The sequence below is a fragment of the Mesoplodon mirus genome (genome assembly GCF_964341445.2).
Source record: "Mesoplodon mirus genome assembly, chromosome: 2".
Taxonomy (NCBI): domain Eukaryota; kingdom Metazoa; phylum Chordata; class Mammalia; order Artiodactyla; family Ziphiidae; genus Mesoplodon; species Mesoplodon mirus.
Window position 1 is genome coordinate 139,850,171 of NC_138977.1, and position 288,358 is coordinate 140,138,528.

The window sequence follows — 288,358 nt, forward strand, 5'->3', positions numbered from 1 at the left end:
ATAAATACTAGTGCTGATGGAGTGGTTTCAGAGGAATCCGTTTTCTGAAGTACTGGCTAAAATGTTAAATGTTTGATTTTGGGGTTTCACTCTCTGGACATACATTATAAGGAGATATTTCATGTTGTTGAGTATTATACTTAGCCAAATTTCAAGGAATACTATGTGTACCTGGATACTTTGAGAAACAGAAAGTCTTAAGTTACTAGTTGTTGTTATTTTTGTTAAAGAAGGAGAAAGAGAAGGAGGAGGGGGAGGAAGTAAAAGGTTTAAAATACTAGAGCATTCAGTGACTTAGAGGAGCTGTATTAATTTTCCTAGTGACATCTCACGTTTTCTGGTAACATCACCGAGTGAAGAACGGCTATGTCATATTAAATGACACTTTACTAATTAGAAAACACACAAACAAAGCTAGTTTGGCTAAACTGAACACTACAGTAGTTCAAGAACTGGGAAAAAATGCCTTAAAATATCTGGCCCTTGTCCTATCTAAGAAGATATACCTTCCAGCAAACCAGTTTACACAAAAGAGTATTCAGAAGGAAAGAATTTCAACCAAGACCTCAAAATATTAAACACCAGCTTCTCCTAAATTCCAAAAAGACGTTCAAGAACACCTGTGGTTGATGTGCAAAGGAAGGGAGTGAACTCCTTTATGGGTCTTGGCTTAATGTCACCTTTCTAGAATATAACAGAGGATAAAATGGAAAGGGCAGGAGTGCTGGGAAGTGGGAGGATTTCTTTAGAGTAAGATTATCGTGCATCACAGACACCCACCCCATCCCCTGCCAAACACACCCAAAACTAGTTGAGACCAGGACAGTTTTTCCTTTGAAAGGAGTACAGAACTTTGACAAATTTACAGTACTAAACATGTTAACATAATAAAAGTATATTATGAAGTGGGGGATTAAAGTCACCAAAATGTATTTTATTCTGAGAACATCCAGAAAAATCTCTTCACTGTATTTAGAAAGGTGGGCAAAAATTATCCTCATAGAGAATGGCTATGTACGGGGAATCATTATAGAAGAAAATATAATTTCTGTTTATATCAGTGAGCCCCACTTATTCAATGTACTGACTATCCTGTATTTCAAGTACCAAAATTTGCTTTATAAGTAAACTTGCAGAATCCTCCATATGTTCAAATCTCCTTCATGCCCATTTTCTGGCAAAAAGAAATCTAATTCAGGAACTTAAACAGGAGTGTCTCATTCTAATTTCTATTCTTGTTGAGCAATGTTTGTTATTTAATATATGAATATCTCTATGGGTCTCTATGGTAACAAAGAAGTGTTTTGGCAGTGATTGGAGTGTCTCAGATGATTGAAAGGGTGATAAGAATTATTATTTTTTAAAATTCCAGGCTCCTTGCCAATATTTTAGAAACTTATCTCTCTCCAAGCTTATGATTTTATTTAACTGCAAAATTTTAAAAAAGAAGAACTCCCTCAGTGAAGAAGACTACTTTGTAATGAGGACAGCTCTGAAGCATTTTGTAATATGTTGGCACAGAATTAATGTCAAGGTGTTTACTCTTTTGTTAAACTTAGATTGTGACTGATTAATTAAAAACATATTAACTAATTGTTATTAAACATTTATAATGTGCCAAACTCTGAGCTCAGCTTTTTATGTGGGTTATCTCATTTAACCCTCACAACAACCAACATGTTACTATTGTCTTCCTTTTTACTGGATTGAGGAAAACTAGGGTATAAGAAGTTAGGTAAATTCCTCAAGGGCTTACAGAATTAAAATTTTATTTAATCTGACTCTAGGCCCCATATCCTTAACTATTTTTCTGTCTTATCTCTCTCCCTTTTCTATGTTTCAAACACAGCTTGGTCAGCTTACTTGGGCCATCCAGGAAGTCTAGTAAAATAAATGTGTGCTTGTTCTGTAGTTTTTGCATGTGGATTGTGTGTGTTTTGTTGTTGTGTATTGCCATAAATCCTACAGTATTCTATGTTCTAACCTACTCTTTTCTGTCAAGACCCTGTAGGATCACTTTTCTTCTTTATAAGTTTACCCAGAGCAAAATTAGCCATTCCCAACACCTATCTCTAACACATGAAATTTATTACTCATATATCAAAGAATAATTATTACAGTATTCCCATACAATTAAGGCTCGGCTTATGCTGCCTCAGAAGACTTGGAGTTTTCTCTAGCTCCTTTCTTTTCTTGCCATGACTGCACAGTTCTTGCTTTTCCTACTCTGGCCTCTGGCGTCCAGTAGAGTATGGCTGCTGAATGGGTGCCCAAGGCCAGGCTGGATCTGCTCTTTGTTTTGAGGCTGCTCCTTCCCCTCTGAGGCAGCCTATAGGTTGGTGAAGGGCACCGTCTCCTAGCTAACCCAATAATCTAATCTCCAACGTGAAACTTCCATGTCTTCCAGGTCTGCCACTATCCTGTGCAACACTTTGTATGAATTAGAAAAAGGTCATCTTTCCTCAGGGATGAAAAGCTCTATTCAATACATCAGAGTGTAGCCTGAAGAGGGGAAGGAACACAAACTAGATTTCATTACTGGGTGTCTGTCTCTGTGCAGTAGACACCATGTGCCATATGCAGCAGCTACATCTGCAGACGAAAGCAACTACACAACATGAGGACCTCATGTCTCAGAGGCTTTCGTTTCTGGTTAACAGTTCAACTGGAATGCTTCATAGTTAGAATCTGAGTCCTAAGTGGAAAATATAAAAGCAGACTGGTCAATGGAAATATTTGAGGGAAAAATAAGATTTGCTTCCTTCTATTCTTCTTGCCCATTTCTCGCAAGGGCATTCCACTTTTAGATCTTTTATTCTTCCTCTAGCTTAATGGTTCTCAACTTTGGCTGGATATTAGAATCACCTGGATAACTTGGACAACAATTGATCCTCAGGGTTAACTTCGGACCAGTTAGATCAGAAACTGTAAGGGTAGGACCCAGGCATGTATATCTTCTGAGTGCTTCAGTTGATTCCAAGGAGTTAAATTGAGAATCACTAAGATACAAATAAAAGAGCTGTGAGGTAGTGTAAGGATAAAACTGTGCCCTCTGCTCCCTTCCTTCAGGCCACACCTCCTTGTAATGTTTGTGTGACAAATTATTTATAACATAAAGATTGCATTTTATTATTTCAAAATGCTTAACTACAGAATTCAACTCAAGCCTGTTAATTGTATTTCTTCAACAAGATTATCACAATGGCTAAATCTATGTTGTTGCTAATCATTTAAAAATGTATTATAGACATTACAATTTTCTTTTCAGAAAGTTCTGATAGAGTGGTAGCAAATAAACATTACCTGGGTGTAAAAGAGCAGCTTTCTTCAACATGAATATTCCTGAAAAAATTACTAGGCCTAGAATTGCCTTTTTTTTTATAACCTTTAATTGTAATAATCACTAAAACTAAAAGAGAAAGGTTAGCACCAAATTAATAGTACTCTTTGAGAAATAATTGTTTAAATAATTTATAAATGATGCATCTGTGGAAGATGTAATGGTACAATAACAATGCCATCACTAGGTCTCAGTACTATCACAGTGTATCTGCAAACCACAGTTAACAGAATAAATATTTTTGGCTGTAGAGATGTAGGCCCTCCAAACACAAATTGATCTCTTTAATGGATTTTCCTTACCTTCATGAAAAATGCATTATGGGCTCTTAAGTCGCACTCAACACATTTTTAGGGCTTTATATGATGTGGGGTTGGCACAAAGATGATTTTTCTTTCACACTGAGGGTAAAAAAACAATGAGCTGCGTGGTTTGGAGCCAGAGTACTTAATCACTAGGTAAAGACTGTTGACCAAGAGAAGCTGCAATATTCTCACCATCCTTCTTTCTGCAAGAGCTCCTTAAAGTTTTTTGAGAGGTAAAAGAAATTACATTAATGGGCCTAATATTTCTGAAAATTTAAAAGTGGCAAAGAGTGTGTCCCAGTTGGCCTCTTTACTAGTTGTTGTGATTTTCTTAAAAGCTGATTAAAGGAAAGTTGTCCTGACACACTGGAATTCGCATGTTTATGCCTAGCCTTCCTTTTATAATTATAATTATTTCTAAGTATCATTTAGATTCACAGGTATCTATTTACTGACATAGATGCAATATGTAGATGGACAATCACTCAGGACTGAATGCCCACATTAACCAGGTCACATGCATCACATATGTAAGTTTATACTGCTTCAGACACATCAAGAGGGGCAGAGGAACTTCGTTGCCATGTTCCTTCCAGTGTTTAATCAGACACGCAGGCACAGCCAGCCCTGAGTTCGGTAAGAATTTTTAGAGGGCAGATATGTGACACTCGTGAAGCTATACTCCACATTTGAGTTTTATGGTAGTACTGGCCCTGCCTTTTCTTCAGTTTTTGTTTGTTTGTTTGTTTGTTTGTTTTTCACAGTTTTGGTTGCATAAAGCTGTTTTAAAACCACTACTTTTTTATTTTCTTTTAAGAAAAGGTCAACAATCAGCTTTCATTCACATGGTTCAAATTAGTCAACAGTGATCAGAGTTGAACCCGTGCCCTAGAAGTGAATGCAACTTTTCCTGGGAGGAATCACCTAGTGGCAGAACTGCAAGGTGAGATTACTGTTACAGCTGTGCAGAGCATGCAGCTTTGAAATGACAGGAGCCACATCAAACTTGCAACCCAGGATCTGCCTAACAGTGCTGTTTCTAAGGATCTGGAGTTGACAATCTTTGATAACAATATCAAGGATTCATAGGATGCCTGAATTTCAGGCAAAGTACCTTCCAAATATGTCCCAGGAAGAAATTAATGACCCAGATATCTGGGGTTGTCAACCTGTAGGAAGACTATATTTCATCACAAAGCCAAGTGAAGAAGAATTCAGAGGCCATTTCAAAATTTTATGAGCATTCAAGTAAGTAGTGGAACTGGAACAATATTCAAATTACAGAGGTAATTTAAATGATGATGGAGAAGTACTGCTGTGATTATGGTGTCAGAGTAATTGGTTTGAGTTACATAATGCTGGAACTATTTTTTTTTTCTTTTCAGTTAACTGTGTGCAGCAACCCATGCATTTTCTGAGCATTTATCACTGAACTCTAAACTCATGTAAAATCTAATGTATAGTATGGCCTTAATTTCCCAAATTTCACAGTTAATAACTTTTCTAGTATACAGGCTAAAAGTCAACGCTCCTTTTTACAGTGAACTAAGATTGTAAAATAAAGTATTTTACCTCACAAATACCAGCCTAATTGTTACTTATTTCATTTTCCAAAGTAATACATGAAAATATAGAAAACAAGTAAGCATTTATGTTTACTCTTGCTTCACTCCCATCCATTGTTCACAGAACATGTGACATAAATTAGGCCATATAAATTTCTTCATTAAAAAAAGAAAAAAAAATTCAAGGGTTCCTCATGGTGTTAATAATAAATCCAAACTTTATACAGGAGTCCAAACAATTTAGAAGACCTGATCCCTGCCTCAATCATCAACCTCTGCTTGTGTCACAGTTCACTCCTCAATCTGAGGTCGTTGGTCACTGTGGTAGCTGAATAGTGGTCCCCAATGGTGTCCACATCCTAATCTCAGGAACCAGTGAGTACATTACCTTACATACAAAAGGAATTCTACAAATGTGATCAAGTTAAGGATCCTGAGATAGGAGATTATTCTCGATTATTCAGTTGGGTCCAATATAATCACATATATCCTTATAAGAGGGAAGCAGGAGAATCAAGTCAGAGGGAGAAGATGTGCAAGTGGACACAGGGGTCAGAGAGGAGAGAAGACGTCATGATTCTGGTTTTACAGATGGAGGAAGAGGCCACAAACCAGGGATTCTTAGGCCACTAGATGCTGGAAAAGGCAAGGAAATGAATTCACCCTCAGAACTTCTAGCAGTAACACAGGTCTGCTGACATCTTGATTTTTAGTCCAGGGAAACTGATTTTGGACTTCTGGCCTCTGTACATGTATGATAATAAACTTATGTTATCTTAGACCCCTACGTTTGTGGTTATTTGTTATAGCAGCAATAGGAAATGAATGCAGACAGAGTGCCCTCTTTCATTTTCTCACATATGTAAAACCCTTCCTTGACTCAGGGATTCGCAGCATCTCTGGACTCTAAGATGTATGAAGGAGAATCTCTCTCTCTTCTTCATCCTTGTCTCCTGCATAAACAAGGAGATGAACTGAAATGTGCTAGATAAATGAATGATTGAAATAGAACGTCAGAAGATGAATGTATACACTCGGAAACTGGTTCAGAAGTGTGATTTTTCTTGTTCCACATAGGATCCATTAGAAAAGGGTAAGCAGGAAAATACTAAGTAACCAGTGTATACTGGAAACATTCTCAGCTTTTATTCCCCTCACTCTGTTCCATACATAGGGACCTTTACTGAAAGCACATAGAAAGGAAGTGATGAAAGCAATGGGATATGAATCACTCATCTTTCTTCAAAAGTGAAAACTAAGCTCCTGATTACAGTAAGTCCCCTACATATGAACGAGTTCTGTTCCGAGAGCACGTTCTTTAGTCCAATTTGTTCGTAAGTCCAACAAAGTTAACCTAGATACCCAACTAACACAATCGGCTATATAGTACTGTACTATAATAGGTTTATAATACTTTTCACATAGATAATAAATAAAAAACAAACACAGTACAGAAAGTACACAGAATTACAACCACTTGTAGAGGACGCACGTGTGTGACAATGTACGCCAGACATGTGAACTTATGTGACTGGGCATGAGGATATACGTTTGCATCTTTGAAAGTGTGCAACTTGGAGGTTCGTGTGTAGGGGACTTACCATACAACAAACACAAGCAACCCACCTCTACTACTAACCATGATATCACTAACTGCTGACCTCTCAGAGGATTTGACTGGTCATTATTCTATCAAATATCCCTTTGAGGAGGGAAAATATTACAAGGAGAAATTACTTCATGTTTTTCAGAAACACTGCAAATTAATCCCAATTGTTTTAGGACCAACTGACCAACTTGTGCCAGGATCTTCTCTTGTACCTCCTCTTACAATCACATTATACCCAATAAAATAAATTCCTGTTGTTCAGTTAGTTCCATCAGGCAACATATTGGCCTTCTCCATTATGTTTTTATACAAAACTCTTTCTAGAAACGTTACTAACATATACTATCACTATCAGAAAGCGATGATTTGAGCTTCTCTTATTTTACAAACTATATTTTAACATATCCAAGTATGAGTGCCTATATGAAAATGTATATGCTATTCTTTTTTATGCAATACATTAGGAAGAGACAAACTTTTGGATCTTAACTATTTCTTATTAAATATGTTCTCATATAATTTTCATTTGCTGTTGTTTTTTAAACTATGATTTTATAGATAAATTTGGTTATTTTAAAAATGTGAACAATACTTTCTTTGTGCAAAGAAACAATTTTAATAGTTAAATATATTTTCAAGCAAAGTATGAATATAGTGAAGCCATATTATTTTATTTGATGAGTAATACTTATGCCAGGTTTAAAAGCGTTAAGACTTTTTTCTTTCACAATGAAGTATGAAACATATTTCTTGTTTTGAAAGCAATGCTTTTATATTAAAATTTCACAAAAATATCATTCAATTTTGCTAACATTAAAATCTTTTACATTTATTAAAGTCACACTATACAATTTCTTATTAATGAACTAAAAGTTAGGAATAACTTTCTTCAGGATTATGAAAGCTCATGAACTCATAAAATCTCAGATCCTCTTTTTGCTTGATCTAGTCTTACAGAAATAATATTTTCCCAGAAATTCCCCCATCTAAAAACAAGATAATATAATCTTTTAAAAAATTCTATTAAGAGTTCACGGGGACTTATGATGACTTCTTGATCATGGAAAATGACTATAAAACAAAAAAATATATAAACAAACAAACAACAAAAAACCTAAATCCAGACTTTTCTACCTAAGGAGGATAAAGGTCAATGAACAAGTGTTTCCTTTGAGTAGCTTAGTGAGAGTCACAGGAACACAGAGAACTATTTTACTATTAAGATAAAATACTCATCCCAAAAAAACTGTAATGGAAAAGTCTGTTGAGTGTTCAAGACTAGCCATAGTTATCCCCTGGGACACAAATCATTTAATGGATTTTCAGTTCTGTTCTAAACTTTTTTTCTATGCTCCACCAGTGTTGTGCAAAATATCGGGTTTTCTTTAGCTTTATTTTCTTTTTCCTTAGAAACATTTGGCCTTTGTAAATTGTTTGGAGGAAGAAAGATATCTTCTCTCTACAGGAAGTCCAGCTGAGTGTAAGATACTAGAATCCAAAACCTTCAAAGATTATAACAAATGTACAATTATTCATTTAAAATTTATCTAGTTTGCTGCCAAGCTATACAACTTCAGCTGACAGATTATATTTGTGCCTTGGAAATAAAATAGTCAGAAGGTTAATTTGCCACTAAATGAGGGGGTAAAAAGATCAGCTGGCAACAGGATTGTGTGTTTTGCTCCATGTATTCTCTTTTATAAAAAGAAGGCAGAGACTAGTTAATCAAAATATTTTGAAGTTACTCTTTTGGAGAAGTTTTGTTCTGAGCCTTTTAGTTTTGACACCACAATGTCCCTGACTTTTAAGTAACAACATTAATTAGCAATTTTAAATTCTGTTTTATTAAAATAGCAATATCTGTTATCAGATTTTCTGGAACATTGCTGATTGTTCTACCCTCCACTGAGAGCCACTGGGGAAATTTCTATCTCAGCAAAAGAAAATTCCATAATTTTTATTCTGTTATTAATTAGAAAACTGAGCAATATGAGAGGAGAAAACAAAATGTCTATAGGGGACTGTAAGCCTCTTGGTTTGTCTGAATTAACTGTTATGACAATCAAGTTTGTTTTGCTCTAGCCTGAGTTTACTTACTAAATTTCAAAGTAGTTTCAAGCATTATTACTGCATATACAACATAGAAGGCTAATTACCCTCTGTTGAATATTTTAATATGTTCCTCTGCAATAAAATTGTTAATGATAGAGAATAAATTAAACTTATATTACAGGAAGAAAGAGAATCTACAAACTGGTGCTTCTTAATTGTCATCAAAGGAAAAGTAACAACAACACACGGATTCATTGGGAGTATTAATAATTCAATCAACAGATGGCTGTGTACCTCTGAAAAATGCAGACAAATTAATTCTCACTTGCTCTCATCTATTGGGAGGTAAAAGTAGAACTATGACTTTCTATCAATATATTTACATTACCTATATGCCAAGATATTTCGGAATAATAATCTGATATAATCAATAAAAGAGTATAAAAGGTTATTCTGCAATTTCTATACTACATAATATCCTCATTGCAATTAGTTCTAAGAATATCTTACATTATTAAACTTGAAGTTCAAAACTATTCGTCTTTGTTTCATGAGCTTGTCTGTATCTGTCAGTTTCAGTACACTATGCTACAGTAACAAATCACCCCATCTCAATGGCTTACAACAAAGAAAGGTTTGTTTGTTTGTTTGTTTGTTTTTCTCCTCACTCTCATGAATGCTCTTTGCAGCTCTGCTCCACATTCACCATTCTAATACCTGGTGGAAGGTGCCGCCTCTATCTCCAATGAGCTGTTCTCATGGCAGAAAGAAAGGAATGATGGTGGAACCAGGGGTTACTTTAAAACATTTGCTGAGAAGTGTCATTATTTCCATTCACATTTAATCGGCAAAGGGAGCTCACATGACCAAGCCTGATGTCAGTAAGATGAGAAAGTTTTCCTGCAGGGATCATCCCTGCAAGAAGATGCAACAGAAATTTGGATGATAACACAATCTGTCTTATAATTATTTTTTTCTAAAGTAAACTTATAACACTTTTTACCAGTCCTAAAACTAAGTTCTTAATTCTGACAGAAAGACTTTGAGTAGACATGACAGAAAACTGAGGAAATATTATAGCTGATTATAAAATATGCTGCCATTTATTTACATGTTTCCAAGTCTGGCTAAAATGTAGAAGAACCTGATATTATCACACAAGTATCTTCCATAAAAGGATAGGTATTTTCATTAGACTATTCTGCTTGTGGTTCTGATCTATATCAAATCTGATCTATATCAGATTTATATGGCTAATATGAAAAGATTGCAATCAGAATCAGTTCACTTCCTAAACCAGTAACATGGCTTAATGCATGGATAAATACACAAATAAATTTATGTATCATGTACCAGGGGGTGAAAAGTTTTGGAAATAGGGTCAATGATCTGGCTCTCCCGTTACTGTAAATAAAGAAATTGTTATAAAAAATTTTTATATTAAACCCATATTTTACTCCTAGCACTGGGCTTCTTTAGAATCATTGGCAATAATTTAAGAACAGCTCACAGTTTACTAAATACCAAAGCAATGTCAGAGCAGAAAGATACTGCTCCAACTATGAAGTCATTCATAGAGTCTACCGATTAATCACCCAAAGCAATCAATACTAGCTTTAAGCCAAAGCCGTGGGATTGGCAATTGGCTGTTGTAAAAGTCAGAGCATGACCCCGAGAGCTCATTCCCAATGCCTGAGAGCAACGTTTTCTGAGTCTTTAAACTCACAAGAAGAAGAACATTTATTAGTGTCTTAATTAATATCACATCATGTACAACAAAGCCACTTTAATACCCCAATAAATCTTCTATCCTGTCTCCACCTGCTTTATTTCTTGTCTGAGGACACTATGCCCTAATCATCTATATTCTTTAGTCAAAACAAAAAGAAAAAAATACAGTAACTACATCTCAAAATATCTTCTCCCTCTTGTACGTATGGACCACATATTATGTCATGAAAGGGAGGATTCAGTAAGAATTATATTGTACATTTTCTATACTAGACTCTTCCTTACACACACAAAGATCTAAATAGGAGAGTATAATTTATTACTTTGAAGCAAATTCTAATTAGATATTTTAAATTATTCTCTTTTCCCTTGAGAAATGATTTATCTAGTCTTTAGAAACATTTAGAAGAAAGTATCCACACATGCAAGAATGGTGTGTTGAAAATATGGTATCTGTGAGGCAACTCTAAATATATTTGTATTTTGCTTTACAGTGTACATTTGTGTTTTAATATATTCTGTTTAATGAAGTCCCTCAGTCATTTGGAGGATTAAAGACACTATCATTCAGAAAAGTTGAGCAACTTGGTAGAGTGGCAAAGAGATCTTTAAAGAAAGATGTGAGATGAGAGCAGACATCAAGCTAAGGGTTTGCTCCATAGCCCGGACTCATAAGAGGCTGTGTTGGGTTCAAAAGGGGTCCAATAGGCAATGTGAAAGAAGTAACCCTCCCAATTCTCCAGTTTCCCAAGTCTCCTTCTACTGTCACCTACACCCAAGAGAGAAGCTTCAGCAACAGAAGCTGTGGCATTTTTGTTCATGTGTTTTATATACTGTGTTTCAAATATCATTTGAACCAACTGTTTTTGTTCTTCCCCATAGTGGGCTTCTCAGGTGTAGTTGTAATTACTGTGAAATATCAATTGACTGAACCATGCTCAGGAGGAAATAAGAACAAAATAAATGAAACACTGAGTACACAGGTAATCAAATAAGGGAGAAAGAAATGAGAATTCCAGTACAACATTTTAATAGTGTTATAAGAATTCATGGAAGGTAAATGCTGCTTTGTATTTAGAAACCTCAGTGCCTACTGAAATTAGTATTCAATGACATTTTCAATTTGCAGATATTGGGCACAAGGAAACTCAGGATTTTATAACAATACAGCTCCCTAAATCAGTATGCTCTATAATAAATTAAAGCTGTGTTTGTTTGTTTCTAAGTCACAGTTATTTTCACTGTAACACCCTTTGTCTCATGAGAGAAAGGAGATTATACAATGTAATTCATATAACTCAGAGAAACAGAAAAAAATAATTAATTTAGATACAATAACAGTCAGCTAATGCTAATTTAGTATTTAATTCCAGTAATTATGGATAATGTGGCTTTTGAAGAGTAGTTATGAAGGTGGGCTTCATACTATAATTTAGCATTACTTAAGTGAGAACAAAATCAAAATATGCACTTTTGAACAACGTGTGAAAAATGTTTAATCCTTATTAAATTTTCTTTTTGTGACATGCCTGAAAATGCTCTTTTTCTTTGTTCAGCACATTTTTATTTTTTAGAACTTGATTGTAAAATCTGGAATGTCATAAGAGGAAAACCACTTTGGGAAATTAAAATTAACTTTTCTAAGGCTTTGTTATTTACCTAATTTTTAAATTATGTTTTAACATCTTTATTGGAGTATAATTGTTTACAGTGGTGTGTTGGTTTCTGCTTTATAACAAAGTGAATCAGTTATACATATACATATGTTCCCATAACTCTTCCCTCTTGAGTCTCCCTCCCTCCCACCCTCCATACCCCACACCTCTAGGTGGTCACAAAGCATGGAGCTAATCTCCCTGTGCCATGCAGCTGCTTCCCACTAGCTATCTATTTTACGTTTGGTAGTATGTATATGTCCATGCCACTATCTCACTTTGTCACAGCTTACCCTTCCCCCTCCCCATATCGTCAAGTCCATTCTCTAGTAGGTCTGTGTCTTTATTCTCATCTTATCCCTAGGTTCTTCATGACCTTTTTCTTTTTTTTTTTCTTAGATTCCATATATGTGTTTGCATATGGTATTTGTTTTTCTCTTTCTGACTTACTTCACTCTGTATGACAGACTTTAGGTCCATCCACCTCACTACAAATAATTCAATTTCATTTCTTTTTATGGCTGAGTAATATTCCATTCTATATACATGCTAAATCTTCTTTATCCATTCATCCAATGATGGACACTTAGGTCGCTTCCATCTCCTGGCTATTGTAAATAAAGCTGCAATGAACATTTTGGTACATGAATGCTTTTGAATTATGTTTTTCTCAGGTATATGACCAGTAGTGGGATTGCTGGGTCATATGGTGGTTCTATCTGTAGTTTTTTAAGGAACCTCCATACTGTTTTCCATAGTGGCTGTATCAATTTACATTCCCACCAGCAGTGCAAGAGTGTTCCCTTTTCTCCACACCCTCTCCAGCATTTATTGTTTCTAGATTTTTTGAGGATGGCCATTCTGACCAGTATGAGATGATATCTCATTGTAGTTTTGATTTGCATTTCTTTAATGATTAATGCTGTTGAGCATTCTTTCATGTGTTTGTTGCCAATCTGTATATCTTCTTTGGAGAAATGTCTATTTAGGTCTACTGCCCATTTTTGGATTCGGTTGTTTGTTTATTTGTTATTGAGCTGCATGAGCTGCTTGTAAATTTTGGATATTAATCCTTTGTCAGTTGCTTCATTTGCAAATATTTTCTCCCATTCTGAGGGTTGTCTTTTGGTCTTGTTTATGGTTTCCTTTGCTGTGCAAAAGCTTTTAAGTTTCATTAGGTCCCAGTTGTTTATTTTTGGTTTTATTTCCATTTATCTAGGAGGTGGGTCCAAAAGGATCTTGCTGTGAATCATGTCATAGAGTGTTCTGCCTATGTTTTCCTCTAAGAGTTTTATAGTTTCTGGCCTTACATTTAAGTCTTGAATCCATTTTGAGCTTATTTTTGTGTATGGTGTTAAGGAGTGTTCTAATCTCATACTTTTACATGTACCTGTCCAGTTTGCCGGGCACCACTTATTGAAGAGGCTGTCTTTTCTCCACTGTATATTCTTGCCTCCTTTATCAAAGGTAAGGTGACCATATGTGCGTGGGTTTATCTCTGGGCTTTCTATCCTGTTCCATTGATCTATCTTTCTGTTTTTTTGCCAGTACCATACTGTCTTGATTACTGTAGCTTTGTAATATAGTCTGAAGTCAGGGAACCTGATTCCTCCAGCTCCATTTTTCGTTCTCAAGATTGCTTTGGCTATTCGGGGTCTTTTGTGTTTCCATACAAATTGTGAAATTTTTTGTTCTAGTTCTGTGAAAAATGCCAGTGGTAGTTTGATAGGGATTGCATTGGATCTGTAGATTACTTTGGGTAGTAGAGTCATTTTCACAATGTTGATTCTTCCAATCCAAGAACATGGTATATCTCTCCATATATTTGTATCATCTTTAATTGCTTTCATCACTGTCTTATAATTTTCTACATACAGGTCTTTTGTCTCCTTAGGTAGGTTTATTCCTAGATATTTTATTCTTTTTGTTGCAATGGTAAGTGGGAGTGTTTTCTTAATTTCATTTACAGACTTCTCATCATTAATGTATAGGAATGCCAGAGATTTCTGTGTATTAATTTTGTATCCTGCTACTTTACCAAATTCATTGATTAGCTCTAGTAATTTTCTGGTAGCATCTTTGGGATTCTCTATGTATAGTGTCATGTCATCTGCAAAAAGTGACAGCTTTACTTCTTCTTTTCCGATCTGGATTCCTTTTATTTCTTTTACTTCTCTGATTGCTGTGGCTAAAACTTCCAAAACTATGTTGAATAAGAGTGGGCAACCTTGTCTTCTTCCTCATCTTAGTGGAAATGGTTTCAGTTATTCACCATTGAGGACTATGTTGGCTGTTGGTTTGTCATATATGGCCTTTATTATGTTGAGGAAAGTTCCCTCTATGCCTACTTTCTGCAGGGTTTTTATCATAAATGGGTGTTGAATTTGGTCAAAAGTTTTCTCTGCATCTACTGAGATGATCATATGTTTTTTTCTCCTTCAATTTTTTAATATGGTGTATCATGTCAATTGATTTGCATATATTGAAGAATCCTTACATTCCTGGAATAAACCACACTTGATCATGGTGTATGATCCTTTTATTGTGCTGTTGGATTCTGTTTGCTAGTATTTTGTTGAGGATTTTTGCATCTATGTTCATCAGTGATATTGGCCTGTAGCTTTCTTTCTTTGTGATGTCTTTGTCTGGTTTTGGTATCAGAGTGATGGTGGCCTCATAGAATGAGTTTGGGAGTGTTCCTCCTTCTGCTATATTTTGGAAGAGTTTGAGAAGGATAGGTGTTAGCTCTTCTTGAAATGTTTGACATAATTCGCCTGTGAAGCCATCTGGTCCTTGGCTTTTGTTTGTTGGAAGATTTTTAATCACAGTCTCAATTTCAGTGCTTTTGATTGGACTGTTCATATTTTCTATTTCTTCCTGGTTCAGTCTTGGCAGGTTGTGCATTTCTAAGAATTTGTCCATTTTTTCCAGGTTGTCCATTTTATTGGCATAGAGTTGCTTGTAGTAATCTCTCATAATCTTTTGTATTTCTTCAGTGTCAGTTGTTACTTCTCCTTTTTCATTTCTAATTCTATTGATTTGAGCCTTCTCCCATTTTTTCTTGATGAGTCTGCATAATGGTTTAACAATTTTGTGTATCTTCTCAAAGAACCAACTTTTACTTTTATTAAACTTTGCTATCGTTTCCTTCATTTCTTTTTCATTTATTTCTGATCTGATCTTTATAATTTGTTTCCTTCTGCTAACTTTGGGAGTTTTTTGTTCTTCTTTCTCTAATTGCTTTAGGTGCAAGTTTAGGTTCTTTATCTGAGATATTTCCTGTTTCTTAAGGTAGGACTGTATTGCTATAAATTTCCATCTTAGATCTACTTTTGCTGCATCCCATAGGTTTTGGGTCATCGTGTCTCCATTGTCATTTGTTTCTAGGTATTTTTTGATTTGCTGTTTGATTTCTTCAGTGATCACTTTGTTATTTAGTAGTGTATTGTTTAGCCTCCATGTGTTTGTATTTTTTTACAGATCTTTTCCTGTAATTGATATCTAGTCTTATAACATTGAGGTCGGAAAAGACACTTGATACAATTTCAATTTTCTTAAATTTACCAAGGCTTGATTTGTGATGCAAGATGTAATCTATCCTGGAGAATGTTCCATGAGCACTTGAGAAAAATATATATTCTGTTGTTTTTGGATGGAATGTCCTATAAATATCAATTAAGTCCGTTTTGTTTAATGTACCATTTAAAGCTTGTGTTTCCTTATTTTTTTTCATTTTGGATGATCTGTCCATTGGTGAAAGTGGGGTGTTAAAGTCCCCTACGATGAATGTGTTACTGTCAATTTCCCCTTTTATTGCTGCTAGTATATGGCTTATGTATTGTGGTGCTCCTATGTTGAGTGCATAAATATTTACAATTGTTATGTCGTCTTCTTGGATTGATCCCTTGATCATTATGTAGTGTCCTTCTTTGTCTCTTGTAATAGTCTTTAGTTTCAAGTCTATTTTCTCTGATATGAGAATTGCTATTCCAGCTTTCTTTTGATTTCCATTTGCATAGAATATCTTTGTCCATCCTTTCACTTTCAGTCCATATGTGTCTCTAGGTCTGAAGTGGGTCTCTTGTAGACAGCATATATATGGGTCTTGTTTTTGTTTCCAGTCAGCCAGTCTGTGTCTTTTGGTGGGAGCATTTAATCTATTTACATTTAAGGTAATTATCAATATGTATGTTCCTATTCCCATTTTCTTAATTGTTTTGGGTTCGTTATTGTAGGTATTTTCCTTCTTTTGTGTTTGTTGCCTAGAGAAGTCCCTTTAGCATTTGTTGTAAAGCTGGTTTGGTGGTGTTGAACTCTCTCAGCTTTTTCTTGTCTGTAAAGGTTTTAATTTCTCCATCAAACCAGAATGAGACCCTTGCTGGGTAGAGTAATCTTGGTTGTAGGTTTTTCTCCTTCATCACTTTAAATATGTCCTGCCATTTCCTTCTGGCTTTCAGAGTTTCTGCTGAAAGTTCAGCTGTTAACCATATGGGGATTCCCTTGTGTGTTATTTATTGTTTTTCCCTTTGCTGCTTTTAATATGTTTTCTTTGTATTTAATTTTTGACAGTTTGATTAATGTGTGTCTTCACGTGTTTCTCCTTGGATTTAACCTGTATGGGATTCTCTGTGCTCCCTGGACTTGATTAACTATTTTCTTTCCCATATTAGGGAGGTTTTCAACTATAATCTCTTCAAATACCTTCTCAGTCCCTTTCTTTTTCTCTTCTTCTTCTGGGACGCCTGTAATTCGAATGTTGGTGTGTTTAATATTGTCCCAGAGGTCTCTGAGACTGTCCTCAGTTCTTTTAATTATTTTTTCTTTATGCTCTGCAGTACTTATTTTCACTGTTTTATCTTCCCGGTCGCTTATCCATTCTTCTGCCTCAGTTATTCTGCTATTGATCCCTTCTAGAGTATTTTTAATTTCATTTATTGTGTTGTTCATCGTTGCTTGTTTCCTCTTTAGTTATTCTAGGTCCTTGTTAAATGTTTCTTGCATTTTCTCTATTCTATTTCCAAGATTTTGGATCATTTTTACTATCATTATTCTGAATTCTTTTTCAGGTTGACTACCTATTTCCTCTTCATTTGTTAGGTCTGGTGGGTTTTTATCTTGCTCCTTCATCTGCTGTGTGTTTCTCTGTCTTCTCATTTTGCTTATCTTACTGTGTTTGGGGTCTCTGTTTTGCAGGCTGCAGGTTTGTAGTTCCCATTGTTTTTGGTGTCTGTCCCCAGTGTCTAAAGGTGGTTCAGTGGGTTGTGTAGGCTTCCTGGTGGAGGGGACTAGTGCCTGTGTTCTGGTGGATGAGACTGGATCTTGTCTTTCTGCTGGGCAGGTCCACGTCTGGTAGTGAGTTTTGGGGTGTCTGTGGCCTTATGATTTTAGGCAGCCTCTCTGCTAATGGGTGGGGTTGTGCTCCTGTCTTCCTAGTTGTTTGGCATAGCATGTCCAGAAAACGTCTCTTGTCTCTTCAGCAGCTCCAGCCCTTTTCTTGGACTCCCTCCCGGCTAGCGATGGTGTATTAGCCCCTTCAGTCTGTGTTCACGCTGCCAATCCCATTCCTCTAACTGCTCCGACTGAAACCTGAGCCGCAGCTCCTAGCCCCCTTCCACCCCAGGGGGTGAGCAGACAGGCCTCTCAGGCTGGTGATTGCCCGTCGGCACTGATCCTCTGTGCAGGAATCTCTCTGCTTTGCCCTCCACACCCCTGTTGCTGTGCTCTCCTCCATGGCTCTGAAGCTTCCCCCTCTGCCACCCGCAGTCTCCGCCTGCAAAGGGGCTTCTAGTGTGTGGAAACCTTTCCTCCTTCACCGCTCCCTCCCACTGGTGCAGGTCCTGTCCCTCTTCTTTTGTCTTGTTTATTCTTTTTTTCTTTTTCCCTACCCATGTACTTGGGGAGTTTCTTGCCTTTTGGGAGGTTTGAGTTCTTCTGCCAGCCTTCAGTGTGTGTTCTGTAGGAGTTGTTCCATGTGTAGATGTATTTCTGATGCATCTGTGGGTAGAAGGGTGATCTCCACATCTTACTCTTCTGCCATCTTACCCCTCTCTCTATTTACCTACTTATTATAAATAACTTCAAGGAAACATTTTTGTCTTGAGACTGCCACTACCTTGTTATCATGTATTCTTATAACAGCATTTAAAAAAATCAGCATTCTTAGATTTTAAAAGTTAAATTAAAAAGTAAATTTTTGAATGATGGCTACATCCACATCAAATATCTTAAAGGTGAAGGATTTATACATTCATGAGTAATTATTTCTTTTACAGTTTTTTATTATCTAGAAAAGGGCCTGTAAACCATTTGGGGTTTTATATTTCAGAGAAGATTCATTTGTAGGTTTTGTAGGCATTATATTATTTTTCCAGTTATATTTAAATATAACTGACATATAACATTGTTTTAGTCTAAGGTGTACAACATAATAATTTGATATACATATATGTTATATATATCTATATATATATTTGATATAGGTATCTCACTATATATATATATATATAGTGAATTGATTACCACAAAAAGTTGAGTAATACATATCATCTTACATAGTAACACATTTTCTTCTTATGATGAGAACTTTTACTGTCTACTCTCTTAGCAACTTTCAAGTATGCAACACAGTATTGTTAACTCTAGTCAGCATGCTGTACATTACCTTCCTAGAACTTACCTTGAAACTGGAAGTTTGTACCTTTTGACCATCTTCACTTATTTCCCCCATCCTCCCATCCCTGTCTCTGGCCACCACCAATCTGTTCTTTGTTTCTATGCATTCAGTATTTTTAGATTCCACACATGTGAGATCATAGAGTATTTGCCTTTCTCTGTCTGACTTGTTTCACTTGAAGCTTTTAAAAACTATTCTATTATTTCACAATAAAAATTGATGAGCAATAATATTATACACATATGGTTCCCTTTCACAAGAGCAACGAATCTTCCAGGGACCATGTGATGATTTTTAACTCAATTACTTGAGAAAAATACTAAATTGGCTGCTCTAGAAATGATTCTGTTAACTGAACTGGCTTGCTATTTATGCCTGGAGTATGACTTTTCTGGTTGCAAACTGTAAGGGCAAAAAATTTCATATCAGTATAAGAGAAACGTTAGATTTAGAAAGGTGAAACAATGCATCCACAATGGCTTTCTGAAAAGAATATATTTTTTACAAGAAATATTGGAAAATTTGAACTCATTGCCTCAGGTCTAATGTAAAGTCAGAGAGACCTTGGAGATATTGAAGGTTTAGTTCCAGACCACTGCAATAAAGCAAACATAGCCATAAGGTGAGTTGCAAGAATTTTTGGTTTCCCAGTGCATACAAAATTATGTTTATACTATACTGTGGTCTAAGTGTGCAGTAATATTATGTCTGATAAAACAATGCACATACCTTAATTTAAAAATGCTTTGTTGATAAAAAATTCTAACCATTATCTGAGCTCTCAGTTAGTCATAATCTGTTTGCAATAGTAAAATCAAAGACCAGTGATCACAGATCACCATAACAAATAAAATAATAATGAAACAGCTTGAAATATTGTGAGAATTAACAAAATGTGACACCGAGATATGAAGTGAGCAAATGATGTTGGAAAATGGTGCTGATAAGACTTGCTCAGCTCAGGGCTGCTACAAACCTTCAATTTGTTAAAAAAAAAAAAAAAAGACAATATCTGCAAAGCATAACAGAGAGAGAAGCTCAATAAAACAAGGTCTGCCTGTCCTGACTTAGCGATATCTCACAGTCACTCACACTGTATTGTACATACAAACCCCTAAGCTTGTCCACTTAGAATCTTCTGTATGAACTGACTTGAAAGCTCATAATAATATCATAAAGATCTTTCAAATTTGTTTGCCTCTTCTGTGCAGTAAACAGCTTATACTTTTATACCAGGAATATTAGATGAGTTTGTTATCTTTTCTATTTATTTGACTAGAGGCCAGATCAGACTGTACTAGTTTGATGACAGAAACTTCAACTTCAGGATTAAAATCATTGTAGGTGCTCACTAACAGTTTGGAGAAAAATGATCAGTTTCATCCTTCTCAATGCTGATGGAGTTCTGATTACATGTGAGTCACTTTAAGGTTTATCACTTTACATAAATTAATCCATTTAATCTCAGACCATCTTATGAGTAGGTATTATTATCACCTTCATTATGCACATAGAGAAATAGCAAAGAAGAAGTAATGGCAAAGCACATTGGTTCAGGATCAACATCTTAAGTAAAGAGAAATAGGAGGAATGTTCAATTGTATTATAAGCCCTGTTGTGGAAAACAGGGCAAAGACACACCATGTTAAGAAATGCAGGCAATAGGTCATTGTTGGTTATCTATTTTATACATAGTAGTATGCATATTTTAATCTCCAAGAACCTACTGTATAGGACAGGGAACCATGCTCAGTGCCTTGTAATAACCTATAATTGAAAAGAATCTAAAAAACAATTCCAGTTCTACTCTTCATCAGTTATATGACTTTGAACAAAGCCCTAACCCTCTATTTCCTTGTATGTAAATTAGAGAATGAATTTCGTATGGTAGTTGTGAGACTTAAGTAAAATCAATTAATTAAATTAAATAGAATAGAATAATGTGCATAGGTGCTTAACATGTTCTGGTGATCTTCTCTATACATAGCTTTGAATTTTTAGCTTTTTGATGTCATATTTTCTTTATAGATTCTTTAATATTGGTCCCTAATTTCCAATAATATTCACTATTGCCAGATTCACACTCCAACACTGCTATTTCTAGTATGATCATTCCTGGCTCAATATTTCTCAAATAGTTGCAGTTTAATATCAAAGATATCATACAAGTGTTTCACTCTCTCCACATTTTATCATAATATACTGGGAAAAAATACTCTAGAGGGGGCTAATGTCTATTTTGAGATAAGCATTAACTTTGTCAGTTATTAACTGTGACTTTGAGCAAGTCTCTTTAAGTGTCTGTTTTCCTCTCAGTAAAATGTGATCATTATTTTCATCTGATCAACCCCACAGGTGTGATATAATGTTCAAATTAGATAACTCATTTGAAAACTCTTTAAAAGCTGAAAAGACACATACAAGTATTAGGTAGTAGTGGAAAAAGAAGGAACTTTGAAATCTAGTTCAAACCCAGTTCAGATTCTAGCTCTGACCCTTACCAACCTTGTGGAGATTAGAGGTCACTTACCCTCTTTTTTTTTTTTTTTTTTTTTTTTTTGTGGTACGCTGGCCTCTCACTGTTGTGGCCTCTCCCATTGCAGAGCACAGGCTCCGGACGCTCAGGCTCAGCAGCCATGGCTCACGGGCCCAGCCGCTCCGTGGTATGTGGGATCTTCCTGGACCGGGGCACGAACCCGTGTCCCCTGCATCGGCAGGCGGACTCTCAACCACTGCGCCACCAGGGAAGCCCCACTTACCCTCTTTGATACTCAATATTTAGAAATAAAATTGGGAAGAATAATCTCTACTGTCAAAGGAAAATCCTATTGCTAAATATTGTGGGATTTTTGTAGTTTTTGACATAAGTATGTCTTATCAATAAATCACATTGTCCCTGGTACTTAGACATTATTTTATACCATTCTTACATGCTCCACTATGATCAGCACAAAATACAGCAAATACAAAACAAAAATAAATAACAAACAAACAAAAAACCCTGATAGGATAGTGATCATTGTTCTCCAAACTCTTAGCCAGAGCTTACCATGATTCTAATAGGTTCCTGATTCCAAAGGAAGGAAATTCACTGGAGTCTTAAATAAAAATGAAAGGGGGATTCTTTTGTAGTCCATGACGATTTAATTATGTAGCACGATTATAAAGAGTGAAATTTGTTTACCATGACATGATTTCATTGCATTCGAATTGTGTAGAGAATGGATGACAGTAAGGCCTAGACAGCTGTCATAAGATGGGAAGAAATGGGCTGGCTGCCAGCAGTAAGGGCAAGCATCAAACACTGGCTTAGCCATAGACTTCAGAGAAATAAAAAGAGCTGACAAGCTGGCCTGGTTTGAAGCAGGAAGGCATTAGTTCACCACTTGACACTGAAGAATCCCTAATGATGCTGAATGCAAAAGGCAGGGTCACAGATGATGATGATAATGACTGGCTTGAAGAGCCGTGACTCACAATTGCTTATCAAAGAAACATCTTAAGGTAAATTTTGTAAGAAAGTTATTATTTTTTAAACTATCACATGGGTACACCTATGGCAGTTACTGAGAAGAGATTTATTTCAACTATTGACAAAACTAAATCACACTGGATAAGATCATGTTTAACAGTAAGGATGTACACAGTGTTATATAGGGATTGGGTTCTTGGTAATTTTATGTCCGTTGTTTTACTACTTATGCTTATTATTATGTTTTGTCATTAATTCTTTAATAAATTTTTATTTAAAAAAACTAAATTACAAAGGCAAATTAAGAATTAACTATAATTTAGAGATACATTTTAATTTCATGTGTCTTACAGATTTTGTAATAGAAATCAAGTGCTGGGTAATGAGTCTGGATTTAGACTGATGGTGTTGTAGCTTACACAAATGAAGTGATCAGTGAATATTCAGTGTGTGGAAGAAAGATACTCGCCATAAGGGTTCTTAGTGCTCATTCTTCAAAAAAGATATACATGGACTTCCCTGGCGGCGCAGTGGTTGAGAGTCCGCCTGCCAATGCAGGGGACACGGGTTTGTGCACTGGTCCGGGAAGATCTCACATGCCGCGGAGCGGCTGGGCCTGTGAGCCATGGCCGCTGAGCCTGCGCGTCCGGAGCCTGTGCTCCGCAACGGGAGAGGCCACAACAGTGAGAGGACCGCAGACTGCAAAAAAAAAAAAAAAAAAAAAAAAAAAAAAAAAAAAAAAAGATATATATAGGTAACTTGGATTCGTGTATTGCCTGCTTGTCCAATTTTTTGTAAGTCAAATGGCAGAAGTCTCTGTTATCAAAATCTTATATGTAGCTTCTAAGATTAAAAAAAAAGTTACTTTGAGCAACCAAAGATATAGATGAGATTAACTGGACTGTTTTGTGGGGAACATTTAAGAGAGTTTAAAATAAGATGGAAATGCATCACCCCAGGATCTGTGTGGTTTGAAGCCTGCCTCTCTTCACTCCTCATTTTGAGACTTCCCTCACTACATGGCAACACCCTGGCCCTTCTCAAGTCCTGGAACACAGCAACTCCTCGCACTGTGATGACTTTTCTCATTCCCTTCCATCTGTGTGAGATGCTCCGTCTAGCTCTTCACCTGACAGGCGCCTGTTCTAAGACTTAACTTCAGTAGTCGCTCTGAACCACCCCGTCTGTGACTTACTAACCACATCATATCCTTTTAGAATTAAGAGAACACTCAGTATATTGGCTGCAAATTCATTCTTTTTAAATCCTTGTTTGAGAAAGTTAGACTATTTCCTCAAGTCTCAACAGTATCAAATTGGCAAAAATACTCAAGAAGCTTTGATTTTAAAAAGTGTCACAATTTTCTTTGTTAAGCTGTGTGTGAACATGTGTCTGTATCAAAGAGTGTAGTCACAAGAAAGTATAATCTCAACTGTTAGATTTATTGTTATCTTTCACTTCCTTTATTAACTAATCTTGTCTGTATGCTGATGTTTTAAAACCAATTTTAATATTAGGGGAAATATTAAAGAGGTCACCTTAGCTTAATGAAACCAGAAATTAATATTCTGGTACTTATCTCTGAAATTGTTCCAAAATTCTCAATTATCCCCAGAATTAAATGACTTTACTATGAGGGACTTTATGAGAGACAATATTTTAAACACTTCAAAAACATTTTGCAGTGTTTAATACTATAGGCAAAATGTTTTTCTACAGCAGGTTGCCCCATTCATTATTCTGATATTGTCTTTGTTACAGAGTACTACTGTTAAACTATTACAGTATTTTACTTTGTTATTGGCCTTTACTAGTACTTATTAAACAAAATATAACTAAGGTTGGTAGAATCATAAAGTAAAACTAAGTTTTCTGATTAATACTATTAAAAAAGCAGCAATGAATTGTTATCTTAAATGCATTCAGAGTAGAATTCAGTGTATATACTTCTTTTGTTTTGTGACATTAATGGTGATAATATCATTTATACTCTGACAATAGTAGATTATATTTTTCAAGTTAGCTCATGATGATTACTGAGTCTATAAAGCTATTTTTTGCCAGGTGTTTCATGCAGTACCTTTTAGGAGATATGCAATCTGCATAAATGAAAGACTTAAAATGTAATATGAAATTATATTGAATACTCCAGGGGAAATTTAGAAAAAGAAAAAAAAAAACAGGACACGTAGAGATATTTTATTCAGTTTCTCATGAATAATTAGAAAAATATATGGTTGGAAGAACAAAAATGTCAGAAAAAAGCATGAACCATTTGGTTATTCTTTTTTTCTTCACAGTTTTGAATGTTTCCTTTCCACAGAATACAGCCACAAATGGATCCTATAACAATTTGAATGGAGTCCAGAGAAATTAAAATGGAAAATTAAAATCATTGGAATTGGAAGGCAAATGGAACTTTGAGATAACTAGACAACTTGTCAGAGCTAATTATTCAGTAAATTTACCCAAATTATACTTCAGCTTTATTTCTCACAAACTCAACAAACCATGATGAATCTGGATAACATATATATATATTTTTTTTGCTGGGGATGGATGACACCAAATTCTGTGAAAAAGTATAATCCTGAAACCAAATGAACCAGTTTCAAAATAAGTAGTAAAGGATAAGACAAAGCTGATAATAGTTAGTTCAGGGCAAAAGCTCTCAACTGCCAGGAATTTTAACTAAGTCTTACATAATTAGACTATGAAGGAACTGCTGAAAAATATCAGCCAATTGCCTTACTTCAAGAACTTGTGCTCTTTAAAACTCACTAAACCTACTATTTTGTTACTTTAGAAATGCAGTAGATTACCAAAGTTTAGAGAGTTATTGATTACATCAATTGTCCAAAAGGATGCATGTGGAGCATACATGAGTACAAACAGAAATGTCTTTGAAAATATCGAAATAATTCTCTGAAAACAGAGCAGTGCAAATTTTAAGGTATGTTGGGAAAGGAAGAGTCTAGTCACCAAAAATCACAAGCCTCTTGAAGGCAAAAGTCATCTTTATTCACCAAGTTCTTCCCAGCACTTGGCAGACAAGGCTGAGCAAATTTTAAAAAGCATGCATTACCAAGATTCACTTACAGACTAATCTATAGGGAATAGTTAAACTTTAATTCAATGTCCCACAAGTATCTATTTAGAAAGGCCCATTAAATGCAGAGTGGCCAGGAATTTTGCTTTAATGTGGATAGAAAGCTCCCTATGAATTATAGATAATTGACTTTGCCACTTCAAAATCTCTTGAATATTTCTTGGTCTCATTCTGTTCTTGATCTGAAGCTGCATAAATTAAGACAATTTCAAATGCGAATGTACTTTTGCTATCTTACAATGCTGACAGCCCAAACCATCCTCTTTCAGGAAACACTATTCTATAATCACTATCCATAAAACTTAAAGGAAAAAAAAAATTCTGGTTTTGATTCACTCTCCAGATCCATGTATCAGTGTGTGCAGCTCGTGCTATCATAAGCTTTTTGCATCAGTTAGAAGAAACACGTTAAAGACATGAATGGTTTCCTGTTAGTAGAGATCATCAAATCAAGTTTCATGATGACAGTTCTCCCAAAGCAAAAGAGAGCAGGCATCTTTTTCAGTTTCTATTTATCTAAAGGCATTTCTCATATTTATCAGTTTCTCTTAAAGAGTCCATCTCATGATCTGACTTTCTGATGAGCATTACCCCTCATTCAGTACAGCATCTCTTTCTACAGACTCATAGCTGTAAAAGAATTAGCACATTTTTGGAGCAGGTTATGCTGCACTTATTGTCTTAATCATACTGTTTTTCTGAAGAGATAATTCCCTAGATGTCTTACTTTTCGTCATCAAAGTCAAGTACTAATAACTCTATCCTCCACAGCATTCTGGCCCAAGACTGTGTGAATACAGTAAGGAAAGGATGACTTAAGTGAGCAGTCGGCTCTGGCAAAACAGAATCTTATTTTGATCAACATCTGTACCACACACAATATGGTTTTAATTGGAAACGGGTAACTCATTGACATTGCCAAAGAACTTTGTACATTGGTGGTTATTTTATTTGGGCTAGAATGGTACACAGATTAAGATCCCAACTTTCTGCCAGAATACCATGATGACTGCACTTTGTACTTTGCAAACTGATTGGGGTCTTTGGCAAATTGATTCATAAACTAATACAATTGGAAGTATCCAAATGGGTCACCTGGAAATTTTCTGCCTTTATGCAGTGTTCTTTTAAACATTCTGGGATCTTTTCATTTTAATTATATATCTTCAGATATGGAGACTCTCTCACAAATATTTTCAGTATTTCTACCTTGAATATATCACATGATATATGAGGATTTGATGAGTCTGTCCATCCAGTCAACATATTCATTTAAGAGACACAAAGAGTAGTTAAGTTACCTATATGATGTCAGTTACACATTTGTCAGAATTGTCTATGTGAATTCTAACATAATTATGGGTCTGACATGTATACATTGTACGTATGTCATATGTGCATAAAAAAAAAAAGATTTCCAAGAGTTTTCTTAGTAAATGCCTAAAGTTTGTCTTTATATCTTTTTTTAAAATTAATTATTTATTTAATTATTATTTTTTTTAAATTTTTGGCTGTGTTGGGTCTTCACTGCTGCACGCGGGCTTTCTCTGGTTGCAGCAAGTGGGGGTTACTTTTCGTTGCAGTGAACGTACTTCTCATTGTGGTGGCTTCTCTTGTTGCAGAGCATGGGTTCTAGGCATGCAGGCTTCAGTAGTTGTGGCTCGTGTGCTCTAGAGAGCAGGCTTAATAATTGTGGCACATGGGCCCAGCCGCTCCGTGGCATGTGGGATCTTCCCGGACCAGGGATCGAACCCATGTCCCCTGCATTGTCAGGCGGATTCTTAACCACTGCACCACCAGGGAAGCCCCTGTCTTTATATCTTAATCCTAGTTCACTACACTCAACTTGGATCCTTATTAAAATTCTAACATACTTTGGAAAAGTTTTATTAGTGCTGCAAAGATGGAGGTTAACCACATTCATCACAAACAAAGACTCATTATAAGATATTTGGGCATGATTTAGTTGCCTTAAATTTAGGCATAGATTTATCGTCATGTCTTAGAGATATCTCGTTTGCCACCATTTCCTACCAATATTAATCTATCTCATTCCACTTGAAAAATTTTCCTCGCAAATGATCTACTTCATAAAAATAGAAGTCAATTTTTAAAATTAAAATTTATACAACCTTCTAAAAGGTAGGAATTACATACTTTGGATATATTATTGCCTCAGCAGTAAGGAAAGAGACTGCTTTACTGTTATATATCTTAACATGCTTCCTATTGATACACGTACAGGTTTGGATTGGTCATGGAGTGTCGCATGAATCAATCAGTGTTAGCACAGACATTCATCTCAGTTAAAAACATCTCTCCTTTTGTCTTCGGGATCTTAGACATCAATGCAGAGTGAGCGCATATCCACATTCTCAGGGTTTCCTTTGCATTTGGAGATGCACTTATTTTGCAAGAGAATAGGCATAAATGAACGTTTGCTTCAACAATCATTCTGTTTCTGGGCCTGTTCTGAATTACCATTCTTACTCTTTATCCTCACAACCATTCGACCCTAAGGTTTCTGTGCAGTCTTTGCTGGTGTATTGACAATGATCTGGCCTCCCTGACTCTCTGGCTGTTCCTCTAACATGGAATGTTCTCCTACTTGGGGAGTCCCCACGCCACCGCCTCTGCCTGCAACAGCATCACCCACACGTGTCTGTGGCTTGTTTTCCTGCCTCATTCAGTGCTCTGCTCAAATGTCACTTACCCAGAGAGGGCCTCCCTGACCAACCCATCTAAAGTAGCATGGAGGAATTCCCTGGTGGTGCAGTGGTTAAGACTCGGTGCTTTCACTGCTGAGGACCTGGGTTCGATCCCTGGTCGGGGAACTAAAATCCCACAAGCCATGCTGCATGCTCCGTGGCCAAATAAATAAATAAAATAAAATAGCAGGCACACTCCCAAGTCAACATCTAGCCATTACACTGCTTTAGTTGGCTTGCAAGCATTTGTCTCCACTAGATATTACACTGCATAGTTATTACTGTATTTGTTACTTATTGATGGTTTGTCTAGCTCCTCTACCAAAATGTAAGTTCTTTTGAGGAAGGTCTTTGTCTATTTTCTTTGCTGTTTTATCCCATGATCTAGAAGAGTGCCTGACATATAAAAAACGCTTGATATTGTTTGTGATTAAATGGATTTACCCAGGACATTGAACTTCTTTATATCTCAGTTTATTTCTTTGTTGATGGAGAATGTTGTACTTCATGGACTTTGGTCTAGAATATATTTGCTTGCAATGATTATCATAGATGCATAGGTTATGTTAGAATTGAATCACTGATATTTATCTGTATACATGAAAGTTGTATGCACCAAAATTTATTAGAACCTAGTGCCTTTTGCCTCATTAACAATAAATGAAAGTATTGAATCATGTATAATACTGATCTATAACTCTTGGACTGATAAACCATTAAAACTGCTAGCTGGCTCAGTAATGCTAACCATATAAATTACTAATAATGTGACATTTCACTCAAAATACCTTTAAGGAATATATACTAGATTAATCACAGACTTTAATATTTTATTTCACACTGAAAGCTCTAGTAAATGTATCCCAACATACATTTCATTTCTAGGCTTATTTTTCCTAAGGGGAATGTAAATTTAGTCATCTTAGAATGTTAGTCCTTTTAAAATTGAATCTATGACATAAAATAATGAGAAAAGGAAAAGTGCATTGCCGAATTACTGATTCAAAATTTAAAAATCATTTTCACCTTTTACACATTAATGTTATCATAATGTTGAATTCATGTGAATAAAAATGCATTTGCATGAAAATAGTGATTTCTTAGATGTGTTGTCAGGAAGTAATAAAGCCACAGGGTGATTTTTTTTTCTTATAAATAAAATATATAGAACATAGCTTTCAATAGTTTAAGTCAGTTATCATTCTCCTCACCCTTTTGTGGGTAAACATTTTAAGGGCAACATGTGAGGCAGAAGTTGTCCTCCACTCCCTTCTGACGCTCTGTTTTCCTCAAATGATTTTAACATATCTGAACAAGTGGTCAATGAAATCAGCAAACTTAGAAAATTTTGGAAATAGCCTTGAAAGCAACAGCAATGGGCTCCTTAAGAGCTGAGTGATTGGAGTCCTGTGCCATGTCGCCCATCCAAGCCCACAGATCTTGTGGCTGAGTGATCACAAGCTGCTTTTCCTGGCAACATGCCCACTAAGGTATTTTCTATGTGTACCTGAAGGAAAGTCATGTTTCCTCCACAACAGACAATGCAGGAAGAGCCCCAAAGAGTGACTGTATTCCAGGCAATCCAATATACCTTTGCAAGGGCTGGATTAAAATTCTGAAGGCATGATTTTATGTGCGAAACTGCAGGTCACCACTAGCAATTAATTTGTGGGGATTGTTACCTTGTCAGTTTGTCTTCAATCCCCATTCCACTACAGTAATGTTATGTCCTGTCACTGTTTGGTAAGGATTAATTTCCATTTTGAGTGAAAATTTCATTGCATACATTTCTGATTTGTTTTGCTATATAAGTATTGTTTTTGCTTCAGTGGAAAAGATTTAAAGAAGAACCAAAGGCTAGAAATTTTCCAATAAAAATTCTATCTTATGCCAAAACTGGGATTAATCCATCAAGGGAATAGTAATTCTCTATCTCACAAAGAATTCCTAGAGAATTAGAATACAGAATCCTGGCATCACATTCCTTCTCCTTAACCCTTAGCTATAACCATGTTTATCATTTTACTTTTAGCTCTGTTCTCAATTACAGAGTTTATATTCTTGAAGACATTGAGATACTTCAGAGTTTCTCAGAAAGAAAAATGTATCCTGTTTTGAGTTATGCAAAGCTAGCAACATGTTCCCATATTTGGTGCATAGATTCATAATCCTAAAATTCATAGGGAAATACTAAAATATGTTGGCTTATTGCAGGTGAGCAAAAAATCCCCCCAAATTAGATTAGCATCTTACACTCAGTCCCTAAATTGTGTTATATGAATACTATAATTTAGATTATACCCACATTTTATTTTCTATCAATAATTCTGGCACAGATCTCAATCTGTTGTTATTAAGTTAAAATATTTTATTTACTAAAAGCTTTTTCATATTTTATGTACTGAGAACTTTTACATACAGTTAAAATCTCTATTCATTATGTGGCAACCAGTGGTAGAGGATACTATTCTCAGCAAATATTAGGTGTGGGGCAGGTATTTAATTACAAAAAGTGCTGAGGTTGTGACATAATTTGCAGAAGTCCTGTTATTTCAGATTTAACTGTTTATACACCACTGGATTTCTTCTGGGCTAGTCTCTCCTCCTGGATTGTTTCACTCTTGGGTGACTATGTGAAAACAGGGGTTTGTCTTGGCTAAGGTAGTATGTAAAATTTGTTTAGAATTTATGCAGCAGAGTGATCAATAAATTAAACACAGGTATGCTTTACAGAGCTTTCACTGTCATTCTTCCTACCCACGACTGGATTTAGAAAATTTGGGGCTGCATCCTTGGAGAAAATGAGACCCAGACATTTTCCCATAATTAGCTTTAATTCATTGGTACTCCTATTATTATAAGCCTGGTCCAAAGCTGGCCTTTAGTGAACATATCTAGGGGGAACTTCCAAGCATTTTTTGCCAGAATGCTTAAACCAGGCTCATAACAAAGTTAGTCTCCTAAGGTCCAACCTAGTCTAGACGCATTATGCTCTAGGGAAGTCCAAGAACTCTGACAGGTAGGAATGCACTAATGCGACCTTAAAATATCTGTTCTGGCAATTATCCATACTCATGTTTTTTAAAAGAAAATGATGTTGCCCATTTATCATTTAACTTGTCATACCCTATTGACAAGTAAAGCCTTTTCTCAATTGGGCATGGAAAGAGTATGGGAAAATGAAAAATTAATAGTACACTATGAATGCAAAGTATTTTAAATAAATATTTTAATTCTATCGTTGGCATTTAAAAGTAGAAAGCATACAGTATGTTACAAATATCAAACTGTGAAAAATATGAACGTTACATAAGTAACAAATGTAAAAAAGGTATTTTCTTACCTTCCCTGAAAGTAAGAAAACCATTCAGCATAGGAAAATATCAGTATCAAAAACACAGCTTCGGTGTAAAAAAAAGTTTTTACACAGTATTAAAAAAGGGGTCTACAAAATGACAGAAAGTAAGAAGTGTTGAAATTTGACTTTATATAAATTATAAAAACTGGGTACTTGGGGTAAATGTTAAATGGCTGAAAACTAAGTCCAATCATAGGCTTTCTTTAGGTTGATTCTTTAAAATTTTAAAAGCATAGAACATTTTTCAATAAATAACTTTTAAAAGTGTCTCTGAGAAGTGTTGCTAGGACATCATTCCACAGCAGGAGAGCGGCAGAGTTCTGGGGACAATATTTTGTTCCAAGTGGAAGCCTGATGAAAGTCAGAAGACCAAAATTGTTTACAAAAAAGATTCGGAATTTTTAACAAAACTTTGTAAGAAAGTTCTAAAGTGCTGAACAAAATGACTTAATTTTAGTACCCACTGTCATGACAAACATATTCAAATATTCAGACATTTCTGAGCAACATCGAATACGGAATCCATAATTCTGAAAAGTGTTAATACTTAGTTGTTCATTCAAGGATAGGAGGGCTCTTTCTACACTTTACAAAGATGGGTTAAACCTCAAGGATCTTGCAATGCAAAACATGACAATAATAATACAATGGAAACAATACACATACCTCACTGTGAAAGCACAAGTTCATTTCTGTAATGGCAACGGTATTAATTTTAAAAGTCACAAATCAAACATTGGTAAATAAGAAAAACCTTTCCAAATGCTGCATGCCACATGACTAGTTACAAAATACAATGCATGCAGGAAAAGAAATTCAACCAAACATATTTAAATTAAAGAGCTGTTTTGAGTCTGTTTCAGCAGCATTGTGGTTATTATTTTTAAGTTTTCCTCTAACACCAGTTCATACTGGCCTCTTTTGCAAATGTGACCCACCCTATTCGGCAAACTTACGATGGTTTGAGTGTTTCTTGTTTTTTATATTTTTATAATGCCAGCACACAAAGGTCACACATACTGTTCTGCTTCCCCATCTTTGGGGGCTGGCTTAGTTGTCCCACCTTTGCCTTCTTCATTTGCTGCTGCTTTTTCCGGGAGAGATGCCAAATCTTTAAACACATCTACATAATGGCCAAAGCCAGGGCCCCAGTTCAAAAGGTTGTCCCAGTTGAAATTCCCTGCTTGCTGCCCAAGCTTCAAGGGCAGTGTGTTGTCAGCAACCCCAGGCACTGCTACCTGTGTGCCCACAGGTCCCCCCTCAGCCCTGCGGCCGTGGTATCTTCTAGGCTTCAGTCTGGCTCCATAATTATCTTCATCATCTGCATCAGATTCATTGACTTGAGATAATTTGGGCATCCTGGAAGTATATACCATTGGTTTTTCCCTGTCATATTCCATTTCTGAGCAAGTGAAAGACTCATGAGAGTCACTGTCAGAGGAAGATTCTGGAGCTGGAATGCCATCCGCTGGGTTCCTCGTTCTGGACAGTGGCCTTCGGCAGTCCTCTTCTGAAGAAGACCTCCCATGATCTGCACTGCAGATACTTGGGTTTCTAGGGCGAGGGGTGTTTAGTCTCTCCACTTCCTCAATGGAGAGTCCTACTGGTGGAGAAGATTCCAGAGGAATCTGCCCAATTGGCTGTTTCAGGCGACTCCCCGGTCTAGAACCATGAGAGGCCATGGCCTGAGGACTCTTGCTTCTCCTTCCCAGCCTCGCAGCGTAGTTGAAAATGCCGGGTTGGCACACATCGCCATGCATTTCCAAAGTATTTCCATCCCTTATCGGAAGATGCAATTCCCTGGCCGGGCTGTTCCTGTAGAAAGTGGAGGACTTGGAGAAAGGGGCTGGGCTGTGTCGAGACAGAGGGTTGGGAGTTGGGCAAGCCGAGTGGCTCAGGGAGCTGGATCTTAAACCTTGACTGTAGGAAGGCTGGTAAGTCAAGCTGCTGGCTCCTAAGGGCATGGGGGACTGCCGGGCGAAGCCTAGTGGACTGTGCCGCTGGATGGAGAATTTCGGGGTGTGGCTGCGGAACTGCTTATAGTGTTGGATGATGTCTGCATCTGAAGGGGCGATGCTGCTGGCATTGTCGATGTCGTAATGCTCTATCTCTTGCTCCGGTGAAGCCAAAGGGGCACTGGGGATGGTTTCTGAGTTGTGGGGAAGATCGGTCTCATCGTAGATGAGGTAGGGGTTCTCCCTTTCAATGATATCAGGCTTCGGGTTCCCTTCGGGCTGTTTCCTCACGGTCATGTCCTCCCCGTAGGGGGGGATGTTGTCTGGATCATCAAAAGCAACGTTCTCACTTCCCTTTTTCTTCTTCTCCTTCGGTTTCTTCTCCTCTTTGGGATTTTTGGCCTTCTTCCCCCGGCATTGGTTACATAGAATCAGGCTCAGGACCAGGAGGGCCAGGACGGTGGCACAGCTGCCCACGATGGCAGGCACGGCCCACAGGGGCAGAGAGATCTCCTCGGGGCCCTGACTCAGAACACAGACGTGCCCTCCGGGACTTCCAGCCTTGCACACCCTCCCCGGAGGACAGAAGACACCAAGACAGGCCACCACTGTCTCACAGGTCCTGCCTGTGTGTGAATCCGGGCAGTTACAGGTGAAACCGGAGTGCAGGCCTGGCTCACAGCTGCCCCCGTTCTGGCACGGGTGGGAGGCGCAGTCCCCAGGGGGGACGCACTTGTATGCGTGCCACTGATTGATGCACAGCAGATCTCCCCAGCAGGGGTTACTGGCGCAAATGTTCGGGCCACGACAGCCCATCTTCACTGAGGGATCCGTCTTCGAAATGGAGGCCAAGCTGTGCTTCCCACTGAAAGGAAGACTTTCTCCGCCGTACAGCACAGAAGCGATGCAGCCATCAAACCCTGCCGGGGCAAGAAGGAGCAGTAAGGCGTTTTAGGGAAAACCAAAGGCTTAACAGGCCGCACAGATCTGCCGAAGAGAAGCTTCGCAATCACATCACTAGAGTTTAGACACCACAGTCCCAACGCCATCACCCCGTCCGAAGGCAATAAACCCGTGCATCTTACAACAGAAGTTAGCAAGATGTGTAAGATTTCCATAACAGAACGTGGAGCAGATTGCTGGCATCCTGCTCTTTCTGAACATTCATGAAGGGCTCTAACAGGCTGTGTCTTCGTTTTATCCCTCCTTTAATTATCTGTTGGTTTCATTTTTATAGTCTATGTACCAAGAATTACATACATAAAAATAAATTTTATTTTAAAACTACTTAAAAAGAACCAAAATAGGCCAATAGCTTCAAGCGTTAGATCTTGCACTCTCAATGGAGTTGATACTGCTCTCAAGGGGGGAGTTGAACATAGCTTCTTAAGGAGCAAAAGAAAAATCTTAGCTATTACCATGACTTGTGGGCCTCCAAAGGGCAGATATAGAGTATACTTGTGGCGGGGACAGAGGGGGCGGGGATGTGGATAAATCAGGAGGTTGGGATTAACATATAAACACTACTATGCATAAAATAGATAACCAACAAGGACCTACTGTATAGCACAGGGAACTCTACTCAATATTTTGTAATAAACTATAAGGGAAAAGAATCTGTATGTGCATATCTGTGCGTATATATATATATATATATATATATATATATATATACATATGTATAACTGAATCACTTTGTTGTATACCTGAAACTAATAGAACATTGTAAGTTAATTACACGTCAATAAAAAAAATGGAGTATACTCATTCAATTAACATTTTATGCTGTAGTGATGGCAGGGGCTGGAAAAGAAGATCTAACACAGCTCCTTAGAGGGAGATGATTTAAAAAAAAGTTGAGAAAGACTTTGTTACACTAATATTTGTGTGCTAATGCTCCAGTCACAAAGCCCAAGAATATTATCTTGACACTAACAAAAAAGGGCATAATTTACATTGGCTTATTTTCTTGCAACATCCAAATGAATTAGCATCCATATTCTAAAACAAGCTAAATACATAAGAACTAATTATTACCTAGGCTTTAACTTTTATGCTTTGACTCCTTTACTCTGCAACACATTTTTCAAATTTCCTCTTATTTCGTGCATCATTCCACCCTAGTGTCTTTTTCATCCCTTATACACTCTTTTTCCATGAGTTCCTGGGACATCTGCTTTTGTTCCTCCTCTCCTGATTTTCTTTCTATGGCTTAGTCCCCTTTCTGTCTCATTCTCCTCTAGACAGCCATTGGCTCTTAGAATTACTCAAGGTAAGGCCCTGGGCTTTCTTTTTACTCTACACCCTCATATTTGCTTATCATATCCATGCCCAGTACTTCAGTTACCTGCTCGACACTCATAACTCCTAAATAAGTATTTCCAACTGGTCTACTCCTGATTTCTAACCCATCTACCCAAAGGTCTTTCTCAAAGGTGCTCCAAACTCAGAAATCTCCAACAAAATCTTGATGTTTCCCGTAGATTATTTTTTGCACCCTTCTGCAGTTTCCTCTCTTAGTGGCACTACCCATTAGTTGGAATGTCAGAAACCTTCCTGAATTTTACCAAAAGCACCAACACTTTGGCTCATTTTCATTCCTAAAATATTCTTCCCTATCCACTACTTTTAAACTCGTGTACCACCAAACAAGTCCAAGCTCACACAATACCTTGCGTAGATCACTACAATATCTTTCCAGCTAACTTATGCAAGTCCTCTCTTGTCCTCCTCCAATGTATTTTCCATGGTGTAGCCTGAAAGATCTTTAATATCACTGTATATCTGATTTTGATACTTCTGTGATTAATTTTTCAGTAACTTCCCATTGTTCCAAGAATGAGATAAAATTTGCCACATAGTCTAGGAGAACTTTCATTCTCCAATTTCATCTTTCATCTGTGACATCAGTCCCCAATATTCTGGGTTTTGTGATCCTGACTTAATCTACTTCTTTCCCTTTAGTTCCCATCAATATAAATTAACTTTCATACTTCCCCATCCTCATCTTCATAGTTCAGATTTAAGTACAAATGTCAATTTCCAGAGACGTTTCCTCTTCTCCACGTTTTTGGCAACCTCTTAGAATTCTATATCCTTCCTCACATCATTTATCATAGGATAAAATAATATAGTACTTGTGTAATGATTAGATTGATGTTTGTCTTCCTTACAGGACCATGTATTCTATGGAAAGAGTCCACCATTGTAGTTCATGCCAAGTACCTACAGGTCTCTATAAATATATGTTGTGTGAATGAACAAATGTATGAGTAAATGAATGAATGTATAAATAAATATTTGGTACACAAGGAAAGGATCAAAACACCCTGGGCTGAGTTATGAACTTGGTAGAAAATGCTTAAAGAAAGTGACGACCAATAATTTATTACCAACTTTCTAAAGGTAGTTATGATAGTCTTAGAATATTTATAATGGACATTATCAGATATCCAACTACTTTTAGAGGAACGATTTTACCTTTCTTTTGTGCCTCTACTCAACACAAGCATTTACCTGTTTGAGTATCTCGATGAGCTTGATTGGGAGGAATTCCTCCAAGAGATATAGTGAGCACATCAAGGCCACCAAAATCCTGAGTAGGGTGAATGATATCTCTGTTATAAATTCTGTCGATGGACAATACTGTGGCTGTTCCATTTTTTCCAATTAGAAAAGTATGCCAGTGGCCGTCAGCAACGTAGACTTCAGGAATATTTCTCTCCACTTTCCCAGCAATTCCTGCATCTGACGTAAAATGTACTTTGCCGTTCTTAATCTGTAAAACATATTAAAAATATTGTACAATTAAACTATGATATGCTTGAATAAAAATAAAAGTGTCAAGAAACCTTAATACATTGATCAGTTTAAAGCAGAGAGAACAGTTGAGGAGTCTGGTTGTGTTAGAGTATGCCTTTACAATTTTAGGTAACATATACCTTCACATATAATAGGTTCAACAGTTTTCAAGATATTCTTATATTTATAACTAATTTTTCAAGATGTATAGATTTATTTTCCAGAATGCAACTGAGATAAATAATAGGGTGAATACTAATTTTAAGATAAGTAAATCACACATTTTTATGAGTACTTATATTTTAATGGCAATTGCAAGTTTAAAAAAAATGTTTTGTAAATGGCCCATAGCTATCAAAATTTTTTAAACTATATCCAAAAAGAGACATCAATGATTAGCTATAAATGAAGCATAGTTGGAAAAGTGAAGACATAAAGAAATTGTTTTACCTGTCATCTATTACATGCTGGAATTTTATCTTTAAAAATCATGCTTATTATTTACTAAGATGACCACTATGATGAATAAAGGGTGAGTTCTTAATAATGAGGCATCTGGACAAGTCTTTATTTTGGCTGTCTTTTAAAATTTATCTAAGGGATATTTGGTTTCTTTTACTTTGCCCAGTAGAACATTGGGTAACAGGATGCTCTTACTCCAGTTTCCAGCTCCCAAGTTTCCAGTTTTCTAAGTAGACACTAAGAAAATGAAATAATTTATAAGGCAGGATGAAAAGAGCATAATCCCATCACTACTGCCAGACAGAGCTGGTGCCTCGGCCGGGGGATAAAGTGGCACTGCGTATCAAATGACGGGAATGAAAGGATGGATCCGTTTATTTTGTCACTCAGATCAAATGCTTTTTCTACATGCAACAAACACATCTGGTAGAATTAAAAATGAGTTCATTCTTACTTTATGGAAAATATGCCTAACACATTTACATAAGTTATTCATAATGTAATATTTTATTAAAGCAGTTTCTCCAGATAGTAATATATTCCAGTACTGAACCCAGGGGAAAAAAAAAAAAAAGAAAATTGTGGTTAAATGACAATAACATTTCATCGAATAGGCAATGTCTCATGAAACAGACAGTGAAAACAGCAACTCCTCTTTGGTTATAGCCAGAGTCCTTTTTGGAAAGAAGCCTTGAGAAGAGCCTTCTGTAAGCTCTGTGTTTCTCTCCTAATTGATCACACCATGTCATCCTTTCATTCGATGACATTCTGATGACAGGGTCTTTGGAACATGCCATGGAGTAGGATGAGTAAGAATATATGTTTCCATTACAACATTCTTCATGTTCTCCTTCTCCCCAATAATACTCTGCCTTACTCTTCTACCCACCCTAATTTTTGAAACGGCATGCTCATTTTTTGCTTGGTTTTATTTATTCATAGATTGATTTGCTCACTTATTTATTTTTGACTCTATAGAGCTCGGAATCATCCTAACTCTGTGTGGCATACCCGGCCTCACTTCAAAAGAAAAACAAACAAACAAACAATACACCAAAACCCAGAACTGATTTGAAGTATAAACAAAGCCCATCATCTGGCATTATTACATTTCCAAATATGGAGATACCCAATGTGCCGTGAAAGAGAGATTTGTGAAACACTTTAAATACAGTTCAAAAGCTGTTATACACAAGAATGCTTTTCTTTTGTTTTCCTCTCTGAAATTTTCTCTCCTTAGTTTCTTTTTTTATCTGAATTTAAAAAAAGAAAGAAAGAAAGAAAGAAGGGGAAAAGAGAGAGAGAGAGAGAGAGAGAAAGCAACTGTCAGAAACTGAGCCAAAAGAAAGACAGAAGAAAACCAGGGGCCTTGGTCACTGATAAGCTAACTGATAAGTAACAGTCCATTCTAACTTGCTTCCTAGCCTGGATAAGCAGATCGGATTCCTGTCATGCAAGTAACTTGCTTACTTACAAAAGTCACTCTCTTCCTGTCTATTCAGTTCTTCTTAATCACTGTTTCTTTTTAATCTATTTACTCCACCTGCCAAACCCCTGAATCTCTGAAAAACCGCCTTTCAAAATTTTCATACAAAAGAAATGTGCATTTTGGTCTGCATTAGTCATTATTTTTACTCATCTTCCCTTCAGGGAAAAAGAAATATCTTTCTAAGTGCTTGCTACCAATGCAATGAAATCTGGAGAAGCTGCATGCTGCTGTCCTGTTGGAAATGCAAGATTTTATGGCGACAAAAATGGATGTCGACATTCAGCTTCTTCCTTGAGGAAGAAAAATATTCTGTCTCCAATTTCTTCAAGCACATTGTTTTTGTATCTCTTGGCTTAAAGAGATAACATACAGAAATATTTCATATGTCATTTAAATGGCACGAGGACTTGGAAGCAGCCTAACAGATAACGCACAGACCTCAATGTCAAAGCCTCTCAATGCATATAAAAAATGTTTCTGGTAGAATATGGTGGTCTACTTCTTTCCTTACTTTCTTTACTTCCAATACACTTTTCAATGAAAACCATAAACACCGAATAATAACGTTATACAGTGACGTAGGTGTTTCGTTTTGCAGCAGTTACTCTATTAATTCTGGATCTGGGCTCTTTGTTTCAACAATGGAGGTAAAATTATAACCTGAAGATATTCTCCAACGGGATTAGGGCAGAGTTTCTCAACCTCAGCACTGACATTTCAGACTGGATGATTCTTTCTTGTGGGGTGTTGTAGTGAGCACTGAAGGATGTTTAGCAGCATATTTGACTTCTACCCACTAGATGTTGGCAGCAGTACCCTCCTCACTCCCAACAACCAGGACAATAAAAATGTTCCCAGGCTTTGCCAAATATCCCCTGTCGAGGGGTGTTAAAATCACCCCCAGCTGAGAATGGCTGGACTAGGGGGATTATGAGAATTTTAAAAAGATTGGTTTTTTATACTATTTAAAGCTATGTACAGACCACATAACAACCAAGTTGGCTTGGACAGAGATAAATTTTGAGAATAAAGAAGCTGAAGTTTAAAGGTGAATGTCTGTTTTTATTTTTAGTATTTTACATGAATGAAACCTAGTAATTTTCTATGCATATTGATCTTTTCTTTATGAACTAAGCTTTCAGTAATTTTCAAAATATTGAGTTATAAGTGAAAATAATTCAGGAAATCTGGATTTGTTTTCTTAAGAATTAACTAAAGTTCATATAAAAATTACTAGCAGATTTCTAATAGACTGAATGATATTAATAAAAAAGCAGTTGATATAACTCAACTAAAAAAAATGATGGTCTGAAAGATGAAGTCTTATTTGTGGGAAGGTAAGCAGAATAATCATTTTAGAAATTAAGAAAGTTAAGAGCTGACAGGAAATGCATATGTAATGAAATTATTCACCAGTTTAGCATCCCATTTATAGATGAGAAAAGAAATGTGTAAAAGCCTAATGATAAATCAATCATGAAATATAACGTTTCAGAAATATTTGTTTAGAAATTATTTGGAGGAGTTAACTGAAATTTTACTTACTATAAATTCCAAAGGTATTTAATTTCACAGGATTTACCTGAATAGTGAATTGAATATATGTTCCAGAATAAAGCCAGAAATTTTCAAAAAATGTTTTATTCTAGTCATTCCAATTAATATATACATAACAGTGTTTGGAATAATTCTTGGAAAAAAACATATTTTTCCATTTCAAAGACATATTATCTTTTTGTTTCACTTTGTTTAAAAGTAGGGTAAAAACAATATAAATTTTTATCTGGCAAAATAGATTGCAACAAATTCTTTCTTTGCTGGCCTACACAGCAGTGCTCTCTACTCTAAACAAAAGTGTTTAGAAACCAAACCATTCAGTTCTTTGTTACTCTGGCTAATGCCTGAGGAATAGTTAAGATAGATGATATTGGAATAGTTCCCAGCCTCAGTCGGAACTCTAATGGGTGGTGAAGAAAAGGATAGAAATTATGGGAGAAGTGATTTAAACCATGACACAGCAGGCGGTCTAATCAAATGAAGTCACCATTAGCTTTTATCTTACCTTCACAGTAGTGTAATTGCTGCTTTCTTGGATATGGATTAAAATGCCATTCTCGCTTCTTGTCCTGAATTTTACTTCCAGACTGTTCACACCAAAAGGTTCCAACATGGCACCTCGGATGCTCTGTCTCAGCAAATACTCCCGCTTCTCATTCTGACTCATGTGGTAGTCCAAGCGCCCTTTACCTTCTAATGATAAGGCCGTGTCAGGAGTAATAGCTGAAAGCCAATGAAGAAAGGGAAACATGAATGCATCCAATAGGCATTTCTTAAAGAGTTTCTTTGGTGACAAAAATATTATTTAAAAAAGCAATGAAAATATTAAGTTTTTGGAATTATTGTCACTTAATCCTCCTCTGAAAAAATAATTCCCACTTGTGAATTATTGTGTAAGTTGATTTCAAATGCTTAAATCCATTTCAGAACCATGAAATATAAAACATTTTATGATAATTATTTATTTGGAAAATATTCATTAAAATATTTGATACATGCTACATACATTATGAATACCTCGAGAGATAGCCACATGTTAAAAATATACAGTTGAAGAATTTGATTATAAGTTTCACTGTGTTTCTAAAATTAATAAATCCATATATGTTTTCACAGTTATAATGATTTGTAATTTTTGAAGCCTCTAACATGGAAAATTGGAACAAAGATTTGTACAAACATTCACATGTGTAAGTAACTTTATCAGTAGCAATAATCACATCGAATTTAATTTGTCATCATGTATAAACATCATATGTAATTATAATTTTTCATAATCTGATAAAATGTTCACACTTCTGAAGTACAAAATTGTGTTATAGCTAATAGAGCTAAAGAAAGGACATAAAGAAAATGAGCTCAAATGGGCTTCAGCAATGAATGGTGCATTTTAAGAAGGTAAATTTTGTAGTATGTGAATTATATCTCAACTAAAAAAAAAAAAACTGCAGGCATTGCTCAAGTGAGTGACATTTTATTTTCCAAATATAGTTGGATTCCTACCTACTAAATACTCATTCTTTAAAAAATATCATGTGACAATGTACTTTTCCCACGTTTTGATTTTATCCTAAATAAACACAATTATACTCTGTTACTAAGATCTTTTCGATTATAGTATATATGTAATTTAATCATAAATTTCTATTCATTCTCATATTATAATAGAATCAAATGACTACTTAAAAAGTGATAATATAGGTGCAATGATTTAACCAGTAACCACTTATGTGAAAATAAAGTAATTTTTATAAAAGAGACTCCATTAGGGTTAGTTAGTGGGATATACAACTTGAAATTAGAGAATGCCATGTTCTAATGATGGCTTGAACATCATTAATGTCTTAATAACAATAAAATTAGGCTTTAGAAACAAATAACTAATAAAAGAATTTAAAAAGTAATATTCGAAGCCAATTCCAATAATTGCAATTAAAAATTTAAGTATCACCTTGAACTATAACAGATTTTATTGCCATTGCATGTTTTGAACTCAGTGTTTAGTGATTTAGTATTATACGTTTCAACCAAATACAACATATTCACCAGAGAAATATCCCTTAAATGCAGATAATATTAAGCCAAGGCCTGAATATAGCCCCTGGCCTTGTAAATTGTCTAGCATTCCTATAGGTAAAACAAAAATAACTAAGTGATATTTTATAAAATGGAAATGAGGAACATATTTAGTAAATAATTCTAAAAGGATTTCACTCTTTCTCAGGTTAAAACATGAATTAAAAAATGTCACTGTGCTTTACCAAATATTGCCCATTTAATATTTTCAATATTTAGAATCAAAACATAATTCTTGGGCTTCCCTGGTGGCTCACTGGTTGAGAGTCCGCCTGCCGATGCAGGGGACGTGGGTTCGTGCTCCGGTCTGGGAAGATCCCACATGCTGCAGAGCAGCTGGGCCCGTGAGCCATGGCCACTGAGCCTGCGTGTCCAGAGCCTGTGCTCCACAACGGGAGAGGCCACGACAGTGAGAGGCCCGCGTACCGCAAACAAAACAAAACAAAACCAAAAAAAACATAATTATTTTACTTCAATTACATATTTAGGTGTATATATTTATACTTTTAATGGTTATTATAATTTCTGGTGGAAGATGAAACAGCTTGCATACATTTTTCACAATATTTCCCAGTCAGTCCTTCTCTGCAATGACACTGCTGCCATGACCAGTAATCCGTACACGTTCCACCATGTTGACAGGGACTATGAGTACAAGCACCTTCTAGTCTAGGGCATCTAAAATAAACAGAATAAAGAGGCATAAAGCACAAAATCAGGTGGGTGGAAATTTGTTAAAATTAGATATAAATTTTTATTAACCTGCTTAGTTTTCATGAACTCAAATCTTTGAAACTCAGGTTACAACTATATTCGGAGCATCTAATCTAACAAGGTGTCCTGTAACACATGCCCTGTCTCATTCATAATGGAGAAGGTTAAACAAAATAACAGCTTACACAATAAAGAAAAGAGGTGATCATTCCTTTTTTTAATTAATTCTTAATTGAGCAAAGCCTCTTGGTCAAATAAACACTTTGGTTCACGTGCTCTCAGGGCCACATGTTTATCTGAATACCCATCTCCTCCACCAGACAACTAACGCACCTAATGTTTATTGAATGGCTACCAAGCATGGTTCTAAGCATGGAGATAAAGTGATGAAAAAAATCCATGTGTTCATGGAATATTTCTTTTTCCTTGTGGGGGACGCAGACAAAAAACAAAAAAATAGATAATTGTGTAGTATGTTAGAAAGAAGGAAGTTCTATGGGAAAATTAAGGCAGAGAAAGGGGATTAGGAGTTTTGAGGGGATTGCTAGATCTCTAGGTTAGGGAGTGAAGGAAGGATCTGTTTTTGTAAAGTCCTAAACAAAGGGAGAGAGAGCAAAGTATATCTGATAGAAGATCATTCCAGGGAGAGGAAAGAGCCGAGTGAGGAAGTCCTGAAGTGAAAGTGTCCTTTGCATGTTTGAGGAACATCAAGTGGCCAATACCGTCAGAACAGTGTGAACAAGGAGAAGAGCAGGTAGGTAATGGTGAGGAAGTCAAGGGTGTGGAAAGAACAATCTCAAAAATGGCTGGGACTTGGTCTTTCCTGATGGCACAGTGGTTAAGAATCCTCCTGCCAATGCATTGGACATAGGTTCGAGCCCTGGTCCGGGAAGATCCCACATACCACAGAGCAACTAAGCTCATGCACCACAACTACTGAGCCTGCACTCTAGAGCCCACAAGCCACAACTACTGAGCCCATGTGCCACAACTACTGAAGCCCATGCACCTAGAGCCCATGCTCCACAACAAGAGAAACCACCACAATGAGAAGCCCACGTACCACAACGAAGAGTAACCCCTGCTTGCCTCAACTAGAGAAAGACCGTGTGCAGTAATGAAGACCCATTGCAGCCAAAAATAAATAAATAAATAAAAAGAAATGGCTGGAACATGACCTAAGGACCTCCACGTTTGCCACCCATGCTGGATGTCTGCTGAACACTCTAAATTAAAACTGCTGAATAGTTGTTAAGTTGCAAAAAGGAAAGAATAATGCTGAGAACTGGACTTTTTCTGGACTAAAGAAAACATACCTTTCCCCAGTAACAAACGAGATGTGCTCCATAACCCAATCACACGTATAGAATAATTTTACCCTCCAGTCCAAATTCTGCATTGATTTCCCTCTTTTCCCTATTAATAAACCCTGCCCATTCTCTTCTGGTGGGACATTACTTTGGTTTCCGCTGGAATCTGTGATCCCTGAGTTGCAATTCTAAGACCCTAAATAAAATGCCTTTATGTCTCTTTACAGTTCCTGGTCCATTTGGTTGACAATAGGGAGGTCAGCCTTATAAGTCAGGGTAAGAACTGACCTCTGTTTTTATTTTATTTATTTTTTCTTAAAATTTTTTTTTGTTTTATATTAGAGTATAGTTGATTAACAATGTTGTGTTAGTTTCAGGTGTACAGCAAAGTGATTCAGTTATACATATACATGTATCTATTCTTTTTCAAATTCATTTCCCATTTAGGTTATTGCAGAGTACTGGCAGAGTTCCCTGTGCTACAATAGGTCCTTGTTGGTTATCTATTTTAAATATAGCAGATTGACATAACTTCTGTTTGTTGGTGGATTAAATGTGGTTTGTCAGAAAGAGAGGAGTCAAAGGTGGTCTACAAATTGTGGCTGACCAGGTGGGTAGACTGAGTTATTATTACCTGAGATGGGAAAACCTGGAAGGAGTGGGTTTGGGAGAAGTCAGGAAGGAAGGCCAGAAGTTCAGTTTTAAACTTAAGTTTGAAATACTTGTTAGAAATACACACAGGATATTCCATGTGCTGTTGGATATGAGGGTCTAAAGTTCAGAGGAGATGTCAAGTTTAAGATATACATTTAAAAGTCATCAGCTTTAGCGATAGTACATAAAAGCAAGGACTATAAAAAATGACTTAAAAATGAATATAGATACAAAAGAGAAGATGTTAAGGAGATGAGAAGAAGAATCAGAGTAGAAAACCGGGGGCATACCGTGTGCTGGTGGACAAACTAATAACGTTGTTCTCAATGTTGCTGAAGTTCAAATAAGATGAGACTTGACTATTGATTTTAGCAACACAGTGGTTATTGATCACTTGACAGAGACAGAACAATGTGAAAATGGGATTAACCTAGTTAAAAAAAGGGGGGGGGGAAGAAATAGCAGCCTGAATTGAAATGAGAAAAGAAACACTTTAGAAAGCTGGAGTACTGTTTTAAGAAGGTTTGCGGGGATGGAGTCTATCACATAAAAAGGGGTTGGTCTTTGTGGGAATAAGAACAGTTCATTCAATAATAGTATACAGGGTAGACTATAGGCTGCATGGGCAGATGTGGAGGAATGAGCTTTGGAGAGTTTTGTTTCGATTGCCCCAATTTTCTGAGCAAGTTAGGAAGCAAATTCATTAGCTGGAAAAAGGATGCAGGAGATGATGTTTGTGGTTTATGGAAAGAACAGGCATGAAATAATTACTGCGGAAGTGAAAAGTGACTAAACTAGGAGAATATAATATATTGCCAGACAATAATTATGGCTGCACTAGAGGCTAACAATCAGGAATTTAAAGAGACTATGAACTCCTCAAGAGCAAGGATCTTCCTCATCCGTTTATTTGAGCTTAGGGCCAGGCCAAGGGAATACATATATTTATATGTAAAACTATTTAATTTCAAATAGTTTTTGTACATATTATTGCTAACACTTATATATTACTATGTGTCAGGTTCCTTTCTATATGATTTACTTACTTAACTCATACATTCTTCACAACTATGTAAGGTAAAATGTATATGCATACATATATGCACACATCCATTTGTTTTTTCCCAAATTTCACAGCTATAAGTAAAAAATTGAAATTCAAAACAGCATAATATATTTGGTATTTTTAGGGCTTTGGGCACAAGAATTTCATCTTTTGATGCTCAATCATCATACACTTTTGGTGTCTCTCTTTAAAATGATAAGAAATAAGGTTGCCATACTGATCTAGGATGCCTTGCGCTACCAGAGCTTGGCTTGGTTCCAGAGGTCTTCCATTGACTGCAAACTCCATTATACACCCAACAAAATCATGGCTTTCCACATGTCCTCTCCTCTGAAGGATTGGTTCTAGTGATCTGATACCTCCAACTGTGACTCGATTTGGCTGAATGTCAAGAGTCCTGCATAAGAAAGGAAAGGTGTGTGTATTAGTACCAATGCAATATATTTCAATAGAATTTTTAGCTTAAGAAGAGGTGACTAGGGACTTCACTGGTGGTCCAGTGGTAAAGAATCCACCTTCCAGTGCAGGGGACATGGGTTCAATCTCTGATCGGGGAACTAAGATCCCACATGCCGTGGGACAAGTAAGCCCCATGCCACAACTACTGAGCCCGCGCATGCCTCAACTACAGAGCCTGCGTGCTACAAACTACAGAGCCCATGTGCTCTGGAGCCTGCTTGCCACAACTAGAGAGAAGCCCGTGCACCACAGCGCAGAGTCTGTTTGCCACAAAGAAAGATCTCACGTGCCTCAACTAAGATCTAATGCAGCCAAAAAAAATAATAAACAAACAAACAAATAAATAAATAAAAGAAGAGGTGACTATAACTTTTTCTGGCATGTAGTAAAGCATGGTATATTTGAATGGGAAACATTACCCATGGATGCATGTCCTCTAAATAGATACCTACAGGATTGTTAGATTTTCAGGGTATGAAAAATAACAAAACTAATGGAAATAATAGGTTCAGTTAGTCACATGAGATATATATAACAATGCTGAGTCTTAGAGAAGGAGCATACTATCGGAAAGAAAATAAAATGCAGTAGAATTGACAACTCTAATATTAATGTCAGATGACGTTTTTCCTTCACTACAGAGATGATAAGGAATGCCAATAAGTTGATTAAAGCAAATGAATGATGTGTCACTATTTCTTTTTCTCTGTTTGTTACTATTTCTAACAAAATCAGTTATGTTTTAGGTGAGGTAATGTTGTATTTCATCTTCAGGTGCTATTGAAAAATATCTGCCAATCATTGTCACATACAACTTTCAGAAAATACATTTAAAAGAGGTGGGATCCTTATCCTAACCTTCTTGCAGGACCCAGATCATGTGCCACTATTTCATGAAGCTTCTCAAAGAGGATAGGCTATTTTCATCTTCCCTTTCTCTAACTATCCTCATCTGTACCACTTCATTTTTACACCCTTTTTACACATTTTGTAGACTAATTATTAACTTTTATATTTTACAATACGAAAATCCCTTAGGAGAAGACAAAATGTCTTAAACTTTTGTATAATACTGAGCATAATAAAACGATTGTTAAGGTATAATTTCAATTTGAATGTCAAGTAATAATAAATATCAAACTAAAAATTTTACTTACCAGTCATCTGAAACTGCCACATTACTGACAGTGCAGTACCCTGGTTCTTGGTTCTCAGAACAAGAGTCCACAGTTAAGGAAGCTGCCTATAAAGCAAAAGAAAGAGATGTTCAGTTTGGATTCTAGTGACCCTGTTGTCCTTTTCAGCCAACACTACCCAGGACTCATTTCTATATGGACATGATTTTAAAGTTGAAATACTTTTTTGATGTAGTATAATATTATATAATTATAATACATGCTCAAATAAGGGGTATATATTTCTTTGATATATCTAAAGCTAAAATTGTGAAATTATTGCATGTAAGAAGTGGGAGGGTACTTTTAAAAATCTCCAGTGCCTTTGTTTTATAGATGAAAGAATAAAAATGTTATTAATGTCTCTTAGGATATCATACATTAGGTCTGGGACAGCTTCCTGGGATTACAATCTTAAGAAAAATGTTTATCCTACTATCCAACTATTCCAACAAATTTAAAAAAATTAGATTCCTAACTTCCAAAAGTCTATTTCCAATAATATTTCAGGCATATTCACAAAACGATTTTGGAAGTATAATATAAACACTATTACTGCAAACTATGAAGACCGTAATACTTATATTAAAGTTAAAGTTTGAGATAATTTAAACAAGTCGATTAGATGCTCTTTTCCTTTATAAGAATCACTGTTTATAAATGGCATATTACAGCATATCTATGTATAATCTGAATGCATTATTATATATTGCTATACAGTAGAAACTCACCAATAATATTTAAACCACAACTAACAGTAATTGTTTTTGTATCCTAAGGGATGCATATTCCCATGAGACAAAAGCTTTCTGTTTAGCAGGACAGATTAACACTCCATTTGATCAATAAACAAAGTCATCAAGTCAGGGTCACCAGGACCAAGAATATGATGAAGTCAGGGCTCTCTATATTGGGCAATAGCCATTAGGGATGGCTGTGGTCCAGTTTAAGACCATGGTTGTTGCATAACCAAGTTACTCTGTGCTCTACAAGGCTGTAATGATACCCCTCGTTTGTTTCCCAGACTGCAGTGAAATTCTGCAAAACTTTGGATATTTTAATTGGTGAGATTATAAAGTTGATATTCAGAATGTGGTATTTCAGAACATGGTCAGTAATTCATAGGAAGAGGCCTAACCCAAAATCCAGAAACACAGAAGGACTGAGGGTTTCTCCTAATGCAGAAAATCAAAGGTTCTACCTAAATTTACTTGAGTACCACAGGACAAGACTAATCCAACTTTGTCCATTTGTATAGCAGAAAAATAAATAATATGAAAGCATTTATAAGAACAATTGTCTTGAGGACAATTGTCTTGGGGCTCCTCAAAAGCCCCACTTACCAGGTTGAAGGAAAAAAATTAACACTATTAAGTCTAATGTTGTTCAGAACTTGGTAGGATCCAGTCATTGTAAAGTCCCTTTAGAGTGTGATCAGTCTTTGGGGGATAATTGCACAGTCTCTTCTATTGCCATACCCCCTCCTTCATTTTTCCTGATCTTCTCCAATTTAGTATCAGAGTTTATGGGCAAGGGGGCGGGGCTCATGAGATCTCATGGTACCTGGAAAATTCTTTGAGAAGCTCAGGGACCACTGCTGGGTATAACTGCCATCCTATGATTTTCAACCTAGACTGGCCCAGCAATATATAGTTTTTGTTTACATATTTGGGTTCCATGTAAAATTTTGAGAAAAGGGCTGGTCTGTTAAAAAAAAAAATTAAAAAACCTTGATCCCAAACACCTTTGAGGCCATCTGCACTGGAATGTGAATTAAAGTCTTAGATTGGTGTCCTGTGACACATCAAGGCATTTTTATGGGTATCATGACATTTGTTTCTAGGTTTTGCTCCTGAGAATTGGGCTGCCCAAACCTTTTAGTCATGTCCAATTTTGTCATCATTGTGTAGATTTGGATAAATCTTTTCATCATTGTCAATATGTACTTTACAAATGTAGCAATTTCTCATTGAAAACTGCCCTCCTAGGAGAACATAACAGATTTCATGGTTCCCCAATGAAGAGGGAGGTGCTAACTAGCCCTGTGGCTCCAAGTACATCATTATAGTAACTGCTTTCCTTTAAGGAATAAAGAGCTGGTATTACAGCCTTAAAATTCCCTTTTAGTACCAATAAAAAGACATCTTCACACTTGTTCTGTGAATAAAGTTTTCTTCAGTAACAACAACAAAAAAAGAGAGAATAATTGTCATTTGAGGTTAATTTTAATGAAAGCAAAGCAAATGTAGGAAACACAGCACAGGGAAGTTAAGCAAGTTAACATTACCTTTGACTTAAATGCAAAAGTATCAGGTTTTCTATCTTCTTTCATTATGCATGGAAATGATTGGTTTCCTTAATATCACCTTCTTATTGATATTGCATATGACTTTAAGGGATTGTCCATAAAAATATATATTTAGGATTTGTAAAAGTATACCTTAAATGTCTCACATTTCAGAAATAATAAATAGGGCCAATTTATACTTACTGTGCCTCAAAATATTAGTGTCTAAACTATTTAAAAATATTTCTATAAGTTAATTATTATAGCTGATTATAAACTCCATACAACAAACTCTCATAAGCCATGTAATTTTTTTGCCACTTTCTCAAAGAATTTATAATAAATACTAATATTTTTAGGGAACATTTACACTTCCAATTCTTTTTTTTTTTTTTTTTTTTTTTGCGGTACGTGGGCCTCTCACTGTTGTGGCCTCTCCTGTTGCAGAGCACAGGCTCCGGACACGCAGGCTCATCAGCCATGGCTCATGGGCCCAGCCACTCCACAGCATGTGGGATCTTCCCAGACCGGGGCATGAACCCGTGTCCCCTGCATCGGCAGGCGGACTCTCAATGACTGCGCCACCATGGAAGCCCTACACTTCCAATTCTATATCAAGACTTTCATGTCCTATTTAGTTAACTCTTTCAGTAGTTTTTTTTCCAGTGATCTATAAAATTGAGGGACATTCAATCTCAAAAGAGGTATTAGGTTTCCATAATACAATGTATGTTTATGTTGACTATTAACTTAAGTACAATTCCTTTCAATTTACTTCTAAAACAAAATGTTAACACATCTCTATGTATACTATGTAAGCTATCCATCCATTCTAGAGATACTTAAAGTTATTACAAGCTAGAGAGTATCACATGGATATTTATGAATGCTTTAATTAGGGAAAAAACCTTGCATAATGGTATCATATTTTCCTGAATGTTAATACTTAATATATTTTTTCTTATTTTCTAAAAGCTTAGTGATACAACTCAAAGGAAAAAATACCTGAGGGAAAGTTTTATTTGAATAATAGCTCATTCAATTTAATTTTCAGAGTTAAATGTACCTTCTTTTACTGTTGAATATTTCTACCACTACCACTGAAAATTGAGATATTTTTATCCTGTCTATGCAATGATTCAAACCTGAGAAGTTAATGATTTTGCCAGTTTCCAAAAAAAATCCTTTTGAACCATAGAAAACAACAGATTCAAAATCCAGTAGGGCTTTATTTTGGATGTTTTCTGAAATAGGGAGAGATTTTTCCTCTGACTGAAGTAATAATGAATGACAAGGGCATTTTTTCCACATTTAGTATTATTCAAAATCTTATGACTATGGTGACATATTACAAATGAACTGAAATAACTTCTTTCTCTTTCCCTTTGGGCATATTTCATGGTGCCTCTTTCTCTGTTCTCCCTCTTGCTCCCAAGCCCTTCTTTGATAAAATCAAATGTTCATGAAGTTTAAGGGGACCTTAGAGGTCACCACGTAAAATCCCCTATTCTATATAAGAGCCCATTGACAACATCTTAGCAATATGGTTACCTTACGTATGCTTGGAGGGTTGCGGTGACTGGTATCTACCAACCCCTTTAGGTTTCCCTTTCAGTATTAGAAAATCATTATGGCTAACATAAGCACCAATCTACATATACACACCAGACTCCATGTTTGTCCTAATTTTGTCAGATTCAATATGACTGGGTACATCAATAATCAGGGACACTGGAATTTTCTAAATCCCTACTCTCCTAGAGATCGTCCTCTAAGCACACTGGTTTCATATTATGTTGGTGTAAAAAATCTCAGGCAGAAATGAGTGTAGTAACCTATTACTAATCTGAAAAATTATTTCCAAGATGTATTTGTTATACCTCTAATAAATTTATTAAGCACCTTTTCATACAAAATGTATGCAATTTTAGATATAATTTATATTACTATTTGTGATAATGCTAAAAATGTGGAGATATTATCTTAACATTTTGATTTTCAGTCCAATTAACAAAGCCACCTGAATTACTATCAAATCAGGCTTCCAATGAGTGATTTTCAATAGAATTTTTTTCAATATATTACTTTTAGAATCTAAATGATCTTAATCATAATTATAGTTACTAAATTTTATTTTTGTTTCATTCTCATTTTCAAAATGTTGGGGTAATTTTATAAACACTTTATAAATTAAATGTATTAGAAAAAAGTTATAGTTACAGATATTAACATCAAGTTCATAAGGAAATGGAAGACAATATAGAATTAAAATAATTCATAAATTTGCACTCCTTTTTCTGTTTTCTTACTTCTCATTATATTCAAATAGCATACATCTAATAATCTAGTAGGGTTCTGAAAGCAACACAATGGATGTGGTGAATATACCTGATGAAATATCTGAACAGCTAACCTTGATCATGCTGACACAATCATTTGGTCATTTTAGGGTTAATCACTATTATCTTTTTTTCCATAATTGGAAATAGTTCTGTATTTTAAAGCTGTTTAGATCTTCTTTAATGTAATAAATTAGAGTGGAGGAGAGAAAAGCCATTGTATCTGATGCCAATTCAACATAGATTTATAGTATTCCTGGACACAAATGGAGAATTTTATCCTTTGATAAAGACCACTTGTTATTCATATTTGTCAGAAAAAAATTAATGTTATAAGGTAGCTTCTGTCTTATAGCTTTATGAAGTTGGTAATTATAGAGGGCACAAAATTTTTGCTTTTAAAATTAATTATGGATCACAGAAAAAGCTAGCAAAAACTCTTTCCTTCGTTCCCTTTTTGTTTTTGAGATGAGTTGTTTTTTAGTCAAACAATGCTGTCATGAGCAAAAGAAGAAAGTTACCCATTTGCTGCTGTAGTTCCTAACAAAATTGGACAAATAATGAGTACATATAATTGCACTCAATTTGCACCACAATTCATGCTTTAACTTTTCAACTTTCCAGCCTGATTGACTTGATATTCAATAAAACAAGTTTTAATGTGGAATGAATATCTTACCATTCCTGCCCTCCGGGCAATCACAGTATGAAAATGTCCATCTGACACCTTCTTCATGGTGGTGAGTTTATAGGTACCACTGCCTAAGTTATAAGAGAACCTTAGTCTTTCTTCAGCAATTTCAAGGGCCAAAAACTCAGCCCGGTCCCCTGTCTGGTTGTCATAGTTGTAAAGCAATAAAGCATGACTTTTAATAGTTGCAAATTTGACATAAATATAGTTATTATTGGGGTCCAAGCTGGGAAATTCCATGTATGATAATTCCTCAAATCCATAACTGTTCAGCTCGCAGTGTTTTCCAAAGACACCTGAAAATGAGAAAATTGACAAACTGACACATCACATTCAAGTAAAGTTTTATTAAATGACTTTGATTAAAATATTTTTAAATTACAATAATGTCAGGTTTTTAACAACTTTCTATTACTCTCCAAAGAATACTGTCTAAATTTATTTGAAATAGAAAAAAAAAATGATGATCTCTAAAGCATATAAGAAATGATAAACTGGTGTAATTATTTTTCTTTGGCCAATATGGAAACATATCTAACTATGACTCATTTTAAAAAATTAGAATTAGTAGAATGGAGTAGGTCTGAAGAGGTTTCTTTTCTGGAAAACTTTCAAAGTGAGTTTGTCAATCTTTTTAAAGTTTAATGTGCTGTAATTTTCAACCAAGTTATTTCCTTCACAATAAACAATTCCTGAAAACAATTTTAATTCAATTAGGGACAGTAATTTTTGTTTTGACCTAAAAAAATCAGTCCCTGTGCTTGTGGTATTTTCAAATCCCAAAATTAAGGAAAGGAATACACTGCCTTTAGTGAAGAAAATAACTGTCTTAAGTTTTTATCTCTTTCTTGTTTTATACCCTCTTTGAGTATGATTTACAGCAGCTACTTTGAAATTGCTTTCTGTTTTTCTGAAATCTAGCATTCCCACTTGTGTGTGCTGGTTCTTTTTCAAACCTGAAAAGTGAGTTTTACTGATGTTATAATTCTATGCCAAAATTCTTTTCCCACAAATATTAGTAACCTGTAGCAAATGATCAGAAAATTTACCCATGCCAACACACCATAATTCTTATTAACTTGCAAAGGTTTCATTCCTTCATTTTGTCTGTACATCTCATGTAAATGCATTAAATATAGATGCAGGGAATTGTTCTGCTAGAAGAAACCAATGTCATCATTTTAGAGAATACTTAAAACTTGTCTAATGTCATAGAACCATAGGAGACAGCGCCAAAATTTGAGGCCAGATCTACTGATTGTCTAGTTGTTTTGACTACACCACATTTCGTATCTAAATGTTCTTTAAATTAAAATGGCCTAGAATTTCCTTGTGTCATTTATCTTTCCTTTTTCTGTAAATGCTTAGATAATATTCATTATAAATGAGTAGGAAATCTATATGATTTATTTTTAATCATTAACTAAAGTTAACAAGATATAAAGAAATTATAGGAATTATATATCATATATATTATATATGGCATATGTTATATATCATAAATATATCTAACATATAGTATTTATATTTTATATAAAACTTATATTTATATGTAATAAATTTTCAAGTATATATTAAACATATATTTTATGATATATATTATTTATATATGCAGAAAGAGTAATCAAAGTTAAATAGAAAGGAAAAATAAAGCATACAAATGAAACACATTATTAGAGAGAAATTTTTACTGTGTGTTCCCTCAGGTCTCTTATGATTAAATTTTAATAACTATGAAAATATATTTAAAATATGAATATAAATATATGTAGAAAGTATATACTGGAAATATGTTCTACATTTTATTTAAATTGACACTTTACTTTCAAAAATGATAATATTTTTATAGAATATATTATCTTTCTAAGGTTTTTTGTTATTGTTTCTAGAGAAATGTAAACTTTTGTCTCTGAAATGATTTTAAATTATTTAAAAATAATTAAATTTTTTTTGAAATTTTAATTTCAAAACTGCCATCCAAATAGAATGCCATGAAATAAATCTACATAAAGGTAAAAATAAATTATTTAAGTTACTTTAATAAGAAATTTTAGTGGGTGTATATGAAGTTATACATATATATAATGTTATAGCTATATAGGTTCTTCTTTATAAAGTCTTAAACACTTTATGTTTTTTATTAAACATAAGCTAAAAAAAATCTAAAAATTAAAAAAAAAATTAGTCCAAAACAGCAAATCGTTCACTGATGAGAAGGGAAATGGTGTGAAGGTTTTTCCAACTTCAAAATTATAGTTAAGATGTTCTGTTACAGGATGCATGTGTAACTATCTCCAGCTATTTGCCTGAGGCATTCCATCTGCCATTTTTTGTATGTTTCACCCACATTCAATTTGTAGAGGACAATACTTTTTCCTTTTAATTCTATCTCTCTTTTCTCAAATGTGTATTTTTTCAAGGTTTTTTGTTCTGTTTTGTTTTCTTTTTAAGGCTTCTGTTCCCAACTAACAATGTCTAAGTTTAAATAATGTTTTTTTGCCTTTGCCACTGGAAAGAATAGGGGGGTAAATGCACTCCACTGGCTACATGTGATCTGTCTCTATTTTAATTTATGTTATTATGCTAGTCCCCTACCCCTGAGGACCTCTGGTATGGTGAAGAGAAGGTTTATTTGGACACCAAAACACTTCCACCCAACAGGCACTCACTGTTGTATCAGCTACAATGCTGTAACTATTTACTCTTATTTGTTATCAACTATCTATCTTAAATCCTCATATGTACAAATGGAATGCAAAAGAATCTCTAAAAATGTAAAAACTTTTGGTTCAGTCACCTTGAAAATAAGTTTTCCACTTTCTACTCCAATTCCCTTATCTTTCCTTCTAAAACACAAGTTAAAACCATGAAACTTGATTGTGGTTATCGGTCGAAAGCAGCACTCTTTATTTTATTTAAAATGGATATCCAAGGACCTACTGTATAGCACAGGGAACTCCGCTCAATATTATGTACCAACCTAAATGGGAAAGGAATTTGAAAAAAGAGTAGATACATGTATATGTATAACTGAATCACTTTGCTGTACAACTGAAACTAACACCACATTGTTGATCAACTATACTTCAATATAAAATAAAAAGTTAAAAAAAAACAGAGATAATTGAAAGAAAGACATTTTAGGAGATCTAACATTGTGGTTATTTCGACCTTGATCTACCTTTTACTGCTTCGAGGGTATTGCTGGTGAGAATCTGAAGAAGTTTTAAAAAAGAGAGGTACTGTGAATATCATCGTGAACTGAAAATAAAATTGTGTTTTAGTCAATATATCATTTTGGGGTTGTTTTGTTTTGTTTTCACTGTTTGACTGTAGACAAAGCCCTCAATTTCTGGGCCTCAGAACCATTGCTAAAATACAAGGCTCACAATTAGATATTTTTATATTCTATTTTTCTTTATCATTCTTTTGATATTGTGCTTTAGAAAAACAAAACTAGATAGTCATAGAATTACTTGAAAATGAATTAATGTTAAATTTACTGGTTACTAGAAACCTGAAATTCTTTTTAAGTCTATTCTCTACTATACATTGAGATTCATTTTTTAGGTCCATGTAGCACTGTAATAAATATATTCAAGGAAAGACTAGAAAAAATCCTTCTCCTCTCTTGCTTATGGAGAAAGACAGAGTCTCTAAATACTGCAGGGCCTCTGGAGAAGAATACTATATTGTGGAGTAAAGCAGCTTTTAAATAAATGGAATAATCACAAACCTATGAAACAAACCAAGTTAAAATAAAAGCTTCCTGCAAAGCTGTTCTCATAGTTCTTGGCTGTCCCAGTGTAGGGTAACATTTGGGTGAGACCTGGAAGGAATCTTTTAATTCATTCCACTATGATGAATAAATATGCATGCATATGAAAAAATTATTTTAACAATTTTCTTCCTTAACAGAACATATCATTCTGAATTTTGATTAGTTACACGACACTATCTACAAAGCCTATATAAAAATTGCATGTCAATTTACCAAATCGTTCTAACGGAAGTGAAGTGGTTGAATTAATGCAAAAAACAAAAATAAAGAAACAAAAGCAAAACAAAGCAAAAACGTTTTGACTAGTCTTAAAGATTTCAGTAGAAAGTGATGTCAAATAGTTCTTAAAGGTTTTTCATTTGATAGGTTCTAGGCTAAAAAGAAGGCATACACAAGTTTTTGAGAGGAAATGTCCTCAGGAGACAACATCAAATTTAATTATCTTTGGTTGATTATTTTCTACTAATGATCAAAACAATATATTCAATGGAATTTCCATAATTAACTTAGAAAATATTAAACCTTTGAGATTTTATTTTGCTAAAACTTCCTGTGTAAAACGACTAACATTTTCTTAGTCACTCCAAGGCACGATAAAACAAAATTGCTAAACTGTGCACCAAAATAGATTGATATTTTATATCAACCACTAAGTTTTACTCACCAAACGGACAATGGCAGTAGTATGACTCCACACCACTTTGGCAGGAACCACCATTAAAGCAGGGGTTGCATTCACAGTAGTTGACTGGAGATTCACAGATTTTCCCTGAAAAGCATCAAACTCATTAAAAAAATCCTTACATAAATATATTAACACCATTACTACATGACCATATGTAATAGTCTATCCTGAGAGAGCCTATCTTTGGAAAAAAGAAATACAAGAACATTTTACTTGACATGAGGACATAGGAATATTATATCTGAGTTCAAAGTCTTATTCAGTTGTCCTATTGTAAATATGTGCATTATAATATTTAGGAAGTAATTTACATAATCATCTTGGAAGGAACTACTGTTTTCAGGGAAATCACAAATGGTGAACATATTTAAATATTTTCACTGAATTTATTTTCTTTTGTCGATGCCAAATTTTTCATGTATTATAACTGGAAAGTTGAAACTTCTGCAGTATAATTTTCACCTTCGAGATATCCTTAACTCAGATTCTCAAAGGTAATAACAAATCTCATTAACTTATTTGCCAAATTACAATCCTTTCACTCTCAAGAAATATTCCTTACCTTTGATTTACCTGTTGTAAAGTAGAGTAAGAAATAAAATGACACGTCAAACACATTTTCAAATATTTATGAAAATTTATTCTTGACTATAGATTATGTATGCTCTGTCTTTCTTCTAAACCAATAATAAACCAAGCATATATTTCAGTGTATAAAGACTTCTCATACATCATCTTGTTAATTGAATCTGTTAATATTGACTGAGTGCCTATTATGGGCCAGGCATGCTAGAAGATGAAGGTCTGACAGTTAAAAAGCAGACAAGTGTCTTTATATGGTGTCTTCACTTTAGTGGGGGAAACTGATCCACACAACAGGAAACATATTTCACAGATGGTGGAGAAGAAGCCTTTGGAGGGTAATCTCTTGCCAAAGAAATTATAAAACTATCTATTATAACTATTATCGTTGTGATGCTGTGTGGTTTCTTATGCAAATGTAAATTTGTTCTGATATCACTGTTCTATAATAAATATTGTAATAATTTAACATATTTGTTAGAATAGTTTTTAGTTTTCTAATTTGAGGAAATCATGATATTTCTTAATTTCCTAAGAAATTAAGACATTTCTTAGAGTTCTTAATTTCCATTCATTGACAGGAAGGAGAGTTTATTTCTGTAAAGCTATTACCTACTTCCCAGCATGACTGCACTAATGCCTTTATTCAATGTCTCATGAAAGTGTGTAAGTTTTATATGCACAACTAGACCATGTTGTGCATAGATAATCCATTTCGTCATAATAACTATGCTTGAAACACAGTCAAAGTTTTTGTTTAATTTATTTCTGCTTTTGTGGCTTGATTTTGTAGCCACACTTGCTGGTTTGTTTGAAATTATAAGTGTGAGTCAGATCTCATGACACTGCTAACGGTCATAAACACAAAATTTTTTCCTTTATAAATAAAATTGGGAATCTCCTTACAAGGCAAAACAGTACAATTTCAGAATACCTTTCTATTCTAAGAGGAAATAATGAAAATAAACAAGTTAACAATCTAGAAGCACAGAAATTAAGTTTTAAGTACTTTAGCAATGAGTCATACTAGAGAAACAGGCAGGACAAATTTATTCTAAGCCCATACAAACTATCACACCAGAGAGATGCTGTGCCATGGGAGAACTCTCTTCTCTGGGTGTTTTCTAACTGGATTTGTGACAGATTGTTCTAGAGAAGTGTACTTTTTTCCCCTTAATACAATACTGATATTGCTCAATAGAGAATGAAATAAGACCTATTGACTATACTATTGATTATTTACCTAGTATCAGGAAAGTCACATCCCAGTCCTTCCATTTTTTCCACTGTAAGATTATGCATAATTTTCACATGTGCCGTTGTACTAAGTAAGGTTTTATTTTCTTCTTTTCCTTTCTTTTTTTGAAAATTTCTTTTAGAGTTGTGTTAAAAGTAGCATGTATTAAGAATATGGACTAATATTCTTTACAGGTATGGTCAGTATAACCTTCATGTTGTGAACACATATACGTAGGTTACAAAATCACAAACTTCACTTCTTGAAGACTGGAAATGGGGAAGAAAGGCTAATCAGTTTAGCGGGTGTGGTCATGTACACTTACTCAAGTATTTGAACCTATGTGCTCTCCAAGAACAATGTATGACTATAAAAACCCAAATCATTGATCCTGTAAATCTCAACTCTCTACTTTTTTGAATCTTGTTGGAAAAGACCACCTTGAATCTTGGTTTCTACAGGAATAACAGCAAAGAAATTTAGGGTTTTTAAAAAATAATTACATAAAATGGTTATTTTATATACCCCTTACAAAATAAGATTTTAACACAGACATCTGAATTTAATTCAAATACAAACTATGAGCTATTTCAGTTAGTCCAAAGCAAGAGGTGGAAAGAAACCCCAAAATAAATATGGCTTACTCATGTGTTAAAACATACAGTGACTACATAAATAGAAGCAGCTACAAACTAAGAAAATATTAGTTTGAGAATGAACTTCTTTTAAGGAGAAAGAAAATTCAATCTTTCATTTGACATTTTATTTTAAGCCAGAGTTTTCTCTTCATATTTGTCAAAACTTTAAGAAATGAATTTTCTAGGTGTTATGCAAATGAACTTTTTGTTGAGTTTGGGTAAAATAGTATTATTTGTTGTTGTTAGAGTATGTAAATTATTTACCATTCAAAACTTTAGTTTGAGTACTCCATTTATTTAGTAATATTTTTATTTTACAATTAGTAAATTTCAAAGAGGTTGCCATACTAGATTCCAACATACAGTTTGAAAACTCAATGTTGCAATTTAAGTTATTATTAAAAGAACATTTTTTCTTACATGTGAGAGAAAGAGGTCATAATTTTACTTAGAAACAAAAAGGCTTTAAATGCGTATTTCTAGGGTTTGGAAAGTTTATGCTCTATTACCCACTTAGAAGTCAGCAACAAATCCTGTATTGTTCTGCACACATCTATGTTAATAGCATAATGATTATCAGAGAATGCAGCAGTTTGAATTAGTCTAACATGCTTCTGGTACAAACAATCTGATGTGTTGGAGCACCGCAAAACAAAATTTTGCATCATTAACTTAATTAATGCTGCAAGTCAATTAACAATATTTGTCAGTGCCTTGAGGCTTGGAAATATGCTGATAGGGCTTGCACAGAGAAAGGCATTTATGTCTCCTGAACTCAAGGAGCCTTTTTCTATTAAGATTTGTTAACTGTCAGAACAGCTGTTTAGAGGAATAAAGTGATCTCATTGCTTTGACATTCATCAGTTAATGGTGTTGATATACATTATTTATTATAGATAGAAGGAGATATGCTTTCGGAAGTGTAAGCTCCTAGCACATGGAGAATGGGAATTGGTGAAGATGCAAGTGAAGGCATAATAGGATGCCAAGGTAAATCCAGACTTTTCAAGATTACAGTTTAAATTTACAGGAGAAATTTAGCATGTGTCTTCATGTTCTGGGGCAGAAGGTGTGATGAAGTGTTGAACATAAATCGAATCTGATGTGATCATCTATGATCTTTTCAAGAAGGATGTATATTCAAGTTTCACTCATTTCAATAGCACATTTTAATGTTAAGTTAGGTATAATTGTGCTAAATTTATTCTTGCCTGTTAAATTCAGCCATCCTATGGGGATATGATGATTTCTGATATCCCATAGTCTGTGTAGGCTTCAATTTAATAGCTTAGATCATATATATGTTAGATCACCACAAGTAATACTTTTGCATCTCTTGTGTTTATACACAGAGGACAAGGAAGACCATGTGGAATTAACAAAGTTCATTTCATATCTAAATTGATTATTTTATTAGCAAATATAATTCCATAATACATATACACTACATATTCTGAATGTTTATGCTTATAGGCTTTTTTATTGTTTTAATAGAAATTAGCTGTTTTTTGCATGTTATGTAAATGAAAGGTACTATGAAGATAGCTCATCTAAATATCCTGATCAATTAGCATTATGGTTTTTCACATGGAAACAAAGCAAAAGTATTATGCTTAAATGAGGGTCACTAGTAATAATAATAAAAAAAAACGGTCTTACCTTCGTATTTTAAAACACACACAAATACTATCTCAACGAGACTACAAATGATTATATATAATGATACACATAATATCTACAATAGCTTACAAATACACGCTTATTTTCCACAGAAATAAGAAGGTTTTAAGCTACTAGAACCTGTTATTAGTGCTTTAATGAATTAATGTATCATTTGAGGCAAACTGTGTAATTCCACTCTTGGAAATAAAATGTGTTTATATTCTTTGGTTTCCTGATCACATGATCATTGACAACATTAATATATGACTGCTGTGATTTTAAAAGAATGACTCTTAATTACAACTCCCATCTTCGTGAAAGCAACTGTTTGCCAAGTTTCTTGGTAAAATTACTATGCACAACCTGTAAATAACTTTACGGGCTTTTTTATACTGTCAAGTGACATAAAAGTGATGAATGGACAAATCTCATCCTCCCCTGAAATACTGGGACTTACTAGAGAGCACAGGAAAACTTCTCCTTGTGGGACTACACTCCTGGCGTTACTACAAATACCACACCTAAAATGCATCCAGATGTGTGAGAGTGAACAGGAAAGGTTAAAGGTGCTATGAACTAATTCTGTTATGAGAGACCAGGATTTAGAAATAAGTTCCATATACATGCTGCCCTTTATAACACCATTCATTACTATGAAGGATTTAATGCAGGGTGTACTGCAAACAGAAAACCTGGGAGCAGAAAGACAAATGCTGTGTGGTTACTGACTATAATTGTGCTTTCTAATTAGTGTTCTATTAAATGCAAGAAATTTTCATTTGTATAGGAAAAGAAATATTAGATTTGTAGTTATTAAGCTGGTGTTTTCCTCCAGGTTTCCCTGAACTTCTGAGGCATGAATAATATGGAAGATGTTTTCTTTCAATTTACTGGGGCATATTGACAGTTGATGCAATTTCTTATACTATTAAACTTTGTGAAAATCTAGACATTAATTTTTCACATGTTCTAGACTATATTAAAATTTATTCATCTTTTCTAATATACTCTACATATAGCTAATCAAAGCTTTATTTAGTGCTATTAATATAAAATTAAATTATAGGAAAATGTTCTTAACAATGAAACATGATGTGATTATAACAGAAAATGAAGTCTCAGTATTTTTTTTCTCAATTTCTTTTTTTGTGCTTTTTCTAGTAACTAAGAAAAACCCACCCAAAATATAAGTTATACAAACAAATTAGTTTTCTCTAAAGTCATTAAATAAAAAATATTCTTATTCCATATCTATTATGTGACCCTATAGCCACAAACTTGAAAATAAACTTAAAAAAATAAATATATCAGGAATATGGTAGCAATATGATAAAAACTATACCTCTTCATATCTTTTTGTTGTAATCATTCCATAATTTTCATTTTTCTACTTGCATCCTTACAGGATGTTCTCCACAAAGATTCCCTGTTGAGCTAATATTTAACCACTCTCTGTGGGGTGTTCTTAGGATAAAGTCTCTCAACTTGCATCAATTCATAAACACTCTTCTAATCTGTAGCACAATCTCTAGCTTCACATGAAATATTCAGTAGTGTGTGTGTGTGTATGTGTGTGTGTGTGTGATGGGGGGGCAGCAGCTGAGAATTATTTTAATCAGAAAATTTATAAACTCTCACAGCTCCAATTTGCAATGCCACCGACTTTAAAAATCACTGAAAAAAAAACTGCAGTGAAAGTCCACAATAGTAAATAGAGTATACAATATAGGTGCTTTGAAATAATTGTGATGATCCAAAAAAATCTGAATACAATACATATAGACTTTGAAGAAGGCTTCACTAAGGCACTAATACTTAATGTTAACAGAAGTAAAATCTAGCCAGAATGAATAGTTAAAAATTCATTCTGTGAGGCACAGTTGTGCTTAAGTATGAATTTTGTCTTATGACTTATTAGCTCTGATTGGTTCTTTAAGATGTTTTGGTGCATTAGCTCCACCTTCCTGAGTCAGGTTACCTGGTAAAGACTAGCTGGAAAAAAGTAACTCAAAATGATACTTGAGAGATTACCTTTCCAAAGAACATTAAACATTTACAGACATTTAAACAATGCATTCCTAATTTAGTGTGTGGGTTAACAATTTGTCAGCCTGGTTTTTCATATACTGTTTTCTGCAAAACAAAACAAAGAAATAAAACTATCAGACTTTAATTATCTGCTAGTTTTACTGGATGGACTTTGCATATAGAATTTGGAAAAAAAAGAATAACATTAATTTAAAAATGTAAGATTCATATGAAGCATTCAGTTATATGTTTGTTTATATCATTCCTGATCAATTGGATTATCTCCAATTATGCAAACAGGGACTAAAGTGAGCTCTGAGGAGGGATCGCATGTAAAATTAATACATTACTTCAAATGATGTCCCTTAGAGAAAGAGGTTATGATCTCGTTTTTGGCAGCTCTGGGCCTAGAGTCACCAGAGTGTAGGCTCAGCTTCCTACAACATAAAATAGGAGCAATAGGAGGATCTTTCTATGTCAGATAGTCTCTGTTGATGCCCAGCTCCGTTCCATCCTTCTGTATTGCAGGGACTGGAAGTTGGAAAACTATCAATTTTCCAGACTCCCTTCCAGCAGGACTCAGGTTTAGCTTCTGCCAGTGGGTGAGAGTTGAATGATATCTGAAAGGTGAAAGCAGAGCAGGGACTGTTCTCCTGGGAATCACTCACTGCAGCACTGCAGTGATGATCAGTAGTGGTTTCTGGAAATACCCGCAATGTCTTTATTGCTGAGGTTATGGGTGAATTTTCCTGACCTTCACTCTTATCCAGTTTGAGGATTCCAATACCTATCTCATAGGCTTTTTGTGTGGTTTAAGTAGAATAATGGAAAAAAAATTCTTAGAAGATATCACAGGCCCACTAGCAATACTCTCTAGCAAGTGCAGATCAAAGTGTGATGAGACGTGACAGCCATATAAAGAGCAGAGTCTCCGGAGTAAAGCTTTTAGTCAAAACTCAGATCACTTTCTGTGCCCTGCTGGAGGCAAGTTATTTCATCTCCAATCCCTCTAAGATCCAAATTGTTTTGTTTTTAAATGGGAATGATAAAAATATTCATTTAATAGAGTTATGAGAAGAGCTGAATAAATAACTAAGTGAATACCAATGTCTGTGATGCAAGCAGCTTTAAGTAGTGTTTTAAATAGTCACTTGATGTTATTAAAATTTCATGGTGAAAGAAGAGTATGCTTAAAAGTTTCAGCAACTACATTTAGAAAAGGATGTGGTGCGTGTTTAAATAAACTTAAACAAATAAAGAAACAAACTACAGAGAAGTGAAGTGAAGGGGATAGTTCTGGGTCCCTTCATGCAGTAAGTAACATTTAGGCTGAGATCAGCATAGGGTGCCTTGCTAACACACTTTCCCTCCTCCCCATCTACTACCCAATGCAGTCACACTTTCTTCATTCCAGAACTAAGAGTAAACTCACTCTAAGTGTGAATCAGTGTATTATACGAAAATGGGACAAATAAATAATCTTTATTGTTGAATTCCCAATAGAGGAAGTAACGGGTTGGGGTTTGGTGGGGGGAGAAGGGTGGGAAAGAGTGAGGAAGGTTTTCTAGAAACCGTGAACTCATAACATGTATGTAAGCCTGTTATTCATGATCCTAGAAGCACAACTCTGGTAAGACTCACACTTACCTTGTGCCACTGAGGTTTGTCTTTATAGAAATCCTATGGCATACCTCTACATCTACCATTATACTAACACTACTACTAACGCTACTAATCAGCATTCCTACTTATTGAAAGCTGGGCTGTGCACTAGGTGTTTTTAAAACATTATTTTTACTCATTACAACAACCCTAAAAGATAAGTAAGTATGATTATTCCCATTTTACAGATGGGGGGTTTGAAGGTCAGCAAGCTAAGGTGACTTCCCAAAAGCTATAGATAAATCAAGTTCTGTCAAATCCCTTGATTCTTTCATTCATATGTTTGCTGCCCCTTTTTTCTTTACATTTCAAGGACATTATTTTGTTAAAAGGCAAAGCTTATGAGATCTGCTTTGGCTTATTCAAACTTGCTTTATATCATCATCAAGCTATTCAATTCTCCAAATATAAAACTATAAGAATACACGATGGGCATCATTTTAAAATATGATATCCAAATACATTTTCTGAAAAACTTCTTTTAAAATAGTATTCCGCAAAACATCTACCAAATTTTAAAAAATATATCCTTGTTCTACCCATTTCACTGTACTTTAACTTGTGTTCATAAACACTACAGGGCAACCCAATGTAATATATATGCTCTAAAAATGTATACTGTGCAAATTACAGCAGAGAAATTTGTCTCTCCTCAAACTTATCAACAGCATAAATTTATACACATTTGAAGGTGCACTAACTACAGATCAGCTAATAAATAAATAGGTGATAGATAGATAGGGATAGAAACAGAGATATATTTATAAACATACATCATGTCCTATTAGGATTCCAAAGCCTAGTCAAACAAATTTGCTCAATATGTTTAACTCTGTTTCTAAAATGTCAAGGTACATTGTGGCTCAGTTACCTTACAAATCAGCCTATGATGTTTTCTAACCAACTACTACAAATAACAAGGCATTTTAATCTCAATCTAAATCACAGTTCTTGCTTCATTCTCCTCACAGTGTGGGTCAAATTTCAATAATCCTGACAATAATTATGATAAAAAATCATAAAAATGATCATGATAAAATGAAGGAGCCAAGAACAATAGTTGATAACTGTATTTAGGACATAAAATAGTCCAGGTCTTGTATTTTAAATACACCATGTCCTTTAACTTTAGAACACTTTTTTGAAGATAAGATGCTCTTTTTGCTCTTGTACAAGACAAGAACTTAACCTCTGGAATGAACTGTGCAAGCTCACATCCCGACTCTACAACAAATCAACTGAGTCACCTTAGAAAACCAACTCAACTTCTCTCTACATCATCTTCCTCCTCTGTAAAACCTGGAAAAGCATTATCCCTACCTCATAGGTTTCTTGTGAGAAGTAAGTGAAATAACTACAGATAAAGTGCTTAGAACAGTGTCTGGCCAATAGTAAATGCTTAAAGCATTTGCTGTGATTCTGCTTATTCTTTAGGGAAAATCATTTGAAAATGACAAAGTTCATGACTTGCTATTATACTTGATATGGCTAAAGTCTTGGTGGAAAAAAAAGCCAAACATTGTCATACCTGTGTATCCAGTTTTGCAAACACAGTTGAAGCCTCCTGGAAAGTTCTGGCAGATGGCACTGTTCTTGCAGGGACTAGGCAGGCACTCATTGATATCTCTCTCACAGGCCCTGCCAGTGAAGCCATCTGGGCAGCTGCATGAAAATCCTCCCACTAAATTGTGACAGGTCCCACCATTGTGGCAAGGGGACGGAAGGCATTCGTCTATGTCTATCTCACACCAGCTGCCAGTATAGCCTGGCAGACACTTGCATAAGAAAGGTTGCAAAGGTTCATTTGCCACGATGATGACTGGAAGGCTCTCGTAGCTCTTTAATTCGAAGCTCACGGCCAGTCTCCTTACACAGCTCCCTCCGTTTTGACATGGGCCAGGAGCACATGTGTCGTGATCCACAGATTCTACCTTCACTCCACTCTGCCGGAAGAGGATCTCTTTGATGCTTTCGAAGAAGGTGGCTACACCACTGGGATTCACATACTGATTATGGTTTCGCTTCACAGCTGCCAAAAGAAATGTTCTATTGTTCCCTTCATAGGCCGCATACAGTTGCACAGCGGTCCCGAGGCCAGTCAGCTGTGAACTGGCAATGCGTAAGAAATGAAGGTAGTGGTTCGTCAAGAAGTCCTTTACACTTGGTACACTGAGACGCAGTAGGATGCTGTTATCCACTGTCATGTTGGAAAATCCAGTGAAGAAAACTCGGATATTGCTCGTGACCGTGCTGTGGACGCCATCATTACTGAGGACAGTCAGATCAAACGTGCCATCTGTGGACCTTGGCTGGGAACTCAGATTGCAAGTGCCCCTTGGAATACTGAAGAGGCTCGTAACTCCCGAAGTCAGGGAGCAGTGGAAGGTGTCTAACACATCTGGATCCTGTGGCTTCACGGAGCCTAAAATCCCACCAGGAAACAAGTTGCCATAATAGTTAACAAATATCTCCACCGTCCGCGACTGTGAAGGGTTGTCATTTTGGTCTATCACTGTGATATGCACAGTTCCTGTGGAAGACATCTGAGGAACACCGGAGTCCCTAGTGACCACAGAAAGATAGAAGTCTGCAATTTGCTCTCTGTCAATCTCTCTAGTTGTGCTCAGAACTCCAGCAGTGTTCAGACTAAAATAGCTGGTGGCAGGACCCGTGCTCAGCAAATAATAGGTAAAGGGGCCTTGATTTGGAGAGAGGTCAGGATCCGTGGACTGAAGGGTCATCACCAGAGTTCCTGGGCGTTTGTTTTCCATAACTTCTCCCTCACTGATGGTCAGCATAGGCCCATTATCGTTTATATCTTCCAGGGTGACTAATAAGGAGGCACTTCCTGTAGCTGAGGGGGTCCCTGAATCCACAGCTAAAACCGTGAGATTATAGATGGGTAGGGTTTCTCGATCTAATTCTGCAGTAACGGTGATCTGTCCTGTCTGTGGATTAATGGAAAAGGCACCATTTTCATTCCCTGATCCAATAAAATAGGAAAACCTACTCCAGCTGGGAACAGAGTCTGAGTCGAAGGCACTGACAAAGGTCACATGAGTTCCCATTGGGACCCCTTCACTGATCTGAACGCTGTAGATGTTTAGACTAAAAACGGGTGGGTCATTGGCATCAAGCACAGTGACATTTACAGTGACCTCATCGATGTCTGCACCCCTAATGCTGCCAAAATTCTTGGCCAGTACCTTCAAAGATACCCTTTCTTCTTTTTCTCTATCAAGAAGTCCAGAAACATAAATCTGTCCAGTCTTCCTGTTGATCTGGAAACCCTTCTTTCTACTGTTACCAAATATCAAATAATGCACTTCCCCATCAGTGCCCAAATCACGGTCACTGGCAAACACTTCTCCAACAATAGTACCTTTAGGAGCTGCTTCTGAGATTTCAAAATAGTAAAGTTTGGAAACAAAACGAGGCACATATTCATTTGTCCCTTTTAACTGTATATTAACAGTGGCAAAACTGCACCTTTCTTCATCGGGGACATTGAAAGCTTTCACAGTAAGGTGGTAGCTCTGCTTGGTTTCAAAATCCAAGAAACCTTGAGTGGTGATGACTCCTGTGTTGGGGTCAATGACAAAGAGGTCACTGTCAGATGACTGTATAGTATATGCAATCACAGCATTGGTTCCAGAGTCGGCATCCGTTGCATTTAGGTGGATAACTGTCGTCCCACTGGGGGCATTTTCCAAAACAGTGGGGAAATATTCATCAGGGAGGAACACTGGAGAATTGTCATTCACATCAATCACATCTACAGTCACACTGCAGTAACCAGTCCTTGCAACCCAGCCTCCATCTGTAGCACTAATAGTCATTTCATGTTTCTGGCATAGCTCATAATCAAGAGCTTTGGCTAGTGTTAATACACCTGTGGAGGAATTGATTGCAAAGATGCCTTCTTCATTTCCTGAGGAAATACTGTACTTAATCAAGCCATTCATAGCCGTGTCTCTATCTCTTGCAGAAATCGTTCTGACAATGGCCCCAATACTATGGCTTTCAGGGATGGTTGCACTCATGTGGCTTTGAGAGAATTCAGGTGTATGGTAGTTTTCCTCAGTGACAATTATTTGAACAGTTGCTTGGGATGAAAGTGGAGGGTTTCCCTTATCCTTCGCGGTGACAGTGATCAAAAAGTTTTGATTCAAGTCAGATATCAGGGGAGCTGCTACTGAAATCCACCCTGTATTATTGTCTAACTTAAATTTTCCCAAATGATTTTCATTCGAAATGAAATACTCCACTTCAGAATTCAATCCAAAATCTTTCTCATCTACTGCAGTAATTTTGATTAACTTTGTACCAATTTTAACATGTTTGGTGACCGGAGTAAAATATGCAGTTTTAAGAAATTGTGGTGCATTGTCATTACTGTCCACCGTGTTGATTGTAACTGTTGTCTCACTAAGTAATGCAGGATTACCTCGATCTGAAGATGTCACTATAAAACTATGTCTGTTGATGTTCACGTTACTGAAGCCACTGATGTTCTGGTATATTAAGACCTGTTTATTGAAAATCTCTCCTGTGGTGGCATTAATCCTGAAGTACTCCGACTGAGATTTTATAAAATAAAACACTTGTCCATTTGATCCCTCATCAGGGTCTGTTGCAGATACCTGAGTCACTCTGGAGCCAATTTCAGTAAGTTCAGGAAAATCTAAGTAATAGGATGGTCTGCTAAATCTTGGAGCATTGTCATTGACATCTGTCACAAATATTGTGACATCTGTACTTACAGTCCACCCAGAATCGTGGGCAGAAACTCGGATTCTGTAATGGTCTGTGTCTTCTCTATTTAAAGGTCTACTAATTACAATATCCCCAGTGCTGGGATTAATCGTAAACGGAAGACTTGTGTCCATTATAGAATATCTACTAATTGCATTTACACCAATATCTTCATCAGAAGTTGTGACACGTGTAACTGTGTACCCTAATGGGGAATTTTCAGGAACATGGGCACTGAATATTTGTGAAAACCTAGGGGCATTATCATTTTCATCTAAAATGTTAATGATGACTTTTACTGAGGTGCTCTGAGAAGGGGAGCCTTTGTCTGAAGACTTTATGGTAAGCACATACTGAGATATTTTTTCCCGGTCTAAAGGTCGAATGCTACTAATTTCACCAGTAGCATGATTAATACTGAAACTATGTTCTCTGTTGCCATTAACAATTTCATAGTCTAACTGTCCATTGAGTCCACTATCCTTGTCCACTGCAGAAACAGTAAGTATTTTTCGAGGAGAAAGGTTTTCCAATATTTCAGATACAAATGGATCTTCCTTAAAAACTGGGGAATTATCATTGACATCTAATACTGTTATGTCAAGTTTATCATAAGAGGAGAAAGGAGGGAAACCTCCATCTCTGGCTTCTATCCATACAACATATTTTTGTATCTTTTCAAAATCCAGAGGTTGACTAATGGACACCTGCCCTGATAACTGATCAGTCTGAAATGTGTTGCCAAGATTCCCACTTGCAATATAATAGGACAGAGGTTCTCCTCTCAAGGAGGACCCTGTTATGGTAGTGACAAGAGTGCCTACTGGTTGGTTTTCAGGAAACACGAAAGTTTGTTCTTTGGCTCTGACTTTAGGGAAATCTGCTTTGTTCACAAATCGAACAGTCACTGTTGTAGAATCTGTCTTTGGAAATGAGCCACCATCTTTTACATGCACAGAAAATGTCACTTCTGAAGTGCCATTTAGTGGTCTGGCTGCCATAATAGCTCCTCTCAGTGGGTCAATGTGAAATTTTTCAGAGTTTCTACCCGAAAGAGAATAATGTAGTTCAGAATTGGGTCCAAAGTCAGCATCTGTGACAGTAACCGCAAAGACGAAGGAACCTATAAAAGAGGGAGTGTGCAGTTAAAATCTCATGGAACCCCAATAAAACATTTGATAGTAAGTTTAAACACTATATTAAAACTATATATAAAACACTATATTGCTACCTGACATAACTTTATTTCCCCATGGTTACTAGGGGAGAACAGTACCTCTTATATTTTCTCCGAAGTTCCCCAGTCAAATCTAACAATAGTCTTCAGGAACTGACCTGCCATTATCTACCTAAAACCCATACAGTCTACTGAATTTAATAATTTTCAGTATGCCTTTGCGAGAAGCACAGGGAAGGGCAATGGCTAATCCTTCCGAATTATAGTTCCTAGGAGAAAAATCTGTACATAACAGAACTTCCAACAAACACAATAATACAGGAGTTCTGCTAAGAACTATGTTTATGGGGGAAAAAATAATTGTCCTATTATGTCTTAAAATATTATTGAATTACCTTTTATGTAATCATGTCAACAAAAATAATATGTTTAAAAAATTACTGTTGATTCCTTATACCCACTGTTTTATAGCAAAATTCTCTTATCTGTGAACTATTCTCATATGGAAATGAAGTGTATATATGTATGTGTGCATACATATATATATATATTAGAACAATTATAAATTACACACACATACATATATGAACAATTATAAAGTACACACACACATATATAAACAATTATGTAGTAAGAAATAAGAACTGAGGAAGAATGGACTCAATTTGGATTCCAAAAGTCAATGCTTGGGATGAGGGCCAATTGGACAGATTGTAGAGGAGATACGCTGAAAAGCTGCCATAAGGACGTGTTTTCGATAAACTTATTCAGAAACCTTTCCCAAACCTGCACTCCTACCCGTAACAGAAGAGTTTGTGACACAAGTGAAAAGTCTCTAATTTAAAAAAGGTCAGTGATTCTGCTTAATTATAATATGTCTAAAGAGGAAAAAAATGTTTAAGCCTTACTCACTTTGTACAGGAGATGTTATATTGCATCACCACACATTGGGTGTGATTAGAATCATGCCTGCCAGCATCATTTCAGCTGAAGGCCATCATCAGGGATTTATGACTCCACTATTGACATTTCCTTTTGATAGAAATTTGGCACAATAATTTATAGATTTTATACTTGCAATTGGTATCAATTAGACCTCAAGTGAATAGATCAAAGATGACTAGAGGAGAAATCCTGTATCCGTTTTTTTTTTTCTAATTAAAAATATCTTAAAGCAAGGAAAATTAATTATGGCCTTTATTTGTATATTTTCCTGTTTCAAAATTCATTTCAAAAATTAGCAATGGCAGATGAGTTGTGTAGTGCCTAAGAGAGTAGGCCATTCCTTGCAAAGAAACAAACAAAATCAAACTAAATTTAAAAGATATGCAGAAAGATAAATACATATTGTCAATATGAAAGTGGTTCATTAACAGCTTCATAGTCATACTAACAGAAGACAAACTTCACTCATCAAAACTAGAGTAAAATATTTATAGTAATAATTAACTAGAAGGATTCCTTCATTAAACCTTTTGAAAACTGATCCATGAAGCATTGAATAAAATATTCATTTTCTACTAAGAAATACAGTTGAAGGACTATTACTTCCCAGATAATGTTTCAGGTGCTCGGATATGGCACGGAAAAAGAGATAATGCCCCTCCTATCAAGGAACACACAAATTACATCTCAGGACAGAACTCTCCTTGACTACAAAGTGAAATCTATTCTAATCTTTAACAATATTCAAGTAAAATTAAGAAACAGCACTAGGAAAGGTGTGGCAATTATAAAACCTTAAATACAATTGGTCTGGGAAGAAAGAATTAATTTGCAAGATTCTATGTTCCTTCAATTTATTTAGGTAAGAGTTGAATTTTAGAGGATTTGTCAACTTTGGCTATATCAGAAATATACACGTAAAAATAACAGCAATGTAATTATAGAAAGTGTCCAATGTATAGTTTTTATTTATCTATGATACCTCCAAGTTGGTTTGGTTACCTGGAAGAGTAGGGGACGGGATGTGTGTGACATACGGGTGATGCTGAAACCTTGGTGGGTTGTCGTTGATGTCAGTCACCGTGACGAGCACACTGGTGGAACTGGAAAGAGGCTCCGGGGATCCAGCATCACTGGCAACAACCACTAAAGTATAATTCTCTTTTGTTTCCCTGTCTAGCAACGCACTGGTGATGATTTGTCCTGTGGATGGGTTGATGGTGAACTGAGAATTTCCACCAATGATCCTATAACTAAAGCAGAGAGCAGACATGGGCATATTTCTTCCAGTTTTAATGCTTCAACATCTATTTACTATAATTTAATGACTGAGGCAGAAATGTCAAGAAAAACATTACAAGTAAGATCACACAACAACGAAAGGATATGGTGAGTTCAAATTTTATGTGAACATCACATTAACAATCTTTATTGTGAGATATCCCATGACCTCAAGCAGGTCCTCACAAGGTTTGTGGGTTTCTTAAATCATGCAAGTCCCCAGAATATACCCAGAAGACTAGTGTGTTTTAAATAAACCAGCCTGAGAGCATAAATCAGGGCCTTGCTCTAATATTGTGGTCAGTGGCCAGGATCACAAATGAACATCTGTTAAATGAATCTAAAAATTATTTTTTCTGCTGTGCACCACAATATACCAGAAAGGTCAGTGGAAGATCTTTTTCTTTAAAGACCAAACACTGTATTTGACACATACTGACTATCAAGAACAACTCAAGAACTGTTAATTTATACAGAGACATTCCTAGTTACTAATTCACTCATTTGCTATTCCTCATATGGCCATGCTGCTTTGCTTTCTTGTAAGGAGACGTATGACATCTTAATGGATATTTTGATGCTAACCAGATTGGTTAGTGGGGAGGAGTTTCCACTGAGAATAGCTTCTCTCTTCTTTCTGAAGAAAAAAGCTGTCTGTATATATTCCTGAGAGGTCAGCTAGGAAAGAAGTAGCTAAGCTTGAAGGTTCAGAAGCTGGCTGTGGTCCATATTTTTTTAAATTGGAGGGTAGCGAGATAATAGACATCTTTAAATGTTTTCTCCTTTATGCCAACAAAGAAGTGCCCTTGTTGGAACTAACTGGTGTTCCTATAGTTTGGTTTGTGTCCATAAAAACATAGCAACAGCAAGTGCCTAATAGAAACAGCAGGAAAAACCTTGCATTGCAGCCAGTGCACATTTCTCCTATGAAGTTCATCATTTAAAACAAACATTTCAGCATCTTCATCCTTTTTATAGACATAATGAACCGTTGGGAGCTATTTAAAAAAAATAGAAGTTCTATAAAATGAGAGCTAAATAGAAAAAGAATAAAGAAGGAATTTGATTGAGAAATGATTTTAATATTGATAAACTACTTGGTATCACTCAGATTTGAACATCCTTTGACACACCCACATGCCACGATCAGGAGTGAGAACAGCACTGACTATATTTCCTGGACCAGAAATGACTCTTTACAAAGTGTAATTACTATGCTTACACAGTAGAAGATATCTATTCCCTTTATCAAAATAAAAATAACAAAGGTTTGTAAATGATTTCTCAAAGTTAGAAATTCAGGACTCATGAAATAATCATATTGCCTTACCTTTTGGAGAAAGTCTGTAAACACCTGGATTATGAGAATTATGTGATTTTACTTTGGGAAACTTTGCTTCTATCGGTAGGTGTAGAAATGACCAAATAACTTAACAGGGGTTGGAACAAGTGCTTCATAGTGCCACAAGCTTTCTTACAGCTTTATGACAGCAAAGGTCAGGGTTCACTCAAATATTTGTTCCCTTAAGCATTCACAAATAAAAATAAGAAGGTTGCAAAATGTATGTAAATTTGATTTGGATGCTTTGTATATGAGAAGACCATGGTATATTAGAATGAACAATGTGTTGAAAGGCAAATGATGTGAGTTCTGGCCCAGGTTGAACTAAATAATCCATAGAGGAACTCTGTACTATAAATTCTTATTCTTTATTTTATGCTATTGCACATATGATTGTCTGTTTAAAAGTAGGTAATATATTTATTATTTTTAAAAATTAAAGAATAAAAGTGTATCAGTGTATTTTAAATATGATATATTCTTTAATATCTCACAATATCTATAATACCAGTTTCAATCAAATTTATTCTTGTAAGTTACAAAAAGAAAGAGATAAAAGAAACATAGGGGACAATATAAATGGATGGACTGCTGAGATCACATGCCCAGGTTTTCCCCACTTGTATTATTTGAGTCTTGTTTCACTTCTCATCCTTTCATGCATCTCTCTCCTGCTTCTCTGGTCCACATTAATTTCTTTTAAGGTTATGAACTTAGATCAAGTCTTGTGCTACCTTCTTAACAGCTAAACACCTACACTGTTCTTTACAACTTTGTGGCATCTTACTGTGTTCTTAGTGTGCACCTAGCAGACTACAAGGCATTTTATATATGCTCTCATTTAAGCCTCAGAACAATCCTAACAGTTTGGTTTTGTACTACATTTTTTTATCGATGAGGAATCTGAGTCTAAGGGAGGCTAATCTAATTGCACAGAGAAACATGAAATCTATAAATGGTACATGGAGACTTTGAACTTCTGTCTTTATGACTTCAACATGCACCTTTTCCGTTATCCTACAGTAGATGGAAGGTGAGACACAGCGTGGGGGGATGTGGGTGAGACAAGGCACACTGTAGCTCTTGCTAAGGCCAAAAGGGACTCTTGCTCAGGTTTGTTGATGTAGAATCAGTTTACAATGATTTAGTTCAAGGCAAATCACCAAGGTGTTAATTTTTTTTCTGACTCAAGAAATTACTGTTTCAAATTACTGGCATAAACTGATCATTATTATCTAAAATCTAAATCAACTGTTGTTGCATGTGTAAAGCTGAAATATCCCCATTTGATTTTTTGAAACTTTTTTACCTCTTCCTGAGATTTGTTATGGTCATAAGGCACTGCACTGTGGGCTGCTAAAATACAGTGATTTAGTGATAGTTTAGAAACTGGACTTTGGAACACAGTTCCCTTGGACATGAATTTTGATCTCATTCAAGTACTTAAATTCATAAAGTTTCTTAGCCTTTCTAAGTCTTCTCTATCTATAAAGTATTATACATATATGTATTCCTTTCATTTGATAGTTTTGAGCATCAACTGTAATTTCTTTTGAAAAGCACTTGGCAGAGTAATTAGTATGTGACAACAATTCAAAGTTTAGGTTTATACACGTAACAGTATATATATGTACATAATTATAATAATCTATTATATATAATCTCTTATAATCCATCTTTAGGTAAATGGATGAACTAATAGAGACATGGATAAATAGGTAAAAAAATTCTGTGCTCAAGCTTATACCCTAGATGGAAGAAAGACACATGGAAAAGTAAATACAAAACCAGGCAGGGGCTTCCCTGGTGGCGCAGTGGTTGAGAGTCCGCCTGCCGATGCAGGGGACACGGGTTCGTGCCCCAGTACGGGAGGATCCCACATGCCGCGAAGCGGCTGGGCCCATGAGCCATGGCCGCAGAGCCTGTGCGTCCGGAGCCTGTGCTCCGCAACGGGAGAGACCACAACAGTGAGAGTCCCACGTACCGCAAAAAAAAAAAAAAAAAAAAAAAAAAAAAAACAGGCAGTATGTTTAAGTGCTATGAAATTGCTCAGAGACATTGTTTCGGGAATTCAGAAGAAAAAGAGATCACTTTTGGTAGAAAAGCCTTTCTTGGAGAAATGTAAATTTAGGCTAAATCTTAAAGAGGTTACCCACCTTACAATAGTATCGTAAAGGGAGAATGAAGGTATTTTAGGCTAGGAGTCAACATTTTTTTTTTTTTTCTGTAAAGGACCAGTTAGTAAATATTTTCAGCTCTTTAGGCCATCAGATCTCTGTTGCAACACTCAACTTGCTGTTTTAATGCAAAAGCAGCCACAGACAATACGTACCTGAATGGGCATGGCTATTTTTCAGTAACACTTTATTTACAAAACTAGGCACTGGGTCTTATTTGGCTTGCAGGCTGCTGTTTGCAGAAACCTGGTCTAGGATATAGAAGGATTTGAACAGAGCCATAATGCTTGGAAAAGCACAGGTCCTTTTCCCAGGAGCAGGAAGTGATCCAGTGAGGCTGAAAGTTTGGCTATACATTTGTACAGCATAAGCTTGGAAAGATTCTGGGGCTGTTTAAGGAGTGGCTGGAATATGCAGACTGGGCGTTATGCCCTAGGCAAACTGGAAGTTGAAAGAGTTTGAAGAGGGGGGAGTATCGTTAAAGCTGAGCCACTGAGCTAGCTGTTTCATGTTACTGCCATTTTCCTTTCATTCACTAACTCAGGCTTTGCTTTATCCAAATCACTTTCTACAACCCTGAGAGAGGAATCATCATAAAATGTAAACTAATCATGTTACTGCCCACCTTAAAACATTTCAGCTGTTTCTCCCACTAGACACAGAAAGAAATGTGAATTTTCTCCTGTGGTATACAAGGCCCATTCCTAACACACAACAACCATACTGAAGAGCTTTGTTTTTCTGATGCTATGTTTTTGCAAAGATTTGGCTTTTCACCTGTTACTGTCTGCCTAGAATGCCTTTCATCCCTTGTTTGTCCATAAGCAACTCCTCTGTCTTTCCAAAATTCATCAGTTACTTGAAGCTTATACTTATTTCTTCAGGTATCACTGAGTATGCTGTTCTTTCCACACATTCTGTGTTTAAACTATACTTGTTACAAGGTACTATAATTGCAATATTGCAAAATTACCTTCTATATTAAAGTGTACTTATTAGAACTGAAGTGCTTAACTCCTCAGAACTTAACAAAGTATCTGGGACATTGTAAGGGCTCCAAGATTATACAGGATCGTGTAGTATATAGATTGGAAGGATTAGAAACCAGAGTCAGGAAAGTAAGTTAATTTTTATTATAATAGTCCAGGCATGATGTAATTATGGACTGAACTAGGGTCTTGGCAGGAGGGATGCACAGAAAAGAATGAGTGCCAGAGGCATTAGGAAAGAAGAAACATGAAAACTTGTCCACTGAATGAGCGTAGAGAGAGAGGATGACTGTTAGCCATCAAGATGGGAGGACGAAGAAGGCAAGGCAACATCATTAAAAGAGAGCAGTACATCAAGATGAGAAACAGAAAAGTTTAGGAGTTTCTGATATATTGTCCTTGTGACTTCTACCTCTGCATAGAAGTGCCTCCTAGAGAGTTTTAAAGATGGGAGGGAATCTCCAGGATGGAGTCAGAGCTGATACAACAGGTTTAGAGGTTTTCTGTCTAGTTTTCTGGGTAAGTTTTATCATGGCTGCAGCCATGGAAATGGATGATTCTCTACTCTCTCTCTCTTTTACTCTTTTTCTCTCTCTTTCTCTCTCTCTCTCTCACACACACATACACACACATGTGGGAAAATAAAGAAAGGAAAGAAAAGGTCTGAGAAGAAATGCTATGGCGAATGTCCAAATTTCTTTGGAGAGATAGAAAGAGGGGATACAGAAGGCAAATTAGAAGGTGTGGTCAGAGATGCAGGATGAGAAATAAGAAATAACATTTACACAGGCATTGAGGAGAAAAAAAAAATGCCAATAAGAAAGGCTGACCTGTGGTGCAAATATTGCAAAAGGCAAAGGAAAATAAAGACTCAGAAATCACTGGGCTTGATAACTTTCAGTAGAATCTTCGAATAGTTTTTTTTGGTAAAGCAATGGAGGAGAAAGACTGAGAGATTTTCAAGAATAAATGGTCAGAGAAAACTTTGAGGCAGTAACCCACTCTCTCAAAAATATGGTGTGAAAAATGTGCATAAAAGCAGCAGTTGTAAAGAATACTAGGGTCATTCATTTAATGCATTTATATAGGTGCCAGTCACTATTATGTTGTAGACGTTTTTCAAGGAAGAATATATTAGGAATAAAATAGATATTAGAATGATGAAAAGAAAAAAAAAACGAGTATAAAGTTAGTGACTTTCGTGTCCCAATAATGTGTTAGAGACATTTGCACATATTAACTGATTCCATATATGATACTTGGCACCTAGTAATTGGTCAATATATATTTAATTCTCACAGATTTTGAAAGTAGCAATTCTTAACTCCACTTTTACTGGTGGATACACTGAGCCTTAGAGACACTAAAATAACTTTCCTAAGTCATGCAAGTAAATAAAGGAACCAGAGCTCAATACCAGATATTCTGAGCATTTCTATAGGGATAAAGGTATGATCAAGGAAAGAAGGATTACTTGAAGATCCAGAGCAAAATATAGTAACTGTTGAATTAATGATTTGAGGGAAATCGAATGGGATGGGATTAGGAGCACAGAGAAAGGGATTTGCCTTTGAATGTCAACCCTGTTGATACAGTTTTGTGACTTTCTCCAATGTTATGACATAAAAGAATTAAAAGCGAGGTTTTGAATGGAGATTTGGTCAGTTGGGGAAAAAAAGGAATATATTTCTATAAGAGCTAAATTCTGGAATGGGTGTCTGGGAAACAAAGATATAAACTAGATAAAGATATAAACTAGATAAGCTAGTAATTAATGCAGGCTGGTTTACTAGAAGGGAAAATATTAAAAGTTATGTAAAGTGTTTAACTCAAAATAAGTATTCCATCCATTAAAATGCATAACTTGATCAAACTGGTAGAAAGAAGAACATAAATAAATATTTTTTGGGTAACTGCTGTGTAAAAGATCGTGTTAGACCATATGGGAAAATTAATATCACATATAAAAGGTTGTGCTTTTAGAGAGTCCATCAGTAGTTGGGTAAATGACTTAAATGTGTAATACTTAAATAGTCAGTATAAAAATTGATACATAAAAGCTCTGTTAACCAGAGGAAAAAGTGGATTTTCTCCAGGATTCCATGAATAGCAAGGAGTGATTAACATCCAAAATATATATTCCATTAAAAATATATCAAGCCAGAGTAAATAAGATTTAGGTTGGCATAACAACTTACTATTCTGTGAAAATATTTTTCATTTAAGTTGTAATAATTGTCTGTCAATTTAAAGTGAACATAATAGTTTTTTGCAAGACAAAAATGGCATGTATTTTTATCATATCTGACTATATGATGGCACAGTCATTTGAAGACTTTTCACCGATGGGTTTTATCCTGGGGACTCTTGACTGGCCATGGTTGCTTTGACAAAGAAAGTATTATGGAAGTGATCCTATGCCGTTTTAAGGCCTGGCCTTTAAGAGCATTAGCAGCTTTCACCTGAGGTCCTTGTAACCCAGAGGTTCTTCTACCATATAAAGAAGTCCAACTACCCTGCTGAAGAACCACACTGAGAAGCTCTGAGACCGCATGATCAGAGAAGGGGTGCAACTGCGCCTAAAGTTCCAGCCATCCCTGCCAAGCCACCAGGCATGCGAGTGAAGCCATCTTGGACCCTCTAGGACACAGTCACCAGGTAAATACCATAAGTGACACTAGTCAACCACAAGAAGCAGAAGAATCTCCCACTGACCTGTGCCCTAATCCCTCAACTACAAAATAATGAGATACAATAAAAATATAAATAAAATTAATAAGAAAAAAATTTAGAACAATACATAAAATCATTATTGTTTTAATCCTAATTTTAGGCATAGTTGGTTATTCAGCAATAGATAACCACAATTGGGCTATGAGTTAATGCTACAGAATTTTAGCAAAATGAAGCATTGTGTGCATTTAGTCCAAAGACTAATGTTTAATGAGAAAAATAATTAAAATTTACAAAGGAAAATGTACTGACCTGATAACTGCATTTGTTGAAGCATCAGCATCTGAGGCATTTACCAATAAAACATCTGTCCCAGTTGGGTCATCTTCAGGAATTGTTGTGAAATACATTTTACTGGCAAAAGTGGGGACATTGTCATTGACGTCATCCACAATGACATTGATAGTTCCAGTTCCGGTCAGGGCAGGGGATCCTAGAAGGAAAAGAAAATCAAGTCTTAATGTTCATAAATAACAAAAATAATAGCAAACTTAACAATTAGCTGTGGACAGAACTACGGAAGAGAATTTAGAAAACATCCCAAAGTAAAATTTGTGAACACATAGGCAAGTGATTGAGTGGTTTTTAGTGTTGTTACAAGAAAAAAATATTTTTATTCAGGGACTAGTATTCCAACTCTTTCCTAGTGATACTGCACAAAAGGAATACGTCAACCTCTTATTCTATTTTAAAGGTGCTGATTCAGCAATGCAGAACACAACAATATCATTTAAATGCCACAAAAGAGGCACTTACAGTAAAATAGCTCAAGCCAGATTTGGAGAATACCACTGGGCCTGGAATAACTGGCCAGCTGACAGGGCAGAGTTAAAAACTGTATTCCTAGATGTGACTCTCAATGCTATTGTCAACAAAATTCAACTGGGCTTCTGAGGCCTTTAAATCCCCTTTTCTGTACTAACCAATATTTGTTTGAAGAAAGCTTCAAGTTAACATCAAAACTCTAATCTTCCACTTGCTGGAAATAACACTATGTCAGTGAGCTGACTTGAAATCATTTTTATTGCATGTATTTAATATTTAAGGTAAATGTGAAACAATTCATTTTTATTTCCTGTTCCAGTTCCGTTATCAGCATATAGTGAAAACCTAGCATTTAACAAAATCTTGGAGTGCACGGTCTGTACTACACAAGGTTAACAGACTCTTTATGGTGAAGATCAGATGACATATTTGGTTAGACTCTGTGGGTTGTCCCACAGGTAAATGGCAAATCATCTGTCCTTAGTTGTGTTTTCAAAATCAGTTTTCAAACTTTAGTTTCTCTAAATAGAAATAATGAAAGTCTGTTTAACTGTATTTATATACAATAAAATAAAGCCCTGGATACTCTCACTTTCTGTTGAAGATACTATTCTTTCTCCCATAAAATTATCTCTTGTTAAATGAAGTTTAAATTCTACTTATTTCCAGTACTCAACATTTTGTAAATAAAACCATTCATTCACTCGCTCATTTGTTTCTCTGTAAAATGTTTATGGATTAACTCTTTAGTATCAGGATGGTGTTGAGATTCACAGCCTTCCAATATTATTTTTTTCATAATAATATTCTAGTGATTTGCTAGTATATCCTTACTACTATTCAAACTTTTTCCTATTAGATTGTTATTACTGATGGCATAGTACCAATCTGCTTTTATGCTCAAATGTATAGGAACCAAAATCAACAGACTAGAAAATTACAGAATGCAGTGGTTTTGGTCATCTGGTATTTTTGTGCTCTATGTAAGGAAGCTCAAATTCTATGTTAGATAAAAAATGTGTAAGACCACTTGAACTGGACAGTGTAATGAGGCATGATTACTTCCCGGAAACCTATGCAATTAAATTTAGGCTGCAAGCTGATCTTTGTTGCCATATATATCCTTCTCCATGACATAATTTTTATTAAGCATTCCATTTACATTAACATATTTTTAAATTCATGACTGCAGAAATCCTACTTTTTAGGTGTTTGATTTTACATTAAAGGAAGGAAAACTAGTTCTCACTTTTTGCTTTTTTTTGTATAATCGACTACAAATGTTAAAATACTGTAATTGCTTTTTTACTCGTCACTTAAACAATGGTAGGCTGATGTCACAAACATTTCACACCCAGAATAGATCTGGAAGTATTATAAACACTGAAGAAGCACATTAAAATAATACTTTTAAAATTTCACTCAACATATTAATAATGATAATTGCAAATATTTAGTGAGTCTTTAGGTATTCAAATACTGGTTGAAGAAGTTTACTTGCATTGTCTAATCTTCATAAGTTAGTAAGACTCTTATCTTCATTTTATATATAAGTAAACTGAGAGAAAGGCTGAGCAACGTTTTTAGGGCCACAGACTTAGTGAGGAATGGAGCTGGGATTTGACTTGAATGCGAAGCTGTTGACCACTGGCAAAAAGCCATAAGGTGTTAGCAGCTGGACAGGTACTGCTCAGTGAGATGCTCTGGGACCCTGGGCAAGCCGATCCCCGAGAACAGCACGAGGCACAAGCTAGAGAAAAAGGTCCATCTGTGAGGGACCCTAGCTATTGTCGAGGCTGTTAGTGGAGCATTTGGAGACATCAGTCTAGTCATGAATTTTGAATTTTTCATAGCACATGTTAAAACCAAAATCAATTTTTCTGGGGTATTATTTTTGGCCAATGTTTGGCCTAAAGCTCTTGAATGTGTTTAATTACATACAGTTTGATGAAATGGAAGTTAATGATGTGAATGATGTTAGTATTTCTCCCACTGGCTGCATTAAAAAAATTAACTAGAGGATATCTGTGCTTTTGTGTGGACAGAAGGGGACATCATGGTAAGGAGGCTGTACATCTGATGAATTGAGAGAAGGGATAACTAAATCAATGTCCCAGAGGACATGAAGGGCTCTTTTATCCCTTTTATTGACATTGTACTCCACTCACTAAATCTGTCTCCTTATATGCAAAATGGGAATAATGAAAATAGAACCTACCTCAAAAGAGGTGTTGAGGGGAGTGTAACATGTTTAGGATAGTGCCTGGTACATAGTTAAAACGTATTCTATAGTACTCTTTGTTGTTGTACTTGTTTTAGAAACAAAAATTGGAACACTGACCTTTAAAAGGTCCATTTTTAATCCTACAGATTTCTGTGTCATAGTTCTCAGGATTTTTGTTCCTCCACAAACCTTTCAAGTCAATCCTATGATAATATTATTCAGGAAAAGATTCTGAATCATTCTTTTCTTTTAATGATTTTTTTTGTAGTTATAAGTATATGAGATACTTAGCTTTCAAAACTTTCACAGCGTTGTGGAAGATGTTGAATTGAAAGTTTAAAAATGCAAAATCTAAAAATTTACAGTGAGAGTTTAAAGAAGACCTGAATATATCTGATATGCTCTCTAATCAACAGTGTTTAAACTTGTTAAGAAATAACACAGTACTGCCAAACAAAGGTTTCATCTTCGGTATTCTAAAGTGTCTGATGACACACATATGGAAAACCTCATAAAATGATGACTAGCTCATTTGGTCAGGAATATGTGATTTCTTTCCTTGTCTATAAATGACATAAATATTGTTGCTGATGTGTTTTCTGAATTAGTAAGCAAAAAGAACAAAACTTACCCAGGAAAATATTCAGCAAGTTCAATCTCCATACCAGAGAATAATTTTTTCACAAGATCTTAAAAGTGCACCAGCAACAACAGATGGGCCTGGCTTGAGAAATGGCCCCATAGGTAATCCCAGATCCACATGGGACATCTTCTTAAGACAAGAACCATGCCCAGAGTCCCCTTTTCTCTTCTTATTAGCATCCACAGCCCACTTTCAAAGCACTTGGGGGTTCTTCTCTTCTTATTTTCTTCAAGAATTGATAGAGTGAAGCACAATCTCTACAGCGGCCTCACTTTCTTGTTGCCCCAGGGGATGGGCACGAAGGTCTTATTTACTTTTTAAAGTTTTACAAGGAAACTTCACAAAGACTACATTTCTAAGTCTTTTACTGAGATTTAACTTACTCCAAACTCTGCCTCCAATATTTTTCATTTATTCTTGGGGATGGGGCATTCCATCACACACCTCACTCCAGCCTCAGACTTGTCCACTATAACAGGAGCTCCACAAGGCCCTTCCTCTCAGCTTTAGGCAGGGAGATGAAATCAAGGGACAAAATGCAGCAATGCCCCTGAATTTCAAGTGAGTAAGCCTCATCTCTACACACTCTTCTCAGATGAAGGACAAAAGTTGCCTAGTCTTTGGTCCACACAGATTTTAGTGCTTCCTCATCTCCTAATGGAATGATGAAGTCTTGTTTTTGTTGTTGTTCTTGTTACTTTTCTGTGTTTGTTTGCTTGTTTTTGAACCCTTCCTCTTAACTATGTGAAAAAGTGGTCCTGGTGCTTATGCTCCTGTTTCCCAACATCTTTTTGGTTACAGCCCATGTGAAGTGCTGCATGATGTTCACTATTACTTTATCTTTGGTCCAGAACTTTCTGCTGGTTCCAGAGTCTCAATATTAGTATGTCAAAAACTCAAATCTTAGTTATTCTGTGTAAACTTAGCCCACATATTTATATATAAATTGAAAAACATATGTGCAAATACATATACACATATATATTTATAGATACCTATTATTGAACATTTATTTGATAACAGATATATGTATGAGTATCTTATATATGTATTACTCATTTAATATACAGATTCATGAAGTAAGTATTACCATTTAATTTTTTTAAATAAAGAACTTTAGACCCAAAGAATTTGAGCAACTTACTTACATTCAGCCATAGTGGCAGAAGGAAATCACTTTTGAACTCTTAAATAAAATATCTTTTCTCAGTTCATTAGGCACAGATAAAATTATGCCACCCTTATTGCACATTTTTACTCTGTATTATTATTCTTATCAATGTACTTCTGCCATATTCTCTATTAAGTTACAAACTAATTGAGAACAGAAATAATTGTTTAATTCATCTTTATATAAAACAATAATGCATACCAATAGACCTTGTCCTCAATGTTTATTAACTTCTCCTTTGACTTGATATATGGAAATCTGATCTAGTGACTACATGGCTGAAAGTTCAAAAAGCTGAACAGTTCTAGAAATATACATCTGGGAATATAGGTTTTAGCCTATGTCCAGGGTCAGAGAACAAGACTGTCGACAAAGGTCAAAGTTTTGGAGATAGTCTACTACTTATAACAGAGGGTCCCATGAGAAGAATCAGAATGCCAGGGGCCAATGTTTAGCTTGGATAGATCTGATAAGGATGAATTATATATGTAGTGGCATACTAGGGCAAGATTACTCGATTTCATCTGGAATTGATTTATGAGAACCAGATGCAAACAGAAAGAAGAGGTAGGATGTAATGACACAGGCTGTTGGTAGAAGACAGTGAGCCAGTGAAAGAGGTTGAATATACAAATGAAATAAAAGGACAAGATCTCAGAAATTTATAATTGTAGATGTTAGGAGGGTACAGTGGACATTTGAAATACAATTAGAGGTCAGATGATAAAAAGAACCTCAAATTTAATTTTGTGAAAATTATATGTATTGTATACAGCATAATCTATGTATATATGTATATACATATATAAAAATAAAATAAATATAGGTAAATTGATAGGAACCTTCTGAAATTTTTAGAGCAAATAGAAAAAATACATATGATTCTGAAAAGCATTTTTTTAAATGTGCAAAAACATATCTCACACACAAACACACACACACACACACACACACACACACAGACTGTTCACAGCTTAATCTTCTGATAGTCCATTATAACTGGGAAGTTCCAAGCCTTGTCTGAGTCATATTTTATACTCTTATTTGGGAAATGATTAAACTTGTATTGCCTTTTAACACTAGTGGCCTAAAAAGATCAAATATATCCAAATAGGACTTCCCTGGTGGCACAGTGGTTGAGAGTCTGCCTGCCGATGCAGGGGACACGGGTTCATGCCCTGGTCTGGGAAAATCCCACATGCCGCAGAGTGGCTGGGCCCATGAGCCATGGCTACTGAGCCTGTGCGTCCAGAGCCTGTGCTCCACAATGGGAGAGGCCACAACAGTGAAAGGCCCACGTACCGCAAAAAAAAAAAAAAAAAAAAAAAAAAAAATCAAAATAAAGTTCAAGGAAACTTAAAATAAGATTTTAAAAAGAGGAGACCTTCAAGATGGAGGAGGAGTAAGATGCAGAGATCAACTTCCTCCCCACAAATACATCAGAAATGCATCTACATGTGGAACAACTCCTACAGAACACCTACTGAACGCTGGCAGAAGACCTCAGACTTCCCAAAAGGCAAGAAACTCCCCATGTACCTGAGGAGGGCAAAAGAAAAAAGAAAAAACAGAGACAAAAGAATAAGGACAGGACTAACACCTCTGGGAGGGAGCTGTGAAGGAGGAAATGTCTCCACACACTAGGAAGCCCTTTCACTGGCAGAGACGGGGGTGGCAGGGGGGGAGCTTTGGAGTCATAGAGGGGAGCACAGCAACAGGGGTGCAGAGGGCAAAGCGGAGAGATTCCCGCACAGAGTATCAGTGCCCACCAGTGTGAGAGTCTTGTCTGCTTGATCACTGGGGCAGGCAGAGGCTGGGAGCTGAGGCTTGGGCTTCAGAGTCAGTTCCCAGGGAGAGGACTGGGGTTCGCTGCATGAACACAGCTTCAAGGGGGCTAGTGCACTACAGCTAGATGGGAGGGAGTCCAGGAAAACGTCTAGACCCGCCTAGGAGACAAGAGACCATTGTTTCAGGGTGTGTGAGGAGAGCAGATTCAAAGCACCACCTGAACGAGCTCCAGAGATGGGCATGAGCTGCAGTTATCAGCGTGGACTCCAGAGATGGGCATGAGATGCTAAGGCTGCTGCTGCAGCCACAGAGAAGCTTGTGTGCAAGCACAGGTCACTATCAACACCTCCCCTCCTAGGAACCTATGTAGCCCACCACTGCCAGGGTCCTGTGATCCAGGGACAACTTCCCCGGGAAAACAATCGGCATTGCTCAGGCTGTTGCAATCTTATATCAGCCTCTGCGGCCGCAGGCTCGCCCCACGTTCTGTACCCCTCCCTCTCCCCGGCCTGAGTGAACCAGAGCCGCCTAATCAGCTGCTACTTTAACTCTGTCCTGTCTGGGTGGGGAAGAGATGACCTCCAGCGACCTACAGACAGAGGCGGGGCCAAATCCAAAGCTGAACACCGGGAGCTGTGCAAACAAAGAACAGAAAAGGAAATCTCTCCCAGCAGCCTCAGGGGCAGTGGATTAAATCTCCACAATCAACTTCATGTACCCTGCATCTCTGGAATACCTGAATAGACAACAAATCATCCCAAAATAGAGGTGGTGGATTTGGGGAGCAACTGTAGACTTGGGGTTTGCTGTATGCTACTGACTGGTTTCTGGTTTTATGTTTATCTTTGTTTAGTATTTAGAGTTTATTATCATTGGTTGATTTGTTTATTGATTTGGTGTCTCTCTTCCTCCTTTTTTTTATATATATGGATATATATATTTTTTTCCTTTTTCTCTTTTTGTCAGTGTGTATGTGTATGCTTATTTCTGTGATTTTGTCTGTATAGCTTTGTTTTACTATTTGTCCTAGGGTTCTGTCTGTCCATTTTTGTTTCCTGTACTTTTTTTTTTTCTGTATAGTTTTGAGCACTTGTTATCATTGGTAGATTACATTTTTGGCTTGGTTACTCCCTTCTTTTTTTTATTTTTTTTCTTTATTACTTTTTAATTTTTTTATTTTTAATAATTATTTTTTATTTCAAAACTTTATTTTATTTTTTCTTTCTTCTTTCTTTCTTTCTCCCTTTTCTTCTGAGCCATGTGGCTCACAGAGTCATGTTACTCAAGCCAGGTGTTAGGCCTGTGCCTCTGAGGTGGGAGAGGCAAGTTCAGGACATTGGTTCACCAGAGACTTCCAGGCTCCATGTAATATCAAACAGCGAAAGCTCTCCCAGGGATCTTCATCTCAATGGTAAGACCCAGCTCCACTCAATGACCAGCAAGCTACAGTGCTGGACAACCTATGCAAAACAGCTAGCAAGACAGGAACACAACCCCACCCATTAGCAGAGAGGATGCCTAAAATCATAATAAGGTCACAGACACTCCAGGACACACCAACAGAGATGGTCCTGCCAACCAGAAAGACAAGATCCAGGCTCATCCACCAGAACACAGGCATGAGTCCCCTGCACCAGGAAGACTACACAACCCACTGAACCAACCTTAACCACTGGGCAGACACCAAAAACAACAGGACGTACAAACTTGCAGCCTGTGAAAAGGACACCACAAACAAAGTAATTTAAGCAAAATGAGAAGACAGAGAATCACACAGCAGATGAAGGAGCAAGGTAAAAACCCACCAGACCAAACAACTGAAGTGGAAATAGGCAGTCTACTTGAAAAAGAATTCAGAGTAATGATAGTAAAGATGATCCAAGTCTTGGAAACAGAATGGAGAAAATACAAGAAATGTTTAACAAGGACTTAGAAGAACTAAAGAGCAAACCAACAATGATGACCAACACAATAAATCAAATTAAAAATCCTCTAGAAGGAATCAATAGCAGACTAACTGAGGCAGAAGAATGGATAATTGACCTGGAAGATAAGATAGTGGAAATAACTACTGCAGAGCAGAATAAACAAAAAAGAATGAAAAGAATTGAGGACAGTCTCAGAGACGTCTGGGCCAAGATTAAATGCACCAACATTCAAATCACAGAAGTCCCATAAGAAGAAGAGAAAAATAAAGGGACTGAGAAAATATATGAAGAGATTATAGTCGAAAATTTCCCTAATATGGGAAAGGGAATAGTCAACCAAGTCCAGGAAACAGAGTCCCATACAGGATAAATCCAAGGAGAAACACACCAAGACACATATTAATCAAGCTATCAAAAATAAAATACAAAGAAAATATTAAAAGCAGCAAGAGAAAAGCAACAAATGAAATACAAGGGAATCCCCATAAGGTTAACAGCTGATCTTTCAGCAGAAACTCTACAAGACAGAAAAGAGTGGCAGGACTTATTTAAAGTGATGAAAGGGAAAACCTACAACCAAGATTACTCTATGCAGCAAGGATCTCATTCAGATTCGATGGAGAAATTAAAACATTTACAGATAAGCAAAAGCTAAGAGAATTCAGCACCTCCAAACCAGCTTTATAACAAATGCTAAAAGAACTTCTCTAGGCAGGAAGCAAAAGAGAAGGAAATTACCTACAATAACAAACCCAAAACAATTAAGAAAATGGTAATAGGAACATACATATTGATAACTACCTTAAAAGTAAATGGATTAAATGTTCCAATCAAGAGACATAGACTGGCTGAATGGATCCAAAAACAAGAGCTGTAAATATGCTGTCTACAAGAGACCCACTTCAGACCTAGGGAAACATACAGACTGAAAGTGAGGGCATGGAAAAAGATATTCCATGCAAGTGGAAATCAAAAGGAAGCTGGAGTAGCACTTCTCATATCAGACAAAATACACTTTAAAATAAAGACTATTACAAGAGACAAAGAAGGACACTACATAATGATCAAGGGAATAATCCAAGAAGAAGACACAAAAATTGTAAACATTAATGCACCCAACATAGGAGCATCTTAATACATAAGGCTGATGTTAACAGCCATAAAAGGGGAAATTGACAGTAAGAAAGTCATAATAGGTGAATTTAACACCCCAATTTAACCAAAGGACAGATCATCCAAAATGAAAATAAATAAGGAAACACAAGCTTTAAGTGATACATTAAACAAGATGGACTTGATATTTATAAGACAACCATCCAAAAACAACAGAATACACTTTCTTCTCAAGTGCTCATGTAACATTCTCCAGGATAGATCATATCTTGGGTCACAAATCAAGCCTTGGTATGTTTAAGAAAATTGAAATTGTATCAAGTATCTTTTCCAACCACAATGTTATGAGACTAGATACCAATTACAGGAAAAAAAAAGTCTGTAAAATATACAAAAACATGGAGGCTAAACAATACACTACTTAATGATGAAGAGATCATTGAAGAAATCAAAGTGGAAATAAAAAAATACCTAGAAACAAATGACAATGAAAACATGATGACCCAAGACCTATGGGATACAGCAAAAGCAGTTTTAAAAGGCAAGTTTATAGCAATACAATCCTACCTCAAGAAACAAGAAACATCTAAAATAAACAACATAACCTTACACCTAAAGCAATTAGAGAAAGAAAAACAAACAAAAAACCCCCCAAAGTTAGCAGAAGGAATGAAATCATAAAGATCAGATCTGGCATAAATGAAAAAGAAATAAAGGAAATGAAAGCAAAGATCAATAAAACTAAAAGCTGGTTCTTTGAGAAGATAAACAAAATGATAAACCATTAGCCAGACTCATCAAGAAAAAAAGAGAGAAGACTCAAATCAATAGAATTAGAAATGAAAAAGGAGAAGTAACAACTGACACTACAGAAATACAAAGGATCATGAGAGATTACTACAAGAAACTATAAGCCAAAAAAAAAAAAAAAAAGGAAAACCTGGAAGAAATGGACAAATTCTTAGAAAAGCACAACCTTCTGAGACTGAACCAGCAAGAAATAGAAAATATAAACAGATGAATCACAAGCACTGAAATTGAGACTGTGATTAAAAATCTTTCAACAAACAAAAGCTCAGGGCCAGATGGCTTCACAGGCAAATTCTATCAAACATTTAGAGAAGAACTAATACCTCTCCTTCTCAACTTCTTCCAAAATATAGCAGAGGGAAGAACACTCCCAAAGTCATTCTATGAGGTCACCATCAAACTCATACCAAAACCAGACAAAGATGTCACAATGAAAGAAAACTACAGGCCAATATCATTGATGAACATAGATGCAAAAATCCTCAACAAAATACTAGCAAACGGAATCCAACAGCACATTATATGGATCATACACCATGATCAAGTGGGATTTATTCCAGGAATGCAAAGATTCTTCAATATATGCAAATCAATCAGTGTGAGAAACCATATTAACAAACTGAAGGATAAAAACCATATGATCATCTCAATAGGTGCAGAAAAAAGCTTTTGAAAAAATTCAACACCTGTTTATGATAAAAACTCTCCAGAAAGTAGACATAGAGGGAACTTACCTCAACATAATAAAGGCCATATATGACAAAACCAGGTCAACATCATTCTCAATGTTGAAAAAAATGAAACCATTACCACTAAGATCAGGAACAAGACAAGGTTGTCCACTCTCACCACTATTATTCAACATAGCTTAGGAAGTTTTAGCCACAGCAGAGAAAAAAGAAAAAAAAAAAAAAAGGAATCCAAATCAGAGAAGAAGAAGTAAAGCTGTCACTGTTTGCAGATGACATGACACTATATATACAGAATCCTAAAGATACTACCAGAAAACTCCTAGAAATAATCAAAGATTTTGGTAAAGTAGTGGGATACAAAATTAATGCACACAAATCTCTTGCTTTCCTATACACTAATGATGAAAAATATGAAAGAGAAATTAAGGAAACACTCCCATTTACCATTGAAACAAAAAGAATAAAATACCTACAAATAAACCTACCTAAAGAGATAAAAGAGCTGTATGCAGAAAACTATAAGACACTGATGAAAGAAATTAAAGATGATACAAACAGATGGAGAGATATACCATGTTCTTGGATTGGAAGACTCAACGTTGTGAAAATGACTATACTACCCAAAGCAATATAGAGATTCAGTGCAATCCCTATCAAACAACTAAAGGCATTTTTCACAGAACTAGAACAAAAAATTTCACAATTTGTATGGAAACACAAAAGACCCCATACAGCCAAAGCAATATTGAGAAAGAAAAACGGAGCTGGAGGAAGCAGCCTCCCATACTTCAGACTATACTACAAAGCTACAGTAATCAAGACAGTATGGTACTGGCACAAAAACAGAAATATAGATCAATGGAACAGGATAGAAAGCCCAGAGATAAACCCACGCACATATGGTCAGCTTAGGTTTGATAATGGAGGCAAGAATATACCATAGCGAAAAGACAGCCTCTTCAATAAGTGGTGCTGGGAAAACTGTACAGCTGCATGTAAAAGAATGAAATTAGAACACTCCCTAACATACACAAAAATAAATTCAAAATGGATTAAAGACCTAAATGTAAGGCCAGGCACTATAAAACTCTTAGAGGAAAACATAGGCAGAACACCCTATGACATAAATCACAGCAAGATCCTTTTTGACTCACCTCCTAGAGAAATGAAAATAAAAAAACAAACAAACAAATGGGAACTAATAAAACTTAAAAGTTTTTTCACAGCAAAGGAAACCATAAACCAGACAAAAAACCAACCCTCAGAATGGGAGAAAATATTTTCAAATGAAGCAACTGACAAAGGATTAATCTCCAAAATTCACAAGCAGCTCATTCAGCTCAATATCCAAAAATCAAACAACCCAATCCAAAAATGGGCAGAAGACCTAAATGGACATTTCTCCATAAAAGATATACAGATTGCCAACAAACACATGAAAGGATGCTCAACATCACTAATCATTAGAGAAATGCAAATCAAAACCACAATGAGGTGTCACCTCACAACGGTTAGAATGGCCATCATCAAAAAATCTACAAACAATAAATGCTGGAGAGGGTGTGGAGAAAAGGGAACCTTCTTGCACTGTTGGTGCGTATGTAAATTGTTATAGCCACTATGGAGAACAGTTTGGAGGTTCCTTAAAAAACGACAGATAGAACTACCATACGACCCAGCAATCCAACTACCGGGCATATACCCAGAGAAAACCATAATTCAAAAAGAGTCACATATCACAATGTTCATTGCAGCTCTATTTACAATATCCAGGACATGGAAGCAAATTAAATGTCCATCAACAGATGAATGGATAAAGAAGAGGTGGCACATATATACGATGGAATACTACTCAGCCATAAAAAGAAATGAAATTGATTTATTTGTAGTGAGGTGGATGGACCTAGAGTCTGTCATACAGAGTGAAGTAAGTCAGAAAGAGAAAAACAAATACCGTATGCTAACACATATGTATGGAATCTTAAAAAAAAAAAAAGTAAGAAAGAAAGATGGTTCTGAAGAACTTAGGAGCAGAACAGGAATAAAGCCGCAGATGTAGAGAATGGAGTTGAGGATACGGGGAGGGGGAAGGGTAAGCTGGGACGAAGTGAGAGAGTGGCATGGACTTATATATACTACCAAATGTATAATAGATAGCTAGTGGGAAGCTACCGCATAGCACAGGGATATTAGCTCGGTGCTTTGTGAGCACCTAGAGGGGTGGGATAGGTAGGGTGGCAAGGAGATGCAAGAGGGAGGAGATATGAGGATATATCTATACATATAGCTGATTCACTTTATTATAAAGCAGAAACTAACATACCATTGTAAAGCAATTATACTCCAATAAAGATGTTTAAAAAAAAATTTTTAAAGAAAATGTTTCAGGCAAATGTATCAGAAAATACATCTTTAATAAGTGTAATGAATGAGTCTAACCATCTAATTAATGTTCAAACTGCAGACATTTTACATTTTTTGTTAGACCCTATAAATTAAGCATACTTTCTTGAAACTTGAACAACTATTCAGCCGAAATAGTATTTTTGCTTAACTGAAATCTGTTGCTTTGCAATAAAGCCGTTTTGTTCTTGACATCAAACATTTGGTGAAAGGGTCCCGACTGGGTGCTTGTTTGTTGTAATAAGGTATTAGCTTCTTTTTTTACCCATGCAGTAAATGCATATTTCTCACAGTAAGTAAGCCATCCCCTGAAAATATATTGAAAGCAGCCATTCAATATTAATATTAAATTATGTGGTTAGATTTAAATCCAAAAAATACTTGAAGCAAGTAAGTATGTAACATTTTAAATATGACCATCAGTTTTTATCTTAAAAATTTCATTTTATATTATATTATAAATATATTATATTATATATTATATATATTAGTTTTATAAATATGTTTATATAAATTAGGTATATACACAGTAGGTAACATTTTATTTTTAATCATTTCTCAGGAATCTTTATCAAAAACACTGTATTTCCTTAATATAAATTACTATACTAAATAGAGTCAACAAGTAAAACTAAAGAAAGAACTTAGTAATGTTATGAAAATGAGACTGAAAAGTGGCCCACAATATGAATGTACTTAATGCCGCTGAACTGTACATTTAAAAATGGTAAGAAAGGTAAATTTTATGTTATATGAATATATAAATTTGAGCATATACCCTGAGAAAACCATAATTCAAAAAGAGCCATGTACCACAATGTTCATTGCAGCACTATTTACAATAGCCAGGACATGGAACCAACCTAAATGTCCATCGACAGCTGAATGGAGAAAGAAGATGTGGCACATATATACAATGGGATATTACTCAGCCATAAAAAGAAATGAAACTGAGTTATTTGTAGTGAGGTGGATGGATCTAGAGTCTGTCATACAGAGTGAAGTAAGTCAGAAAGAGAAAAACAAATGTTGAACGCTAACACATATATATGGAATAAAAAAAAGGAAGAAAAATGGTACTGACGAACCTAGTGGCAGGGCAGGAATAAAGCTGCAGATGTAGAGGATGGACTTGAGAACACGGTGTGGGAGGGCGAAGCTGGGGCAAAGTGATAGCAGCATTGACATATATACACTACCGAATGTAAAATAGATAGCTAGTGGGAAACAGTAGCATAGCACAGGGAGATCAGCTCGGTGCTTTGTGACCACCTAGAGGGGTGGGATAGGGAGGGTGGGAGGGAGGCTCTAGAGGGAGGGGATATGGGGACATGTGTATGAATGTGGCTGATTCACTTTGTTGTACAACAGAAAGTAACACGGTATTGTGAAGCAATTATACTCCAATAAAGATCTATTTATAAAAAGAGTTTATAAAGTAATAAAATGTAATGGAAACTAAATATTTTATCCCCCACACAAAGCATGTCATGAGGAGTTACTTTTTGGAGAACATTTTAAAAAACAACCTCTCAACACACGTTGAAACTCTGAAATACGAGAGGCTACCACCAAGTTTGAAATACAACCTGCTTCCTGCCTACTTGCCTACTGAAAATATCAAATTAATATACTTATGGAATAATTATCAAAATAGGCCACAAAATAAGACCAAGTTTTAACAATATAAAATTTAGAAGATTTTTGAAAAGAAAAAATTTCCTCATAATAAGCTGACATTATTTTATATTATATTTAATATTTATCCTTTAGGTACTATAAACATTCTCTTTAATATTTCAAATTGCTTGTTTCCATTTCAAACTTGGGTTTCCTTTGTCTACTCAGATTTATAGCTTAAATTGAGTAAATGAAAAGTAGACTGAAATTATCAAATTTTAATTCTATGCCACATGATGGCAATTCTAGATCTTATTTAGTGGAGTTTCAGAAGTTAGATCATCTTTCTTTTTGTATTTTTATCTTATGAATATACAAATGAAATTCTATGTAGGAAGAACTGTTCCTACTAAAGAGTATCTGATTTAAAGAAAATTATTTAAATAAATGATTTATGATAATACTTAGTTGCTAAAAGATTTTATACAAAAACTTACTAGAAATAAGAGGAAGTAAAACAATAACCAGTTATCAACCTTGGAAACAAAATTCTCATCTAAGACAAATACTCCAATGGAAATAACCAAAACTTCCTTCAACTCAAATATATAATTAAGTGAAATGCAAGTGATTTCTGGTAATTGAAGATTACCCTAGCACAATCTGATTTATGAAATCATTGGTGCCTTATGGAAAGTTCTCAAGCAATTTTCATTATTAAAAATGTTTTTCATAACAAACAAGGCAAGCTCTTCTTCAACATCTTCCCACAAATAACACTGACAAAATGCAATCTTCCTGGAAGAGTTAAAAAACAACTCTCTTCAGATCTAAAATATGATATGCCACATTTCTGACCTCTCTTTTGATTATAGAGACATTTGCAATGCTGTGACCCTCTCAGCTGAACAGTGTGACAGATAGTATTAATTTAAATGTCATCATATCCTCACCAAGAAAATAAAGCATAGTGATTACCCCTTTTAGATTTTAGGATTAACTTTTGCAAAAGCATCATGTATCCCCTCCATCAAAAAGTAATTTCCAATCCCTGCATAAGAATGAAATTTATTCCCTGTTTCAGTCAGATGATAAATGCCTTTAATTAGGAATGTTAATAACTGAACTTTTCCCCTCAGACCTATTAATTATGCTAACATATAGACAGTTCATTACCAGACTTTTTGGCCAATCTATAGCCAGAATATCTCTATATTCCTTTAGTATATTAGACTGAGAACAGATAAATAAAGGTAATGTATTTAATTGGTACACAGATTAATCTCCCACCCCCAAATTAAATGCAAATACACATACAGCCCAATTGACTTATTGTATGTGCATGTATGTTTATATTGTATATACTGTATATTCTTAGTATAATATTTAACATTTGATTTGCACTCTATAAAACCCTTGGATATGCATTTCCTGATCTGATGAGAACAGCAATCCTTTGATTTTGAATTCATGAATATTCTTATTTTACTTGATGTCTTAATGAAAGAGAGCCAAAAGTTGTTTCTTTCCTTTTTTTTTTTCCCCTTTGGTGCAAAAACCAATGCTCTTTTTAATATAAAAATAATATTTAACCCAAAGAGAATAAACTCTTTAAACATGTTTTACATAAAACGTAATATGGTAAATAAGCTAATCTGTGGGAAACTGAGTAATGGTTAAAAATATGGTCTCCTTGATCAGGTTTAGTGGCTTCAAATCCTATTTCCACTGATTAACAGCTGAACACCTAAATCAAGTTGCAAACCTTCTCAGTTTTGTTTTTGTTTTACTTTTAATCCCTAATATTGGAATCCAATTTACAAGGCAGTTATGAGATTAAATGAGATACTATAGTATAAACTCTGGTATATACAAGCACTCAGCATGCACAGAATGAATATCCTCTAAAGTTTGACTGCCCAAGTTGTATCTCTACTCAAACGTCTTTTCTGGGAACTAAATTTTTATATCTATCTACTTGACATCTCCACTGGAGATCTCATAATGTCTAAAATACAATATATCCAAAAAATAATTAAGGATAATCCACCCTAAAAAACTTTCGTGGGACTTCCCTGGTGGCCCAGTGGTTAAGACTCTGTGTTTCCATTGCAGGGGATGTGGGTCCCATCCCTGGTTGTCAGGGAACTAAGATCCCACACGCCGCGTGGTGCGGAGAAAAAAAAAAAAAAAAACTTTTGTTTTAACATCCTCAAATTTCTCTGGCCAGTATTCTAGGACTCATGCTTGATTTGTCTCTTTTCCTAATGTCCTGTACCTCCAGTTCCATCATCAAGTCCTATTGGCTCAACCTTCAAAATGTATAAAATATTAGCTCATTCACAGCACCTCCACACTGTCTCTAATTTCAAACACTCTTAGAGATTGCTGTCATGGCCTTTAAATCACCATTTCTATTCCCACTGCTGTCTTCACCACTGCCACAAAACCAGATCTCTTCTCCACAAAGCCAGATCTCTACAAAATCCCCAGTCACTCCCCTGTCCAAAGCTTTAATGAGACTTGGCCTCACTCTTTGAATAAAATTAAAGCTCCTTACCCTGGCCTAAAAAGTTTAGATGATCCAGCCTCTGCCTACCTCATCTTCCAAGACTCTTCCTCTCTTTTACTCTGTTGCAGCCATCTACGCCCTCTTGCTCTTCTTTAGATATAGCCAACTTGATCTCTGCCTCCGGGCTGTTTCAACTGCAAGTTTACCCAGTTCTTCGCCTTTCACTGTCCTGACTGTGCTATCAAAAATAATACCTCCAATTCCGATTTTGCCAGCCACTTAACCTGCTTCATTTAACTTCATAGCATCTCATATAACTCTAGGCCTACATATTATATTTTGTCTATCTTTCTGACTAGAATGTAACTTCTGTGAAGACAGAGACTGTCATTTTTTCCACCGCTGTATCTGCAGTTCCTAGAAGAAAACCTGGGAGAGACTGCTCCATAAATATTTTCTGACAAAACATTGTCAAGATGCTTTTTACACATCAATACAGCCCATAGAAGCATATGAGTCTCACTGACTCTAATCATAATTCACTCATAAGGTCTATTAAATTACCATCATAGTTTGGTTTTAATACATACAAAATGACAATTGGCAGGGATATTTGGCAATATTATCATCTTCTACCTGTAAAGTCTAATGAATTTTTTATATCTTCTCCTACTTAACAATTTAATTTGAACAGTGCCTAAATTGAAGCTCATTTTCAAACAATCACTATTGAAATTACGGATTCCAATTGATTTGACTTCACTTAAAATATTTTGAAACATTTATTTATGTACTCGGAAAAAGAAAAATAACCGTAGAACGTTTTGTTCATTAGAGTACAATGAATAGCATAGAAGATGCAAAGAACAAAAGTTTTCTTAAAATCGCGTTTTTGGAAATCTACGTTTTGCAGACAGTCATAAGATCCTGATTTTTTGGATACAGTATAAGTGAGCAAGAACTCGGTGGAAAGGCAGAAGTCCTGGATATTGCTCCCGACTCTGCCACTCTCTGGGTGTGCAAAGCTCTGGCAAACTGCTGAATTATCACAGGCTTCTGTTCTGTTTCTCAAAAATAAAGGAAATGGACTGGCTCATCTCCAAGAAGTCTACTGGCTATGAAATTATCATTTGAATTCAGATTTTTCTAGTTTAGATTTTTTTTCATTTCTAGTTCTATTTTAAAATCCTTCCATATTACACACTGTGTTACAACTGCAATAACCCCTTATTATCACATCATTTTGTTTTACTGCTTTCTTGTATATAATTCAATTCCTTGCAAGAGTACTAGCAAGTTTTAATGGCTCACAGACTCTGAATTTACTGGTGAGGGCAGAAGATCATGGAAGGTTAAAAAAAATTCTAAGAGACCTGGAAAATTACATATATAGATACATATCTGTTAGAATAGCTTGTCTAAATACCAAAATCTTCATAACAAAACTCAAAACAAGCAAATGTTTTCATATTACATTAATGTGAAGAATCATAGGCCTTTAGTATTAAGCTATGTGAAGCCAAATACCACATATAGGATATATTTTTTTGTGGCTAAAAAGGTGTTGGGTATTTAGGAGATACGGAAGGCTCACACTTTTTTGCTTTGGGAAACCCAGATTTAAGAGAATCGCCAAATGCTGAAATGTTTCAAAAGCACAGTGTCTGTTTATGCAGATTTTGAGTTAGTGAACCAGATTAAGAAAAGGTAGGCAGCACAGCACAAAGTAGAGATAAGACCTACCTAGAAACAACTACAAGATAACAGAATTGAATAAGAGACGGAAGGTTCAGGGGAGAGTCATAAGAATATAGCTCAAGCAGTATTTTAAGCATTTGAAAGTGAATTAAAGCCATAAAATGCTTCAGCGGGTCCTTACATATGACTGCAATTTATCGTATCACACTAAACACCACACAGCCTTAAAACACTTGCACTGCTTTTCAAAGCAGGGGTCAATTTGAATGACCACAGCCAATGTAGCAAAAGCTTCTGGAATTTCAGTTGTGAGTTAAAAAATATTGTCACTTTTCCTTCTGGTAGGTCCTTTGAAAAATCTGCAAGCGATTAAATACATAATAACAAAATAAATATAAGTATGGCAAATAAATGTGAAATAATAATTACATATTAAAATAACAGGATGGTGATTAACTGATAACTAATTATCATCACTTTTCATTCATTAAGTCATTCATTCATTCAATAAGTATTATCAAGCATGTGCTATGTGACAGGTTCTGTTCAAAGTGTTTCTGGGAATTCAGTTTTGAACAAGACTTAGGAAGCTTACATGCTACTGGAAGGATGGCAGCTATTAATGGGGTAAACAAACTATACATTCTCAGATAAATTATATTCTATATGAGCATATAATTTTAGATATCCACCAGTGTTAAGAAGAAATCACAACAAGCTAAATTGATAGAGACACTGGAGAGATGGGAAGTGGGACCATAGATTGGTAGTCAGATAAGTCCTCTCTGAGAAGTTGACTTTTTACCTAGAGGTAATGAAAAAATGACCAAGACATGAATGGAAAACAAGTGCAAATGCAAAGGGCCAAGGGCAGGAAAAGGTTAGCCTTTATAAAGGGGCCAGGTTAACTGGCACTGGCAATTTGCAATAAATATTTAGCAACTGCTCTCCAGAAGCAAGTCACCTGATTTGTAAGTTTGCTGACTTCTGTGGTGTAAATACTCCTGCACTGGCCAATTTCAGCCAAACCAACATGAAGATACTGAACACAGAGTCAGGAGGTGACAATGGCCAGTGGTGGCACATGATAAAATAGGTGGGCAGAGGTCAGGTCATTTAATGCCATGTGGTCAATGGTAAGAAATATAGTTTTTCTTCTTGGAAATCATTGAAGGGTTTTTTGTTTTTGTTTTTAACATCTTTATTGGAGTATTGTTGCTTTACAATGGTGTGTTAGTTTCTGCTTTACAACAAAGTGAATCAGTTATACATATACATATGCTCCCATATCTCTTCCCTCTTGCGTCTAAGTAAGCAACAGGGCACGACGATTTAAGTTATAGTTTTAAGGTTCATTAGTTGCTTGTTGGAGAAGGTACTGTTGGAAGAAATGCAATTAGGAAGCTCTCACATTAGCCCTGGCTTAGACTAAAGTGGTGGTAGTGGAAATGAAGAAAAGTGGATAAATTCAGGACATTTTTTGAGGCAGAGTCTACTTGTCAATGGACCTGTTGAATGTGGAGTACAGAGAAAGAGGAATGAAGAGTGATAACAAGATTTGCCCTTAGCAACTGTGAAATCAGGGACAGAGAACAATTTATGGAGATTAGGGTGGACAGAAGTCAAAAAATTTTACTTGGCCTTACTGAGCTTAAGATGTTCAGCAAGTATGTTGACTAATATTAATAGCTAAAATAAGTCATTTCCATATTTATTCCTTCCAATATGTTTTTCACATAGGAATTACTGTTTCTATTCTATAGATATGAACACAATGGTAACTTCTTCAAGGTCATGCACCTAGAAAGTGGCGGAGGTGGGATTTGAGCCTCTTTTTAACTATAAAGTTATGTATTTACCTTTAGGATATACTTCCATTTTGTAATTAATTCTTAGAATTAATTTTTGAAAGTATACTGCTCTGGGTTCCCTGATAATTCCCTGCTACTTACTATATTTAAAACATATTCTTTTATTTATTGCACTTATGAGAAAATGGTAAAGAAAACTTTTGTAAGGAAGGGTCCTTGGGAACAGAATGCCAAACCATGTTAAGGACATTAACTGCTTTAGGTCCAGCTCCCCTCTTAGAAGGAACCATGGAGAGCTGGGTTCTCTGCAGGTCCTGCATGACTACACCTAGGTGAAGCCTCAACCTCCTAGGAGTTTCCACTTGGTACACATTTCTAGAAGAAGTAACAATGAGTAATACAGACTGAAGGCAGAATATCCATACTTTTCATTACACCAGATAAACAAAATATCACCTTTGAGTTGTAGTCATTAAGTTAATCTTTAGTAAGTAAATCCTATAGGAAAAACAATGAGGTAGAATTATTATACTCTGTCCTAGTATTATTACTTAACATTGTAACAGTCGGTCCCACACACATAGGATAGCGTGGTTGCAGCTCATTTTAAGCAGTAGACAGGAGTAGTCAGAGAGTTTCCAGATGTCCTACTCTATAGCCATGCAGTCAGTGAATAAAAATATGATGATAGTGGAATGCTAGTATTTTCTCCAAAAATATTCAAAGATTTAGAGATCTGCTGATAAAAGTAAGCTGCTGCTTCAATCACTGCCATATTGCCAAAGTTGACCCATCTTTGGGCTGCCATCAGGTAAGAATTTTAAAAGAGCAAAGCAAAAGTGATTTGTGAGCTAAGGAATAAAACTGTCAAATTTTTTCCTTCTTTAGAACACGGATATTTCCCTGGTTCTTAGAACACTGCGAATTTGAGAATAACATCGCATCTGGGACCAAAAAGCTGCCATATTTTTCTGAATTTTCTCATGTCATCTACCAATTTGACTTTTAAATCATAGCAGTGAATAAGTATTCTAAATCCTGTGTTAGAGACTTCATTCCTGGAGTATAGGATTAAACTGCAGATTCTGAAGCCCAATATCTGAAACTCTCGCATTCTTCCATACAAGTGGATATCGATGATGCCAAAAGTATGCAAAAAAATTGACTATAAAATTATGGTCATATATGAGTTTTAATAATTGTAAAAGCATCTAGTCAACTTACTTCACAGTTTCTGATTGCTTTACATGTGATCTGTATGAAATGACCTTCAGACACCTAATTGAATACTTATACTCCTGTGGCCTCATAAACACCAGTCCATTTCAAGGCAATCCCCAAAAAAAGCACTCATAAAAATCTGTGCTTTGGGGCAAAATTCAAGCAATACTTTAATTTCCAAGACTGTCAAAATACTGTGACCAAGGCACCAGTGTCCCTGAATCTCATTTATGTCTCCCACCATGCTCCTAAGCACCATATTTAAAGGCCTGAATGACAAACTTCCAGATACTTTCATTTTACTGATGATATGAATTTTCACTCTCTATAACTCTAACTCTCCTAGCTCAATATTGGGTGGAATATACACACACTTGGTCTTCACGTGTTTCATTTAATGGCAAGAGTCCTTCAAAGAAATTAGAGTTGCACTTGCATTATTTGTCCTTATATTAAGAATTCTAGATCCACAACTTTCCCCAGGATCGAGACTGATGGCATCAGGAATGCACACAGTTCAGCTCCCTGGAACCAGGACTTGGTTCTTATGCAGTCTGCTCACTTAGACCAAGGCTCTATCGAACCTCCTACTTGCGATAGTTCCTCCGAACAGGCTGACTCACCCATGAGTATTAGAAGAGAATAATTTTAAGTCTATCATTTCAAGTTTTCTTTCTCTTTCTTCCTCTCTCTCTCCCTTCCTTCTTTCTTTTTCTTTCATTCTTTCTTTTTTTCCTAATGAAATGTCCATTTTGTGCTGTCATATTGATGGAGAAACAGCATTACAAGTCATGGTTAAGCTTGCTGGCTAGCCCACAAAGGCTTCCTTAACCATAATTTGGCTGAACTACAGTTTTTAAGTGGCTAAGCACTCACTTACTATGCAATATATTCTTTGGAAGTTTGAAAAAAAATCTGATACCACAATAAAAATTTTTAATGTAGTAATGTATAAAATGTAAAAATATGAACTGCAATTTTTAAAAAATGCTTTTTAAAAGCAATTCACATATTTTCTAATAAGAATACTTATGTAGTAAAAAACAGGGCAAATATTTCTAAGAATTTTAAAATGTTTAAAGTGCATGGATCACAATTTTTTAAAATTATTATATACATGATGTGGTAGGCATATTTAGTAATTTAACATATGTTGTATCAATTAAACCTTGTAATAAAATATTTTGTAATTACTATTATCCCCATGTTACTGAGAAAGATACTGAGATTGAGAGAGATGATACTTTTTGCCTGAATCATGGAGAAAATTATGACAGAACCAGAATTCAAATCAAGATCAATTCATATTCAAAGCTTTTATCATTATATTATATTATATAGAATAGTCTTGGGTTTACTTTGCAAATAAAATGATTTTGAAAATGAATATATTTTTCAAAATTTACTTTACCTCCACACTAAAACCTTCATATACAGTAAACTTGGAAGTCAGATATGTTAGGGTCTGAATCCTGCTCTTCTACTTCTTGGAGGTGTAATCCTGGGTAAATTATTTAACCACTGTGAGGTGGGGTTTACTGTAAGTAAGGTGGAAATAAAAGTGCCAAAGTCTTTGAGATAATAACGAAAAGTAATGCGCAGAAATGGGTTAATATCTGTAAAACCTGACGAACTGCATGACTCAGATTGCCAAATGTCAAAAAAATAAGCATTAAAAAAAAACACAAGTATTCCCTTCCCCTTCACAATATCCCCTTAGCTTTGTAGGCACACAAAATGATTTTTAAATTCTCAGAATGATTTGATTGAAAACAGGCACTCTTGTCTAAATGATTACATTCTTTCTCTACCATGGCTTTTGACTTTAGAATGTTCCAAAGTACAAATCCTCTGATGGAGAACTTCTGTGGGTTGTGCCCTGCCCTGCACTACATTCTCACAGTCACAATCTGCTCCTCACTCTGGGATGACCTACTTGTGACACACCATCTTGTGCAGCAAGTTTTATAGTGACTGATGCCTTAGTGACCAGACTCCTGGTTCTTGTTTCTCCGCCCCCCCACTTGACCTCCACTAAGGCTGTTTTTGTGCATGCCTAGAATTGACTGCAAACATCCAGGAACTGGAGAGGAGAGCTGAGACTGGGGTGTTTTTGTAATAAAACCTTGGTTCTAAATATCTGACCCTCTACCAGTTTCTACTCCATTTCATCCTCTCTTCCCTCCAGGTGACTCTTGGATTGATTTGAATCAATACTGGATTGATTTGAACAATGTGGCAGTGACTGCATTTTTCACATGAAAATGCTTACCTACTGACCAAGAAGCACTGCCTACATATATAATGAAACATGTTTCAGATCAACTTGTTTAAGTTTTATGTGGTTACCACACTACATTCTGTTCATCATTCTCTGGGATTTTATAGTTTGCATGAAGTGTAATATGGTCATTCACAACCATTAAAAAATATAGAGAATAGTTTTTTCTTTCGTGAAATAATAGTCTCAGATGATTACACTTCCAAAAGCAAATGGCAAATAATATATAGACAGAGCCACCTTGATTAATAAGCAATGGCACTATCATTTGAATACTTAACATGCATTTATTATTACTCAATCTTAAAATCTCCTTTTTTAATGAGAAGTGGTAACATGAAATTGTATACTTCGAAACTGGTTATATATAAAAAAATTGATATATTATATTCATCAAAAACGTTTCAACCACAGTAAAAACAGTTCATTTGAACATTCAGAATTGTTCTTCTATAGCAGGAGCCACATATTTACATGAATATACAGATACAAAAAAAGTCAGTACTTTGAGGTTCAAACAAATCTGCCTTGGCTTAAAACAACTTCAACAAAACTTTAAAATATGCCAACATTACTAAATTCCTCAATACTTAAAATACTAAGTTGTGACAATTTTTATAAATGAGTGTTACATAAAGACAATGTTTCATAATTCCCTGATACTTTTGTAGATCAATGGTTCATTCATCCATTCATTCATTCAAAAAATATTTAAGCAATATCTACTTTCTGTGAGGCATAATGGTTCTTTAACAAATTTTTAGTTGTTTCAGTTTTTAATTAGAAGTTATCAACACTTATGAATAGAGTCAATATATGCAAAGTAATGTAGTGGTAAACAGTAATGTTCCTTTTTTGAATAGATTGCATTTTATGCTACTTGCTATACAATTTTATATAATGACTATTTCCAAACAGTAAAAGCTAACGTATGCTGCTTTTCTTTCTCTCCATGGTAGTCCATTACACTGCTATCTCAGTGAGAACCCGGGGCTCTCACTGCTCTTTTTGGAGCTCTGTGAGGCTTTATCAAATGCTTATTATGGCTACATACAATTTTGTAGAACCTAAAGAACTAATGAAGTAAAACTCTGGACCCACTCTCTTTTCTCTATGACCTGTTAGAACAATTTGGATGTTTTCAAAGCTAAAGTATTGAGTTGGCCAAAAAGTTCTTTTGGGTTTTGTTCTGCAAAAAACCTAAAAGAACTTTTTGGCTAACCCAATATTTGCAATGCCCCGCAGCTCAAGTGGTAGAGCATCAAGTCACCCCCAGAGGTACTGGGGCATCCTTCCAGGCAAGGACACATTTTGTTTTACAGGAATAGAGCTTTGCTTGTAATGTGCTTAAGCTCTTACCACTTACATATAAATTTCATAAAGTGATATATGTTCTATAAATGATGTAGCTACAACTGGAGTTCCAAGAATTAGTAAATTTCAACAAATATTTAAATTAATGGTAGACAAAAATACTTCCATTTATTTATGTTATGAAGAAATTCTTCACAGCTGAACAAGATTATTACAGACTTACCTGAATCTGTAGCTGTGATCACTAAGACAAAATGCTCCTTTGTTTCACGGTCCAAACTTTGTGTCACTCGAAGCTCTCCACTAGATGAGAGAGTAAAAGCACTGTCTTCATTACCACCAAATAGAACATATGAGAGTTTGCTGTTAGAACCTTGATCGTCATCTCTTGCCACGACCTATAGGAGAGAATAATACACACCATGAATGCGAGTAAAACTAACAAAATGTATATCATGAAATAAAGTGTATCATTAAAAATAATGAGGTAGAGCCATATGTTCCAAGATTAAAAGGTTTCAAATATGTTTGTAAGTTTCAAGTAAAAAATTAAAAAGGTTCAGAGTACTATGCATTATTTGTGCAAAACTAGGCATAAAAACCATACATTGAATTTTTGGAAGGCTTCACAAAAAAATTTAACAGTAGTTTCATCCAAGTAGTTGGATTTGTAAAGAGGGAAGGGAGAACAACATTTGTAATAGTTTTCAAACTTTTACATCATTTTATTTTCTTACCATGTGCAGATATTACTGTTATAGTGAAACAAAATTCAAAAATACACAAATGCATAAATATGTGCAACATGAGTAAACACAAAAGAATATAACTGAAATGCAATATTTAATCTACAAGGAAATCAATAAGTCCTTAGGTATAACTTTCATAAAACTGTCCTTTTCAAGATTTGCTATACCTGCAAGTAAGCATTTTTGGTTGAGAAGAAGGAAGAGAGTGGCGGAAGCATGTACATTATAATTAAATGAGAGTCTTATAATGAACACAATAATTGTTTTACTTAAATATACTGACCTGAAGAATTGTTCTGGGTAGTGTCCCCAAATTCTCAGGGACATTTACAGAATATGGAGATAGCTCAAATATGGGAACGAAATCATTAATATCCAGTAGAACAATGCTGACAGTGGAGGTATCAGTTCTGGGGGTGCTGCCCCGATCTGTGGCCTGAACAGTTAGAAAGTAAGTAGGGGTCTTCTCTCTATCCAAGGGCTTAGCCACAGTGATTGCACCTGTGACTGAGTCGATCCGAAATTCCTGATTGACATTACCATCAATAATGCTGTAGCGGACCTGTCCATTTGTACCTTCATCTCCATCTGTTGCAGATACTTGTATTATATCCGTTCCAGTAAGTGTATTTTCATCAATCTCCACTTTATACATGGCCTGTGCAAAAACAGGGTTATTATCGTTGATGTCAAGTATCATAACTACAACCTCTGTAGATGAAGAGAGAGATGGTTGACCTTTGTCTGTAGCCACTACTGTTAGAGTATAATTAGAAACCTCTTCTCGATCCAGTTCTCCAGTGAGCCTCACTTCTCCATCAATGGTCCCAATACTGAACTTGTTTCCCGAAGGGTTCAGTAGGTTGTACTCAATATAGCTATTTGGGCCACTGTCTGGGTCATTTGCTTGTGCTTTGAAAACAATGGTATCAATAGGTGTGTTTTCTGGAATGTATGTCAATTTAGGGGAAAGAAATGTTGGTGGGTTATCATTTACATCCAACAAAATAATGGAGACTTGAGCAGTGCTTGTGAATCTGGAGGCTGGAAACTGTGGCAGGTCGTGCACTTGAATGACCAGATTGTAGAAGGACTGACTTTCCCGATCCAAAGCTTTCTGGACTTTCAGTATCCCATGCTTGTCAACTGTAAACTGCCCAAGGCTATCACCAGAAGCAATGCTGTAAGCCAACTGGGAGTTGATGCCTGAAATGGAAGGGAAAAAATAAATTTTCTGAAATATGTGCTGATTGCAAACTAAACTGCACCAAAATTTTCATGACATGAAACTGCACATTTGATATATTATGCCTCCAAACACACCTTACAGATGATTTAGCCACAGTTAATTTTCTTTATAAGTAATACAAAACCCATAATCCTTTTTCTGTCAACGTCTGATCTGAAAAGATGTTTACAATCTGGTGAACAAATGATCTATATACTGCGGGCTATTTACCATGGTGTTGAAATGCTAAATTACAAAAATAAAGAGGAAAAAAAATATTCCAGAGAGTGGATATTTTTCTATACATTTACTTATTTCTGTCACATAATTCCTGAGAGTTCAACATTAACAGTGTCACACCATACTACTAGCCAAACATTTATCACTTTAGTAATTTATTGAGGCCGACACCAATTTTCAGAGAAGGGTAATAAAATTTTCTGATGTATGGCATTAGTCATGGATGCTTTAAGTCTACTTTTACATTTCTTGTCAGAACCAATAAATACTTTTTAATTCCTATTAAGCATCTGACTAATGGCCTTTGAGAAAATAATTATCTTTCAAATTTTATTATGTGTATGTACCGTGTTTTAAAAGTAATTTTTGAAAGAAATATTATCAGTAAAAGGCTCCAAATATAAAAGTTCACACTATTTTTGGGCTATTTTTAGATAATATTTTATCTAACTTTCCCTGGAACATGTGTCAAGGACCTGCTGTATAACACAGGGAGCTCTGCTCAATATTATGTAACAACCTAAATGGGAAAAGAATTTGAAAATGAATAGATACATGTATATGTATAACTGAATCACTTTGCTGTACACCTGAAACTAACACAACATTGTTAATCAACTATAGTCTCATATAAAATAAAAAGTAAAATATATATATATATATATAAATCCTCATTTCATAAAATGATTGCAGAGATTCTTCTAACAAAGATGATATGAAGAATGGATCAACCTATTAGTTTGGTAAATAATTTAAAGGTAAACAACAGATAATCAGTGCAAACAGAAAGAAAAATCATATTTTCTGCCCCAGAATAGCATTTTCTTCACTGGTGCACAATGTCATGTGTACTTTTATATTTTAACATAAAGCTGTTGGGCAACCATAGGATAAGAATTTCTAAGAAACATATTGTATATCTAGATAATTCATCCTTAATAAAGATACTATACTCTGGGTTCTTCTGCTAGGGAAAATCTGTCGAGTTACATAAACTGCTTACAAACAGCTCCTATATTTCTGAAGTTAATTTTAACTATTCAGGTGTCAGAAATCATGTCCACTCTTTGCCAAAAGTCTTCTAGAACAATTTGATCACCTTTTTCCTCTTTTATTTATTGAAAAATACTCTTTCTCAAGATTCTGTGAATATTTGAGTTTGCTTTCGCCTTTTCTTTAAACTCATTACAATCTTTATAAAGGTAAGTTTAGTTGAGTAACAGGATTTTTTTTCTACAAGGTAAAGTCTGATTATTCTTTTTTAAAAAAAAATGTTAGAGTTATTAATTTCCTGTGATTTAATAGTCTCTTATCTAATGTATTTTGTCAATATGTTGATGCAGAGAAAAATATTTATGGAGATAACTTTCGGGAACTGGTTTATTCACAAAAATTTCTAGGATAAACAAGGATTGAGTAGATCTTTGAAAAGGTAGGATTTTTCTCCTCATTTAAGACTTGTGGCTTTTAATCTTTGTAGTTTATTTAAGACAATTCACAAGAGAACAAAGCAGAGGTTATAAAGTTCCAAATACTTAGGAGTTTGAGGATCAGGAAAAATATGAATAAATAAAGCTAACGGAGGCCACAGCTCAATTCACCAGCAGGAGATAAAGAGAAGCTTAAGATCTGGATAGAACAAGGTCAACATACTTCAACTCTTTGACTTAAAATTCCACAGGTTTGGGGGAAGAAAAGTTCTATCAACTGATGCAAAGAAAAAAAGTTTCATCAACTGGTGCAATATATGTATATATTACTTAGAAAGCAATTTGATTTTAAAGATATATACACCCATATATATAATATATATATTATATATATAATATATATATTATATATATATTACATATATAATATATATATTATATATATATTATATATATAATATATATATATAATATTTTTAAATAGAATTACTCTCTAAGGAAATTTTTTGCATTTCCTACGGTTAACTCCATCAGTAAACATTTAATTCCTATTCTTTTTTTTTTAATTCCTATTCTTTGAGGCACAAATTCATACACAATTATTATTGAGAAAAAAGTTATGAAGACATCTGGATAAAAATACCAACAAGCAGAGATATAGCTCTATGTAAGCATATAAAACCTTTCATGCCCAAGATAAAAAGAAATAAAATACTTACAAAATTACAGATGGCTACAAAGTGATGGCCTAACACTTCTACATAAATCAACTGGAATGCAAGTAATTAAATCAAGGATCTGAACACCCTTGGTCCACTGTGTATGCTACTTCCTGGAGTAAACAATTAACTTGCAGAGGCAAAAGGAGAACATGATACCAAGATTTTATAGCCTTGTAAACAGCAGGACAGCCTCCTTTTTAGGAAAAACGTTTAGTGGACTAGGTGGACGGTGGAAGTAATAAATATTAAAATTTAGCTAGAATTATGAAAAAAGAAAAATTTGGTTTTATATTCAAATTCGTAATGACAAATGTATCAGGTGATAACGTTAAAAATGAACTGACAATAACAATCATCATCTTTGAAAAAATAAACATAGAAATACAACTAGTTTTGCACAAAATATTGCAGCATCATCTAAGAAACAGCTCTCATCTCAGGAACTGAGACCTTACGGTTGCAATTACAGGTCATGGAAGCCATCTATATGGACTTTACTGTAAAGAAAATGACTTTTCATTCCTGTCAAGTCTAAGTGACTCTGGGCATTTGCTCTACATCTAGAAAATACATGTAGGCATATTGAAACTCAAAATTCTCCCTGAACTTTTGTACTATTCTGAAAAATAGAGAGCTCAGGCCATTCTTCTCTCTCTGCTCCTTGCATCAAATATCCCAATCATGAATCACTAAATATATTATTTTAGCATTCTATAATTTATTCATATGTGTTGGGACTTGTATTTAGTGGGCTTTCATAGCACCAGATTTTTTTTTTTTTTTTGTGGTACGCGGGCCTCTCACTGTTGTGGCCTCTCCCGTTGCGGAGCACAGGCTCCGGATGCGTAGGCTCAGCGGCCATGGCTCACGGGACCAGCCGCTCTGCGGCATGTGGGATCTTCCCGGACCGGGGCATGAACTCATGTCCCCTGCATCAGCAGGCGGACTCTCAACCACTGTGCCACCAGGGAAGCCCAGCACCAGATTTTTCAGCTTAGAAAAGTTCATATTTCTAACCATTTGTGTTCAATGTTCTGAAAGTAGTTTATTTACATGACTCTTTCTTTCTGGAAGCTTTATTGTGTGTGTGTGGTTGTGTTAGGGTTTTTTTTTTTTTTTTGGTTGATTTTTATTTCAATCTTAAGAATAATTTAGTTCCAGGAAATATAGCATATAACTATAGGTATGCAGCTCTGCTATGAAATGTGTATATTTATTCACAATCCATAAATGTTGTCTAATTATTTCTATGATGAACTAGTATGTGTCAACTTATCATACAGCTGTAAGACCTGGAACTCTTGCAAATAGCATTCACTTTTATGAAGCAGTTCCAACAAGGTCATCAGGTCACTGGAATATGAAACCCATTTACAGGTCAAATGATCTGCACTGTGTACCAAGCATATATCAGTAAATTTATTCAGCAATAATTACAATTGCTTTATGACTCTACAACTCCCCAATATTTTAAGAGTTTATGAATTTATTTCTAGGATAATGTAATAATTATCAAAACCAGAATATTTCCATGAAACTTCCATTTTATAATACTTTGCCTCAATATAATACTTTCTTAACTGTATGAATGAAAGCCTTGAGATTAATACATGTGCTACTTATCTTGTGAACACAGTAAAATATTTGCTTTATTCTTATTAAATGGTATGTAATCTAAAATTTTAGGTTAAAATTAGAGAATTTAGATATAAGTAACAGAAAATATTAAATTTATTTCCATATAAAATATCTTCATTTAAGATGACAATATTCTCTCATCTGAAAACTCTTGATCAGACATTAAAATGAATTTGATAATTAGAAAAGTCTAAATAATATTGTTTGTGAAATATGTTGAGAACTATTTAGTATAACTGAGTTGGCAGTTTTAAACAAAGAAGGTTACCCTTGGACAGTCTTATCATGATCCTTGTAATTCAGAGAGATTAGAAACTGTGTCCCATATTTTAGGTCAAAGTACAGGAAATTACACTGATAAAGGTATTCTAAACTAAAACAATGGAAAAATGTAGCTTGAAACTTTTACCTAACACAATTAAAGGCAAAAAAAAATCCATAAAAAGTAACTTGAAGTCAATGGTTAACACATTTCTGTGCATATGTTTGCATGGATTATTCCAGCAGCTTTCACAAAAAAAGTGTCTTATTTGCTATTTTCCCAGTTCCCTACCATCAAGGTGTGAGGATAAATTAAACTTACTTTAGAGCTGCACACAATCCTATGATACAATGGACTCTCTCTAATACATAATAAATAAGTCACAATGAAACCTGGCAGATAATTCTTCACTACAGAAAAGTTGGAACCAATAAAAAAAGTTCATATCCAGAGATCAGGTAAATTAATTAAGTTTATATCAATAATAATAGAGAAATCAACATCCAAAATAAAGATTAACCTCAGTTGTGTATAAAGCCTAATGGTAGACAATTACAGAGCTGGGCTGATGTACATGAAATAGACTGAGCAATGTTCTTAGGTCAGGACTGGGTACACACTAAGGACAGGTGGCCCATCATATTTGCTTGTTCCCCATCCACAGATTCAACCACCATGGATCAAAAATGTTTGGGAAAGAAAGGTTTCAAAAATTTCCAAAAAGCAAAACTTGAATTTTCCATGCACTGGCAACTATTTACATAGCATTTATATTGTGTTAGGTATTATAACTAATCTAGTAATCTATATGGGAGGATGTGCATAGATTATATGCAAATACTACACCACTTTACATAAAGGATTTGAGTATCTTGGATCTTCGTACGAGTAGGAGTCCTAGAACCAATCCCCTGCAGATACCAAGGGATAACCTGTATTTCACAATGGTCGGTTATTGTTACTAATATTGTTAGCAATTTCTAGAACTAACACTATAGGCACTTCTATTTTAGGTATATTTATGTGTCTAATATTAACTGTGCTTAAATAAGAGGGGAAAACTTCAAAATGTACTTAATGAATTCTAAAGAAAACATTCTCATGAATTAAAATACTGTGCTCTTTGCCTCTCATATCTTTCTAAGTGGCAATTTTGGACACTTCTGAAAGGAAACTAAGTATAGAGCAGAATGTTGAGATAGAATGGTATTCTGAGATTACATAAATCATTTAAGTCAGCAAGAACCAGGAAATTCTAAATTAAGGTTGATATGCCTATGTCATGAGGCATATCCTTGGGCTAGAGACCCATTTCCTCTTAAAATAATGTCCCTTGTTTTCTCAACTGAACGAACATTTAGCTGCATCCAGTGGAAGGGAAAACAAGGTATTAACTGTCCAAACAGTTTAGTTAAAGACTGATAATCTATACAATGTTATCTCTGAGCCTATATTATCTAATATTTGTATATACAAGTTAGTCTTAGAAGAAAGACCAAGGGAGTCCTATTTTAAAATAAAGTTTTTCAAATAAATAAATAAAAATCAAGCAAAAATCAAACATTGTAAAGTCTAGATTTAATGTAAAATCTCAACTGGATTATAAAGCATAAATTAAAGAGATCTGAGACTGTCCTTTGAGACAAAGCATGAAAGCTTGCTAAAATACTCTGAGCAATTTTCAGTCAGAAATATAAAACTAATCATGCATTCTTAAGTATTTTTGAGACTTTGGTTTTTCTTTTGCATCCATATTTTATCCTTTTCATGTTAAAAGAATATATGTAGGCAAATAGTTATTTATCTGACATAAACCTACCAAAAAGCTGTTTTATGACTTCTACATTACCAACCTGCAATAGTGTTATACAGTTAAGGAGAAAAACAGAAAGATAAAGTTTAAAAAGCTTATAAGATGATAACAATGCATGCTGTGTAACTGTTATAAATAAGAAATTAACTAATAAAATACTTAATCTTTTCATCCTCTATAGTTAAGTTATAATCTATTCCTCAATTTTGGACCTATACTTACAAAATGCAATTTTGTGACAGCTTCACACAGTAAAGAAATACGAGATAAAGCTGATGATATTTTTTAATAAAGTTTAAGTATATAAAATAAAGTACATACCCTCATCTGCGTCAGTAACATTAAACACAAGAACAGTAGATCCTAGAGGTAGATTCTCCATTAAAGATGTGCTGTATGTATCCAAGCTGAAAATGGGTGGGTTATCATTTACATCTAGTATATTGAAATAAACCCTAATGGTAGTAAATTGTCCCCCACCATCTTCAGCTCGAACAGTGAGAATATAATATTGCTGTGCTTCATAATCTAATATTCGAGTCAAATTAAAGACTCCGGTAACTGGATTCAGGAAAAATGTGCCATCTTCATCGTCTTCATTTACAATATATGTAATTTCTCCATTCACACCAGAGTCATCATCTGTAGCTAAAATAGCTGCTACCAAAGAACCTATCAGAAAAATAAGAATCTAAAATTAATGGGACAGGGTATTGCTAAGAGAATACTTATGATATCAAAAATTTTATTTCTACAGTAAAGTATTTTAACTAGAGAATTACTATGAAAATATAATGAACACAACATTCTGTAGATTTCTACATTAACACCCAATACCAACATTCCCAAATAGTATCAAAATGTATAGCATATTAGATATCCAGTAGATCTTATGCTGCAATGTAAATGTTCTGGGGGAATGAACACTACTTCGGACATTATTTTTCTACCTGGCACTACCAATTCATAAACATATTGATGAATTCAATGAGCATATATTGGGGCCCATTGCTAGTGTCAGGAACTGGGGATTCCAAGCAATAATACAAACTTATGCTGAGGGGATACCACTTGACAGCTCATATGACGGGGACAGGCTGGGACCTGGGGCCCTTTGCTGCAGTGCTGCAGTACTTACGCTGGCACACACCTCTCCTCAAGCAAAACAAATATAGAGAAACTATATGGGACTAAAAATAACTGTGTGCATGCTCAATTGGGGCAAATTCTGGACCAAGAGATAAAAAAAGACCAAAAAAACCAACTACCACTTCTGAAGAGCCAGGAGCAAAGACTGGGTGTTGGGAGAAAAAGCAGGGTACTGTGTATGCCCCCTGCACTCAGCACCACAAACAGGTGGTCAGAACACCTAAGCCACCCCTCTGGCCCAACTCCTGGGCCAACCCTGACCCCACATAAGGAACCAGCTTGCGGAGCGAGCGAAGGAACTTGTTACTTGTTTTTGCTCCTTCCTGCTGCGGCCGGGGCCCCAATAAAGCCTAGCCTGAATTTCTTATCTGGCCTCTAGTCAATTTCTATTGATTGGGGAAGGCCATGAACCCTGGTCAGTATCATGACCATTGATAGAATTAAGGCAAGAAAGAAATGTAATGGGAATTACATGATGGACATGCATAACTCATCTTGGGGACTGTAGTGAGAAGTAGGCTTCTATAAATGTTTCACTCCTCTGTCAAATGAGTTTCTAAAACATATGCCTTATTCCAAACTCACTCCAAATGTAATTCAGAATACAATTTCAGTTTTAGATAAGAATTTCCAATAGTGGGAAGGAAGCATACCCACACCAATTACATGGATTTTGGGTACTCAAACTCAACAGTCACAGCATAATATGTTCAAATAGACAAGGTGGGAATTCAGAATTCCTATTTTACTAACATTTATTGAGTATCTGCTAATCCTCAAACCCTATGTTAGCAAACTCATATATGTTTTACCCTAATTCTAACAGGAATTGTTTCCATATACAGAAGAATGAACTGAAGCTAAGAGAAGTGAATACACTGCCCTGGTTCACACAGCTAGTAAGTGTTAGAACCAGTATTGACAGGTTTTCATGTGCTTTTCTTTGCTCTTTCTATGCACAGCAACATAATCACATCAGACTTTTTTTTAACATCTTTATTGGAATATAATTGCTTTACAATGGTGTGTTAGTTTCTGCTTTATAACAAAGTGAGCATCAGATATTTTTAAAGTGGAAAAATGCTATCAAAACTATCGGTGCCAGAAAAATCCACAATGCATGTCACAAATACTTTCAGAAACAGAAATATCTGTAATTAGTAATCAGATGATTGGTTAACTTCATTTGCTCTCAAAAGTCTACAGATTTGTTTGGGAATTGTAATGAAGATGGTTAATTAAAATATTTCAAAATCCAGCATTTATACCTAGTAGCATATGGTAAAAACTAGTCACAATTTAAGAGTAGCCAAAACATAGTCCATAACTGTAGTCAAAGGTGATCCTTGCCAATACACTTATGGGCATGCCACCTACCTGGGGTAGTGTCTTCTGGGATGTCAAAAGAGTACACAGGCCTGGAGAACTTGGGTGTGTGGTCATTCACATCACTGACAGTGATATTTATTCTCATATCTGAGGACTGAAGACCATCATCTGCACGAACCAGCAAGGAATATTTGGAACGGCGTTCCCTGTCCAATCTCTTGGTAGCTATCAGATCTCCAGATTCAGGGTCAATTCGGAAACTGTCATCGGCTCCACTAATGATTGTGTATGTGACAAGAGCATTTGCACCCTAGGAAAAAATGATGAATATCTGAACTGCTAGAAATAGAACACCAAGAGTACCATTCCTTGTGCTGAATATGTATTTGACAAAGTGAAGCTTTGGGGCTTAATTTCACATGATACTGTAAGATTTCAAAAGGTAACCAGCCAGAGTAGTATATTACCTAGTCTTTCACCATTCACTCCATTAAATAACAACAAATCACAGCCTTCAGTATTTATATGTTTTTTAATTCTTAAAATATACACATGGAAAATACGAATGATGCTAATACTATTAACCACATAACCAGAGGTTTGCTAAAACCTTGTTGTTCTGTGCCAGGCCTAGTGACAGCACTAAGTATGCATTATCTCGCTTCAATTCACAGCTCTGTTAGATACTATTTCTCAAATGAAGACACGGGGTTCCGAGATGCTAGTTAACTTATGCAGAGTCACGCTGTAAGTGTGAGCGTGGATTTCAAACCCTAGTCTGCCTGACTCTGAGCTCATGTTCCTTCTGGTTCAACATGAAAAGGTATTAAACAAATCAAGCACTAAATGGAGGCTTGCAATAAGCACTGTAAGAACTAAAGACAGGGATTATTTTGACCAATTTGGTAGTGTGGAGAGTTTAAATCTAAAATAAAAGAAGAAAAATCAAGCTAAAGTATTAGATTATGAGTATATGTTGGAGAATCTCAGTTGTAACACACATTGAATTGTATGGCCAAGAAACCACTAATCTTGTTTTAATTGAAAACAATCTTTTAAGGCTCTCTATAGTGTAGGATGGACTAGAATGAGGAGAGGCCAGAGAAGGGAGATAGTGAATAAAGTTTGGCCCCAAGAGACTGGGGCTTTATTTCCTCAACATGAAACTCTGTACAATCTGTATTATTTTCTGGTTCCAAGTCCCTGTTCTGTAAAATGAAAGCAGGGATCCATTCTTGTTTTCGCTCAGATCTTAGAGCTGTAGCACTCAAAATCTGAGGTATGAACTAGGAATTTGGCAGAAGGAATGGAAAAGTTGAGAAAAATAGAACATTTATTAAGTGTTTATTAAGTGCTAAGCACTGCTCTGAGCACATCACTTCATGGGTACTAATTGTTTAGATACTTAAAGGTAATCCAGTTGGGTAAGTACTATTATTATCCCAATTTTGAAGATAAAGAAACTGAGACAAATAAATATGAACCCTGGTTATCTTGCTCTAGAAATGAGACTCTCAATTATAATGTACCAAACATAATACACAGGACAAATTAGTAAGATCTGATAGGTTATTGGATATAGAAGTAACAGTAACAATATCTCTCATTTGTTCAACATTCCCCTATATTCTCATTTCTTTCCTTTTTAAAAAATTGCCATTGATTTACAATGTTGTGTTAGTTTCAGGTGTACAGTAAAGTGAATCAGTTATATATATATATATATATATATATATATATATATATATATATATATATATAAATAGAGAGAGAGAGAGAGAGAGAGAGAGAATCTCCACTCTTTTTTTAGATTCTTTTCTCATATAGGCCATTACAGAATATTAAGTAGAGTTCCCTGTGCTATACAGTAGGTTCTTATTAGTTATCTATTTTATGTATAGTAATGTGTATATGTCAATCCCAAACTCCCAGTTTATTCCTCTCCCCTGCCCTTATCCCCTGGTAACCATAAGTTTGTTTTCTACATCTGTGACTCTACTTCTGTTTTGTAAGTAAGTTCATTTGTACCCTTTTTTTAGTTTCTAAATATAAAAAATATGAACAATTTTTTTCTGTGTCTGGCTTACTTCACTCAGTCTCATATCTTTACTTTAACAACTCCAGGCAATGGGTGTAAAAGTGAAACAGAAGGAAAAAAATTTAATTTCAAATTACTTTGGCTGTGAATTAGGAGAATACTCTTGCTGAAGACATCTCAGGATAGGATCTGCTTTGACACAGGAGAAAGTATGCAGTGAAATTTTATAATTTTATGTATAGTATGTTAAGCAATTGAAGGATAGTTTCATAGAAATGGTTATGTGGTCAGAGATTTGAAAAGGGGTTTCATAAAACTATCTGAAGGTCGATATATGTAGGTCACAGTTGAGGCCACAAGATTTGTTGAGGACTTAAATTAGAATAAATCAAGAAAGGAACAGCAGCATAAAGATTGAATACTACTTTTAGAGAATGGGAAAAATGGGCAGGGACTAAGGGAGGAAGAGGGGGAGAGACCTAGGAGACCCAGAGGACAGTCTGCCACAGAGGTTAAAGGGAAGATTTCAAGAAAGAACAGATTTTAGCAGAGTCAAAAATAAAGAAATTAAGGGAAATTAAAATTAAAGCACCCAGTGCTCGCTTTGGCAGCACATATACTAAAATTGGAACGATACAAAGGAGATCAGCATGGCCCCTGTGCAAGGATGACACACAAATACTTGAAGTGTTCCATATTTTTCTAATGAGAATCTACTGTATAGCTCAGGGAACTCAGTGCTCTGTGGTGACCTAAATGGGAAGGAAATCCAAAACAGAGGGGGTATATGTATATGTATAGCTGATTCACTTTGCTGTACAGCAGAAACTAACACAACATTGTAAAGCAACTGTACTCAAATAAAAATTAATAAAAAAAATTAAGCACCCATCTGGATTTGATGATGGGGGATGCTAACTTTACAGTATTTAAAAATCTCTTATAAACTTACCTATATATTGTTTCAATTTTGAGCAGTTTGTTTTAGATATGTTTACTTATATGTATATTATAATTGAAATATTGAGTTAAATATTATACACTGTACTGGTTGAGATCTGATGCTCTGGGGTCATAGTTTTGGGCTTGAATATTTACTCTACTACTTATTAATTGTGTGTCATTGGGCCAATACATAACCTCTTTGAGCCAATGTTTCCTTACCTGGACAATCGGGTTGGTAATAATACCTGCCACATAGGGCTGCTCTGAGGATTAAAGGCACTCATACGTGTATAGGACCTAGAACAATCCTTGAGAAGCTTTAAGTGTATGACAATGCTAATTGTTACTTTTAGTCCTATTTTAATTATTTTCTTATAAAAGGAATACAAGTTAAATGTATTTGATGACTGAGTTGTTTGCAAATAAATAAATTAAGTAAAAATTTGATTAGAGTTGTTACATATCCCAGGGAAAATATTTTTTGATTTCCTGTTAATATGTAGTATTGAGACTTGACACTGAGGTATAAGTAGTGTTGGAACTGTCAACTTCAAAAATTGCTTTTTGATTTAAATATACTCACATAAAACAAATATACTTTTTTTTACCATATTAAGCTATAGCAAGGTATTTATTAAAATATACAGGCTAAGAACTCTCCAGAAGATATTAGGAAGAACATAAATTTAGGGTGTTTAGACTATAAAGCTGACATGCTGGGAAATTTCAGCAGCTGAAGTTTCCATACATCTTTTCCATCACAAATTAAATATATTTTATCTTCATGACCAAACACATAAGGGGGTGATTTCTAACAGTTGAAGGCAAAAATACTCTTTAAAAATATACATTTAGTGGCATTTGCTATATTTGTACTGCATTCCCTAAGCTGATCTTAAAATTTAGTCATGTGAATGCCTCAAAGAACATTTTAATTTAGTATAGAACAGCTGGGTTTAACATACTATGCACATTTATCTTGTATATTCAGGTGTACATAGAGTAATGTATTTATTGTAATTGTATGGTTTAACAAAAACATTCAATAAGAATTTTAGACTTCTAATCTGACCACATTCTGTATCATTTGTTCTATTTCACAAGGAATTCGATTATTCTGGTAAAACAGTCCAGGGAAAAACAGCTACACTCAATTCTGACCTATTAAAATGGAATTTGGAAACTAGGGGAAAGCCAAGATACAAAAACATATTTCAAGCTATTGTATAAATGGTTTGAAATTTAGAAATGTCCTGTCTGCAAAATGACTATAATAATGAATACTCCTAAATAATTCTTAGGAACAGAAGCAAAGGCATCAGACTATGTCGATAAACCATCTTTTTCACTTTCAAAATCAGATGATGTGGTGCATTATTAGTTCTAGTGAATGTCTGAAAATGTGTAGCCAAGAGTAATGATTTAATTAGGTCTTTTGAAAAGTCTATTTATTTAATATTCCAAATATGCAGTATCAGCAATGCTACAAGAAACAAATATCGTATTTCAGCTGTAGCCCAGTGGAAATAATGCTGTTTAAAAATACTCCACTCTCCTGAGGAACCACAGAGACAAAAGTAAGTGGAAGGAATTCTAAAAGTAAATAGCTATAAATTGCAAATGCATTTTATGAACTTAAGTAGTATTTTCAAAAACACATATGGTACCATGGAACAAAGCTTGAGTATCCTGGCCAATTACAAGCATAATAATTCTGTTTATTGAAGGAAACAAGAGACTGACAAAGTCACATGCTTCTGAGAGATGTGTATCTTGATCCAACACATGTTTCAAAAGATATTTAAATTACGTTCAACATATATATGTTGCTTTCTAAAACTGATTACTTTACCCAGGCATTACTCTTCAGTGACCTACTAGTTTCTCTAACATACTAATAATTTTATGTTCAATTTAGTAATTAAGGACAAGTGTATAAACTAAAGAATACATGTACATAATTTGCTGATTACCTACATAATCTTAGCATTTTAAAGAATTCTATTAATCTTGCAAAATCAATCTACTGGATAGTTGTGTGACAATTTAATGCTGGCCACAAAGTAAAAGCAACTCCTTGCTTTCAATATTGATTCCTACTAAAAACTAGATGAAGAAAGAAAACAGAGCCATGATTTGGTAAGAGAGAAAACATATATATATATATATATTTTTTTTTTTTCAAATTTAACTAAGAGGTAAGGAGCTGACAATAGAGAAGAAGATAGAGGTTTACCTAAAAGCATTAATATTAATTTATTATAAACTCAAAAAAGGAAACAGCCAATAATTCTGAATGCCATAGGAAGCCTAGGTGTCCATTATGCATGGCATACAGACAAAGAAATTGGTTGCTAAAGCCAGTATTGGAAATAGTCAGTAGTCATTAAAATGCTACTAAAAAATTTATGAGAAAACATATCCAAGAAGGAAAACAACCTCAGGGGCTTAATCTTTTAAACATAAGAGTCCAAAAGCAGTTTTCCAAAAATGTCCTACTTTTTTCTTTTTATTTTTAAACATCTTTAGAGGAGTAAAATTGATTTACAATGGTGTGTTAGTTTCTGCTTTATAAAATAGTGAATCAGCTATATATCCCCATATCTCCTCCCTCTTGCATCTCCCTGCCACCCTCCTTATCCCACCCCTCTAGGTGGTCACAAAGCACCGAGCTGATCTCCCTGTGCTATGTGGCTGCTTCCCACTATTTTACATTTGGTAGTATATATAAGTCCATACCACTCTCTCACTTTGTCCCAGCTTACCCTTCCCCCTCCCCGTGTCCTCAAGTCCCTTCTCTACATCTGCATATTTATTTCTGTCCTGCCCCTAGGTAGGTCTTCATAACTTTTTTTTTTTTTTAGATTCCATATATATGTTAGCATAGGGTATATGTTTTTTTCTTTCTGACTTACTTCACTCTGTATGACAGAATCTAGGTCCATCCACCTCACTACAAATAACTCAATTTCGTTTCCTTTTATGGCTGAGTAATATTCCATTGTATATATGTGCCACATCTTCTTTATCCATTCATCTGTTGATGGACACTTAGGTTGCTTCCATGTCCTGGCTATTGTAAATAGCGCTGCAATGAACATTGTGGTACATGACTCTTTTTGAATTATGGTTTTCTCAGGGAATATGCCCAGTAGTGGCATTTCTGGGTTGTATGGTAGTTCTATTTTTAGTTTTTTTAAGGAACCTCCATACACTTCTCCATAGTGGCTGTATCAATTTACATTCCCAACAGCACTGCAAGAGGGTTCCCTTTCCTCCACACCCCCTCCAGCATTTATTGTTTGTAGATTTTTTGATGATGGCCATTCTGACTGGTGTGAGGTGATACCTCATTGTAGTTTTGATTTGAATTTCCCTAATGATTAGTGATGTCGAACATCCTTTCATGTGTTTCTTGGCAATCTGTATATCTCCTATGGAGAAATGTCGGTTTAGGTCTTCTGCCCATTTTTGGATTGGGTTGTTTTTTGGATATTGAGCTGCATGAGCTGCTTGTAAATTTTGGAGATTAATCATTTGTCACTTGCTTCATTTGTAAATATTTTCTCCCATTCTGAGGGTTGTCTTTTCATCTTGTTTATGTTTCCTTTGCTGTGCAAAAGCTTTTAAGTTTCATTAGTTCCCATTTGTTTATTTTTGGTTTTATTTCCATTTCTCTAGGAGGTGGGTCAAAAGGATCTTACTGTGATTTATGTCATAGAGTGTTCTGCCTATGTTTTCTTCTAAGAGTTTGATAGTGTCTGGCATTATATTTAGGTCTTTAATCAATTTTGAGTTTATTTTTGTGTATGGTTTTAGGAAGTGTTCTAATTTCATTCTTTTCCATGCAGCTGTCTAGTTTTCCCAACACCACTTAGTGAAGAGGCTGTCTCTTCTCCATTGTATATTCTTGCCTCCTTTATCAAAGATAAGGTGACCATATGTGCGTGGATTTATCTCTGGGCTTTCTATCCTGTTCCATTGATCTATATTTCTGTTTTTGTACCAGTACCATACTGTCTTGATTACTGTAGCTTTGTCATATAGTCCGAAGTCAGGGGGCCGGATTCCTCTGTTTTTCTTTCTCAAGATTGCTTTGGCTATTTGGAGTCTTTTGTGTTTCCATACAAATTGTGAAATTTTTTGTTCTAGTTCTGTTAAAAATACCAGTGGTAGTTTGATAGGGATTGCATTGAATCTGTAGATTGCTTTGGGTAGTATAGTCATTTTCACAATGTTGATTCTTCCAATCCAAAGACACAGTATATCTCTCCACCTGTTTGTATCATCTTTCATTTCTTATAATTTTCTTATAATCTCTGGGAGAGCTTTCACCATTTGATAGTACATGGAGCCGGGAGGTCTCCGGTGGACCAATGTCCTGAACTCGGCTCTCCCACCTCAGAGACACAGTCCTGACACACCCAGCCAGAGCAACAAGACCCTGACAGTCACTCAGCTCAGAAGAAAAGGGAGAAAAAAAGAAAGAAAGAAAAAATAAAATAAAATAAAGTTATTAAAATAAAAAATAATTATTAAAATTAAAAAGATAAAAATAATTTAAAAAACAAAGAAAGAAAAAGGAGAGCAACCAAACCAAAAAACAAATCCACCAATGATAAAAAGCAGTAAAAACTATACTAAAAAAAAAAAAAAAAAGCAACAACAAAGAAATGGACAGACAGAACCCTAGGACAAATCGTAAAAGCAAAGCTATACAGTCACAATTACACAAAGAAGCATACACATACACACTCACAAAAAGAGAAAAGGGAAAAATATATATATATCCTTGCTCCCAAAGTCCACCTCCTCAATATGGGACGCTTTGTTGTCTATTCAGGTATTCCACAGATGCAGGGTACATCAAGTTAACTGTGGAGATTTACTTTGCTGCTCCTAAGGCTGCTGAGAGGGATTTCCCTTTCTCTTCTTTGTTCGCACAGCTCCCGGGGTTCAGGTTTGGATTTGGCCCCGCCTCTGCATGTAGGTCGCCTGAGGGCGTCTGTTCCCGCCCAGACAGGACGGGGTTAAAGGAGCCGCTGATTCGGGGGCTCTGGCTCACTCAGGCCGTGAGGAGGGAGGGGTACGGATGCCGGGCGAGCCTGCGGCAGCAGAGGTCAGCATGATGTTGCACCAGCCTGAGGCGTGCCGTGCGTTCGCCCAGGGAAGTTGTCCCTGGATCCCAGGACCCTGGCAGTAGCAGGATGCCAGGCTCCCGGGAGGGGAGGTGTGGAAAGTGACCTGTGCTTGCACACAGGCTTCTTGGTGGCGGCAGCAGCCATAGCATTTCATGCCCATCTCTGGGGTCTGTGCTGGTAGCCGCAGCTCGCGCTCCTCTCTGGAGCTTGTTTACAATGGTCTCTTGCCTCTTCGGCAGCTGCAGACTTTTCCCTGGACTCTGTCCCGGCCAGCTGTGGCGCACTAGCCCCCTTCAGGCTGTGTTCACGCTGCCAATCCCAGTCTTCTCCCTATGATGCGACCGCCGAAGCCCGAGCCTCAGCTCCCAGCCCCCTCCCGCCCCAGCGGGTGAGCAGACAAGTCTCTCGGGCTGGTGAGTGCCGGTTGGCACTGATCCTCTGTGTGGGAATCTCTCCGCTTTGCCCTCCGCACCCCTGTGGCTGCGCTCTCCTCCGCGGCTCCGAAGTTTCCCCGCTCTGCCACCCACAGTCTCCGCCTGCGAAGGGGCTTCCTAGTGTGTGGAAACCTTTCCTCCTTCACGGCTCCCTCCTACTGGTGCAGGTCCAATCCCTATTCTTTTGGCTCTGTTTTTTTCTTTTTTCTTTTGCCCTCCCCAGGTAGGTGGGAAGTTTCTTGCCTTTTGGGAGGTCTGAGGTCTTCTGCCAGCGTTCAGTAAGTGTTCTGTAGGAGTTGTTCCACATGTAGGTGTATTTTTGATGTATTTGTGGGGAGGAAGGTAATCTCCACATCTTACTCCTCTGCCATCTTGAAGGTCTCCTCCCCTTCTTTTCTTTAAAGTTGCAGGTGAAACTACTTCCTCCCTTCCATCCTCTGCTGTCTTTCCCTCCTTCCACCTCCCCTCTCCTTACCCCCGCATACAGGTCCTATTACAAGATACTCAGTGGTGATTTTTATGCCTTCAGGTGCAGTCACATCCTGCACAAATTGTCAACATCCCTACTGCCCCCTGGATTGCAAACAATTCTCCTTTCTTTTCCCTAGTTATTCCTGCTTTATAACTTTACCCCTTTCTGCCCCTTTAACTCCCCACCCTTTCTCACCTCAAATGTACTTCTTGCATATCCTAGCTATCATCATCTTACATTTAGTAATTAAAAAAAAAAAAAAAAACTGGAACATCTAAGGATAACACCAGCATGGTTACTTATATTTTTTTTAACTTAAAAAACAAAGCTCAATAGAAATAAAACAAAGTACACTAAAACCGTGTTGACATAAATACCTAGAGACATAAGGACTTTTCCAGTCTTCTTCCAATTTCATCATAAATATAAACACATTTCAAAAGATGAACTTGAAGACAATGCAAGTGTGTGCGGGCATACACACACACAGAAAAGTTAAAGAGAGAAAAATAAACATGCAGGCAGCATTGCATTTGTATTAACCCTTCTTTTTCATATGGTGAAAAGAAAAAGTAGAGAAGAAAATAAAATTATAACAGTATTAACATAATAGTATTAAAAGGGTTGAATGTTGGCATCTCTTTCAAACAATCAGTTCTTGAGACTAGTGTATCCCATCAGAATATATATATATATTATAATTAACATATTATTGCTTCCTGTCTTGGATAAATCACTTGAAATAAATGAGGTTTATTTGTTCTCTTTCTACAGAGAGTATAGATAACAGAGCAGTTGTTACAATTACAATTATTTGATGTATCGATTGCGTAGGCTTATAGCAATTGCATGAGCTTCTTTTCTGTTGCTTTTTAGCTATTTTGCTAAATAAGAGATAATGAAATTTTATGAATTGAGCTATCCATATATATATTATCAATGATGAGCTTTAAGGAAATGCAGTATTTAGTAAATTATAGTTGATGATATTTCATATCTATCAATAATAATAGAAATATTCTGCACACAACTCTTAATGGTAGCTGGAGCTGGGAATAAACTTTTCTCTATATAAAATTGAGTAGGAGGTACTAAACTTGAAACACCAAATATTTTTCAGTAGACAAATACAATTACCTAAATGCCCTTGCTTTATTTTGTTTCTTTTTCCATAGGAAAAGGAAATTTGGCAAAATGTATAAATGACTAAGTCTTTATATTTCTGTACTGGCTGTTAAATATTAGTCTGCTATTGAATTATTTACCTTTTTAAAGTCAAAGAAATAATCCAAAAATCAAATTTTCAGATACTTCTGGATTTTAATTGAGGGTAAGGAAATTAAATTATCTGACCTGTTTGGGGCTTAGCTTAAAGGGAAAGGGGATACTAGTGTAGGGGAACATTATTCCTCTTTCCAAAACTCTAAAACATTAATTAAACCCTTTACTTAGCAAGAAGGAGAAAACAAGTGATACTATTTTTTTAATGGGAAAAATGTAAATTACAAATTATATAAGCTGCCATGCCATTTGGAGCATTAGCTAAACTTAAAATATAAATACAGAAGATAGAAATCTAGATTGTGCCCCCAAATTTCAATTTACCACTAGGAAAGAAATTTCTGTTTATTAATGGAATTGAAAACTCATTAGCTACCTAGATAATTTCCTTAAAATATATAAGGCTATAATTAAATTATATATATTTATATTTGCATATATGTATATATTCAAATTAAATGAAAAGTTGCAAGGTATCCTTAATTTTTTTTTAATTTTAAATAATTTGCTTTTTTGAATTACAAATAAAAAATAAATTCTTAGCTATATATGCTATAAGATAGCAAATGGGAGTGATACTGACATTAAAAAAGAAGATATTTCTGTAGGTATTTTTTATTAATTGAGAAATTAAAATAATTTGGCTAAGAAATCCAAAATGTAGCCAGCAATGAACTAAGTTGTTAATTGCTGATCAAAGGAAAATTACAACTAGACAGTCTTTATTTTAGCATTCCTATATCACATTTCAAGAATTACTTAATTTCTTTGGAAAAGAGCACACAACGCTTAACCTTAGTTATTAGGAAATAAATGTTGTCAACATACAATAGAAATTCGATAGATCACTGGAATACTAGGTTTCAAAAATTCAGAGAGAGTGTCTGAACTACCTCGTCAGCATCCATGGCTGTTAGTTGCATAATCTTAGAGCCATCTCCAGTGTTCTCCTCCACTGTGAGATCCAGCATGTCGGTTGGGAACACTGGTGGATTGTCATTGATATCCTGAAGTGTTATTTCTACCTACAAGGAGAGAAAGAAACAATGTATGAATATTGCATATGTCTGCAAGATACCAATTAAATTGTATACCAAGAGTCTATTCAAATAGTCCTTCCAAAAAGAATCAGAACCTTCATATACGAGATCAAAAACAGAAAATACCCTAGAGAAAGTTGTGAAATATTTATAGGAAAATATAAAAGCCAAATAAAGATCATTTGACTTGTTGATCATAATTGATTTTAAATGATCAACCTGGAGTTTATAATAGAATAGGTCCATGATCAACTGTCATTTTAATCCCCAGATTTGTGCACCAGTGAAGAATTGTTGAGACTTAGGACTGTCTGTCTTTCAACCACTAAATGTTGCCTGACACACAGATGAGGTTGTATAAAATTTCTTCCTGAAATGTTTACATATTGGCAACTAATGTCCAAAGGAAATAAAGAAGTTCACATTTTGTTTTAAAAAACACTCAGCATTTTTCCCTTTAAAGTCAACTTTCAATCTTTGGGGGAAGAAAACTACACACATCTTTTCTTTCTATTTCCACTCCTTTCAACACATCTTAAGGTGACTAAAGCTAAACAATCATTCCATTCAGATGTAGCGTTCATATAAATTGCAAATATTAACAGCTTTGTTGGAAAGGTCCTTGTCAGAGTTATTTGTTTCCCTACCTAAGAAAAATTGTTTAGAAATAACAATTTGTGAAGTTAAAATAATAACTTCAAACCTTGTGTTTTCTCTTTTGAGCTAGGTGCTAAAAGCTGAATATCTGATAAGAAAAGGGGAGAGAGCTGCTAATAAAACTGAAAGTTTCCCCAGTTGGGTCACAAAATCAAGTCACGGAGAAAAATCCATCCATCCATTTAGCTCAGATATAACCAGGACATTTTTCTCCTTGGATGAAATGTCATCTTTTATAATTATACTGTAAAAACTCCATCAGATCCAAGAGTGATGAGTATGAATATTAGGAGAGAGCAAAAGAATTCTGGTTTCTTCTTTTCCAGGAAGAGAGGAGGGTGGGCTTGGGTGTAGGGAGAAATAATAGGTAGGATTGTCATTATTCTCTGGCAAGGAATGAGTGGGAAATACAGTAAAGCTAGGCAAGTAAACGGATGAGCAATTGATAAAAAAGAAAAACCCAGAAAACAATATACAAAATTCAGTACTAAATAATTATTATAGTTCCACCATTTAATAGGACAGTTTTGATCATAGCTAGTGGCTCAAATTAGTCTAGGAAGTGGTTAAGACAGCCTCAGTAGTTAGAAATCTGCCACTTCTTTTTTGGCAGACATCATCCTCTACACCTTTAGAAAAGATCCACAATGGCTAAAACTGCAGTCTATAAGGAGCATTTCCAACTTCCTACCAGGACAGAACTAGGTGTTCCTCAGAACCAGAGAGAGACTGCACATGTGACAGAATATGTATATGTGAGTGTGTGTTTATGTAAGTATATGTGCATATCTGTGAGGGGGAGGAAGAACACTAAATTGAGGGTAAAGAGAATCCAGATTGGCACCAATTAAACATGATATCAAAGATACATCAGGACATGTACCACACACTAGAAGCATGCTGGATATGATAGAAAGATTCTTCATTATGAGTGAATGAACTGAGCAAGACCCTTCTATATTTTAATTGTTATAACTAACATGCACATGGCAAACACGGTTTTAAAGTATATGTATATGTGTACACACATATACACATGCATCCACACACACACACATATACATATAAAATCCTCAAAAGAGACCTATGAGGCAGGTACTATTATCTTCCATTAGAGAAATGAGTTAACCAAAGGTACATAGGTTAAGATCTAGTAAGTCAGTACGTTTTCTTCACTACAATGTAAACCTGTCTTTCTCTCTCTCCACACATACCTCCCTTGCTTGTATGTGTGTTCAATAAACATAATGAATCATATCTGAAAAGTATGTCACAGCTATATAAATATATTTTTACAAATGTGCATATTATTCCTGTCTGGAATTTGGAACACTTACATATGAACTAGCTAGTCATATAATCTTGGGTCAGCCTATAAATCTTTGTCAGAATTAAAAAGAAAAAAAAATGAACTAGGTGATTCCTAGATACAGCTCTAAAAGTCTGTGATCATGTATTCTCTATGAAATTTTGGCCCACTCCATCACTTCAGGTACAGAAGAGTATTTCCTTTTTTATTAGCAAGAATAAATTTAGTTAAATATTAATGAGTTCAAAACTAAACATTTCTGAATGTATCTAGAATCAACCAGTTATAGACACAGATCTAGAACATCTCATCATTGGATCTGATATATGCAAAGGTTATATTTTTGGTTAAGGATACAATAGGTCATCCATTTAATAAGCCAGACTATGCTTTTTCCAAATCAGTGTCAGCTTGCCAATCAAAAAGTTGAAACTTTATATCCATTTTTAAAGAAAAATCTGGATATTTTCTCTTCTCCACTTCACACTTCCTCAAGTATTCCTGAAAAGCTTTCAACATGACTCCTCTAGATTCCCTCAATTGCCTGGGGTACGAATTACCTAGGAGAGATTTGAACTCATTGGTGTCATCCTGCAATCCCTTCACTTCTGATTCAGTGTGCCATGTTTCTACTACCAAGAATTCCAAGATCATGGACCCTGTTTACCTATGAGGTGGTCATTGATTCCAATATTTATTCATGTAATATTTTAGGATCTATCACATGAAGGGTATGTATTAGTTATTAAAAATACAGATGAGGGCTTCCCTGGTGGCGCAGTGGTTGGGAGTCTGCCTGCCGATGCAGGGGACACGGGTTCGTGCCCCAGTCCGGGAAGATCACACATGCCGCGAAGTGGCTAGGCCCGTGAGCCACGGCTGCTGAGCCTGCACGTCCGGAGCCTGTGCTCCGCAACGGGAGAGGCCACAACAGTGAGAGGTCCGCATACCGCAAAAGAAAAAAAAAAAAAAAACAGATGAAAATAAGACAGACCACCATCCCTTGCAGGGAAGAAATGAAGTTTGATCATGTAAATATGTACAAATAGAAACATTTACAACTACCTCCGGGAAAACTATTGTTGATATCTTGATTCCAAGAAGTCAGTTCCCCACACCATGGATAATCCTTTGAACTGCCCTGCATCTTGTCCTTGGCAGTTACCATCTCTCTTGATGAGTCCAGATCCTAACATGCGCTTGGCTCACTCTCTTGGATCTGCCACCAACCTGAGAATCTTATTCCATTACTACCTCCTCTTTGGACTAAGATTTGGTATGATTTGTTTTGAAATATTATCATATAAAACACAGGAGTCAAACATTAAAATTTAGTGAAGATATCTGGAAATAAGAATTAAGACATTATAATTTTTAAAGAGTCCTTTCTTTCTGTACAAATTAGATAACTTTAAATAATACAGATAATGGCTATTAGTGGTTTATTTTAAAATTCTGAGATTTAAAAACTGTCTAAAATATAATTCCTAAACTAAAAAAAGTATATGTTGGCAAATACATTCCATTCTTTTAAAAGACACACCAAAAACTACAGCATAGCTAAGCTTTTAGTGCCAGCTATGCCCCTTTAGTGTTTTACATCTATTTTTATATTTGTTTGGATCTGAAATAAGCAAAATAATTGCATTTAAATATTATTTTGTAAAAACTATCACATTTTAAAATAAATTTTTTTTTTATTTTTTAGACCAAGCTGTGCACATGTGGGATCTTAGCTCCCTGACCAGGGATCAAACCCATGACCTCTGCATTGGAAGCACAGTCTTAACCACTGGACCGCCAGGGAAGTCCGAAAAATATCACATTTTGAACTCAGAAGCTTCCCTTCACAAGTGGATGTATTTTAAATGAAAACAAAACAAATACAAACTGCCAGTGGCTTCCATAACTTAAGTCTGGGGACATTTTAAGGTATCAATTCTGTAAGTTGGTGAAAATTGACCCTCAAAGATGAAAGAAACATTACACCATTAAGATAAGGTACTTGCATATTTTATGCCTGCCTATCAAATGTTGACCTTTGTGCTTAGATATTTGACCCTTAAGGAACATATGTGGTTTCACCTGCTACAATTACAAAGGCAGTTGGTAGCTTTGTGGTTGACTTATTCATAGCAAAAACATCAGCTACAGCTAACGGCTGAACCATAGGTATTGTCTACGGCCATCACTCCATTACCATTTAGGGACCTTCAGAATAATGACTTTCTAAGCTGAGACACCTGATCCCTAGACAGTGAAACCTTGGTAAATGATGATATTTAAAGACAAAAATATGACCGAGATTAAGGAGCTAATGATCAATTCATTAAAAATTGGTCTGTCTTTTGGTAGTTTTGTAAAGGTAAAAGTTAATTAAAAATATGGCTTTAAATATTGTCACCAAACTTATTTATGCTGAAGGAATAGAATCCTTGATATTCTACTTGCTGAATAGCCAAATGGATATTTCAAAACTAAAACTCTTACTGTGCAAATAGTTGCTATGAAATGTGTACAATGCTTTTCTCTTTAATTTTTTTTTCCTATTATATGCAATTTATCATTTTATTCTGCACTGCATCAGGAATGATGTTATATCTTGGGGATTTATTTTTAATTTTTTAAGTCAATAAATCAGAATACAGCTACATAATAAATGAGAAATTGCTATTATTATTAGTTAGCAGTTATCAAATCATTACATATGTGTAAATATAAAATATGGTATTTCACTAAATTAAGTTGATATTCCAGAAGTAATACACTATATTCAAGGCTAAGGAATTGACTAAAATATCAAGGTCCATTATGAGCTCATTCTCCAGTTAATAAACTGATAATTGCATTGTGATCACTATCTCAACCACAATTAAAAACATATTCTTAAATACACAATCTTTCTGCAAGCTAAATAAAGAGGTTCTTAGTGAATCAGGATGAAAAATGCCCCAAAACATATTTTTAATTCACAATCTTCCTGCAACCTACATGACATATTCTGAAAAACAATCTTTTTTTTCTTTTGAAAGATTGTAAAATTTATAATAAAACAAAGGTTTAGGAATCCATTCATTTGCAATAAGAAATATTAAAATTCTTAGAAGGAATCTTAGATATCAAGTTCATCTCCTAATCAAAAGCAAGGCATTGAACTGTCAAGTGATTTATCTAAGAAAAACTATTGTCAGCCTCTTAACTCTAGTCCACTGATTTTTGCAGAGATCTGTGGAAAGAACCAGGCTAGGGAGCAAGCAGCATAATATGCCTTAGACCACTGTCTCTAATCTTTGCACGAAGACAGAGATCATTCAAACAAAATATGCATTTGATGTGTACAGGAAAATAATGTTTGAGGAAATTAATGTTTGATTATCTACCCTGCAAATACTACTTTATCCACATTCTTGCTCATTTTTAAATTCCTTTATATATATTTACATTAAGGGAAAATAATCTGTGAAGGTTTGCCTTATCGATGTCACTGGAAGACTATTAAACATTCAGCAAAAAGGCGGTGGATATACATTACAAGTAAAGAAACTATAGCTAAATTCTCTGTATATATCAGTAAAAGTTACTGCTTTTAAAATGTCTACAAAGAAGCTATTTCTTTTTCTCAAAAGATGCAGTAATATTCATTTTCAGAAATGACTAAAGTCTAAATGGTTGGTGGGACAGACATAAAGTACATAAACTATAAAAGAAGACATATCAGAGCAAATAGTGCTTGATTAGTTGCTTTTTTTAGTGCCAAATGTAATTATTTACATTACTGTCTTTTTATTTTTGTGAAACTGACACTCCAGGTTTCTCAAATACTACTATTACCACATAACTTGTGACAAAGCATTACACCAAAAATAATGCTTAGGGTTCACATGTATTACCTCCAAAGATATTGTGATAATGCCACCAGATTGTATTTAAACACTCCTTTTTAATTAATAATTCTGCCAAAAAATATTTATTTCAAGGGAAGTATTTTTTGCTCTGATTTCTTTAACACATTTATATATTATAGAAATAGGTCGTTGCAAAGGTTAACAGTTAATTTATACTGCTCAAATTTGTAACTTCTAGAATTTTGAGGGCAAAAATTGTCTTGCTCATTTTTGCATTCTCACAACTTACCCATCTCTAGCATGTAAATTTCTCTCCAGAGATATTTGTTTTAAAAGCAAAATCAGGTTATTTTTACATTTTTATTAGAGTCACGTGTTCAGCAAATTTAATAAATTAGATATGTTACTGGTATATAAGGAATGTATTCATCAAATTTGCCCTATATTACAATAATATTTAGAACCAATCCAATTCCATTGATTTCCTAGTTCTTGTGTGTCCATGATGCCATCATGTATAATTTTTATGATATGACATTATATTTGATGATAATTCAATAACTTTATACTCAGAAGAATGATTTAAAAGAGCTTCAGGAAAAGCATCTTGTGTATAAGCATATAAAATAACAACTCAGGAAATCTCCCAGTTGGGAGATTGGAATATAAGATCCTATGAAATGCCCATCACTGCTTCAGAAACAACTACACTAAATGCCACAAAAGTCATGAATAAACCTGAAAAAATAACTGAGGTCATTCAAATGTGCATTACCCTTAATAGGTCATTATGATGTCACTCCAATAACACTTTGCTAAACGATGCCCTAGTTTATACTGTGTAGGTGCTACTGAAATTCAGTGAGGATAAAATCTAATCTTACACTCAAAACAATTTTTATTTCATCAGCGTGAAAGAAAATGCTGAAATCCAGCATTTAATTTTCTGTATGGAGGTTCAAGTGAGAAGTTGAAGTTGAATGCAAAGTAACCAAACTGAAATCCACACCAGGATCAGCACAACTATCAAGCCTGAGCTGTCACTTCCTTTGGCTCTGAAAAGGAAAACTCCACCTTTCCTGTCTGAGATGAGGCTGTGTGAAGTATGAGTCTGCCTGCAATGCAGTGAGTGGCTTCGTGCTGAGGGACGTCAGGGTGGTGTGTGCAAAGAAACATTCTATGACTTGACATTAAACTTGGGAATCGCGAGAAACATTCATTAACCAAAGACATCAAGATAGAAATATCGAAACCATGGCTCAAGCAAATAATCAAATTTATATTTTAAATGTTTGGCTATAACTTCCCATTCCCTCTCTTCAAATGAAGCCAAATACTATGTGATTCACCCAATTCAGTGGGATTGACACATTTTGCATGCTATGTTGGCTTCCAATAACAAGGCTTTATTTAGTAAATTTATGTCAAAGCCTATATATATTGAGAATACATAGCAGAAAGTCTAATTACATTTCTGCAGAAAGTTTGACATTCTATATTAGCCTTCTGGTAGAAGAATTAACCAAATAATTTCATTTGGTAGGGCATATATGTTACCCCTTTTTAAAATTTCAAGTATGAGGTTAAGTTCAGTCATTAGGAACAAGAAAATTCAACACCTACTTGTACTATAATTTATGGGTTTAAACTCCAAGTACTTCCATCTCTTAACAACAAGAATAAAGAGCTGTATTGCCATGAAGGGATGGTGCCAGAGTTTGCATATTTCCTTTAATTTTGTTCTGCATTTCTTTCCCTATTTTGGGTGACCACTGGGAATTCTGTTGCCATAAGTCTGGGTGAAGTGTTTCACTACATCCAGAACACTTCATCATGTTGCAGAGCCAAAATCTATTACGGTTTGCAAGTGACTCATACTTTAGTTATGAGAGAGCCCTAGCAAAGAACAGTTTACATCTAAAAGTCCCTAAATGTCAGGAATGTCTTGTTTGGACTGCATAGGTGTGGAAGGTCCAATCATACTCTGTGAACAATGCTTTGAGGTATTTATTTATTTATGATGTATAACCAACCTTATTCACAAGAGTCTGTGGTAGCTGTAATCATAGTGTACTGTCTCATCTTGATGGTATTTCTGAACTTTTGAAACTGAAATCTTGAAGAAAATGGGGGAAATAAAAGTATGGAGAAATGACCTATGATCCCATACAATGGAAGACCAGTAGGGGTTAGATGTGACCTATTAGAGAAAATTAATAGCACCACTACTACACGTATACATGAACTAGAAATTCTTGAGAACACAGGTCTGTTGCAGGCCCCAAATTTACTGAAGCTTCAGGGATCATCAGAAAGGAAATCTTTGCATTTAGGTACAGTGTTTCTTCAGAATGACAAGAAAATAGAAAAATCATGTATTTCACAGATATTTAGCACTAAAATATTACCTTATATACTAAACATTATTTTACTGTATTTTAAAAGAGAAAACACTTTAATAAGAGAAACATGATATAATGATAATATTTGAGGAAGTAATATTTAATTTAGGAATTAGAATACTCCTCTTTTTGGAATTTTAAGCTAACAAATACTTTGTCATTTCAAACTTTATACCTGAAATTTAAATTAAGTTTTGTGTATATTTAGATATCTGTGCATTTATTTCACATAAGTTTGTACTTTTTCCCTTCCAACTATTCTGGAATAAGAGGAAAGAAGGAAGCATATACATTTTAGATTCCTTTCAGCATCATTTTTAAAAGCAAAGTAAAAATGACTGTCATGAGTTTTACAATAGAACATATTTTACATATAAGCTACATGTATGTAACTGTGACCAATTATATTTCTCAAACAAAAGCAATTACATTAATCTCTCACCACTAAAACTCTTCTAGCAGTCAGCAGCATATGTTCCCGGGATTTCAATGCATTTCTTATCAGGAAAGAAGTATGTATGAGTCACAGGCAGGCTTGGACAGTAGCCAGAAATGACAAGAATGGCTAGAAGTGCAGACAAGACACAGTTAACTCCATTCCTGAAATAAAATGCTTTCCATAACTCACCAAATGTGTGGTGACATAATAAAAAGCTAGTTTTGTTGTGCTTTCAATATTGTTCAAATTAGAACCAAATAAGGATTTCTTTTAAGGCAAAGGCAATCATGTGTAACCACTTCAACTTTTCCTGAAATCAATACTGCATAATTTCTGCATTTTAACAGATTCTTAAGGACGCCTAAAAGTAAATGCAGAATAAAGGATCAAGTTAAAATATCTGTGGTTGCATATGAAACTTTATGGAAATTTTTATACTATTCTTCAAAACAAACACCCTGCAAAAGCATCCTGGAGTACACTTTTCAACAGTTGTTCATCTGAATGTGGTAAACACACATCAAAAGGAAAATGTAGTATAAGAAAAACAAATAAAAATATTCCACCAAATTTTTCTTCACTTTTTTTTTTTGACTTAATAGATCCTGGATTTTTTTTAAAAGAAAAGGCTTCTCTTAAGACTGCTGAAAAATAGAAAAGCAGTTTGATTTATATTAAAGATACAAGCTGTGGTAGATTGAAATATTGATCCCAATTCTTCACCCATCCCTATAAGCAACTTCACAGTCCCTCCCACTTTTAGGTGGAGTTTCTCTCTCTGCCTCTTGACTTTGGGCTCATACATGATACTGTTTCAGTCAATGGGATATTTACAAATATGACCCAAGTACAGGTTTGAAATGTATTTGCTTTCTTGTACATCTGCCACAGTTACTAGAATACTATGTCCCTGCTAGTTCACTAGTACCAGAAGGAGGACAACAGACATTGAATAGAGGAGACATTGACATGGAGAGACTTGTAGCCTGAAGCAGATCTTTCCAGTTGAGCCCAGCCTAGATCAACCCAACTGCCTACACAAATATGCATGAGAATAAATGTGTATTGCTGTACGGCTTTGAGATTGTGTGGCTCTTTATTATGCAACATTATTGTGGCAATAGCTGACAGATATGTTAAGGCAAAACAAATGGATTCATTTATTGAATATGTTAATTATTATGTTTTAAATAATGGATTACTGTTCTGTTTAAAATGAGGGGCAAAAAGCAGAAAGAAAAAGTTAATGTATACTGATAGCTGTAGTATACCTTATACTATGAGGTAATTTTTAATGCTATGAACTTACTAACATCTTCTTACCCTATATAACTTCCCATTCTTAACACACCATGCCCCTTTAGAAGGACAGTGGAAAACAAGATATGATCAAGTTTTGATCAAGCTCCACTGTCCCTCCCACAATCCAAAAATTAGAGCAAGAGGGTGGGAATACTTGACCCAAGAGGAACAAATTATGACTGGGTTGAGTCAATGAAATTGTCTTTCTTAAGAGTGAATTTTATGAAAAAAATAGGAAACACTACAAGAAAATAATAATGGCACAACTACAATGCAACTCCTATGAATAAGTGGCCCCACCTTTAGTGGTTTTCTAGTGCCCACATGAGGCCTGGTTATATTTTTCTTATGGAATTGCTACAATGCCAAAATGATCCCTCTGTCCCATTTCACCTTTGCACATTAGCTTTCACCTTTAAAGAAATTTTGATTACTCAATACCAAAGACATCATGTTTTGATTTATAGCTATTCTATCTTATTTTAGTTGGTTATTAGTTTATACTGCTTATATTTCTTTATATATATATATATATATATTTTTTTTTTTTTTTTCGGTACGTGGGCCTTTCCCATTGTGGAGCACAGGTTCTGGATGCACAGGCCCAGCGACCATGGCTCACGGGCCTAGCCGCTCCATGGCATGTGGGATCCTCCCGGACTGGGGCATGAACCCATGTGCCCTGCATCGTCAGGCGGACTCTCAACCACTGTGCCACCAGGGAAGCCTTCTTTATATATTTTAAACAACTATTTCACACTGTTAAAATTAAAGTCCCATTTATAGTTTTGTGTTTTTTTTAACTTCAAAACTGTAAAAATTTCTATTCATATGAAAAGCATTAGCTCATCAATAATCAGTAGTGAATATAACTTTAATCTAAAATATAAAATATATCTTCTGAAAACTTTGAATTCACTGTCAAAGCATAAAATTTTTGCAATGCACTGTGCTTTAATTATATTTAGAAAGTCTATTTCAATGAATTAAGAAAGACTGTTTCTCTTCTAAGCTTCAGTGGAATATGGAATATTTAGTTTCTGGCATAGTGTTTAGTGTACAGTAGACACTTAATTTACATTTATTCTATGATTTAAAAGCCAGTATGCTTATTGCAGTAGAACATCTTGTAGTTATATACATAGAAATGAAGGGAATGGTATTTTATATGTAAAATTAAGAGCAGAGGACACCAGCTGGGGTGAACCATCAACTGTAACAATTACATTGAGTAGCGAAAGTCCTAAGAATGATTCCTGATGGTTATCAAAGTAAAAACTAGGGCCTCCCTGGTGGCGCAGTGGTTGAGAGTCCGCCTGCCGATGCAGGGGATACGGGTTCGTGCCCCGGTCTGGGAGGATCCCATATGCCACAGAGCGGCTGGGCCCGTGAGCCATGGCCGCTGGGCCTGCGCATCCGGAGCCTGTGCTCCGCAACGGGAGAGGCCACAACAGTGAGAGGCCCGCATACCGCAAAAAGAAAAAAAAAAAAAAAAAAAAAGTAAAAACTAATTTCCTAAGAATGATTCCCTGATGTTTAGCAAAGTAAAAACTAATTAATCGGAAAGAATATTTTTAAACGTAAAAAAAAAAAGAGAGAAAGAAATGGCAAAATACATTTTCTTTAAACAGATATTTCAGTGTGGAAGGTTGTCTTCTATTTCTCATTGTCAAAGCCAAAGTACCAATTTTTTTAGTGTGATAATAGTATCACAAGAAGATTAATACATTTTTAAAAAAGCATTTCACTTTAAAGAAATCATTGAACTGCTACAGAAGTGTACTCTCTCGAAAAGAGAAAAAAAAATGAGCAAAATACAATAAAACATCTCTATACTTTAAGAGATTAGATTCAAGAGTAATGAAAAAGATATGCCAATCATAAATACTTACTGACTACAAGTAATCATCTCCATGAAATAACATGGTTTGATTATTTTGTCCAAATATACTCTCACTCTTTCTCAATTTATGACTCTATAACCATGAGTAGGATGACATCAATAGATGCTTTGATTTTATTTTTCAAAGGCATATTCTTTTCACTAAAACCAAAACAAAAGAAAAATGTTTCATGTAATCTTCCATTACTAATTAGTTTTCTCTGCACTCATATTTAAGTAACTTTTTAAAACCCATTTTAAAGCATTTTTTAAACCCATGGTAAGTATGCAAAAATTAAACTATATCAGAGTAGGGGATTCATGGAAACCTGGTAGTGCAGAATTGCAAACACTTCAAGTCTGTCAAAATTAATAAGAAAAACAAAAGAAACATTGCAGTTCTCCTGTCTAGACTAATAGAATTCTCACAGTCTGCTTATGTTAATAAATGTTACAGGAAATCTATCCCTTTCCTCTAGTGATTGTATTTAGACATTAGAGCCTATGAGTGTTTTTTCAGTTAATCAGAGAATAAATACTTTTTAATATTCTCTGAGAATAAATTACAGTTTTAATAGTCTTTATTAACTTTTTATTAATACTAAAGTGTGATTAAGCATTGTCAACATATTTTTATTGACAATTTTAATATTCTATGTATATATATGAAAAATCATTGTGCAAATTTTCATATAAAATTCCCCTTTACCAAAAACATTTGTCCATTACACTGCATAGTCTTTCTTTGTAAAGTATTTTCTAAAAACATAAACAAAACCCTCAAATTAGACTATTGATTGTGACAAAAAAAGACCCTTGCAAGTTAATATTCTTATTTGAACGTAGTAATAGTATTTACAACAGCTAAGTTTACCTCTTTCAATTTGTGTCTTTGTAGTAGAAAACCACCTTCACCCACCTAATTTCCCTAAGAATAAACTCAATAAAAGCATGGGAAATACAAGTTGGAAATTTCCTTCTTTAAAATATAACAAGTATGAATTAAATTCAAAATTCAGTGAAGAGAAAGATTAAATGCATAAAATGTATTTACTAGAAAATATCGATGTGTTTGTTTTGGAGCTCTACAATCTATTAATTCACCTTTTTAAAGTTGATTTAATATATTAACATTTTTCATTCTCTTTAACATGTTTTTAATCATGGCAATAAAATAAAATTTGTTCTCACTTTTTAAAAAAAGTATATTCCGTGTCAAAACTAAGGCATGACAAACTTTATGCTTCCAAGTAACTGCAAACTCAAAGATATTGGAATGAACCTGTAACCATTTTCCACACTTCATTTAATCAAGGGTTTTTTCTGTTTATCCTTGTGTAGATACAGTTCTTATTCACAAAGCACATTTTTTTTGTACATCCTGAGCTTTCAATAAAACCAATGAAATTGCAAATCAAGCAATTTTCATCAACATTCTACAATAGAGAACATAGTTCCAAGTTACTACATTGCCAATGAAACCACCTTTAGGAAAACTTAATCTTCTCAGTGCAGTTTACTTCCTACATTTAAAGTTTTCATAGTAGCAATTGAGAAAGTAATCTAAGTTATATTACAATGGTGAACACTGATCATGAAATTTTTTCTCTTATTTTATTGCATAGTGTTTTGAATGTTGTTAAATTTAGAGGATTGCACTGCAGTATTTGGTAAGCAGGAATAATGATAAATAGTTTTTTAGTCACATGAAAAAATAAATTTGCAAAACCAAAGATTAGAAGATATGGATAGAATTCCTGGAGCCAAGAATCTGTAACACAAATATTACCTCCTTAAAAGAAGATAATTTACAATTAATAATTGTCTATTCAGGGACCTAATTTGAGATTCTCTGTGATTTTCAAATTAGTTTTATGACTCATCTGTGATAAGGACCCAATACCCATCTCAAGAAATAATATTAAATTACAGCTTATTTTTATATTAAAAATGACTGATGTGTCATATATTATCTTTCTGAGCAACAGCTATACTTCTGTAGTTGTTTTTCATTAATTTATCCAATAAATATTTACTTAAGGCCTACTATGTGCTATTTTAAGTGGTAGATGTGTAACAATGATCAAAACCATCTTTTCTGACCTCATCGACCTAATGACATTCTTAAAGTCATCCTTTATCTTGGGCTCTTACAATGACATTTTGCTGCAAACAGCTTAGGTTTTAAAGATTATATTCCTAAATTCATTGGTCTTTATATCCAATTCAATACAATATATGCAACCAGAAATATATCTGTAAGTGTGGAACAGAGTAGGTATACTTTTTGTCTGGCAATGGCTATTCTCACATCTATGAATTTTTTAAAAATTGTAAGTGTTTGAGGAGAGGAGTGCTCATGTCTTATGATCTAGGTCTCAATAAGCTGTCACAACCCTGTGTGTAATATTTTTTCAGGTTTTCTGCTTGAGCAAACTATTCATTAAAGGAAACCACAAATTATAATTCATACTCAATTGCCTACTAGAGACAATAGCTGTGTGAATAAATGAACAAGGTTTTCTCTACTTTTAATGAATATTTTTAAAACATCTAACTTCTTATTTCTATTTGCTAAGGTAATATTAAAATCAACTAAAATGTTCTAATTTTGCCTTGGTTTGCAAGGTTTTGCCAACATTTTTTAATCTGTTTATTCATAATTAGAGTATATTTTAATTCTTAGCAGTTCAGTGCTCAGGAAAAGCAAATATTACCTATAAAAATCTAAAATTTAAAAGTTTAATTTGATTAATAACTTGTCTTTTAAAATGTGCAGGATCTATATTTCTGTATTTGCGCCAGTACCATACTGTCTTGATTACTGTAGCCCTGTAGTATAGTCTGACGTCAGGGAGCCTGATTCCTCCAGCTCTTTTTGTTTGTTTGTTTCTTTGTTTTTCCTCAAGATTGCTTTTGCTATTCAATTTCTTCTGTGTTTCCATACAAATTGTAAAGTTTTTTGTTCTAGTTCTGTGAAAAATGCTGTTGGTAATTTGATAGGGATTGCATTGAATCTGTAGATTGCTTTCGGTAGTATAGTCATTTTCACAATATTGATTCTTTCAATCCAAGAACATAGTATATCTCTCCATCTGTTTGTGTCGTCTTTGATTTCTTTCATCAGTGTCTTATAGTTTTCTGTGTACTGATCTTTTGCCTCCTTAGGTAGCTTTATTATTAGGTATTTCATTCTTTTTGTAACAATGGCAACCTAAATGCCCATCAACAGAGGAATGGGTAAAGAAGATGTGGTACATATATACAATGGAATATTACTTAGCCATAAAAAGGACAAAATTGGGTCATTTGTAGAGACATGGATGGACCTAGAGACTGTCATACAGAGTGAAGTAAGTCAGAAAGAGAAAAACAAATATTGTATATTAACGCATATATATGGAATCTGAAAAAATTGGTATAGACAATCTTATTCACAAAGCAGAAATAGAGAATAAATGCATGGATACCAAGGGGGGAGGTGGGATAAATTGGGAGATTGGGATTGACATATATACACTATTGATACTATGTATAAAATAGATAACTAATGAGAACCTACTGTATAGCACAGGGAACTCTACTCAGTGCTCTGTGGTGACCTAAATGGGAAGGAAATCCAAGAAAGAGGGGATATATGTATACATATAGCTGATTCACTTTGCTGGACAGTAGAAACTAACTCAACACTGTAAAGCAACTATACTCCAATAAAATTTTTTTAAAAAGGAAACCAGCTCAAAAAATAAAATAAAATAAAATATGCATGATTACTCAGAACATATGTAAGAAAAGAATAAATAACCACTCAAGTATGTATTAGTTAATAGTCATAAAATAATATATTTAAGAGTTACTAGTGGTTTATATTTAAGAAAATCTTAGCAAAACCAAAATTAACTTATTTGGGGTCTACTTTCAGAAATAACATTAAGTGTAAGGCAAGAAAACATAAATGTAGGAAGAACAGCATAATCTGGTGTGGAAACAGTACATTCTTAAATATGTAAAAGTATAAACTTGGTAAAAACTTTGTAAATGTATTTACAGATCAGAAACCAATAAAAATTTTCAAATTAAATGTATACTCAATAAAATTCAAATTAATAGCAATAATTGTATGTGTTGTTTTGCTGAAAATAAGGTCTCTGTTAATCAGCAGGGTGAGATTTAGCAGTTACCTCTACATTCCTTGGTTTTAATCTTGATGCTGTTATCCAGGCACCTGTCACCTTTTCTAAGCCTCAGCTTCTTCACATATAACATGAAGCTTCCAAATGCAAAAGTAATGAAGTTTTGCAGAATGTCAGACAAATATAAAGTCATCATATAATCATGGTGACTATAAACAGAGTTATCACATAGTGCCAGTGACTATAAATCTTAGTAATTTCTTATTAAAATGAAAAACTTATTAGTACTTATCACATATTAAAATATTTTTTAATAAAATCTTAGAATCAGTTAAAAATAGTGATTAAGTAGTTCCTGAAAATGTTTTTGTGGATGGCATCAAAAGTCAGGAAAATCTTTTGAGTTAAGTTACAAAGACATCTACTGGATAATGAAAACTACTGAACCCAGGGCAGAGATTAAAAAAAGAGCTTACTTACTTTCAATGCAGTGGTTTCTAACGAGGTTTACAAATTAGAATCACCAGACAGAATTTTCATAATACACAGTTCCAGGCCCAAACTCCAGGGAACCCACTTGTTAGGGCACCCAAGCGGGTGGCCAAGGACTGAGTAAACATAAAGAATAATCACTCAGTGAAATGAAGAGGAACACTCAGGCAAATGCTCATTGGAGCTACGGGTGAAACAAGATAGGGAATAAAATCTCATTTTCTTTTTCATCTTTTCTATAGTAATAACTGCCTCAACCAAGTGTGCACATGAGAAATAATTTAGCTGCTTTTGACAATTATGTTGTGTCATTAAATTTTAAGATAAAGGAAACTGCCAGTGAAAACGTTCTTGCTATGCTTTCAACTTAGAATCAACAAGAAGGAACCTAAAATAAAGATCAAACTTTCTTTTTGTTGGTTTTATGAGCTGTTAAATCACTAGGGCCCATAGAAAAATTTCAACTTTTGCCACTAGATGTTATGATGTTGCCCTTTCCCAAGTGATAATCTATTAAAAAAAAAAAAAACTACTTTTGAGTGTTAATTCATTTTGTTCTGAAGATGCTAAGATATGTCTATGAATTTAAGTCCCACATAAATGATTCCAAATATATGAGACAAATGTCATACTTGGCAACTTATCTGAAGCTAACAAGCCTACACTGTTTCTCTAGGTACTAAAATTACAAATAAACATGTTATTTTAATCATCTATTTGCATGCCTCTGGGAATCTATATCTGAATACTTAATTACTCCTTGTGTTTTTACAAGCTATTTCATCTGCATTTAGCTAGGATTATCCGGCTCCCTCTGCTATACCCTTATATCCATGAAGTGGTTTATTCAGCAAGTACTGATAGAATGCCACTACCGAACACTTTGTGGGGATACATGCTCTTCAACAAGCAAAGAGAGAAAATACGGGTCAATCTGGACAGTTCTGTGAATGTACTAAAGTTCTTAAAAAGTAGGTAAGAGGCCTTTGAAATCAGTAAATCTACAGAATAAGGAAGTGATGTCTATTTAATATAATTTATTTGTACTGAAGCCAACAAAGACGGCTGTTTATAGACAGTCTCTTCCTTTCTGAGTTTTTCTAAAGAATAGTTTTAGTTATGTGTCATGGAATACTATCAAACTTGTTAAATTACACTGATGCTTCATAGTTTTGAAAATAGGGGCTTGTGTGACTAGGTTTATCATTCTTTCATTACACTCAGTTTCACTTTACAAGTAAGGATGCAAGAGAAACATGTGGAGAAGGTTGAAGCCATGACTACATTCACTGACTCACAGACAATCAAGTGATAACATAGAAGGTGATTTACTAGAATTTTAGAATTGGAAAACACTTTAGAAATCATCTCCTTTGATTCCTTTGAATAAAGAATTCCAGGTCAAAGAGTTAAAGGGGTATCCCTAATTTCAGGGTTAGTAGAGATCTATGACTAGAACTGAGATTTTTTTCCTAACATTCTACACTTTAACAAATATTCCATTTATCTTAATTTATTTAAAGTGGAAAAACAGTCTGAAATAGAATGCATATAATTCCCATTATTTTCTAATACATTTGCTATTTTCATCTAGAGGCTATTTAAAATTAGATATCAAACAAGGGTTGTTCCTTGCCTACAACTTATTTCTAAAGGTAGACAAGGATGCTATTAGTGGATTTAAATCCTGGATTTGACATTTTTATCTATATGAACTTAGAAAATTATTTAAATTGCATGTGCCCCTGTTTCTTCATCAGTAACTTTGAGATAATAAAAGTACCACATTCAGTGTGTTGTTGTGATGATTAAATGAGGTAAAGGGTGTAGAACACATAGAATAGTGTCTGGCACACATTTAGTGCTCATTAAGAAAAGGGATGTTAGTACTAGTATTGAATAGTGCACTGCTGAAGTGTTGTTTGTAATCAAGAGAGCACAAACTTTCAATACACACACAGAGAAATGTAGATTCTAGTTATAGAAATAAAGCTTCAGTTATTAGAAGGAACATATTTTAGGTTCACAGTAAAAAATGTCAACATTTTTTATAGATCTGACCCTTATTCAGATATCTTTTTAGATAAAACATGCCTTTGTTAGCACAATTAAGATAAAATCAGGATAAAAAGAAACTATAAGCAAAATATTCCTCATGTTGACTTACTTCATATATGTGAGGCCACATCACTATAACTCTGATTTGAATAACTCATAAAATTACCATTACTTCACTAAATTAAACTTAAATAATAGATTTAAATCAAATAATACTCTGTAGCTTTTACACAATTTTCAAAACATATTTCACATTTGTAATTTTTTTTAGGACAAAAGGAGTTCAATTACTCATACCAGATTATTAATGGTGGTTATTTCTGTTTTGTTCTTTAGGATATTTTCTAAATTCAATACAATGAAGAGCTAACATTTTGTAAAAAGGGAAAAAATATATACTATTTAAAAAGTAAATGTGTTAGATTTAGAATTTAAAATAAAAATATTTTAATACATAAAGAAATCCATAAAAGCAAAGATTGCTCCTATTCGATCTTAAATTAAAAGCATGGGTTTTCCACTTGCTAGTGTATGTGATATTGATCAAGACAACTTTTCTTAACTACTATTTCTATGTCTATAATCATGGATATGATAATACTGTCTTTCTTATGGGGCCATTGTAATGGTGCAAGCATATCAAAACTGATTTGAAATCAGTCCACTATTATTATGTAAATAAATGTGATTTTCACTCATAAAAATTCCATACTCAGTATTAACAACATGATTAATCATTAATCATCGTGACATATATTTAAGAAGAGGACTGTTTGGAAAGCTCCTTCTGTATCTTTTTTTTTTTTTTTTTTGGTCAGTTCTGCCATTTACTATTTGTGTGATCTAAGTATCTCAAACTCACCAAATGTAGTTAATAATTCTTGGCGCACTACCTCAGGTCATTCTAAAAATTACATAACATGACATCTATTAAAATATTTTTTAAAAGTAATTTACACTTATAGAGCATTATCATAGTATGTTTACCAAGGACCATGCTCTGTACTAGGCACTTTGGATGTACTAACAAACAAGGAAAACATGATTCTCATCCTGATGGAACATACTTGGTGAATGATTGACATTTATGATGCCCTGTTCTCAGGAGGCAGTTCTCTAAATGACCTTATATTGATATAAAGGTTATTCTCCACATACCTCCATCATTCTCCTGTACATCACTATATTTAGTTTTATTCATAAAACAGGTCACTATCCATAATTATCCAACTTATATATATATGTAGAATCATCCTACAACTCTCCCACAATTGATCCTCCCCACAAAAGAGACATTTTCATCATATTCACTTCTATGTTCCCAGCTTCTGGGACTAAGTCTAGCAAATACTAGAGGCTCTCTCATTATTCACTGAATAAATGAAATTGTGAGTCAACTATTTCTGTGTTATTACTTATGGTACTTACAGCAGACAGTAGGAAATCAAGTCAGTTTCTCAGTTGGATTCACTCTACTAAGTATACCCCATCCCAAAAGGCTCTAGCCCTCAGTCTCCTGCCATCCTTCACAACAGCTATCCTGGGAGATTTCATGGCTCTCCATACTCTCCACTGTTGGTTTTTGGAAGGAAGTCTCTTAAAAGGCATGTGCAGTATTTTTTAAAAGATTTATTAATATAATGAATATGCATCACATGACCCAGTATTTGTGTTACATATTTGATATGTAGAAAAAAATGTAAGTTCCTATAAAACAACTCAAAAACATATCAGTAGATTTTTCAACTGCTGATTAATAAAGAGACTTGTAATGATTTCTATAAAATTATGACATTAGAAAGATGATACCCACCCTCTCCCCAACCCCCTTAGTCCCACCATCACCATGAAAAATTTTATTGTATTAGGAAATAAGATTCACCTTACACAATTTTAGTATTATAAACATTTTGAATATTTTCTCTATATATGCTTTGTAGTTTTTGCTTTCATTTAGTCCTTAGTCATGGTGATTATCTATATTAATTCAAATGCAATAATCTCTTATCAAGGCACACGTTTTTCCAATGCCTGCCAAGTGTGCCACCTATGGCTATGAAACAGAACAGTTTTTATTCTCCAATAGTATATCTCGCATTTTTATGTATGCCAGGCATTGTGTAGAATAAACTATTGCATAATTTAGTGCTTTACAGTTTAATAGGAAGTTTCTCACATATGTCACAATTTCACAACTCTGGGAAATGGAACTGTCCCTGCTTTATACGGTTTCTGTCAGAATACATAAAAAAAAAACATGAAAGTTTAATAATTATTAGCTATAACAATAATACTATAATACTATAACATACAATTGTGTCCCTATTTTACAGATGAGAAAACTAAGTCAGAGAGAAATTAACTAATTTACCTAATTGAGGCATAACTAAGTCTAACTTTTCTGTTTCCAAACTACTATGGATTTTATTGCCCCGTACCTGTCTTCTTTAAGAATCACATAATATTAAAGCTCAATGCATACAATAAAAAAGATAAAAGCAATCCAAGTGTCCATCGATAGATGAATAGATAAACAAAATGTGACATATACATACAATAGAATATTATCCAGCTTTAAAAAGGAAGTTCTGATACATTCCACAACATGGGTGAAACTTGAAGACATTACATTCAGTGAAATAAGTCAACCACAGAAAAACATATACTGTATGTTTCTACTTATATAAATTACCTAAAGTGGTCAAATTCACAGAGACAGAAAACAAAAAGGTGGTTGCCAGGAGTTAGGAGTTGGAAGAAACGGAGAGTGAAGATTTAATGTATACAAAGTTTTAGTTTGGGAAGATGAACGAGTTCTGGAGGTGGATGATGATAACAGACCTGTACACTTGAAAACAGTTACAGATAAATTTTATGTTATGAACATTTTATCAGAATTAAAATAAAAAAGGCCCTCAACTGTATGGCCACAGTTTCACCATTTATATCATACAACAGAATGAATTAATTAATACAGGTGATAGTAATCTCCCAAACTGTTGCAGGGAAGTTTGACATTTTTCTTCTTGGTCATTTTTCATTGTAGATAGTTGTTTCCGATTCCTTAAAAAACTATGTCGATAAGATTTAAAACATTACGTTTAGATAAGAGCTCTGCTGATTTTACGTTATTTACCTGAAATCATATCTCACTTATGCCCTCCAACCATAGTATGTGTATATCAGGTATTTGCATTTATTTTAATGGAAAAGCAAAAGGCTGATATCGATTTATCTAACATAAGGAGACATACATATCATACATGAAAAATATAATTCAAGCTACATAATATGATTCTCTCTTGGCATATTTATTCTTAAAGTATTCTAAGATTGTGTAGTGCCAAACACAATATTTTTATTTCGTCCCTCCGCCAAAGTGAAACTTGACCACTGAAGTCTAAAAGATGTACAACAAAAAGGCACAAATAGATGAGACTTTAAATTCACTCAAGGAACATTTGGGGCTATGCAAGCATGGAGAATATGATTACCTTAAAAAGTACATTTTCCAGAAATTCTCATAAGAATTCCTCAGCAGGCATTTGGCTAGAATCCAAGGTTCTCTTTTTCTCCAAAAAAAAAAAAAAAGAAAAGAAAAGAAAAGCCCTTTTGACTATTTTCCTATCTTGACATTTTAGAGAGATCTAAGGCATTGTCAAATGTCATGTGTGTATGTTGTATTTTTTTAATTATGTTTTTAAAAACATCTTAATTTCCTCGAGTTTTCAGTTTCAGAATCAGGAGTCTCAAATTCAATGGAAAGAGTTAACATTTTTTAGCCAATACCACATATATATATCCTAACTAGAGAAATATCACAGACTTCCTGGCTTCCCTCCAAAAACTCTACCAGTCAGGCTCATTGGCTCAATTCCCATTCTACTCTAAAACGTCTTTTTAGTTTGCTTTTCTTTGTCTTTTTCATATTTTAACTGCATAAATTGTTTACTACGAATGCTATGGAGCTTCCCTCCAAGCGACTCAGATGAAAAACAAGCCTTTTAATGATCAGTCAGTCATACTGGAAAAACCGACTTTCTCAGTCATATACTTTATTTCCACAAACCTACACTTACTCTCTACAAATCAGGATTTGCGCTTGAATATGTTCAAGCTCTTCTGCCACAGTGAAAGGCCATTTCAAGATTTTCTTATAGTCTTTGCCAAAGTTTCTGTCTATAAATACTTAACACTTCATATTGGCTTCAGAAAAATAATTTCCAAACTAGTGACAAATACTAAATTGACTATTCAGAAAGCCCTATAAAACCTAAAACAGAAGGGGTAAAAAACTGGACTGGCAGATTTAGAGAGTTCTACACCATCAGATAGGAAATTGCCTTTTCCTCTTTTGTTCATAATATCTACCTACCTGAGACAGGGTGGAATTTCCACACACAGATACCCTTTCTCCTGTTTAAAACTGTGGTAGATTTGTTGGCAAAAGTCTCCAAACCCATTTCTGTATATATTGTTTGCAGCTGTTCCTTATGTGTTACTTAAGGAAAGGTGAATGCTGTGGATGTTTGGGTATAAATGGTAATGGTCACCCTTGAATTTCCCTACAGGAAACCTTTTTCATTTCAACCGTCTTCCATTGAACTCAACTAACTTTGAACAACTAAATAACTTCTTAATTTTCTATGATATACGTTTTAAAACTAGTTACAGAATATGTTCTTTTTTTCCCAACCTGATATTTAAGCTATTTTTTAAATTTCAGCTTTACTGAGGTATAATTGGCATAAAATTGTAAGATATTTAAAGGATAAATTGTGCTGATTTGAGAAATGTATACATGGTGAAAGAATTCCCCTCATGTAGTTAATTAACACATCCATCACTTCACGTGTTTATCTTTTTGTTTTTGATAAGAACATTTAGCTTTTACTCTGTTAGCAAATTTCAATTATACAATACAGTGTTATCAACTATAGTCAGCATGTTTTAAATTAGATCCTCAGTTCTTATTCATCTTATAGATGAGAGTTTGTATCATTTTACCAACCTCTCCTTATTCTCCCCACACTCCAGCCCCTGGAAACCACTTTTCTACTCTCTGTTTCTGAGTTTTTAAATATTATGCATATTTCAATAGGTATTTAAAATATCTATTAGATATCTATGTATAATTAAATATTGTTATGCATTTTTTATATACCCCATTGTTCCTTAGCACATTAGCAGGTTCTTTAACCATATGAAATATTTTATTCTGCTGGATAAGAATACAGACTTTGGAACCAGAACATCTGAGTTTAAATCTATTTCTGACAGTTACAAATTGTATGACCTTGGGATAGAAACACCATAATCTTGCTGTTCCTCAATTTCCTCATCTGTTAAATGTGTACTATAAGTAAGCATCTCATAGAATCTGTATAAATATTAAATGCTTTAATATATGTGAAGTGTTTAGAAAAAAATGCCTGGTAAATACTTATTCCTAGCTCTGTCAAAAATTGCTTTGAATCAATTTTACCTGAAAGAATTGTTATTGCTAGATAAGTCTTGTGTAGAGCAGTGTGGTAAAATAAATTGATATCACTTGATTCATATTTGCTATGTTAAAAATGAAAGGGAAAAAAGTTCTTGTATACATACATGTTGAGGCATTTCAAATGTCTCCCCTACTAGTTTTAATCAAACATTCATTTTCCATTCCTCTGTTCCATATTCTATATTTATTAACTCTATCCTTTTTCCTCCTTCCCCACAGCTAATATTCTTCTTCAAAGGATGGTCATAACTCTCCTAGCCTAGCCTCCTAACTCTCCTGCACTAGTCTGTTAATCTGGCAACCAGTCTTGCTACCCTCAAATATGTAATAGTTATAGTGAGAAATAAAAAATAACCTAATTAGACTATTAGAAATAGAAATGGTGGTATGAACAAGAAGGAAAATGGAGAGCTAAACTGATAAGACTTGACAGTTGATTTCATATAGAAAGCAAGAAAGAAAAAGGAAGAGGAGTTTCAGGATACAGTTGAGGTTTAGAACTTGCAGTGATGGTGTTTAATATCAAAAGAGAGTCTACTCTCCTTTGGATAACACATCTGCTGTCATCTGCTACTTTCATGAATACTGAACTCCAGATCTAAATTTTAACCCGGACTGTTCTGTTGCATTCCAGATGCAAATATCCACCAAACTGATATTTACATTGGGTGTCTCAGAGTAAACTCACTTTTACATTCATCACCTTCCAGATATTGCCCCTCCTCCCATGTTCCCTAACTCACCACTTAGCTGTTCACGGAGGAAACCTAGCCAGCATCTTGCCACTCCCAACATCCTGCCATCATCCTCCACATTCACATCCAATTCATCACCAAGAAACACCAGTACCACCACGTCAATGCATCTCAAACCAATGCCCGATCTCCAACATCTCTGTCACCTCCTACTCCACGGCTCCATGTTCTCTATGCTGAACTACTAAGACCACAGTGCCCCTGACCTCTAACTGGTCTCTTTACATCCACTCAGTTAGAAGGCTTTTTATGAAACACATATATGATCAAATCAATAACTGGATGAAAACTCTTCAATGGCTTCTCCTTTTGGCATGAAAAATACCAAACATTTAACCTGACTTCTGGAATTCTTTACACTCATACCCAGGCTAATTCCCCAGGGTCATCTCTCACTTCTTTCCTTTCAGCTCTGTCAGTTCAATAAATTTCTCTTTTTTCAGTTACTCAGAGTTGTACTCTCTCAGGTCATTTATGCATGTTATTCCTTTTGCTTGGAACACTGCCTCCTAACCACTGAACTTGGCCTAATTAATTTCAAGTGATCCTTCAAGCTACAGTGTAAATATCACTTCCATGGTGACTCTTTCAGTGATCCATAGTCTAGTTTCAGTTCACTTCCAATAGTTTCTTAAAGTGCCCTGTTTTTCTATAACACACTCATCGTAATTTATTAAACTACCTTATTAATAACTACTTTTCTCAATGAGCAGAGTGAACTTGAAGTGGATTGGTGGCTAAATTTCCAGGTAGAAATAGAGCAAATATTCAGAATGTGATGTTCTTGAAATAAAGAGAGAGAGATAAATAGTGACCAGCATAAATGTGACAGCTGACACTATGAGACTGCTAAGGAGACACTGTAGAGAGAGAGGAGGGCAAGTCCAAGGAAAAGTCTTTGAGAAAACCTCCATTTAATTTGTAGCAGGAAGGAGGTTAGGGGAGAAGGGGAAAGAGAGAAAGAATATAAATGAAAACATTCAGAGAAGTAACCAAAGAAAAAGCAAGTCTCAATTTAACTGGGTAAAGTAATAGGATAACCCTAAAACTGACAGACCCTGATCCCAGGACATCACTCTAAAACAAAGAATAAATTAAAAATTATAGTTGAATATGAATATTGCAAAAGTACTTACATGGGTGCTTCTATTTTATTCTTTCAAACTAAGTTATGTATAATTATAAATATCCAATTTTATTAATATATTGCTTTAGTGCAGTCGAGATATAACTAATATATATATATATATATATATATATATATATATATAGTTTGAATTGTCCAGCATTTCAATTACTGTGAAATTTAGTTTGATAATTGGTCTTATTTATTTTTAACTGAAGGAGAAATTTATTTTTGTTTAATTGAAGCGTTTTTTTCTAATGAGTGCTAAGAGGTTTACAACCTTCATATAAACCATCCAATTAATGTTAATCTAGAAAAAAATTATCTTCTCTTTTGACTTGGTTGTAATAGCTAGATCCATTCACACAGGCTTAGAATATTATATATTTAATAGAAGTTTTGCTGTATTTATTCTTCTTTCACTTGACAGAGTTTTCTGGTCAAAGAATATGTAGTTCAATAAATTATCTTCTATCAATAGTAATTTTGGATATTTTACTAATAAATTCACATTGTATTCAACCATGTAATAAAGATCAAATAGTAAGTCTATTCATCTCCACATATGCTCATAAACTGAAGGGTTCTGCATACAGATTCTTCACTTTCATATTTTGGAAAACTTTATCCCTTTTTTTACTTCTTATCAAAAGAGAGGAATCATTTCTTTTCACCAAACTTCAAAAAATATTCCTTACTTTTGTCATAATGATATCTCTACTTACTCTTTCAACTAATATCTTTCAATATAGACCTGAGGTCCTCAGACTATTACACTGGAAAGAATCCAATGCTTGCCTTCCAAGAGTTTGACTCTTGTCTTCTTGAAAGGAAATATAGAGACTGCATTTCCCTACAGAGTTGAGAAAGGGGGAAAATGCATACGTGTGCACACTCACACAAACACACACTTATACACACTCTTAATCAGTAACCTTGGTAATAGAGGGGGTAATATTATGGAATAACACTGGAAAGAAGTGTAAATGGTATTGTCTGCTGGTCATGAATCCAGTGAGGGACAACAACCCAGAGCTTCCAGTGAGAGACAGGACTTGGCTAGCAACTGAATGTCAGAAAACTGCAAAGTTCACTCATGCTTAGTGAGGAATAAAATAGAATGTAAAACTCAGACTAAACAGGGCAACATTTTACCCTAGCAATTGAAGTCTGGTTTGAACCCAACAGTCCTTTTCTCCCATTTCTTGTGGGAGTCCCTGTGATTCAAGGGTAACTGAAGTTCATCCCAGTGAGTCTGGGACGTGCACATGAGGATAAATGAATCGAGCTCATGACTGATGTATGGCGGAGAAGGACGGGAGACCAGCAACAATTAAAAGGAAGAAAATGATCACTCGTCTGTATGGATGTTCTTGCTTCTCACAACATCTCCCCTACTTTATTTCCCTATTCTGTATCACAAAATCCAGGTTAGACTCCAGCAGAGTCCTCCTTGTCACATCCTGTTCTACCAACGAAGTGAATAACCCCTTCTCTGTGTGGCTTTGTGGCTTACAATTTCCCAAAGGTTGTAAGTATCACAGCTTTAAAATCAATTGTTTGTCTGTCCTCTCTCTTAAGGCAAAATTAATGTCTTTTTACATCCTCTAACATGGTCCCTTGTTCAAGGTGGCAGGTTTTGAATGAGCATTTGTTAGATCACCTCTCAGCAGCAGTGCCTGCATACCATCCTAGGTTTAAAGCAAATACAATGACTAGATTTTCCAAACCTCTCTTGGGCATGCAGGTCCCTACTCCATCACTAACTATTGAAAATGCATCATCCTTTGTTTACTGTGTCAAATACCATCTCCCACACAACGCCTTCCAGATTACCACAGTTTGATGGATCTCATTACCTTTATTCCCACTGCACCTTGTTATACTTCATTCATTGTACATGTTATACTGACCTGCTTCATGTGTGTAACTGCATTATATGTTTAGCTAATAATTGACTGAAACCCCAAAGAACAGAGACACTATTTTTTCATTATCTTTGAATTCCCTCCAACATCTAACACAGTACCTCTGTGAGAGAGTTGAGATCTAATGTATATTCATTTCAGCTAATTGATTTGAACTTGGCCCCAAAGGGAAAAAATGCAAAATTTAGCCTCACGGTAACTAGCAATTTGATACTGAGTGTAAGGAAAAGTATTTGAAGTAATACACATTATTATATTTATATCCACAAATATTTACCCCAGAATTAAGCAAAACCATGCTTTGCATGTTCCTCATCTTTAGTAAGTTCAAATTTTAATGAAATAAAGATGGCTATGCCTCCCACATCATATCTGTGATCCATCCTCTGCCTCTAAAGGTATGCTGAGTTTTGTAAGTATATTCAGGGCTATGACTACAATTGAGTGTGCATGTGCTGCAGTTCAGTGGAAAAAGTATAGGCACATTATAATTATCCCTGAGTTGGTCAGCCTCCCCTACCAGACTGTGAGTTCCTTGAGGACAGTACCTGTTTACTCAGGTCCTTGGACATAATAGACTTGATTAAATAGTTCCTGAATTAGTTAATTATTTTAGAAATAACAACTTAACAGAGGGGTTGTACTGTGGGAGCAATAATAAGAGCAGCTAACATGTGAATCTATACACCACCTTGTATTCATTACATAATTTTATCCTCCTTACAAGCCTAGGAGGGGAATGTTGTGATCCATGTCTTCAAGATGAAGAGATGGAAGCTTAGTGAAGTTAGTTAGCTTGCCAAGGTCACAAAGCCAATAAATTTTGAAAGTGGGATATGAAAACAGATATTGTGACACCATATCTCTTAACTGCTTAGGAAAGAGGGAAGGAGGTGGTAATTCCCAGGGTGAAAGAAGTGCTGATACTGGTAATTCGTACAGGGGAAACATTTTAAAGGAATAGGAGAGCTTTGTGAATGTCAGAGGGTTACTAGAAAATAAAAGATAAGTTGAATTGGAGTGGCGAAACTGAGGGAAAGCCCATGACAAGAGGGAGAGAAAGAGAGAGCTTTATGACACTCAAATTTAGGTTATTGTGTTCCAAGGGAAAATCCATCTCGGAATACACAGGTGAGTGGATTCCAGTGGAGAGTCAATACATAGTGTTTTCACAGTAAGGTTAAGAAGCACAAACTTTGGATTATTTCTCCACAGAGATTCAGGCTGGGGCCCATGAGTAAAAAAAAAAAAAAAAAAAAACATAAACAGATGAGAAAATAAAACAATACACAAAACTAGGTAAAATATAATGGCTTTCATTCCCTGTATGCTAATATCACAGTTATGTTTCAATATTAACTTATATGCAATTATTATTTTCTTCTGACAATTACTCTCCACTATTATTTCAGTTTTTTCCTTTGAAGCCTCTATTTCCTTTTGCATTACTATGCTTATATCAACAAAAAGGCACATATTTTTGATTTAAAAGGAAAATTAGACAATGATAGAATTATATATAATGATTTCATAAATAATTATATTTTCAGGACTGATAAATCTTACACTACTCATTAGTTGATTTACTGAGGAGTAATATGACAAACCACAGTGAAATAAATTATTGCATTGAAAAATAAACAGTATATTGTCTTAAAATATCCCACTTAGCAAAGGTGAATGAATACAATATATTTGGGGGATATATTGGTCTTCAGCATGTATTGCCAGTTTAGTGTTTTAATTCAGATAACTAACTTATTAGGAAAACAATAATATCCCTAAAATCAAGAATATTTAACAAATAACCTAAGTCACTACAGTAAGAAGAATTTTCATTTGGCTTAACAACTTTGGGTGAGTTACTTCCACTTGTCTATGATGGTTTTCTCATCAGAAAAATGGAGAGAATAGTGGTACTTACCTCACAGGACTGTTGGGAGCATTAAATTTGCTAGTATGTGTCAACATGTGGGAGCAGAACCTGGTAAATGCTGTATGTATAGATGTTTGTGCCGCTACTTCTATTATTTGTTGAACATTTAACTTCTGTTTGATCATAAACGTAATATAGACCAATCAACAATGGTGATTATTACTCATGCACAATTAACTACCTTCTAAATAAAACAATGGTAAAATAATCACGTTTTGTATAGTGAAAAAGTGTGTATGATTTATAATACCTAGAATGTGGGTTCTAAACAAAGGGCGACGTACATGGCCTTACTTTCCACTTTGAGTTGACTTCCTTTTTGTAATTTTGGGCTCTAAATCCATAACCAACACCAAATCCTCACAAAAGACAGAACATGTGGATGTAAATGGTAACAGAAAATCATATATCTCACAACATAACAGGTGATTTCTTTATAATAACAAGTCCAAATTATTTCAAAATAAAGATGTAAAATTAAACACAATTATTCTAAAGAAAAAAACATGGCTAATGTCAGTCAATGGAAATTCCATTTACTTTTTCCTAACTACACACTCATAATAATAGTGGGGCTTTTTCCCCCTTGCTGGCTTACTTGAAAGAACTCTAGTTGGATTGATGTATTTAAAGCTTAAATAACTACAAAAGAAACCAATACCAAAGGGCAAAAGGAAATTATCTTACAGCTCTATGAAGCAGTTAGCTATTCCCTTCATAAGGGGAAGGGATATATGGCCCAGTTCATTAGTCTGTAGGGTTTGACAAACAATGTTGAGAGGTTTTCTGAGGCTATGCCCCACAATGAACAAGAGTGTCTGTGGTAAATGACAGCCCCCTAGGAGGAAGGTCTGAGCCCTTTGTAAAATCCCTTGATTCAAACATACCCACAGAGCACATGCCAGCCGTGTTCAACAATTTATGCTTTAGCTGTTACACTTCAGATCTGAGCTGCAACAAGGAGATAAAATATTTTGTTTTTCTTCAGTGAGAGGAGTAAAATCCACCAGAATGAGCAGTAAAATAACATCTCCCATGTCTTTGTGTGAAAACCTAATGTGATCAAATACAGCTGGAATGTTTGATATATTTCACTTAGTTAAATGCCAGTGGGCATATTGGTAAAATAATTTCTATTAAAATTCCATTTGATTCCTTAGTTTGGTTATTATTACTTAAAGGTCAAAATTTGTCTGAGTTAAAATATAAATCTATCCTGGATCTTGTTTTATAGGCCTTTTTTGCTCTATAGGAATCTGTGTCAATTTCAGTGAGCAACTGACTATTTTTATTATAGAGCAAGAGATTGTACATCTGCCTAAATTCATAAAAACTGGAATCAAGAACATCTTATTCAGACATACTTATTCACTAGAAGCAAATTTAGTGTTTTACTCTATGATCACCTGTCACACCTGAGAGGTTTTAACGTTTCTTTTTGTTTACAGATGCTCAAAAATAGCAACTTTTACACTTGAGCACACTGATGATCAATTATTACATTTATTTGAATATGGCCTTATACTGTATTTTATATAGCACATCATATGGTGTATTTACTTTTTATTTTAGTCATTCATCATTAGTGTCATGTGCTTTATATAACAGTGGGCAATGGGAGATGTTGCTGTTGGGGTGAGTGGTTACAGTGAGAAGACAAAATAGAAGAAATGCAAAAGCATAGTCACACCCTCAGGAAACTTAATTTTCATATTTCTAGATTCATGAATGTTCAAAATGGAACTATTAAAGATTGAATGCAATGTCCCACCATCTATCTTTGGTGAATGATTTTCATTTGTATGTGTGTTAGGCTAAATTTATTAAATATTCTCTAACTCAACTATATCTTACTTTACTGTCTGGTCTTATCACTTGTCTTATACAGTCACTTTTTAAAATAATTCTTACATAGGACCTTTCCAAATATGTAAACATGGCTCGTGATCTAGAAAATGGCAAAAAAATATAGATCTACAATTTTAGAGCAGAATATTATTACTCTAATGATCTTCTACATAGGTAGAAGACTTCTTTTCATATCCCTTTAATGAATCAAATAAAACAAAAACCTTCAGATTGTGTATGTACATACCAATCTGTTACATATTAGTTCAAGTATCTGTTTAAAATAAATATTGATTCAGACGTGCAATAAATTCATAAACAGCACTTCTCTGCATTTACTTTGAAGACAAATTATCCAGGGAAGTAAAGATGTCAGTTCCTTTATCACAGATCCAATTTTAAGACATGTCAAGGAATAAAAATGTATGACTCTTAGGCGACTTTGCTCTTCTCAAGCTGAGGAATGCAAACCAGGGTGTACTATTATTGTTAGACTACAAAGATAAGACCACCCTGAGTGGCTCGTGTGAACACTGACACAGCTGCTCCTTTTCTCTTTGAAATCATTCAAAGTGATGCATGAGGACGAGGCTGCTTTTATCAGCCTCCCACTCGGGGTCTGTTTAGCCCACTGAGGAAAATACTTGTGATACACTGCTGACAGAAAACAAAACATGATCCAAACAGCAGGGCTGCTACTCAAAGGACATTATTATGTCAATCAAGTGATGCAGCTGTGATAGAGAAAATCTTCTAACGCAAATATATTTGGGGGTAGGAAGAGACTATTTGTGCTTCTATATATCTGTGTTAGGCAAATTGTCAATGACCCTGTAGCAAGATGATCTGTATTTTAAAAGTCCTGGAAATCTCTTTCGTCATCATCACCATCATTATCACATATTTTTCTCTCTCTTACAAAGGAAAGCACCATGCATCCCAATGCACTTGAGTCCACTGATTGTGGAGGAAAAAAAAATTGAACCACCATCTCCACATCACCAGAAACAAGTGAGATAAAGCTGTAAAATATTTTAACATATAATGTAAAGGGCATTGTTATATGTGCAATACATAAATTAAATCCTTTTATCCTTACAAAACCCTAAATGCAGGTGTCTTCCTCATTTCACAGATAAGAAAATTGTTCACAAAATTAAGTAACTTGACCAAGAGCGTAGAGCTGTTAAAAAGCTGAGATTCAAAACATATCTATAGGGTTTCCCTGGTGGCGCAGTGGTTGAGAGTCCGCCTGCCGATGCAGGGGGCACGGGTCCGTGCCCCGGTCCGGGAAGATCCCACATGCCGCGGAGCGGCTGGGTCCGTAAGCCATGGCCGCTGAGCCTGCACGTCCAGAGCCTGTGCTCCGCAACGGGAGAGGCCACAGCAGTGAGAGGCCCACGTACCACAAAAAAAAAAAAAAAAAAAAAAAAATCTATAATAATTTTACTATCACCACACCAGGATCAAATTTTTGTTTTAATTTACCCAAATGCATTTGGAGTCAGATCTGTTATGTATCTTGTAAAAAGATGGATCAAAGGAATTTTTATTTTTGTTATATTTTGTTATATTAAAATATATGGAGGCTGTCAATTTACTGAGAGTACCTTCCAAGTATTCTGTTACAGCTAGCCAACTCTAATAGATAGTTCAGAAGCTATTTAACTTTACTGTAAAGAAGCATGTTTTAGGATTAGAGGAAATTAATAAATGCATTTATAAATCATTTGCTTGGAAATCAATATTTCTTTAAAAAGGTCTTTAACTTTCTTATCATATGAAGGTCCTCTATAACTTAATGGAATAAAAATATAAATTGTTGCTGATATGCAGGAAATCATTTGGAAAAAGTGAAGTATCAACATTATTAATAAGTAGAGGTTATATGAAATTTATTTATATGCATCTCTGAATGGAAAAATATGTGGATCATAGCAAAGGCTGCCATGATATAAGTGTACATTGAAGCTAAACTATTATGATTTTCTCCCCAGTTCTTGAATCCAAGAATTCAGAAAGTCTCAGAAACCATTCTAAGAACACTGTTTTGACCAGTTCCTTTAGGACACCATGTTTGATCCAGGAACCTGATGAAGTAAAAAACTAAACTTTAAATTTATTTTCCCTATTACCGAATTGTTCCAATAAGTTATTTTCATTAAACCCTGAATGGCTTGTTCACTATTCTCCCATCTACCAATCTTTCTTTTGTTCTTTGATTTGCATTTTCCTGTTGGATTTGAGACGACACTAATTTCCCAGCTACAGCCTTTGACCCTCCAAACTGTGGTTTCATTTCTCTCCCTGAGCTGGCTTCTTAGGACTAAGAATGGTAAACTCCATCACTCTTTAAATTGGCCTGAGACTCTCTTTTCTTATTTGGCATATGCTATTACTGCACATTGGAAAAGAAAAAAGAGTGAGAATTTGCTCAGTATTCTGTCAGCAAAGAAATAATCACAATTAATTTATAGATAACCACAATAGAAAGAGTCTATGTGCAGGATTTTGAAAGTCAATTCTGTCTACATATAATCCCAAAGTATCTTGGTTATTCCTTTCTTCATTTGAATCAAAAACTATATCTAAAAGCAAATAAAATATATGTTGAGGGTTACAAACAGAAGTGTTCATTAAATAAAAATCCCTTATAAATTAAAATTTTCTGTTAATTTTAACACCAGCTGATTACAGAAAATGATGATTTATTTGCTCATTTAAAACCTGTGAAAATATGGTACAAAATCTTTTAAAACCACTTTAGTTATAGTGATTTATAGGATTTTTCTAAAATATTGTAAGATGCAACTAATTTCCTATCTTTGTCTTTGAAACACAGGCATGCCTTTTTTTTTAAATAGCATATTTTCAGTATTTACTTTTTCACCTTATGAATTACACTTTGGAAAGATTTGTTGAGTAACATCATAGACATCTACCTGACTATGGTAATTAAAATTGAATTCAGTCTGAAGAAAGGATGACTGATTATATAACATTTCTGAGACCTTTGGATCAATTCAAACATGATGGCTTTGCAAATTCTCAAACACCAGTTCAACCAATGCATATTTTACTTAGCCTTCATTTGGAGTTTTCAGTCATTAAATATTTTGCTCTAAAGAATAAAATGTATCAAGTGTTCATTTATAAGTAAAGATGTGTGTGTGTAACTCATATCACAGAAACAACAGACTGCCTTTATAACACAGCACCATCACTGAGACTTCTTATTTAGATATATATATAATTTGACTCATGGTCCTCCAAAATCTATGTAACCATAAGCTGTGTTACAGCACTGCTGTATTCTAAAGACATATTAATTTCTGTTTTTAAAGATAATATCAAGTCCTTGATCAACTAACAGATTGACAAAGGACAGTAAACATATTATGAAAAGGATTACCTTAAAACATATTTATCTCATTTCTGGGCCAATTCCAATGGGGCAAAATACAATTTTAAACTAAAAAGAAAACAATGAAATTTTTAATTTACATCATATTCTCAAACAATATAAATGGACAAGTCAATAGTGGACAGATGTTGAGATGATGCCTAACAGGCAATGAATAGTTTCTTCGTTTGTGATGAAATAATGTTTTGGTGAAACTTCTGTAGACTATCATCACTAAATGCTGGTTGGTTTTCATTTTCAAACTATTGTAAAACTGCTTGAATAAATAAGTCATTCTAACTGAATGCTAAACTTTCTATAGAACTGAACATTTCTTGAAAAATGAGGTCTGATTCGCCTCATTTAAAACCTTTATTAGTCATTAAGAATGCACCTTTTGCCTCCTCAATTTTGCATCCTTCTAAAATTTTAGAAGGATTTGAAACATCTTCAAATTAGAGTGGAATCATATTTTAACATTACCATACAGAAGAGGGCTAATTATGAATTAAAAACACATTCATCAAAGGCCCATTATGTGCAAAGCACTCTACTGGGGACAGGGAAATATAGAAATAAATCATTTTTCTAATACCACCACTGCATCTTATAGAACTTATTATAGGCTTCTGGCCTATATAGTTGATGCTAGCTTTTTTTCCTTTAGTGTCAAGGTTTCAGTGTATTGGAGAAGCATAAGAAAGCCCCAGTTTTGTTTCACAGGAGGACAATTTATACATGTTGAACATGCAAAGGAGAAGACTGGCAGTGCTCACTGAAGAAAGCACCCCTGTCATTAGTTACCTATATGGGGAAGTGATCTGAAAAGCCACTCTTTGAAATCAGGGATCTCAAAATCCCACTTTTAAAAATGTCCTTACTGTAACAAATGGAATACTCGAAAATACTGACAGATAGACATAAAAAACAACAATTGAAAGAGAATTCTTTATTCAAGAGGAACAGTCAAGCAGAGGAGATGTATTTCCCAAATCTGTTGGCAAACTGTGTGCTGCTACATTTTCAAACCAAACACTTAGTGATTACCTATTCTGTTCAAACTTTTTTTGGTCATGAAAAATGAATTGTAATATTAAAAATAAATGGTAGGTGGAAGAAAACATTTGAAACAGTTATACTTGGAGCTACTCTGGTTGAAATAATGAAGAGCAAGAGAAATGTTTGTGACAAAGTTCTGCCCAGCCTGTGAGGCTTCTTCAGCTCTAGTTCGGAAATCACTGCATTAGGCAATCAAAATTGCTTCCAGAATATTTTAATTTCCCTTCATATAATCAGTTAGAATTATACTATATTTAAGAGCAGCACTTCAATATATGAGTCATCATCATAACTATTCTATATGTTATACAAATCCTGAAAATTAAACAAATTTCTGCAACAATCTAAATTCCTTTATTAAAAGGTTTTGTTAGAGAAAATAAGAGTTACACTATAATAAAGTTAAAAGTTTAATATAGCTACTGTTAAAATTTCAATATAAAATGTTTGAACAGGTAGAATCTATCTTTCTGAAATGGTTTGAATTGTTGCACAAAATCCAGTGTCCAAAGTGAGGTACCCTTCAAAAACAAGTTTATCCTGAGTTGGGAAGAGTCTAGAATTCTGTAGGAAGTGGAGGAATTCCAAAGAATTCTGAAGAGCCCATCTTTCTCAGAATGAAGAATAATATCTCATGGTAGGGAGAATTGTGAATACAAAAATTCAGTTATCAGTCATGATCAAAAGGAAATTTGAACAAATATTTCTGATGCTCTCTGACCAGTGTTGAAAAATCATAACAAAATTCTGCCCTTTCACTCATTATGAGCTTGCTAACTTTACATGCAGTTCAGGTCTATAATATTAGCCCAATCAAGTTGTCACCTGAAACAGCTAAGAAGCTGTGGCACGAACAAGAGCTCTTGTACACACAATAAAATTGAAGTTTTTCTGATAAAAAAAGTGAAGTGTGAAGATTCATCATATTGCAGACTGGCTGATACAAATAACATGACTAGAAAAAATAGTCAAACAGTAGAAGATAACAAAAGAAAATGAATCGCATTAGTCATGGTTTCTCAAAAATGTAAAATAATGTTTTGCTCATTTATTTACGACCAATACTGCTAGAACTAAAAGTTGCCAAACTAAATGTGAAAAAAAAAGCACGTGGACCAAAATCAACAGGAAATGAAAGTTATGAAGCCTTTGAAATTAGTCACTGTATCAGCAACAGTGCTTGTGTTTCATCTGTACATTTAAATTCCAAATTGATGGCACCAAGTGTATTTAATAAATATTTTAATCTTAAAATTAGAAATTTATGATTCATTGCCTTTGCATTTAAGTTAATTAAATAAAAATGATGTAAAACAGAATTTAAAATTGGAATTGGTACCATCTGATCAATCAACCATATCAGATGACCATATGCAAATCCACTGAGTATTGGCTGTGGTTGGCTACCATTTGATGCAAGGCCTGGAGTAAGGAATCTCCCACTAAGAAACCTCAGTCACCAACCCCATGCCCTAATACGAAAACACTAATACTAATACCAATAAATCATTTAAGGGTCTTTTCATTCCAAATGGTCACAGAGGGAAACATGATGAACCATCCTGCCTTAAGGGACAGGCATTCTTCTTCAAGTTTAATGGACTGCCTAGCTGGGAAGGATAAATAGATACCTCAGAAATCTCTGCTTAGTGTCTGTCCCTAGTAACATTAAATGGCTTACTGCAGTGCATGAAGAGAGAGAACTTTCAAGGAAATCAGCAGGAGCTCTGTAAACTTATTCTGTTTTCCTATGGATGACAGCCAGTACCCATTTCTCCAAACTTGTAAGGATCCAAGCCTTCCTGGAGGCCAGCTCTGGGGACAAAGGTGCTTTTCCAAAGCTGTTACAGATAGGGACATTCGGACTGAATGAGAAACACAGTAAACAAAAGCAAAAACTACCAACTCAAAACACTGGCTATACCACACATACTTCCTCCCTACTCTTCCACTGCTTACAAAGACCAAACTGGATTCTTTCTGTTGTACACAAGAAACTAAGTCATTAAACTGATATCTATATCTATATCTATCTATCTATCTATATATCTATATATATATATAGATATAGATATAGATATATATTTTTTAAGCAGCATTAAGGAACAGAACTTGGGAAGATCATCTAAATAAAGTAGGATGAAGTTTTGATTTTTGTACTTGGAAAATAAAGATAAAGAGATTATAGGGCCAACTCAAAGTCTATAGTTTTCTCAGGTTTTTTTGAATTTACATGGCCCAAATACAGAAAAACCTTCAATTATCTCATCTTGTTGAGGAGAAGAAAGAAAACACTGAGTGTGACCAAAGATAAACACAACCACGTTACTTAGGCATTCAACTGGTTCTAAAGTGTGTGAACTGTGGGAGTCGAAATTTACAATTCCTTTGTGTTCCTTCAAAAAAGCTGTCCTAACCAAAAGAGATCATAATGAAAATTATTCACTTATTATGTGAAATGTGAATTTTTTATGAAGTGCCAAACAACCAAAATTTACTAAATCCAAATTTAATTGAAATTAATGGATTCACACATGAAAACTTGACCATACTTGCAAAATAAATGCAGTGTAGTCAGTAATTGTAAATTCAATACACACGCCTGAAATTTCACATTGAGTTTAGGGTCCTGTGAAAGCACTCTGAATTGAATTAAGGTGGATTTTAATCAGTTTTCATTGTCCTTCGCCTTTGTAAAAGTTAATGTTATTTGTTATTTTACTTCTGAAATGAGCCTTTGTACATCTTCATATGATTTGAACCCAGCTTATGTGACATATGAATGTCAAACAAAATTGCAATATTCTAAACGAATTCATTATTATATTCCAAAATGCACTGCTGGTATATTTAGAAGTTTAAAAGTGGGCATATATATTAAATCGAGCCATTGCATATATTACGTATATAATTCTGTTTGTGTCATTTGCCTGCTTAAGTCCCCATAAACCTCTCTAAGTATGACGTTAACTTAGCATATCAGATCTTCAGTGCACTAGACCCAATATTCTACCTCTGGCTATGGGAGCACTGGGCCATTTGTGAAAGAGTGTGAAAGCCGTTCACAAATTAATTTAAACTTCTTTTAAACTTATACAATACTTTCAACCCATTTCCTCTCATGATATTGGTATAATTCAATCTATAACACATGTTAATATAGTATATATAATAGAATACTGTGTATTATGTTACTTGTCCTCCATACATCTCTTTCAAGCTACAAGCATTAGCCATCATCTTTAATATATTGGGAAACTCTTAACAAATGCCAGTTTCAGCAATACTTTACATCATTTTATAAATTTCAACAAAAATGCCTTTTATTTTCTTCCCTAGACTTAAGAGCCCTAATTTTTATATTTTTATTATACTTTTCTAAACATGCTTAGATAATTTATGTCCCCTTTTCAGTATCATTGTATCTTTCTCAATTATATCAACCAAAAGTATATACAGTATTCTTAATGCACAGATTCATTATTACTTATATGATGATATATTTAGTTTCTAATCTTCTTCCTGAATTTAGTTGGAAGTTTGGAAAAATAACTACATTTTCAGATCAGAGAATTATCTATATAGAACTCCCAGATTCTCTCATATTCTTTAACTTCATAAAATACAAATGCAGTTTTCTCTTGGATGTGATAATTTTAAGATAAATTATCCTCAATTTTCAAATAAACAGCACACTCTTTTAGGGAAAAAAATGCCTTCAATCACAAGTAAAGTATAGTATTATCAATGTCATTTTGGCTGAGATTATCCATGTAGACAGTACTATGTGGTTCCAAGTTTGAATATTAGCTTAGATCATATATACATATTCTCCGGGATTAGTACTTTACATAATTACACAATAAAAATACAGCCCTTCCAGTGTGCAATCTAGGTTAAGAATATAATTTTCACATTATTGAATTTTCTCCCACTCTAATCCTGTGCTCTTTATGCACTTCCTCAATATATCATTATTGATTGCCCTCTAGCTGTGAGGCATTGGACTCTGCAGGGGATACAGTGATGAGAGGACAAATGAGGACAGAAAGAATCCCCCCACGTTTCCAAAGCACGTACCCTAGATATTGCAAATGTGCAAACGTTACTAAACTAGCATTTCTTATCTTTTTTCTTTTACCTTTTGTTCTATCACTTTTAATTAGTACCATTAATTGGTAGGTCATCCCATCTATATGTCTATATCTCTCTATATAAAATAACTCATATGATTGAAATATATAGAGAGAATATATGTTGTATGTTATGTATGTATAGGGTATAAACTATATATTATATAAAGTTGGTAATATATATCTATAGTTGATGTTCATTAATTGAAGTTATAGGAACCAAAAGTAAAGCATTCCTTATCAGTTATTCTCACAAGATATCAATTCAAAGAACACCTTTGTTCTTTTATCAGTTTTCAGAAGACTGCTTCATTCTAAATAAATATTCATTTTCATCATTGCACAATATACTTTATTACTCATTAAAAATGCGACAAATTTCTATGTTCACTGTTAGCCACTACTTTCTCCATTACCCTGTTATAATTTATTGATGTTCTCACTTATTAAACACAAACATTGATTAAGTCCCTAGTGAATATATTGATATTGTTGGTAGTAGATCTCACCTACATAATAACATTTCTGTTGAGTTTCCATAAAATTAATTCATAGAAAATATCCATAGATTAAAAGAAAAAAATGCCTTTTAAAATTCACTAAGGCAATAACTAAATGCTGAGCCATATTTCCTGTACAGTTGAATATATAATAAAAATATTCACATTCGTTAATGTCAAGATTTAGAAATCCCCCCCAAAATATTCAAGGCTACAAATTCTTTTGGTTTGGAAAAATTAACCTCTTTGTATTAGTATTTTTATATATTCTTTGACTAGCCCTGAGCCTACCTCTCAGGCTCATGCTTTTTTATAGCATTTGCGATTAATTTCTCCCATCTTATTTCCTTCAAAGAGTGTAAGTGCTTCCACTTCCTGAGAGTCACTGAATTATAACTTAAGTATTTCTCTTAGCACAGTATAGACCTTATTTAGAGAAAAGGGTAACACTTTCATGAAGCACTACAGAGGAAAATCAGTCAGCTTCAGGACACAAGGACTACTGTTCCTATTCACAGCTTTGTTTTAAATCTTCCCTTGTTTTTCCTCAACAAACCATGGCACAATGCTTGCTGCATGTTCCCCTCCCAAACTGCGGCTGTCAATACCAGGTTGTTTGGGCCCTGAATATGCGAGCTTGCAAGAATCAGTCTTCCCATGAAAATCAAGTCAATGACCTGCCTCCTTGGCTTCTTGTGAACCAAAAGACAACCATAATTTTTCATCCTTTCCATTCTCACGTGTTGTAAATGTTCACTCAAGTCCACAATCCAATACAAAATGCATTAATTCCTCCAAAGTGAGTTCACCGTGCATGATTTAATTATAGCCAATTGGATATACGTTTCCTTTATTTATTCTAAAAAAATAATTCAAGGCTCTAGCTCTAAGAAATTTTTCATTCAATAGTCTTGCATTATCTTTATTATCTAATCATGTGGGAAAGAAATAAGGTTTTGTCCTACTGGTTTGTCAAAAAAAAAAGAGTATAGCCATAAAAGTTTTACCTACAAACTTTATATCTACAAAGACTCAAGTTTAGTCAAGTGACAACCTCTCTATTTCCCACTACTTACTGTACCCCAACTTGAAAACAAAAAGAAGGAAAACACTGCAATCGCTTTTATTTTAATCCCTCACATTTTGCGGTCAGCGTTGAAGTCAGATATACAAGATTATGCACAGTTTTCCAAGATTTGCATTTAAAAGATTGTATACAAGCTTCAATACAGGTTGCTTTTCTGTGACCATAGAAACATCAGAAAAGTTGGAAAATTCAGCTCACTGAACTTCAAATGACTTTATTAAAGTGTCACTAATCAGAGTTAAAAGACAGAAGGTTTTAGTGTTTCACCTAAAAGTGAATAACTCTCAAAGTCTAATGACCTACCAAGAGCATTTCTTAAAATTAAAAAAAAAGAAGAAGGTCTGGTTGAAAGCAAATTAAACAAGAAAAAAACCTTCATCGCCTTCTCCAAAAGATTGATTTCATACAGATAACGACAGTTCAGCTGAACTGTGTGACACTGAGTACAGTGCTCCTTGGCTGGGCAGCTGGGAAAATCTGCCTGGTTAACTTTTAAAGCACTCTATGTATAGATTTACTTAAAATATAGCTGTCAGTAAGACTTCATTTCAGGAATAAATCTGGAACTTCATTTGTATCTAATAATGTAAGTTATGTAAACTACAACACTTTGAAACTCTAAGTGCATTCTAATTTAATTATAAGCCAAAAAGAAATTCCAACATGCAAATGCAAATCACAGTCCATTAATAATGCATGCTAGAATAATATTCAGGAGTGCTACCAAAAGTCTACACCCTAGCTATTGGCTTGAGAGATAAGAATTTTTTTAAAAGCTAGGCTTTCTCCTACAAATAAGAAAGTGAAGGGGCTTCCCTGGTGGCGCAGTTGTTGAGAGTCCGCCTGCCAATGCAGGGGACACAGGTTCGTGCCCCAGTCCGGGAAGATTCCACATGTCGTGGAGTGGCTGGGCCCATGAGCCATGGCCGCTGAGCCTGCGCGCCCGGAGCCTGTGCTCCGCAACGGGAGAGGCCACAGTAGTGAGATGCCTGCGTACCGCAAAAAAAAAGAAAGAAAGAAAGAAAGAAAGTGAAGAAAAAAATAAGTGATATATAATTTTTCTTTTTGTGGCATCAAAGGTTATCTCTAATATTAGCTATATTTAAATGGTTATAATAACAACATCAAAAAAGACTAGAAAAAAATTGAAGGAAAATAATTTACTAAAAGGGAAACAATATGTATCATTGTCATCACTTTTCCCTTTCTTTTCCAATGGTTCCTAAGAGGTTCTTAGATATTTCTCTTTGGCCTTAAGCAGAAGGTTGACAGGGAAGAAACTGGAGGTGCACTGTGTCATGTCAAATATATAGCCTTCAAATCAAAAACGCAGAAGGGTCAAACTTAGTAGCATCTTCACTGCCCAATATTTTTCTTTTAGAGAGATTCTTTCCAGAGTCCTACTCCAATGGAAAAAATACATTGAGGTGATTAAGCAGGACAGTGACTTGCTCCATTCACTCTCCTCCAGGGGCACCTGGACATTCACCTAGTTCACCAATTTCACAAACACTTATTGATCACTTATACTGTGTAAAAGAAAGGGTCAGCTACTGTAGGACCTTAAAAAAAGAAGAGTCTTTTTTTTTTTCTATTAACAATTTACATATGACCACATTACAAATGTACCTGTCAAGTAAAAGGGAAATAATCTGAAAATAATAGCACAACAGTACCAAGAAAACTAAACCCAGTTATTCATACAACTCACTTCAATGAATTCATTCTCTCGGCATTTATTGATCATGGCCATGTGCCAGGTACCACTATAGACATGAAGATCCAGGGATGGGTGAGGAATGGACCAGGCACAGAGACATCATAATCTGGAAAGGGAGGCAGTTGGGAATGCTAGTCATTGTAATTCAATATGGTAAGCATTACATGTGTAGCGTGACTAAAATGTTAAGGAATTTAGAAGGGGATAATTAATTCTACCTGGAGGGCAACTGAGGAGGTTTTTTCATAGAGGTGTTCTTAACCTAAACAGTGAATGATGAGAAGGAATCTTCCAAACGGGAAAGGTAAATAATGTCCATCAGCTAGAGCACGCAAAGCAGCAACAGCAGCAATTAGGTATTCCTGAACTGAGGACTGGTGTTTGGGGTATGCTCTTGAAGTTTCCAGGATGAAACCTTTGGTTTTAATGGAGCATCTCCACTTGAGTAAGCTCACAAATAAAAGTAAATTAAATTAGTACCAGGTCTCTTACTCTTGCTATGCACATGCTACTTGTTCAGTTACAACAAAAATGAAATAATTTACCTAATAAATTTGCTTCTGAATTTTTCAAGGTGATTGGGAATTTCATTCATCACAGGAAGGGTAAAATACATTAAAATAATAAATTTATAAAGCAAATAATCTTTTTAAAAGTCCACATACAATATGTCTTGGATATGCTCTTGCAAAATTTATAGAACTGTTCAACGTTCATCAGAAACTTTCTGCACTGTAGTAACTAAGTTATGAGAAATCCCTCCAACTTTAAAAATTATAAATTGCTTAACTTAGCAAGGAAATCTCTCGGTCCTAATGCACTTCTGCTCACTTTGCCTAACTCACATCACAAACCAAACCAAACCTGTATCAGTTCCTCCATTATGACACCATATGGTCCTGTGACCAGCTCAGTTAACTGTTCTTGGTCCTCATTTTACACAGTCCTGGGGTCAATTCGCCCTTGGAAAATTCCTGGTGTTTCCTGCCTGCACTTTTATGTTTAGCAATCCATGTAAGTCCAAGATCAAACTTCTCTTCAGGAAGTCCTTTCAAATTAACCTGCTTAATATGTTAACTCATTTATTCCATCTACTCACACAATTTTCGCTACATTTCTTTTTTTTTTTTTTTCTATAGTGTGGCTTCTCAAATTTTCTGTCAGATCAAGGCCAATATTTACTTTCAATTTATTTTCTTGAGCAGTGAAGTTCTTCACATATTAGATAGTCAATACTCAAACCCAGACTTTTAAAAATCAGCTCAAAAGTCTGAGATAAAACTATGAAGAACTGCTATTAAAACAATATCAAGAAATAAAATTAAAGTTTCATCATTTTTTTAAACAATTGGAATTGTAAATGACATGAAAATTCTTGACTGATTTAGGGGTCAAAATAGAACAGTAAGTAGATGGTAACATTCTAGAGGTGAAGTAGGGGAGTCTCCAGCCCTGGCAGCTGGAAAGTAACCAGGCCCATGAACTGAAGGTGCTTAATTCATCACTGCCTTTAAACCAGTAAAGATAGTTCAACACAACTGGGATAAAACACTGATTTGTTTCTGAAAATGTCTGCACTGACAAAGGAGAGTATGTTCTCAGTATGCAGAAGAGTAGACACAGAGAATTTAATGACATGTGTCAGCTTACAAAGGAAAATATGGAGGCCCGATTATAAAAACCACACATTTCTTTACAAAGAATCCACTGGATGGGATTTAAAACTGAAAAATGATGGATTACCTAAAGCTTATGTATGTTCTACTTAACTTATGTTAAAGTCTGGCAGAAATTTTGCTATCTAGTAAATATAACACTCATACAACTAATATTGGCCTGTATCATTAATTACAACCCATTGTGCAGTTTCAAAATCATATAGTATTGATTTATTTACTTCAGAATACTTATTTAAAAGAACTGCACACAGATAAAACATTTCTCTGTTTAAAAACCCTGATTTAACATAATAATATGGTCGTTCTACTTTTTATTCAGAATACATAAATGTCAGTCAGTGAAAGGGAGCTCTGATCAGCCAAGAAAGAATTGACAAAATTCATTCACTTTCAAGTAGGTTTTCAGGTTTTTGTTAGTGGTCCTAAATTTTTTTTTCCTGTTTTTCTTGGCTTAATCCTTTTGCTCAAACCTGTGTATATGTAGTTATATAAAACTATATAATTTGTTTAACTATGGAGATTTGCATATGTACTAGACAAGAAATAACAAAAATCTATCTCGTTGGTGACCACTCCACATAAACATTTTACATTAATATAGTCCACTGAAGAAGTAGCTCAGTTCTAATTTGGACTGTAAATAATAAATTTATAACATCAGTTATGTAATCTCAATAAAAATTTTAAATTTTCAAAAATCAAAATACCAAGAGCTATTATAATAAAGCTATAGCAACTTCGAATTCATAATATAAAAGGTATTTTAATCACTTGAACTATAAGATTTAGAATTATTTGAACTTAATAAACATTTTACTCTTAAAAATTCCTTTATAGAAGTAAACTACTTCATATTGGTAAGACCAGATCTGTTTGATGCCTTAAGTTTATCAACCCCAATCACCACAGGCTGATATTTTAGAAAATTTTAGATCAAAAGTTGACTTATTTTACAGTATCTTTAACGTGTTTCATAAAAATCACTTACATATTATGCAATATGAATATAATCATATATTTACTCATTCATTCATTCAATCAACATTCAATAATGCCAAGCTCATTTTTTTTACTTTGGAAAAATATATATTTTGTATCCATTGATAAATTGTTGAAACAAAATACTTTGCAATATTTCTGTCACCTTTGTGCATACAACCTCAAAGATGTCATTTTGCTTAACTGTATGTATTCATTTTATAAAAAGAAGGAATGAAAGAACATTTAGGAAATCATTAATCTTTTGGATATGAGGGAAAGCCACACATAGTCTCAATAAATCAATGTCTTTGGAAGACACAAAAGATTTCTGGCTTAATTCAAAATCCTTTATTTAGAATGCCAAATGTCTTTATTTTATGCAGAAGTGCTCCAGATGGCTAGGCACATGTTTCAATTACGCTAAATTGCAGTTTTCTTCAAGTGTCCTCTTACTCTTTTACATCTAGAATGTTACTGATTGTATCTTGAGTGGGCAGGTAAAAATACTCTTATTTGTAAATGTAAATGCTTTTTGGATAAGGGAAAATATACATGAATTAAAAGACAATGTGTAGTATACTGTCAAAAGTTAGAAAATATAACTGAGCAAATGAGGGATCCTAAAATGTTAAAGTTTTATTAATTATTAATCAATTTTCTCATAAGTGGATATTACTATACCTTGCGTTTCAGTGTCTCAGAAGACTTCAGAAATAAGAAATACTTTGGGCCTCTATGCTAATAGTAATTCCACAGTTATAGAACCATATTATGAAAACTAAGAGGTCTTTCTTAAATAAGTCAGTAAAGTACATAATATATTATTTGTTATTAAATGTAAATCTTTAATATTAGCATAAATTGCCATATACTTACTGTCTCAGGCCACCTCATGTATTTTTTAAAACACCCCATAGATTCTGTTCAAAGCAAAATGTCCTTATTTCAGGTCCTTTTAAATATACTCTCCCAGGGTTGACTCATAGAGCCATCCCCTTGTACTTGGAACACTACTTAGTTCTTTCATATTGTTCTTTTTTCCTGTATCTCTCTGGGAAATATTGCTTTCCATAAGAAGATTTAATCTCTGAAAGTTTGGCTTATACCAACAAAAATCTATTACTCTCATCTTCTTTCTAAATGTATAATAAATGTATAAATAAAATAAAATAAATAAATAAAAGCTATCTTGTGTAAGGTAATTTCTGAGAAGGCAGGGAGGGGATTCTGAATGCTACATAGTTATTTATAACACATTTACAGGAGCTTAATTAATCAATAACTAGGACGGTGTACATTTTTAATTATTCAATTTACATTTTAGTATTTCATTAGTTGCCCCAGATATTTGTCATCAACTAAAGCCAAAGTGTTCTGGTATTTTTGAGTCGCTATCAAAGGGGAAAAGGTAATTATCCACTGGGGCTCCCGGTGTTGAGCTTACTACGATTACCACCACTAGTATTACTTCAGAGAAGTTTCCAAATTTGCAAAAATATAATTAATCTCATAAAAATCCTAGCCAATTAAAGAAGAAAGGTTTCTTACAACAAGATCAGGGGGCCATTTGCATCAGAATCACTTGAGCAACTTGTTAAAATGACATGATTCAAGGATGTTCCTTGAATCTTCTTAAAAATAATATGCATTTTAAATAAGCATCCACGTAAGGAATCCTCACATGCATTGTTCTGAGAACTAATCAAACTAAAACATATCACCATATGAAAATGGAATATTTTCAAAAGTTTGAATTTTGCTTATTGGATATACAAAACAGAAACAATAAAAGCCTTTGAAAAAATATGTTGAAGAAAATGTTTTCATACATTCTCATATTTTGTATGAGTCAATGATATTTTAAAGAATGTTTTCCCAGATTCATTTGATTAAAATTCTGCTTCCACATTCAATCTATTTTTTTAATTTATGATTCATTCCAAAAGGGACTTAAAGTGATCTAAAAAGCCATCTATGCTATACACATATAAAATTATACAAATAATATACCATGTACAGTGAAAACAGGAATTACTTATTCAAATTTCCCATACTGATATCTTTGTCAGAAACTTTGTGAGAATGTGCTATTGGTAGGGATGAGTTTTGGAATTCGTGCCTGGGCTTCAGTCCTGGCTCTATGCCTTGCTAATTGTATGACCCAAAGGAAGTAAATTTATCTTTTCCTAGGCCTGAGTTTTCTCATCTGTAAAATGGTAGTAACAGCATTTATTTCACAAGATTATTTTGAGATCTGAATTAAAAAGCACAGATAACCATCTTTTCTTAATAAATAGTTTGTATTGTTTTAGGGGTGGTTGCCATTGTTGTTCAATAATTATTATTTAATAACCATGCTGTTATTGTTTAATAACCATTATCAGAGATAAGAATAATGTTGAAGACAGATGAATAAATATAGTTCCTGACCAAGATACACACGTTCATGAAATGTAAGCATGGATAGAGGCATCTAAGGGCAAAGGTAGCTCCTAAGGGCAGAGATGCAGCCCAGAATGGACCAGTGTCCTAGCAGGAAAGGAAAGGCACAGTAGGACTGAGTGGCAGCCTCAAACTATCTAAGAGTATCTTAGATACTAGAATATCTCTGGGATGAGGCCCAAGATGGATATATTGTAAGTCAAACTCTATTTAGTTACACAATGATATCTCATATCAAATATTTTAAAAACAGGAAAATATGAAAAATAGGTATTGTTTTACAGCTGTCTTCTCAGACTGTAGACCAACAAAATGATTGCACTTCAAATAATTTAAAATATGTAGACAACCCCTTATGAAGTACAATAACTGAATTCTTTTTTTTTTTGAATTCTTAAGTAAGATAAATCATCTCAATTGTGTGAAACCAGTTACTATAATCAATTGGTAAAACTTTATTTCATCATAGCAACCTTCTACATTTTCTGATAATGGTTTATGTGATGTTTGTCTTCCTGATGGACTGTTTGTCCCTCAAAGGCACAGATCTGTAAAATGCAAATTTGAATCTCCAGTACGAAACACCCTGTCTGGCATATTGAATACTGGGATGAAACTTAAGGATGGGAATCAATATAAAGGCAAATAAATTGTTCACAATAAAACATAAGAACAAAGTCCTAGTACTTATCCCTTCCAATTTAGAAGTCCTTGATTATTGCCTATGTGACAATGTGGAGAAACAAGATTTTAGCAAGGTGAACATATACATCTGGGCAAATGGCCAGAAAAAGATTAACAACTCTTCTGTTTCTGTGCCCATCTACCACCTCAGAAGAAAACTGGAAATCCTAAGTTGCTTGAATTCTCCACTGAGAAGCACTGCAAGAAAGCTCTCAAACTTGGTCTCATTTAAAAGCAGGTATGAAAAACTGAGGTGTTGTTTATGCATCTCTCAATGCTGTAACCTTGCTATCTTGCCTGATTAATGACAAAATTATCATCTATGCAAATGAAAAATGGTGAGAAGGAAGTGAACTAATACTTATTTGGGGTGAACATCCTGGGTACACTTATTTATTTTATTTCTCAAAACAGATCTGTGAAATAGACTTCACAAGGAGGTAGCTGACACACTAGTGTATTAAACAGCTCCCCTAAGATCATGAATTGTACTACTGTGTCTATACCAAAAGTCCTTGCTCTTCCCACTGTTTCCTAAATTTGAATTCAACAGTCTTTTCCTGTTCACCTGCTCTTATAAGGAAAACTTTACACATGAAATAGCACTAATCTTCAATGCAACCCGCATATAAATATACCTGGTTATATGTACATAGGTGTTTTATAATATATAAATGTATTTATAAGTGCAGGCTCCATATTACCCCTTCTTCCATGACTAAATCCATATTAATTATCAGTTACTAAGTTGACATTAATTATCCTATTTTTTCTTTCTTCTAGAACCATTATTAAAAGCAAAAATGGATTCATTCATTTTAAACTATTTAATTAGGAGATTGGTTTAGGTATATCAAAGATAGTTAACATCTAATTTAATTCAATTAATCATAAGTTCAACTATTAGCAAACAGAAATTTTCTGTGATTCCTCAGCATGTCTTGCCTTTTAATGAGATTCATGGTTAATCTTTGAAGCAAGTAAACTTCTTTGAAGCAAGATTATTAACTCTTTAAAAAATATTATTTGATTGTATTGTTCAGTATTTAAAAAGTGAATATTCAGTATATAAAAATTCCAAACAAAAAAGTAAGATCTGGTTATGATATAGGTCAGGATCCAAACCAATGCTTTCTTTTATATTTATGGGGTTTTTTTCTTTTAATCCCATTCTTTCTATTACATTAACAGACAACGACTTATAATATTAAAGAGCCATAGAGTGTGGTGGAAAGAACAAAAGCTTTGAAACCAAATGAACTCAAATCCAGCTGTACCACAAAACAATTTCCTCAAATTGTCATGGTCCTTGATACTTCATCTGTGAAATGGAGATACTGTTACGTGCTTCAAAGAATTTTCAAGAGGAGTAAATGATATATTTGCAAAGTATATGATACAGTGTATGACACAAGTTGGAAATCAACAAAAACTGGAATCTTCCTATCACTCCAGGTCTGCTTAAATTTATTTGCCTTCGTAATCAGAGTACGCTTAAAATTGTTCCAATAAAAGTGCCTTGACATCAGAACTAACACATTAAGAGAGCAGTACCATGTTTCATTTCCTCTTTTAAAACAGAAAGACTCCTTATTCAGAAAAGCACACGTAAAATGAACAGTTTTTAACATCATTTTTCTTAGAAATAAAACTTGTAAAGTTGCAGTGCTTACAATGCACTGTTGGAATATTTAAAACTGCCTCTTCTAGATGTTTCAAATATGGTATTAAATTGAAATAAAGGTGTTTTAGAGTTGTTTCTGAAGTCCAATTTCTAACAGGCTGTCTTTCAACAAAGTTTTTATTTTGTTTTCCCCAGGTAGGCTGCCTGTGTTTTAAAATGACTTCAAAATTTGACACTTTTAAAAGAACACAGTCCATAAACTGTTTATCTGTTTGTACATTATATTAAAATTAAAAGAAGAATCCTGAAATTTACTTAAATTAAATTATATGCAAATAAACAATTTAAACATTACACCCATTTCCTTATCTTAGTTAATAACCTTTATTTTCTGAGTTATGTCTTTCAGCTTATTAGTCACCATCATTTAAAAGTTATTTTTCTACCTGATATAGTAGAATGAGAAAATAACCAAAGAGGTATTTTTCAATGTGCTTCCTGAGTAATTTCCCTCAACTTAGGAAATGTAATTTGTAAGCTTGGTTTTGTTTACCATCTACATGGTATCATTAGAAATGTCATCAGAGTTCCTATATAAACAGTAGCTATTTACATGCCCAGTAGCTGTTTACATTTTTTTTTTCTTTTTAATCATTGCCTTCTTGACCACACAAGGAGTAAATAACTGAATGCAGCATCAATAAAAGTAAACCAAACAGACTTTTAGGAAAATATGAACTGCTATGTTCAGTGGTTAAGATAAATGGTTAGAATTCTCTCCCTTTAACAGATGAAGGCACTGTAGCTCAGAGAAGTTTAACTTCTGCTTCAAGGTCACACATCATGAAAGGGTAAAGCCAGGATTTGAATAAAATTAGTCTAACTTTCAAATTTATGTTTATTTCAATATTTAATCATGCAGTACACAACTATACTCAATATTAAGAATAACATAGATCTCCTTCAGAAATTGAAGTACATATTAAATCTTTTAATTGAGGATTTAAAATAATTAATTTTAGAAAAAAATAAAGTCAGAAAATAAAATTTCAATTAGAGTTTCACTTCATCAAATGTTTACCCTGTGCACTATAAGAAGTTAGATTAACTAACATAATGCATTTACTTAGGCCATTATTTTTTCAAATAGTATTTGAGGTAGAAGGTAGAGACAAGCTAAGAAGTAAATGTACAATGTGAATTATTTAATTTTAGACATATATAGCAAACACCTTTCTCCTGGAAAATTGCCTTTGCTTAATGTTAATACTGCTCAAAGCAACACCTCCCTAACCTCCACTATCCAGTATCTAAAAGTACCAATTTCTTTTTCCTTAGCAAAAATGTTTTCTCTAAATGTATATTCTCTTGGTTGCCAAGCAACCAAAATTCTTCATTTAAGTATAAACACACTGACACACAGGCAGAAAAGTGCCTAGAAGAAAATACAATAATAGACACCTCTATCAGCTCTGGCCATCTGTGCTCAGTTTGACCCAAAGTTTTGGCAAGCTTATGTGGTCCCTCCTATCCCAAAGCATCTTGTCCTATAAAGAAAATTTTTACTCCCACTTCCTTCATTTTCCAGCAAGTCTGGGGTCAAGTGTGTTCTAAATCTGCTAGGCTGTGGACGTGAAATACTAAGGATTCATTAGTTACTTGTAATTAATTACAACCTCAATGGATAAATAAATAACTTTCCCTATTTTATTATGCAAAGTAATAAAATATTAAGCTGTACTTGCAACACAGGCAGTTCTGTCCCATTTAGTCATATACATGAATTAGTACTTTAATCTTTTTAGTGGAGAATTGAAGTTACCATCTTAAAAAAAGAGACTGGGTCAACTTTTTGTAGCAATTAAAGGACTCCCATACAGCTACTGGTGAGGGAAAATGTTACAATAAAGCAATATAATTAATTCAAGCAGAATTTAGTAACTCAATTATGTTTCTAAGAAATGGCCACAATCTAAGACACAGGTTGCTAGATGTGGGCCAAATATTTTGACCAATTGCTTTAAATGAACTTTAAAAAAAATAGAAGTAAAGCTAAAATCTTACCAAAGGATTAAGCTATAATCTTACCGAAACCCCTATCATCCGGTTACCCCTGTGATGTGCTGCAGATACGTTAATGTGAAAACCTCAATAGGAATGTTCATCATGTGATTATAAAATATTAATCTACTACGTGAAATAAAGCCAAACAAGAGCACTCTACCAACGGGGGAATCTCTTTTGATCCATAAATAAATTATTTGTTAGAAGCGCAGTTTTACAATTTGTCATAAGTACATTCTAAAAGACATCATAATTAATCTCCAAAACATACAAGCAACTCACGCAGCTCAATATCAAAAAAACAAACAACCCAATCCAAAAATGAGCAGAAGACCTAAATAGGCATTTCTCCAAAGAAGATATACAGATTGCCGACAAACACATTAAAGGATGCTCTACATCATTAATCATTAGAGAAATGCAAATCAAAACTACAATGAGATATCATCTCACAACGGTCAGAATGGCCATCATCAAAGAATCTACAAACAATAAATGCTGGAGAGGGTGTGGAGAAAAGGGAACACTCTTGCACTGTTGGTGGGAATGTAAATTGATACAGTCACTATGGAGAACAGTATGGAGGTTCCTTAAAAAATGAAAAATAGAACTACCATATGACCCAGCAATCCCACTACTGGGCATATACCCTGAGAAAACCATAATTCAAAAAGAGCCATGTACCAAAATGTTCATTGCAGCTCTCTTTACAATAGCTAGGACATGGAAGCAACCTAAGTGTCCATCGACAGATGAATGGATAAAGATTTGGCACATATATACAATGGAATATTATTCAGCCATTAAAAGGAATGAAACTGAGTTATTTGTAGTGAGGTGGATGGACCTAGAGACTGTCATACAGAGTGAAGTAAGTCAGAAAGAGAAAAACAAATACCACATGCTAACACGTATATATGGAATCTAAAAAAGAAAAAGAAAAAAGAAAAAAAAAGGGTCAGAAGAACCTAGGGGCAAGACGGGAATAAAGATGCAGACCTACTAGAGAATGGACTTGAGGATATGGGGAGGGGGAAGGGTAAGCTGTGACAAAGCGAGAGAGAGGCATGGACATATATACACTACCAAATGTAAAATAGATAACTAGTGGGAAGCAGCCGCATAGCACAGGGAGATCAGCTCAGTGCTTTGTGACCACCTAGAGGGGTGAGATAGGGAGGGTGGGAGAGAGATGCAAGAGGGAAGAGATATGGGAAATGTGTATATGTATAACTGATTCACTTTGTTATAAAGCAGAAACGAACACACCACTCCAAAGCAATTATACTCCAATAAAGATGTTAAAAAAAAAAAAAGAGAGAGAGAGAACGGGGGAAAATAAATAAACAAAAGACATCAAGATAGGAGATATTGAAAAGCTGTCATTGTACTAGTAAAATTACCATTGAGAAAATCATCACTTAAAAATAGATCTCTTTTGAGCATCTGTGAGATAAATTCCTCTTAGGTCCTTAAGGTTTAGAAAATCTATATTTCTTTTGTTAACTGTCTTATGTATGTACTTGTTGAGTCTAGGACACCATGACTTATCTACCTGATCTTATTTCTCTGTTTGATTTGGCATTTAGAAAATTAAACTTAGTGGACTACCTAAGACATACATTTCTGTATGCTAATCTTACATATTCCAGGATTACTTTTTAGCTACACTTATTTTTACTTCCTATAGTTTAATTTAACAATCTTATCTTCCTTTCATTGTATATATGCTTTTGTAACCTCTTCAAACCCACTGTAGCATGAAGTGGCTTCATATATATATGTACACATGCATATATATATATATATATATATAGAGAGAGAGAGAGAGAGAGAGAGAGAGAGAGAGACAGACAGACAGACAGACAGACAGACAGAGAGAGTAAATATCTTGACTAAAAAACAAAGTTACATACTATAGAACATTATGTCAAGCAGAAGGGAAGCACATCTTCTTTGGGTATTTGCTTTTTTGAACAATTTCAGAAAATAATAAAACATTATTTTCAGGGAAATATTTTAATTATGAATTAGAAAATTCTCACTTAAGAAGTTCCCAAAATTTATATGTTTTGTACAAAACAAAGTAGTTTTGAAGAAAAGATAGTTTTACCTATATTTGATGGGACCAGCCAATTTGACTTCAACTAATAGAATTGCGTTAAGTAATTGACAAAAATTTTTTTTTTCAAATTAGGTTCTCAGATAAACACACATGATTTCATGGTAGTCAATGTCTGACAATTGAGAGATGAACATTTCTCATCTAAATGAGAGAGAAGGCTTTAAAATGAAACAGACACTGAATAATCTATTTTAATTTGCTTGTTTCATAAGCAACTAAGCCTCTCAAAGTTTCTGGATTAGTAAATTAATTCCTTTAAGAGACTATAACTATTATTGAATTATGTCAACAATAATAAAATAATGGATAGGTAAATAGCATCAATTTAACCACAGACGGGCAGTGTGGTTTAGTGCCAAGCATGGACCAAAGTCAGAAAAAAACTAAATGTTACTCTAGATTTGTGATCACATGCAAATCATGAAATTCTCTGTGCCTTTTCCTTAAAATGAAGCAAAAAACACCTGATATGCCTCTTTACAGACTTGTTAGGGCAATTTAAAAAAAAAGGAGGGATAGAGTTCTAAAACACTTTGAAAATAGAAAGCGTTTTTTAAAATGTTAATAGTTCTGTGCATATCTGCATTTTGGAGAAAAAGGAAGGAAACTAACAAACTTTAGTGAGCACCTTGTTTTTCCACCCTCACAAGAAGCCATGAAACAGGTAATCATTTCCATTTCACAGATGAGAAAAATGAAATTCAGAGAGTAACCATGAAAACGTTTGAATCAAGCTTCTTCCAAATCAAAAGCATGCACTATTTCACATAAACATCAGTCAGAATGAAATGTTAAACAATATTTTATTTGCTGTGTTTTATTAATCAAGTTTACTAATACTATTGATATTAAATATTGAGCAATGGTGTAAATTAGAAAAAGGAATGACAGTACTTAAACGTATCAATATCCAAAGTAGAATATTGTTATCCTGCTTTTTTGCAGAAAGAAAAACATGGTTTACAATAAGTTAAGATTTGTTCTCTAAAGCAAAATTTGATAAATTCTAAGGAAATGAGAAGACATGGTAATAGAGTAGCATACATTGTTATATATACTCTAAACTGTTCTAATTTACCAAATTGTCTATAAAATAAGCATTAGTGATCTCACTGTACTTTAGGCAATACAGATTTCTGGATATTGAGTTACAGGCTCTTGGCCAGTCAAGTCACGCAGCCATGGTCATTCTACCCAGGAAAATCAGTCCTGGCCAATTAGCTAGCTTCACTGATTTCAGAAGAAGCTCCATGGCTTGGCTTGAGATATGAAAAATGACTCGTTTCCTTCAGCACGCATCACTGACTGAGCTTCTGGCCTTTAAGCAGCATATTTGCAGCATGTTCACCAGTAATTCCTTACTTTATCAAAGATTTACTGAGCATCTGCATTGATCCAGCCCTATTGAAGGTGATGGGAATACAGCAATAATAAACAGATGAAAACATTTCCCCTGGTTACATATATTTTAGAGGGAAGACATACTATAAACAAAATAAAGAAGTAACATATGTGTTATGTTGGGTGATGATAAGGACTAAGAAGAAACAAAAAGAAGAAAAGAGAAGAAGGAAGGTTGAGGGAATGAGAACTTTGCAAGGTGACTTGAGAAAAGATGTGAGAGAAGCACAAAGCCAGCAGTCCAGGCTGAGAGCCCAGGCAGCCCAAGGCTGTGAGGCAGGAGCTCCCGAGGCTGGGCCACAGCCCACAGTGAAGCTGCTGAGCAAGCTTAGGGAGGGAGAGCCAAGAAGAAGAGAAGTCAGGAAATGACTGACTGATGAGAGCAGGCCACATAGGGCCTTGGGGCTCACTGTAGGGATCTGGCTTTTACCACGAGTTAAATGGAAAGCTTTGGATTCTGAGCAAAGGAGTGAAATGATCTGACCTACATCTTAAAGGATCACTCCACCTGCTAGACTAAATCAAAGAGATGAAAGACAGAAGCAGGGAAATCAATTCATCCATTCATTAGTTATTCATTCATTTATTCATTCATTCATCCAACAAAAATTTACTTTGTGCCTACTATGTTACAAATAATGTTCTAGGTTCTTGAGGTACATCAATGAACATAGCAGATAAATACACCTGCCCTTGTGGAACTTCATTCTAGCAGGAGGAAGACAGATAAAACATAATCAAAATTACAGATCAGCAAATTATATCACACATGCACTTATACCTGTATAGTGTATATATATATTATTCAAAGTAATGAGATTGGTTGGGCTCGTCACCTCAGTGGAATAGAGTGGATTAGAAAGAGAAGAATTTCAAGAATTGATTCCAGGGGCATCCCAGTATTTAGCATTTCGGGAGATGAGAAGAAGCTGGTGAAGGAAGATGATCAATTCTATGGGGGAGGAATATGAAACACTATAGCAGAGAAATGGATCAGGCAGGATGAGGGGGTGGGGAGCTGCAGTAATAAGTCAGTAAAGGAAAGTTAGTTCTCACTTAGAATGTGAGATATGAGCAAATACTTGAAGCGTGGGAGGAGATTATCCAAGTAGGTGCTCTGGAGGAAAGAGCATTCTATGCAGAGTGAGGATCCAGGAGCAAGAGCTTTGAGGCAGGTGTATTCCTAGCAAGTTTTGGGACTAGCAAGAAGCCAGTATGAGTAAAGAAGATGAGCAAGGAAAGAGAAGAGTGGGAAAGAATGATGGAGATCAGTAAGAAGATGTCTGTCTTCAATAATCCAAGGGAAGGATGATGGCGTCTTAGACAAAGGGAGTAACAGTATAAGTGACGAGAAAAGATAAATTTCTGGAGATATATATATATATATATATATATATATATATATATATATATATATATATATATATATATTTGTTGTCGTTGTTTTTGTTTGGCTGTGTTGGGTCTTTGTTGCTGTGCACGGGCCCTCTCTAGTTGCAGAGAGCAGGGACCACTCTTTGCTGCGGTGGGTGGGCCTCTCATTGCGGTGGCCTCTCCTGCTGTGGGGCATGGGCTCCAGGCACACGGGCTTCGGTAGCTGTGGCTCACGGGCTCAACAGTTGTGGCTCGCGGGCTCTAGAGCGCAGGCTCAGTAGTTGTGGCGCACGGGCTCAGTTGCTCCGCGGCACGTGGGATCCTCCCGGATCAGGGCTCGAACCCGTGTGCCTGCATTGGCAGATGGATTCCCAACCACTGCGCCACCAGGGAAGTCCTAGATATATTTTTAAGAGAGAGCCAAGATTAACTGACAGAGTGCACATAGGGTGTGAAAGTGAGAAGTCAAAGACCACCAAGTTTTTGACCCGAGCAGTTAGAAGATTGGGGTTGCCATCAATTGAAAAGGAGATGGCTGAGGGTTCTTGAGTCATTTTTTATTGGGGAAGATATCAAGAGCTCAGATTTGGAAATGTTAATTTAAAATATCTATTAAGAAACTAATCAAATGTAATGAGTAAGTGGTTGGTTATATGAATATGGAATTCAGGAGAGATATACAAGGTGGAGACAAAATTTTGGACTCATCTGTTCATATGTTATTTAAAATCATGAGCTTGATTGAGATCTTCAAGGGAATAAGTGTAGATTAAAAAGGAAGAGGTTTTCAAGAACTGATTCTAGGGATATTCCAACAGTTCAAATTTGAGGGCATGGAGAGAAGCTGGTGAAGGAGGCTGAAAAGGAACTGGTCCAAGAAACAGAATAAAAATCCTGAGAGTTTGATTACTTAGAAGTATATATACAATGGGCACTGAGACCTGCCCAATGGATGTAAACATGTGGCTATCATGGTGGCTTTGGTAAGAGCAATTTTACTAGAGTGGCAGAAACCAAGCCTGATGGGGGTGGATTTAAGAGATAATGAGAAGAAAGAAGACAGGTAGAGGCAACTCCTTCAAAAATTTTGCTGAAAAGGGAAGAAAGTAAATGAGCCAGTAACTGGAAGAATGGAAATATATTCTCACGGCACATCGAAAAATAAAATGAAGAAGTGACATTATAGGTCCATTTATTCAAGCCTAACCTAACTACAGATTAATAGGGACCTAAAGTAATCCTATTATTGGGTCATTAACTAAACTTCACTTTACCCTATATTTCTTCAGTCACCAGTATGAAGAAATATAAAAATATGAAAACAACTTTTTACATAGTAAAACTTGTATGCCTATGAGGGTATAGAAAGTATCAACCATTCTTATAACATGTTGTATTGAGATTAAACATACATACTCAAGTCAGACTGCTAGGTTCAAATTCCATTCCACCATAAACCAGCTCCATAAACTTGACCTCCATTAGCCTTGGTATCCTCATCTGTCAAATGGTGAGATGTCGTGGATTATGGTGAAGGCAAGACAATGGCCAGTGCTCACCAGTGTCTGACATAATGTAAACACTTTATATATGTTAGAATCTATACATGATAAAACATTCCAGAAAAATGTCAATAATCTGAAACAAATAATCCATAACAATACCATTGGCTCCCAGTTGCCAGTTGTCAAACAGGGTTTATAAATGTCTCTCAACATTTCCTCAATACCTTAAAACTTGGTTTTTATCCTCTAATTGTTTCCTAAATATGCATACATGTCTGGAAACTGCATCCCTAGAGTCAATTCTTGACTGCCACATGTAAATTATCTTCCAGTTAGATTCTGTCATCTTCATGACTTTATTGTCCCATTTTGTCTCAGGATTTTAGCACCAGGGAAAATCCAGTAATCTTTGTACAATGGTTGCATACATGTTAGTATGTGGTTCTATATATATATAGTACTTCTTCATACGCTCTCCTCCTTATTTATTGTACTACTAAAATTGGCTGCTGTTGTCACAGACTACTTAAAGCCTCTAAGCATTAGAATATATTTACCATATTCCATATCTAGGAGACTTTAAGAAACACTTTAATTCATTTTGGCTATGTCACTTGCCAGTTGCTCTTCTTCAGTTTCCACTCCCAATCTCCTTATTCTGAACACTACCTAATTTCATGGGTATTCATCAAGAGCTGAACCTTAGAAATATTAATTCTTGGAAGAGAGGACATACCTCAGGGCCTGTGGAATCCTTTATAGTCACTAACTCAACAGTCCCTCACAGCTAATGAGGTTCTTTGGCAGTTTTTCATTGTAATTATGACAAAGTGCAAGCTGCAGACAGTGCAATGAAAAATTGATTCCACAAAATATGAAGTACATAAATATCTTTTCAAAACTATTCCTAGAGTAGTTGCCTCAAAATCTAATGGAACAATAAAGGATTAAAATAATTTGGGTTTTAATAAAGGCAAAAAAAGAAATAACCAATAACTGTCAGAAAATAAACTATATCTATGGAAATATATCAACAAAAGAGAGAGACCAAATCAAGCATCCTGAAGCCATATATGAAATATGCAGCATGAGCTTAATTGTCCACCAATATTCCTGTCTGTGATACACATTTGTACATGTCTTAAAAACTTATAGAGGCCTTTAAGTCACAGTTTAATAAATTTAATAAATTTAAACACATACCAACAGGGAAAAAATAGAATCAGAAAATAATCATAGATTATTGTTTTTTAAAAAAAACAACGTGGAAGTCAAAAGTCGAGGAAGTAAGAAAATGTTTTACTCCTTTGAATATAATCTTCACACTCAACCCACACAATTTCATCATCATTCCTTAGGAGAGTAAGACTTATCATCTGAAAATCCAAAAATGGACTCTCCACAAATAAAGTACAGCAACTGTTTCCAACCTGTACAGTACTGTAAATTAAGAGAGTCACTGCATATACGTGTGCCCTTCCTTTGTCTCCAGTGCCCCTCTCTCATATTCTCACCCTTCTTCCCTGCTCCAAAAACACCTCCACAGTTCCTCAACTTGGAATCCTTGCTGCTACCAGTAACTGACCCATAGGAATGTACAGCATCTGCTGATGGCCTTGATTGAGGCAGCAAAAAGCATGCTCCTCTTGGTTCAGACAATACATAATACTACTTTTCAAAGAGTTTTTAACACCAGTAAGGGTGTGAAAACAAGATTATCAAAAGCATACATCTATACATTTATCTATGGAGTAAAAAAGCCCATCTCTTAACGAAGGCCACAGATTACCCTGTCTTTATAGGACAGTAGCTATGAACACAAATAATGGATTATGCAAGTCTGGATGTGATTTTTCTTTCTATCAATCTGAACCTAAGCAAATCATTTAACTTTTCTGAGACTGGTTCCACAACTACGAAGTGGGAGTGATATGACTAATGTTGCTGTGAGGCTCAAATAATAAAAATCCCTAAAGGAGCACTTAGCACTCAGGTCAATGACTGAACATAGTGATATGCAATAAATTTTATAATAATAATTATTATTATCATTATTATTAAATATTCAGTTCTGTTGCTTATACTTTGGCTGTGAGGAATGACACACAAGATATACAGACATTTAATATAAGGTGCACTAACTCTTCTTCTAAACTCTTTGGAAGAAAATCATTTCTAAACTTGATATTCAGTATTGATATTACAAACGTCTCCATCATTTCTCCTGGAACTCTTGATGGTTTCACTGTAAAAATAAATTTATTTATTATCAATTGCTAAAACTCATTTCTAATCTAAATGCAATCATAATTTGTTCACACACTTTTAGTAGAATATTTCTAGTTGCTTTTTTGTTTTTTGTTTTTTTTTTTACTGAATTGCAAAAATCTCAGTGCCTAGACCAATGGTTCTCCCACTGTGGAACATGGGTCCCTAGGCATACCAGAGACCCATTAAAGATGCCTGGGAAATAAAAACTGTGGTCATAATTATACAAAACATTGTTTGCCTTTTCACTATGTTGACATTTACACTAGAGGTGCAAAAGCAAAGGGCAGGTAAAACTGTTGGTGCCTTAGCACAAAGCAAAGCAGTAGTTCCAAAGTATTCAGCTCTAATTGTATTCTTCACTTACTAGGCACAGTAAAAATAAAATGTCAGTTTCACTTAAAAACTGAAGAACTCTCCTTGAAGAAACAGTAAAATGATTAATGTTATTAAATCTAGACCATTAAATCCTGATGTCTTTTCAATATTTGGGTGACAAATAGTGAAATGTGCACAAAGAACCATTAATCTGTACCACTGTAAGTAGTCTCAAAGAAAAGCATGTGTGTGATGGATTGAGTTGAAGGCTGAACTAGGTGCTCTATTTACAGAATACAATTTTTACTTGAAAGAACAACAGACAGAGAAACTACGCTTTTTTTAGATTTGGTATGTGACAGACATTTTTTGTTTGTTTGTTTGAAAATGAACAAAGTGACAACAACTAACAATATATGTTACTAATGATAAAATTTGAGCTTTCAGGTGAAAATTCAAATTTGGAAAGCTTCGAACCATCACCATGAGGTTGTGAGTCAATATATTTAATGACTCTTTTGATAAGATCCTTATCAGTTATAACCAGTATTTTCCAAATGATCAATGCCTGATATTTCTAAGTCACACATAGGTAAAATTTCCATTCAGAATGCAAGATAGATCAGTATTTTCATGCAACAAAGTATGAAAAATTCAATGGTAGGGTTTCAGATTCCTAATTGCAAGTAAGTTTTAAGAAACAGCCAGTTGTGGAATTCCGGTGTAGTATCAAAAGAAAATCATCAATTATCTGAAAAGGATATCAAAATATCTTGCCCTTAACCAGCTTTGTCTATCTGAGTGAGAATGGATTATCTTCATGTACTTTAACCAAAAGAACATATTGCAATAGATGGAATAAGAAGATTTGAGAATCCAGCTGTCTTCTCTTAGGCCAGATATTAAAGGGAATTATTAAAATGTAAAATAATGTCTCTCTTTTCATTATTTTTTTAAGTTTGGCAAAATTAAGTTCTTTTAATAAAATAAAATAAAAATATGTTATATGGTTAATGTGATTTTAAAGAAATTAATAAACATTTTTAAATTTTCTCAGTTTTAATGTTTAAAATATAAATATTAATAGATAAGACACACCTAAGCAAAAGCTCTTTGGGGTCCTGCAACCAACAAATTTGAGAACTGCAACCTAGAAGCATATACAGTATTTCTCTCCATTTAAACCCTAAGTTCCATGTGAGACCACCCACCTAAATTCCTCTTTCCTCTTTGAGTCTTCTGACAATTCTCAGTTCATTTGTAGAACAGACATAATTGGTATGTCTTTATGTCCTTAGTTCAAATAATGATCAAGATCAAATTTACTAACCTCCTTTATTCCCCCAGCTTATCTCTGCTGATTATTCCTGAAGCACAAGAATGCACACACCAGTCTTAGCTCTTCTACCATCTCATTCAGCAAACGTGTACTGAGTACCTACTATACATCAGGCTCTAGGAGATATTATTATCAAGGAGACATTATACTAGGAGCTAATAAAGACCAATGAGGTGGGATAGGGAGGGTGGGAGGGAGGTTCAAGAGGGAGGGGATATGGGGATATATGTATACACATAGCTGATTCACTTTGTTGTACAGCAGGAACTAACACAACATTGTAAAGCAATTATACTCCAATAAAGATGTAAAGAATAAAAATAAAAGAAATAAAGACCAATGAGACAAAGTCTTTGATCTTCAAGAAGTCCAACCCAGTCTCTAAGTTGAATGTTCCCATAAAACACATATGAAAAGAGAATGTTTATGAATGTGCTACATCTCCAATTTTTTTGTTGAACCTAAAAAAGTGGTACAAAATGTATATGAGCTATTCTAACATAATCAAGACTCTTCTTAGAATACAAAGATATAAAATAAAAGGATAATAAACCTTGTGTCTGCAACACAAAAGCCATCCTTCAAAGACACTCTCATCCATGCCAAAGTTTTAGCTATGACAGGTAGGGGCAGAGAAGGTGTACAACTGGACAGAGCTCTGGAATAAGTATCAGAGCCAAGTCCCCAGCACCGCCCCTTTCCCACACATACACAAGTGTCAGAGCTTGAAAAAGAATGCAGATTAAATCATTTCTCTTTTACCCACTGACCCTCTGCTTGTCCATGGCATGTGATCAGCCATGACTCTAGCCAGAAACCTGAGTAAGCAACCCAGACTCCTATCAGTGTACATGAATAAATTGTTAAAAAATGCACTGGAGCAAAGTTTACACTTAGAAACAAACAATTGAAAAATCACCTCTGACAACCAGAGGTAATTTACAGCTTCTTTTTTCAGAATCATGGTAAATTAACTGTTTGAGCAGAAGGAAAAAAATTTTATTGTATACACTTGAAAGATACAACCAATAATAATATGAAATTCTAGCTCCCAACTACTGCTTTCAATATTCTTTGGAGAAACACATTTGCTTTTAATTTTAGGAGTGGTTGGAGCTTGGGAACTCAAACTCGGTTTACAATTTCAGCACTTCAGTTCACAGAAGGTACCCTGACAAACAATTTTTTTCTCATAAAAAAATCATCATGACGAATTCTCTCCAGATTTTTAAATAGGCTACAGTAAATATGAATAACTTTTCATATTGGTGCTATTTGAGGTTAAAAAAAGTAACAGACATATAATCCCCTATTACTGACAAAATGGTTTATAATCATTATTTTTTAGTCCTCATGCCTAATGCAGAAACAGCACTATTTAATAAATTTAAGCTAAGTTAATCTTTGCATATCTCATGGATAAATAATAAGACTAAATAAATCTTCTAATGAAAACAATGGACATTTATTCTCATTGCAGAGCAAATGTAATGCATTGAACTAAACAACCAATAATATAATTTGTTTTACAGTTTAACAAATTTAAAGTCTAGAATGACTTAATTGCCTGTCTTTAATAGCTACTTAAATCTCTTCATCTAAGAAATAATTCCAGAGAAGGAAGGTAGAGCCAGGGAGTGGGTTTAGGGGAGGAATAACCCCAAATCAAAATAAAATTACATGTAAATCATAGCCTGAGTTAAACCAAATAGCTCAATAAGTGAGACCTATGTTAAGATCTTTAGAAAACTAATTAGGTAAAAGAGGACATATGGGTTAAAAGTTTCTTCAGGGCTATGTGTATAATATTCCACTTAATATTTTATGTCTAAGAATTATATCTCTATTAAGAATTATATCTCTAATTATATCTCTAATATCCTCTAGGCCATGAATATACTGTTCCATCCATAGAATAGACATAGCTAGCTAACATGAGAAAAAAAACCACAGGGGATTCAGAAAGATAATAATAATAAATGAACATTTTTAAATGAAGAAAACCCCTCACCTCTGTAAAAAAAAATAAAAATAAAAGAAAGCAAGAAAACAAACACATGAGCCTCAATTTCACTAGCATGTTGTGTCTGGGTTACTGCCGAGTATAACAAACCACATTTGATATTTTGTGTTTTTGGCTGAGTGACACCAGAATCTCTTTGAAGGGAGTGAGGAGAGAGAACTTAGGAAATGGCAAACGAGCTTTCCAGAGTATAGCTATATCATTTCTAGTTGATTATCAAAACAACTTTGGAAGTAGTTCATTTAAAAATCAAATCAATGAAACACTGAGGTAGTAACAGCCAAAAATATACCCCGGGAAAGTCCAAGCTTGAAATCTTTTGGCTTATGCTTTGAAACACTAGTTTCTTGCCCATCAGCAGACAGAACAACTTGTACCTATACCATGGCATTGAACAACACAGTTTTGTCACAAGAAACAGCTTCTAATCTCTGATCATTCACAGCACATTACATGCTTTAGTTCAAGAGGGAAGAGAGAGGATTACTCTAAGTCAGAAGATAGTGCCTAAAATATGAAGGCAGATGAAATCAGGAATCTCCCCAAACTTGGCCCAGCACATTGAGATTAGTCACTGTCTATAAAGAAACTGCCAAGACTGCTGAGGATGTGAAAGTTAATACCATCCTGATGTAAACTGTCAGTCCACAGCCACTCCCCCTTGAAAGCCATGCTATAATGCTGATTTCTACCAAAGTTCTTCATTTTGGAATAACGATGTCTTAAGTCTGAAATTGCTCATTCTCTGGTAGACTTCCTTACTGTGAGGTGTTTAGTTTAGTGTGATGATGTAACTTAGATAAATGAATTTTTTTTGCACTTCTGAAATGGCTAAAGAGTTCTCATTAGCCTTACACATATGATGGTACGAGATGAAATATAAGGTAAAAACTGTTCATTGTTTGGTTTTGATCAGGATTAAAGTTAAATTGCATGTAATTCTTGTTAGTCTGTGTGACAGAACATTTTTATATGCTCCTGTCAGTAAAATGAACAATCAACAGTAAAGGTAAATTACTATAGAAAGTAAATATAAAGAGAATGATCTTCCTAAAAAACACATCAACAAATAATCATAAGGGATGACAAAATCATTACCTCTGCTCTCTGTGTTCTGGGAAAAGCAGTTGATTTTTCTATGGCATAAACATCCACCAGGTAAAGACAGGCTCCTTGTTCGCGGTCCAGAATGGCTGCAGTCTGAATTATGCCAGTTTGTCGTCCAATAGTAAAGAGACGTCCCACAGTTTTTTCTTCACAACGGACTGAAACAATATAATACTCCACTGGGGCTTCAGATCCTCTAGGGCTAGCTGCTTCTATTGATATCACATTGGTGCCAATGGGTTCTCCTTCCTTCAAAATAGTTATATATTTGGGTTGTGTAAAAACAGGTCCATCAAGGCCCTGAAGAATGATGGTCAATTCAGTGGTTGATTTCCTCCTTTCAGGGCCAAGGTCTGTTGCTGAAACTATGAGATTATAGATCAGTTGAGAAGGCACCAGCGCTGAAGCCACTCTCAAGTCTCCACTATAACGATCCACAATGAAGGTATCTGTGTCCCCATTGATGATCTCATACTCCACCTCTCCATTCGCCCCTTCATCTGGGTCGGCAGCCATAATTGTTGTCAGAACAGAACCAATCACAGCTGAAGGGTCGGCAGCCAGGGCATTTTGTGATATAAACATTGGAACATTGTCATTGAGGTCTGTAACCAAAATGGTCACGTTTTTCAAAGCATACCGTCTAGTTTCAATAGGCACAGCTTGATCATTGGCTTTTACAGTTAACTCAAAGAGATTAGCAAATTCCCGATCTATTTCAGCATTTGTATAGATAGTGCCTTTGACTTCATCTATGCCAAAATGGTTGCCCCTTGGCATCTGTTGGATGATCGTATAGCAGAGTTGCCCATTAATGTCTGCATCAGGGTCATGTGCAGTCACTGAAATGACAGACGTTCCAATGGGAATATTCTCAACAATAGACTTGAAAATATCCCCAGGAGGAAAGCTAGGAGGATTGTCATTAAAGTCTCTCACATGTATAACCACTGACATTGTAGATGAACGAGGAGGCCTTCCTTGGTCTTTTGCTGTTATGTTTAATTTGTACAAAGACTGTGTTTCAAAGTCCAATTTTTTGGCAAGAAAAATACTCCCAGTGTTTGGGCTAATGCTGAAAGTTCCATGATTGTTAGTCCCAGTAATACTGTAATGTAAGTCAGCATTGTCACCTGAATCTGAATCAGTTGCAGTAACAGAGGACACGAGTTCACCAATTCTCATGTTTTCCAAAACATCAACAAATAGTGTTGATTTAGGGAAAGAAGGGGTATTGTCATTTTCATCTAAAATATCAATATTTAAGGTACAAGTCGAATTGAGGGAAACTGCCCCTGAATCCACTGCTTGAATTACAAGGGAATAGGCAGGTGTTGCTTCATAGTCTAATTTGCCAATAAGTGTCACCTGACCAGAGGTACTGTCTATAGCAAACTGTCTTTCTTCATTTCCTTTTATTACAGAATAATGAATAAGTCCATTATTACCTTCATCAACATCTGAGGCAGATACTCTTAAAACTTGTGTCAGGTTGGCTGCTGACTCTGATATTGTCGCTTGGTAAAAGTCTTTTAAAAATTTGGGAGCATTATCGTTTATGTCCTTCATGTAAACATGTACTGTGGCCTGATCCTTGAGAGGTTGAGGGAGCCCCTGATCTGTTGCAGTGACTGTAAAGCTAAACACTGCAGTCCCTCTCTGCCTCATAAGAGACTCCCTGTCAAACTGATGAGTATTTGTAATTTCCCCACTAATTGCATGCAGCTCAAAATCTGGCTGCACCATTTCAAAAGAATACCTCACTTCTCCATTTGACCCAAAGTCTTTATCTATAGCACTTACTTTGCCCACAAACGACCCAGCTCTCTGTTCTTCTTCAAAGTAAAATGTGTAATTGGTACTGTTAAAAAGAGGCCTGTTATCATTTACATCTTCTAAAATTACAGTAACATTCACAGTAGCACTAAGGGGTTCCACTGCTCTGTCAGAAGCAACAACCAGTAAAACATATCTGTCTTGAAGTTCACGGTCCAGTTCACTTTTTATATACAACTGACCATCTGGGAATATGCCAAAAGCATCCCCTGTATTGCCTTCAGCAATGCTGTATGCAATTTCACCATTTGCTCCTGAATCCTTATCAAAAGCTTGCACTTTAAAGAATCGAGAATTCACAGGTTCTGACTCAGAAAGGGTGACCTCATAAGAAAGCTGGTCAAACACTGGTGGGTTGTCATTTACATCATGGACATAAACTGTTAAGATGAAACTAGAGGAGAGCTGGGGAACACCCACATCAGATGCCAAGATCTCTATCTGGTAGGAACCGGCGTGAACATCCAGGGGTCCTAGCAGACTAATATTACCATTCCTTTCATTGATAGTAAAGAGGTTCTTGGGGTTTTGCTTCAGGCTGTAGAGTACCATGCCATTGACACCTTCATCAGGGTCCACAGCTTTGGCTTGGAAAATGCTGTGACCTGCCTGCCAATTCTCTACCACATTCACACTCTCTACTGCCTGAAGGAAATGGGGAGAGTTGTCATTTAAATCCTTAACTGTTATGTTAACCATAGTGTCTCCAGTCACTGTGCCCCCACTGGCTACTACTTTCAGCTGATAAAAGGATTGCTCTTCTCTGTCAATCACACTCGCTGTGGTAAGCTGCCCAGTGACCTGGTTGATAGCAAACATACCTTTCTGATCCCCAGTAGTAATGAGATAACTGATGTTGGAATTGAGATCCATGGTGGATGCAGACACACTACCCACATGATATCCCAGAGCCACATTCTCAAAGACCACGAAGCTGTAGGCAGCCTGGCTGAATACAGGTGGGTTGTCTTGAGTGTCCAATACAGTGATGGTTACTATTGCCTGGTTTGGAGATTGTAAATTGCCACCATCAGTAGCCACTATCTGCAACTGGTAAGCAGTTTTTTCTTCTCTGTCTAGGGCCATTCTTGTAGAAATAACCCCACTCTGAGCATTGACCTGAAACCGAGACCTGTCCCCAGCTGATATACTATATTTGACAGTTCCATTGAGACCCAAGTCTGGGTCAGTGGCAGACACTGTGGTGATGTAGCTACCTCCAGGCTCATTCTCCTGAATATGAGCAAAGTACTGGACTGGGTAGAACACAGGGCTGTTGTCATTAATATCCAGGAGGCTCACATTTATTCGAGCCATTGATGACTGGGGAGGGGAGCCCAGATCTGTGGCCAGAACCAACAGGGAGTAGAAAGCTTGCTCTTCTCTGTCCAAGGAGGAGGTAGTACTCAACCTCCCCGACACAGGATGCAGGCGGAAGGACCTCTGGTCAGTCTCAGACTCTTGGAGGGAGAAACGCACCGTCCCATTGTCACCCAGGTCCCCATCAGTTGCCCCAAGCACCAGTAGTTCAGTCCCTGTTGGGGCATTCTCAACCACAGACACATCATATCCTTCCAGCTGGGTAAATACTGGCTTTTCATCATTCACATCCAGGAGGGTGACTACAAGCTGGGCGTAGGAAACCTTGGGGTGAACCCCCTGGTCCCGAGCACTGATATTCAATACAATCTGGGAAGCGAGTTCACGGTCCAAGCCCCCAGCAAGCCCAGTGGTCACCAGGCCGCTGTGTTCACTGATGTGGAACCAGCCTAGTCCATTCCCAGAGACAATGCTGTAACGCAGATTAGCATTGAGACCAGAGTCGCCGTCAGTGGCAGACACTCCACTCACATAGCTTCCCGGGGGCGCCTCCTCGCTCAGGTTCACTCTGTACACTTGTTGGGCAAAGACGGGAGGGTGGTCATTGATGTCATTGACGAAGATCACCAAGCTCGCCACAGAAGAGCGCGCCTGAACCGCTGCGCCAGGGGGCGCCCCGTAGTTATCAGAGACAGAAACTGTTAGGTTGTAAGAAGGGATGCGCTCCCGGTCCAGGGCGCTGGCTACTTTGATGAGGCTCAGGTTCGGCACTTTGCTGCTCTGCACCTCGAAGTGGCGCTGCTCGTTGCCCCCAAGAATCTGCACAGAGATGTTCCCGTTGGCCGCGGGGGAGTCTGCGTCCGTCACGGTGAGCAGAGCCACCACAGTGCCCACCTGAGCATTCTCATCGACCGAGGCGTAGCGTGAAGTGGCAGGGAAGTAGCGGAATTTCACCACAGGGTCGTTGTCGTTGACGTCCAGCAGCTGAATCAGCGCCTCGGCGCGCCCAGTGAGGGAAGGCACGCCTCGGTCCATAGCCTGCACGGTAAGCGAGTACTGGCGCCGGGCCTCGAAGTCCAGGGGCTCCCGCACCGTGATAAGCCCAGTTTCGGGGTCCATTTGGAAGGGGGTCCCCTCGTCCTGCAGCCGGTAGCGGATATCCGCGTTGGTGCCCTCGTCCGCGTCCGCTGCCGCCACCTGGAGGACGCTGGAGCCCACCGCCGCGTCCTCAGGCACCCCCGCCTGGTAGTGGGAACTACCAAAAACTGGGGGGTTGTCATTAATGTCCTGCACAGTTACGTTTACCTGAAGGTAGCCCCGCCGCTTCGGCTCTCCCTTGTCCTCCACTTCCACCAGTAGCTGGTACTGCGGCGTGACCTCGCGGTCCAGCCCGCCCTTGGACACCAGATGCAGGAACGCGCCCTCGCCACTCGGGTTCAGGGTGATGTCCAGGCGGAAGCGACCCGCCTCGTTGCCCTGGACGATGCGATAGGACCGGTGGTCCACACCATTGGAGCCGATGTCTGAGTCGGTGGCCGTATCCAAGATGACTTGCCGCCCGCTGCTACTGTCCTCCTTGAAAGTGACCACAATCGAGGGTTCGGGAAAGACCGGGGCGTTGTCATTGAGGTCCCGCACCAACACTCGCACTTCGGTGGGGTAGGTGGGTGAGCTGGAAAGAACCACCAGGTTGATCACGTCGCTGAGTAGGTTCTCGCGGTCGACGGTGGCAGTGGTGTACAGGGCCCCGGTGCTACTGTTTATGGCAAACAGGGCGTGGCTTTCGCTGAGTCGGTAGGTGAAGCCCGGGCGCGTCTGGATGGTACCCACCAGCGTGCCAGGAGGTTGCTCCTCCAGCACCTCAAACACCTGGCGCTGCTCGGCCCCGCTGACCTGGGCCGGCCGCGGTAGCAGTGACAGCAGCCAAAAGACGCGAAGGAGCTGAAATAATGATAAAGTGGGCAGCGGGAGCCACGGGCGGCCAGGAGCCCTGTCTGCTGCCAAGTCCATGGTCCTGGCTCCCTGGAACGGTGTGATAAAGAGAAGTAAGAGGTGAGGCAAAAAAGAGGGATAATGACAGGGATCAAGTAGGCACCAGCAAACATGCAGCCGATGTATCTGTCTGGGAGCTCTGCTACTTCAAAGAACCTCCAGTCCAGCAGAAGCAAGTCTCATCAGCAAAAGGCTCCAGGTAGCCATTTGGACGCTTAGCGCGGGAGAGATGCCTTGAGGAAAAGTGGCAGGGCATTCCTCGGGGCACTCCTGTTTGTTGACGAGTCCCCAGAAAAGTTTCTCAAACCTCCTATATTTTCCCCCTTCACTTTGTTTTGGAATCCAGAAAGTCTGAGCGCTTTCGGCTGGTGGATGTGAGTTGGGAGAGGTTGCCTGTATTTAAGGTATATGAGGAATCATTGCAAACAATTGTCTTCAGAAACTTGAGAACTTACCCAAGGCGAAGAAACTGAAGAGGGAAGGACAAACGTCCGTAGCGGTGTGCGGAAAGAACAACTGCGCACTGGGGAGGGGGCGATGGGGAACCTGGAGATTATCAAATAGCTTTCCCAAAAGCTGGAGACGAGGGATTTCCTCGAGTCCCCTCTCCTCAAGAACGAGGCTGCAACGCCCCTCCAACAAGACTGCAGAAGTGGCCGCTGAGGCCCAGGCTGCGGCGTCTGAGCGCGGGCAGCTAGCAAACTGCGTTCCAAGCGCTCGCTTTGGCGCTAGGGTTCCGGTACCCGGGAGCGCTCAGCTCCGTCCCTTCTCCTCCAGCAGGAGCCGCCGCCGCCCCTGCTGTGGCTTCGAGCCCTTAGTCGGGCACAGGCAAAATCCAGCGCTCCTCAGCATTTTTTTTTTTTTTTTTTTTTTTTTTTTTTTTTACCTCTGCCGGGACGCCTGCCGACCCATTATTTGTACATCCAAATCGAGCGCAGGTCCCGCTTTCTTCTCGGCCTCGCCGGGGTCGGGCAGGAGCAGCGCGCTGTCCCCGAGTCCCCTCCCCTCACCATGCCAGGGGGCTCCTTCTCCGGCGGCCCCAGTCAGAAGCCCACTCTAGTGCGCCTCGCCCCTGACCTCGTGCCCTTTGCTTTTATTGTCCCGTGTCAGTTTCACTTTGTAATCCACAAGGCTTTTGGTTTGGGGCGGGGGGATGGTGAGTCCCTCTTTCTCCTTCACCATTGGCGGTGGAGGCGGGGAAGTCGGCGCTGGGCTCTGGCGGCGCCCGCGGCAGCTCGGGACGGCGGCTGTCAGCGCTCTCCCTCTCGCCTGCCCGGGCTGAAGGTTGTACCGCTGTGGAGCTGGAGCTCCGCGAGCCCCTCTCAACCTCCGGCTGCTCCCTCACACTCTCCCCGCCCCTTCCCCGCCGCACGCGCGCGCGCACACACGCGTACACGCTCGCACAAACACACACACACACACACACACACACACACCGCGTTGTCGAAACACAAACAGAGGGGGAGGGAAGACCGCGAGCTGGAGCAGGACTCAGAAACTTTGCTCGCCACTCATTGATCCCCTCACTTTAGTTTGCCCGGACTCCCCCTAGCTCCCCGGGCTGTCACCTACTGCCCCTCCCTCGCCCCAGCCCCATTGGGCCGGAGCTAAAGCAGCCCCGCCTGGCACTCCTACCGCGAGCGCTCTCCGACTTCTTCCGCCTCCGACTGGCTTCTCGGGATGCTAATCACTCCAGCCTCCCGGAGGACTGTAGGCTGTCGGGTGTGGGAGCTCGGCGAGTAGGAGGCGCTGAGAAGGGGGTGGGGTAGGGTTTCCCCACCCCCCCCTTTTTTTTTCTTTTTGGTCACATCTTGGCCGGCATCTGAGCAATAACAGCAAAAAGCTGCCGCCGAATAGATGGGGGTGGGGTCAGGTTTGCAGATAAATAACTTTAGTGATGGGTTCTGGGGGAAGACCGTTAGGTTGTTATGCTAGTAATAACTCAGGGGTAAGGGGGGGGGGTCGAGGGAAATAAAAGAAAGGCAGGGGGTGAAGGTCTATTAGAGCGGGAAGAAGGATTAAGCAAAGCCTGTCTGGGAATGCAGAGCGCAGATTTGCTTTAACCGTTTCCTGCCCCTTCTCTTTCGATGAGAGGGGAGGGAGTTGTTCTACAGTATGATCCGGCAGCATCCAAACCAAATCTTCCCCATTCCTCCTCTGTCTACAGAGCGAGCTAATTGCAGTCCAGATCTAACCCTAAGCCTGTCTCCACTTCCAGGTGAGTAGGGACACCAAGGCCTCGGTACCGACTGCACTTTGGATTTCCTATAGGAAAAGCCAGGGGAACTCTGTTTTGTTTCCTGTCCCAAATGGATCCCAGGTGCCAGTAGCCAAACCTTAGAGTTTCAACAATAACAATGGTAGCCCTTTGGAAAGATGGAGGTCTCTTCCTATTGCAAAGTTTAGAATTTTGATCTCCGTTGGAGTATTTCCCCCTAGACATTTTAAAGCCAAAGGAATCCTGATGAAGGGTTGTTTCTTTTTGCTTTGGTTTGGTTTTTATCTGGGGAAAAGACAGATATGAGGAAATAGAAATAAATAGAATGAAATTTAAATTTTAAAATTACCCACGTGCCACACAAGTCACTCAGATTACTGTAGCTAAGTTTTGTGGTATTCTTCAAATAAAAAAAAAGGGACTAGGAATCAGGTCAGTATTATTTCCCCTTTAAGGACAACCGTTTAGAAAATAAGAATTTAAGCCAAGTTATGCAAATATAGGGCATGTGTCATACGATTCAGCCACAGTGACCCCTCCAAATTTAAAACTTCTGAGTTTGGAGATGATTCAGCTATGAGTAAATACTGCCCTCTGCTGTTCTCTGTCCATCTTACATTTTTAGCAGCCTGGTTTCTTGCTTAAAATTAAATGCAGAGACAGAAGGATCTGGTTACAAGGCTAATTCCTCCTTCTTGCCTAGGGATAGTAGCAAAGAAAAAAGATCTTTAGGAATCTCCTAGTGCCTTTCTTTACTTATGGTTAAAAAAAAAAAAAAAAACTTTTTTAAGCAATAAGGCAGAGAGCAAATTCAAGTCCTCTGATCTAGACAGCCTGTAGCCCAAAACTGATATATGGAAACATGAATGGTAAAAGCCCTATCACCAATTCCTTTGTTTAGGTTAGAATATTTACTTCTGCATTTTCCTCTACTGTAGATACTGATGTATATGGTACATATAATGGGTGAATTGAAAACAGACAAGAAAGTTAAATTTCACCATTTTTGTATTTTTAGGCCTTGAAAACTTGTGAAAGCATTGGAAGCTATTCTTTTTAAAGAGAGATATTTTTAAGCATTTTCTCAAAACTCATATCTCTGCCAATAAATTAAAGTCTTTATTTTGATGTAATTTAACACACAAAGATTTGTTGATTAACTAAAGTGAAAGCAGAAATTTTTACAAACCATGGCTGTAACGTGATTTTAAGGGGGTTTTCTTACTTGTATGATATTGTTTACTAATGTGCCACAGTTCTGTCATTCAGGTAGGAAACAGTAAAAAGAAAACATTTAGATACTTGTAGGGGATCACGTAGTTTTTTTCTGTTTTCTTGTTTGTTTGGAAAGCCTGTGGGATCATCTTCATATTTAGTCTCAATAGTATTAAATTTGCATCACTTGGGGCTTCCCTGGTGGCGCAGTGGTTGAGAGTCCGCCTGCCGATGCAGGGGACACGGGTTCGCTCCCCGGTCCAGGAAGATCCCACATGCCACGGAGCGGCTGGTCCCGTGAGCCATGGCCGCTGAGCCTGTGCGTCCGGAGCCTGTGCTCCGCAACAGGAGAGCTACAGCAGTGAGAGGCCCGTGTACCGAAAAAAAAAAAAAAAATTTTCATCACTTATGAGTGAATTTAATATTGGAGAAATGGGTAAAAATCATTCATTTTGTGGAATAGGAAGTGTAATATATATTTTTAAGTAAAAAAACAAGATATGACAAAGTTAAGTAATACAAAAAATGTACATATATTCAGTACATAAAATAATATTTTGAACATTCTGAATGAAGACTATCAAAAATGATTTAGACAATGGCATGGTTACTCAAATAAATGGAAACTTTCCATGATAACTACACTAAAGTAACACATTCATTTATAGATAAAACCTACACATAAAATTACAATCTATGTACACATAGGTACATAATTTAAGGTATAATATAGAGAATGGTTTTAATAAAAGACAAAGTATAAAGCTTTTATTATATTTAATTTTTCTCCCTTGGATTTCAGAAATTCTAGTAATATAATGCATGATAAAAAGTAAGGATGCCCCCAACAAAATCAAATCATATAAAGACACATTGTAATTATATGTGTGAAAAGACAAAGTTTATTTTTGCTTTTCCACTAAAAGCTTAATTATTTTAAGAAAAGGGTTATTTAATGAAAACTTTCAATAAACATAAAATTACATGCTTCTAAGAGAGAAGATATTCATCAATTTTAGTAAACTGTAGGGGAAAATTGTATTTTTTTATGTCCAAGCATGAAAGAAAATAGAGAACACAGCTCATTTGAAGTTTAGAGCATACATTAAAACAAATAGTTTTTGTAAGAATTTGTTATCCTGGTCTGTACACAATTACCATCATTACTTCATTAAATGTCTGAAATTACTTTCATATTTTAGACCCTAGGTAAAGAAGCTTAGGTTACTCATACTCTACAGTTCATTTCACATTAGCAACATCGTCCCAGAAAAGGATTCTCCCCTCTGTTTCTTCCTTTCCATTCCTCTCTTCTCCCCTTCCCTCCCTTCCTCTTCCCCTTCCTTTCTTCTCCCTTCTCTCCCTGTTCTTCTCTTCCCCTTCATTTCCCTCTCTTCCTTGTTCTCCTCTCCTCTCCTTCTTCTCTTTTCCCTTCCCTTCCAATTCCTGCCTTCCCTTCCCTCCACTCCCCTCCTCTCCCTTCCTCTCCCATCCTTCCCCTCCCATCCCTCACTTTACTCTTTATTATACTTTGCTCACCTTACCTTATTCTGTTTTACTCTTCTCTCCTTATCATCATTCTTCAGTCCTGTTACAGGACTCCCAGAGGCAAACATTCTAATAAGTGGAATGTGTACCTTTTGGTTCCATACTTTTGCAAAATATGTATTATTTAGTTGTCCTGTATTTTTAATTGAGATAAATGGTTTGGGTTATATTGTGTATGTGTCTCATCCTTTTTTAATCTTTCTACAAAGAGCTATTTTTAAGGTTTACACATGTTGTTATGTGTTCCTCTAAATTATTGTTTCTGACTTTTGCCTTTTACTGTAAGGCATGTATTCATAACTCTTAACCTGTCTATTTACATGGTTATAGGCATCCAGGTTGCCTCTAACTCCCTGACATTAAAGATTAGTCTGCAATGAACAACATCCTTGTAATTGTCCTCAAAAGGAAATGAATAGTTTAAGGATATGTAGTGGGGAATGGAAGAGGCCTCCATTCCACATCTGAAATGAAGAGCTGATTGTTTGCTAAACAAGAGAGAGTTGTGTTTGTGGGATACAGTGTTTCTGAACAAGAAGACAACTGATCCTAGGATTGGGAAGCATGGAGTTCAGAGATGACAAACTTTCAGAAGTAGGAAGGGTTAGATATTGGTTAACTTTTGAATGTGAAATTGAAATTAGTAGACTGTAGTTTTTGCGAATTGGCTAAATTTCATATTTGTGATGACCGATGTGAATTTAACATGATTTGTGATGGGTTTAACACTGGTTCTTATAACTGGCTCTTGGTATGATTGACACAGGTGGATAGGATTTTTGTCCTTATTTAGGTTATTTCTCTTACTTATATCTGGCTCTGTTGCTTTCCAACCTCTTTTGCTACATGTTTAACTCAGTATTTTAGACTTTCTTATTTCCTGATAAATATATTTAAAGCTATAAATTTCCCTCAAAGCATTAATTAATTAATATTTTGTGGAGTGTGAGCCTTACTCCACAAAATATTAATTACAATATGTTACATGTAATGATTTCATTTTTATTTAACTTTAAATATTTAGTAACTTATTTTATGGTTTTCTCTGTAGCACAAGATTGTATTTAATATATAAATACATTTCTAAATATGTGTTGAGTAATAAAGAGCCCTCTCCTTCAGCAATCCTGCTGCCTTTCACCACCTTCACTTTGTTACTGTTTCTTCATTGTGTTATATTCAAAGTATCTGTGATACAAAGGGAAGGTGCTTGCCATCTGGTGGCATTTCTTCAAAGAATTCTATCATTCAAATAGCACGGAATACTCATGTGAAGGAATATATGATAGCAATGAAAAGTGCTCAGTTTTAATTTGTAAGTGGTTTCCACTTACTTCTGCTTCTCATTCTTCTGCATCTCCTCCTTCTTAAAGGTTGACTGTGAAACATTTTTTAATTGCAAGGTTGCTGAACACATCCCAGATGGAACAGTAACTATGCATGTCTAAGAATTCAGCATGCTGGTGTACCACAGTCATTTTTAACACAAATTCAAAACAAACAAAAAAAAGTGTTAAATATCAAAAAACAGAACAAAACAAATTATCCGTGATAATAAAAAAAAAAAGTTTCTAGTTTCTGTCCTCTCTTCTTATCTTAACCCACTCCAATCAGTTTTACCCAAAGAAATCCTCCGAAATTTTTCGTATCAAGGTCTCAGTTGATCACTTCCTTCTCCTTGATTAACTTTATTCATTTCCCTTCCAGGATGCCATCCTGCCTAATCTTTTCAGTCTCAGATATTTTACTATGTAGCATCTCAGGGCTCATGGGACAAACTGTCACCGTCCATTCTCTAAACTCTGCCTCTTGGTGATCTCATCTTGTAGCAAGTCTTCAAATAAGTTGATTACACTCAGAAAAGAATGTGAACTGTGCAATTCATGGGTTCAGTGTTCTGTCCACATCCATTAAGCTGTTTGTTAATTATGCTATTCAGATCTTATATATCATTACTGATTTTCTGTTGGCTTCATGTATTGATACTAAAAGAGACATGGAGGCATGTTAAATCTGCATTATGATTTCAAATTTAAATCTCCTTATAGTTATGTAGCTATTCTTGTTTTGCATATTAAGGCATTTTACTATATATATTTTATTTATTCCTCATTTTATATGTTTATATATTTATAAGTACATATATATAATTTTATATATTCATCATGAATTAAACCTTTTCTAATTAAGATGTGACTATCTTTATCCCAAATAATGTATTTTCCTTAAAGTCTATTTTTGTCTGATACAAGTACAGGTAACCAGCATTCTTTGGTACTATCATGACAGATTTTTTTCTTATCCTTTCACCTCGTATTCTCTGTACCCTAATGTTTTAAAAGTCTTTTTGACACAACATTATATTTGAAAATGCATTCACTGATTTTTTTTTTTTATCATCATTGCTTCTTAACTGGAGCATTTAGTCTATTTACATTTAGTATAACTACTCACATTCCTGTTTAAATCTCCTATCTAACTTTGTGTGCTGCTATTTTTCTCTAGTTTTATCTTTTTGTTTATTTCTGTGCTTCTCTCCTTTTTTTTAATTAATTGGATATTTCTTTCACTTTCTGCTACTACTTTGGGTGATATATTCTCTGTTTTGGCTATTTTCATTTTACTTCAAGAAATTAAAAAAAATATTATTCTCAAAGTCTTACATAGTTCAATGCCTTAAGGAAAAATGACACTTCTTGAACAATACATTTTTAAATACATTCATTTACTTCTCAATTTACCTCTTAATTTGATGTTGCTTTTTAATTCTTTATTTAAATTTTAATCTTGAATAACATTTTTACTTTTAAAAAGGCAATAATGTATTTAACACAGTTTGTTGTGTTTTGATCTTTCCTCTATCACAAACACACAAACATACTATCCTGGATCTCTTGCATTCTGCCCAAAATATGTTTTTCTGAATTTCCTTTGGAATGGAAGCTGTTGGTAGAAACACTTTATAGTGCCCCATTATTGAAATATTTTTTCTTTAAGAATAAAATTATAAATTCAGAATTAATGAGTCATTTAGATATAATTTTTTGGCATATGCCATTCTAGTGCAAATATGAAAAAGGGTATTTAAAGGAAATAAATTAGGGTATTTCTAATACTACACATTGATAGTTTAATTCACATGATTCAGAATCATCACTATATTTATCAGCACAGTTTAATATACAAAAGTTTGACTTTCATTTTTCTGTCAATCTAATTCTTATTTCTTTTTAATCTCTTGCTCAAGGTAATCTGTCACTTTTCACTGATTCTTCCTGAAATGCCTCTGTATTTTTGATGTTTTGCAGTTTTGCTTTGGTATATGTGTAGGTGTAAAATGTTTTTGTAATCTTGCCTGGAAATTGAAGTCTTCATGATGCAAATCATTCTTTCATTATTTCTGAAAAATGTTCAGCCTTTATATTTGTATTTGCAGATATTACTCCTGGTTTCCTTCTCCTTGCTCTTCCTTCTGGAACTTTACTTAGGCACATATTAGAACTTCTCATGATATCCTGTATATCTCAATTATCAGTTTAATATCTTCTCTTTTCTTTTCTCTATGCTTAATTTTGAATAATTTTTTCTGACTTGTCTTCCAGTTCACTAATTCTGTCTTTAGCTGTGTTTAACCTACTTTTAAATTCATCTATTTAATTATAAGTTTAATTACTGAATTCTTATACCTTAACATCTTGATGTGTTTTGAAGTTAGCTATCCCCTTCAGATATTTTCAAGCTTGTTTTTCATTCCTTTGAACATGTTAAATATAGTTTTAGATGTTATTTAGATAGGTATCTGAAGATTCCAGTATCAGGCATATTTAATGTTTATGCTTCTTTTTTTTTTTTTTTTTTTTGTGGTACGCGGGCCTCTCACTGTTGTGGCCTCTCCCATTGCAGAGCACAGGCTCCGGACACGCAGGCTCAGCAGCCATGGCTCACAGGTCCAGCCACTCCACGGCATGTGGGATCTTCCCGGATCGGGGCATGAACCCGTGTCCCCTGCATCGGCAGGTGAACTCTCAACCAGTGCACCACCAGGGAATCCCTATGCTTTCCATTTTTATTGCTAGTTTTAGCTCATAGTAAATTGTTTCCTTGTGTGAGTATTTACGTTTGAATATGGACTGATCTTTTTTATTTTTAATATATTTATTTATTTATTTATTTTTGGCTGCATTGGGTCTTTGTTGCTGTGTGTGGGCTTTTGCTAGTTGCAGCAAGTGGGGGCTACACTTCATTGCAGGGTGCAAGATTCTCATTGCAGTGGCTTCTCCTGTTGCAGAGCACGAGATCTAGGCATGTGGGTTTCAGTAGTTGTGGCACACAGGGTCAGTAGTTGTGACTCACAGGCTCTAGAGTGCAGGCTCAATTGTTGTGGTGCATGGGCTTAGTTGCTCCACAACATGTAGGATCTTCCCAGACCAGGGATTGAACCCATGTCCCCTGCTTTGGCAGGCGGATTTTTAACCACTGTGCCACCAGGGAAGTCCCTGAACTGGTCATTTTAATTGGGAAGTTATTTATGCTATTCCTTGAGGCTTGGGATTGGTGTGCTCTTGTAAAGAAGAGCTGAGTATGCTTCCATTAGGTTCTCGTGAGTTGCTACTGGTCTGCAACAACTACTGTTTTCATTGAAGCTAAGATGGCAACAGCAAAAGAGCAATAACACTTTATGAATCACAAGGTAACACTGCCAAGTGAACCATAAAAAATGCTTTCTCATCATTTTGGAGTTTTATTTAAAGACAGTTTTACCCTCATTTAGATTGTTGTCATGTCATTCTTCTATATGTATGTGAAGGAAACTATAAGCAAAATAAATTGAACAAGGCCATCTTAGATCTTTTTCACATTGAAAATCCAGCTCAAGGTGGTATAGCATTTATTGAAAAAGTGTTCCATTTTGTCTTTGATTTTTTTCTAACCTACTAACACTGCATGTTTGCTATATAGTCAATGATAATTAAGTCACAATTGCTGCCAGGTCTTTAGCAGATATAATACACATCCTAACTGCTAAATATTAAAATAGGACCAAGAAAACGTTGAATCTTAGAATAATTAAATATGGTGAATTTACAACTTGAGGTTTTTTTTTTTTCTGCACCTCCTCAGTAATGTGATTTTGAGTGCTGCCTTGGGGTTTCAACTTCTTAGGGATGGTTTCCCCCTTCTCCACACCTCAGTCTAATCATTGCCAAGGCAATATTATTTTCAATATTTTGGAGAAGGCAGGGTGACTAGGTATACCTGCATAGATAACTAGTTATCTTAGGACTAGTTAACTTAGGACTTATGAGTTAGGAGCTCCAATTTTAATAAGAAAAGTTTCCTATTAAACTCCACACCTTCAGAGAAGCCTGGGCTTTTTCTCTTAGCTCTCACACTTTACCACACCTTAAAAGTCAAAGCTCATATTTGTGAAGTTTGGCAAATGTCCTTAAGGCAAAAACTACTTCAATGTTGAGTTTACCTCTATGGCTTCTCATCTAAACTAGATATGGTAATTCCTAACTCTCATATCATGTCAACTTTTTGATCTTTTAAGAAAATATTTTAAAATTCAGTAATTTTAGTGGTTGTTAGTGGCAAATAATAGCCTGGCATATTACCAGAATAGGAAGTCTATCTTCCTTATTTCTTCAAATAGTTTCCCCTTTTAATTTGTTTTTTCTCCTTTGGGAAATCTTATTATTTGGTACTTATCCATAAGTCAGGTCTCTTTAGCTTTTCTTGCTGTTTTCTGGGAAAATTCCTCAATCTGATGTTCCAACTCACTAATTCTGTCTTCAGGTATATCCAATCTACCACTGTTTAATATTTTGTTCTCTTTATATCAACTCAAAATTTTTCGTACTGACCAAATATTTATACTTCACTCATTTTTAAATGAAATTTAATTCTCATTTTATATTTGCAATAAATATCTATCCATTAATTATCTGTGCTGAGGAGGGATCAAAGGCCAGATCTCAGTGTGTGAGTTTAAGGTAGGGGTTGGCAATTTTTTTCTGTGAAAGAGAAGATAGTAAATATTTTAGGTTTTGAAAATCAGACAGTCTCTGTCATACCATTTAAACTTCCCCTTATAATGTGACAGCAGCTATAGATATTACAGAAATTTTTGGGTATGGCTGTGTTCCAATAAAAGTTTATTTACAAAAACAGGAACCAGGCCCAATTTGGCCTGCAGGCTGTCATTTGCTGACCACTGTTTTAGAGCATAGGAGATAAGCCTTGTGCTGAAAACTCCACCAGATGACCATTGCTGGTCATTCCCATTTGTAATCTTTTTTTTACATATATATGTACACGTATATAGAGTCAGTATTTTGAATATGATTCAAAATTTCTGTCTGTTTTACGAACACTGCATTTCTTTTCTTTTTACCATCTGACCTTTTGTAATATTAAATTTTAAACTTTGAGGTATAGTATGATTGGGAAGTGACAATCTCCCTAAATTGTAATCCATGTTCTTAAGGATTTTTAGAGAGTAAGATGGGATATTCAATACCTAAGATCAGCACTTCAGAATGCACTTATTTCATGTGAACACTGAAGTCTTGGCTACTGCTTCCAGTTTCTGCAGTGAAGCAGGCGATAATAGCCTCAAGGCAACATACAGTAGAGGCAAAAACTATTTTTTTAATAAACACTTATCTTTTCTAGTCACTATAAAAATCTTCTGGCCCTTATTACTTGGTGCTTAGCTTTCTCCTTCCATTTTCCATATCCCCTTTTTATAATTTATACATATATATATATATACACATATATATATATACATATATATATGTATATATATATATATATGTGTATATATATAAAATTATACAATATATATGTTTACCCATCTTTTTCTGGCCAGTGTTCAATTTCCAAAGATTGTGGAACCACCAGTGTATGTAAATAAATCTGAAACTACATCATGGAAACTCAAATCATATTTTTTAACATCACACTTATGGGAGAAACAAAATGAAGGGTTAGCTTTAAAATTCTTCATAATATACCACATGTGAATATGTGAGCAAACCCACTGGAATGGAAATTGCTTACACTAAATGTGAGAGTAGTTTTCTGAATACTGTGGCATTTGCCACAAACTAGTAATTACCTACCATAATTTGGAGAAACTGCTCGGTCCAACAACTGTTTGGGACAAGCTGCTCTTTGTTGAAATATGCATATCATGGGTTCATTATATTTTAATCTTTATTAGGTATAGGTATACAATTTATCTCAAACAAAAATATATTAATATGGGTAATAATTAATGGCTGCATTAACATTAAAATACTCTGATGTTGAATTTCATGCTAGAATATAAAGAGAATTAAGAAAATAGACAACTCTAATATATATATATATATATATATATATATGTATATACATATATATATATATATATATATATGTATATACATATATATATATTTGTCAAGGAGAAGAAATAAGTAACATGATATGGTATTCACTCTAGGTTTACTAGACTTCTAACATGTGAAAACATTTGGAAATACAGAACAATTTGAACTGTAACTTCCATCAACAGTAGGTGTATGGAGAATTAGGAGAGTCCTGCCAGAAGAGTTGATTCTAAGAAAACAAATTATTTTTTTTGCATTTTTGAATTTTATTTAATTTATATTTTTATACAGCAGGTTCTTATTAGTTATCCACTTTATACATATTAGTATATATATGTCAGTCTCAATCTCCCAATTCATCACACCACCACAACCCCACTGCCACTTTCCCCCCGTGGTGTCCACACGTTTGTTCTCTACATCTGTGTCTCTATTTCTACCTTGCAAACTGGTTCATCTGTACCATTTTTCTAGGTTCCACATACATGAGTTAATATATGATATTTGTTTTTCTCTTTCTGATTTATTTCACTCTGTATGACAGTCTCTAGATCCATCCACGTCTCTACAAATGACCCAATTTCGTTCCTTTTTATGGCTGAGTAATATTCCATTGTATATATGTACCAGGTCTTCTTTATCCATTCATCTGTCAATGGGCATTTAGGTTGCTTCCATGACCTGGCTATTGTAAATAGTGCTACAATGAACATTGGGGTGCATGTATCTTTTTGAATTGTGGTTTTCTCTGGGTGTATGCTCAGTAGTGGTATTGTTACATCATATGGTAATTCTATTTTTAGTTTTTTAAGGAACCTCTATACTGTTCTCCATAGTGGCTGCATCAATTTACATTCCCACCAACAGTGCAAGAGAGTTCCCTTTTCTCCACACCCTCTCCAGCATTTGTTGTTTGTAGATTTTCTGATGATGCCCATTCTAACTGGTGTGAAGTGATTCCTCATTGTAGTTTTCATTTGCATTTCTCTACTAATTAGTGATGTTGAACAGCTTTTCATGTGCTTCTTGGACATCTGTATGTCTTCTTTGGAGAAATGTCTATTTAGGTCTTCTGCCCATTTTGGGATTGGGTTGTTTGTTTTTTTAATATTGAGCTGCATGAGCTGTTTACATATTTTGGAGACTAATCCTTTGTCCATTGATTCATTTTCAAATATTTTCTCCCATTCTGAGAGTTGTCTTTTCGTCTTGTTTATAGTTTCCTTTGCTGTGCAAAAGCTTTGAAGTTTCATTAGATCCCATTTGTTTATTTTTGTTTTTATTTCCATTACTCTAGGAGGTGGATCAAAAAAGATCTTGCTGTGATTTATGTCAAAGAGTGTTCTTTCTATGTTTTTCTCCAAGAGTTTTATAGTGTGCTGGCTTACATTTAGGTCTCTAATCCATTTTGAGTTTATTTTTGTGTATGGTGTTAGGGAGTGTTCTAATTTCATTCTTTTACAGGTAGCTGTCCAGTTTTCCCAGCACCACTTACTGAAGAGGCTGTCTTTTCTCCATTGTATGTCCTTGCCTACTTTGTCATAGATTAGTTGACCATAGGTGCATGGGTTTATCTCTGGGATTTCTATCTTGTTCCATTGATCTATATTTCTGTTTTTGTGCCAATACCATATTTTCTTGATTACTGTAGCTTTGTAGTATAGTCTGAAGTCAGGGAGTCTGATTCCTCCAGCTCCATTTTTTTCCCTGAAGACTGCTTTGGCTATTCGGGATCTTTTGTGTCTCCATACAAATTTTAAGATTTTTTGTTCTAGTTCTGTAAAAAATGCCATTGGTAATTTGATAGGGATTGCATTGAATCTGTAGATTGCTTTGGGTAGTATAGTTATTTTCACAGTGTTAATTCTTCCCATCCAAGAGCATGGTATATCTCTCTATCTGTTTGTATCATTTTTAATTTCTTTCATCAGTGTCTTATAGTTTTCTGCATACAGGTCTTTTGTCTCCCTAGGTAGGTTTATTCCTAGGTATTTTATTCTTTTTGTTGCAATGGTAACTGGGACTGTTTCCTTAATTTCTCTATCAGGTTTTTCACCATTAGTGTATAAGAATGTAAGAGATTTATGTGCATTAATTTTGTATCCTGAAACTTTACCAAATTCATTGATTAGCTCTAGAAGTTTTCTGGTAGCATCTTTAGGATTCTCTATGTATAATATCATGTCATCTGCAAACAGTTACAGTTTTACTTCTTCTTTTCCAATTTGGATTCCTTTTATTTCTTTTCCTCTGATTGCTGTGGCTAGGACTTCCAAAACTATGTTGAATAATAGTGGCGAGAGTGGACATCCTTGTCTTGTTCCTGATTTTAGAGGAAAGGCTTTCAGTTTTTCCCTACTGAGAATGATGTTTGCTGTGGGTTTGTCATATGTGGCCTTTATTTTGTTGAGGTAGCTTCCCTCTATGCCCACTTTCTGGAGAGTTTTTATCATAAATCAGTATTGAATTTTGTCAAAAGCTTTTTCTGCATCTATTGACATGATCATATGGTTTTTATTCTTCAATTTGTTAATATGGTGTATCACGTTGATTGATTTGCATATATTGAAGAATCCTTGCATCCTTGGGATAAATCCCACTTGATCATGGTGTATGATCCTTTTAATGTGTTGTTGGATTCTGTTTTCTAGTGTTTTGTTGAGGATTTTTACATCTATATTCATCAGTGATATTGGTCTGTAATTTTCTTTTTTTGTAGTATCTTTGTCTGGTTTCGGTATCAGGGTGATGGTGGCCTCATAGAATGAGTTTGGAACTGTTCCTTCCTCTGCAATTTTTTGGAAGAGTTTGAGAAGGATGGATGTTAGCTCTTCTCTAAATGTTTGATAGAATTTTCCTGTGGTGGTATCTGGACCTGGACTTTGTTGGAAGATTTTTAATCACAGTTTCAATTTCATTACTTGTGATTGGTCTGTTTATATTTTCTATTTCTTCCTGGTTCAGTCTTGGAAAGTTATACTTTTCTAAGAATTTGTCCATTTCTTCCACATTGTCCATTTTATTGGCATAGAGTTGTTTGTAGTAGTCTCTTATGATGCTTTGTATTTCTGTGGTGTCCGTTGTAACTTCTCCTTTTTCACTTCTAATTTTCTTGATTTGAGTTCTCTCCCTCTTTTTCTTGATGAGTCTGTCTAATGGTTTATTAATTTTGTTTATCTTCTCAAAGAACCAGCTTTTAGTTTTATTGATCTTTGCTATTGTTTTCTTAGTTTCTATTTCATTTATTTCTGCTTTGATCTTTATGATTTCTATCCTCCTACTAACTTTGGGTGTTGTTTGTTCTTCTTTCTCTAGTTCCTTTAGATGTAAGGTTAGATTGTTTATTTGAGATTTTTCTTGTTTCTTGAGGTAGGCTTTTATTGCTATAAATTTCCCTCTTAGAACTGCTTTCATTGCATCCCATATATTTTGGATTGTCGTTATTTCATTGTCATTTGTCTCTAGGTATTTTTTGAGTTCCTCTTTTAATTCTTCAGTGATCTCTTGGTTATTTAGTAATGTATTCTTTAGTCTCCATGTGTTTGTGCTTTTTACGTTTTTTTCCCTGTAATTTATTTCTAATCTCATAGTATTGTGTTCAGAAAAGATGCTTAATATGATTTCAATTTTCTTAAATTTACTGAGGCTTGATTGTGACCCAAGATGTGATCTATCTTGGAGAATGTTCCATGCACACTTGAGAAGAAAGTGTAATTTGTTGTTTTTGCATGGAATGTCCTATGAATATCAATTAAATCTATCTGGTCTATTGTGTCATTTAAAACTTGTGTTTCCTTATAAATTTTCTGTTTGGATGATCTGTCCATTGGTGTAAGTGAGGTGTTAAAGTCCCCCACTATTACTGTGTTACTGCCAATTTCCTCTTTTATAGCTGTTAGCAGTTGCCTGATGTATTGTGGTACTCCTATATTGGTTGCATATATATTTATAATTGTTATATCTTCTTCTTGGATTGATCCCTTGATCCTTATGTAGTGCCCTTCCTTGTCTTTGTAACATTCTTTGTTTTAAAGTCTATTTTGTCTGATATGAAAACGGCTACTCCAGCTTTCTTTTGATTTCCATTTGCATGGGATATCATTTTCCATCCCCTCACTTTCAGTCTGTATGTGTCCCTAGGTCTGAAGTGGGTCTCTTGTAGACAACATATATACGGGTCTTGTTTTTGTATCCATTCAGTGAGCCTGTGTCTTTTGGTTGAAGCATTTAATCCATTCACGTTTAAGGTAATTATAGATATGTATTTTCCTATTACCATTTTCTTAATCGTTATATGTTTGTTTTTGTAGGTCCTTTTCTTCTCTTATGTTTTTCACTTAGAAAACTTCCTTTAGCATTTTTTGTAGAGCTGTTGTGGTGGTGCTGAATTCTCTTAGCTTTTGCTTGTCTGTAAATCTTTTAGTTTCTCCATCAAATCTGAATGAGATCTTTAACAGGTACAGTAATCTTGGTTGTAGATTCTTCTCTTTCATCACTTTAAGTATATCATGCCACTCCCTTCTGGCTTGTACAGTTTCTGCTGAGAAATTAGTTGTTAACCTTATGGGAGCTCCCTTGTATATTATTTGTTGTATTTCCCTTGTTGCTTTTGATAATTTTTCATTGTCTTTAATTTTTGTTAATTTGATTACTATGTGTCTCAGCATGTTTCTCCTTGGGTTTATCCTGCCTGGGACTCTGTGCTTCCTGGCCTTGGGTGGCTATTTCCTTTCCCATGTTAGGGAAGTTTTCAACTAAAATCTCTTCAAATATTTTCTTGGGTCCTTCCTCTCACTCTTCTCCTTCTGGGACCCCTATAATGTGAATGTTGTTGCCTTTAATGTTGTCCCAGAGGTCTCTTAAGCTGTCTTCATTTCTTTCCACTCTTTTTTCTTTATTCTGTTCTATGGCAGGGAATTCCACCATTCTGTCTTCCAGGTCACTTATCCGTTCTTCTGCCTCAGTTATTCTGCTATTGATTCCTTCTAGTGTATTTTTCATTTCAGTTATTGTATTGTTCATCTCTTTGTTTGTTCTTTAATTCTTCTAGGTGTTTGTTTTTTAATTCTTCTAGGCCTTTGTTAAACATTTGTTGCATCTTCTGGATCTTTGCCTCCATTCTTTTTCCAAGGTCTTGGATCATCTTCACTATCATTGTGAATTCTTTTTCTGGAAGGTTGCCTATCTCCACTTCATTTAGTTGTTTTTCTGGGGTTTTATCTTGTTCCTTCATCTGGTACATAGCCCTCTGCCTTTTCAACTTGTTTATCTGTGAATATGGTTTTTGTTCCACAGGCTGCAGGATTACAGTTCTTCTTGCTTCTGCTGTCTGCCCTCTGGTGGATGAGGCTATCTAAGAGGATTCTGCAAGTTTCCTGATGGGAGGGACTGGTGGTGGGGAGAGCTGGGTGTTGCTCTTGTGGGCAGAGCTCAGTAAAACTTTAATCTGCTTGACTGCTGATGGGTGTGGCTGGACTCCCTCCCTCTTGGTTGTTTGGCCTGAGGCAACCCAACACTGGAGCCTACCCATACTCTTTGGTGGGACTAATGGCAGACTCTGTGAGTGCTCATGCCTAGGAGTACTTTCCAGAACTTCTGCTGCCAATGTCCTTGTCCTCACAGTGTGCCAAAGCTACCCCCTGCCTCTGCAGGAGACCCTCCAACACTAGCAGGTAAGTCTGGTTCAGTCTCCTATGGGGTCACTGCTCCTTCCCCTGGGTCCTGATGCACACACTACTTTGTGTGTGCCCTCAAAGGGTGGAGTCTCTGTTTCTCCCAGTCCTGTTGAAGTCTTGCAATCAAATCCCACTAGGCTTCAAAGTCTGATTCTCTAGGAATTTCTCCTCCCATTGCCAGACTCCCAGGTTGGGAAGCCTGATGTGGGGCTCTGAACCTTCACTCCAGTGGGTGGACTTCTGTGGTATAAGTGTTCTCCAGTTTGTGAGTCACCCATCCAGCAGTTATGGGATTTGATTTTATTGTGATTATGCCCCTCCTACCATCTCATTATGGCTTCTCCTTTGTCTTTGGATGTGGGGTATCTTTTTTGGTGAGTTCCAGTATTTTCCTGTCGATGATTTTTCATCACTTAGTTGTGATTCTGGTGCTCTTGCAAAAGGAGGTCGAAAACAAATAATCTGGACCCACAGCTAACATTTTATCTTTTTTCTATTTTAACTTTATTTGAGATGATGAAATATAGACTATTATAAGATACCTTTATTTTGTGTTATTGCTTAATGAGCATTTCATTGCCATTGTAATAATTTTTTGTAAATATTGTTTTATTGGATGGATACTATTTGTAATATGAATAGGCCAACATTTTTTAATTGTTCCTTCAATGTTGACCTTCAGGATTTTTCCAGCTTATTTTGCTATTAAATGCATGCTTTGGTAATTATCCCTCACTCCCCCAAACAAAATTTATTGAAAAGTAACTGTGTCAAGTACTTTAAAAGCTACAGAGGGAAGACAATAATGAATAAAACAGACACAGCTTCTGCCATGTTTAGTCAAATTGCAAGAAATTTTTTAAATAATTTAAACTTTTAAGGACCTTTATTACTTATTGCCAACTCACCTTCCATAAATAATGTATCCATTTATAATTGAAACCAAAGTATATCAGAGTTCTCCTCCCAGCAAAACAAAGAAACAAATACATTTGAATATAACATGTCTTAAATCCTGGTCTATTTACAGGGGATTAAAAAGGTGTCTTCTTTCAACATGTATTTCTATTATATTTTTCATATATTAGCTATTTGTTTTCCTTTTTTTAAAAGAAAATTTTCATTTTTGTTGTCAATTTAATCAATTGGGGTCTCAGATCTATTTTTTTTTGGTTGTTGCTGATATTGTTAATCAATTTGTTCTCCTTTATAAACACATACCTTTGTTTTAAATTTGTAATTATTTCCTTTATCCAGAGACTATTCATAAAACTTTAATTCTAGTTTCCTCTTTCTGCTCTTCCTTCTACTTCTTTGTCTTAATTACATTGTATCAATTGGCATAATGTCACCAGAGCAGGGCAGATAAATAATTTTCTTTTCTCTGAATCTAGAATCATGTCTGAAATTCAGGAAGTATTCAACAGAAGTCAACTCAATTTCATACCAGATAGGATACCTAAAATTTTTTAAATACATATAATTTTAAAAATCAGTAATAAGTGTTTCAAACTCTACAGTCTAAAACATTGTTTTCTAAAATGTGGTAAAGGGTGGTACTCACAGATGATTCCAGGGGGCTCAGAAGAGGGTATTGGAAAGAGTAAAAAACATGAGACATTAAAAAAAAAAATCAAAACACTATGGTGAGTGTTGTGGCTTAACATTCACCTTCTATTCAAACCTTCTAACCTACCTCTAGTGTGCATTTCTAGAGGCTTTTCTTCAGACACCCTCTCATCTATGATTCTTCATGCAATGGTCCTCTATTTAAATGCAAGCACTTGGAATTTGTTAGGCAAACATGAGCAGAGGCCGTCTTCATTTTACTTTAGCCCTTTCTCTTCCAGCCAGCACAGTCGTGGATGCAGTTCCACAGTGGTGTGCAAGTGTCCAATCTACGTGTGTAGAGAACCAACAATTGTATCATTTGCTGTTGCCACAAATTCCTAACCCCTGAATTGCAGCTACTATGGTGTGTTGGTGAAGTTAATTATTCCAATGGTGACCTCCTGTTTTTCTACCTTGCTGATTGTGGCAGAAGTCACTGTGCCCACAGTGGGGCTTTTCTGTTTCTATTATCATGCCCCCAACAATTCTGAAAGCACCTAATTCCCTAAATATTCTTCTTGAAACAGCTGGACTGCCTAACAATTCCTGAAACTGGATGTTGACTGATATAATCACAAGTGATAAAAATTATTCCACTTTCATTTCTATTTCAAGTAAAGGAGAAATTATATGGTTAGAATCAGAATGTTTACCTCCTCTTTAACATCACATATCTTCCTTTTGGATAGAGAGTGTTCTAAGTGAATAGACACATATGACAAGCATAATTGATGGAGATTTGATTAACATGGTACTGTTTGAACACAATATAGAGTCTCCTTAATTAAAGAAGATTAAAATCTAAAATGAGTCAGAAGCAGTGTGCACAATATAATTGGAATAAAGAAAAATCTCAAGACTTGGCATATACTAGAAGACAAAGGAAAAATAACAGAGGATCTCAGTAGCACTTAAGCATTTTGATATTTTATGGTACTCAAAGCCCTTATTAAAAGAAAGACTGCATTATCTGTACTATTTAGTTGGAATATTCCAGATGTCTCTAGTCTTTATAAACATATCACAACATCTTAATCTTTGTTTATTTGAATTGCTCCTTGGTCATGTCTCTTTTTCATTCCATTCTTAATCATTGAGTCTGTGATTAAAAATGGCAAACATGTGTTTTGAGAGAAACTAAGCTGTGATTTCAGTTGTGGGTAGTCATTTCAGAGTGGCAGACATATTAACCCCTTCCTTTCCACCCTACTCATGAACTTATAACAAGACGCAAGGAAATAGTAAACACAAAAGAAACAAGCAAAGCATAGAAAAATGAACTACTTTTCAGTTCAAATACTTTGTATGGTTATACCAAGGAGAGGTTTCTGAAAGAACAAACAAAAGTGACAGTTTAATATTTACAAAACAATATTCAGCTAAAATAACACAGACAATCACAGATAGGATATTATTGTGGTTAAGACTCTTAATTTTTGCTCTTAAAGAAAGATCAGTTTTAGAATCTGACCATCACTGGATCCAATCCTACTGACTCTGCTTCTTCCTCTCTACAGGGTCAACTGTAAGTCGTTTCAGCATTCCACAATTGACTTCTCCATTTGTAAAATGAGAGAAATCAGCTCACATGGTAACATGGTAAGTTGATTATCATCTATCAGAGCAAGAGACATACCTCAATTTAATTAGAAAAAGTTCTAGATAAAAGTTAAATGCTGTTAATCATACCTATACTGAGGGAAAATTGAAAATATAATTTTAATTTTCATGGAAGAGAAACAGTTTTATTCATTTCAAATCAGCATTGCATAGTTATATGTATAGAATTTCAAGAATTATCATAAATTTCTAAAAACCTTGGAACAAAAAATAATATAAAATAAATATATTGAAATATTTATGGGTAAAGTCAAATATTATAATATGGTTGTGTGAAAGACAATACTAATAGTGTGTTTATTTTTAAATGAATTTGAATAAGTTCAATGGAGTAGATTCAGACAGAACAATTTGTTCAAAAATTTAGTTCAAAGGAAACAATAACCCATATAAAGTTGAAACAGAGCCTATATAAGTAGTCATAGCAACACACAGACAAATATTTCAGAAAATCTAAAAGTTTTATTGGCTCCAAATTTTAAAAAATACATTTAAAGAAATCCCACTGTCATGTTAATACTTTTGGTAAAACCACATACGTCCTAAATTACTATACTGCAACCAAAATACTACTCTATAGTCCTATCACTAGGTTTTTTGGGGAATCTATATATTGAATTTGAACAATATTTTATAAAAAATGTTTTGTTGCTTTTGAGTCAGGAGATTGGTAGTAAGAAGTTTACATCAATCATGTTAAGGCAATAGTCCAAACTCTTTCTGATCCCCAGTGGGTCTGTGACATGTTTTTTTGTTTTTTTTTTTTCTTTTTTAAAGAATTTTATTTTAAAAATATACTATGATTTGAAATAGGCATCTTTGCTTTGATAACTTGTGTTTCATCTTTGCCTATTGAAAGGTACATTATGATTACTGCCTCATTGAAGACTACTGCTTGCAAATGGTAAATTTGTCTCTGTTTTTCAGCCCTTTTTGATGATTGCATTTATCATATAATTTCATAACTCAAGACATTAAACTGATGCTATTAAGAAGATTGAATTAGATGATCTAAATGCCATACCAATTCATTGCGAATTGTTTATTTCTTTAATAATTTTGGCAAAGTTTGAGATAATTTTGCTTGTTTGCAACGTTCTGTATTATTAATAGTTCAGTTTTGTTCTCAGTGAATTCTAATCCTTACAGTCCACCACGTATCTCTTAGAATTAAGTGCTTTCTTTTCTATCTGTCCTGGAGGTACATTGTGATTTTCAGATTGATTGATTGATTTAATGAATGATGATAGAGAGCTGTATCTTCCATGCTGGAAAATATTGAAAATAGAATCAATGAGATAATGTCTGTAAAGTACTAAGTGCAAGGAAGAGTTCAATAAATATTAGCTATTTTTCCTGTTCATGTGGCAAAATTCAACAGGAGTGCTCATTTAGAGCAAATGAATAAAATCAGTTACAGGAGTTATGTTCAGTCTTTAAAAAGAACATGGTAAAACTCAGTGTATTAGTTATCTATTGCTGCTTAACAATGATACTATAAACTTAGTGGCTTAAAACAGCACACTTGTATTTCCTCAGAGTTTTTCTGGGTCAGGAGTCTGGGCACAGTTTAGCTGAGTCCTCCGCTTCAGGGTCTTTCAAAGTTGCAATCAAGGTGTTGGCCAAGTGATTGCCGTCGGAGGCTCAACTGGGGAGGAATCAGCTTCCTAACTCACAGTGTTATTGGCAGAATTCAGTTCCTTTCAGTTTGCCAGACTGAGGACCTCAGTTTCCTGCTTGCTCTGAGCTGGAGCCTACCCTCTGCTCCTTGCCACATGCTGTTCTCCACATGGCAGCTCACAACATGGCAGCTTGCATCTTCAAATCCTGCAAAATAAAGAGTCTCTTAGCAAGATGAGTTACAATCTTTTGTAATATATACATATAATCTAGTACATCATGTCACCTTTGGCATATTCTGTTGGTTAGAAGCAATTCATAAGTCCCGCCTACACTGGAAGGGAGGGTATCAGACAAGGCATGACTTACCAGGAGCATGATGATGGAAGCCAGCTTAGAGTCTGCTGACCACACTCCATGAGAACAAAAATTACAAAGTAGTGGCTATATTTCATGGTTTAAATTCATTAAAATCCTTCTTGCTGCCCTTATATTATGAGAAATAATTTGTTCTAATTAAAACATTTGAGGAAAAAGAACTCTATTGTAATTTTTAAGTATTATAGCACTGGAAGGAGATAATATGTTGGGTTTGCATAGCACTTTAGAGTTCACAGTGTATTGATATTTATAACTATTATTATTTCAGACTAGAAAATGGGTGGTAGAACTGATATTGATTTCAAGATTACAACACAGAGTTTAGGCTCCAAGTGAAACCTTAATTACAGCATCCTTCTGTGTATCTGTTGATGAATTCAATATGTGCCTCTCCTGATTGGGGCCATTCTTCTTAATAACTTTCTTAGTTAAAAATAATTCATATTGGATGGAATGGTGGGTAAGGGAGTGGCCAGCAGCAGGCTTGCACTGTGGCCAGATAAGCTGTTGGGCCAGAAGAGTCAAGTGCAGAGAGCACTGTATTGAAGTCATCAAGATGAAGGGCGCCACAGGTCAACTAGAAAATGTATGCCAAACATGAATTAAATTGGTGACACAGATCATTTCATTTCTTTGTTTGAAATACATGTTATGAACCATTTTCTGGAGCATGTCTACAAGCACTGTGTGCAAAAGATCTGGTGGTCAAGAGAATATTTTCACAGGGGACCTACAAACCAGAACACCATGAACAGCTTGAAAATACAGCTGCCTTCTAATCTCAAATTGCTTTCCTCATAACTAAGACTGTATCTCCTGCCCCAGCAGAAAACAAATGGCACCCATGTTTCTTGCAGACCCTTCTCTCTGGAATATTCTCTTCTTGAAGTATTCTTTTCTTGGTTGTAAAGCAGAAGTTATTTGGTGTCTATGAGTAGCCATCTTATAGCTCTTCATTAATGTGGTTCAGAGTAGCATTCATATGGCAATGACTTTGTCAAGATGACACATTTAAGTCTATAGTGATTATCACTAGTAATTCTCCAGATGGTGACTGTCCATAGGGGGTTTGATATTTCTATCTTTCACCCACTAGCTGATCCCAACTTAGGTCAACTAGATATTCAGAGAGCATTTGCAAAATGCAGGTGGAACCATAAACATAGTTGTTAAGTATTTATGTATCCATGGAGAGTTGAAACAGCAAGCCTCCTAAAACCAAAGGCTGCAGTACTGTATAAAAAGATAGTTAGCTTTATGAAAGAAAAATGCTCAACAGTATTAGAGTGTACACTGTGTGTTTGTTTGATAAACATAAATTAGAAGACCCTATGCAATTAGTTTTTCTCCATGAAATCCATCTGTATGTGATGAACTCATAGAGAAGATGCTATCTCGTAAAAAGAAACTTGATGAACACCACGATAAAAGTCTTCAGGTTACAGAATTCCAATGTTTAAACTCCAATGTGCAAAGAACTTGTAAACTGTCATTCCTGTGTCTGCAAGAAGAGGAAGAAGAAACAGAAAATCAGTGACTTTTCTTGGACTCATCAGAGACCTGAAATTATAAGGAAACTTGTTACGCTGAAATCTGTAGAGACAAGCAAATTCAGAGTCACAGATGAGATCTGCTTACCTGGAGCAGAAGCTGTTGGAGCCATGAACTGGTAGGGACACTTAAACAATCATTTTGATGAATTGCTGGAGGCTGAGTGTGAACTAGCATGAGAGGGAAAAGCCCATGGCGGCTATGGTCTTGGACAACCCCCATACCTTCACAGGTTTTAGCTCCAGGAACACCCCCCTGGGTTTCCTATTGCACATGCAAATTCTCTAACCTTGTATTTCTGGCTGGAGGAGGGGATATGAGTAATCATTGTGTAATATGTCCAGAGGATTCTCCATAACAAAGGCCTACTTTTCAAAGGGAAAAATTTTACCCAGAGCCTTATCCCAGGCAGCAGAAGGGAATGCTGCCTGACCCAGATCACTCTCGCCTTCCTGCCTAGCCTAGAGGGTGGAGGGAAGCTAAACAGTTACTGTGGAAATACCAGTCAATGTTTTAGCCCAGAGTTTCAGGCACATTAAAAGACTGAGATTGAATCATAAGATGACAGTATTGGTCTTCTGCCCCACACCCTGGATTCCAGGAAAAATGACAGTGTAATACAGCTGACAGAGCTGCAAGATGCAGACATACCCTGAGGAGGGAGTACTCAGGGAAACCCACAATGAGGAAGAGGGACAAAAATCAGGACTCCAGAGGAATATGAAGCCACTGCCACCAACAGCTACGGCAAACATTAATTAGGCCCAACTCGTATTCAGATTAGCATAAATCCTCACACTAAAAGCCTATCTTCCTCAATACTTATTCACCAATACAACATCACTGGCATTCAACAAAAAACTACAAAGCATACCAAAAGGCAAGAAAAATAATATCTGAAGAGACAAAGCAAACATCAGTACTAGACTTGGACATGACACAAATATTGGAATTATTAAAAAAAAGAATTTAAAATAACTGTGAATTATATAAGTGCTTCAATTGAAAAAAGAAGACAATATCCAAGGATAGATAGCTAATGTAAGCAGGCAGGTGGAAACTCTAAGAAAGTATGAAAAGGAAATGCTAAGTATTATAAACACTGCAACAGAAATGGAGAAGGCCTTTAAAAGTCTCATCCGTATAGACACAGCTGAGGCAGGATTCAGTGAGTTTGAAGGTAGACCGATAGAAACTTCCTAAAATGGAATGCAAAGGGTAAAGAGAATTTTTTTTAAAAAAAGAATAGAAACTCCATGAACTTGGGACATTTCAAAAAGTAACATATATGTATTAGGATTGCCAGAACAATAAGAAAGAGAATATGGAGCAGAAGAAATATTAAGTAATAAGGGACAAAATGTTTCCAAAATTAATAGCAAACACCAAACTACAGATCCAGAGAGCTCAGAGAATAACATGGGATAAATGCAAAACAAACAAACTCATAAAAACTACACCTGGACATATCATATTCACACTACAGAAGACCAAAGACAAAGACAAAAATCTGTGAAGAAGTCAAAGGGAGGGAAGGGAAACACCTTACCTATAGAGGAAAAAAAAAACAAGAATTACAGTGGACTTCACATCAGAAATTATGCAAACAAGAAGAGCAGAGGGCTTCCCTGGTGGCGCAGTGGTTGGGAGTCCGCCTGCCGATGCAGGGGACATGGGTTCGTGCCCCGATCCCGGAAGATCCCACGTGCCGCGGAGCGGCTGGGCCCGCGAGCCATGGCCGCGGAGCCTGTGTGTCCGGAGCCTGTGCTCCGCAACGGGAGAGGCCACAGCAGTGAGAGGCCCGCGTACAGCAAAAAAAAAAAAAAAAAAAGAAGAGCAGAGTGAGATATTTAAAGTATTGAAAGAAAAATAAAGCAACAAGAATTCTACATCCAGTGAAATTACCCTTCAGAAGATATTAAGACTGTTTATCTCTCTCATGTGCATAGACACACACACACACACACACACACACACACACACACACAAACTTAGAGAATTCATCCCCAGAAGACCCGTCCTGAAGGAAATATTAAAAGAAGTGAATTGGAGAGAAAGGAAATGATGTAAGTCAGAAAGCTCAGATCTACATAATTAAGGAAGAAGTTTGGAGAAGGAATAAATGAATAAAAATAAGATATTTTAATTTTCTTATTTTAATAGATATAAAATATAACTGTTAAGAATAATAACAATGTATTTGGTCATTATAGCAAATGGATAAGTGAAATGAGTGACAGAAATGTTATAAGGAAAGGACAGAGGGATGGGGAATACACTCTAAGAAACCTGTGTTACACATGAAGTGTTACTTGACAGTGACTTGGATTAATTTAAAATGTTTATTTCAAGCTCTAAAGGAACCATTAAACAATTTTATAGTAGTATAATTGATATGCTAAGAGAGGATACCAAATTCAAATTATATAAAATGCTCAATGAAAGCCATAGAAAGCAGAAAAAAGGGGGGAAATGGAAACAAAGAATAAGTACAAGATATATTAAAAAGTTACATATATGGGAGATATTAGTCCAGCTATATCAATGATCATTTAAATGATAATGGTCTAAATGCACCAATTAAGAGACAGATTGACAGAGAGAATAAAGCCATATGTTGTCTATAGGAAACGCATTGTAAATATAAAGACTCAGAAAAGTTAAAATTAAAGGATGGAGAAAGTATAGCATTTTTAAAACTAATTAAAAGAAAACCAGAGTAACTATATTAATTTCAGAGACAATGGACCTCAGGACAAGGAAGATTATCAGGGATAATGAGGGGCATTACATAATAATAGGAGGATTGATTCTCTAAGAAGATATAACAATCCTAAACATGTGTGTACTTACAAACAAAGCATCCAAATACGTGAAGAAACAAATGATAGACCTGAAAGGAACAATACGCAGACAACTATTGTAGCTAGAGACTTCAACTCTCCTCTTTTAGTAATCGATAGACAAAAGAAGCATACAACAATTAAGGATTTAATTGACCTGAACAACACCATCAATCAGCTTGATCTAATTTTCTCCAATGACTTCTTCTCAAGCTCAAATGGCATATGCTAAAGTAGACCATATAAGTGGTCATAAAACACACCTTAATGAATTTAAAAGAATGGGAGTCATGCACAATATGTTCTCATACCATAATGGAATTAAACTTGAAATAAAAAATAGAAAGATAGCTGGAAAATCCTAAAATATTTGAAAATTAAACAACACACTTTGAAATAACTTGGGTCAAAGCAGTGTTTCAAGAAAAAAATTAAAATATTTTGAAATCAATGAAAATGAAAATATAACATCAAAATCTGTGGGCTGCAATAAAACCAGTGCTTAGAGGAAAACTTATATAGCTTATACAACAAATAATGTAACATTAAATGCATGTACTAGAAAAGAAGATATAAAATCAATAACCTAAGTTTCCATCTTAAGAAACCTTATGAAAAGGGGTTAATATTCAGAATATACAAAGAACCCCATAAACTCAACATCAAAAAAAGAAAAAAACTCAAATAACACAATTTAAAAATGGGCAGAGCACGTGAATAGACATTTTTCTAAAGACATATAGAGAGCCAAAAGGCACATGAAAAGATGATCAACATCACTATTTATCAGGGAAATACAAATCAAAACCACAATGAGATATCACCTCATACCTGTCAGAATGGCTACCATCAAAAAGACAAGAAATAAGTGTTGGCAAGTATGTGGAGAAAAGAGAATCCTGTGCACTGTTGTGGAGGTATGTAAATTGGTACAGCTACTATGGAAAACAGAATAGAGGTTCTTCAAAAGATTAAAAATAGGGCTTCCCTGGTGGCGCAGTGGTTGAGAGTCCACCTGCCAATGCAGGGGACACGGGTTCGTGCCCTGGTGTGGGAAGATCCCACATGCCGTGGAGCGGCTGGGTCCGTGAGCCATGGCCACTGAGCCTGTGTGTCCGGAACCTGTGCTCCACAACGGGAGAGGCCACAACAGTGAGAGGCTCATGTACCATAAAAAAAAAAAAAAAAAGATTTAAAATAGAGCTACCATGTGATCCAACAATTGCACTTATTGATATTTACCAGAAGAAAAATAAACACTAATTCAATATGCACTCCAAAGCTCACTGCAGCATTATTTACAAAAGCCATAATACGGAAGCAGGGTCCATCTATAGACAAATTAATAAAGAAAACGTGGTATATATATATTGTGTATATATATATATATATATATATATATATATATATATATATATATACAATGAAATATTACTCAGCCATATAAAAATAAAATCTTCCCATTTGTGACAACATATAGATGGATGTAGAGGGTATTATGCTCAGTGAAATAAATCAAACAGAAAAGGACAAATACTGCATGATTTCACTTTTATATGGAATCTAAAAAACAAAATAAAGGAATAAACAAAACAATGAAAACAGACCCATAGATACAGAGAACAAAAGGGTGATTGCCAGAAGGGAGGGGTTAGGGGGGTAAAATGATAATGGTGATTAAGAGGTACCAACCTCCAATTAGATAATAAATGTCACAGGGATGTAATTTAAGCTAATATTAAACTGTTCATTTTTGAACTTTATCTCCTGTCTTACAGAGATTTCAATTCTGCTCTTATCCTCCTTAAATGTGAATGAGTATTGGAATTATTGTGCTCAATTTTAGCTTGCAGAATATATTTTTCTTAATTTTAATGGAAATTTTAAAACATACTCAAAAATACAGATAATATTACCTATCACCCAGCTTCAAAAAAAATCATTGACATTGTGCTAATCTTATTTCATCTATCTCTTCAAAAATATTTTTGAAAGTTTTATCAGGTACAGATGTCAGATAATATGTCATTTCATTGATAAGAATTTAATACATATCTCTAATTCTTAAGGGCTATTCATTTTTACATATCCAGTTGCCATTACTACACTTAAAATAAATTTAAAATGTTTCTTTGGGCTTCCCTGGTGACGCGGTGGTTGAGAGTCCGCCTGCTGATGCAGGGGATACGGGTTCGTGCCCCAGCCCAGGAAGATCCCACATGCCGCGGAGCAGCTGGGCCCGTGAGCCATGGCCACTGAGCCTGTGCATCCGGAGCCTGTGCTCTGAAATGGGAGAGGCCACAACAGGGCCCGCCTACCGCAAAAAAAAAAAAAAAAAAAAAATGTTTCTTTAATATCTTCAGATACCCAAAGCCCAATGGTCCAATACTATTTCTTACTTACTTTATGCTAAACATGATACTGATCATTTATTTAGATCATGCAACTTAATCCTTACATAAGATTCATAGAGTAATGATACTCTTTTTTTTTTAATTAAAGTATAGTTGAGTTACAATGTTGTGTTAGTTTCTGGTGTACAGAAAAGTGATTCAGTTGTACACACACACACACACACACACACACACACATATATATATATATTCTTTTTCATTATAAATTATTACAAGATATTGAATATTGTTCCCTGTGCTACACAGTAGGGCCTTGTTATTTATCTATTTTATATATAGTAGTTTGTATTTGCTTATCTCTAACTCCTAATTTATCCCTCCCACCTTCCCCCATTGGTAACCATAAGCTATGTCTGTGATTCTGTTTCTGTTTTGTAAATAAGTTCATTTACATCACATTTTAGATTCCACATATAAGTGATATCATGTGATATTTGTCTGTCTTACTTCACTTAGTATGATAATCTCTAGGTTCATCCATGTTGCTGCAAACAGTATTATTTCATTCTTTTTTATGGCTGAATATTATTCCATTGTGTATATGTACCACATCTTCTTATCCATTCATCTGTCCGTGGACATTTAGGTTGCTTCCATGTCTTGGCTATTGAAAATAGTGCTTCTATGAACATCTTTTCAAATTAGTGTTTTCTCCAGATACATGCCCAGAGGTGGGATTGCTGGATCATATGGTAACTCTATTTTTAGTTTTTTAAGGAACCTCCATACTGTTTTCCATAACAACTGTACCAATTTAAATTCCCACCAACACTGTAGGAGGGTTCCATTTTCTCCACACCCTCTCTAACATTTGTTATTTGTAGACTTTTTAATGATGGCTATTCTGACTGGTGTGAGGTGATACCTTATTATAGTTTTGAATTAGCACTTCTCTGATAATTGAGCATCTTTTCATGTGCCTATTGACTATCTGAATGTCTTCTTTGGAGAAATGGCTATTTAGGCCTTCTGCCCATTTTTTAATTGGGTTGTTTGTTTTTTGTTGTTGTTGAGTTGTATGAGCTGTTTGTGTATTTCAGAAATTAGGCCCTTGTTTGTCACATCATTTGCAAACATTTTCTCCCAGTCCAGAGGTTGTCTTTTCATTTTGCTTATGGTTTCCTTGGCTGTGCAAAAGCTTGTAAGTTTGATTAAGTCCCATTTATTTACCTTTACTTTTTGTTCTATTGCCTTGGGATCTGACCTAAGAAATCATTGGTATAATTTATGTCAGAGAATGTTTTGCCTATGTTCTCTTCTAGGAGTTTTATGGTGTCCCATTTTATATTTAAGTCTTTAAGCCATTTTGAGTTTATTTTTGTGTATAGTGTAAGGGAATGTTCTAACTTCATTTATTTACATATCCTGTCCAGCTTTCCCAATACCACTTGATGAAGAGACTGTCTTTCCTGCACTGTGTATTCTTAGCCCCTTTGTTGAAGATTAATTGACCATAGGTGTGTGGGCTTATATCTGGGCTCTCTATTCTGATCCATAGATCCATGTGTCTGTTTTTGTGTCAATACTACACTGTTTTGATTACTGTAGCTTGGTAGTATTGTCTGAAGTCTGGGAGGCTTATGTCTCCAGCTTTGTTCTTTTTCCTCAGGATTGCTTTGGCAACTGATGTCTCTAGAGCCAAATCAACTTCAATCCTGAGATAGCAAATACTAACAGCAACAGAGTTGTACCTTAACTTTTCAAGTGTAAATTTTAGGCTTAAAAAAGTGGAGAAAAATCAAATCAGAACAGTAAGTCTTAGATTTGGTGATTTTTCATTGTGACTTATGAAAAAATGTATTCAAATTTTTTCAGATATTTTTTCTGGAGTCCACAGTTCTTGTCAATGATTTTTTTGGGGCAAGGGGTCAACAAAAAACTCTAAACCCTTATGTAAGACGTTTTGGACTTTCCTCAACCCATATATTTTTTTTAAGTTTTATTTATTATTTATTTTTGGCTGCATCAGGTCTTAGTTGCAGCACGCGGGATCTTTGTTGAGGCATGCGGGATATTTCGTTGTGGTGTGTGGTCTTCTCTCTAGTTTGCATGAGGATTTTCTCTTCTCTAGTTGTGGCGCGCAGGTTCCAGAGTGCGTGGGCTCTGTAGTTTGCGGCACGCGGGCTCTTTAGTTGAGGTGCGTGAGCTCGTTAGTAGAAGCTTAGTTGCCCCGCAGCACATGGGATCCTAGTTCCCCGACCAGGGATTGAACCTGTGTTACCTGCATTGTAAGGTGGATTCTTTACCCCTGGACCACAAGGGAAGTCCCTCAACCTATAATTTTTAAGAGGGAGTGAAACAGACTGGTAACTATTCTCTATGCCTTTCTGCTATAACATTATAAAGAAGAAGAAAGGAAAAGCATTTGGAATTGTAAATTATCTTTTCCTTGACTGATCCTTTACCTAAATTATACAACAACTGAAATAATTTTACAATGAAATGTAAAGCATATACAATTAGTTTGTATAGAAATAGATTCTTTTTTTCCATGTGATTATACGAGAGGAGAGGCACCATTGTGGTATGAATAATTATGAGGATAAGAAGTAGGTGACCTTGCCTTTACAAAATTTGTTTTTATGTCCAAAACATAAATCTCAACAATTAGTAAGAATCCTTAATCAAAGTATATTGTTATAGATTGCTCTTATGTAAAATTAGTTACACTTCTTCACATAGTGATAATAATTTTTCATCTCATTTCAGTAAGAAGATCACAAAACAAGCATTCTATGTGTATTTATTGATACCATTTTTATTTAGCTCATGAGTGTTATTTTTATTTTTCCCTGTGGTTTGTTTACCATAACGTGAAAAAAAATTGAAATACTTAGGCACGAATTCTTAATAAGATGATAATTTTTTCCTTTCACTATTAGTGCTACACTATACTAATACTAGTACTATTACTAATTTTGTCATCCTAGTACAAAGTAAAGCTTAGATATTCTTTTATTTGAAAAATGTAATTAATATTCTAAAAAACAGCTAGAAGCTTCAAGACATGGGGAAAAAATGTTTAGGTCCTCATATATATAGTTCCAGTGTCAGATAGTAGTGGGTTAAAATCCAGTTCTGCCACATATAGTCAAGTGATGCTATAGATACAGTTCATTGACATTAGAGAACAATCTAGAATGTGAAGATTCTGTCCTGGGCTTGTGTCAGGACTCTATGAGAGGTGACAGAAATAATACTTGCAGACTATAGAGATGTATTGTGTATCTACCTCAAAGGCTGGTAGTGAGGAAGAAATAAATAACTTATGTGGAAAGTTTTTTTTTTTTTTTTTTTTTTTTTTTTTTGCGGCACGCGGGCCTCCCACCGCTGCGGCCTCTCCCGCTGTGGAGCACAGGCTCCGGACATGCAGGCTCAGCGGCCATGGCTCACGGGCCCAGCCGCTCCGCGGCATGTGGGATCCTCCCGGACCGGGGCAGGAACCCGCGTCCCCTGCATCAGCAGGCGGACTCTCAACCACTGCGCCACCAGGGAAGCCCCAATGTGGAATGTTTTGCATGGTAATAATATTACCACAAACGGATGTTCTGTTGATTAAATTAGATTAACAAAGACAGAAGCGCACACTGTGTATTGCATACTCTCCTATTTCCCCTTCTAGATCTAAATGCTTAAGAAAAATCACTTCTGAAAATGTTGTTTTTTAAATTAGCCACTTGGTGGCAGCCTTTAACCAAAAAGGGACAAATGTTTCTGAAAAATCATTTGCAATATCATATTTTGCTTTAGACAATTTGTAAAAGACAAAAGTTTACAAAATTAAACGTAGGAAGGCACTATATCTTATTCATCTTTATAGTCTAAAAACCTAGAAATAGAATTTCATGTATCAGAGAGTTTTGTTTTGGTATCAGATAGGGGACCTCTTTCTCTCCCCAAAGGCTGGCTGCCCTGTAGAGTGGAAGAGATGGGTCTTTCCTTTCACTGGATAGTTTTTCTCCTCTGAATCTCTTCTTTTGACCAGGTAGAGACAGGTTATGCCTAAGAGGAAAGATCAATTGTAATATGAGTGTAAAAACATGAATATTGGGGTTAAAATCACAAAGACTAGTAGGTTATTAATCTGTCTTTACTACTTATACTCTCTAATGTCTCATTTTCATTAAAAAGTTTTTAAAATGCTCAACACACATGTGATATATATCACACTATATTCTAGTAGTAATCTACTACTCGCCTAGATTTTTGCCTTTTGCCGCATCAAAGTAATTTTCCCTAACCGTTAGTATTTTCTTTCATATGCATGTAACAACCATCTCTTTCTCTCTCATTGCACATCACCCCCCTGCATATATACAATATCCTTGTCTTATATAGGGATTATTACAACATATTTTACATACTTCAATATATACAAGGATTATTACAACTGATGGACTTTCAAAGTGGAATTACAATGTTAGAATTTCTACTACTTTTAGTCTTATCTTTAATATATTGAAGACATATATTATTTATGTTTTATATGTTAGTTGGTTTTAAAAGTACTAGAGAAGTAACTGCAGTATAAGTAAATAAACATCTTAGCCAGTAACTGAACGCACTGGTCTCTGAGGGGCTCCAGCAGAAGGCAACTTTATTCTTTTTCATATCTGCTCACTCCATGGACCCCATCTGCAGTCTACTATTTCCTCAATCATTTGGATAGAATCTTGATGAGTTGCAGAGGTGTGGATATTTTCAAGTTCAATCCAGTCTAATATAAAATCTTTAGACTCTCTACCAATTTAAAGCCCTTTTGTTGCCCCACCTTGGGCCTGCCTCAAAAGTGCTTGCAGTGCGGTGAGAGGGTTGTCGTTGACAATTTCTTTGTTTCTTTATTCAACTCTATTTGTGCTTCTTCATCTCCAGGTTTGGAGAGTGGGGAGAAACAGCAGTGAAGGACAGAAAAAGTCTTCTTGAGGGGCAGAACTGTAATCAGAGGTGACAGAGGTCCACAGCTGACCCTTTCTCAGGGCTCCTTAGGGACTCCCTGCTGTGGCCTCCAAGTGAAGCTCTCTTGTGGGTCCTGCCTTTTCTGGCTTCTTACTTACAACTCCCTGCCCCATTATCTCAATGTGCATGCCCTCTCTGCTGAGGCCACCCCCCTCCCATCAGGAAAACTTTCTTCATGCATCCTATTCAAGCACACTTGCTTCATCCAGATGTCCACGTAAGACTCATGGAGAATGTGCCTCTGGCTCTCTGTCAGTGGAAGTATAGCTCACTCCCAGAGAAAGCTCTCCTGAAACACTCACTCCAGAAACAACCCTTTGATTTCAGACTCTCCAGATCTGTCTCTTTCCTACTCAAAGTCCAGGACACACATGTCAAGCTCTCCCTCTGGCTTAGCCTAGGGTAAAATGCATACTGCCCTTCTCTCCACGGTGGGTAGGGGACTGGGGAGGGCAAGACACAAAGGGCTTTTTCAAATGAACTTCACATTCACTCTTGACCTTCTCTTCTGTAGGCTAGGTGTGGGTAATGGGCTGATGTGACAAAAATAAATTCACAATGTTCTGAGTAGGTAGTTTATGATCTCACTTTAGAATATGATGGTTTTGAGGATTTGTTTTATTGATCTCAGTATTTGGGACTTTGATGAAATCATAATACAATGGAAATTTCATATTTAAACTTTATGTATACATGTTAGGATTTTATTAAGTTAAAAATGATGTGCAATAAAAAAAAAAAAATTAGGGCTTCCCTAGTGGCGCAGTGGTTGAGAGTCCGCCTGCCGATGCAGGGGGCGTGGGTTCATGCCCCGGTCCAGGAGGATCCCACGTGCCGCGGAGCGGCTGGGCCCGTGAGCCATGGCCACTGTGCCTGCGAGTCTGGAGCCTGTGCTCCACGGCGGGAGAGGCCACAACAGTGAGAGGCCCGTGTACCGCAAAAAAAAAAAAAAAAAAAAAAAAAAAAAAAAAAAAAATTAGACCATTAATGTAGTAGCGAAAATATAAATTTTGTAGTTGGTCTAGGTTTGAATGCAGAGTGAGATCATTAGCTGTGTGACCTTGCACAAGCTGCTTAATTTTTCAGAACCTCATTTTCCTCATCTGTAAGAAGGAATTGCCTCACATGTTTGCTGTATAGAATTAAATGAGATAATGTGTAATAGTACTTAACATGTATCTAGCACATTAAGCACATTTAATAAATGATGGTGGGCTTCCCTGGTGGCGCAGTGGTTGGGAGTCCACCTGCTGATGCAGGGGACGCGGGTTCGTGCCCCGGTCCGGGAGGATCCCACATGTCGCGGAGCGGCTGGGCCCGTGGGCCATGGCCGCTGGGCCTGCGCGTCCAGAGCCTGTGCTCTGCAACGGGAGAGGCAACAACAGTGAGAGGCCCGTGTACCACAAAAAAAAAAAAAAATATATATATATATATATATATATATATATGTGTGTATATATATATATATATATATATATATATATATATATATAATTAAATAAATAAATAAATAAATGATGGTTTTAAAAATATTTCCATTTCATTGTTCTTCATCAACTATGCTCTCACTCCTCAAACTGGTCCTATATGCTATTTCAAATTGATGCTCTAAGCATCCCACATGTTTAGCTTAGCTTAGCTTACTTAGGAATTAGTGGTGCCTTCCTGGCCTGAGTCAAATTTAAGTGTTTTAGCCTAACACGCAATACTGTCCAAACTCTACCAAACACCCCGTCCAGTCATATCTTTATCCAAAACTCTCTCTCTACCATACTCAGTGTGTTTATAATGTTCCATGTGTGCATTCTTTTCTTCCCTACTTAGTTTGTACTGTTTTCCCTACTAAACACATTCTCTCTTTTCCTTAATTATCCAAATTTCTCTCATCTGAAAGCCCATATTTAAGCCCATAAATTTTCCCTGACCTTTCAAACCTGTTGTATTCTCAGGCTTATCTCTTTAATGTCTTCCTTTTTCTCTCTCAGTCAGCACACCATCCAAGCTGAGTCACTCCTCTTGCAGATGTGAAGGAAGTAGACCCCTAGGAGCTTGGGATACTGGTTGCTGAGCAAGGCAGACATGTAGGGAGCGGCTCCCCATGGGTTGAACCTTGACCGGTGAAAATAGGAGATAAATTCCTCTTCCTTTCTCTCTCCTGTGGACCCCTCTGAGGAGTAGTTGCATTTTACGGTTCTTTTACCAGTGTCTCATGTGCTGTGTGAACATGCCTGACAGCAGCTGCTGTGTCCCAGAGATTGTCCTAAAGGAGGGGCTGGTACTGTAATGCTTCTTATCATACTATACAGCTTTTCATCTTTCCCTGTCTTGTTTTTTTTTGTTTGTTTGTTTGTTTTTCCATCAACCTCATTTGTCTGGGCTTACAGCTCCCAAATACGTAAGGAGTCAACACTTCATCTAAGCCTCAGGGTCTACTTTCTAAAGGACCGAAGTCAAGACAACTGTGAAAAGTCTCTTTCCCAATGCTTAACATTATATCATATCTACAATACTCATTTGTACTTAATACTTATTTGCTGTTCTAAGATTGTGCATGTATTGTTACTTACCTTTTTTAATGTTCCATCAACCAGTCAGACTATGTTTTCTTTATGGGAAGAGTTCATATCTGTTTTTTGTTCTTTAATACATTGTCAAGTAACATTATTCCCAAGAAAGAAGCTCACTATATATTTTTAATAAGGATTATACGAATGATGGTCTCTGTTTATAGCCATTTGGTTATAACAGTTAGACCAGTATTTTCTATTAGAAATAGAAATTTCCTGTAAAAAATTCGCTGCCTTGAAAAGGACTTATTTCTCTTTGTTTATAGACCCACAGTATTTACAGATTTTTAAGGTTCAAATATTCTTTAAGACAAAGGCAAACATCTTTATTTGAACCATACTTGTAGTTCTCTAATTCTTACTACCTTAAGGCCCCAAAAATAATCCAGCAAAAATTTTAACAAGCAACATTTAGGAAGTAATGATAATAAACCAGGAATAGAGGGCATAGGGTTTGTAGGTAATAAAATAGAAAAACGAGGCTCTTAGCAAGACAAATAAAGAAGACAAACACGCCAAGGAAGAAAATTGCTCAGTTACAAGGCACTTTTAAAATTTCTCTGGCACTGTTTTTACATTGCTATAGGCCGAATTTGTAAATCCTGGAAAGTTACAAAAGACAAGAAAATGACTTTTGTAAAAACTTGGGGCTGTTTAAACCTAGTGAATACATGTTATTACGTTGGGTTGATGGTATTTTAACATAGTTTGCAGGCTAGTACCTAGAAATGTCCATTCTCTTAAGCTGGAATAATTGAGCATTAACATTGGAGGAACTTTAGAAATAACCTGTTCCCATCCAACATATGAAAGACGTAAGGCAGAGAAAAGTAAAGCAATGCACCAAAACCATTCAGCTAGCAAGTGGAAGAACCGATTTTAGAATTCACAGATCCTGAAGCGTGGTACGGTGCCTTGTGAAGTAAATCATCATTTTTCAGTTGCTTAATTAAAATGAAATGAATGCGAAGTGTTCTATTATCACGGTATTATATCATTGTAGAAATTGGGGTATCTTTCAAACTCATGTAATGCAACTTGGAGTTGGTGATGCCAAATTTTAGAAATAAGGCATAGAAAATTTAAACAAAGACCCTCATTTGAGGCTGTTTTAAAGAAATAAGGAGATCATCAGATACAGGTAAAGATTTATTTTTAAATCTAATATTTTAAAATGTACTTTGTAAGGTAAAACCATCACAGTAGGGAATATACTCGAGCATGAACTTGTAATTTAGTATCAAGCAGTGGAATCAGTGAATGTGTGTATATCTCTTATAAAAATCAATCAATACTTATTTAATAGATATTGGCTGTGTTTGAATTACTAGGCTATATACAACACAGATGAATATGTGAAAAAATATGGAGGAAATTGTTTGAATATATGTAAGTTTACTATCAATATACTAAAAGACAAAACAGAAGCTTAGAAATAGTTCTGGTTTCTTGGAACAGGAAATGAGGAAAGTGAGAATAAAAGAACAAATACAGAACAATCTTCATAGCAGAGTGTCTGTTTGAAACTCGAATGGTAATATTTTCATATATGGTTTCTCAATAGTTCCTCTCTCTCTCTTTCAGTAAACTTTATTTTATAGAGCAGTTTTATGTTCACAGCAAAATTGAGAGGAAGTTCAAAAAATCCCATGTAGCCCTGTCCCCACACAAGCACCACCTCCCTTATTATTATTACACATCACAGTGGTATATTTGTTATAACTGATGAACCTACATTGGTAAATCATAATCACTCAAAGTCCATAGTTTACTTCAGGGTTTACTGTTGGTGTTATGCATTCTCTGGATTTGGACAAATATACAATGACATGTATCCATCATTGTTGTATCATGCAGAATAGTTTCACTGTCCTAAAAATCTTCTGTGTTCTGCCTATTCATCTTTCCCTCCCCCCAACCCCTAGCAACCATGGATCTTTTTACTGTCTGCATAGTTTTACCTTTTCCAGAGGTCATATAGTTGGAATCATATAGTATGTAGCCTTTTCAGATTGGCTTCTTTTACTTAGTGATATACTTTTAAGGTTCCTCATGTCTTTTCATGGCTTGATTGGCATGAGTGAAAGGAAGGAAACCAATGTGGCAGGAGTGAAACAAACAAAAGGAAGAATGAAGAGATGGAGTCAGAGAGCTAACAAGGTGGAAGGGGGTAATCATGTGGGGCATTGTAGGCCATAGTAAGGACTTTGGATTTCATCTTCACTTTAATCTTCTGCATTGATATTTTTTCAAACAAAATAAATTATATATTTTACCAGTCAGGTTTCTCTAGAGAAACAGAACCAACCTATAGAATATATACATAGATAAAGTGAATTGACTTAGGCAGTTATGGAAGCTGACAAGTCAAAGCTGCTGTCAGCTAGCTGGAGATCCAGGAGAATTATGTTTCAGTTTGATTCTGAAGACAAGAACAATCAATGTAACAGCTCCAAGAGGGTCAGGCAGGAGGAATTCTTCCCCACTCAGTCTTTTTGTTCTGTTCAGATCTTGAACTCATTGGATGAGGTCTACCCACATTAGGCCGTTTCTGCTTCATTCATTCTACCGGTTCAAACGTTATTCTCATTCAGAAATACTCTCAAAGGCACACTCAGAATAATGTTTGGCCAAATGCCTAGGCATCCCATGGCCCAATCAAGTTGACACATAACGTTAACTCTCATAAGTGTTATTTCTTACGAATATTTCTATATCTAAATTATTATTTAGAAGAAATCTATATATACTAATCTGACATTTCATAAGTAATTTCTGGGTAAGGGAATTCTATTTTTCATGTATCTCATTAATAATTATGTACCAATTCTCTTGAAAAATTTACCTGGATTCTAAAATTCATGACTCTACCCATAGTACTTTAAAGATCTAAGCAATTCTATGTTTACCTTAAGGAGTCTATATGACAGCCAGAATTTCTTTTCTTTCCTAACCTTCTCATTCACTCTACTTGAAAGAAGCTTCCAAATGTCTATTATGGAGAAACTAGGTGACATATTTCAGAACTTTATAAGCAATAGCCTAAGGAATCAGAGCTTTGAAAATGCTGTTGAAGTGACATGGTTTGTATGTGCTCACTCCCTGAATCCTGTGAACTGAAGTATATAGTGTTACCACAAAGAAACCCACATCTTAAAACCCCCTAACATAGTTAATCATGCTGACTTTTCAGATAGATGCAATCATATTCAATAATTATAGCTCCTAATTTGTTTTTTTTAAAAACTCTTGTCTAAAAATTATTTGTATGTTAAAAAATATAATGAACTTAAGTAGAATAATCTTGCTTGTACTTGTTTGCTTTGCTTTGTCTTACTTGTATCTCTTTTTCCTTTTTAATGAACACATCTAAAACATTTTAAACCTGGCATTTATATTTATGCTGTAAAATTAACTTCATCATCTCTAGGGTTATTGATTTATCCTTCTAAGGGGCACTAGAGTCAGGCTGCACTGGGTCCCAAGAGATTATTCACATCTCATTGCAACTCTATGTTCAGTGGTGTCATGTTGAAATAGCTTGAAATTGACCGTAATGAGAGTACTTGTACCACATAAATGAAAAAATACAATGTATAAGGGTTCCCTTACCTTCTCCTCCTCCACCCCCTCCCCAAACACCCTGCAAGCTGGTTGTTAAACATTACTACTTATTACTCTTATTTATGAATACTTTCTGATAAATATGTTAAGAAAGATTTATTGCATTTTTTTAACATATGAATAATCACATTTAATGTAAATTATCTAAATACGCCAACCAAAAGACAGAGATTGGCAAAGTGGATTCAAAACCATGACCCACCTATATGCTGTCCACAAGAAACCCACATCAAATATAATGACCTAGACAGACTGAAAATAAAAGTATGGAAAAATATAATATGCAAACGTTAATCAAAAGAAAGCAGAAGCGGCTATATTAATATCAGACAATGCAGACTTCAGAAAAAAGAAAATTACCAAAGACAGAGAGGAACATTATTATGTGATGATAAATGGTTCAATACTCCAAGAAAACATAGCAATCATAAATATGTATGTACCAAACTACAGAGCTACAAAATATTTGCAACAAAACTGATAGAGTGAATGGAGAAACCAACAATTCCACATTTACAGTTGCAGAATTCCACACCCATCTCCCCCAATTTTTTTTTCATAGTAGAATAAGCATGTGGCAAAGATTTATTTAACTCATTAATGAGAGAATCAGCAGATTGGTAAAGCTAGTTCAAAGAATAGGAAAGATTGATATAATGTCAGTGAAAAAAAGAATGTTGCCTTCCAACAAAGAAAAACAAAAAAGTAAGTAAACAAAGCAAAATAAAGCCAAGAAGAAGGAGGAGTGGGGGGAGGGAGGAGGAGAAGAAGAAGAATAAAAGATGTTGAAATAGATTGCAAAATTAGATAATGTCTTCTTACAGGACAATAAATCTTTTTTTTTATTAGTTTCTGCTTTATAACAAAGTGAATCAGTCATACATATACATCTGTTCCCACATCCCTTCCCTCTTGCGTCTCCCTCCCTCCCACCCTCCCTATCCCACCCCTCCAGGCAGTCACAAAGCACCGAGCTGATCTCCCTGTGCTATGGGGCTGCTTCCCACTATCTATCTACCTTACGTTTGGTAGTGTATATATGTCCATGCCTCTCTTTCGCTTTGTCACAGCTTACCCTTCCCCCTCCCCATATCCTCAAGTCCATTCTCAAGTAGGTCTGTGTCTTTATTCCCATTTTACCCCTAGGTTCTTCATGACATTTTTTTTTTCTTAAATTCCATATATATGTGTTAGCATACAGTATTTGTCTTTCTCTTTCTGACTTACTTCACTCTGTATGACAGACTCTAGGTCTATCCACCTCATTACAAATAGCTCAGTTTCGTTTCTTTTTATGGCTGAGTAATATTCCATTGTATATATGTGCCACATATTGCATTTAAAAATTTAAATCCCTTTCCAAAGCAGCTTAAAATAATAAACAATTTTTTAAATTTTATACAGTCAAAATGGACATTTCTGCCAGTTTTTAGGTCCTATGCCTTTTGGTCGCCTCTAAGAAGTTCAGAAAGTAAAAAGTGTATAAATGAAATGTGAATAATAATAGTACCTATTCTAAAAATTTGTACTGAATACTAAATAATCAATTCAAATGCTTATTCTAACATCTGCCTTATAGTAAGTGCTTCATAAATGTTTTTGCTAACAGTAGCAGAATTAGAAATATATTTGTAGTAAAAGAATATTGTGTAACTGCCTTCACCCCTTTGCACACCACCCTGCTAACCTGATCCAAGGTTAAGGAAATTTTCTGTACTTGCGTATGAAGATATTTATTTGCATAAAACAATATAAAATAAGATATACTATAGAATAATATGTACTTCTAGTCATTTATCTGTTCATACTTATATGTATACATACATCCTATGCACACAAAGTTACATATGTATTTGTTTTTAATGGGATTATGCCATACATTTAAAAGACTTTTAAAAATCTAATATATCATGATAATGTTTTCAGGTTAGTACATAGATGTAACTCAATATATATGTGTAAGTCCATACTCCTTTACTTGAAACCCTTGGGACTAGATGTGTTTTGAATTTCAGATTTTCTTTTTAATTTTGGAAAGGTATTATGTTACACATATGGTATATTATTATAGCATTTCCCATTATGTCTTGGGGGGCACCGTGATCAAACAAATTCATATTTCTGCAGGGACCTGAATGCATAGTCACATTAAATAGGATAACAATCATAAATAACCTCATGCCTAGTCAGGTTAGGTTTTATCTTCAGATAAGTTTCTGTTAGATTTGCTGAAGGGATTATGGATCTTTATAATTCCCTGATTTTTTAAAAGGTTGTTAATAAGCAATATCTCTAAAAATGCAGTGAGAAATAATGATCTGGATGAGGCTGAGAAGAAGTCAGAAAGGCCAAGGAGTTCTCTGGAACTCCAGTGAGCTCAGAAGTGGCGTGACACTCCAGGCAGGTAAAAAGTCTACAGAATAATGGTTTTGCCCAACGTCTGTTGTGACTATAAAATACAACCAGGCACAGAGCCATTTTCAGCTTCTTGATCAAATCCTAACATGTATGCACCACAGGTGTGCATTCTGTACACTCTGGGGAGGGGGTGGTGTAAGAGAGCTTTATGGATGAGCTGAAAGATTTACTGAGTCATCTGAATAAAACCAGCGTGGGAAAATTCTATTCTGCCAATGTAGGGAAGAAACAAGAAACAACTGGTTCCTGGATGTGATGCAGAGTTCCCACATGTGGAAACAGGCACAGTGATGGCTGCTGGTCATACACGTTCAGGAATATTATGAAATAAGGAAAGGTTGTATCCTTGGATTGATTTTGACCTCTTTGAAAAAATTCAGAGAACTGATTTTGATTCATATGTACCAGTCATAAGAATAAAGTGGTATTTCTTCGCGAGCTTATGCTGCATACAATAAAATATATTCTCTTTGAAAAATTAATTCCATCTATTGATACTTATATCCACATAATCGCTAGATACTACACAGGCAGATGAACACAAAAGGCATCATCTTATATCCTTTTTCCAGCTGCTTAACTTCTTTGAAATTACATTCTGCCTTTACCAAAGAATTATTAGGATTGTGTTTTTAATGTTAATTATGACTGTGAAAATGTTTTCACAGTGTTTAAACCACTATTGTTTTTAAAGTGTTTAAACCAGTATTGTTTTTTATTTATGCATTTATTAAACATTTCTTGAGTTCATTACATGCCAGGCAGTGCTAGCTCTTGGAGTACATAGGAGTAAAATGGGCATTTTTGGAAGGCAGATGCTGAGAGAAAGATGGGTATGAAATGCCTATGTGATATTCTAATAGCATATATAACACTCATACTCTACTGTACATCCTATAGCAATATGTGTGTGAAACAGGGAGAATAGTTCACTCTAGAGAAATAAATATGGGCTTATTAGCTCTGTATCATAGTAAGTGAAAATGCTCACATAGCGAGACCACTGGGGAAGCGAATAGGGAACATCAACAGTTAAGGTGCATTGGAAAAATGGTAATCTCCAAATGAAATGGAAATGAAGAAGGGAGAGAAGTGGGAGGGAAGAAGAGACAGCCGACTAATATGGGTTAGTATTTAGTCTCACAGTTAACAGACAACAGCATTAAAAGGACAGTAATCCAGGGCATAAAAATAAATGAAATGAAGTAACAAGCAGATGTTGGAAGTGGTTAGAAAAACCTCTTTGTAATGTAACTACTAAAACAAATGACCTTTTATGCTTTACGCATCCTGAGTTGCCTCTTTTAAATTGTCTGTGGTGTATCAGGACTGTTTATGAACTGTTGTGCATGGTACTTCTAGAAGGGCAGATTCACCATGGGAAATAGCAGTATACAAATTAAGGTAGTCAATGAAGTTTTATATTAAAGGTTTGTCAAAATATTTTGCCAGTAAAGCCATGAGAAATAGAAACATGTTAACACATATTTGATAAAAGTATGAATTGCAACATTTCTGAAAGCAATTTAGGGCATGTAAGAATTGAAGCAGTGCATATTTTATGATCCAGTAATTTCACTTCTAGACATCTAATTTATAAAAACAAAAATCCCAGTCTTTAATTGGATGGGTCAGAGGATGTTTATTACATCATTCTCTATACAAATGTAAAAACAATTAACTAAAACTCTTGGGGCCAAATCTGTTTAAGAATTCTGACGTTTAGGGATTTTTATAACAATAATAAATAAATAAATAAATAAATATATATATATATATATATATATATGGTGTGTGTGTGTGTGTGTGTGTGTGTGTGTGGTACACGGGCCTCTCACCATTGTGGCTTCTCCCATTGCCGAGCACAGGCTCTGGACGCGCAGGCCCAGCGGCCATGGCTCATGGGACTAACCACTCCATGGCATGTGGGATCTTCCCGGACCGGGGCACGAACCCGTGTCCCCTGCATTGACAGGCAGACCCTCAACCACTGCATCACCAGGGAAGCCCCCCATATATTATTAATACCACTAGGGTGCCTAGGGCAGTTCCTCATAATCAAATACATTTATATTTCTGCAGCAAAATGTAAGAATATTCAAATTAAGTAGCTTAACTAAAGATTATAAATATCCTCATATTGCTTCAGATCAGGTTTCCCAAGAAATGAATTAGAAAAAAAAAATAATTTTGGAATTGCAAATAAGTTATTGAAAACCTATAAGTAAATTTTAAAAAGGAATAATCTGAATATCTATAGAAAATGTTCTGCTTCTATATAAAATATTAGGTTAGATTTGTAAGTGTTGACCTGGAAAAATGACTGTGATATATTGTGTAAAGGGAAAAAAAATAAATTTTCAGATTAACATGAATAGTATAATCTCATTTCTGTGGAAAAAAATCACCTGCATCGCTACATTTTTTATTTTGTTATAAGCATGGGAAAATGTATAGAAGTATGTCTGCACAAAAGACAGCTGTAAAATATAATTTTAAATCATCACAATATAATAGGAAGATTAAAAAATAAAGTAGGATTTGTTGAGTGTGTCATAAACTTTGACCTCACATGCTTGGTTTATAGCAACCTCGCTATTTATAGATAGTTTGTAGCCAAGAATGTAGTTAGGGTTGCTTTAACTTCTCTGGTGAGGCAAGAAATTCACAAAATGTGTGATTAACATTTAGGTGCAAAAATGTATTAACTCAATTAATTAACGTTGCAAAGAGAGTAATTAAAATGTAGGAGGGGTATTCATCTATTTTTGCTGACAAAATAAGTTACTTTAACTAAGTATAGAAATGATATTTAGATTGAGGAGATTTTAGCCTGTGAAGAATAAATCCTCCTTCTCTGAAGTCATTAAAATCATGGTGTATGGTGCAGTGTGTGTTAAAATTCTCATTTAGTGATATGTATATAAAATAGCATAGAGTATTAAAAAATTAACGAAACTAAATGTTGAAAACTTATTTAGAATAGGATCTCAAATCTGTTAAGTGGCTGATAAATTTTAAAAATTAATAATTTTGCTAAATGCCTTGCCTCTGTGTTATAATTGATTTAGTTTTTTAGCACATATGGGACATTTAAACTTCTAGAGATTATAGAATTGTCTTGAAAGCTCAACTTTTATGCAATGAACTGAGGTTGACTATATATTTTAAAGCTGTACAATAAAAATATTTTAATAAGTATTACAGAATAGGAGCTCCAATCTCTTTCATTTAGGAGGCCATACTTTTTACATTCAGCCAAGTGGGGCTGGTCTTTACCTCACTTGCATGGCACAGCTCTGTTAGATGATTAAGACTGGTGACTCTTACAGTTAGTAAATGCCTGGGACTAACCCTTTATTACATGTTTTGAATATTCCTTCAACTAGATTCTTGAAAAATAATATTCCTTCCAAAGAGTTGTTGTTATAATTCAATAAAGTGAACTATATAAAGTTAAAATTACTGCAGTAGCTGTGAAACACATCTGTCTGATTACACCATTGCCCTCATATAGGTTCTTTCCAAAGAGGAGACAGTAATTCTGTTAAAAGAGAAGTGAAATAATGCCTTTCTTCTGCTCAAAACCCTCCAGTAGTTTCCTATCTCACTCTGTAAACACTGAAGTCTTTGCAGTGGCCTGTAAGTCCCTACGTGATCTAGCTCTGAGCTAATTTATTACCTTCATTTCCTTGGGATCCCACTGCTCTAGCCACACTGGCCTCCTTGCTGTTTCAAGAAAATACATGGACCACTCTTGACTCAGAACATTTGTACTTAGTATTTCTTCTTACTGGAATGTTCTTCTCCTAACTATTCACATGCCTCAATCTTTCACATCTTTCAAATCCTTACTCAGCTGTCACCTTCTTGGTGAAGCCTTCCATGGTATCCTATTGAAAATTTCAAACTATATCCATAACACTTTTGATCCCCCATCCTTAATAATTTTTCTCCATGCTACCAGTAACATATAAAGTACTATATTTTACAATTTTATTTTCTCTACTAGTATATATGCTCTGTGAGACCAAGATTTTTGTCTAATTTGTTCACTACTGTAGCTTCAACACATAGAAGAATAGCTAGGACTTAGAATGCACATGATACACATATTTGTTGAATGAGAGAAATACAAAGACAAGAGTCAAAAATGACTTTAAAGTTCTGACCGAGCAACATGAAAGAGTTAGTTGACTTTAAGTGAAATGGGATATAGGCTGAAAAAGAAGTAGGTGTTGAAGGTGAGGGAATCAGCAGCTCACTTTTTGACATTTACATTTGAGATGCCTACGCAAGTGAGGATATTGAGTAAACAGTTGGATACCTGGGTCTTGAATTTAGGGGATAGGTTTACACAGAAGATATAGAGTTGGGAGTCATTGGCATATAGAAAGAAGATGAGATTGCCAAGGAATTGAGTGTAGATAGAAGAGAAAAGAGACCTAAGACTAAGGCATGATTCATTTCAACTCTAGCAGGTGAAGGAGGTAACTCATTCATAGAGAAAAAGAATAAACACAGCCAGTGAGTTGAAAGGAAATTCATGAGAGGGGTCATGTCTTGGAAACCAAGAAAAGAAAGTGTTTCAAAGGAGAAAAGAGTAACTGACTACATCAAATACTGCTGACAGATCAAGTAAGATGGGGACTGAGAATTGACTGAGGGGCCGGCAATGAAGAGGTCACTCAGGACTTTCATGAGAGCAGTTACAGGAGAAAGACAATGGTGAAAGCCTGGTCAAGTGTTCCAAGAAGAAGGGGAGGCAAGGAATTGGAAAGAGTGAATGTAGAAAACTGGATTCAAAGAATTTTATTAAAAGGAATGAGAGAATTGAAGTGGTTGTTGAAGACGGAAGTGGATTTGAAGGGATTTGTTTTTGTCTTATTTAGTTTTCTTCTTTTAAAGAGAGAAGTTGTGGCATATTATGGAGAGATGCAAGAGAGAAGGAGAACTTCACAATGCAGGAGAAAGCATGAATTGCAGGAGAAATGCCCTTGAATGGTGATGAGGGTTAATGGGACAGTGTACACATGAGGAGGTTTTTCTGTAAATTGGAACATCAACAGTTCTTATATGGCAACAAGCGAGATAGCAACTGAATGTGGCTAGATGTAGGTAGATGGAGATATTTGATTGTTGTACTTCTTTTCTGAGGCTTCAGAGAGTTTATTCAAAACAGGAAGCCAGATCATTTGGTGAACTAAGAAATGGGGAGTAAATATGAAGTTGTTGTTTAGGGGAGGGGAGTGAGTAGATTAGGAAAACTTGATTGTCATATTGTTAGCGTGCAATCTGAGTCAGTGGTCACAAATTTGAGGTAGGACAAGTCAACATGTGTGTGTGTGTGCTTCCTTTATCCCAAATATCATAGGTGTGTGGGCATGGGATAAATAGAACATGCATTGAGGTATAAGTAAGACAGTGATTGTAATTCTTGATCATGAGACAAACTAGGTAAGGAGCACATGAGAACATGAAAGGAGTAAGAAACAATGAAAGATGGCAGTGTCAAAGCCCCAGTGGGGTTAACAAATTATTGGAGCCAGGATACTGTGGAAAGTGAACTGAAGATTGGGTTGAAGTTTAGGATGCTTAAGATCATGGCTATGGAGAGATTATAGCTGCTAAAATTGACAAGGTCTAGGTTATGACTAAGAGAGTATGTGGCTGAGGTGTGGGGGGCAGGGGGGAGAAAGATTATCTGTGGAGAGAGGACAGAAACTGAGAGGTCAAGCTTTGGGGGATTCCTTCTCTGAATTGTGACTGTAGATATGTATAAGGAAACAAAACACTAAATCTTTAAGGAAAAAGGGAAAATGAACCAGGAGTTGGTAAATGACTATAACAATGAGGGATAGTCTTGTTGTATTAATCCTATATCATAAAATTCTGAGGTGATGGTTTCAGGGAAGAATAAGAGAGAAGGGCCTGGACACAACAATGAAGAAGGATGCCTTTGACACCACACCAGTGGAGGGGACTTTATTGGAAATATATACTCAGGGGTGAGCCTGGTTTTAGTTAGATCAAATGAGGAAAAGAGCATTCAGAGAAAGATTTGAGGGGATATTTTAGGTAATTGACCTTGGTTAACCAGAGAGTATCAAGGGAGTGTTGGGAGTTTAGGGAGGTATGGGAAATGAGGCCAGAAGTGTTATTTATAGAACCTAGGAGTAGCAAGAATAAGACAGGAAGTGGGCAAGGCACAACTTTTAAGAGAATGACAGCCATTGAGTACACACATACACTGGTTAGAACCAGTTAGGTCCAAGATGGCAGAAGGTTTGACTTCCAGTAGACTTTAAGCCTCATTATATTCTCATTATAATACATTAGCATGCTAAATGACATACCCACAGGTGCTATGACAGTTCCGAGGCTAACGATAAAAGGTCAAAAAGCGGGTGGTGGCCCAATTCCTGGAAATCCCCGCCCCTTTCCTGAAATAGTTGGAATAATCCTCCCACTCATTAGCCTTTGAAATTACCTAGCCCATAAAAACTAACCATGCCATATTTCAGGGCCTCTTGCCATTTGAGATGGCCCACAGTCTGTCTATGGAGCGTGTATCTCCCTGAATAAACCTTCTTTCACTTTATCATGGCTTGCTCTTGAATTCTTTCCTGTGTGAAGCCAAGAACCAACACTTTGTGGCTGTCTCAGGGACTCGCCTGAGACCTGGGACTTGACCATCTTCTTGCACCTTACTTTCTTTCCTGCAACAAGACCATATAATTTTTTATCAAAACCTAAAATGAGACCCCAATCATAATTACACCATGATAATAAGCATACACTGGAACTATCTCATGCAAATTATATTATATGGTCACCCTACCCATCAGACTTGCAAATTATGAGGTTATCTGTAAAAACAGGAGAAAAGTGAGTAAAGGTCTTGGTCTTGATGGTCCCAAGGCAGATGGCCCCAGACAGATAGTTGTAGTTGTAGTGGTAGACGAATAGACAAAGGGCCAAGTCCTCTCTCCGGGGGTATATAGTGTTCTTGACTGCCACTTGAATACTTTCTATAGAGCTGTAGCCATAGGCATTGAAACTATATTATTTCAAGCTGATGGGGAATGTAAAATAATTACCAAAATGCACTGGCTGGATGCAGCTCCCTTCTCTTTTCTTTGTATAGTTTCACTACTGCTATTTCTTACATTGTTATCTCTACCTGGAGTTTCCATTTCAACTGCTTATACAAATGTCATTGTTTTTGAGTCCAGTATGAAATATCATGGCCTCCATGAGCTCATCCTTGATTCTTTCAGCTGGATGTTATCTGTCCCTCCTTTAAACTCTCACAGTGTTTTATCAAGGTCTCCATCTAGCATTTATTAGTTTCTGCCTTTTACAGTCCTAAATTACTTATGCATGTCTTACTTTTCATTCTAAATGAATAAGAAGTTCCTTAGGGATAGAGTTTATATCTGTAAACCTCCATTATCATACCACTATGTGTTTATAAAGATAGGCTTTCAATAATTGTATAGATAAATAATGGAATGCATACATTTTGAAGAAAAAACTAATTTTTTTAATCTCTGTTAAATACTGGAAAATCAGAAGAGCTGTTCTGAAAACAAGGTGGCTGATAACAAACAAAGAATAAAATATTAGAATGGATGTTAGTATCTCATGTCTAAATTACAGACTTGAAGAAACTTAAGATATAAAATATTTCCTCATAATATTGAAATGTAAAATAAATTATTCTTTTATAGATAAGAATTTACATACTGATACGGTTTTTGAAAGTAAGTTTTAGTTATTTCACTTAGGTTTGTAAAGAAACGTGCTTCCTGGAGATCAGAACAAAAGGTTATAACAAATTTTGAGACAAGTGTATACGAATAATGACTAAACATGTGCTTGCTCAGGTTTCTAAACAACACATATCTTAATAAAACAATGAGTCAAATCAGGCCATGTTTTCAAAATTAAGTATGTGTGTGTGTATTTTGGTTTACTCTAAAGAGATCATTCTTGCCCCAGATCTTCTAGAAAATTTAACACATGATACAATTGTAAATTATCAGTAGTAATCCCAAGAGTCTCTTCTAGGAAAGAAGAGGGTTGTTTGCTACCACACTAGACTTGCTCAATGAAGAGAGGAATATATAGTCCCCACCTTCTTTGAGGATATTCTTTTCATATCTTTTTTAGTCCAGATATACCTCAAATGAATTCATGGAAATCTGTTTTAAAACCTTAGACTAATTATTGTATACAAAATTCAAAATAATGCAACAGATTGAGCATCTAAAAATATAAAATGAAGATAATTAGATTCTTTTTTATATTGCATGCATCAAATTTTATTTACCAATCCATTATAACTGGACCTTTATAATGCTTTAATTATTTTTATATAAACAATATTATGATAAATATGCCTGAATCTTTGTACAATTGTCCAATTACTTCCCTTAGGATAAACTTCTAACATTAGAATTACTTATGCCAAAGGATATATCTTTTTAGCTTTTAGTATACTTTGACAAATTCCTCCAAAATTTTTCACTTTAATTCACTCTTACCAACAGGGCTGAAGAATGCCTTTCTTCTATATTCTCACCAACATTGAGTTTTAATTTTGAAAAATATGTCCATATATGGAATATCTTGTTTTATGTATGTCTTTATTACTATTAAGGTTAATCTTAGTTGGCCATCTGTTTTTCTTATATGAAACTCCATTTTTCATCCTTTGCTCATTTTTTCAATTGAGTGGTTATCTTTGTATTGCTTAATAAAAATATTTTTATATGTTAATGTTGATAAATTTTAGCTGTGTATATAAGTATTTTTCAAGGTTTTTCCCCCCTTTAAGCTTATTTATTGTAGTATTTGATATATGGAGGTTTTAAAATCATATATAAAAAATGTATTATGGTTTCTATTAGTGAGTTCTTCCCAGTAAGATTATTAGATATTAATGAGCAGATGTTTATCATGGGTATTTACTCCACATGTAACCTTATTCAATAAATTATTTGTTCAGATTTATCAACAATTCATGCCGAAACATTTCATCTTTATTTTCCTTTGGTATAGTTTGTCCACAGCCACTCAAATAATTGAGACTTTAGTTTTGGCTAATAACTCTGTTAAAGATGTTGAGGTTATTTTCCCTTTAATGTTTTCCAGGTACTTATACTTTTATATTGGTAAAAAGAGGGATTATATTAATAAAATACATGGGAAATTTCATGGGTAATTAAAGAATAAAAATGTGTGATAGAAAATAAGGAAGTTGTAATAGATAGAATCAGGGACTCTGAGTATTGGACAAAAACTTAAAGGTTAGGTACAACTTCTCTCTGACAGTGATTCCCTGGGCTGTTGCCAAACTCAGTGCCTGGCCTCCTCTTTGGTCTTTCGGAAGTTGAATTTCTGAAACTCAGAATTGGATACTATAACTACATGAGAATAACAAGGTAAGGACTCTGCACCCAATTCTAATCGTGGGGGTGGGGGGGGATTCCCACACATCCAAGCAATTCTGTGACACGAGTGGGTGTCCTACAATTCAACTGAATTCTGACACTACCCAACTGGAGATAGCATCAAATCCCACAGGTGAATGGCTCAGCCCTACAAGATTGCTCTCTCCCTGCCCCCCCTTCAGATGTCAATAGCAAACCCAGGTTGTTACCTGTGCTTCTGACTGACTGGCTATAGATTGGCGGTTCCAATAACCCCCTCCTTGGACTTCAGATGCCAGTCCCAAGTCCAGGTTGTTACTGGTTCTTCTCACCAACTGGCTATAATCAGAGGTTCCCTTGACACTCTGACCCTTCCACCCTCCTAGAGGGTGGTTCACAGAACTCAGAGAAACATTTCATTTATAAGATCACTGGTTTATTATAAAAGGATATAACTCAGGAAGAGCCAGATGGAAGAGATGCATAGGGCAAGGAATGGGAAAAGGTAGAGTTTCCATGCTCTTTCCTGGTGTGCCATGCTCCAAATCTCCATGTATGTTCACCTACCTGGAAGCTCTGTGAACCCTTTCTTTTTGTTATTTTTGTACAGGCTTAATTACAAAGGTATGGCTCATCAGAACATTGGCTATTGGGCATGGATTTAACCTGCAGCCTCTCTCCCCTCCCCAGAGGTCAAGGGGTGGGACTGAAAATTCCAGCCCCCTAATCACAGGTTGATTCTCCAGGCAACCAGCCCCCATCCTTAGACAAAATCCAAAGATCACCTCATTAACATAACAACAGAAACCTTTCTTCCTCTCATCACAGGAAGTTCCAATGGTTTTAGGAGTTGTGCTAAGAACAGGCTAAGAAATTTACTAAATAAATTGCTAATCTTAATTCTTTTCTTTATCTTTTCTAGTTCTTTGGTATCTTTCATATTTGCCTTTATATTAGTTCCTATGTATTTTGCCTTAGTGACTTGTACATGTGCTACACATTGCATTGTTCAAACATATGAAAAAAATGGTTGACTTAATTAATTTATTAATAACACTATTTTGATAATGTTTTTGTTTGAGGAAACATAGCAAATTATTGTTCAGAGACATAAAAGCCTCCTCTTTTAAGGTCAAATGTCCTGTTTAGCCCTTTGGGACTTCAACTCTCAGAAAAGTTGAGTATTACATTTTCTTTGAGACCAAAAATACCCCAGCTTAGCCAAAGCTTATGAGATCAGATTTCCATTTACACCTATCATGCATACTTTCAACCTCAATGAAACTGCAGTTGTCAGAAAAGGATGTGCTATTCTTTTTAAGTGAATAAAATTCCCAGCTCAGTGGAAGACTCGGCTCGGTCTGGATTAGTAGGCTATTAAAGCTCAGCTATCAATAGGGCTCTTGCAACAGTAAAATTTTCCTGGCTTCATCTGGCTTTGTTCACCATTCTTCAAGATTCAGTGTTCAGGTCCTCTATGGATTCTTCCCTAACTTCTCCAAGTCTGGGTTAACGCCCATTTTACAGCACCGTTGCTAAGCCCTACCAGTATAACACACTCAATCAGTTGTTCTGGAAGTGTCTTCCCAAGAACAGCAGAATCAGCATTTCTCTGGAACGTGCCAGTAATGCAAGACCTCGTGCACCACCACATCTTGAATCAGAAGTTCTGGGGTTGGCGCTTAGCAGTCTGTGTGTTCAGGTGTTCCGGGTGATTAAAGACCATTACACTGAACATACTCCATTTGATCTTTTATTTACCTACTTATTGGCCCCTAGAATGTGTCCAAAAAATAGTTACTGTGTCAATTATCCAAATGAAATTCAGGCTATATAAATCTCTCAGGTCTAGCTAGAGGGTAGATTCAGTCAATTTTATTTTACTGTTTTAAAAAATAAAGAATGACAAAAAATAAAAATTCATTTTTGTAAGACAGTGAGTGGAAAATAAATTTTAGAACAGTTAAAAGGAAAATAAAAATATTGATAATGCTGATTTATTGTTTAGTCTAGGCATTGTTTTGGTCTAGTTTTTGGCTAGATATGCATCAAATATTCATTCTCCTCCATAGGTTTTTATTTATTTTTTTCCTTTAGAAACTCTTCTGCTGAAGGAGTAAATGTTAACTTCCAGGTATCTTATAGAATAATTCTTAGAAAAGTTGAAAGTATTTTTTAATTCTCACAGTGATTTATAGTTATTAAAGATATTTATACCTCTGCATGAATATGTTATCAGTATGATACATGAGTACATCTGCAAGTATATAGCATGTAGGCATATGATTCTTGTATATATACCTGCATGATACATGTGCATATGTTTACATATGACAAAATAATGATAAATTTATTTGACTCTAAATCTATATAAACAGTTAATGATTGGACCTCCATGACAGTTTTTTCTGAACAAGTCTTAGATTAAATCTTAGGTGAGTTTCCAAATGCTGGTGCAATACTACTATTTACAAGCAAGATCTAACTTATTGCTGATCAAATGTGTTTGACACGTAAATTAGTATTCTTGTGATTATGTATAATTTATCTATGTATGAATCTATAGTCCCTTATAAACAGTCGAAGTGAAGATGCCAGTTTCTGTTTGAGTGAAAAAGTGTGTACATTAATTTATCAGTGTGTAAGGAGTTATTTTTTGAGGGAAGAGACTTTCTGTGAAGACTATATTAAGCTCTCATCAATTAGACTATTTCAGTAAATCATTTAAATTTATTTTCCTTTGAATGGTTTAGATTTCCATCCTGTTATTTTAGTTTTTGTATCACTAGAGGCCACTGTTGTCTCTTCAATATATTTCGTAACTAGGGAAGTCTTTAAATACAATGTCTGAGTAACTCAAAAACAATAGATTTTAGAAATAGGAGAAAAATGTATATTATCTTTTGTGAAGTCAGCCTATTTGAAATAAAATATGATTCTTAATACTCAAAGCAAAATGTGAAATCTTTATTTAAAAATTGTTATACCAAATGACAAATATAGGTGTTACTCCTCACACTATATTTGTTTTCCCCAAAATCAATGTTCTTCAATAATTATAGAAGGATTATAAACCTACGTTCAGTGAAATATCTTTGAAAAATGATGGATTCTAAAAGATCCACCAAAGGTAAAATAGTATGGTTAAAGTTATTGAGTGCCAAATATTGTTCTAAGAATATTACATTCATTACACCATTTAGTTCTCATTACAGCCCTGTGAGTTATCTACCAATGGTATTCTCAATGATAGTTGAGGAAAATAAGGGACAGAGAGTTTAAATAAATGACCAAAGATTGTATGCCATTAACATTATGTTACAAAGGCTACCTTAAAAAAAAAATTAGACATGGGATATAGCTGTACATATATATGTGTATATGAAGTTATATGTATAGAATTGTATGTGTATACACACACACACACACACACACACAAATTTGATAATGATATCATTGTCCAGAGCTGTACAGGGTCTGAGATTTTACCCTACTTGCTAGAAAATTAACCTGTTACTGTTTAATATATGCTGACAGAAAACATGAAACTCCTGGGTCAGAGACAAAAGACCTTATTACTCACAGCAAAAGCAATAACCAGAGCTTCATATTTGTGTCAGTTTCCCCATGCCCTCCAGATCTCATGGATTCCTGCACGTGCAGTGGATTGCATATAGCAGAGGAATACCCAACTTGGGGGATTTACTGCTTTTATAGCATGTGAGAACAAGCCTGCTCTCTGTCGAGGGAGAGATGCTACCTCATCTCTCAAGGTTTCTCGCTGCAGTCACTTCCTTGAGAAATGACTCAGGTAAAGAGCTTGTCAGGGTGTTAAATTTTTAGAATACCCAGCAAGAACATGCAGATCCTACGGCAGATTGCCTCTCCAAACAGTCATCATTCGTTGTTGATAAAAAGAGGTTTTTATTTTTTTTATATTTTATTTTACTTTACACTTTTTTATGGCTTACTCCTCAATCCTCAAAGGATGGAGGAATGGAAAATATATGCAGTGCTGTAAAAGCAAGACAAAGATAAATATATTTCCCTCAAATGCATTTCTGTGACTTTCTCATAGTCTGTATTAATTTTGCTTGGCAGTCTCAGCATGGGTTGATTTTTTCCCCATTCTGTCTTGTTACATTCTCATTCATTCAGTAAATATTTATTCAGTGCCTACATTATGCAGGTAATTTTTTTGTGTTAAGAACATTTTCATAACCTCAAAATAGAAATTTTATTTCATCTAATTATTTAAGATGTAGTTTTAAAAAAAATCTAATATATGAGAAGGTCCCAATATTTTTTAACATTATATCAAGTACAATGTATCAAAGACAAATTGCATTTATAAACTTTCTCCTTGATTTTATGAATATTAGCAGCTATAATACCACTAAAATTGTTTCGACTTTTAAGTGAAATATAGTTGATTTGCAATGTTATAGTTTCAGGCGTACAGCATAGTGATTCAGTATTTTTACAGATTATACTCCATTAGATGTTATTACAAGATAATGGCTATAATTCCCTGTACTATACAGTATATCCTTGTTGTCTATTTTTTTAAACATCTTTATTGGAGTATAATGGCTTTACAATGGTGTGTTAGTTTCTACTGTATAACAAAGTGAATCAGCTATACATATACATATATCCACATATCTCCTCACTCTTGCATCTCCCTCCCACTCTCTTTATCCCACCCCTCTAGGTGGACACAAAACACCAAGCTGATCTCCCTGTGCTATGAGGCTGCTTCCCACTAGCTATCTATTTTACATTTTGTAGTGTATATATGTCCATGCCACTCTCTCACTTCGTCCCAGGTTACCATTGCCCCTCCCTGTTTCCTCAAGTGCATTCTCTATGTCTGTGTCTTTATTCCTGTCCTGCCCCTAGGTTCTTCAGAACCTTTTTTTAAAAATTCTATATATATGTGTTAGCATACAATATTTGTTTTTCTCTTTCTGACTTCCTTCACTCTGTATGACAGTCTCTAGGTCCATCCACCTCACTACAAATAACTCAATTTCATTTTTTTATGGCTGAGTAATATTCCATTGTATATATGTGCTACATCTTCTTTGTCCATTTATATGTCGATGGACACTTAGGTTGCTTCCATGTCCTGGCTATTGTAAATAGTGCTGCAATGAACATTGTGGTACATGACTCTTTTTGAGTTATGGTTTTATCAGGGTATATGCCCAGTAGTGGGATTGCTGGGTCGTATGATAGTGCTATTTTTAGTTTTTTAAAGAACCTCCATAATGTTCTCCATAGTGGCTGTATCAATTTACATTCCCACTAACAGTACAAGAGGGTTCCCTTTTCTCCACAACCTCTTCAGCATTTATTGTTTGTAGATTTTTTGATGATGGCTATTCTGACCATATATTATAAATATATAATTCTTTACCCATTCATCTGTTGATGGGCACTTGGCAATTGTAAACAGTGCTGCTATGAACACTAGGGTGCATGTATCTTTTTGAGTTAGTGTTTTCGTTTTTTCCAGATATATATCCAGGAGGGGAATTCCTGGATCATATGGTAGTTCTATTTTTAGTTTTTTAAGGAAACTCTATACTGTTTTCCATAGTGACTGCACCAACTTACATTCCCACCAACAATAGACAAGGATTCCCTTTTATCTAGATCCTCTTCAACATTTGTTATTTGTAGACTTCTTGATGATAGCCATTCTAATGAGTATGAGGTGATATCTCATTGTTGTCTTAATTTGCATTTCTCTAATAATTAGTGATGATGAGTAACTTTTTTTTTTTTTTTTTTTTTGCGGTACGTGGGTCTCTCACTGTTGTGGCCTCTCCCATTGCGGAGCACAGGCTCTGGACACACAGGCTCAGTGACCATGGCTCACGGGCCCAGCCGCTCCACGGCATGTGGGATCTTCCCGGACTGGGGCACGAACCCTTGTCCCCTGCATTGGCAGGCAGACTCTCAACCACTGTGCCACCAGGGAAGCCCCTGAACATCTTTTCATTAAAATTGTTTCTGATTTTATTTTGTAAAGTAGATTTAACTTTTAACTATCTATTTGTTGAAATCTGGTAGTATTTTCTTAAAACAGTTTTATTCTCAATAGTTTAAAAAGTGGTTTTCAAGATAAAATAATTTGAAATCACTATTAATAATTTTGCAAAAGAAATAATGTTTTTACGTTACCGTTATCTTACATTCTGAACATCGACTTTTACTGAAAATCATAGAATAAGAAAGTTGACTTCACAAATGGAGTTCAAAATGTCCTTGAAATTCAAAAATCAGAGAATATAACTGAAAATAGAATAAATTTTAGATAGTGGCAACTTAATACTGGAATCAATAACGTAAGCATGTTATCCAAATCCATACTAATTTATCTTTCTTTCTGGTAAACATAAATGGCAGGATCTAATCCCAAATATCAAATATTAGTTATATGACATTGGGTTGTTCAAGGCATGCTTATCTTCATCCATTCTGGGAAAATAAAGTTTAAAAGTATTATTGAAGAGTTTTTCTGGAATTTTAAAAATATAATTAACATACTGGTAAAGAGAATATGCATTTTATTGTTCAATATACATTTGTACAGTGAAAGACTTTTCACTTTTAATCAAAATTCCAATATTCCACTTCTTGAGTTATTAAATTTCAATTGTGAACTTAATTTTTTTGAGAAACTGTAGATCTTTGTAATTAGCAGAAACCTTGAGGATTTGCTCTTCTATTTGTCCACATAATTAAGGGAGGAAGATGTGCCTGCAAATATACTTATGAAGTCACCACCCATTCTTTGCATGAAAATTGTCCAAATTTATTTTTCATATAATACAAGTATACTGAAACCTGTTCATTCAAGTATTTTAAATTAATTTAGAGTAGCATCATACTGTAGAGGGAAAAATATAGTGCTAAAATAAAAGTTGCAACATTAGCTCTGCCATTTACTAATCAAAAATATTGGTATTTATATTTCTGAATCTCAGTTTTCTCCATTTCTTTCTTATCCTTAAAATATCGAGTGAAGAGGTGGGAAAGATAAAATTGTCTTCATCACATGAAATAACACAGGTTAGGGATATAGAAGTCTGCGTAGAAATCAGTCAGTGTTAGCTACTCTTGTTTCTTTTGCCATCCCCCTTACATCAATTTTTATGATGCCTTTGTAGCCCAGGGTAATTCTATAGCTTTCACATATACTATCTTGTGCACAAAGAGAATATAGGACCTTAAATAATATAATTAACAGCAGCACTCTAAATGATGAAAGAAAGAAATATAACCATATTAAGCTATTCTAAAATATTTATGGAAAGGTCATTTCTTTTTGTATCAGTAAACATACTTCAAAATTATTTCACCAGCTATATCTTTGAAAGAGTGGGGAGTCAACTACAAATTTATCATTTTGGGAGTAGAGATTTTTTACCTGTTAGTTAATGATGATAAAGCTATAACTATTTTTTATTTCCATGCAAGTTTTCTATCAATTGAATAAGTTTACTTCTTTGGAAATCTAATGTGACATAAGATTAAATAATGCTAGAAACATACATTCGTTTGAAAACAAGAGGAATAATTGATTATTCCCTGTACACCTTTTATCAAAAAACCCTGCTATAAAATTAGATAGGGAGGTGATGGGACACCTGGGAGGCTTTATCAGTGCTATTTAAGTAGCTAATTACTAGGAGAAGGAAGAAGAATGTGCTTTAGACTATGGACTTCCTGAAAATCTGAGGGAGTTTAGAGTTCATTCCATAAAAGGGCTATTTTCCTGTCAATCACATTTTACAATTAGAATCTATAAGGTCCCATAAGCATCAGCAAATTTGCTCAACGAAAAATAGGTCCCTAAATGTTCTTATCTTTACAGATTAAAACACCTCAAAGTAATTGTGAGTTCTAAGAGAAAAAGAATTCTTCTAAGGTGCTCTATTGACACAGTAACCTTATTGGATATTTCTCCAGGATACTTAATATAATGATTATAAGTACAAGCTGTTATGGTAATTACAGTAATGTGTCTGCACCTCAATGGGAGGATCATAAAATTGGTAAGATCCTTAGACTGAAGATGTTGCATATTTGGGAGAGATGTTGCATATTTATGAGCAAAGTAATGCAGCAATGGTGGCACCGAATAAAGACCGTTGTATAAGCTGGTATGACTTTTTGATTACCTCAACCTTCAATGGCCATTGCTTTCACACATGCTGATCATATTTTAAACAGCTGACTAAAATAACCACTTACTGTTATTTAATTACTGAATGAACGATTAGATTAGACGTCCCCAAACTTTTTCTATAAGGACAAGATACTGAGTATTTTTAGGTTTGTGGGTCATAAGGTCTCTGTCCCAAATAGTTGACTCTGCCGTTGTAGCATGAAAACAGTCAGAGACAATGTGTAAATTAATGAGTATGGCTGTGTTTCAGTAAAACTTATAAAAACAGCTAGCAGGTAGGATTTGGAATGTGAGCTATAGTTTACCTATCCTTGAATTAGACCAATCACAGCATTTTAACTTATATACCCCATCTAAACTTAAGTATCATGCAGACAGAAACCTCATCTGTCCTGCTTACCCTCTGATCTGCAGAGTTTTGTATAGCACCTGGAAGATAGGAGGAGTTAATTAAATTTGTTAAATTAAAAATTAAATGTGTATACACTATAAAATAATTTCTAATACTTCTCCAAAGTGTTGCTTCATACTAAGCTTGATTTGTATCAATAGCTATACTTTAGAACATACTAATAAATTTTGGTGAGTTTTATTATAGTTCTCAGGATACGTATCCTAACATTTGACATAATTTCTAGGCTATTATATAACTTAGATAATCCCGTCTTTCTTATCAACATTTTTTAGGAATAGTTCCAGGATAGACAACCACAACAATCCTTTTAAGTTATGTACTACTCACCAAAGGTCTATAATGGACAAGAACTCCCTCCTTAGTACATAAGCCACAGAGAATGTTCATGTACATTCTGCTCATCTATTGTCTTAAAACACAATATACATAATAAAGACAGTCCAAAATGACAAATTGAAAAATATGGCCGTATATGCAGATGATCAGAGTCACACTGAGATAATTTCAAAGGGAAATGAGAACACAGGTGACAATTACACAGGAAAGAAACAACAGTATGGAAAAATAAAAGCCAAGGATTATAAAGGTTGGAAATAAAGCATAAGGAAATAATTTTTTTAATTATGAATAATTCTTTGATTAGGATAAATTGTACATTGAGATGTTAAACAAATCAAATGCATTTGTGAGGTATTATACTAAATCAATAGAATAAGAAAGTGATGGATAACAAAGCATAGGAAATTCACAGCCATCTGTTCCTTGAGGAAACAGATATAGTACTTGACAAACATGTAAATAAAATAGTAATTCCCTAATGAAGTTCTTTGATAAGATAATTAGAAATTCTAACATGATTATTGAATGAAAGAAAAATATGACAATAATATAATATAAGAGCAACTAACAGGATGAAGACAGACACTCTAGAGCAATAAAAAAGCTATTAACTTAGTGAAAGCATAAAAAATTGTGTGTATATGCTTAGATTTTAAGTTTTCTAAAGAATCTATCAATACCTAATATGTTGCTTGTACACAGAACGTGAACTACTTCTGCTTGAAAAATATGACAAAAAATATACCAGTTAGGTTTTCTTAGGCTGCAAATATCAGAAATAGAAAATATAGAAACCACTTGTAAGTTTAATTTTCATAGAAGAAGTCCAAATTGTAGGTAGTCCAGGACTGGATAGACATGCAAGAGGAGACACTGAGATACAGACTCCACCTCACTCCCTGCTCATCGGTGCAAGGTGGCTGCTTTATCTCCAAACATTGACTACATACCCCAGATGGAAAGTGGATTGCAAAGGTGACATTTCCTAGCTAGACCTGTCACTTTTTAATATAAAAAATAATTTGCTTTCAAAAAACCCCATTTGACTGACTTCAACTTAAATCTTGTTGCTCAGAATCATGTCATACAGCTATCCTTAGGAACAAGGAGGCTTTGGGAACTAAGAATTTTAACAGGACACATTGCAAACCTGAATACAGTCATATGTCTCATTAAAGAGAAAAGAGAGAATAGATGTTTAATAGAAACCTAGTGGAGAAAAGGCAAAACAACACAGGTAACTATATCATCTATATCTGTATCTGTATCTATACCTATATCTATATCTATCTATATGTAAAGCTTGGCTAAGGCAGGACCAAATCCTGTTCATCTTTGAATTCTCTAACTCATGATAATGCTGTGTAAATAAAGATGTTTGTTGAATTAATGATATCCAGCATCCTAGATTTGGAAAAGACTTTAGAGACCATATTTTTCTCTTCCTTATTTTACATATAAGCCATGGAAGATTCATGTAAGGAAATTGACTTGCTTACAGCACACAGCAAATTCGGCTCCTGATTTCCTATTCCTCTAACCACGTACTCTTTCATTTATTTATTAATTAATTTATTTATTTATTTATTTATTTTTGGTTGCATTGGGTCTTCGTTGCTGCACGCGGGCTTTCTCTAGTTGTGGTGAGCGGGGGCTACTCTTTGTTGTGGTGCACGGGCTTCTCATTGCGGTGGCTTCTCTTGTTGCGGAGCACGGGCTCTATGTGCACAGGCTTCAGTAGTTGTGGCATGTGGGCTCAGTAGTTGTGGCTTCTGGGCTCTAGAGCACAGGCTCAGTAGTTGTGAAGCATGGGCTTAGTTGCTCCATGGCATGTGGATCTTCTTGGAACAGGGATCGAACCCGTGTCCCCTGTATTGGCAGGTGGATTCTTAACCACTGTACCACCAGGGAAGTCCCTCTTTCATTTTATTTTATTTAAAATATCACTCTTCCATTAAAGCAAGGGACACAGCACAGCAGAGTTTGGGAATCTAGATTCAGCATTTCTGAATATTTCTTATTCTGGATATTTCTAGCATTCCTGTATTTGATAGGTAGATGGCTGAAAAAAGGCCACATAGAGAGTTAAAAAATGCTTATTTTGCTTCAAGAGAAATCTTTCTTGGAATGAATTTATTTATAATAAATTCATAATAATATATAATAATATATTATGTATTATACTATATAAATATAATATATAATATATTATATTTATATAATATATAATATATTATAATAATATATTATATATAATAATATATTATATATAATAATATATTATATATAATATTATATATAATAATTTATATTAATGAATTTATTATCAGACATGCCTAGAATGGAGGTGGGGAGCGGAAGCACAAGAAATGCATGTAAATAATGTCCATAAACATGTGGAAATGGTAATGATGGTGCTTGGAAATCTCTGTGTAACAACAGAAGGACAGAAAATGAAGTAGATATCTTCTCCTAAGGGCTTGGGACACATACTGAACAAAAACAAAACAATTTTTATGTAGAAATATTTTCAGTAATGCTTTCATTTAAATTAATGCCTATTTTAAAGTTTTAAAAGTTTGATATTTTAAACTATATTTATTATTTTTAGTATGTTTAATCTATCTTACAACAATAATTCTTTTGTACAACAAACACACTACGCATACTGTTGGACATGAGTAATCCCTAAAACGAACCTAATTCTTGAACAGTTATTAGTAAGAATTCCTATTATAATACCAAAGAGTGCAGTAAATACTTTTTTCCCCTTTTTGTTGTTTGTCATTATAACTTTCCACCTTTGTATGAGGCTAGGATGATTTTCTCATATAACTGTTCCTCTTTTAAACTGTTAACTAATGCTCAAACTAATGTATTTAAAGAGATGCAATTAAAATAACAATAAAAATGCTTTCTAAACAATGTTCCTGCTTTGTATTCAGGGCTCTCTCTATATGTGGTTTCTTAACTTAGTTCAGGTCAGTTTGTAGAAAAGATGCTTGCTTATAGGTTTCATGCTGTAATGTCCAGTCTCAATTTTATTAATATTGTAAATAGGAATTTTGATTGAGTTTCTCAGCAAACAAATGTGTATTAGTTTCAATCTTGTAATTCCTCTATCAGTTGTCTGCTTCAATATAGTCATTCTGAGGAGAAAAAAATTGTAGCTACCATACTTAACTCCACTCCTAGGAATTCCCAGATGTTATCAAGCAGTATCAGCAGACAGGAGTCTGGCATGACTAACCGAAACCTTATAGCCCACCTGGGTCATGGTTACTTTTGTAGCACTTAAACTTGAATCCTCTCCAGCACTACAATGCATGATCTGGCAATAATCTGGAATCAGTCACTTTTGTTTTTTTGTGGTGAGATTGTTTCTCAACCAAATTGATGCCTAGCAGCTGTGAATATCAAATTTTGCATGAGCTTCTGAAAACAAAAGAAATAATTGTAGCACACGCTTCTAAAACCATATAGCCAGTCAGCAGGAGTTTCTGTCATATAGTTACAGAGACTTTTAGGTCAAATTGATAAAGTCTGTTTGCTAAATTATCAACAGCTAAATGCTATCCTTAAAAGAATGGAAGTCGCACTCCTCCAGCTATCCATTTGATGGTGACTGTGTGTGAAACAGTGGACTAGATAGAAAAGTAGAATGAATGAAGTAGTTAGTTTGGATCATTCTTAAAGATTGTGCTTGTTAAACTACTCTACAAATATTAGAAAAATTGCTGAAGTCAAACCAATTAAACAAAGATGTTTATTAGCTACCTTCCATGATACAAAAAAAAAAAAATTACTACGCCAAATAACAAAGAAAGTAACAACACAGCTCAAGCGTGGACTTTTAGGAGGGATTTGACTGCTTTCTCCTTCTCCTCCTTAAAGTTCATCAGTGAGGCATTGAATAGCATGCTGGTGTGTGTGAGCACAATTCCTTAAGCTCGAATGCCCCGCTACCTCCCAAGGCCAGACCCTCAGTTTTGTAAATGTGGACAATGGTGCATTATTTGTTCAAGACCCTGACATGTGACCCTCGGAGATGGAGCCAGTGCAGGGGAGCAGCTGTTGCTTGCTCAGCCATTCCGTCTGAAACCCTTTCCCTCCAGACCACAGTGCAGCACTGAGCGACCCCATTCAGTCATAGAAAAATGGATCTCTGAGTTTTCAGTAAAAAGAGATGGAAAGGAAATGTTCCACATAGCCTGCAAATACACTGCCAAAGCAATACTAGGGATTATTTTTCATATCTAATTAACAGCCAATTTATGAGATTCTGTATTTTCATAAATAATATCTAATACTTTAAATAAGTGAAGGCTTATTTTTTTGCATTTATATATTATAGTTTCATGAAATGTGCTACACAATAAATTATTTTGCTTGGAAAAATTCCATATATCAATATAATAAAACGTCCAGGGAAACATTGTAACACCCAAGATTATGATCTAACTTCATTTAACTCCTAAAATGGTCACTTTTTATGAAATAAAAACTAGAATCCTATTTTTAAAAGATCTGTTTGATTCCTAAAAACAATAAAAGTACTGTTTCTCTGTGAGTAATGTGCATTAGCATTTTTTCAGTATAGCACTGAGCTATGTTGATAAGTAGGCTGCTTAAGCATGAAAAGATACTTTAACTGAATTTGAACAATACAAGGAGGAAGAAAGGATATGAATCTAAAGCAGGCACCACCTGAACAGAATGTCCTTGAACAGAGGAAGAAATAGGATTTCTCGTAATCATTCAACCAAAAAACAAAATACAAAAACATACTGCAACAAAACAAAACAAGAGCCTTTAGGAATGTGTCTTCCTTAGCCTTTTGCAGTAACTTTCATTGTATCTCCAACTAAAATTTCCTGCCAATTTATATGGCTGGTATGGGATTACGCTTGTTCTAAGACTCCACAATAAAAGGGAAGATGCTAGGGGTCTACGACAATTTCCCTTCGATGATTCCCAACTACTTAGGTGCTTGTCACCTTGAGTATGTTGCTAAATCTTTCAGACCTTCACAAGTTCTAGCTAGTTGATCTTTTGTGGTCCTTTTCAACTTTAGGGTCAATAATTTTATGCTGATTACCCATAATTTTATAAAACATGCTCTAAGTAGGTCATTTTTTGGTAGTGTAAACTCAGTGGTACACAAAAAGTTACTGCTTCCCTTCAGAGTATAGTGGTTCCTATGTGTACACAAATTTGGTAGGTTTAAAATTAATTCACTACTCAATTTATATAACAATGGTATATAAATCAATCATTTGAAAAACATGAATAATATTTTTTGTAATATTACTTAATCACCACTTTAACTTTTATTCATGGAAAGTTGGATTTTTATCCTTGAGGTCAACAAAAAGTGAGTTATTCTGGCATATGCCTTAAGGTAGGATGGAGCTCTTAAATCAAATCCTTATGTTTTGGACTCAGTTACAAAAAAATAAAAAAAAATGATTAACTGGTTGACATGGGTTACAGGTACTGCTAACTCGGTGGTTTAGTTACAATTATACAGTACCATTTCCCATCACTTCTCCGACCACCCCATTTCTAATGGCACACCCTTCATTGCCCTGGTTTAACATATGACTTTGTGGCATTTTATATTATACATATTTATCTGTCTGTTGCTTATGCAAACCCCACAGGACAGGAATTTTGTCTTATTCTCCACTGTGTGCTTGCTCCCTATGCACTTAGAAGAACTAGAAGGACATCTTTAGAAGGATGTAGTAGTTGCCCCCAAAATGACCTGGGAAGCATGGCTTATAGTCCAAAGGCAACTTGGAGAAGTCAAACAAGCTACTTAACTTCTCTATGGCTAGTGAGTAAAAAGTGGAGATTATAACACCCGAAGATTTACACCAACTAATACCGTATTGAAGGCTTACTCTGTGCTGGGCCCTGTTCTAATCACTGAGGCTCCAAAAGCAAAAAATGCAGATGAGGGCCCTGCCCTTAAGGACTTGCCAGTGAAGCAGAAACGACAAACTATTCAGAAGAAATTCCTGCGTTATCAAAGTAGCACAGTGCCTAAATCAGTAAACAGTCACTTGCTGCTATCCTTAATGTTCTCATTCCACAGATTGGAAGGTTTATCAGGAGCCCATAGGGGTTTATTAGGCTGAAACTGGGAGTCCTAAACCAAGACAGCCAACGATGCTGGCATTAGAGCTGAGTCAAAGAGACTTGGGGGAAAGATGAAACCAAAATGCCAATAGATGTGTCAAGGAGAAAAGCATGTGGAAAGGTGATTAAAGACAAATACATTGGGGTTAGAGTTCAGATTTTGGGGAAGGAAGAGTGAGTTAAGCAAGCTGGGATGAAATCAGTTGAGAGAGTAAAAAGAATTTCTGAGAAACGTTACAGGGCAGCCTGAGCACGATATTTAAGAGGGATAGTCAGGCTTCAAGGGCCATGAGGAGGAGCAGATAGGAATTCCCAGGGTCTTAGCATATATTTTGTCATTACTTATAAAAAACAATTTGATATATTAACACAGTATAGTCGTTTTTTAAAAACATGTTTGTGAATCAGAAGATGTAGATTTTAGTTTATTTAGTTTTTTATCTTTTATAAATCACATAGCTTATTTAGATCTTAGGTCCCTTATTTTAAAATGAAAGCTTATAATGTTATATGGAAGCCTATATTTCATTCTAGAAGTCATCCCTTTATCTTATAATGACCTTATGCTATTCATTTTGAAAAGAAATGATTTCCCATAATTTAAAATATATTTTGAGGAAAATCTTGCATTTATAAAATCATAAAATACACTTAATAAATTTTGTAGCTGATGTATTTTTTTGCACATGACAGCAAAGGCACTCAATAAACTAAATCTGACTGTGTTTATTTAGGAAAACATGGAATAGAGAAAGATGTTCTTAGTGAATTAATTTTATGAATTTTAGAGAGTCGGCAGATTTTTCTGGCATGAGAGTGTGATCACACAGGATGTTTAATTTTTAAGGTAAAGTTATTTTAACTCATCTCAGCAAAAGCTATCCACTCCAGCTCTTTCTATGTCAATGGTATAATATCAAACATTAACTTTCACAGAGCAACAGATGTCAGTCTATTTACAGTTAAATCAGTCTCTGTATCCTGCTTTCATCCATTCTTCATCCGTGCTGCTCTTTATTTGGAAATGTTAGGAACCAAGTCTTAGTGCTTTCAGGTACCCCATATTTTGTGTCTGAGTCTCCCTTTGTATACCTTTGACAATTTTATAAATCTTAGTCAAGATGACTCAGAGGAAGAACTTTATTTCCTTCAAAAATAAAATTTTCAATTTAGGTTAAGTGGAATCATTCATCAACCTCCACTCTTTAATTAAAATCTCCTTTGTCTATCCTGCAAAGAAAACCAGTATATTTCTACCTGAAATCAAATCCTGTTTCTCAGTGGTTGGTAATGGACAGAGAATTTGCATGTCAGGAGGGTAATTTGAAGCTTGTAGATCCAGTGCTTGATTTCCAGAGCCCAGCTTTCATGTGGCTTTCTCTACTTATTTCTGCCATCACTCACATTACTCCAGGGATGTAAATGACACAAGCCTAATAACTGGAAATAAAATGGCTATTACCAAAGAATAGTAGGGTTAACTACCATAAAGATGAACATAGAACAAACATATAACTAGATTATTAGCTTAACTATAAAGCTCTATTATCTTAAACTTGATTTCTCCTATAGGATGCTAGCCTCCCTTATATGATAAAGGTTTTATGAGCCATTTAAAACCTGGCCACTTCTTCAAAATCTAGAGCCAAGAGAAAGAGTCTCAGAAAGAGAAATAGGTTCCCTTCAGCACACATATATAAGACCTGAATTGTATGTTTCAATTTCCCATCTCAACACATGACATTGGTTGATTGACATTAAGATTAATCCCTTTCTTCAAAGTAGACTAATTTATCACTAAAGGATATAGCCCTATTCATGATGTCAAAGGGATATTTCTCTCAAAATAATTTAAAATAAATATAATATCTGTTTAAGAAAGACATATGGAATAAGATGGGAGTAATATCTTTTTTCATATCCTTAATAAGATTTAATTCTTGAAAAAGCAATATTACAAAAGTTAGGCCAATGAAGGCAATTCTGAAAGCCAGAGCTGGTATTCAAAACTATTTTAAGAAATGAAACTATAACGGATGCCTAGTTACAATTACCATTTTATAGAACCTTAATTTGATTTCCACTTGAATGATTCTTTTGAGGGAAAACTCTCCTGTCTTCTTGTTTTAATTCTGTATTTTTTGTCTAGGATAATACCGTTTAACATTATCCTACTAAACTACTAAAATAATGCCCTTGTCTTCAACTTTGTAATGATGATGATATTTTTTGTTGTTGTTGTGAGTAGTTTTCCTGTGCTATGTGCTTATATCTAACTTTAATCTACTTTCAGCTTCTACTCATTCAAAAGTGTTTAATATCCACTGGATTGTTTAGTTTCTTCTCATTCAATGTAATAATAGAATAATGATGTAATAATTAATGTCTATCACCTGACAATTTTTTTTCACTTTGTTACTTGTTTCTTTATTTCACCTTTCTTGACTTACTTTGGGTTAAGTAAGTATTTTTATTCTATTTTTCTCCTTGAACTAGCCTTTTAGTAATCTATTCTTGGATTACTCTTAATGATTTCTCTATACTTTAATGTATTCCCCTGACATAGTACAATCTACCTTAAATGTTTTTTATGGCTTTCTGCAAGAAACTTAACATGATTTAATTCATGCATTGTCTCTTGCTCTTTTTGCTGTTTTTAGTGTAGGGGAGGAAAACTTTTCCCTTCTTTCTTTTTAGGTTCTTTGCTGGTCTAATAATTAAATGGCCATGAGACACATTAACAGGAGAACGACCAATTTAATTTTGTACATATGGAGCTATAAAAATATGAAACTCAAGGAAGTGACCAAAGCAGGAAGCTTTTATACATTTTAGACAAACAAATATTTGTGAAGAGTTGACAAAGGGGTTTGGGTTTGTGGTAGCAAATCAATAAAGAAGTAACAAAGTTGTTTATACAGCCTTTTCAGCCTTGAATTCCCTATCTCTGGTGATAAGGATGCCTTCTACCCTCCTGGTATAGGAAGGGCACCTTCACATGGGGGATTTATTTCCTGCTTTCAGAAAGACAAAGGAGGGTCAGAGTGTCCTTTGCATACTAGCTGTTTCTTAAGTAAATTTAATTCAAAATAATCAACATGCTAAAGTGACATATTTTTGGGGGTGGGTGACAAATTTCACTCCCCTTCATTGCTATTTATTTCATCGCTGTGTAAGTTATAATTCCATAGGCCATTGTATTTTTATTGAAGGATAAAATACAAAAAGGTGCATAAAGTGCTCTGATCTTAAGTTTTCACCTTGATTTTATATACACACACACAAGCATGCACACACACATATATATATTTATACATATATATAAAGAGAGAGGTGTTATTGTGTACATGAGTAGCTCATTCTTTGTAATTGCTATGTAGTGTTCCACTTTATGGGTATAATTCCATTTTTATCTATTCTTCTGTTGATGAGCTTTCAGGTTTTGGTTATTGTAAATGACTGATAATATGCACGTTTTTTTGTGTATGTATTTACTCATTTTTCTTTGATATACGCTCAGAAATGAAATTGCTAAGTTATAACTTCGTTATACTTTAGCTTTAGGAGAAAAATGCCAAAATTCTCAATAGTACATGTGCCATCTTTATACTGGCACCAGCAATGGGACAGTTTTAGTCATACCACATTCTTACCAAAACATGGTTTTAACAGTTCTGGTGGGTGTGTAATAGTATTTTATTGTATTTTCAATTTGCCTTTCTGTATTGGTTTTCTACTGTTGCTCTAACAAATTACTATACAATTAACAGTTTTAAAAAGCAGTCTGATATGGTCTCACTGGGCTTAAATCAAGGCATCAGCTGTATTCCTTTCAGGAGTATCTGCTTCTGTTTCTTTGCCTTTTCCAAGTTCTAGAGGCTGCCCAGATTCTTGACTCATGACCCCTTACTTCCTCTTCAAGGCAAGCAACTTTGCAACTTCAACCAGACTTCTGTAGCACATCCCTTGTTCACCTGCTCACCATAACCATCTTGAAGTTTTGTGTTCCTTCTGGGTTTATTTACCTTCAGCCTGAATTAACTTCCCTTAATATTTCTTCTGCTGCAGATCTTGGTGATGAATTGCCTAAGCCTTTGTTTGCATACAAACATATTTATTTTACTTTACTTTTTGAACAATATTTTTGCTCGCAATAGAATTTGGGGCTAGTAATTTATGTTTCTTTCTTTCAGCATTTTAACACTAATGTTCCACTTTTTTAGGCTTTCATTAAAAATCTATTATCACCCATTATTATTCTTTGAGGTTAATGGTTCTTTTTTCTCTAGCTGAATTTTTTTTTCATGTTCAATTGGCTATAGCAACTTGACTACAACATACTTAGGGTTTGCTTTCTTTGTAATTATCCTGTTTGAGGTTTGCAAAACTTCTGGATTCATGGATTGACAAATGCCTTGCATCGATTTTGAAAAATTCTCCACGTATATTTCTTCAAATATTGTTTCTGTCCCATTTTCATTATTTTTGTCTTCTGGAACTCCAATTAAATATACATTAGACCATTTGACTGATCATCATATCTCTTAGGCTTGGTTCTTTCCAGCTTTTTCTCTTGTCTCAGTTGAAATATATTCTTATAATCTGTCATATGTTTACTAATTTAATTTTTGTTTTATTTATTCTCCTTTTAAACCCCTCCATTGAGTTCTTAATTTTAAATTCTGGATTTTTCAGTTCTGGGATGTCCATTTGTTTTTGTTTTTTATGTACATTTTGCTTCTTTGTTGAAATTCTATTTTCATCTATTTTGTAACTTTTTTCTGTATTTAAAAAATATGTTAGTTATAATTATTTTAAAGCCTTTGACTTTTAAATCCATTCTCTGGTTTATCCATGGAGCTGCTTTTATTTTATATTTTTCTCTTAATTAACAGTCACATTTTCCTGTCTCTTTCCCTTTCCACAAATTTTAGTTAAAAATACAAAAACTACAGAACTTCAGATAACATGCAATTTATTTCCTAGAATAGTTCCTTTTGCCATCAAATCCCCTCTCTCTGTGTTTTTCCTATATATGGAAATGATGGGCTACTGATGATAAAATATTCACTGAGTTAAATGAAAAAATTCAAAATTACAAGGTATAAAATCCATATCTCTGTCAGTGCTAGAGTCATATTGCCATCTGAAAGCTTTTGAAGAAAATCAGGGCCAAAAGAACTTCAAAATTCTAATCAATGAGGATAGGAATAAAATTAAGATACTTAGAATAATAAAATAGTAGACACCTAGGAAGTAACTTATGATAAGAGCCATTATATATCTGGGAACATCATTAGTAAGTTACCTTAGTTAACTACAAAAAAGGAATTAACATATGTGTAGAAGAATCAAAAATTCCAACCTACTAGTTTCCATAGTTCCCATAATTCCCATTCATAAAGGCTGCAGGGATGCAATAATCATGTAAGATTTCTCTGTTTGGGGTTTTATTTTTCACTAATCATTTTTTTTTTTTTTTTTTAGTTAAGGAATACTTGAACATTTTTAACACTTTTCTTGTTTTGAAAGCTTGTTTTCTTAGTCATTGATCTTTAATATGTCTTAGTTATCTGTAAAATGCGAAAGAAAACTATAAATGTTTTAAATCTTTGGTTTGGAGAATATGTTATTTCTAATGATGTGTCAAAATAGATATTTGATACATCTCAGTTTTGAATCTAAAATCACCCACAGCTTACTCCACTTGATAACCTTCATTAGGATACTATTTTTGATGATTAAGTTGGTGTCCAGAGGCAGTGGTCTGGAGTTCTACAGGTAAATCCCATTTTTATAGCAGTGGATCATATTCTAAGTAAGTGTGGTTTTTCATTGCTCTGAGAGTTTCGGTATTCTAGAACACACACATAAAACGAAAAGCTGAATGCCAGGATGCTTTTAGTCTTTGAATATATATCAAATACTGGCTTTCTAACTTTTGAGTTTATGAACCCCCTCTTAATATGCTTGCTTAGTTTTAGGCTATACTTTTCTTGCCACACTGCTGTTTTGTTTTTTCTTAAATAACTTATGCCATCACTCAGCCTTAAGACCATCAATTAACTGTGCAAGAGTTCTTGTAATAAGCTATAATTTGCACTCCATTAAAATGAGTTATAAGGAAAGATCACGTGTCTCTCCTCTTCCCTTGAATTTGGCAACAAATTGGCTCTTTGAAGCAAGTTTGACACTGATGCTTCTTGCAGGCTGGGTCACCCTACAGTAGCAAATCTCTATGATTGTCATGTGACAATCACAAAATTTATTAACTTCTACACATTTACAGGCTTTCCTCCTCTGTAATGGTATGAATTTTGTCTTTGTTCCTCTGGCTCTTCATTCTACTACTCTCCCATTGTCCTCTGAGAAAAGGTCTGTTCTTGTCAGCCTATGCCCCAAGCTTTTGGTGGCCTTAAGTAAAAACATGTTATCAGGGTAAGATAAGATCAAAGAAAGAGCTGGAAAGACTATAATAGTATTATTTGTTGCAATATTGCCCAGGCCTTCCTTTATTGCAGAAAATGGGAATAGAGGGCTTCCCTGGTGGCGCAGTGGTTGAGAGTCCGCCTGCCGATGTAGGGGAAGCAGGTTCATGCCCTGGTCCGGGAGGATCCCACATTCTGCTGAGCGGCTGGGCCCGTGAGCCATGGCCACTGAGCCTGCACGTCCAGAGCCTCTGCTGCCCAACGGGAGAGGCCACAACAGTGACAGGCCTGCATACCACAAAAAAAAAAAAAAGAAAGAAAAAAAAAGAAAAAGAAAAAAGAAAATGGGAATAGAAAACAAAGAACAGGAAAAAGTAAAGTTTTGTTCTTTCAAAACATAAAGTCAACAAAACAAAAACAACAACCACACACAAAAAAAATCAATAAAAATTCAGAGATTTTTTACTTTATCTATTAAAGTAAAAAAAGAACTGAGACAGAGAGTATGAGAAAATGAGCAGCTGATGTGAGGATGTGAGAAAGTTCAGGTGTGTGAGAGAGTGGAAATGGAGAGAAAAATGGGGTTTTAAGAACTTTCATTTTAGGTTATAAATTGGATATCCTTTAATATTTTTATATAAATTCGCTTCAAGATTTTTAATTATTGTTGCAAATTGACAATGTCTTTAATTGAGTAATTAAAATGAGCCTGAGCCACACGGGAGTCCATTTGGGGGCCTCTATGACTTGCACCCATCATCACTGGTTTGCCTGTTGTCAAATTCAGTAGGTATGTTTCTCTTTCTGTCCTCCTGTCTTTTGATCTCCTTCTGGAACACTCCACTCCCTCCTTCTGGAACACCATCCTCTTTCACCATTTTCTTCTAGTTTTCCTTCCAGTTCTCTGGTTATTCTTTACCTTTGAGCTCATCCCCTCTCCCTAATACAGCAAGCAGTCCCTCAGGACTCAGTACTAGGTCTCTTCTCCTCCGTATATCCTCTCCTATGCTGAGCTGTCTTAATCCTGTGGGTTTAGAGACCATCTGTAGTTTAATGATCCCCAAATTTATATCTGCAGTCCAGACCCAGGTAATTATATATATTTGAAAATTTCCTTGGATGTCAGACTAGGGTCTCAAAATTAAAACTCTAAAACTGAATTTCTGCTTTTACTCTTAAAGTCTCATCTACTGTATTTTAGCAAATAGAACCACCATCTATTCAGTTCCAAAATCAATATACCTGGGAATTGTTCTTCTTTTTACTTTTATTCCCATGTCCAATCTATCAAGTCCTGTAATTTCTTCCTCTAAACTATATCTCACATCTGATACATTTTTCCAACATTCCCAGCATGGCCCTAGTCACCTCTCATGTCTCTGCACTCTACCTCTATTACTTTTTTTTTTTTTTTTTTTTTTTTTGCAGTATGTGGACCTCTCACTGTTGTGGTCTCTCCCGTTACGGAGAACAGGCTCCGGATGCGCAGGCTCAGCGGCCATGGCTCACATGGCCAGCCACTCCATGGCATGTGGGATCTTCCCAGACTGGGGCACGAACCCATGTCCCCTGCATCGGCAGGCAGACTCTCAACCACTGAACCACCAGGGAAGCCCTACCTCTATTACTTTTATTTAATTCATTCTTCAAACAATTGTGGAATAATATTTTTTTTAAAAAACACAAATTGGACCATACGATATCCTAGTAAAATTTACCAATGGTTTTTATTTTCCTTCAGAGAAAATCTGAATTTCTAATATTGGCATTCAGGACCCTGAATGCTCCTCTGGCTCATCTTAACTTATCCAATCTCATATTATTTTCCCTTTTTCCACATTCCTTCTACATAAACATTGCTTACTTCTTAAAATGTACTAGCTATTTCTCTTGTTAGAGCCTTTGAAAATACAGTTTTTACTTTGGTAAAAGCTTTTATTTCAATTAACTATTGTTAGGCAACTGTCAAATCACTGAATAAGGTGAAATATCACTTTCTAAGGAAACTTCCTTGGTCACTTTTCGTAAAAAAAAAAAAAAAAAAAAAAAAAAAAAAAAAAACCCTCCTTCTATTACTCTTTCAGGACAATCTGCATCCTTCATAACATTTGGGCATTTACAGCTGATGTTTTGTTTACTCATTGTCTTCAGCTCCAAAAGGGAAGGGAATTTGTTTTACTTACCAAGTGCACTGCTTGGCACAAAGAAGTCATTCAACAAATACTAGACAAATGAATAACATTTTTTAAATGAATTTATTTCCTTTGGTCTACAACTGATGGGTATTTCACAGGTCTCAAACATACAGCTTTCTAAAATAGATATTTCTTTAAGAGCACAGCCTTTTTTTTAGAAGAACTAATTAATTAATCCTATAACTGCTACAACCAGTTATTTAGTATAAACTCTCTTCTAGTCATCACACGAATCTCCTCTACATGCTCTATTTCATTAACTGCAGTATTATTTCTAGCTCCATTTAATCAAATAATAAATTAAAACTTGGAAAGGTTAAGTTTATAACCTTCTTGAGTTGAATTAGGAAAGCAGAGTTTCATAATACCATAAAGTTTCATAGTATTCAGCCTTCTCATCTCAGAGGCAAGCCACTAGCCATGCAATTATCCTGGGATCATGGTGACTGAAGTCTTTTATTTTTCTTGGTGAACTCTCATGGTTTTCAACTGTAGAGCTCATCATTCTCTCCCATGAAAATCTACATCCAAGGATCAAGAAGATGTAGAAACAGTTTCCAATATTTTCCACCCTTCATAACATGTACATGAACTGAGGCTCACTTGTTTATCATTCAAGTCTCTTTAATTACCTCTGATTTCCTGGAGGGGAAAATTTTTTTTTTGAAAAGGACTACTTCTGCCACTTACTCTGGTTATTAAAAACTTAAGTTAATATTCTTACTTCACAATGATTGATGTGTTTAGTGAGCTGTTCAAAATTTATTATTCAACACATTTCTGTTATGTAAAAACATTACTTTTTCATTTTAGAAAATGGAATGGCCAACTTGGAGAGTTTAGTTTCACTGTTTTGCACTCTGGCGTTTTTCTCTCATCTGATGACCAGAACACAGAATTGAACCTGAAGTGAGTTTAGTTTATCCTGAGCAGGTGGTGGTTAGTCCAGAGCCCTGGAAGAGAGGGAGAATCTCTGTTAACATTTCCATCTTTTCCTGTTCTAAGTAGCAACTGATTGAATCTAGCAGCTGCCCACTTTCATAATAAGATAAAGTTCATGATCAGTAATCCTTGTAAAATCCCTGTAAAGGAATCCCTGTAAAATAAAAAAAAAGGTGCATGTAGCCACATGAATACATAAATTAAATTCAAAATATTAACAAACTCTTTTTTAAATTAAAAACAAATTAAAGTACACCAAACATTTTTTTTTTTTTTTTTTTTTTTTTTTAGTGAATTCAACTAAATCCTTAATATAGGAGTGGGAAACTGGGTTCTACCTTGATTTCAGTAGATCACTTCATCTTCTTGGCTACAAGTTATCACTGATAAAATAGGGAGAGGTAATGTTTTTTTTCTTTTAATGAGTCAAATTGGATATTATGAAAGTAATTAAGCTATTTTGAGTTTCTTTTTTTTTTTTTTTTGGTGGTACATGGGCCTCTCACTGCTGTGGCCTCTCCCGTTGCAGAACACAGGCTCCAGACGTGCGGGCTCAGTGGCCATGGCTCACGGGCCCAGCTGCTCCGCAGCATGTGGGATCTTCCCAGACCGGGGCATGAACCCGTGTCCCCTGCATCGGCAGGCGGACTCTCAACCACTGCGCCACCAGGGAAGCCCCTATTTTGAGTTTCTTAATGGTTTTTAAGGATCTGATTTTAATTTTATCATATCCTGTGTAGTAGCTCATCTCCACCGACAAATCTTACCTTCTGGTATTCATCTGTGTGCTCTCCTCTACTGCCTTAAGTCTGGGCTGACTCTGTAACTTTTTTTTTTTACCAGTCCAATATGGGGAAAATGATACTGAGTTATTTCCAAGGCAAGGACAGAAGAAGCCTTGAATCTTCTGCATTAAGTCTCTTAGAAAGCTAGCTTTGGGAGAATTTAGCTGATGACATGTAATAATTCTTACCACCCTGAAACTGTCATGCTGTGAGGAAGGCCAAGCTAGCCATCTGGAAAGACCACTTAGAGATATGACTGGCCAGCCCCTGACTCTTCCGGCTATCTCAGTTCTGATGCAGACATTTGAGCGAAGGAGACAACTTGCATCTTTAATGCAGTGCATCTTCAAATAACTCCAGCCCTACCCTCCACCTGCATATAACTCCATGAGAGACCTCTAGTGAGAACCATCCAGCTGAGCCCAGTCAACCCTCCAAACTATGAAAGATAATAATACATTGTTGTGTAAGCTTCTATGTTTGAGATGGTTTATTGTACAAAAATAGAGAACTGGAACACCTTCATATTATGAAGGTGATAATAGCTTTTTAGAAACCACTTGTTGCAAATAGACATAAGTATACAAATAGAGATTGGAAATGTATCTCATCTTATCTCTAAAATTAAACACTTTTTGGTTTCTTGGAATTGAGGTACAGGTGGAACATACACACACAGTCTGGGAAAGAAGAAAGACATAAAATTAAATATTATTGCATTAATAATTCAAGAAAAATCAACAAAAATACTAAGATTCAGGAGTTAGAAACGCTATTGAACTTTTCACTCCTCAAGGCTACCAGAGAAATAAACATTTTTCTCATGCTTTTCCTTTTCTATTTAAAAGTTTGTGAGAGGCTATGTGATTTATGCTCGGAGATATACTTAAGTAAGTGAACTTGAATATCAAGAAGAGCAGATGGCCTTTATCATTCCCTCTTTCTAAGACCTGCAGGTGACTATGGTAGCACAATAGTAGATTACACATTCCTCTTTGGATGCATTGCACACATAGTCTTAAAAGAATAATTCCCTTCTGTTCAGGAGAAATTTTCTTATACAAAATTTCAAGCTTTAGGAGGGATTTCAAGACCCATAATAATAATGTTACATTTCTCCTTCTGAATTATAAATCTGCATGAAGATTTCAGCATAAATAAAAAATTAAGTATGTGATGGGATAAGTTTTAAGAGACATTTTATTGAATTCAATTTAAAAAATATTTAAAGAAAGCTAATCTATCTTTATACTTAAAACAAACTTATCTGTGTCCCAAAGATATATAATTTCTATGTTATTAATATTATTTCAACTTTATAAAATTATTTCAAAATCTCTCAGTGTCTGTATTACTAGATTTATAGCAGCTGTTAACACATTAATATTGAAAGTGGTGGGTTGGCTTCAAACTGAAGACATATTCCAAATTCCAATGAGTATTTCAATATGTGACAAATATTTTCTTAGAATTTTGACTAATGGGTTGAGAAAATTCTGATTCTGAAATCAAGTATAATTTGTTGATTTTCAATGGTTGCTTCTTCTACTCAGCTTGGCTTTCTGCTTCTAACATAGGAACAGATGATGTGAATATAAAATGATTTTTTTTCAAAGTGGAAGTTTCACAAATTTATTTTTAAAGGTATGTTCAGAATCTTTAACCTTAAGATACTCACAAAATAGCACTCCTGAAAAGACTAACAATGTTTCTTTATAGATACTATTTGGAACTGACTTCAGAACAAGATCAATTTTGAAGAAAGCAATGCTTTGTTGTTACAACTAATACTCTAAAATAAACCACACTTAAAACAATATAACTTATAAAACAACCCGTAAGCCGAACAACAAAGTAACCATGACAAAAAACCAAAAAGAGCTCTAGTTGTGAATCCCTGTACTGTAAACTAGTATTTCTGCTTAGCTAAGCAAATTCTTTAAACATTTACAAAGCCATTTCTTTGTTATAAGTAATAGATATAGAAATCAAGTACCTACATTTTCAGAATTTGCCCCAGAGTTATCAGAGAAGAAATAGTTCTTTTGTAACACTGCAGCATGCATAATCAAAAGCCATTACTAGTGTACACAGATATATTTCTAAGGGTTTTATATGTATCCCATCATCCTGAAAATCCCTCTCTTACTTAGTGACTGACTCAAGTTTACTCTGGTCTTCTATTACAAAGGTTTTGTGTCCCCAGTTATAACTGCAAGAATCCATCTTTATGCAACTCATAATTCTAGTAAATCTACTCCAGCAATAACAATGAAAAAAGATATGAGGTGGAGCCATGGCCTTAATGAATTTTTTTCAATCTTCTAGATGTTCTTGACTCAGTGTAAAAGGGGATCATATATAACATTGTGATGTGAACACTAAAAAATCGATCTCTCTTTCTGGTTTGGAAGGGAAAGAAGCCTGTGCTGTCTTGCAGACAGTTTGCTTCATGTAGACCTTCACAGTTTTCATAGATCTTACAGAGGAGTTGGATATCATTGCAAAAGTTTGGATAAGATTCATATTCACAAATTTCTCAAGCTCAGTTGAGGACAGATAAAGATTCCTTGTAAGAGGGGCTTCCCTGGTGGCGCAGTGGTTGGGGATCTGCCTGCCAATGCAGGGGACACGGGTTCGAGCCCTAGTCTGGGTAGATCCCACATGCCGCGGAGCGACTAGGCCCGTGAGCCACAACTACTGAGCCTGCGCGTCTGGAGCCTGTGCTCCGCAACAAGAGAGGCCGCGATAGTGAGAGGCCCGCGCACCGCGATGAAGAGTGGTCCCTGCTTGCCACAACTAGGGGAAGCCCTAAAAAAAAAATAAAAAATAAAAAAAAACACATTCAATGGGCCTCCCTGGTGGCGCAGTGGTTGAGAGTCCGCCTGCCGATGCAGGGGATACAGGTTCGTGCCCCGGTCTGGGAGGATCCCATATGCCGCGGAGCGGCTGGGCCCGTGAGCCATGGCCGCTGGGCCTGCGCATCCGGAGCCTGTGCTCCGCAGCGGGAGAGGCCACAGCAGTGAGAGGCCCGCATACCGCAAAAAGAAAAAAAAAAAAAAAAAAAAAGATTCCTTGTAAGACATTGTGCTATATTACAAATAACCACTACTGAGCCATGTCTTTTACACCTTGTATTAGAGGTTTTTTGAGTCACATTGAAAAGTTATTATCAAGAAAACCCTCCACTTCGAATATTCTCCTCTGAAGTGATGGATCAGCATAGTTTCAAAACTCCAGAAGTGCCAGAAGAGATGGTACAAAAGAGATAGTCTTGGGTATGTTTTCAGATATGGTCTAATGAATCAGAACTCCTTACTACCTTTCAAGTTTGTGTGTGGACATGTTTTCTGCTTAAGTCTTGGTGTATCTGGAAACAATTATGTTATTTAGCTTAGAAAAAACCTTACAAAAAAAAGTAAGTTTAGGGATGACTATAAAGATTGCTAAGAAAACAATCAACCTTCATGAAAATATCAAGGAATTTTGCTTGTATATATTTCAGTTTTCTATGTGATACGTTTATTAGGTAAGCCATTAGCACCTTGACAGCTTTTAGCATCTGGTGGCTAATCAGAGCCTTCTACAACCATTTAAATGGAAACAGTGGTGGAAACAGCCATTAGATCTTCTTACCATGCCTTCTTACAGTGACTACTATGGTACAGGATACTTTGCCCTTCAGGGAAACTAAACACAATAGTCTTCTAGTCAGTGTGAAGTACAGTCTCATTCTCTCCTGAAACAAACAAGACTCAAACGCCAAAGAGAAATGTGGAACAACTTATGACAAATTACAAAATTCACAAATGTGCCACAATAAAACCTATCAAAGCCCCATTTTATTAGGACAGAAAAATAATCTAATCATATTGTAGGTCTTTTGAAGGTGCACTTATACCAATATATTTAGTCTTCTAATTATAAATTTACAAGTATAATGAGAAAACATTAATTCTATTACAGAGTTATACCATCTGTTTAAACATTATAATTTTTGGAGTTATTTAGATAATTAGGTCTTTGATGAGAATTTACTTTATTGTTCTAAAAACTATATTAGTTTAAATCCATTCAAACTCCCGGCACTAGCACTGAACAGCACAGTACATGAGGGCACAGGCTTTGGCAAAGACAACCATATTTCAGTCTCAGTTCTACCATTTTCTAGCTGTGTAATCTTGGGAAACTTCTTCTTAAGTCTCAGTTTCTTCTTTTGTAAAACAAGAATAATAAAATCCTAACTAATTGGCATATAATGAGAGTGCAAAAAGTAATAGCTAATACTACTATACGCTCAAAGCAAAACACTAATAATGAATGACACTTATCAGCACTAATGTTTTCTTTAACATTAAGTCATTTAAAAATTAATGATATTTTGCTACAGTTATTAAAAGTAACATTGTGAAGTATATGTTCTACTGCCAAATCAGCCATATTCAAAGAATTTATTCAATTCAAACAGCTCATAAATTGATCAATTTTAATCATGTATTTTCTTTTTAAATTGTGCATACATCTCATGTATATGTTTATTTTTATGAAAAATTTAACTCTCAACCTACACAGTAAATTAGGTAAGTATAGTATCATATGTATAGTATATATGTTATACTAGCATGTATAATATATATATATTGTGTATAGTATAATATAGCATAGTAAAGTTAGACCTTTCTCAATATGAATGGTGAATTAGCCTGGAGGTTAAAACAATCAATGTTCTTTTTTAAAGTCATAGTTATATTTGATTATATTATATGAACTGAAGCAATAATTAATCCAGCCAGGCCATATATATTCTAACCTCAGGCTACTTTTATATCCACACGAAGTGTATGACCAAGTGTGTCACCCACAGCTTGGCCTATTGGGGGATTTTCCTTTGCTGCTAGCTTTCAAGACCAGGCTGTAGTGTAGTTGCTGTTCATTTTTGGCTTGTATTCACATGCCAAGGTGACCCATCTATAACACAAGCTTGACCTTTTTCTCCTCTCTCAGCTGGTTGTATAGGGTCCATTATACAGCCACAGGCATGAGCTGAGGGAGATCCATTGTGTTCAGCAATGGTGGTGTATGTCATGGGGCCTCATCTTCCTCCTCAGATAGCTTGCCTGTGTGCTCTATTCCTATTTTTCCTCAGTATTTAATGTTCCATTTCCATCTTCCATTGGATTGTTGCTGGGTCTTCTTGATTATGTTTTGGTGGGTCTGAGAGGGTCCAATATATGGAGAGCAGTTCTGGATTCATGGTCACTTGATGTCTCTTGGTCAGACATTCCATTGCTATCAGGGCCAGGTAATATGCCAGCAGCTATTGTTCAAAACATATATAATTTCCTGATCCAGATATCATGGCCTTGGTATAGAATCACAGTGGCCAATCTAATTCTCTTACCTGAGTTTGCCATAAATTCCCCATGGTCACCTTTTCCCAACAACATAGGGTCTTATGTATCTTATGGCCCACAGATTGCTTGTACTGTAGCCTAGACTTGCTATAGAGACACTTGCTCCTGGGTCCCACTCAAAGCTATCAGCTTTCATGTCTTCCAATATATGGGCTATAGTGACACCCATAGTCTGAATTCTTGGACCTTTTCTGGTACCAACTGGTACAAGTTGAGTTCTCCAGAAGTAGATGTTAAGATGGAGTTTGATGTGCAATATATGGTATGCCCTGCAAAGGAGATGGACTTTGGGAGGGGTGGCTCATTGAAGTTGAGGTAGACTCTGAAGGCATTGATGATTGGAATAGTCCAACAGGTAGGCAGCTCCTCAAAAATCATCACTCTGATTGTCACACCTGTCTTAGGCCATTTGCTCAATGTATTTCCTAAGCATGGAAGGCTGTTTCCCTGAATTATTGTAGGAATATTTCCTGTCATACTTCAGGTATTACCTCAGATTTCACTGTTTTAAATAGGCCATTCTAGACCAAACAATTTAAAGTAGATTAACATTCTTTCCCTTTAATCTTTATAATAACACTCCTTTTTTTTTTCATGATACTCACTGTAATTTTTAATTACAGATTTACTTGTCTACTTCTTTGCTGTCTTTCTCAGGTAGGCTGGAACTTCCTGAGGTCAGAGCTCAGGCAGAACACAGGGCCAGATAGACCCAGTTACATAATTTGTTAGGCCTAGTACAAAATGAAAATGTGAAGCTCCTTGTTCAGAAGTTACTAAGAATTTCAAGACAGAAACAGCATTAAATCATGTGTGAGATGCTTCTGAGAATGGGGCCCTGTGTGACTGAAAGGGTTGTACACCCTCCAAGCCAGCCCTGGAGCTGGCAGACAGCAGATACTCACCATGTATGTGTTGATAGGTTATTAAAGGGATCCATGACCCCAAAAGATTAAGAATCACTGCTTTGTAAATGACTACTTATTCGGTCAGAGTCCTATCAATGATTTTTTAAACACTTTTCTTTTTTTTTTTTTTTTTTTTTTTTTTTTTTTTTTTTTTGCGGTACGCAGGCCTCTCACTGTTGTGGCATCTCCCGTTGCAGAGCACAGGCTCCGGATGCGCAGGCTTAGCGGCCATGGCTCACGGACCCAGCCGCTCCGCGGCATGTGGGATCTTCCCAGACCGGGGCACGAACCTGTGTCCCCTGCATCGGCAGGCGGACTCTCAACCACTGCGCCACCAGGGAAGCCCCTTAAACACTTTTCTTGATGAATCCATTTTCTGAAAGAAATTTAAATGACACAAACATTTTTCATCTTGAGCCTCATAGATAATTTCAATACACACTAAAATCATAAGAATTTAAATAACTGAGTGATTATTAAAAATCATTATACTCACATCCTAAAAGATAAACTTGCTTATAATTATCATTAATGTTTAATTACATTAATCAAAAATGGTATTTTCCTATGAAAAAATTAATACTTGTGTTGATATATTAAAAGATCAACATTTCCATCATTTGTAAAGTGCTTAAAACCAAATGTGTTTGAAATTATTGTGCTTTTGGTACACCTTGAGTTCTCTGACTGACAGAAATTTCATTAAAAATAATTTCTTAAACTTTGTTTGAAATCTCAAGTTGTTAAACTGATAGAAGTCTCTGAGAAAACGTTCAGTCATAATGACATAACTTGTCTGTGAAAAAAACATACATTTTAAAGGAGAGCAATGCAACTAACTCTACTTGAACCATAAAAAGAGGTGACGTAGGATAATTGCCTCTTGAAACATAGTGAGAATTTCTTCTACATTCAGGTAAGTTAATATTCTAAACTCAGAAGAGTTTCCAACTTTAATCAAAGGTTTAATAGTCCATGTAAATTAAACTATATTTCAATCCTATAATAGGATTTTGAAGATAAACCCACTTTTCTTTAGCTGTTTTACAATGCATTATAAGACAATAGTGTTTGCTTCCATACACTTAAGAGTTCTTTAACATGTCTTAACTATTCCAGAAAATTAGCTACAAGACTTTTGATTATAATATCATGCTTGTACAATATTTGATTCAGGATGACATTCTTCCAACCAAGAAAGGGTTCAAATACTGATTCATCACTATATCACAAAAGGAAGATTATTCATAACAAATAAAATGTACACTTAAATGAAAGGTTAGAGAAATGAGAAGTTTACAAGGTGATAATAAACATCTTACAGAGCATATTGTAGGGGAGTATATCTTTAGAAGTAAATTGGTAAACATTTAATTCTAAAAGACTGTTTTATAAGCAAGTTTCATAACCAAATTGGTAATTGATAATAAAAGATTTTGCTGCCCCACAAAAACAGATACTACAGAGAATAAAACATGGGATAAAGCAAAATGGGATACACAGAAACCAAACCCATACTAGCCTAATATTATTCTGATGTTTATTTTGATTAGATTATAATCATTTCCTCAGTGAGGAAGTGTTGGAGCAGGGAATCAGAATCTAACATATACCTTTCACATGTTTTGTATGCAAGATATCTGCTACTAAATGGTAGTTTTTTGATATAAATGCCTGTCTATGTAAGCATAGTAAATGCAAGCTGACGTTTACAAGTGAATGACCTTAGATAATGTTATTTAAACACTCTAAGGTTTAGATTATTTTCTGTAGAATGAGAACAGTACCTACATCATAGCTTTAGAGGATTGTATAAAATAACTCATGTGCTTTGCGTGGTACTTGAAATGTAGTGCACATTTAATCAATCACTAAAACAATGTCTTTGGATGCCAAGAAAATTAGAAATTCCATACACAAGAATTCAAGATATAAAACAAAGAAAGGAAAGTTGGAAAAGTGACAATCATGTTTATTGTGTGTTTACTGTGTACTTGGTACACAAAACACTCATTTAATCTATGTACGTAAGTTTAAGTTTTTCAGATATCATTATTACCCCTCTTGTGAAGTTGAGGCTCATTAAGCAAATCGACCACCTAGGCAGCTGTCATTGGATCCCCATTCTCTTTAATTAAATAAATGTTCTTACTTTTTAATTCTTTTAATTCTACCTCTTAGTTTCACATACAAGTCAAGCTAGTTCTTGAAATTTTAAAACTCTATAAACAATAATGTTTTTAACTTCTGTACCCATTTACAGAGAAAATATTGCCTTAGTTTCACTATACAACATCTGAGAACATGTCAATATTAAGTGATGAAAAACTTCCATCCTTTAATTAAAAAAGTTGGAAAGACAGTAGGGCTCAATGATTAAACGCTTGGGCTCTGAAGTATGAGTGTGACAGACTGAGACCCAAATCCTGTATCTTCACCTGCTACTTCACAAAAGTGTCCACTTCCTCATCTGTGAAATGGGCTCTGAGTTGTACTTTTCTCAGATGAAACAAGGCAAGTGTAGAACTGCTAGCATAGTGCTCAATAGATATTTTTTTTTAATTTTATAAAAATCTTAAGTTAGTGTAAACAGCATCTCACATATGTTGTCTGTGTTCTTTTGTACTCAAGTGGAGACTCATTTGAAATAGCTTAAGCAACAAAAACAAAGCCTCAAAGTAAATCTGAAAGAGTCTAGGGTATCTCACATAAGACCAC

At 35.3% G+C, this 288,358-nt stretch overlaps 1 protein-coding gene across 1 annotated transcript; it reads right to left on the reverse strand.

Annotated features, from left to right (window-relative positions):
* Positions 1-31,468: 31,468 nt before the first annotated feature.
* FAT4 (FAT atypical cadherin 4) lies at positions 31,469-202,093 on the reverse strand. Its single transcript, XM_082611324.1, has 17 exons — positions 195,634-202,093; positions 129,045-129,176; positions 117,889-118,150; positions 115,684-116,034; positions 108,313-109,235; positions 107,504-107,678; positions 81,539-81,719; positions 73,767-74,017; positions 67,416-71,765; positions 58,058-58,162; positions 53,601-53,908; positions 48,278-48,363; positions 46,879-47,058; positions 43,471-43,595; positions 41,347-41,564; positions 37,049-37,310; positions 31,469-34,452 (listed from the first exon to the last, which is right to left on the reverse strand). Exons 1-17 carry the CDS (start codon positions 200,806-200,808, stop codon positions 32,588-32,590), a joined length of 14,949 nt encoding a protein of 4,982 aa, XP_082467450.1. The 5' UTR covers positions 200,809-202,093; the 3' UTR covers positions 31,469-32,587.
* Positions 202,094-288,358: the final 86,265 nt, after the last annotated feature.

Coding starts and splice junctions, on each gene's coding strand:
- FAT4 (XM_082611324.1), bottom strand. CDS start 200,808: ATGGACTTGGCAGCAGACAGGGCTCCTGGCCGCCCGTGGCTCCCGCTG. Junction 118,151..129,044: donor CAGCCATGGATGCTGACGAG/GTAGTTCAGACA, acceptor ATTTTTTCCTAG/GGTGCAAATGCTCTTGTCAC. Junction 37,311..41,346: donor GCAATTACACTACTGTGAAG/GTAAGATAAAAG, acceptor TATGTTTTACAG/ATTAAGAACGGCAAAGTACA.